Raw genomic sequence first — 263,701 nt, 5'->3', positions numbered from 1 at the left:
GTGTGTGAGGAGAGGAGGACATGGGGTTGCGGGCTGTGTGAGGAGGAGGACATGGGGGTGCGGGGTGTGTGAGGAGGAGGAGGACATGGGGTGCAGGGTGTGTGAGGAGGAGGACATGGGGCGCAGGCTGTGTGAGGAGGAGGAGGACATGGGGGTGCGGGCTGTGTGAGGAGGAGGACATGGGGGTGCGGGCTGTGTGAGGAGGAGGAGGACATGGGGGTGCAGGCTGTGTGAGGAGGAGGACATGGGGTGCAGGGTGTGTGAGGAGGACATGGGGGTGCTGGCTGTGTGAGGAGGAGGACATGGGGTGCAGGGTGTGTGAGGAGGAGGACATGGGGTGCAGGCTGTGTGAGGAGGAGGGGGACATGGAGGTGCGGGCTGTGTGAGGAGGAGGACATGGGGTTGCGGGCTGTGTGAGGAGGAGGACATGGGGGTGCTGGCTGTGTGAGGAGGAGGACATGGGGGTGCAGGGTGTGTGAGGAGGAGGAGGACATGGGGGTGCGGGCTGTGTGAGGAGGACATGGGGGTGCGAGCTGTGTGAGGAGGAGGACATGGGGGTGCGGGCTGTGTGAGGAGGAGGAGGACATGGGGGTGCGGGCTGTGTGAGGAGGACATGGGGGTGCGGGCTGTGTGAGGAGGAGGAGGACATGGGGGTGCGGGCTGTGTGAGGAGGAGGAGGACATGGGGGTGCGGGCTGTGTGAGGAGGAGGAGGACATGGGGGTGCGGGCTGTGTGAGGAGGAGGAGGACATGGGGATGCGGGCTGTGTGGGGAGGAGGAGGACATGGGGGTGCTGGCTGTGTGAGGAGGAGGACATGGGGGTGTGGGCTGTGTGAGGAGGAGGACATAGGGGGGTTTGCGGGCTGTGTGAGGAGGAGGACATGGGGTTGCGGGCTGTGTGAGGAGGAGGAGGACATGGGGGTGCGGGCTGTGTGAGGAGGAGGAGGACATGGGGGTGCGGGCTGTGTGAGGAGGAGGACATGGGGGTGCGGGCTGTGTGAGGAGGAGGACATGGGGGTGCGGGCTGTGTGAGGAGGAGGAAATGGGGGTGCAGGCTGTGTGAGGAGGAGGAGGACATGGGGGTGCTGGCTGTGTGAGGAGGAGAAAATGGGGGTGCGGGCCGTGTGAGGAGGAGGACATGGGGGTGCAAGCTGTGTGAGGAGGAGGAGGACTTGGGGGTGCAGGCTGTGTGAGGAGGACATGGGGGTGCAGGCTGTGTGAGGAGGAGGAGGACATGGGGGTGCAGGCTGTGTGAGGAGGAGGAGGACATGGGGATGCAGGCTGTGTGAGGAGGAGGAGGACATGGGGGTGCAGGGTGTGTGAGGAGGAGGAGGACATGGGGGTGCAGGGTGTGTGAGGAGAGGAGGACATGGGGGTGTGGGCTGTGTGAGGAGGAGGAGGACATGGGGGTGCAGGCTGCGTGAGGAGGTGGAGGACATGGGGGTGCGGGCTGTGTGAGGAGAGGGAAGGTTTGGGGTGCAGGGTGTGTGAGGAGGTGGAGGACATGGGGGTGCCGGCTGTGTGAGGAGAGGGAAGGTTTGGGGTGCAGACTGTTGGGGCCCCATATGTCATACATATCAATGTCATACACTAGAAGGACTGATGAGACACCGGCAGGTCCAATGACATACTACAAACAATAACCTCTCCCTCACCTAGTGTCACCATCTTCCCTCACAAATACATGAGCCCTCATTAGCAGGTTTGTCTTTCCAGGCTTAGGGATCAAACTGATCTGTCTGGGGGGCAAAGGGGGTGGTAGTGGACATAACATTAACCATTCTTATCCATGCTGATAAAGAAATCAAACCATATTTGTCCATAAATTGGATGTGGTATTAAGAAAGGACACACAGGAAAAGTCTAGAAGATATGAGAGAAGTAAAATCCATCCAACCTCCTTGGCCTGTATTCACGCTCATCATGCAAGACCCCATTGCTGAACGTAAGACAAGTTGAAAACAATCCTGTGAGATACTGGGAGAGTATTTTCTGCTCGGATACTGAGACCAGCATTGAATTGTTTGGATGCCAAAAGGAACCGCAGATCATTGCTTAAACAGTGGAGGTGGGAACATCATGGCCGTCTTTCAGCATATGGCAAAGGATGGTTGGACAAACATACTGAGATAATCCTTGATAAAGTTCTGCTGCCGTCTACCAGTATGATGAAGTTGAAATGAGTTTGGACTTTTCAGAAAGACAATAGGGAGGGTTCATCAATCTGTCTACCCCAGAATTCTGGAGTAATTTCCACCTTTAAATGCCTTTTTTCCATAGCGTCCCCCATGACGGCCCCAACTGGAGGATGACCCTTGACCTCTGTAGGGACAGGAAGCAGAGAGGTTAAATACCCCACCCCGGCATCCGTACACCAGTGGCTTCCTGTCCCTACACAGGGCAGGGAGTAGAGAGAAGTCTCTCCTCATCCCCAGTAGTTGGGACGGTGAGGGGGGATCAAAGTGGCGCAGGGAATCGTCCCTTACCCTAAGGCAGTCTCGGCCTCGATCGGACTTCGATGCCTTTTTCTCCGGCTCTGCCCGCGGCTCTGCGCAGCTAAGGACACCCGGAGCGTGTCCATCGCGGAAGTCACGTGGACCGGCCGCCGTCCGACTCTGGTGTCGACTTCCGCCGGAAATTACGGGACCGGATGTGACGTCACGATGGCGCGACCCGGAAGCAGGAGCATGGAGCGGTAAGTTTGAAAAAGCAAGGTATTCACGTTGATCTGAGGTCTAATAGTCGCACTCTGGTCCTGACAAGAGTAGTCTGAGCATTTTCCAGCCAACAAGGTCTGTTAACATGCTGTATGATTACCTCATATGTGTCATATGTGTCATTTACAATCCAGGTCTATATAGACATGTGTATATCTCTCTTAGGGGCTTGTGCTGTATATCCCTCATTTCAAGATACCTCAGGTACTTCTTTGTTATATTCCACTTGGTTAAATGTCACAGTCTATCTCACATTTCTATAAATGTTTAGGCTTGCTGATAACAAGGTCCCAAAATTGGGAATATGGAGACACATGGCATGGAGGCTTCGAGTCTGGACCTCATATCCTTGAACCCTGTAAGTAGGGTCAGTTGGGGATAGGGTGGTGGGTCACCCACATGTCCCTATATTTTCACATGAGGTGTCCGGTTATGGACTAATTACTTCTCCTTCTCCTTGGTAGGAGCCCAGGGAAAAGGAGAAGGATAAAGTGAGAGCTAAAGATCAGTCCGGCACAAAGAAAACCACTTCCAAAAAGTGTAATATGTGCCTAGAGAAACTCCCTACGGACTATAAAAAGCCGGTCTGTAAAACCTGTGTGGATAACCTACTCAGAGAAGAGAGAGACTCATTTGTGGATGAAATGCGTAGTTTTATCAGGGACGAAGTTAAAACATCTATAGCATCATCCATATCAGCTTTCATACCTCAGGAGCCTCCGCATAAGAAGCAAAGAGTTATAGAATCCATGTCGGATTCCACATCAGACTCAGAAGGGACCAAAGAATCTATGGATATGGAGCCGGGGCCCTCAAATTCAGCAAGTAAAATGGAGTCGAGATATTTGCTAGCATCCGAGGATCTGGAACCATTACTAAAAGCTATGAGGGATACCCTCAAAATTGAGGAAAAAGAAGAGCCCAAATCTATTCAGGATGAATTATTCGGACTTCTTAAAGTTAAGAAGAGGCGAGTGTTTCCCATAAATGACACTCTTAAGGAACTGATACTAGAAGAATGGAGAGAACCGAAGAACAAAATCTCCATATCTAGAGAATTTAAAAACCGTCTCTCTTTTGATGAAACAGAAGCCAAAATTTGGAACGCTACCCCTAAAGTAGACATCCAGGTCACCAAAATGACCAAGAAGACGGACCTCCCGTTTGAGGATGCAATCCAGTTAAGGGATCCCCTGGATAGAAAGGCGGACAGCCTTCTAAAGAAGACATGGGAATGTGCCATGTTGAATCTAAAATCAAATATTGCCACAACATCCATGGCGAGGACTCTCTTTCACTGGATTACCGAATTGGAAGGTCATAGTTTCATAGTTTATACGGTTGAAAAAAGACACTTGTCCATCAAGTTCAACCAAGGAAGGGTAGGGATTGGATGAGGAAGGGATTTAGGGAAAACAATTCTATATAGCATAACAATCAATGTTATTTAGCTGTAAAAAGGCATCTAGACCCTTCTTGAAGCTATCCGCTGTCCCTGCTGTGACCAGCGCCTGAGGCAGGCTATTCCACAGATTGACCGTTCTCATAGTAAAAAAGCCCTGTCGCCTCCGGTGATTAAACCTTTGTTTCTCCAAACGGAGGCAGTGCCCCCTCGTCTTTTGATTTGATTTAATCTGGAACAACTTACCACCATATTTTTTGTATGGACCATTCATATATTTATATAAATTAATCATGTCCCCTCGTAGTCGTCTCTTTTCCAGACTAAATAAATTTAGTTGTTTTAATCTTTCCTCATAACTAAGACCCTCCATACCCCTTATCAGTTTTGTGGCTCTACGTTGAACCCTCTCCAGCTCCAGGGCATCCTTTTTATGGACCGGTGCCCAGAACTGCACAGCATATTCCAGGTGTGGCCGAACCAGTGCCTTGTATAGTGGTAATATTACATCCCTATCACGAGAGTCCATTCCACTTTTGATACATGACATGATCCTACTAGCTTTAGAGGCAGCTGATTGACATTGCATGCTGTTATTCAATTTATGATCTACTAGTACCCCCAGGTCCTTCTCAACAAGGGACTCTCCCAGATTTACTCCCCCAAGGACATATTTTGCCTTTGGATTATTGGCCCCCAGGTGCATAACATTACATTTATCCACATTAAACCTCACTTGCCAAGTGGATGACCAAACATTCAGTTTGTCCAACATTCATGTCAGAGATGGTACTCCTAGGGAGATGTTATTGAGTACATTTTCCACGTTGAGAGCAGCTACAGCCTTCATCGCAGATGCCTCAGCGGAAGGAGTGAGAATAAGTGCCAAGGAAGGTGCACTATCGAATTCAGTTAGAAGATCACTTTGGCTTCGCCAGTGGACTGGTGATTTCAGATCGAAGTCAAAGTTATGTGGTATTCCATTTGAAGGGGAATACCTATTCGGTTCTGAACTTGACACGCTTTTGGAGAAAGCGGCAGACAGGAAGAAAGGGTTTCCGTAATCCAGGAGTAGCCAAAGGAAGCAACCCTTTCGAGACTCTAAGGACAGAAAACAGCCCTTTAGAGGGAAAGGCAAACAGGGCAGATGGAGCTACCCTAAAGGAGGAAGAGGAAGGGGCTTCCTACTCAGTGCCAGCAACTCTGCCCCAGCGTTCAGAAAACAATGACGCCAGGGTGGGGGGAAGACTATTGAAGTTCCACTTTCAATGGACTCAGATAACATCAAATCCCTGGATACTAAGTATTCTTCAGGAAGGTTACCATCTAGAACTAACCTCTCTTCCCCCCAGAAAATTTGTTTTGACAGAGCAGCCCTCAGAAAACCTCTCAAACTCGCTGTGGTCAGAGATACAAAAACTCATTCAGTTGGATGTCATCATCCCGGTTGCTCAGACACAATTAAAAGAGGGACACTACTCTCCCCTCTTCCTGATAAAAAAACCGAATGGCACTTTCAGGATGATTTGCAACCTGAAGAATTTGAACAGGTACGTACGATACCGAAAGTTCAAGATGGAAACAGTGAGCTCGGCAGCCGTTCTGATCCAACCAGGAGCATTCATGTGTACGATAGATCTGAGAGATGCGTACTACCATGTGCCAATACATCAAAAATCTCAAAAATTCCTCAGATTTGCAGTACGATCACCTTGGGGAGAGGAAGTCCACTATCAGTACAAGGCGCTGCCCTTTGGGATTTCTTCGGCCCCAAGGACATTCACGAAGATCATGATCGAGGTGATAGCTTTCCTGAGGCGGAAAGGGATTCTAGTCATTCCCTACCTGGACGATCTGTTAGTGGTGGCTGGTTCGGAACTAGAGCTAATACACCACCGAGATATCACAAGTCCAAACAAAACCCAAGTACAGAAGTTGTCTTTCTAGGAACATTATTGGATTCGATTCAGCAGATGTCCTTTTTACCGCCAGAGAAAGCAACAAGACTAATGCAACATATTATAATGTTTCAAAAAAGAAATCATTGCACGATAAGGGAAGCCATGAGGATACTGGGCCTTATGACATCTTCCATACAAAGTGTACAGTGGAGCCAAAGTCACACCAGAGTCCTTCAAAGTTAGATATTGGCCTCCTGGGACAGAGATCCCCAACATCTAAATCAAAAGATCCAGATTTCGGAAGCGGTCAAGCAATCCCTGGAGTGGTGGACAGATACTTCCAACTTGGGAAGAGGAATGTCATGGCATCCCTGGCCAGTGATAAATATCCGGACGGACGCAAGTCAGTCAGGATGGGGAGCAGACATAGCAGGCCTCCCCGTTCAAGGTCTATGGCCATCCTCAATCAGATCCCGTTCCTCGAACTTCCGAGAGCTGAGAGCTGTTCTAGAGACTTTAAGAGCAAGTGCTCAAAGCTTGAGGGGGAAACATGTAAGAATTTATTCAGACAACACCACTACAGTGGCTTATCTCCGCCATCAGGGGGGTACCAGGAACCCCGATCTCCTCAGTCTTTCGGAAAAGATATTCTTCTGGGCAGAAACCAACATCCGCTCCCTCTCAGCCACCCATCTAAAGGGAGTGATGAATCAAGTAGCAGACTATCTCAGTCGTCAGGCGATAGACCAAAACGAGTGGTGTCTAAGCGAGAGCATCTTTTCAAGTCTCACACAAAAATGGGGACAACCAGTAACAGATCTCTTTGCCTCCAGCAAAAATACAAAAGTTCCTCATTTCTTCTCTCTGGAGCCAAATACTCCGGTTTGCCGAAGGGATGCTTTCAGCCAGTCCTGGAGCGGACCTCTAATGTATGCCTTTCCTCCCATACCTCTCATAGCGAGAGTGATTCAGAAGATCAGAGAAGACCAAGCAAAGGTTATACTCATTGTTCCCTGGTGGCCAAAGAGGAACTGGTTTCCGTGGCTAGAGAAGATGGCATTGGAAGAACCTGTCATGCTGGAACCTCTAAACAATCTTCTGTTCCAGGGTCCAGTTTACCATCCAAATCCACAGGCTCTCCAGCTCTCGGCATGGATCCTGAAAGGATGTTGCTGATATCCAGGGGACTATCAAACAAGGTAATTTCCACACTCAAAGCAAGCCGCAAACCAGTTACCCACAAAATCTATGCCAGGATATGGGGAAGATTTGTGTCTTTTTGTGGCAGGACTCCTCCTAACCAACTGTCCCCTAATATCTCACAGGTGCTAGACTTCCTGCAAGCAGGATTTGACAAGGGCCTTAAGACGAATTCCCTAAAAGTCCAGATTTCAGCCCTCAGCGCCTTTTTCGACACTCCATTAGCCGAAAATAGATGGATCCAAAGGTTTGTCAAAGCTACGGCTAGGCTAAGATCACATATAAAACAGAATATCCCAAATTGGGATCTTTCATTAGTACTGGATTATCTCACAAAAATACCATTTGAACCTCTGGAGACGGTTAAACTTAGAGAATTGACGCTAAAACTTACCTTTCTCATAGCCATAACAACAGCTAGGCGTTTGGGTGAGATCCAAAGTTTGTCAATTAAAGAACCATATCTTAGATTATGTGAGGATAAGATTGTACTAATGTTAGATAAAGCCTTTACTCCCAAAGTAGCTTCATCTTTTCATCGTAACCAAGAGATTATTCTGCCTTCCTTCTGTCAGAATCCAAAACATGCCAAAGAACAGGAGTGGCATACGCTAGATGTCAGGAGATATCTTCTACATTATCTCGAAGTTACCAAATCCTGGAGGAAAGACAACAACATTCTCCTACAATTTAAAGGAAAGAACAAGGGCAGGAAAGCTTCAAAAGCATCCATCGCCAGGTGGATAAGAACAGTCATCAAAGAAGCTTATTGTCAGGCATGGCTCTGCTATTCCCCATCTAGTTTGCCTTGCCCTTAAGTTTGCCCTCAGTTAAGATGGTGGATGTTGTCTCAACCGGGTGCCATCTTACTTCCTGTTTGGTATATATTTCCTGTCCTGCTCAGTAGACATTGCTTGAGTATTGTGTTTAGCTCCTGCTTGGACAGTCCTCTTGCTTGGAACTCCTTCTCCGGATTGTTCCTCCCTTCTGCTTGCTGAACTACTCCTCCCAGATTGTTCTCCTGGCTTTTGCAAGTTCTGATTACCTGCTTGCTGTAGTACTACAGTTCCCAGCCTGCTCACTGCACCTCCTGTGTCCACCCTTGGTGCTTCCAGTGTCCTGTCTAGTCCCTGCTATTGGATTCCAGCAATATATCACCAGTATCGTGACAGGATACTCAAGCCTTAAAGATGGAGTCCGCCGGGACTGGAAACTTGGAGGTTCATATTAAACAACTCCAAACTACTGTGACTAATATGCATACTGAGATGCAGACTTTCAAAAATGCATATGAAGCCTTTAAAGGACAGTCCAATCACAACACCCAGGTTTATGGACAAGCAATTCAAGATCTACGCAATACTGTGCAGACGCTGTCTGATCGGATAGCCCATTTGGAGAATCAGACTACACCACAGATCCCAGCAGCTACAGCAGTGCCTAAATTGCCACCATTCAGATTTGGTGGAGACCGCGACAAATTCCGGGTATTCCTCAACCAGTGTCGCTTATACTTTGCTGCAAATCCTACTCTGTTTCCTACGGACAGATCCAAAGTCTTGTGTATAATTATGTTGTTGACACATAAAGCCATCGCTTGGGCAAATCCGTTAATTGAGACTGAAGATGCCCGGCTGAACAACTTGAAGGACTTCATCGATGCCATGAGTCAGATGTTTGATGACCCCAATCGTGCTGCCACAGCTGAAGCATCATTACTAGTCTTACGCCAGGGCAGACGCCCAGTCACTGAATATGCAATGGATTTCAAGAGGTGGGCTGTCGACACTGATTGGAATGATGCAGCAAAATTATCTTTTTTCAGAAAAGGGCTCTCTAGCTCCTTAAAAGATGAACTTGCTTGTGCAGAGGCCCCCGTAGAATTGGATGCCTTTATTAACCATTGCATTCGAATTGACACCCGACTGTCTGAACGAAGACAAGAGAAATGGGCTACCTGGAATCCTGATATTAATCAACCTTCCTCTCTCCCTGTCTCTATCTCCAGGGAACCCCAAAGGAAAATTTCCCGGGAACCAGTGAGTGAGCCTATGCAAGTGGATTCCGTATCTCGAAGGGAGAGCAGCGACCGAAGGGAGCGTAGGCTGCGGGAGAACTTGTGCCTTTACTGTGGGAAGTCGGACCACTTCCTTATCAACTGCCCTAGTCGCCCACGGAAGTTTGTAGCAGCCCTTGCGGATCCTGACTTTTCTGAGGTGGAATCAACTGCTTCCGAAGCTGAATTACCTGAGAAGACAGTAATTCATTCCATTTCTTCAGTGGCTCCTCATATTAAGAAAGAAAATAAAGACTCCCATTGCTTTCTACGAATCAAGCTTCTGATTAATTCTCAGTGGATACCCACCTCTGCTATGGTGGACTCCGGAGCTAGTGGCAACTTCATGGACCTCTCTTTTGCTTTGAAGCATGGGGTAAAATGTTGTAAAAAACTTTTGCCCATGGTAATGGAGACTGTGGATGGTTCTCCACTGAGTTCAGGGCCAGTGGATCAAGAAACAGAGCCACTTGAAGTCATTATAACACCCCATCACCGTGAAGTTCTACCATTCCTATTAATTTCATCTCCACATTTTCCGGTTATCCTAGGTTTGCCCTGGTTACAGGCACAGAATCCTGTTATCAACTGGGAAACTAAGGAAGTAAGTTTCCCAACAGGTGATGCTCCTCTGGCACTCCAGTCTGAACAAAGTCGTGAGAAGTCAGTACAGGATGTCAAGGATGTCAAAAGAATTACCTCTTGTATACAAGGAATTTGCAGATGTCTGTGATAAACAAAATGCAGATAAGCTCCCTCCACATCGACCATATGATTGCCCCATAGAGTTGCTTCCTGGTGCTTCTATACCTTTTGGAAACATCTACCCTTTGGCAGGCCCAGAACTACAGGCCCTTAAGGACTATATAGAAGAGAATCGAGCTAAAGGGTTCATCCGTCCATCTTCCTCGCCAGCAGGGGCTCCCATATTCTTTGTAAAGAAAAAAGATGGCTCACTAAGACCGTGCATCGACTACCGTGAGCTAAATAAAATTACTATTAAAAACCGTTATCCTTTACCACTGATCCCCGAGCTTCTAGAGAGAGTACGACATGCAAAAATCTTCACCAAATTAGACCTACGTGGCGCCTATAATTTAGTCCGCATAAGACCCGGGGATGAATGGAAGACAGCTTTCAGATCACGTTATGGACACTTTGAATATCTCGTTATGCCCTTTGGCCTATGTAATGCCCCAGCCACATTCCAACATCTTGTCAATGATATTTTCAGAGATCTCCTGGACCAGTTTGTAGTTATCTACCTAGACGATATCTTGATCTTTTCCAACTCGGTGGAAGAACATCAACGTCATGTGATGCTCATTTTAGAAAGATTAAGAAAGAATCATCTCTACATTAAGATTGAAAAATGTGAATTTCATCAGACTGAGATCCAGTTCCTCGGCTACATAATTTCACCTCACGGATTACAGATGGACCCCAGCAAGATCAAAGCAATTATTGAATGGCCTACTCCTAAGAACTTGAAGGATGTACAACGTTTTATAGGTTTTGCCAATTTTTATAGACGTTTTATTAAAAATTTCTCAGAAGTAATCGCCCCTATCACACAGCTGACTAAGAAAAAGAATGTTTTTGCATGGTCTTCTGAAGCACAGGAATCCTTTTCTCGGCTAAAATCCAAATTTACGACAGCTCCTATATTAGTTCATCCCAATCCAGAACTTGCTTTCATCGTAGAAGTAGATGATTCAGACTGCGCCATAGGAGCTATTCTGTCACAAAGAAGAGGAGAGAAAAGCTTATTGCACCCCTGTGCTTATTTTTCCCAACGCTTATCACCTGCTGAGAAGAATTATGATGTGGGGAACAAAGAATTGCTAGCCATCATTGCAGCCTTTAAGGAATGGAGACATCTTCTTCAGGGAGTCTCACAGCAAATAATAGTTCTGACTGACCACCGTAACTTGGAATTCATGAGATCTGCCAAGTGTTTGTCCCCTCGTCAAGCGCGTTGGAGTCTGTTTCTCAATCAATTTAATTTTGTGATCTCATATAGGCCTGGTTCCCGTAATGGTAAAGCTGATGCTTTGTCCAGAATATTTTCCAATGACTCTCCTACAGTTCCACCAAAGACCATCCTTCCTGAATCTAATTTTGTTGGAGTAATTCATAATAAAGACTTGCTTGAAGAAATACAAGTAGCCTATGACACCGACACTTTGTTATCATGACCACCAGATGACTTACATCTAATGCTTAAAAACAAGATGTGGACTCATGGGCAACAGCTGTATGTACCCGAAACAGTAAGATTAAAGATTCTACAATTAGTCCACGATTCAAAATTAGCTGGTCACAGAGGAGTACAGAAGACGCAAGAATTCTTAGCCCGTTTCTTCTGGTGGCCCAGTTATAAAGGGGATGTAAGAAAATATGTCAAGTCCTGTGATATTTGCGCGAGATGCAAGACACCACGTTCCTCACCCACAGGCTTATTACAGCCTTTGGCAGTCCCCTCTCGTCCCTGGGGTTCTATATCTATGGACTTCATTGTAGATCTACCCCCATCTAAAGGTAAAGATACTCTCCTGGTAGTAGTGGACCGGCTCACCAAAGCTGCACATTTCATTCCATGTACGGGTCTACCTTCTGCTAAACACACCGCTGATTTAGTAGTCCATAATGTGTTCCATCTTCATGGAGTCCCTGATGAAGTTGTCTCGGATCGTGGAGTGCAATTCACATCAAAATTTTGGCAAAGTTTCTGCAAGGCACTTGATATCAGAATCAATTTATCAACCGCATTTCATCCTCAGTCTAACGGGCAGACAGAACGCACAAATCAGACTCTTGAACAGTATCTCCGGTGTTATATTTGCCACTTGCAAGATGACTGGATAGATCTGCTCCCGATTGCTGAGTTTTCCTATAATAACACTCAAAACGCTTCCACCAAGCAAACTCCTTTTTTTGCAAATGTAGGTTATCATCCAAATATCCTTCCAAGATTTCCCACCATGGCATCTATTCCTGCGGTAGAGGAAAGGATTTCTATGCTACAGCAAAATTTGGAGTTATTGAAAAGAACACTAGAGACCGCCCAAGACAATTACAAGAAGACTGCAGATAAGCACCGTAGACCAGCACCAGTTTTTAAGATTGGGGATAAGGTATGGCTGTCCACCAGAAATCTGAAACTTAAGGTTCCTTCATCAAAACTGGGACAGAAATTTGTCGGACCTTACAAGATTATGGGGATAATTAGTCCAGTAGATGTTCGACTCAAGCTCCCACAATCTATGAAGATTCATCCTGTTTTCCATGTATCTCTTTTAAAGCCCGTCATACCCAATCCTTTTCCGGAACGAGAACTTCCTCCTCCCAATACTGTGGAGATAGACGGTGAAGAACAGTTTGTGGTGGAGAAAATCTTGGACTCAAGAATTTTTAGGAACCGCCTACAATATCTCATTAAGTGGCAAGGTTATGGACCTGAAGAGAATTCCTGGGAACCTATGAATAATGTTAATGCTCCTCGACTGATCAAACAGTTTCATCAAAGACATCCTAATAGGCCGAGTCAAGTGCCGTCCAGAGGCCGCTGTTGAGGTGGGAGTAATGTCAGGCATGGCTCTGCTATTCCCCATCTAGTTTGCCTTGCCCTTAAGTTTGCCCTCAGTTAAGATGGTGGATGTTGTCTCAACCGGGTGCCATCTTACTTCCTGTTTGGTATATATTTCCTGTCCTGCTCAGTAGACATTGCTTGAGTATTGTGTTTAGCTCCTGCTTGGACAGTCCTCTTGCTTGGAACTCCTTCTCCGGATTGTTCCTCCATTCTGCTTGCTGAACTACTCCTCCCAGATTGTTCTCCTGGCTTTTGCAAGTTCTGATTACCTGCTTGCTGTAGTACTACAGTTCCCAGCCTGCTCACTGCACCTCCTGTGTCCACCCTTGGTGCTTCCAGTGTCCTGTCTAGTCCCTGCTATTGGATTCCAGCAATATATCACCAGTATCGTGACACTTATGATGCCAACAACCTGGACATTTCAGGGACTATTAGGGCCCACTCGACCAGAGGAGTGGCAGCCTCCTGGGCGGAAAAACGGGGTGCCTCATTAGAGGACATATGTAGAGCAGCTACCTGGTCTACTCACCTAACTTTTGCCAAACACTATAGGCTAGATGTTCAAAGTGCTAGAGACCAGTCCTTGGGAAGGAAGGTCTTACAAGCTGTTGTCCCACCCTAATTATTTATGTGGTACATCTCCAGTTGGGGCCGTCATGGGGGACGCTATGGAAAAGGAGAATTATTCTCACCGTTAATTCGGTTTCCATTAGTCCACCATGACGGCCCATATATATTTCCCACCCTGTAATTTGGAAAAGTTAAATTGCCTATTTGTTCTGTGTGCATTAATAACATACAATAAATGGGTTGCATCCAAGGCCGGTGTAGTTATTTGGTAGCCACTGGTGTACGGATGCCGGGGTGGGGTATTTAACCTCTCTGCTTCCTGTCCCTACAGAGGTCAAGGGTCATCCTCCAGTTGGGGCCGTCATGGTGGACTAATGGAAACCGAATTAACGGTGAGAATAATTCTCCTTTTAGGCCATTTTCTGACTTGTCCGAAAAGGGGCATGACTGTGGGGATAGGGGCCTATCGTGAGGCGCCAGAATATTCAGACGTGAACTAGACCAACTAATAGCTGGTCTGAAGTACGACTTCAAAGTTCTAAACTTCTCCAAATACATCATCCAGCGTGACTCATGACTATGGAGTCGGCCTCTGCACTGATCTATTCACCAACACTACATACATCTCCTTCAATGATCCCAAACATACAGCCAAATCTGTATAATAATCTGGATAATCTGTCATTGGACATTCAGTTCAAAGTTCATAGAAGGAGCCCGTAACCAAAGACAATAATTGTTTACCTTTAGCTCCCTACTCCATCCTCCAAAAAATGGAAAGCATCAGGGAAAGCTACAAATTTCAATCCCTATTAGATTAATGGATTGGACTTGATGGACCGATGTCTTTTTTCAACCTTATTTGCTATTATACAACCCACCCATCCTCACCACTGTCCCATCCATCCTCACCACTGTCCCATCCATCCTCACCACTGTCCCATCCATCCTCACCACTGTCCCACCCATCCTCACCACTGTCCCACCCATCCTCACCACTGTCCCACCCATCCTCACCACTGTCCCATCCATCCTCACCACTGTCCCATCCATCCTCACCACTGTCCCATCCATCCTCACCACTGTCCCATCCATCCTCACCACTGTCCCATCCATCCTCACCACTGTCCCACCCTTCCTCACCACTGTCCCACCCATCCTCACCACTGTCCCACCCATCCTCACCACTGTCTCATCCATCCTCACCACTGTCTCATCCATCCTCACCACTGTCCCACCCATCCTCACCACTGTCCCACCCATCCTCACCACTGTCCCACCCTTCCTCACCACTGTCCCACCCATCCTCACCACTGTCCCATCCATCCTCACCACGGTCCCACCCATCCTCACCACTGTCCCACCCATCCTCACCACTGTCCCACCCATCCTCACCACTGTCCCACCCATCCTCACCACTGTCCCATCCATCCTCACCACTGTCCCATCCATCCTCACCACTGTCTCATCCATCCTCACCACTGTCCCACCCATCCTCACCACTGTCTCATCCATCCTCACCACTGTCCCACCCATCCTCGCCACTGTCCCACCCATCCTCACCACTGTCCCACCCTTCCTCACCACTGTCCCACCCATCCTCACCACTGTCCCATCCATCCTCACCACGGTCCCACCCATCCTCACCACTGTCCCACCCATCCTCACCACTGTCCCACCCATCCTCACCACTGTCCCACCCATCCTCACCACTGTCCCACCCATCCTCACCACTGTCCCACCCGATCAACTAACTTCTCTTCTCTTACTCATGAGAAGATTTCCTGCATCCTGTCAAGCACATGCCCCACTACTAGTGTTGAGCAGACCCGAACTGCAAAGTTCAGGACCCTAAACTTCATCAGAAGTTCGGGGATTGGCTTCACCCCAGCACCAATCGTTGGTGTTACTGGTTAGGGTTTGAGTTTGGTTGCTGCACAGGATTTTAAAATTCAAGTTCATGCAAAACCGAATTTTAGCCAGTCCATTGATCACTATTTGTGTGTTTACCCAATTCCATGGCACTCTATCCCAAACCATACCCAGTGTACTTATCCAGCTCTAACTTACCTCTTTAACCATTTGTAAACCAATGACACTGTTCCCTCTTCTGTCAAACATCCGAATGTCACACCCATCCTAGAGAAGCAAAGTATAGACCCATCTTTTGTGCTCAACTATCATCGTATCTCGTTACTTCTGTTTGCTCCTTGATCATCCTCCTCCTTCCTTTCCACCAACTCGCTTTTAGACAAACTACAATCTGGTTTCCAATCCACTCGCTCAGACTTCCCTAACCAAAGTCTCTATTGCCCTATCATCTGCTAAAGGACACTACTATAATCATCTTCTTCAGTAAAAAATAATTGTCCTCTGCCTTTGATACCGTTAACCTGTCCGCCCTAGGCCTTAATGATCTGACCCATCCCTGTATCTCCTCATACTTCTATAAAGTGTTCTCCATCGAGCAGTTCGGAAGACATTGGGGCTCATTTACTAAGGGCTCTGCGGCCGCACTTTCGTTGGGTTTCTCGAATTTTTCCGTTTTGCGACGAATTCCGCTGTAATTTTGGTGCACAAGATCCGATTTGGCTTTCACGTGACAGAAATCGGGGGGTCGTGGCCATCGGACAACCTGATCCATTCGGAAACACTGCAGAATTAAAAAATTGGAAAGTGTTGCAAGATCAGCACTCACATGCACCGAGAAGAAGAAGGTGAACTCCGGCAGACCTCGGAGCAGCAGCGACACCTGGTGGATATCGGGCGCACGACTTTAGTGAATCCTGGCAGAACCCAAATCCTCGTTGGACAACGCGCCGCGGGATCGCGACTGGATCGAGTAAGTAAATGTGCCCCATTGTGGTTTTATTAAAATTTGTGCATGTCCGTTTTATTCGGAAGTCCTACTAAGTAAAACATCATAAAGCCTAAGCCTCTCCGACATGCACTACTGCCAGGCACCAAAAAATGACCGTTCACACCTCCACAGGCCTTTGGGCTATCTCTTCCTCAGAGTGGAGCCAATGTGGAAAGTCTGCACCAGGTACTTATGTAGGACTTCCAGCTGGATGCTATATACTCCTCAGTACCAGCTTTCCTTTGGGCAAAATACTCATTCTACACGCAAATCTACTGTTGTGGCAGCTACCCATAATATTAACGCTTTAGGACTCACGTCCTTATTCATGCCTACATCGGAGAAAAACTAGATAAAGGGGAACCTGTTACCAAGTTTTTCCTTACCAAACTCCCAGGCCCCTTAGGTCCGGGATGAAATCTCCTTTCTAGTATTCCCTCTTTTATGTGAAATCTCCCCCGATTTTGGGCAAATTTGTCTCATCTCATTTGCTCATGGTATGTGCTTTATTTGTAGCACTTCTTGTCACTCCGTGATCTGTTTAATAAAGATTATCGTTGATGGAAAATTTCATTGCTTATAAAATTTTATAGCAGTCTGGATCTAGCACCAGTCAGTCGGTGGATGAGGTCAGCGGAACCAATAAATTAGTCACGGGCTAATCGAGCTCTTGAGGGCCACCAATTGGTTATTGGTGGTTACTGCCATGAAGAAAAAACAATAAATTGAAATAAAAACCAGCACAGCATTTTTTTTTTATTAAAATGAATCATTTATATTTTTCAGTTAAGTCAGTACATTATAATGTATTAAAATGGAAAGGTACAAAATTCAAATAAATTTTTTCTGATTCATGTATAAATCTGTTGTCAAGATGACTTATTTTGTCAGCACGTTTCAATAAAACACTTAAAATGGCATCGAAACTATTTGAAAGATGGCAAATGGAAGAAAAAGTTTGAAGCAAAATCTTTTATTTTCATATTTTACTTTATTTTATTTTTTTTCGTCTCGTTTTGGCATGATCTCTTGACGCTACCTGGGTTCCCCAAAACCACGTAAATGGTAGTAAAATAGAAATGTCGAACTGATTTTAAAAAATAAACAGACTTTACAAAAAAAACCTCCCGTCTCTCTCTCTCTCTCGATTTCGAATCTTTCTGCGAAGTCTTCGCTTACAATATATATACATTCATTTTGTCAGGGAAGACGGCCACTGACTTCCGCTAGAAGAGTTAATGGAAAACTTTTTGTTTTTTGCTTTTTTTTTTTTTTTGTCTTTCAACCATAATAAAAATAATACAAAAGAACATGACAATCATAAACGAGATGCAAGAGTCCTAACATTGCGTTAACCTCACACTGCCAGACGGTACAGGTTCAGAGCATTCATAGCACATACCCCTCACAGTGTAGGATTCCGTCAGAAACAGAATTTAGAAATAAAGACAATCTACAGACGCAAGACAAATAAAAAGGCCCGGAGGAGCCCAGTTATAAAGGTACATCAATATAAATTTTTTATATAGTTGCTTTTTTTGGAATTTTCATTTTTTTTTTTTTGTATGTGCTTCCTTGTTGACCGTTAAAATTCTAATTATGACCCAATTTTTGAAACTTAATTTTTTATTATTACAATAGTTTTTTTTATTGCTATATGGTTGTATTTTTTCATTTGTTTTAATTATCATTTTTTGTATATACAGGCAGTCCCCGGGTTACATACAAGATCGCTTCGGTAGGTTTGTTCTTAAGTTGAATTTGTAAGTAATTTGGAACTGTATATTTTATAATTGTAACCCTGGCCAGAATTTTTTTGGCCTCTGTGACAATTGGATTTTAAAAATGTTGGATTGTCACAAGAACCGTGATTAACACTAAATATTAATTGCAGACACCTTTGTAACTTTTACAGTTGATCATTATAGGCTGGGACTAAAGTACAGTAAATTACCAACATCCACAGGTGAGTTTGTAACTAGGGGTCGTCTGTAAGTCGGGTGTTTTAAGTAGGGGACCGCCTGTAGTTGTTTGTCAACAGCTAGAATTCCCCAAATCATTCTTGGTATCATTCTTGCTTTATTGAAAAGTTTTAAAGTTAAACATAAGGTTGTGTGAATTCTTATCCAGTTTCCATCATGATGGCATAGTGGTGGGTCCAATGTGATGTTTGTATGCAACAAAATTAACAGTAACATATTTAAACAATTCGGGATCCAAATCATTTTTCACCAAAATTATTTTTTTTATCACTTTTTTGTAATTTTTGTGATTCTTTGGATATACGGTTAGAATTCTCCAAATCAAATTTGCCAATTTGGGGTTTTTAAAAATTTTATTTATTGGGTTTGCTTGTTGACAAACCTATTTTTTAACAAATAATTTTCTTGAGTTTGTTTTCTAATTTAGAAACACTTCAATCTATGTTGTTGTAATTTTTGATCGGACAACCAGTTTACTAATGTACCTAATAAGCCTTAGGGGTATTGAATCAGCTTGATTAAATAGTTGTAGTTAGAGATGAGAAGACCCAATGTTTCCATTAAGGTTCAGGCCATGTGACCCAGGCATGCCGGAGTGGCTAACAAACAGCCAATGCGGCAAATTGATGCCCCTAAAAACTAGTCATGGCTGTAATGGGCCAGGGGGACCTGGTTGCGCAGGCCGACCCTGACCTCAAACATCTGGTCCTTGCATCTCTAGTTATAGGGCTTGGTCAGGATGCCTAATGGGAGCATCAAGGTCGGAAAAATGCTGAAACGGCAGACCAAAATAGTGGAATGAGAATTATTTTTCAACATTCCACTCTTAATCTACTTTCACGCTGTATTATCTATGGCCTGGAATAATGTGGACCTCATATGTATGGAAGGTATCAAAGTAATATCCAATAAGGGCTTGTGTTTTACTTTCTCCTACACTTTAACATTTGTATGAAGGCTACTCAAGACAGATTCATATATAACATATCTACAGGATATGTCATAAATATTTGCTAGGTGTGGAATCCAGACCTGGTGCTTTCAACCTTCCTCAAGAGCAGATACTTTTAGCCCCTCTCGCTGTTTGGTGCATGGAGGCGAGTCTGAGGACTCTCCAATAAAGTTGAATGGAGAGCGCCATGCAAGCATGTCTATCTCTTAAAATCACCCGGCCAGGGGACTGCAGTCAAAGGAAAGTTCACGGGAAAGATGTGCGTCCCAGATCTGAAACCCTCAGGTATTTAAGACATATCTACTGGATGTGATATGGATACCTCGGATGAGAATACCCCTTAAAGTCCTGGTACATGAGATTTTAAGCCTACCCTCAACCATTTATTAAAACACATAATAAGTAGGCCAACTTTAAGACACTTATGTCTACAGAGGTATCTGCATGTTGAGGGGAAGAAATAATCGGCCATTTTGAATTTTAGTATGCCTGCTCCTTTTCTTAAATTAGGAGATAAACTGTCTGGTCTTAGGTCACTGTCCTCCCCCTGTTGAAAATACATACATACATACATGCTTGCCAAGGCGAAGGTCCATATATAAAAATAGATGGGAAGGACTGCTATAGGTATATGGATGCCTTATGGACTGTTGGGTTCAGCCAATCCTATGAAAATTTGAAAAATTGGTCCATACAGAACAATGGGTCCTGTTTTATAGTCATGAGCTTTATAACTGGGCCACATCCAACCATGTAACATACATTAACCAGATGATAACAGAAATACATTTGTGAATTTCATTTCCAATACTTATCACGACGCTACACAGACATAATGACCACAACCTGGTTTTAAGGAACATTATTACACATGGGTATAATAGGTTGAAATTTGAATGAAAATGTAAAATAAAAATCCGAAATAATTTAAAAGTATGCCCAGAAAATCAAAAACATATATTTCTGAGGAAAAGAGTGGGGATTTAGATTAACAAAACACATAAAATAAAAAATAAATTAAAATAATAATCCATCCTTTCACAAAGACCTAAACAACATTTCTCAATGCACTAAGTACATTTTTACCATGCAAGATTACACAAACATTGTAAGTTTTTTTTTTTTTTGTAACTTTTTTTTATTATTATTTTTTTTAAACACCAACATTATGCATTTTTTTTTCATTAATTATACTGGTTAAAATTACAGCCATGGGCTGTTAATAATCAGATACATCATATACATATTTTATACATAATCTGGACAACAGAACATTGCACATCTGGAGTTAAAAAAAAAAAAAAAAAGATAAAATATATGTTGTGGCTGGAAGCGTAAATAGGAATTTAAAATACCTAATACTAACCGAAAAAAAAAAAGGAACATAATAAAAAATAAAATAAAAATAAATACAGAAATGGCTTAAACCTTGTGCTTGCCAAAAGGGCTCACAAATCGGAGTGATTCAGGCACTTTTAGGCAAACAAAGTTAGATATATGCATCTTTAGGCTCCTATGAATTATAGGCAAAAAGATGACTGATAAAGCACTCACACTTATATAATAAATTGTGCTGACGTAGGTCGGACTGGACACTTCGAAGCTCGAAACGAGATAAATTGGGTTAAAGCATCTACAACATCGATGACGTGTAACCTCGTCTCGGTTACTTGTCAACTGTGAGAATTTTCATTACTATACAATCGTTATTTGCGCGAAACGACCATAACGTCGATACCCACGCTCTATTATCGTATATATTGGCAAAATGTTATGACATTTGTTGGAGGTCTTCGTTTTGTGGAGTCAACCATTGTAGTTTATGGACATGACGGTTTGGGTGAAGCAGAGTAGGGCAGAATAATTTTACGTACTAGCTTTATAAAATGTACTCATAAATACCAATACAATGAATAAAGCTAGGCTAGAATTCAATTTAGCCGGAACGAAGTCTACTACTTTTTTCCACCCATGTTGCAATTGGTGGACCTAGTCATCGGGGTGGGGACCAAATGTATACACCAAAAGTTTCTCTAAAATAATAGAAGTCATCATTTACAGAAAAAGTATTGGATTATTAAAGGGATTTCCCAAAATAATGATAACCTTTCCGTAGGATAGGTTATTTATATCAGATTGGTATGGGTCTGACACTTGGAAGCCTCTAGAATAACAGTAGGCTCAGTTTTCTGTTTGGTGTCCAGTTCAGGAACCCATAGCTGAGATCCAACTCAACTGTATAGGAGCTCAACTTCAGCTCCCAACCCTGGGCACTACACAGATATGAGGCTCAGTACTTCATCTGCAGAGATCAGTTGATCGTCAAAGGTCCGAATGCCAAACCCCACCGATTTTATACTGATGGATAGGTCCTTGATATTATTATGCTGGAAAAATCCTTTGAGGCTTACATAATTTGAGTTGGATACATAGTAAAAGGTTATGGACACCTTTGCGCCTAATTTTTTTTTTCATGAGTTTCCATAATGCAAAAGTAAGCAACTTTCATAACAGTCTTTATTAAAGCGGTTTAACAATTTTCTCTGTTGTGGAGGCTGGGCAACTCCTTAACATACCTGGCTGTCCTGCTTCTGATAATCAAGTGAGACTTCTGTGTGACCCCTCTCTTGTTTGTTATAGATCAGGTTGGTATAGGGCAAATTACAATGTGGATAAGTAGAAAAGCACCCTACTCCTCAGGGTGGGAAGATCACATAGGCTGTATAGTGTGTAAGTTGAGATGAGCAGACCGGATGTTCAAGTTTGACCTGGACATATTGCAGGTTTAGCGGCCAATCTGGCAAATCGATGTCTCTAGCAACTAACCCCCGAACTCAAATGTCGGGTCCACTCATCTCTACATGTAGTGTGTAGATAGGGGAAAAAAAGTCTTTACAGGATAAGTTATGCATCACATAGACTGTGGATCGGTGTACAAAGTGAGAAGAGCAACCAGTCTATGGAGCATGGAGGTGAATCGCACAGCCTACGCTCTCATGCACACAACCACTTTTTTCCACTGTTGACACGGCCGTCTCATGGCTCCATGTATTTTCGTGGGCTCACACACACAGCTGAGGCTTCCTCAACCCCAATGTCTAAGCCTCTGAGCAGGTTGTATTCTTGGCCGTGTTTGTGGCTTGGCAAGTCCCATAAAGAAGACGTAAAAAACCCGGTTGGCACATGGTTGTAACACATTTGTGGCCCGTATTTGTGGATCAGTTGCTAGGAACACAGTTGTGCGACTCTACAGGAAATTGGGACAATGTAGTGACCTAATTTGCCACCCACCCTCCCTTTATTATTTTTCAGATCCACAAATTTGGGTGACGCACGGATGACTTGGGCCTTTTACTGCAACCATATGGCTCAGCATCGGCCTACAAAAACGGCCAAGAAACGAGTAGTTTGCTGCCATAAAACCAAAAAAAAATCTGGGTGCAGGATCCTAAAACACTGTGCTGTTTGTGCTTTTTTATGTTACAGGTGTCCATACCCTTTACAACACCACATCTTAAGAAGGCAATCAAACACGTCTGTAAAGTCGGCATGCTAGTGGCCAAGGTTTTTCTCATTTTTTTTTTCGAAATCCAGCTTATTTCTTCTCAAAAGCATAACCCACTCCATTTATTGCAGATCTGACGCAGTAAGATTAATAAATAAACCTAAAAACTGTAAACAAAAAATTGGTTTGAATAATTAGCCCTGTAGGGATCGGAAGTCACATCTCACAGGTTTATGCAATGTAGATATCCATACGGAAACCGATAGGACTCTAGTACACACGTGAGACTGTACTCTAGTTCTTCCATCACTGGCCAAATGCCCCAAAAGGCTAAAACAGTCATGTCCATATTATATATAGATAAACACATAATGGAGACACAAATCTGTTTATGTGAAAATAAATGAATTTTTACGATAAGTTGTAAAAATACAAAGTCAATCAATGCCATGAGCGACGGGTTTAAAGGAGTTGTTCACTTTAGAAATCAAGTGACATAACCTATTAGGAAATTATGAATTAAGGGGTGTAAGGGGTCATCCAATCAGGATTCTTGGAGGTTATAAGGGAGTCAGGGCAAGCCATTTGCACACCCAGTGGCGGAACTTCAATTAATACCCAGTTATTAATCATAAACTTGCCAACATGGCAATTTAAAGGACATCTACCACCAGGATGAAGGATTGTAAACCAAGCATACTTACATACCGGTGTGTGTTGGTGATGTGTACTTATTTTAGTACTTATGCCCTTGTTTTTAAGAAAATATTATTCAAAATGAGCCTAAGTTGGCTCCAGGCTTCATTAACACCTAAGGAGCCCAGAGCCCCTCTCCATGGAGCCCCTACCGTACCATGAAGTTCTATAACAATCCTTTGATTTAATTGTTCAGTGTGTGATGCTTAATTTGCCCTGCGGGGGCACTGTAAGGAATTTAAACACTTACTGCCAGATTTACCAACAACTTACAGCCAATTACTGGGGACTCAGGGCACTTTGTAATTTTCTTGTTTTTAAAGGATAAACACTTTGAACAAGTGGGGATTGTACAAAGAGGACAACTCCTTTAAATCACAATTACTAAAATGGCAAAATTAACTTAAGAAAAAAAGGGATGTATCAAATTAAAAAAATTTTTTTTTAATAAATTCCTTTTATACTAAATTTTTTTTTAAAGGTCTCACTCCTGAAGGATGTGATAGGTAAAGTGACCTTCTCTCAAAAATAAAATGTACATAGGAAGGATGGATGATCTATTCGATTATAATGTACTAAAGCTGTCCTGAAATATGATTCAAAGTTGTAAGTACAGTCCCAAATTTATATATTCCACACTAACAAAAGAAAGCGACCGGAATTTTTGAATGCAACATGGTCAAGTCAGATCATCTCGAGAGCTAAAATATGGAGACTTTGCCAACCAATGTGTCCTCCTCGAAGACAACTGTAGCACCCAAAAGTGAAAAACTCAACTAAAAACAAACTAAAAAAAAAAAACTAAAAAACTCAACCCAACTAAAACGGACGGCTATTTAATGCCATGATACAAGTAGCAGAGGTCCATTTAAAGTCACAGCATCCAGTCAGGTTCTGGATGCCGTGAATGTAGCACCAGGTAGTGTAACGAGAAGATATGTCTGATAGGCGCCGTAATATTACACGCTAATTATTTGCACCATGTTATTAAATAACCAATAACCAATGATTACACAAATTACTGCAGGTGGGGGGTGGGGGAGAACAAAAAACAGAATCTTGCTGTAATAGTTACAATGTACAAAAATTGTTACAGTTTTTAGATATAATAAAAATACAAAAAACTAGTCTTGAGATATTATCTAATACTAACCTTTACAGTGCAAGGTTCATTACAGTATAAGATGTGTGTAGTTACAGTAACACTGCTAGCTTATCCCTGATGTTAAAGTCTTGTTTGCACCAGTTTAAGAGGACCCCAGAATAATAATGGTTAAAATACACCCGTTCACGAAAAAAAAAAGGGTAGATTTTTTTGGGGCAAAATATGTTTACACAGCCAATTGTTTACACTGGAACCAATTATGTTATTGAGTTTAATGTTGATTAGTGATGAGTGGATCCGAACACAGAATTTAGCCAGAAGTTTAGGTTCAGTGTTAGGGGTCAAACCCACAATCAATGCCATTTTCCAAAGGATCATTGTATTGGAGAGCGATGATCTTCGGGACAATGGTGATGCTCATACCAGCAAAGATCGCGGGTGTTACCAGTGGGGGTGAGCGTTTAGGTTCAATACCCAAACTTTAACGAGTCCGCTCATCCCTAAGGTTGATATCTCCAAGGGAATAAAAGCTGTGTTTGGGTTAAACACTGAAAATTTAAAAAAAAAAAAAAAAAAACAGGCCGCCTCCCCTTTGTATATAACAAGTGCAATTCAATAAATCTATCTACAACTTACAAAAACCCGAAAATATCTTATACAATTACAAAAACGCACAGAATTTTTTTATTTCATTTCTCACGCAATGTCAACACACAGACCAGATTTTATATATTTAGGCCCCATACACAGGAATTTAGGTGGCAAGCATTGGCTCAAACCCCACTTGCAGTAAATTTGTCGGTTCCCCCCCCCCCCAAAAAAAAAGTGTGTGGCATGGTGATAGGAACAGGGCTCTGGTGGCCCTACACATATATCATAATGTATGCCAAAAAGTTGTCATAAATTGTACCAAAATTCTTTGCCCACTCTGAGCTGGTGTAGGTTTCAGTCCTGGTACATGGAAGGTCCCCAATAACTGTGGCGCATCTGACGCCAAAATATAACAAATATAAACCAACATCATAATAATACCAATAAATGTACCCAACTGTCATGCCGATAGACCTAACGTGAGATCCAGCCAGTAAAAGAAAATAGTCAAAAACATTTTGTTTTGTCACTCCGAGCTGCTAAGATTTTAGGCAAATAAGGCTTTGCTGACTTAAGACTTATTTGTCTCTGCTTATATTTACATAAAAGTAGAATCCAATGACCCAGATTGGACTCGTGGATAGGAGCACCAGGTCATTTTTTTAGTTTGTTTTGGCAGAGGTCATCAAGGACAAGTGAGCTGGTTTAGGTTCCATTCACACAACCGTATTGGGGACTATGCTCTGGGCATTCAAACTGCCGGTAGATTATGGCCCCCCCATAGAGGTCAACTACACCCGGTCACAGTGTCTCACCACACTGTGACCAAGCTGGTCAGCCTTGTCAAAAAATATTGAGGTCCTATTTTGTGGCTGATTTGGAGTATGGCTGCTTAGCTTTCTGTGCAGAGGAGAGGGTTGAGGGGCGCTCTTTCCCAACTTCTCCACCAGGCCGTGTGCTTTTCCCGGAATTTGGTTGGGTTGAAGCACACGGTTGTGTGCATGATGCCTAAGTCTTCCAAATCACCCAGACAGGTTCTCCTGAATGCAGTGATGATGAACCCTTTAGTGGTAGAGTGCCCAAATCACAGCCATCCCTCTTATTTAACACGGCAATTAACTCAGAAACTTATTGCTCACTGCTCTGCCACAGCTTTCAATCGTTTCTGCGTCTTGAAGACACATATACTGTCGAAATTTGTATCTTTGTAGCTTCCCTCTCTTGACCAGGAAGAATCACGGGGCAGGAACACCAATAATAATCCAGCCCCATCCAAACATCCTTGCTCCTCCTGCAATCCTGGGAAAGGTAAGGGAAAAGGATCCTAATTCCTGGTCGATCGTTTCTGATTTCTACCCTAACTAGCTTACGAGAATAGTAGTACAAGGATAGATAGTGGTTAGAGTTCCACAAGGGCTGAAGAGTCATCAGAGACCACTGCTTTATATGTCGTGGAGCAGTAGTTTGTATTGCAAAGATACAACGGCAATATGGAATAGGTTCTTTTAAACAGCGGAAACAACAAAAAATTCTAGACCAGTGGATAACATGTCCTGCCGCTGCATCCACTGTGCTTATTGCCATGGTTTTTGTAAAATAAAATAAAAAAGTTTATAATTTTTCAATGCTAGTAATACAGTAACCTGCCATGTGCTTTGTTAACCATTTACAGATATAGAATTTAACAAAAAATAGATCTAACAATAACAAACAAGATTAGCGAGCTCCAGAACACAGTAAGAAAACTTTCCTAAAATCTGAAGAAAAAAAAAAAATCTTTATGACACAATGATTTGTAAAAAAATAAAAAATAAAAATCATTGTGTTCAAAGTTTCGGTAAAAGTAATAAACATAGAGATTTTAATTATTCAATTTTTTGTCATTGATTTTATATGTTAAAGATAAATATTATTCCATGATTTTAAAAAAGTTTTCTCGAAACTGTGTTTTCTTCTCTAAATTCCCGCAGCAAAATTGTAAAAGATAGAAGAGAATGTAATACTTGCTTTAGGCATTGTGCTATGAAAGTACTTGTGCTTTTATCTTATGTACCTGTTACAGGAAAAAAAAAATTGAAAGAGTTCTCAGAGTGACAAAACTTTTTGAAAATTAAGCCGAACAATTGAATCAATAGTTATCCGTGAATAATATTTGTTGTAACTATTGTTCATTTTAACCGTGCTCGTCATAAGAATTTGAGAGAAATTGTAGACATTTTATAAGGGTATGAGATTCCACTGACTACACGCTAAAAAAAATCATAGTCAATTTCAATTTGTAAATTAAGAGAATATTGAAAATTCCAACTGTAACATAGTACAAGATAGAAATCTCTGAATCTCAACCAGATCCCTATTTACATATTGTTTATAAGTTACACATTTTTCAAAATCACATTCCTATTTCCGTAGATGTTTACATTTCCACCACAACATCGATTTATTAAATTTTTAAAAAAAAAACATCAATAAGTAATTTCCTGTCATCCCTTGTTTAAAAACTTCTCAATCTTAATTAAGATTCTGAATTCAAACACTTTCTTTGTTGGTCTTAACCACCCACTTAAAATTTGACAGTCAAACAAGAGCAGCCCTTCCTTCACTATAGTTTTTTAAAAAACTTCCTCCTTATTTTAAATTTTTTTTTTCTGGTGCATACACACACATCTTGGTAGTTATTCTTGGATTATTCCCAATTTTTTTTACATTTTATATGTAAGGATTGTAAAAAGTTACATTTTGTTTTATCAGAATAGAAAATAAAAATTTTAAAAATAATAATTTGGGGGAGAAAAACTATTGGGGTCTAAGAATTCTGGAGAATGAGGGTCCTATGTTCTCCACTGTTTAAATGGAGGGATATGGGACCCCAATGTTGTGATCCTAGGGTATATGTTGTTTTTTGTGGGCCACTCAATCATAGTAAAAAAAATTCCTGATGTGGCTGTAGATTTCAAAGGGCTATCCCCCCAAACAAAAAAAAATAGATTTTTTCTTGAAATAGCGCCACTGCAATTCTCAGGTTGTATGTTGTAGTGCAACTCTGCTCTATAAAAATTTATAAAGCTGAGTTCTAAAATAATGCACAACCCATCGACAGGACTGATGTTGTTTTGTAGAAAAAAAAACAAGTTTTTTTAATATCCTAGACAATTCCTTAAACTAATTAGTGGCAAATTTTAAATAGTTGAGTATAATTCAAAATAATTTACATACCAGGAATTAATAAGGCTAAATTTAATTTTAATGAGACTCATTGAGTGTATATTTACATTTTTTACATTTTGATGACACCCAAACGATATCATCATATACTTGTGCCCCTCCAAATCCTAAAATACAGTGTTGCAGGTAATTTTGGGTGCATGGAAACATTTTTTGTGTTCTATACACATTTTCTAAAGCAGCATTGATACCGGAGAGGGTGGAAACAGTAATGTATAGTGTTACTCTTATTATATCTGTAATAAAACCTTTTAAAAAACCAACAACCAGTCAACACACCGCCTCCAAATACAAGAAACCTTGATTAAAAACACCCAAAATGATATTCACAGCCTAAATAGAGATTTATTTCTATCATTCAACTGAATTAAGAGGATTTTATGCTTTCTGACCTTATTTTAGTTTATTGCAAAAACGAAAAAAAAAAAAAAAAATAGAAATGTGTATTCATACATTTATATCTACATATACCATATATTCATAAGAAACCAAACGGATAAAGGTGAGGTAGATACAGAACAATGAGGGCACCGGAAGCATAATAATTACACACGTTTGGCTTAACTTACTATCTTAACATCTAAACAAAAAAAAAAAGTTGCTGATTTTCTTTTTTTATTGTGCTTAAAATTGTGTGCTATTTTTAAAAAAATATTATTTAATCTTAATGTTACAACTAAATGGGTCTACTAAAAAAAAAAGTGTAACAAATTAAAGGCAGTTCTATAGTTTCTACATTTTGGGTCAATGGGGGTTATTTATCGAAGCTTGTAAGCCATTTCTGTACAGACCCTAAAATAACGGTAATTTCTGGTGCAACACCCGGAGTCGTAAGTATTACACTATCTCCACTCCAAGGGGGAACAGGGACGCGCCCATTGTCCTGTCTTTGTAACTTTAGGTCTGAATCGGCACGTTAAAGCACAATTCGACGTAGAATTGCCGATAGGCACAGTCACCTGCCAGATGCATTGGGAGGTCGGAGCCTCCTGATATATTTGGCATGTAGGAAGGTCGGGGGCCTGCGCCAACATATGATAAATAACCCCCACTGAGTTTTAGATATAAATATGTATATACTATCTGGGTCCTAAACTTAATTGCAAAACACAGGTTTACTAGCTTAGCCAATAGAGACCCAAGTTCAAAATTGTGGTTCACGCTACAAGCTAAATTTGGCCTCCCTGCATTCTGGTGCAGTTGAATATTTTTCTGTAGCCCCGCCCCCACCATTGTTTTCAAACAATCAGCAATCTTTGTTTAGCTTGTATACTATCAGGAGGTGGGACCACAGCAGGACTCCCAGTAGGGCTGCTGTACGGCTATTGGACAAAAGTTGGTCAAAGTAGACAATTTAACCATTTTACAATTTTTAAACAAATGTTCGGAATCCACTGTTATCTCTTGCGAAGGCGTCCGATGATCTGATTTTACTATTGAGTATGATTGGTATTTTTAATAACTTTTTTAGAGGAAATTTAATTTTTTTATTTATTCAAAATTCTATTAAATCAATTTAATTTAAATTATCTACTATCAACATGTATATGAATATACCTTAATATGGTGTGTGAACTCTTTCACAGCATCTTCTAAATTTTTTGAAAATCTTTATTTTACTATATTTAACAGTGAAGTAAAAATTCTCTACTATGAGCCAAGTATGTATTAAACTACCTTTCCCTTACAGAAAAAATAATGTTTTTTTGTTAAATGCAAACAAAATATGTAAACTTTCTTAAACAGAGCATTTAAAATTAGGAAACAAAGTTATACCCCCACCCATTCCCCAGAAACAACACTATGGTCTCCTCTGTTTCTGCTTTTGTGGATCAGCACTTTTCAAGTGAGTCAGATAGTAGCCATAGCCATGAGTAGTTTCTGTTTCAGAAAAGAAGTTTCTTATCTAAACTTTATTTTACCAGAAATATACAATTGGATATAAATATATTTGAAATCTGTGTTAGCAGCAGTTGTATATATTAGCATGATGGATTTTCTTCAAAGGGCATCTCCACCCAAATAGAATTCAGGAAAAAAAAATCTCAATTCAGCTTTCTGTTAAGAAAAATCACTTCATAATCTCTCCTTAGCAACACTGTTGCTGCAAGTTGCCAAGGAGAGCCATCTCCATATTTAGCATTTATAGTATATACAGGGTGAACATTGGTTACAACTGCAAGATTCCTAAGGCCCACATATGTTGGTCAAACTTTTTGATTTGAAAGAGACCAGCAAGTCCTCTAATTGGCTCATGACTCCATGCCTCTACCAAAATGGCAGATTTTTTTTTGGGGGGGGAGTTTAGGATTGGGAACATCAAAATCCAATTTCATGGATATAAGCCACTTGCAAAGGCTCTCTACCCTCTCCACTTTAATAGTGGTAGTGGTATCTGCCTTGAGAACATTTATGGCTCAGAACCGCAGTTGACACTTGTCCATTCTTCAGTTTGGGCTTAGTTAGGTGGAGAGACACTTTAAGAATCCATCTGGTTAATTGAATGTGATTTCCTATAAGATATTGCATAGTTTGAATGTGGATTGCAAGAAAGTGCTATGTGAATAACACATTAAAAGTACTCTTGCTTACACGCAAAAAGGAGGCCATTTTGTAGTCCCTCACAGTAGAAGTAAAGGATATTTTTATGGATTGTGGTGGCTCAGACAAGTAAATCCAGTAATGAATATAAATTTACCTAAGTAGTTGCATCAAGATGGCTACTACAAGATGGCTGACTCAGTTGTGCGTAGAAGGCAAGAACTTTTAATGCTGCCTGTATTTCCTTGAGCAATGTAAAGACCAGAGTCTTACAGTATATTAGTATATCAGAGAAGTGTTCGTAGCTTAGCATACAGTGTGAAAATACTAAGTATATTTCCCATTTAGTTATGTTTAACCTCAAGAAACGCCCAAGCAAAAAAATTTTTTGATCCCTGTTTCCATCAACTACTGGGAGCTCAATGAGATTTTCCTTCTCTCCAAAAGCTCCTAAAAATAAAAAAAAACCCATAAAGATACAGTCCACTTCTACATCATAACTGTGTTACAGGAGTGTGTCTGCTCCCTTCTTCTGTAATCACCAATATTCAAAAAGAAAACTATAAAAAACAACTTCCAACAAAATAGTGAACACACTAGGGCCAGCAATACACATATAAACCTGTGTAGGACAGACATGTAGCTCTTATGGCCCATGCTTATTGTAAAATGTACATCTAAATATTGTACTTTTCAAAATTAAAGGAAACTCCCTTTTTATGGAACAAAACTATTTTAAGATTTGAGTAACTTTGTACAGATTTACTTTTTCTCGATAAAACAAAGGCATTGAGTAATTGAACTCCAACCTACTGATCCCCATCTCCCTGACATTTACCTTCTAAGGATTTTCGAGGGAGAGTTGGGAAGCCCATATACATATGCTGTTGGGACAAATCCCCTGATTTCGGCAGGTTTGGCCAACCATATGTGTATGGGGTTTTATCTAATGTGTATCTTCGGGAGGATTGGGCCCCCAGATGTATGCTGCAGGGCGACTGAGTCACGTAGGACCTGGTGTAGAAATATACTGGAGGCTGCGAACGTTTACTTGTGAAAGTTCGCTGGCTTCAGTGATGCAGGTCCCCACCCCCCTTCAAACCCCTCTACATTCCCTTGGTGTAGAGCTGGCGTAAAGGGAATAATAATTCTAATGACTGGCGATTCAAATGGAATTGTGATTATTTCAGGATTTCTACACTGGTTTTCAGGCATAGAAGCCCAGATAAATGGGATATCAAAATTTGCACTTGAGTCACCAATGGAGGTCTCTATTGATGATAGAAGAACTCAATGTCTAAACTTGAAGTAGCAAAGGAGCAAGTGTTATTAGAGTTAAAACCGGAAAATAAGAAAATGGAAATCAATGGGGGGATTTGCTGGAGATTTCCAATTCTAAAGGACTTCTTTGAAGTCCAGATTTACTCTTTGTATACATATAAGCGCAGCGCCTCTATTGATTGGATGAATAATTTACTCATTTCCATCCAATAAATATAAAACTTTATAGGACAAAAAGAAGTTGTAAGACTACATGGAGGTCTGTTGCAAAGGGAGGGGGATGAGTGAGTCACAGAAGTCTCCTACATCACATTTAGCAACATCAGAGAGGAAAGAAATTAAGATTTCAAGTCACGTAAGGAACACAATTAGTCTCAAATAGTCTAACTTTTCATATACACACACTAGACAACCGAAAGGTGAGGTACGCTTTAATAAGCTCAGACTGTATGTAAGTAAAAGAAGCAATCACCGATCCCCTGCTAATCACACCTGATTCTGCCAGTTTCTACTTCCTGGACTCTCTCCCTAAACAGGAAATGCTGCCCAGCCAATTGCTAGCTGAGACAGATCACTGATGAACACTGACAACCGGAACTGAAGTTCGGGACGGACGTTCCAGCATACACAAGATGCGAGTTGGATGCAACACACTTGTTACCGTGCAAGGAAGCTTAGATGAGAAGAATAATATAGTGGTGGAGAAAGATAAAATACATTGTAAATCATGTCCGTTGGTCAAGTCATGGAGGCAAGCAAAGATGTGGTTGTCCTGAAGCAAAGGGTTCCTTGGATGTTGTATTAAAGCATAAGGCCATAGGATAGCACCTACCGAGCTTTTTATTATTCTTTGAGAATCCTTAAAGGAACAGCCTTTCATTGGCAAATGGACAACACTGATTTTTGCCAGGAAGGTGGGTAAACCTGAGAGTCTTACTACCTTGGTCTGAGTTTTATAATACACTTTGTGTAATGCCACGTGGCTACTATATTATAGATATGGGGGCTTGAACTAATATCAGATACGGGGTAACCTGATATAGCGTATTGACTTGATACTGAAGCATGTCTAGCATTTACGAGGATGTAAGAATCATAGGCTGCAGTCTCAAATGGAGGAAAACCAGTCTAATCAGTGAGAGATGTAGTGAAAAGGAGAGCCCTTGGATGTAATATCGGGTTAGAGTCAAATTACAATCTTCACTTACAAGACTTGGATTGAGTCATAACTGGGGAAATACTTGCACTGCTGTCATAGAGCTTCGTTCTTATTCAATTCACTGGAACGGGACTGTCATGGTAAAGTTGTGTTAAAATGGCCAAAATTTGGACATGAAGAAAACATCCTCAAAACAAAATAAGGACAGTGAGTAAACATAGGCCTTACCACCGTGTGCAACAGTTGTGTTAGACTGGGGCCTCATGGACCCAACCTCCATCAACCCTTAGGAAATAAACTTTAGTAACCTTCAAATTGAGTCTGTAAATTGAGGACTGAGGAACCTGAGGATCCTTTGTTACTCTAGTTGTCCAGTCCAACCTTGGCTGATATAGACTGTCTGTCCTCTTAAAGGACAACAATTTTTAGGCTCTAGAAAACTTAGACACAGTCTTAGAATTTCCTATGGCAAGACATTTGAAAATGGAAATGCTTTAAGCACCTGGCACCTAGGCACCTTTTTGTAAATGGCAATCTTGGTTCCTGTATAGACATGAAGCACCGGATTAGAAGGCACCATGAAAATTGGGTGGCTAAATTTAAAGTTTTGTGCTGGAGATATAATAGGATATAATGTTGGAAGGCAAAAACAATGCTGTAGATTAGAAACCCATTTTTCATATATTGTTAGAGGACAGTTTGATGTAATATAATGATACCCCTATTTAGGGCCCTGATGACTCGAAAGAGTTTCTTTCCCTCTGGAGGACCCAACATGTCCATGGATTTAATGAATGGGCCATAAAATTATAAGAGAAAGTTGTAATACTTAACGTTACTGCCGGTGATTTTAACATTTGCTGCCTGGTTTCTCCAGAGATGACTGAAGATTGCTGGAGTTCTGAGCAATAAACCAGCATATATTCTGAGAGCCTCCTCCCCTGACCGACAAACCCCTCCTACAGAGTTCTACAGATTGAATTTGCATTATTTCTATACATTTCTCTAGTTCTGTTCAACCTACTCACAAATACAAGAACAACACTTTGGAAGTTAGAGTCTTTTTTACATCAAAAAGGACAATTTTGCAAATAAAACATTTTCGTCACATCGAAAAGCCAGATAAAACAAGGAGTCCATCAAGACCAGTCCATATGATAATCTATTTGTAGCCAATTGGTTTAATATTGCATTTGCATAGCCCCAAACAATCACAATGCAGTATTAATAGGCCAGTAAAATTAGCGCAGACGGCTGCATCCTTGACCACAAATGGACATTAACAAATTTGTGGTAACAGTCAAAGCACAGAAAGACAGAATTCTTTTCGAAAATTCTCAAAAATATCAATGGACTGAAGAGATAGTAAAGAATGCCAAGATTTAATCCCTAGATTATCAGCTCCTTCTAATAAAGTCAAGTGATTTATAGATAACAGATGCCTTTCTAGCCAGAAGGTCTGAGGCCTATCACTATTATGTGGCTAGGATCACAATAAATTGTAAACAACAATTTCCTAAAAATAATATATATTTGTCTTAAAATGAATCATCAAGATAGTAAAACTGCAAAAGTCTAAAACTGGAGGGCATGAATATCCTAAAAAATGGAGGATTTAAAGGGAATCTGCCAAACCATGGAAAACGGTAGACAATGAATGTTTGGTTTGGTAAAAAGGGAGAGCCTTGATTTAATTTTATTTTTTATAAACATATTGTTGTGGATGCTTTTCAGTTTTAGCCTGATATTATGTGATAAAGTTTTGACCAATGGCCTTGTACTATGGTACAAGGCTGGCTGAAAGGTCTGTAGGCAGCCATCAAATTTCCCCCCAAAAGTAAGAACAATTCTGTGTGTAGAATCAAGGATTTCCATAGACTGCTATTATTATTTCATGTTTATCGACTTTGAAATGAATAATAATTAGGTTGTTTACAGTCTCATACCAGACACGCAGTCAAATTCTCAATTGATTGGTTGGTCAGCCATATTTATTTATTTTGGTGGGGAGAGGAGTTGGAGTTGCTACCAGACATCTTAGTCTTTTGAGACATCCATCACCCAGGAGATAAAAGGATAGTGGATCAGTATCGAAGCTGCCCAATTATCTTTAATGAGGACCTGTCATGTCTGTTTGGGACACTGAACCACGTACAGGTACTAACGGGCCCTTTATTAAGTTCTTCTGTGGCCTCTAGTAAAGTAAACATTTTTAAAGTTACTTCAGTACAGTGCTCCATGCGTCAGCACAGTCGTGCAATGAGGCTGACGTGCTTTAACTTGGCTTCACTGCGTATGCGCCATAGCTTGCGCAATGAGCCGGGCTGTAGCGCACCGCTTTTATTGAAGAACTGTGAAGGGGTGGGGAGCAAGAGTTCGATTCACCTTTTGGACTCTTCTCTAGGTAAGTGTAAAGTTTCTTATTTTTTCATTGCAGCCACGGAGGGACTTGGAAAGGGGTGATTTGGGACACTAAACCACCAGTCCATAAGGACCTGTGGGTGGTTTAGTGTGTCAAATTGCCATGACAGGTCTTCTTTAAGGCCAGACCTCTTAAAATAATCAATATTGGTCAATCAAAGAAAGAATTTTGCCCTCATTTATTGATTGTGAATGGATGGATTAGACATAGTGGAAGACTAAAAAGCTAGAAAGTCGTGATAAGGAACATAGCGTTACCAAACCAATGTTAACCGTTTTCAACACAAACACTTCACTTTTCGCCTATTCACTTTCCAAATCTAGCCGAGAACTGCCTGTGCCATTAATGTCCCCCCATCAAAAGCAATGGACATCATGAAATCGGAAACGGATTTGGCATACCAAACATAGCCAAGCCTGGAAGCCATAAAGGTGAACAGAGGGTTGCTAAGTTTACCCGGGTTCTTATCTTTACTAATGAAACACTGTCTGGTATTATAATAAAGTAAGTGATATCTTGGCATATCATCCATGTAGAATCATATTAGTAAGCTCAAAAATCTACATAATTTTTCAAATATGTACACATAGTTTCCTTAAATGCATCAAGTCCAGATGTGCCAAAAATTTCTGTCTGTTGCCATATTTATGAATGGTATTATAAAAAGTCTGGAATTCTTCAAGAAAATGTCGAAAGAATTGTTTCTAGAATACCCCGTGATATGAGACAGATATCAAAGAGTAACTCTACAGATCAAGGTAAAGAAGTCTGAAAGGCAAGCCATTCTGATTCTGGCCAGAGACACGTTTTATATACAGTTTGGCCTTAACAATCGGGTGAAATTTCTAGATAAACAGTTGATGCCCCTGGTTGGAGTTTTTGGTCATTTGTTACGTGGCTGTTTATGTGGCTACTTATGACTATAATGATGAGTTTTCTCTTATTCTAAGCTACAGTCCCTTCATCTACATAGTAAATTGTTATTGATTATAAAGAATAAAGTGATTTTTGTAATATTAACTGAATGACTTTGTTTCAGGGCTGGTTGTTTTTTATATGACAATTTGACCCTTGATGTCTATTATTAGCCTAAATTTCTGCTACTCTGAGGTTCATTCTCAATTTTACAACATAACAGAATTTGGACAGAAATAAGCCCTGGTTAAATCTCAAGTAAGGCCAACCTCAAATAACCTAGGGCCACAAACATTTGGTCCCATGGTCCATTGTTTGTGGCCTGACAGTCATCCGCATGTGAGCACCATGGACAATAATAAAAGAATACCCAAGCCATGAACTCGTACAGGAATAGGACCTGCTATTAGCTTTTGGACATGGGCAGTCGGCTCATGCACAGGACCGGGTAAACAACCGCCCTTACATAAGTTCATAGAAGAGACTGTAGACATGTCTTAGCCATACAACTTGCACACGTCCTTCAACTTGTTTTTACAATATCGACGCTATCTATTTTATGTTGAGTCAATGACTCTTATTTCAAAAATTTAAAGCGATCCCAAAAATTTTATGAATTTTGAATGCCTTTTATACAGTTCTTGTGAAGGCCCATATGGTTACAGACTACAAATCAATTCTCTATGGAGTCACTTGTAGCACACATACTCTTCAGTATTCCTTTTTGACCTGAAAATGGATCTTATTTCATTAAAGAGGATGTATCCCCTTATCCCTGTGCTGAGACCTGATAAACATGTCAAAGAATTGTACAGTGATATTTGCAGATTGCCTTATTCTCTTTTATTTTCTTCTACCTTGCTGTTTTTCGATGAGGAACGAGCAGTGGGAGTGAGGTAAAGCCGGCCATACTCATTAGGTTACATGGGAATGATTAATGTGTATGGAATTATTCCAACTTTCCTACAATGGCCAATGTCAAGGGAAAGAAGGTCCAGTGAGTTGGATTTCAACATGTCTGTCCCTATTGGTAACAGGGTAATATGCTTCCATCTGGTATTGGTTACTTTCTTTTTTTCAATACATATACACACTTGGCTGGGATCAGCTTGTATGTATATGAAGAGGTGGTAAGAAATAGCTATTGGATATTTACAGACATCTAATGTTTATGGCCAAATACAAATGTCGGATCACGTTGCGCACAGATTATTTTTGTAGAATATAACTGTTAACACACATACTTCCCCATTGGAGCAGTGTACATACAACAGTAGGTTATAAAAAAACATGTTTGCAACATTTCTTGCAAATTTATATCTTCGATCAATTGGAGCATTACAAAAATGTGTTACAAAAAAGTCTACACATCCTATACCGATGCTATACATAAATGTCTTTGTATCTGAAGCCACAACTAGGCGGAGCTTAAAAGAAATCAGTTACAAATTCTGGCCTACCAAAAGCCTAAATACCACATGTTGGCAGGCAAGTATACAAGTGTAGCGATAATACTGCTCTTTATGTAAATGAGAAAATTATGTTTTTCAGCCAAAATAAATTCATGACCTATTGTTAGGAAAAGTCATTAGATTGGCGTGTCTCTGAATATTGGACACCTCAATAATTTGCTGATTTAAGGTGCTCTTACTCTACATTGGTTGATGAAAAAAGACAGCTTTTTGCTCTCTGTGGTGGCCATTTTGGGTTACTGCAGCTGAGTTTTCATTCCTTTGACTAAGAACTGAGCTTTGCTGCAGTTCCTGACATTGGCCTCTGTGAGATTTCTATGTCTTTTGGGATCAGCTGATTGGTAGTGGGTCAGGGAGTCTGCCCCCTTAAATCTAATATAGATACACTAACAGTGAATAGGTCATCAATATTTTTATCGAGGAAAACCCCTTTAAGCAGTATGGGTGAAAACTGGTGGCAGAATAAATTTAAGGTTTTATTGCATACAGTATACAGGAAGCTTCTAAGCTAATCCTAGCGGTGATGGCAGACAGATAGAATTCATTATGTAACTTAATGTCATTGCAGGGGATTTGAAACTGTGAGTCAGAAAAAGAAGTCAATGAATACGACAATGAAAGTACAAAATTGAAACAGACCAAATTTTTGGACCTATAAATCACTTTGACTGTAAGATAACTGATATGCTAAGTAGGACACCTCAAAGTTATAATGTTATGAATAATGTTTGAATATGACACGTATAAAATAAATAGATAAAAAAAACTTATAAAAGAGAATGCACGAAACGTACAGGTCTACAGCACGGGAAATTTAGGGAAAAAGTAGAAAAAATATAGATTTCATTGGTGGTACAGGGAATTTTGTACATATTTGCTATACACAGTCATAATTAAGGTATTGTGCCCCTAAAACACTGCTGCTTAGAATCACATATGAGTAAGTTGTCGCCGATAGGTAATCAGTATCCTCTTACCTATACCAAAGGAAGTATCACATTTATCAAAGCCTAAATACAGTATAAAAAACACATTTCCCAGCAAGGTCTGGTCACCCTAAAACACAACCTCTAACAACCAATCTCCAGAACCAATATAACAAGTCAATATATATAGATTTGTACATATGGATAAAGTCAGAACATACAATATTGTGTCTGAGCTGATAAGATATACAGATATCCCATACTCTGCTGAAAGTAACTGGTTTAACATCTGCCGATGCAGAACCTCTTACAAAGAATGCCCCGTTTACAGCATTAGCACCTCACCAGAGACATTGATATTATGGAAAGTAATTGGACATCTTTTGTTATGGCTGACCCTGTGGAGGACATCAGGTTTATGATGTTTTACTATTTTTTTTAAAACTAAACGCTGACCTTGAAAAAAACTAAGAAACAGGCATATCGTATATTAGGAAGAAATATTTTTGAATTATTTGAAGGTTTTTGATGCCAACAAAAGTGTAGATTACGGGGCATCCATTGCCAATAAATACACTGTAACACCCAATGGAAGCCTAAAGAATACCATCAAAAGTATATATGTACCATAGAAGTAAAACAGATTTATTTATTTTAAAGTTTTTTTTTCGATAGCGTGCAGTCTAGTCTGCAAAGTAACTTCTGAAATCAAATACACCAAAACATCCAGCGGAAGCCTAAAGGATACATTAAAAGACAAGGCACCGCCCCAATTCATTTCTTGACTAGTATATTAAGGTAAATTCAACCTTAGGGCTCTTACCATTGGTTTTTATGTTACTTTTATTGGTAAAAATAGTGTAGTTTGCAGAGTGACATTTGCAATTAAAAACACTGGAACGCCCAATGCAAACCTTCCAGACCACATTACAAGTCAATGGATCTATTGCCGGAAACAGAGCCCTAACTAGAAAAATGTATTTTGCAAAAAAAAAGAAGAAAAAAAAGGCTACACTTTCTATATTCAGTAGTGTTGGACTTGTTATGACTAGGGATCAGTGGACCCAGTAAGGTTTGGGTTCAACACCCACGATTGGTTCTGGCACCGAACCTGTGTGTTGCCATTTTCCTGAGGGTCTTTGCTCTCAGATGACATTAAGGGGAATCACGATCCTACAGAAAATGGCATTTAAAGAGTTAACATCTGGCCCCTGATCACAGGTGTTATGGTGGGGGTTGAGCCGAACCTGAATCCAAACTTTTTGCAAAAGTGCAGGTTCAGGGAACCGAACCTGCGATGTTTGACATGAACCTGAACGTTCCTCTGCTCGTCAGTAGTAATGACCAATCAGATGGTACTGACGCTACTCCAAAATGTTAACATACTGGTATTGGAATGTTACCCAAACATTATAATTGTTAGAGTTTTTTCTTATAAATCAATGGTATGTTATCATGTAATATTTTTCCGTAACTGTAAATTTTGTTCTTGAAAATTCCATTAACCCATTATTATTTTTTTTAATGCAAAAAGAAACATGGCAAAAACGGAGACCGAAACGTCAACTGTCCCGGGCCATTACATTACATTGTGTGGGTCCAACTTTCATCAATGTATGGAGCATCGTGGCCTCAGAATTTCTGCAGTTGTACTCAAAGTGGGACCCTCACTGATCGTAAACTAATGGCCTACCCAAAGGATAGATGACCAGTTTTATTGCCCTGAAACCACCTACATTATAATTTAGTCCTTGATACGTTGTTTTATTATTTTTGTATTGCACTGAAATATTCAAAAACAGTTCTTGGTGGATTTACAAAAATAAATAAAATAAATATAAATAAAATATAGCATGCACACAAAGACATTGACACACGTAGACGTTATAATACGACAATCCATAAAACTAAAAAGGTAATTCATGGAAGTAAAACATTCGTTTTTTTGGGGGGATTATGGGAAATTTCAATATGGAATTTACGAATGTGTATCTTAAAACAAAAACATTTGAAATGTTTTTATTTTATTTTTTTTGGTAAGGAGGCTACTTTTTTATTTGTGAAGCAGCCCAGATTGAATAAATTCCCATAATCCCTTTCAGAACATAGAGAGTTTTTGTCAGTTCTTAGACAGAATTCAATTTTCACTTTTCATAATTTCATCTTTGCATCACCTTGTTGAACTGCTAAGACAATTAGGTTAAAAAAAAAAAGATCACTTGAAAAAAATAAAACAAAAATAGGTTATAATAAATTCATCGCAACACACAATGTTGAACATCTCCCTAACCCAGCTCAACATTGGCTTAAGCTATGTATTTTTTTTTTTTCGGCAAGGAAAAAAATTAAATAAAAAATATAAACCAACTCCTTTCGAAAGCACACACAGAAAAGACTAACAGTATTACTTAAATATACTCTCTCTATATATGTATATATATATATATTTATATATCTTTTGTATCTTTTTTTTTTTTGCCAAGTAGAGCGAATGTGGGAAATGATGCCTTGAACCAAGATGGCCGTTTAAAGGAGCAATACTCTAGAACGCGTCATATAGTCTATTGAGGTGTCAGTTTTTCAAACAAAAATACTAGTACAATTTTCATTTTTTTTTGTTAATACACCAGAAATTAATGTTTTGTGCACATATCTGAAAAAAAAACCCAAAAATTAATTAAGCAACATAAAGAAAAAAAAAACTTTTATAAAATTAAAAAATATTTTTCTTTTTTCGATAAATTAAAACACAGTACTGTTTGTCAAGCCTTACGGAAATAGATCTCTTATAGAACTGCGGGTGAAACAAAAGAAAAAAAAAAATTCTAGCAGCTGTCTCATTCATTTCTGTGATATACACACTTTACAAAAGAGAACGATTTCACCGCAGTTCTAGAATGCACCATGTGAACGGTTTTAGCCAATCACAACTGAACAAAAGTACAAAGCACCAGTAATTGTATCTCTGTTAGAGGAAAAAAAAAAAAAACCTAGATATTGTTAAGGTTTTTTGTTGTCATAAGACGGAACAAAAAGTAGCACTAAAGATCACCTTAAGGCTCAGATTGAACATGAGACACAAGTAGGACTTTAGTGGCTATTAGTATCACACCGTGCCTTCGGAAAACCAAAATCGGAAAATTAGAGGAAATTGAATTTTACAGTCACCAACCAAGTATTGTGCCTTTAAATTGTCTTCATTCTTTTTGCTACCATGCTGAGTTTAATTATTACTGATTTTCTTTTTTTTTTTTTTTACTTGTGTGTTGAGTGTTACAGTTTTTTTGGTGTTGGATCAAAGGTCAACTGTTGTTTTTTTTTTTAATGTTTTTGGAAGTAAAAATGGTATTACTATGTGAATTCAGTGCAAGCAGAATACAACTGACCATCACATAGCACCTTGCCATGATCCCGTTTTTCTCATTAACCCTTTGGCTGTTGCGGGAGAGACCAGCAGTAAAAGGGTTAAGCAAGAGTCGGGGGTTCCATTATATCACCCTGGTACGAGACGACACGTCGGGGGCAGTGTTCTGTCTCAACATTGCTCCTCACCTTGACCTCATAAAAGCAGTCAGACGAAAAAAGGCTTCATTGCTTCCTTGACTGAATAACCACCGGTTTTGCATTAGAGAGGTGACAGTAGTTAATGAAACTCAGCACCAAAGGGCATAAGGCAGTTGAAGGTTAGTTTGTTCTATCAGCACCAGTCCCATGAATTCTCTACACTTGGTGTACAGTGTATAAAACGCAGAGTGGAGACTTCTTCTCTCCACCCCGGATAGTAGCGTGGATGTTTCAATACTGTTTCTTGCGTGTAAAACACCAAAGGTTAGTCTTCATTTTTTTTGTTTTTACTTACAAAACATAGAGAATATCTTTGTATACATATAGCGACCATAAATGAAGCTTGGGACAAGCTCTCTCTTTGTGTTATTTCTCAATGAGCTGTGTTTTTTTTTTTTCTCGTAAACAAAAATAAGGTTCCTCTGGGTTCGGAGCATTAGAGAGAAGACTCATACTGGAGAAGCTCGTACAAGAGAGGACCGTCTCTATATCTTATACCTACAGCTGTGGGGGTGACGTATTGAAGAATGTTGATAGTCCTTCTCAATCGTCTGTCAACGAAATGAGCATCCCAAGCTGGGTATCGTTTTCTTGGCATGTCGATCTTTATGAGGGGCCCCTCTGGGTAATAAGGGCGCCCAGATGGAGTGGATGGCACCATTGGTCTCACCTGGAAAACGGGCAAGCATGTGTCAGTTGCTAGATCGTCCTGTTGCTCCACCACCGCTCTGGTGGGCGTTGCCTGGGCCCCCCTGTGCCCAGGGGTTTGGGGTGCCATGGGCTCAACATCAGGGGGCAAAGGAATGCCCCAGAGCAGCTCGGCGCAACAGGAGCTGGCAAAGATCTTAGCTCGTGGCCCCATGGGATGCAGCACACCATAGTAGAGAAGCATGAATGCGATCCCGGCTGCGAAACTAAGAAAAACACAACACAGTGCTGGCACGGCATAGGAGTCAGTTGTGTTAGGGTCTCTGTAGAGATACCATAGGAACGTCAAGGCAGCATTCTCTGTCAGAATAACAGTGTAATAAGCAAACATTCTATATCGAGTCCGGCCTTCTTTGACGTTAAACCAGCAAAAAATGTACACAATTCCTACCACCATATTGAAGAGGACCTCCTCCCATTTGGACATACAGAAGTCTGTCCCACCATGAATTATCCAGAAGGCCATGACACACCAGTGGACTACTACAAAGATCCCAAAGTAGAGCTGGAAGATTGAAGCAAAGAGGGCAAAAGATATCACTCGGGATGATATGGTGAAAAGTCGCCAGAAGAGATGAATTAATGCCCCTCTGTAGCTCATGCTCTTCTTATCATCCCGGGAGTCCCGTAGGAGCTTGTGATAGGAGGCTAGCACCCAAGCTAGGGACATCAGGGAAGCCACAGAGGAAACACCTGCCAGAAAGTAAGGCAAAGAACAGACAAAGGTTAATGCAATCGATTCATGTAAAATAACTAGTATGCATACTTTCAGTTTCTGCTTAATAGGGGGCATCTAATTTTGAAGTCTAGTTTCTTATTCCACATTCAATGAATTCTTAGTGTCTCTTGCTGAGAAGGACCAGTCCCGCACTATGCTGGGGGACACTTTATGCTATGTTAGTTATTGTCCCTAGAGAGATGTGTTATAATACTTTATGGGTGGACTGTCACCACTCCTAACAAAATTGAATTCTTTTGCTCCTTTCAGTTTTGCAAAGTTGGATGAGCAATTGAGGTGGAGAGTATGGCGCTACTCAACTGACTGTAGAGCAGGGGTCTCAAACTCGCGGCCCGCGGGCCAACTGCGGCCCGCGGGACAATATTTTGTGGCCCCCACCTGGTCGCGCTGCATGGAGAGGGCTCAGCCGGTAAGTCTTTGCTGCATATTGCAGCAAAGGCTTACCGGCAGTGGCGTACCGATCGCGGTCGCAGGGGTCGCGACTGAGACCGGGCCCATGGTCAGTCAGAGGCCCGCACCTGACCCCTGCGCTGCGCTGATAACTCGGCGCAGCCCAGCGGGCAGATGTTTAAAATTGTGACAGCCGCGGGCCTTCCCGTTACAGCGCACGGACTGTTCTGTATCTGGTCCGTGCGCTGGATCAGGGAGGGCCCGGAGCTGTCCCAATTCAAAATAAGAACGGGCCCCCGATCCGCCCACCGTCCCACCCACCTCAGCGGCCGTTCCCACCCATCGCATCCATAGACGCCGACACGTCTGCCTGCGCCGGGTCTGCTGAGGTCCATGACCCGGCACCTGACCTGGCAGACGCGTCATCAGCCGTCGCCTGCGCCGATCTGCAGAAGAGAGAGCGCGAAGAGGAGCGGGATAACTAGGTAAGAGTTTTATTTTTTATCTTGCTTAAGTATATGGGGCCCTGTTTCTATTTGGGGGGGCATAGGTGAAAGTTAGGAAATTTGGGGGGATATTACCTATGGGGGACATTAATCACGGCTACTGCTGGGGGGATATTAATTATGGCTACTGGAGGGGGGGGCATTTAATCATGGCTACTGCTGGGGGGGACATTAATTATGGCTACTGGAGGGGGGACATTAATTATAGCTACTGCTGGGGGGGACATTAATTATGGCTACTGGTGAGGGGGACATTAATTATGGCTACTGGAGGGGGGACATTAATTATAGCTACTGCTGGGGGGGACATTAATTATGGCTACTGGTGAGGGGGACATTAATTATGGCTACTGGAGGGGGGGGGCATTAATCATGGCTACTGCTGGGGGGGACATTAATTATGGCTACTGGAGGGGGGACATTAATTATAGCTACTGCTGGGGGGGACATTAATTATGGCTACTGGTGGGGGGGACATTAATTATGGCTACTGCTGGAGGGGGGGACATTAATTATAGCTACTGCTGGGGGGGACTTTAATTATGGCTACTGGTGGGGGGGACATTGATTATGGCTACTGGTGAGGGGGGACTTTAATTATGGCTACTGGTGAGGGGGGACTTTAATTATGGCTTCTGGTGAGGCGGGACATTGATTATGGCTTCTGGTGGTGGGGGGGGGACATTGATTATGGCTTCTGGTGGTGGGGGGGGACATTGATTACTGCTACTGGTGGATGGTGTTCAATGTTTTTATGCATACTGGGGGGGGGGCCCTGTTGGGAATTTTGCCCTGGGGCCCAGAGGACTCTAGTTACGCCACTGCTTACCGGTAACACCCGCGATCAGTGCTAGCACCGATCGCGGGTGCTTTCACAGCGATGGCTGCCGGCAAATAAAAAAAATTATTTTTGTACAGGAGTTTTTATGGAATGGAGTGTCCCTGACTGGGCTCAGTGCGGTAGGAGCTTGGGACCCCTCGGTACACAGGACGCGTTCATAGAGAAAACACGTCTCCCAGCATGGGGCTTTCCTTGCACTGGGAGACGCCGTGACATTTGAATCTGAATAATGATATTTTGTAAGCGCATTTTGTGTGGAAAACTTGATGCGGCCCAGCCTTACCCAGAATCTACCTCCAGCGGCCCCCAGGTAAATTGAGTTTGAGACCCCTGCTGTAGAGGGTCTATATATCAGCACTTTCCAAAGTATACAAAAAGTTGGAGTTTGTGAAGGGGGTGAAAGGTTCCCTTGAAGCAGCCATATTTACACTATCGAAGTTCTTTACCCATAAATCTACACATGTCAGCTTCTGATTGAATCCTTAAAGGTATAAGTAGAAATATTTTATGTTCTAATCAAGACTTCAGAACAGAATAAGAAGACAAAGAAGTACAAGAAAATAGTTTGTCTGAGAATCATCCAAGTTAGAATAGAATTTCTCAGTCAACTCACCACTAAATTGTGGCTACAACTTAGAGAAGGGGGCCTGTGGTGTAGGTTATATATTTGCAATGTGGGGAACGTTCGGATTGCAAAGTCTACACCACCCACACTGATCAAAAATAGTGCTCTTGAGGAAGACGGCTTCTTTTTGCGGAGATCCAGCCACTGTAGGGAATTATTCAATTTAGCTTTTTTCAAAGGGGAAGAAAATTGTTTCTCTATTGTCCCCTATGGGACTACGAGTCAACGCCGGACCCATTTAGATCCTTCAAACATAACTATCATGGTGTCTGGTTCAACTGAAATTCCTAGTCAAGTTTTAACGCTCTTATTGTGTCAGAAATTGACCTAGAGTGATAGACACTTTTCCAGTTTCAAGGAGAGCTCATTTGAAGACCTACGTGATAACTAGTGAATCCAAGCAATTTGTCATCTGTTTTAAGTATAGTCCATACCATTATCAGACCATAATGAGCTTATGTATCTTTCTATCTTCGTCTCCTGTGTTTGGTAAACCTCAGTAAAGAACGTTCATTTCATAAAGTTTCATAAAGTTGTTCTCTTAGTTATCTGAATTTGTCTGCTCCACAGCCCCTCACCTCTGCTCTACTCCAAGGAAGCAGAAGGGGTAGACTATAAAACAATCAGACATCTAAGAGAACAATAGTGTGAAGACAACCCTTGGGGAACAGTCCTGCTGCTACCAACAACAAACACAAAGAAATAACGACAAAATTCTCGAGGATTAACACTGACTGCAGTTTCTTGGCCACACCTACTCACAGATTACCAACTCCAAATTTTGGGATTGTCTTTTTACCCAGCCACCATAAGAGATGACTCTATTCTAGTCTTCATAATTGGCTTTAAATTATAGCCATCTACCATTTTCCATGTGTAACATCCCGCTGGACGGGTTATGTTATGAAATTGGGAACCTTTAATGTCTTCTTGATGTAGGAGAAGTATGGCCAGCTAATCCTGCAATCTGTATAGGTTCCATAGGACAAACCGTAAAGAAAAAGTACCTAATGTGATGTGTTCATGCTCATACAATAGGTTCATCATTTTCAGTCAGAATGAGGATTTCAAACTTTTCCGAATTCTACATTTCTTTTTATTGTTGTTGCATAATGAAAAAAAACATCTGGTTCTTAGAAGGTCTTGAAATCTGATAATTACAACTTCAGACTATAGAATATCACACAACAGGTTGAACTGGGGCCTTATTGAACAAAAGGAAGGCCAAAGTGGGTGAGAAATTACAGAAATAACAACCTTACTTCATCCTTAAAGGAAACCTACAATTTGATTTGCTGTATTATGAAACAAACATACCTTGAGAATGCTGTAGCGACACTGATGCAGGATCATATATTGGTTAATCCCTGTGCTGAGTGGTTTTGCTGAGAAAACAGATATAGCACTATGATAATGAAGCTCTGCCCCTTCTATGGCTCCTTCAGCACTTGTTTACGACTTCTCCTAGCAGGAGAGTTTTTCTCTGCAGGATAGATGATGCAATCACTTTTTTCCCTGTCAGACAGAATAATCAATTGCTGCACCATACCCCAGCTGCTATGTATGAGTGATCTAGCTCGGGTTGATTAGTCATGCTTTTAGTCTCCATTTGTAATTACAAGCTCAGCGTTGATCGAGACAGCCATGCTGATCCAGCTTTCTCAAGGTCCTGAATGTTATAATTGTTTTTCAGCAAAACCACTCAGCTCAGGGATTAACCAAGATCAGTGTCGCTACAGCAGTCTCAAGGTATGTTTGCTTCATAATGCATCACATCAAATGGTAGGGTTCCTCTAAGCAAAAAATAATAGACATGTCCAGCTCATAGCAAGTTTAAAAAATGTGATTCTTTATTTGGAATTCCAATTATAAAACATATGAAGCTTAGGAGTCTGCCACGGGGAAACAAAAGATATAGCAGCTTATGTGTATCGGAAACAAATTCCATATTCACTGACATTTATGGAATTCCAAATAATGAAATTTCCCATGGATCCTTTGGTAGCTGCACTTGTTTTGCCTGGTGCTGAGGACTTCCTTGCTCGGGTTTTCATTGGAGTTATGTTGCTTCAACATCAAGGTGAGCTTAAGGTGTCTTTTTGAAGATTTCTTCCTTAGGATATGGGAGTTTAAGTAGCAGCCAGGGGCTGCCAATCTAATGCCCTTGATCAGCAGCAGGTGTGACCAGCCCCATAAACGCAGAAGTTTGGTCTGGAGCATTCAGGCATGTGTTAACATAAAAGATGCCGAAAGACATCTGCATCGAAGTGATCTTAGAGAAGTAATTGTTGGAAGTAATCTGGGCCATCTAAAGGCAATTAGAAGTCCATTCATTAAGTCCATGGCTTAGGTCTCCAAAATTTCTTCTGAACAAACCACAAGACTTCTTAAGCAATGTCCTCTGGACGGACAAGACCACATGGCCACACAGCGCCTAAGACATTCTAGTAGTGCAGTTCATGGGTAGCTCATCGTTTTTCACACACGACTTACCTTTTGTGGCCTAGTTTTGGTAAATTAACAATGACCCGGAGGAATTTGTTGCTGATGTTCTTCATCTGAGGTTGGTGAAATTGAAGACATTCTCAGAACCAGATGTTTTTTTATGTCTTGACACATAGAGGGTCATTTACTAAGGGCCCAAATCGCGTTTTTCCGACGTGTTTCTCGAATATTACCGTTTTTCCCTGAATTGCCCCGGATTTTTGGTGCACGCGACCAGATTGTGGCGCATCGACGCCGGCATGCACGCAACGGAAATCGGGGGAGTGGCCATTGGAAAAAAAAAATGTGTCACTTGACACGCACTTACCTGCACCCAGCCCAGCTTGGTGAACTTCAGTGAACTCCGACGGACTTCAGCGCAGCAGCGTCACCTGGTGGACATCGGGCGCACTACCTTAGTGAGTCGCCGGAAGACCCGAATCAGCGTCGGAGAACCCGCCGCTGGATTGCGAATGGACCGGGTAAATAAATCTGCCCCATAGTACCATAGAATTCAAATAGTGGACTTCATTTTACTCATGATGGCACATGGATGGATGTTTATGTAATTTTTATGGTGGTTTCCTCTTAGTATTATTCCATGTGTGTATTATCACTTTACCACTTCCATGTGAGGAGATGCTAGCACCTCATCAGTTGTTGTCTGACACTCTCTCACCAGACTATCACACCGTCACGCACAGCTCTCCACCGCTCTGTCCACAGGGAACGACCAGTGACTGTATGAGTGAATTTAGATTTTCTGCACAGATTGAAATGTCAGAACTTCTGTATACTGGGGGGAAAGGGGCTAAATTGTGGGGATGTTAAGATAAGAGCAGGCATGGTGAGGCGAATGCCGGATTCGAACTTGAATTTCTGGTCTGGGTTTAGGTTTGGAGACCCAAACCTGCAAATAGACCTGAACATTGTGGGTTTGGGTCCAGTCATCACTAATCACCATGTTTAATCGAAGCCATGTTTTAGAAATGTCCTTCAACTATAACACATATAGCAAATCTCTTCCAAAAGTTTTGACTTTTAACTCGGAACTTGATCAAGGAGTAAAGAAACCTTTCCGTCCCTTGTGGTTGGTTGTAGTTTCAGGTTTCATCTCTTTCATGGATAATTTTGCCAAGAGTTTTACACAAAGTGAAAGCACAAGTGATTTCCACATAAATTTTTTTGTAGAAAGTTCATAACATCAAGGACACTATAAATATGTAACCGTAAAGATCCCGTAACCTCGAGAAGGGTCTACAGCTCCATTCTCTGTAGTGGCCAGTCACTGGAACTGCAGCTAAGCTCATATTTACTTGCAGTAACACAGGTCAACCACTAGGAAGATAAGAGAGTTGTACCTCCAGCTTGGGCCTCTGTATCAATGATGGAACGGAGTCACTCGGAATGAGCTAATCATTGGGGGTCAGTCTTATCAATCTGATAGAGACGGCCTATTCAATAGGGTATTAAGAAAAGATGATCAATAGGAAATAAGTCATAAGTCACTGCACGGTCAGACTACATGTAGGACTTTGTAGTCTGTTACCGTGGAAACAGAAATGTCCTCAAAAGAGTAATAGACACAAAAACCAAGACCAATCAGCACAGAAGCGTTTTTGCTTTGCTGCTCATTTTGGATCATCCAAGCCCTTAAATATTTGCCCCTTTGACATGGTATAACACCTGCGGCAATGCAATCTACTTACATGGAAGTGTGTCTGCACGGTTCTTCTGTATCATTATGCAGAGTTGTAGCACCAGTTGGGGGGCGCTCTCTAGGAAGGTCTCCAGGAGGCGTAACATGTTGACATCTGCATATTCATACATCATAGCCCAATAAAACCGACGTTGATGTTCTTTTTGCCTCTGGCTCTGAATTCCCAGGTACATGGTTCGAATGTATCTAGAGAGAACATAAAACGATTCTTACTATCACAAAAGGTGTTTTTGAGACCATTTTTAAAAAAAAATCATATATATTACAGAATTACAGGAAATTTTTTGTTATCACACATACACGCCACTAATTTCGCTGACTGAGATGTAATACTTTCTTTGTCCAGTGGGGGTGCTGTAGTGAAATCGTACACTTCACACTTCAGATTGCTATCAATCATGATCAACAAGTTGTCCAATCACAGCCATGTCTAACTGCTAGGGCTGTTAAGTTGCCTGATTGGCATAAATCAATTGGGCTCAATTGGGCCCGAATCGCTCATTTTGGTCGGGGTTCCCGAAAATGAATGGTTTGCGTCGTTTTGCACCTACATGCACCAGGAAGAGGATGGTGAACTCCGGCGGACCTCGGCGCCGCAGCGACACCTAATGGATATCGGGCGCACAACCTTAGTGAATCCCGGCAAGCTCCGAATCAACGTCAGACAACGTGCCGCGAGGATCACGAATGGACCCGGTAAGTAAATGAGCCCCAATAGTTCCGGGTTAGACGGAGCTAACAAACGGGGGACACCGAACCTAAAGTTTAAGTCCACTCATCTCTAGTAAATATAGTATAATATCTATTTGCATTTAATGGCTTGTCTGGTCAATACATACAAAAAATGACATAATAAGGGGGTCTCAAACAACCCCTTTAATGGATTCCAATCTCAACATTGTGGCACAGACGCACATACGTTATCCCTAAACTCTCATCACTTATATTTTAATTCCAAGTACATCATTTTTTTTTAATATGAAATTCTCAAAAATTCCCACAGCTCACAGGACCATGAAGTTTTGTTGACTTCCAAAACATCCAAAATCCAAAAACATCTAAAGAGAAAACAACAATCTATCGACTACAGAAAGATACAGATCTGTATTTTCCAGTCTGTCCACCAGATGGTGATCCAGGATAAGGATGACAAAGACATACAGTATAGTGGGAAGGTTAATAAAAGTTGTTCAGTATTTTTAGACCATGATAAAGAATTTACAGGCAAAATTTTTGACCTGTATGTTGATACAAATCCTCTAGTAGATGTGAAATCAGATGTGCGGATCAGTCCCCCATGCGGAGCAATGCAATATCAAGTCTGAATTGTACGGAGATACTCTTACCCCCCCCCCCTCTATGTGCTCTAATTTTTATACAGGCAGTCCCTGAGTTACGTACAAGGTCGGTTCTGTAGGTTTGTTCTTAGGTTGAATTTGTATGTAAGTCGGAACTGTATACTTTATAATTGTAACCCCAGCCAAAAATGTTTTGGTCTCTATGACAATTGGATTTTAAAAATGTTGGGTTAAGAACCAGGATTAATAATAAAGCTTCATTACAGACACCTGTGATAACTGTTATAGCTGATTGTCACGGGTGGTCCCGCGACCCATATCGCGGGTCGTGGGCTCACCCGTGCTGCCCAGCCCCCGCCAGCGCGCCGTCAGCGCGTCTCACCTGGCCCGGCTCCCGGCTTGCTTCCTTCCGCGGTCCGCGCGCGTCCCCGACTGCTAGGGCGCGCGCGCGGCTCCTTCTCAAGATTTAAAGGGCCAGCGCGCCATTAATTGGCGCTGGCCATATTGCCAAATCTATGTAAGCCTGCCTCTTCCTGCAAGCCCTGCCGGATCTTTGTGCCTCACAGCCTGAGAGAAAGCTTTACTGCGATTAGTCTGCGTTCCTGAGTCTCCTGCGTTCCTGTGTCTCCTGCGTTCCTGTGTCCCTCCGTGTTCCTGTGTTTCCTGAGCTCCTCTGTGTTTCCGTATACCTGTGTTCCTCCGTGCTGCTGTTCCGTGTTCCCGTACCCCCTGCTTGGACCTCCTGTTGCTGACCTCGGATTGTACCCTGACGTTGCATCTCTGCCGCCTGCCTTGACCCTGTGCCTGGACTTTGACCACGAGATTGTTTGCCGTTCTTGTACCTCTACCTTGGCCGCCACTGCAGACAAGTCACGCCTGAGGAACGACCTGGTGGTACCACGCCGCAGCTTGTCTAACCCGCTTTGCGGCGGGCTCTGGTGGACAGAACCAGACTCTCTTCCCAGGAGCGCAACAGAAGACGACAGGGAGATCTCTGCCTCTATTGTGCCAGTCCTGAGCATTTCATCAGGATGTGTCCTGTCCGTCCCCAACGTTCGGGAAATGCCACCACCTAGGGTTCTTGGGAGAAGCGTCCCTAGGTGTGTGTGAAGCTTCTCCACGTTTGACCATTCCGGTGTTCCTCAGCGTTGGTACGAGCAGCCAGTTCCAAGTGTCTGCTTTCTTGGACTCTGGGTCCGCAGGAAATTTTGTGGATGCTGCACTGGTCTCGCAGCATCACATTCCAGTGGTCCGCCTCGACAAGCCTCTGGTCATCTCTTCGGTCAGTGGTCAGATCCTCTCTGATCCAGTCCGGTACCGCACGGAACCCCTGTGTCTGCAAGTTGGTGCCCTGCATATGGAGAGACTGTCTTTCCACGTACTACCCCGCTCCACTTCCTCCGTCCTATTGGGACTTCCGTGGCTGCAGAGACATGCACCTGTTCTTAACTGGCAGACTGGGGAGGTTCTTCGCTGGGGTTCTGGATGCCAGTCCCGTTGTCTCAGGGCTCTTCGTCCAGTTGCTACTATACCTTCCTCCTTGTCTCTCAAGTCTCTGAAGGGTCTTCCCGCTGCTTATCTGGACTATGCTGATGTCTTCTCTGAAAAGCAAGCGGAGACCTTGCCACCGCATCGTCCATACGATTGCCCTATTGAACTGCAGCCAGGAACTTCTCCGCCTCGAGGTCGAGTTTACCCGCTCTCCGTGCCTGAAACTGCGGCCATGTCGGCCTACATCAAGGAGAATCTACAGAAGGGGTTCATCCGCAAGTCCTCTTCTCCTGCCGGTGCCGGCTTCTTCTTTGTGGCCAAGAAAGATGGTTCTCTTCGTCCCTGCATTGACTATCGGGGGCTCAATAAGGTGACAATAAAGAACCGGTATCCTTTGCCGTTAATCACGGAACTCTTTGACCGCCTTCGTGGAGCTAAAATCTTCTCTAAATTGGACCTGAGAGGGGCCTATAATCTTATCCGCATCCGGGAGGGCGATGAATGGAAGACCGCCTTTAACACCCGAGACGGGCACTTTGAGTACCTGGTCATGCCCTTTGGACTGTGTAATGCGCCTGCAGTTTTTCAGGAATTCGTGAACGACATTTTCAGAGACCTGCTATACACCTGTGTCGTTGTTTACTTAGATGACATCTTGGTCTTCTCTCCAGATCTGGAGTCTCATCAAATGCATGTACGGCAAGTTCTTAGGCGCCTAAGAGCCAATCGCCTCTATGCTAAACTGGAGAAGTGCCAATTCCATCAGAAGAGCCTTCCATTTCTAGGATACATAATCTCCGATAAAGGCCTACAGATGGATCCAACCAAGTTGTCTGCGGTACTTCAGTGGCCTCGCCCAGTGGGACTTCGTGCCATACAGAGATTCCTTGGTTTCGCTAATTATTACCGGCAATTCATTCCTCACTTCTCTTCCCTCGTATCTCCCATTGTGGCTCTAACTAAAAAAGGTGCTGATCCCAGACACTGGTCTCCAGTTGCGGAGGAAGCATTCTCTAGACTGAAGTCTGCCTTCGCCTCTGCTCCTGTTCTGACGCGACCAGATTTAGAGAAACCCTTCCAACTTGAGGTTGACGCCTCCTCCGTGGGTGCTGGAGCTGTGCTCACTCAGAAAGGGCCCAAAGGCCGAACACTTACCTGTGGCTTCTTTTCCAGAACCTTCTCTGCGGCTGAGAGGAACTACTCCATAGGAGATCGGGAACTCCTGGCTATTAAACTCGCCTTGGAAGAGTGGCGCTATCTTCTGGAAGGAGCTCGTCACCCGGTCAGTGTATATTCTGACCACAAGAACCTCCTGTAACTCCAGAATGCTCAACGTCTCAATCCAAGACAAGCCCGCTGGTCCCTTTTCTTTTCACGTTTTAATTTTTTGATCCATTTTCGTCCAGCTGAGAAGAACATCAAGGCAGATGCCCTCTCACGTGCCTCTGATGTTATTGGGGAAGAACCGGCTCCTCGGCATATCATCCCTCCGGAACGGCTGGTTGTGGCTGCTCCAATAGACCTTCGGCAGCTCCCTCCTGGCAAGACGTATGTCCGACCTGCTCTTCGGAAGAAGATCTTGACTTGGGGACATTGTTCTCGTGTGGCCGGGCATCCTGGGGTGCAGCGCTCCTTAGCCCTCATTTTTCGTTACTATTGGTGGCCGAGTCTGGTCCAAGACGTACGGGATTTTGTGGCTTCCTGCATCTCTTGTGCTCGTAATAAACCATCACGCCTCAAACCTGCCGGTCTCCTGATGCCGTTGCCGATACCCAGTTGCCCATGGTCTCACGTGGCCATGGACTTTGTCACGGACCTTCCCTGTTCCTCTGGGAATACTGTAATCTGGGTGGTAACTGATCGGTTCTCCAAAATGTCTCATTTTGTTCCGCTGCCAGGTCTTCCGTCTGCTCCTCGCCTTGCCAGTCTGTTCTTCACTCACATCTTCCGGCTTCATGGTCTTCCCCGGCACATAGTATCTGACCGTGGTGTTCAGTTTGTTTCCCGGTTCTGGCGTTCTCTGTGCAGTCAACTCCAGGTGAAATTGGACTTTTCCTCAGCGTATCACCCTCAGTCGAATGGACAAGTCGAGAGGGTTAATCAGACCTTAGGTTGTTATCTCCGTCATTTTGTCTCTGCCAGACAGGATGACTGGTCCACTCTGCTCCCATGGGCTGAGTTCTCCTTCAACTCCCTGAACTCTGAGTCTGCCGGTGCCACTCCTTTCTTCATTGTCTATGGGAGACATCCACGACCACCTCTTCCTCTCTCCGTGTCTGCTGACGTTCCTGCTGTGGAAGAGTTGGTAGAAGACCTCAAAACTATCTGGGAACAGACTCGTCAGTCTTTACTTCGGGCATCCGCCCGTTCAAAAACTCAAGCGGACAAGAAACGCAGGCCTCCTCCCATATTCTCTCCAGGTGACAAGGTGTGGCTGTCATCCAAGTATGTCCGTTTGAAGATTCCCAGTTACAAGCTGGGTCCACGTTTTTTGGGACCGTTCGAAGTGTTACAGCGCATTAATCCAGTGCCGTATAAACTCCGCCTTCCTCCTACTATGCGCATCCCAAATTCTTTCCACGTATCTCTGATGAAACCTGTCATTCTGAATCGCTTCTCCCGACACGTTCCTCCCCCCACTCCAGTGGCGGACTCCACCAACACCTACGAGGTAAAGGAGATCCTGGATATGAAGATGGTAAGGGGGAAGCGGTTCTTCTTGGTTGACTGGAAGGGATTTGGGCCAGAAGAGAGGTCGTGGGACCCTGAGGACAATATATTGGATCGTGATCTCCTGCAGAAATTTCTCCAGCCCAGAAGGAGGGGGAGGCCGAAGGGGGGGGGTACTGTCACGGGTGGTCCCGCGACCCATATCGCGGGTCGTGGGCTCACCCGTGCTGCCCAGCCCCCGCCAGCGCGCCACCAGCGCGTCTCACCTGGCCCGGCTCCCGGCTTGCTTCCTTCCGCGGTCCGCGCGCGTCCCCGACTGCTAGGGCGCGCGCGCGGCTCCTTCTCAAGATTTAAAGGGCCAGCGCGCCATTAATTGGCGCTGGCCATATTGCCAAATCTATGTAAGCCTGCCTCTTCCTGCAAGCCCTGCCGGATCTTTGTGCCTCACAGCCTGAGAGAAAGCTTTACTGCGATTAGTCTGCGTTCCTGAGTCTCCTGCGTTCCTGTGTCTCCTGCGTTCCTGTGTCCCTCCGTGTTCCTGTGTTTCCTGAGCTCCTCTGTGTTTCCGTATACCTGTGTTCCTCCGTGCTGCTGTTCCGTGTTCCCGTACCCCCTGCTTGGACCTCCTGTTGCTGACCTCGGATTGTACCCTGACGTTGCATCTCTGCCGCCTGCCTTGACCCTGTGCCTGGACTTTGACCACGAGATTGTTTGCCGTTCTTGTACCTCTACCTTGGCCGCCACTGCAGACAAGTCACGCCTGAGGAACGACCTGGTGGTACCACGCCGCAGCTTGTCTAACCCGCTTTGCGGCGGGCTCTGGTGAAAACCGGGTACCACTTAGACTCCGGTCCCAGGTAGTGGCTGAGTCATCGTCTGCAGTGGTCCAGTGGATCCACAACGCGCAAGCCTGACACTGATTATTGTAGCCTAAAGGATAAGGTGGGGTTTAAGTAACTATCCACCAAAAGTCTGGGGCAAGACCTCAAAATTCCCCCTAGTTTTACTGTTTAAGGAAATCTACTATTTGCTTTTATGCATTATCAACCAAACATACCTAGAGAATGCTGTAGCTACACTGCTGTAGAAACATACCTTGTTTAATCTCTGAACTGAGTGGTTTTGCTGAAAAAACAATTATAAAATGATGATAATGAGGCTCCTGTGGCTGCTCCGGCATTTTTCCTCTTACCCTAATTATTCCCTGCTCCAGCCTTGTCCTGCCCAGCATAAGCCGAGAATACGTCATCACTGTATTGTCCCTGCCAGGCAGAAGTAATCAACTGCTGCACCATCCCCCATCTGCTGTGTATGAGTCATCCAGCTCAGGTTGATTAGTTCTGTCTGAACAGTTCAAGAAACTCAGTGTGTAATGTATTTATGTAGGCACTTAGCCTTCTCAAGGTCTTGAATTTTATAATTGTTTTTTGAGCAAAACCGCTTGGTTCAGGGATTAAACAAGATGTGTTTCTGCATCAGTGAAGCTACAGCATTCTTATGTTCACAATGCATAAGAACAAATAGTAGATTTCCTTTAACCCCTTCACGCTCCGCGGCGGATATATCCGCCACGGAGCGCAGTGACTTAGCGCTCAGTGGCGGATATATCCGCCACGGCGCTTATGCCGGCTCGGCTCTGGATCAGAGCCGAACCGGCATCGGGAAACACGGGGTGCCGGCTGTAACTAATAGCCGGCACCCCAGTGTAACACCCGCGATCGGAGTTGTCTCCGATCGCGGGTGCTTAACCCGTTAGATGCCGCGGTCAGCGCGACCGCGGCATCTAACAAGTATCTGGGGGGTCTTTCCCCCACGATCGGCCCCCCCGAACCGTTTTCGGGGGGCGCCGATCGTTGCTATAGTAACTCTGGGGTCCGATCTGGACCCCAGAGTTACTAGCAAGAATTGCCAGTAAGATGGCGTCTGTGACGTCATCTTACTGGCACAGTGCCAGCCTATGCAAGTGCATAGGCTGACACTGATAATACTCTGCAATACATGAGTATTGCAGAATATTATCATGAAGAAGCAATCAGAAGATTGCTTCTTCATGTCCCATGGTATAAAAGTGAAAAAGTAAAAAAAAAAGTTATTCAATAAAAAAATAAAGTCATAAATCACTAAAAATGCCCCAAACCCCCAAAACATATAAAGAGACATATAACTCAAAAAAAAAGTCTAAATCATAACACAAACCCCACATATATAGTATCACCGCGTCCGTAACAACCCGTAGAATAAAAGTAAATCATTATTGAACCCCCACGATAAACGCCGTAAAAAAAAACTGTTATAAACCCTCCAAAAATTATGATTTTTACCTTTTCAATCCCACAAAAAATGATATAAAATGCGACCAAAAAACCATATGTACTCAGACATGATACTGGTGCAAAGTACAACATGTCCCGCAAAAAACAAGCCATCAACCAGCTCCGTAGCCAAAAACGTAACAAAGTTATGCCACTTGGAAGATGGCAATACAAAAATTATAGATTTTTCCCCACATTAGGGTTTTGTTTGACAAATTTAGTAAAACGTAAGAAAATATATTCATGTCTGGTATCCCCGTAATCGTATCAACCCATAGAATAAAGATAACATGATTATTAGTCTATACGGTGAACACCAAAAAAAAAAAGTCAAAAATCCAGTACAGAATTGATGCTTTTCTACTCCTGCCCTCAAAAAAAGTTCCTAAATTTTCAACAATAGGTGATACCAACCCCAAAATGGTAACAATGGAAAAAGCATCTCATCCCGCAAAAAAAATGCCGTCACATGGCCCCAATAACGAAAAAGCGAAAATTTTATAGCCTTCAAAAGGGGCCAATGAGGAAACTAAAATCCTGGCAGCTGCAGCGCCCTCCTTCCCTTCTGCGCCTCGCTGTGCCCCCATAAAACAAGTAACGGCCACATGTGGGGGGTCTTTGTACTCAGGAGAAATTGCAGAACAAATTGTATGGTGGGTTTTCTCTTTTTATATTTTGGAAATGTGTAAATTTTGGTGCTAAATGAACAATATGACCATTCTAAATTTCACCTCCATATTGATTCAATTACTATGAAGATCTCAAGGGGTTAACAATCTTCGTAAAAGCTGTTTCTGATAGCTTGAGGGGTGCAGATTTGAAAATGGGTTGGTTATATAGGGGGTTTTGATGCTAAATATGTAAAATTTCATTCAAAACTGTATTTATCCCCAAAATAGTCAATTCTGAAAATCCGGAAAAGCGATATTCTATTTGTAAGCCGCGTGACGTCAAAATAAATTATCCAGACATTTCAAAAATTATGAAAATGTAAAGTAGACAAATGGGAAATGTTATTCAGCAACTTATTTAGGTGGTAAATCTATCTGCCTGAAAACGCAATGATTTAGAATTTCGAAAATGGCAAATTTTTCAAAAAATGTATCATATTTTCTTTTTTTTTGTAAATAAACGCAAAACTTATCTGCCAATATTTACCACTAAAATGAAGTACAACATGTGGGGAAAAAACAATCTCAGAATCGTTTTGATAAGTAACAGTGTTCAAAAGTTATAACCATATAAAGCGAAGCAAGTCAGAATCCAAAAAATCGGGCTGAGCCTTAAGCTGTAAAATGGCTGCGTCCTTAAGGGGTTAATAGTAAAACTAGGCGGAGGTCCTGCCCCTGACTTTTGGTCAATAGTTGCATAAACCCCACCTTATTTTGATTCAGGATTATCCAAATTTGCTTGTTATAAACTGAAGACAATCTGGTAAATTTGGGACAAATGGTAGATTTCCTTTAAAAATGTGATGACTGTAGATGTAGCTCAGTTTTCCTGCCAAGACTTAGACATTCCATTATAAAATGTCATTGCTCTGGCAGCCACCACTAGAGGGAGCTTACTGAATACTGCATATAGCACACTCCTAGGTGCCCCCTAGTGGTCTCCTCACTTTACTACATGTTGGATGGAAGTGAACTGTAGATATTTGGCTCCCTCTCAGGAAAGCTCTGGCCATTAGATAGTTCAATTGTAAATAATGGGAGAGACTGATACCCTTAGTAAATGCCTTAAAATCCGAAAAGTCAGGGCTGTGTGATCCCAATAAGACTGAACGTAACAAGTAAACCCCCATCACCTTACATTTTGATATGATTAAAGGGAACCTGTCACCAGGAGACCCATTTTTAGCACTCCCCCAGTCCCCGCAGAGCATAGTACATACACTGCCAAAGTGTTTTTTTGTATAAAAAATAGGTTTTACATAAAAAAAGCTATGTTATATTGTACCTTTCATTAGCATGTGCTGTGTGACTAGACAGTCGTCCCCTGGGAGGGGCTGGAAAGGAGCAGTTTTCCCGCCACCCTTGGGAAACCGCACCTCCATGTGTCCTTTTCAACTATATGAATAACTCCCCTCACTCGGGATAGGCTGTAGAGGTGCAGGGGGCGTCGCTAAGCCAAGTGATGGGTGTTTTCATATATTTGAAAAGGAAACATGGAGAAGCTGTTTCCCAAGGGTGGGGGGGCTGCTCATTTCCAGCCCCTCCCAGTGGACGAGTGCCTAGTCACACAGCACATGGTATTGAAAGGTACAATATAACATATCTTTTTTTCTGTAAAACCTTTTTTTTAATACAAAAACACTTTGGCAGTGTATGTGCTATGCTCTGTGGGGACTGGGGGAGTGCTAAAAATGGGTCTCCTGCTGACAGGTTCCCTTTAATAACATGCTCCTATTCAGCTCAACCCTGATGAAATGGCGTGGAACCCCCTTCCGGCAGACAACAAATACAGCGCACCAACGCGTTTCACAATCACACTAAATCTTATCTCGCGCTATTAAATTCCACTTCCAATTTACAGTACAAGTAATATCTCGGCCAGGCCCAGATTCTCCATTAATCTATTACAATTTGCCTGAATACATGACGCCATGTAATGCTGGGAGATTGTAATATATCAAGTGTAATGAACACGCTTAGCAAAATAATGAGATATCTGGAGACGGCCGCCAGAGGAGCAAAAGAAAAATATTTCAGACAAATCCAAATATCGGAAGATTAATTTAACTAATTGGCAGTTAAGTAAAAATAAAGGAGGCTGCAAATGGGAAAATAAAGGATTGTCTGAGTTTAAAGGGAAACTCCACCAAGATAAAGGACATAAATCTCTATTAGCCTCACTAATGATAAATTACACATTGCCCTGGAAGGAGAAGACTGGAATTTTCTCTTTCTGTCTGTGTGTGTTCCTTTAAATGCATTGCTGAGTCTTGAAATGGAAGACCCAACACTACTGTACTGATTAGCAGATGAATTGGTATCATGTAATTCCTCTTTTTACCAGTGGTGGCACTGTTGCAAAATTCAAAACTTAGTCTGAAATATCTATGATTCTTTTAAAGAATTGATTGGCCAGGGGATGTGTTTGGCCACCAGATCGGCAATACATCTTGGGTGGTGCGACAGGTCCACTCATCACTACCTTACAGATCTGTTGATAAATCCAATAGGTGATCGTTGCTTAGAAGCTACATTTAAACTTTTTGCTATAATATTGCCCCTGTGGAAGTGATTTGGACGTTACTCTCTTCTTTAGGACGTATTCCACGATTTTATTATATCAATTGCCTATTTTTAATGGGAACCATATTGGCACCTAACAGCCCCCCATTTAGGTGTTTGAAAAGAGCTGTCTAGTGGTTGTAAGTGGTATTGCAGTTCTTTTGGACAATTATTGATCGTTGTGGATAAGCTTTATCAGAAAGAGACAATCCCCATCTATCTAATAAGAATGATCCACACGTATCATATACAACAATCCACGACTATATAAGAAGGCTGATCCACATCTATCTTATTCATAATAATTATATATATGGGGATTGCCTCTTTGGGATAGGTGTGGATCAGCTCTTTCTGATAGGTGAGGATCAATTCCTCTCTGTAAGGTGTGGATCAGCTCTTTGATAGATGTGGATCGGTTGTTTCTTATAGGTGTGAATTGCTTCTTTCTAAAAGGCATAAATCGGTCCTTTCCAATTGATGGGGATCGGTTCTTTCTGATAGATGTGGATCGGTTCTTTCTGATAGATGTGGATCGGTTCTTTCTGATAGATGTGGATCGGTTCTTTCTGATCGATGTGGATTGGTTCTTTCTGATCGATGTGGATTGGTTATTTCTGATAGATGTGGATTGGTTCTTTCTGATAGATGTGGATTGGTTCTTTCTGATCGATGTGGATCGGTTGTTTCTGATAGATGGGGATCGATTCTTTCTGATAGATTTAGATGAGTTATTTCTGATAGATGTGGATCGGTTCTTTCTGATAGATGTGGATCGGTTCTTTCTGATAGATGTGGATCGGTTCTTTATGATTGATGTGGATTGGTTCTTTCCGATAGATGTGGATCGGATGTTTCTGATAGATATGGATCGGTTGTGTCTGATAGATGGGGATCGGTTCTTTCTGATAGATATGGATCGGTTGTTTCTGATAGATGTGGATCGGTTCTTTCTGATAGATGTGGATCGGTTCTTTCTGATAGATGTGGATCGGTTCTTTCTGATAGGTGTGGATCGGTTGTGTCTGATAGATGGGGATCGGTTCTTTCTGATAGATGTGGATCGGTTGTTTCTGATAGATTTGGATGAGTTCTTTCTGATAGATGTGGATCGGTTGTTTCTGATAGATGTGGATCGGTTCTTTCTGATAGATGTGGATCGATTCTTTCTGATAGATGTGGATTGGTTGTTTCTGATAGATGTGGATTGGTTGTTTCTGATAGATGTGGATCGGTTCTTTCTGATAGATGTGGATTGGTTCTTTCTGATAGATGTGGATTGGTTGTTTCTGATAGATGTGGATCGGTTCTTTCTGATAGATGTGGATTGGTTCTTTCTGATAGATGTGGATTGGTTCTTTCTGATAGATGTGGATCGTTTCTTTCTGATAGATGTGGATCGGTTCTTTCTGATAGATGTGGATCGGTTCTTTCTGATAGATGTGGATTGGTTATTTCTGATAGATTTGGATGAGTTCTTTCTGATAGATGGGGATCGGTTGTTTCTGATAGATTTGGATGAGTTCTTTCTGATAGATGTGGATCGGTTCTTTCTGATAGATGTGGATCGGTTCTTTCTGATAGATGTGGATCGGTTCTTTCTGATAGATGTGGATCGGTTCTTTCTGATAGGTGTGGATCAGTTCTTTCTGATAGATGTGGATCGGTTCTTTCTGATAGATGGGGATCGGTTCTTTCTGATAGATGTGGATCGGTTGTTTCTGATAGATTTGGATGAGTTCTTTCTGATAGATGTGGATCGGTTGTTTCTGATAGATGGGGATCGGTTCTTTCTGATAGATGGGGATCGGTTCTTTCTGATAGATGTGGAACGGTTCTTTCTGATAGATGTGGATCGGTTCTTTCTGATAGATGTGGATCGATTCTTTCTGATAGATGTGGATTGGTTGTTTCTGATAGATGTGGATTGGTTCTTTCTGATAGATGTGGATCGGTTCTTTCTGATAGATGTGGATTGGTTCTTTCTGATAGATGTGGATTGGTTGTTTCTTATAGATGTGGATCGGTTCTTTCTGATAGATGTGGATTGGTTCTTTCTGATAGATGTGGATCGGTTCTTTCTGATAGATGTGGATCGTTTCTTTCTGATAGATGTGGATCGGTTCTTTCTGATAGATGTGGATCGGTTCTTTCTGATAGATGTGGATCGGTTCTTTCTGATAGATGTAAATCAGTTCTTTCTGATAGATGGGGATCGGTTGTTTCTGATAGATTTGGATGAGTTCTTTCTGATAGATGTGGATCGGTTCTTTCTGATAGATGTGGATTGGTTCTTTCTGATAGATGTGGATCGGTTGTTTCTGATAGATTTGGATGAGTTCTTTCTGATAGATGGGGATCGGTTCTTTCTGATAGATGTGGATCGGTTCTTTCTGATAGATGTGGATTGGTTCTTTCTGATAGATGTGGATCGGTTGTTTCTGATAGATGTGGATCGGTTCTTTCTGATAGATGGGGATCGGTTCTTTCTGATAGATGTGGATCGGTTCTTTCTGATAGATTTGGATCGGTTCTTTATGATTGATGTAAATCAGTTCTTTCTGATTGATGTGGATCGATTCTTTCTGATAGATGTGGATCAGTTGTGTCTGATAGATGGGGATCGGTTCTTTCTGATAGATGTGGATCGGTTCTTTCTGATAGATGTGGATTGGTTCTTTCTGATAGATGTGGATCGGTTGTTTCTGATAGATGTGGATCGGTTCTTTCTGATAGGTGTGGATCGGTTCTTTCTGATAGATGTGGATCGGTTCTTTCTGATAGATATGGATCGGTTCTTTCTGATAGATGTGGATCGTTCTTTCTGATAGATGTGGATTGGTTCTTTCTGATAGATGTGGATCGGTTGTTTCTGATAGATGTGGATCGGTTCTTTCTGATAGGTGTGGATCGGTTCTTTCTGATAGATGTGGATCGGTTCTTTCTGATAGATATGGATCGGTTCTTTCTGATAGATGTGGATCGTTCTTTCTGATAGATGTGGATCGGTTCTTTCTGATAGATGTGGATCGGTTCTTTCTGATAGATGTGGATTGATTCTTTCTGATAGATGTGAATCTGTTGTTTCTGATAGGTATGGATCGGTTATTTCTGATAGATGTGGATCGGTTCTTTCTGATAGATGTGGATCGGTTCTTTCTGATAGATGTGGATTGGTTATTTCTGATAGATGTGGATCGGTTCTTTCTGATAGATGTGGATCGGTTATTTCTGATAGATTTGGATCGGTTATTTCTGATAGATGTGGATCTGTTCTCTGTGATAGGTGTGGATCGGTTCTCTCTGATAGGTGTGGATCAGCCTACTCCGATAGGTATGGTTTGGCTTTTTCTGATACTTGTAAATAATCTCTTTCTTCTTTATAGAGATTGTCTGGTATTAGGGGCAGGTTGGTCCTTTCTGATGGATCTGCACGTTCTGACAGGTGTCGATGAGCTAATTCTGATGGGAACAGATGGACAATTTTTGGCGGATCTATCTATGCAAATCGGTCAATGATTGGTTCTTTCCTCTCATTGACTTACACAGAGAAGTATTTTTGTGTAATTTTGCACCAAGTGCAGGGGCCTCACGATGACCCATGTAACACACTGATAAATCTACCTCGAGCATCTCCTGGATGTGTGATATCTGACAAATACTTCTCCCTCGATATTGTCTATATTGTATATCCCGTATCCATTGGCGTCTGATTAGATACTCGTTATGCCAAGGTTAAACACTTTGCAGATGGATTAGGCTGCGGAGGTCCTCTGGGAACGCTTATTACAGGCTCTAAGTGAAAGGTAACGCTCTACTCTTGGGGCAACCAATTTCCACTGAATTTATCATGAGATGCGAGTAAAATTCTCCAGGGAAACTGCACATTTTAACACTACAAAATCCTGAAGTTAAAACCCACAAAAAATGACACCTCTGATTATTTACACCTCTAATTATAAATAACACCCCCTCCCACACATCAGGATAGTCTGCCCTGAATATTGGAGAAATCCATATTTGTAGCTGTTCAGTTCTACAAAGCGGTGGGATTAATTCTAGTTACATAACAATGTGTATACTGACAGGGGAGGGGATTATAATTACTGCAAGTATTGCTTGTACTATAGACACATTAATGATGAAAAAGCGCCCCCTAATGACCAATATCATGTGAGCTACTGTAATTATAATATACTCCATTCTGCTGCTGGTGCAGTCACTGCGTACATACATGACATTACTTATGTCACTGTGTACATACAGTCACTGTGTACATACATGACATTACTTATCCTGTACTGATCCTGAGTTACATCCTGTATTATACTCCAGAGCTGCACTCACTATTCTGCTGCTGGTGCAGTCACTGTGTACATACATGACATTACTTATCCTGTACTGATCCTGAGTTACATCCTGTATTATACTCCAGAGCTGCACTCACTATTCTGCTGGTGGTGCAGTCACTGTGTACATACATGACATTACTTATCCTGTACTGATCCTGAGTTACATCCCGTATTATACTCCAGAGCTGCACTCACTATTCTGCTGGAGGAGTCACTGTTTAGACATGACTTTACTATCTTGATCTTGCGGAACTGTGATTGCAGCTCTGAAGTATAATACAGTCTGTAACTTGAAATTGGTACAAGATATGTAACACAATATTTTAAGGAAAATTTGTAACCATTTATGCAGATTATTGTATATTCCATGTTGTGTCTGTACTTGCCCTTTAAGACCTTGTAACATGGTATCCGTCTATAAATATGCGCTGACAGGACACAGGGTGAATTTGCTGCAGTGATTGTTATGTTCGGTGGCATTAGTACAGTTCACGTCCTCTTGAGGAGTCAGAGCCTTTTACATAAAATCTATGGGTTCTGTCTGGGGACAGATAAGGCTTTTCTTTTCCTTCATGAGATTTGTATCTGTGTCTTTCATTGGCTCCTTAAGCCGCGTGGCTCAGTGTAAGACTCAATTTAGTCTCCGTCTGTGCGATTTTCACAATCCGTGGAATAGTGTTATCAGCGGTGCAAACAGCGCACAAGATTAGGGGAGTTAATTAAGATCCGCGGCCCTATTCAGTGATTGGGATTAAACCTCGCAGGTTGTGGGATCAGTATTTCGCCTTTTCCAACGTGTTTAAGGGAGGAAGACAACGTGAAGAGAGCGGCACACGGGGAATACAGGACACTCCTCTCCTCCTCTCCAAATCTTCTGACCTCATTTCGTGCCAGAGAACCCTGGGCGGCGTTCTTTACATGGAAAGGCAAATCAGACAGAACTTTCTTCTCTCTTGGTAGAACGATCATTCGATACGTGATGAGTAACAAACTGGTTACATTTAAAGGGGCGCTCCGGATGAAACTGTTCTGATTGGCCGTGGTGTAACTAGAAGCTGATGGGCCCCAGTAAAAAGTCTGTGCCAGGCCCCCGACTATAATGTATGGTTTATAGTACAAGTCTTCTCATATGGGAAAGTGACACCTTAAAGCTCCTGGGCCCGGTTGTGATCGCACCCTCTGCACCCCCTCAAGTTACGCCCCTGCTGATTGGTGGAGCTTGACACATAGATTCTTGGTTCTGCCTTTGTTATAGTGCAACACTTGTAACTCTTTACTGCTGTGGTTTGCAGACATATTTAACAACAAACATTATTAAATCTAAAGGAAATCTCCCATCAAAATCCATCCTGATAATCCAGGAACATTACTCATAGACCCAGGCACCGCGACTGTGCTACCTTCTGATATTTGTTATCTATGGCCTCATTCCTTCTAACATCAAGCCCCTTCATGCTGTAGCTTCACAGGCTGTTACCCTGTCTCCCCCACCCCCATTTCTCTGCCTGAGGAAACTCACAAGGGGGTGAGTGCTCCCTCATATTGTCCTCACTAATTTGTAAGAGTGATGATATCATGAAGAAAGTTCCTTGTATCATCTCCCCTGGGGATAATAGACTTGTTACATGTGGCGAGGGACAATGAGATGCCATGAAGAAAAGTTACTGTATTCTTCTCCTATCTGAGGCCACTGGAGGCGGCTAAACGGAGTGATGACAATAAATAGGAGGGAAAAACTTTTTAAAAAAATTCTGTATTTCCCTCTTCTGTCATTGGAGGCTATGGAGGGAGAAGAGACGGTAACAGGTAAGATGGGTGATGACACAGAGAATAGTTAAGAGGCCACTAAGGGCGGAGATGATAGTAAGACGGATGATGACATGAAGAAAAGTTCCTGTGTCCTGGGGAGAGATGACAGTAATAATCTGTGATTGGTAAGTGGTAACAGTGATAACATGAAGAAAGGTTCCTGTCTGACCACAGGACATTAGAGCCGGTCCAAGGGAGAGTTGATGGTGGGAGGCTTTAATTTGTAAGAGAGGTGATAACATGAAAAAAAGTTCCTGTTTGTCTCTCCTCTCGGGTCACCACAGCTGGTCCGGGGCAGCAATGATGTTATCAGAGTGTGATTGGATGTGATAACATGAAGAAACAATCCTCTATTCTCTCTCTTCACGGGTCATTGGAGCCTGTCCATGGGAGAGATGCAAGGAATATGGTAAGAGAAGTGATAGTCACTGTATCCCAACTCTTATGGGAATAATGGAGGGAGCGATGGCAGTAATAATATGCTGGGACTGATTAGATGGGTGATAACATGAATAAAAACGTCACGGTTTCCTCTCCTCTGGGGTCATTGCAGGTTGTCCCAGGGAGAGATGACAATTACAGGTCATATTTGGTAAGATGGGTGATAACATAGAGAAAAGTTCCTGTACCCTTCCCCTCTGGGTCATAGGAGCCTGTTTGGGGTAGCAATGTTAGGAACAGGCTGTGATTGGATGAGTAATAACATGAAGAAAGGTTCCTAGATTCTCTCTCCTCTGTGGTCTTTGGAGGGTGTCCATGGGAGAGATGGCAGCAAGTAATAACATGAACCTGTCTCCGGAGCCTCCCTGGGCTAGCAATGATGGTAGGAGGGGGTGATGGGTAAGAGGAGGGATAATATGAAGAATAATTCCTGTACACTGGCTGTTTCTCTGCTCCTGACCTCGGCTTCTTCTTGTTCTTCTAATGGTTTTCTCCTGTGACGACACCTCCCGTCCTGACTACAATCTCTCCTGTCCTAATAGTGAATCTGGTTGGTGCTGGGTTACGATACATGAATGACGTATCTGTGTCCCCCATGACACCACGTGAGGCGGACTTCCCTCATCCGGCCGCTCACCTTGTGTCTGTTTCATGATTCCAAGTTCTCAGTTTTTCTCCTGTGACGACACCTCTCGTCCTGACTACAAATCTCTCCTGTCCTAATAGTGAATCTGGTTGGTGCTGGGTTACGATACATGAATGACGTATCTGTGTCCCCCATGACACCGCGTGAGACCACAATCCCTCCCTCCAGGCCGCTCGCTTTGCCTCGTGTCTGTTTCACGATTCCAAGTTCTCCGTTTTTCTCCTGTGACGATACCTCTCGTCCTGACTACAAATCTCTCCTGTTCTAATAGTGAATTTCGTTGGTGCTGGGTTATGATACATCAATGACGTATCTGTGTCCCCCATGACACCACGTGAGACCACAATCCCTCCCGATCGCTCGCTTTGCCTCGTGTCTGCTTCATAATTCCAAGTTCTCAGCTTTTAAATACCGTTTCATTATAGGAAACTCTGATGAACTCGTAATTGAATCTCATCTTTGTAATAAATTAAAGCGGAGTTTTATGTTCTGGGAAATCTCTGCTCTGCATTTCATAATTATGGATATATATCATTATAAAGGCGCGTATTATCACTCTGCCGCCCACATCTACTGTCGTGTCATAAAGGAAATACAGCACCAGCAGGATTACCAAACCTTTACACGACGCCCACAAAGTAAGAAGGATTTCAAGGTGATGAGAGACGACGACCATATTGTCTACAGCCCAAGTTATACTGATCAGACCGGTCATAGAGGAGATAAGCTTTACACAATAGTAACAAGCTGAGAGGGTATTAGAATCCCCCCAAAAGCTGTATGTGAATAATAAGGAACAGGGACTGCTTTGACTATTGGGGAATTGGGTTATTGTGTGAACCACGTCTTAAATAAGCTTTCTGGTTACTTCTATATACTGTGTACCTAGTGACTCCTCCAGCAGAATAGTGAGTGCAGCTCTGGGGTATAATACAGGATGTAACTCAGGATCAATACAGGATAAGTAATGTCATGTATGTACACAGTGACTGCACCACCAGCAGAATAGTGAGTGCAGCTCTGGGGTATAATACAGGATGTAACTCAGGATCAGGACAGGATAAGTAATGTCATGTATGTACACAGTGACTGCACCAGCAGCAGAATAGTGAGTGCAGCTCTGGGGTATAATACAGGATGTAGCTCAGAATCAGTACAGGATAAGTAATGTCATGTATGTACACAGTGACTGCACCAGCAGCAGAATAGTGAGTGCAGCTCTGGAGTATAATACAGGATGTAACTCAGGATCAGTACAGGATAAGTAATGTCATGTATGTACACAGTGACTGCACCAGCAGCAGAATAGTGAGTGCAGCTCTGGAGTATAATACAGGATGTAACTCAGGATTAGTACAGGATAAGTAATGTCATGTATGTACACAGTGACTGCACCAGCAGCAGAATAGTGAGTGCAGCTCTGGGGTATAATACCGGATGAAACTCAGGATCAGTACAGGATAAGTAATGTCATGAATGTACACAGTGACTGCACCAGCAGCAGAATAGTGAGTGCAGCTCTGGGGTATAATACAGGATGTAACTCAGGATCAGTACAGGATAAGTAATGTCATGTATGTACACAGTGACTGCACCAGCAGCAGAATAGTGAGTGCAGCTCTGGAGTATAATACAGGATGTAACTCAGAATCAGTACAGGATAAGTAATGTCATGTATGTACACAGTGACTGCAACAGCAGCAGAATAGTGAGTGCAGCTATGGGGTATAATACAGCAGGTAACTCAGGATCAGTACAGGATAAGTAATGTCATGTATGTACACAGTGACTGCACCAGCAGCAGAATAGTGAGTGCAGCTCTGGGGTATAATACAGGGTGTAGCTCAGGATCAGTACAGGATAAGTAATGTCATGTATGTACACAGTGACTGCACCAGCAGCAGAATAGTGAGTGCAGCTCTGGGGTATAATACAGGATGTAACTCAGGATCAGTACAGGATAAGTAATGTCATGTATGTACACAGTGACTGTACCAGCAGCAGAATAGTGAGTGCAGCTCTGGAGTATAATACAGGATGTAACTCAGGATCAGTACAGGATAAGTAATGTCATGTATGTACACAGTGACTGCACCAGCAGCAGAATAGTGAGTGCAGCTCTGGGGTATAATACAGGATGTAACTCAGGATCAGTACAGGATAAGTAATGTCATGTATGTACACAGTGACTGCACCGGCAGCAGAATAGTGAGTGCAGCTCTGGGGTATAATACAGGATGTAACTCAAGATCAGTACAGGATAAGTAATGTCATGTATGTACACAGTGACTGCACCAGCAGCAGAATAGTGAGTACAGCTCTGGAGTATAATACAGAATGTAACTCAGGATCAGTACAGGATAAGTAATGTCATGTATGTACACAGTGACTGCACCAGCAGCAGAATAGTGAGTGCAGCTCTGGGGTATAATACAGGATGTAACTCAGGATCAGTACAGGATAAGTAATGTCATGTATGTACACAGTGACTGCACCAGCAGCAGAATAGTGAGTGCAGCTCTGGGGTATAATACAGGATGTAACTCAGGATCAGTACAGGATAAGTAATGTCATGTATGTACACAGTGACCCATCTATCATTATACACAGCTCCCGCAGCAGCCACTATATACAGCCCCCAGCTATCACTATATACAACCCCCAGCTATCACTATATACAGCTCCCCCAGTACTCACTATATACAGCCCCCAGCAATCACTATATACAGCCCCCAGTAATCACTATATACAACTCCCAGTAATCACTATATACAGCCCCCAGCAATCACTATATACAGCTCCCCCAGCAATCACTATATACAGCTCCCCAGCTATCAGCTACCCGGGAACCCCCCCTATGATCCGGCCTTGAGGATAAGTAATGTCATGTATGTACACAGTGAGTGCACCAGCAGAATAGTGAGTGCAGCTATGGAGAAAAGTGATACAGCTCAATATCAATACTGGGTGAGAAGTACTTGTGTAAACATCGTTCTTCAACGTTTTTGTAGGTTTTTACTTTGCATATATAAATTGTTCAAAAAGATGGAAATTCCCTTTAAATTTGCCTCAGAAGTTCTATTGTTAATAGCCTGCGGGAGAATATATAAAGTATAAATCCGATCTGTCACTGACAGTGTCCAAGATTTATGCAGTTTCAGACATAATGAGGGAAAACTACTTCAAACAGACAGGGAAACTCCGGGGTCCCTCTAGGTGTCTTGGAATAGAAGATTCATTCTCCGCACTTCACTCTCCGCGAACATATCAAAACACTTGACACGATTCTTCTTCCTGACTTTGAAGTGTGAGTGCGATGCAGGGAAACGTCTTCCCAGGGAATCAGTCTTATTATTTGGCGCTCGGAGGTGGTGAGATGTTACCTGTGAACCCTGTGACCTCTCTCATACAAAGAGTGGGTTTTCTTAAGTCTAGTTGTGGCGGGCTGTGGGGGTTCCGAGACTACAACCACCGAATTGGTTCACCAACTACTTATAACATCACCAATGTCCAAAAGGTTCTAGAACCTAGTTTTTCAGGTACCTTAGCTTATGGGGAACCACCAAATATGGTATGGCCAAACCTTGTACCCATAAGTGGATCGTCATTGTGGCGATAAGTTTTTCGGTCAAGTCCTAGTGACCTCGTAGGTTTGATGTTCTCCATACTTCTTAGTCGGCCAATACCGATAACAATTCCTTCTGACCCCCTGACACACAGATTCTTATAAAGAATAGACTGCCAGACGGGTCGGATGACGAGCCACATAGACATCTTTATCCCTCTTTGGATCTCCCAACCGGATAGAGTCAAAACTCCAGTATACACAATAGATGGTTGTCCCGTCCTTTGGGATTGCCTAATAATAAACTAACAAAATTTTCCAATAATCGAAAAAACCACTCAGGATCCAACTTCAAAATAAACATACGGACCGATCTTCAAAATCTCCTTGTCTGGTCCCCATGGCTTTCCGGTGATTGGACGCTAAGGCCCCTTCCACACTAGCGAGTGTGATGCGATGAACTCGCATCACACTCGCAACGCAAGCTGCCGGGAACGCACGGCCCGAACGCTGCACCGCGGGAGTGAACTCAGCATGTCAGTTCACTCCCGCGGTGCAGCGTTCGGGCCATGCGTTCCCGGCAGCTTGTGTTGCGAGTGTGATGCGAGTTCATCGCATCACACTCGCTAGTGTGGAAGGGGCCTAATAGAATATTGGAGCTGCTACTGGAAACTGGCGACACCCTCTAGTGCGTAGAGTAGGATTTTCATTCTGTTTTTGGGCAAACTCTCTATCCTAGTGACCTCAAAGTCTTGATGTTCTCCATACACCATAGACGGCCGATAGCGATAGCTATTCCTTAAGGCTGACTCACCTAGACAGATACTTATAAAGAATAGAATATTGGAGCAGCTACTGGAAACTGGTGACACCCTCTAGTGTGTAGAGTGGGATTTTTATTCTATTTTTGGGCAAACTCTCTATCCTAGTGACCTCAAAGCCTTGATGTTCTCCATACACCATAGACGGCTGATGGCGATAGCTATTCCTTATGGCTGACACACAAACATAGATTCTTATAAAGAATAGAATATTGGAGCTGCTACTGGAAACTGGTGGCACCCTCTAGTGCGTAGAGTGGGATTTTCATTCTATTTTTGGGCAAACTCTCTATCCTAGTGACCTCAAAGCCTTGATGTTCTCCATACACCATAGACGGCTGATGGCGATAGCTATTCCTTAAGGCTGACACACATAGACAGATACTTATAAAGAATAGAATAGAATATTGGAGCTGCTACTGGAAACTGGTGACACCCTCTAGCGTGTAGAGTAGGATTTTCATTCTGTTTTTGGGCAAACTCTCTATCCTAGTGACCTCAAAGTTTTGATGTTCTCCGTACACCATAGACGGCTGATGGCAATAGCTATTCTTCATGGCTGATACACATAGACAGATACTTATAAAGAATAGAATAGAATATTGGAGCTGCTACTGGAAACTGGTGACACCCTCTAGTTCGTAGAGTGGGACTTTCATTCTATTTTTGGGCAAACTCTCTATCCTAGTGACCTCAAAGCCTTGATCTTCTCCATAAACCATAGACGGCCGATAGCGATAGCTATTCCTTATGGCTGACACACAAACACAGATTCTTATAAAGAATAGACTGACAGCCACGTTTGATACCTGGAGACAGTCAGCCACGTAGAGATCTTTATCCCTCTGATGATCTATTGACTGGGGACACTTAAAACTCCAGGATACACAAAAGATGGTTGTCCGGACCTCTGGGTTTGGCTAATAATAAACTTACATTTTTTTCTAATGGCATTTTCCAATATTTGGAAAAAAAATGGGATCCATCTTTAAAAGAAACAGAATATTCACTTTTTGAAAAAGAAAAACTCGAGAAAAAAGTCCGGACAGCTGCAGCTCCACCAGAAGAATTGTAGTGGATTCCGACACTGTGAGAAAAACTTTCAAATTTTATTTCCACATTAAAAAGTTCACAAATGTATAAAGGGAACTATCTGACGCGTTTCAAGCAAAACGCGTCAGCTAATTCCTTTTATAAGAAGGGAACATTGTACCTGTACATAGACCCGGAGTGTCAGCTAATTCCCTTCATATGAACCTTGCTCTTAATCTGGCTTGATTAAGAGCATGATGTGATTGAAACGCGTCAGATAATTCCCTTCATGCTTTAAAGTTTTTTATGTGGAAATAAAATTTAAAGTCTTTATCACATCATATTCACCTTGTCCTGTTACAATGGTGGCTATCCAGTCATTGGTCACAGAATATTGGAGCTGCCACTGAAAACCGGTGACCCCCTCTAGTGTGGAGAGTAGGATTTTTTTTATTCGTGGACAAAATCGAAACGCGTCAACGAATTCCCTTCATTCTTTTGTGAAGTTTTTAATGTGGAAATAAAATTTGATTGTCTTTATTACAATAGCGTGGCTTTCTGGTCAATGAACACTGATTGGAGCTGCCACTGGAATCCGGTGACACCCTCTAGAGTGGAGAGTAACGCGTTTTGAGCAAAGCATACTCTTTATCAGAACACAATTTGCTCAAACCGCGTCAGATAATTTCCTTCATCTTTGGGTGAAGTTTTTAATGTGGATATAAAATTTGAAAGTTTCTATCACATCACATTCACCTTGTCCAGTTACAATGGTGGCTTTCCAGTCATTGGACACAGAATATTGGAGCTGTCACTGGAAAACGGTGACCCCCTCTAGTGTGGAGAGTAGGATTTTTTGTCTATTTTTGGACAAAATCTCAGAATAGTAGAAAATTCTCTTAATGAGCTCGCCCAAAACTTTTCCATTTGCTCCCATGTTTTTCGACAAATATCAGATTTATTTTATTGAATGCACAGAAACTAGACTGTATTTTTCAGAATCTGCGGCTAAGAACTGAAACGCGTCAGGATTTCTGCACAGGTTTATAATAAAAATAAGAATATTGTTAACAAATTGTAAACTTTCTCTTCTCTGTTTAACTAAGAATATAAGGACAATGTGATTGCACGGAGCCGCCAGTACCTTGTGCCAGATCTGAAGAAAGCAGGAAATGTGCAAATATCCCGCTCCAAGCATCTCATCCCCACTGCTGAGACCAGGCACGGCGCCAGGGCAGGATGTGACAGATACTCTGTCTCATGAAGTAGCAGCAGAACACGAAGGGTGCATACACAGCGCTGGTTCTGCTCCTGGCCTGGAGCTCACAGGTCTTAAACTGTAATGAGGGTATATATATATATATATATATATATATATATATATATATATATATATACTAGCTGTAGCTCCCAGTGTTACCCGGGATAGTAAATAACTGCTTTTAGCTGTAACAAAATAGAACTATCTATGTATCTATCTCTCTATCTCTGAGTGTCTCTGACTGTCTGTGTCTATCTGTCTCTGACTGTCTATGCACTGACTCTCTCTGATCGTCTCTGTCTCTGATTGTTTCTGACCGTCACTGTCTGTCGGTGTCTGAATGTCTCTGTTTCTGCCTCTGACTCCGGGTTTCTATGACTGTCTCTGATTGTCTCTGACTTACTCAGACTGTCTCTGACACTGTCTGTCTTTGACATTGTCTGTCTCCGATTGTCTCTGATACTCTCTGTCTCCCATTGTCTCCCACACAGTCTTTGACTGTCTGACTTTGACTGTCTCTGACTTTCTCCGACTTTCTTTGTCTGTCTCTGTTTTTTTTGTCTGTCTCTGACTATGACCTTCTCTGACCGTCTCTGTATTTGTCTCTGACTGTGACTTTGTCTATGCAGAGATTTCCATGAGCATCTGTAACAGTTTTACCTCAGACACTTCTGTTAAATCTCCCCCTATTTCTGTCTCTATCCATCTTACCTCACACATAAGCATCTTATACTCATTGCCTATAGTAACCAATCACAGCTCAGAGCTCATATTAATGACCTGTGGCAGAACAACAACCAATCACAGCTCAGCTTCTAACTGCCCCAGCAGTAGCAGACAATGGCTCCTGCATATGGTGATTAATAAGTGGATTTTGGAAAGCACAAGGTTAATATTTCGGCCCAAAACCGAGTCTATGACGTTCCTTGACTCACAGAGAGCTGCTGCACAATATTTGGCGATTGTAAATGCGACAGTGCAGATTCCTTTAGCAGACATACATTCATACATATATACATTTATACATACACACACACACACATAAATACACTCAGCTTTATATATTAGCTATTACTTGTTGAACTGACTACCTCCTAGGCATCTCATTATGCATTGTGTCTTCTGCCACCACTAGGGGGAGCTCAGGGGCTTGCCGCATACCAAGTTGATATGAAGTTCAATGTATAATTTGTATACAGGAAGCTTTCTTGGATTTAGATTTCATATTTAGCTCTTTGCACTAAATTGCTCCATAGCTCCTCTGCTGTGAGTGATCGCTGTAGTATTCAACCAGAAGCCTCCTACAGCTTTTACTCAGAGTACAAAAAAAAATGTATCACTAATAAATCTACAACCGATACCTGCACATCTATGCCCAAGAAGCTCCATCTTCTACTGGATGTCTACAGATTTTGGCCCCATGTGAGCTAGAATACTGGTCAAAGTAGTTGTCTGTAGGGCTGAGCAAACCCATTGGCTGGGACTGAACTTAAAAATCCTGTAGGGGCCCAGGTTTCGGTACCAAACCTGGACTCGGACCAGGACTACGCCCCCCGTAACACCTGGTGCCACCACCTATGACGGGTGTTAACTGTTTAAACGCCACCATTGTGGGAAGGATCGACGTTCCCCTAATTCCTAGAGGGGGGGGGGGGGGGTTTGAGCCAGACTTGAATCCATGACGTCTCGGTTCAGATGCAGAAGACCCAAATTGGCAAAGTTTGGTCCAAATCTCTAGTTGTCAGACCAATGGTTGATTCTTGGAAAGTCAGGACTGCATTGTGATAAGACATAACACAAGCTCATGGCTGTGCGGTGCCGGGGCCGGTGCGGTGCCGCCATCTTCAGGGCATCGCCCCTTCTTCTATTTGTATTCAGTGAGTTCCTTTGATTCTCTTAGTTTATTTCCATTTCGGCTTTGGGGCAAGAAACATCTGAAGAAGATAAAGTCTTGTGCAGCAGATAGCGATTAGATGCAGCTCACAGATCCCGGCCACCTTGGAAAATCTAATAACTGCCCTGTCTGCTACATGATAAATCTTTGCCCACAAGTTGTTATTTGCTCTGGGAATAAAGGAATAAAGTGGAATAAGTGATCCAGGAGCGGCACTAAGGGAACTTATTGCATTGCAAAAATATACTAACTCCCCTGCTCCGGCTGTCACGGCTAGATAACCGAGATATGTAGCTTTCATCTGAAAAGTGCGCCACCCCTGACCACAGGTTGTATGTGGTATTGCAGCTCATCCATATTCTCTGTAATAGGGCTGAGTTGCAATTCCATGAAGAATCTATGGTGCAGTTTCTAAAAGAGATCGGTCATGATTTTCTTATGATCAAAACCCCTTTAATGTGCCTTTAAGGAGTTTGCAGTTTAATAATTTTACTTGGTTTTAAGGATTAACAATGTTGTTGCATGGTTATAACTAGGAAAATAATTTATCTGTATACTTATTTTGATAAATGCTCCTAATAATTAGAATAGCGCCACCTGCTGTTCCTGTATATGGGCTTTTCTATGTCCACCTTAGGCAATGTTGGACACACATGATCAGTGAAGACTCCTACTCCTTCTGGAATGTGCAGGGATCCCTGGTGTAGAGAGCAGACTGTCTCTGAAGCTGCAGATTTAACACTTCCTTATCACTTACTTGGCATTTCCTCTGACAAGCAGAGAAGATTCTGCAGCTGTACAGACGGCCTTCTCACCTCTCCACGAAGACCTGCCCAGATATAAAGGACCAAAGAGAGATAGAGACAAGACTGGGCATGTGTGTCCTCATAAGGTGGACATAGTAAGATCCACTCAAAGAAACAGCAGGTGGCGCTATTCTAATGTTATTCATGGAATGTTTAGGATAGAAGCAAATTTAACAATGAGAAGGACTTTAGTATGAACAATATTGTTCACGTGTTCATTGTTCATGTAACAAGTGTGTCAAGTAAAAACTGAGAAGAGACGCAGCATTGAAAGGAGTCATCTGATCATAATTAAGGATCTCTGTCACCAAACTTTACCCCATTAAACTACCAACCAATGACCATCCTTTCCAGAATTCCCTCTTTTATGTGAAATCATGTCCCTTTACCTGTAAAAAATTCCCTCCAAAGTCATGTGACAATGAGCACAGAAGAGTCATATTTGCCTGATATGAGATAAGTTTAGATAAGCTCCAGGAACAGTGTCAGTTCAGATACCTCTGTCTTCAGTTCTATAGCACTTAGAAACATGCTGGTGTCATATTAAAGATAGGAATCACATCTTTGAGACTTAGAGATACTGGGAGTTAAAGACATTGTCTGACATAAAGATCCAAATCCAGCCTTTTTCAAACACCCTGCATCTCCAGTTCTATAGCTCCCAGAACCACAAGCCTGATGGGATCTGAAAAATGAGAATTTTATCTTTAATATGACACCAGCAGATGCTATAGAACAGAAGATGGGGGCTTCTTAAGTAAAAACTCCACCCTGCAGCCTCTAAACTTGACTCATCTCAGGCAAAATATGACTCTTCTCTGCTCAGAGGCAAGATTTTATAAAAGCGGGAATTCTAAAAAGGTCATTTCATCCCCTACCTGAGGCAAATAATAGTTTAAAGAGTCAAAATATGGTGACAGATTTCCTTTATTTGCCATTAAGTGCAGTTAAGTGGTTGGTAACATAACCGGGTCCTACACCATCATCAGCTCCATTTACTCTGCAGTGGCCATGGAGTGCTATTGCAACTCATCTCCTACTAGTGGGATCTAAGGTGTTACAAGGCGTTTGTACACTACTCAGTGTATGGAGCCATATGATTCTGGCTTGGACCCCTTTGGTCACATGGCCCCATTAGTATTGCTTCTCATTATGGAGTGTATCCTGTCCTTGCTGTAGCCACTCTTTTGGGAAGCATTCCTACTACATTGCTAAATATTGCACCCATTGAGCTTCATAGGTTAGAACAGCGATCACAGGTCTCCCCCCCCACCATATCTGTAGACCCCCGTGTATCCCTGTGGACGGCTACAATGTATCCCTGTGTACGGCTACAATGTATCCCTGTGTACAGCTACAATGTATCCCTGTGTACAGCTACAATGTATCCCTGTGGACGGCTACAATGTATCCCTGTGGACGGCTACATTGTATCCCTGTGGACGGCTACAATCAGGGCCGGATTATAGGCGGGGCTCACGGGGCTCTAGCCCCGGGGCCCCCACCATCTTGCCCCCCCAGGGGGCCTCCACCAGTTTGCACCCCCGCGGCTCAACTCCTCTGCCGCCACCTCCCTGAAGCCCGGCTGCCCCCCGCCACAGGTGACTTCCAACTGCCCGCCTCCACGGCATAGGTCACCTCCTCCCCACCCGCCTCCATGTCCGAGCCTACCGCCCCCCGTCCATCCCCCTGCAAGGCCGAGCTGCACGCCCACTGCACAGTCGACCGCCAACACGCCTGCCCATCCACCTGCGCTACAATGTTAGTACTCCCGCCGCCCCCCGCCCAAAAAACGCCCTCCGCAACTCCCTCCGTCACAACCCCCTTCCCCCCCCCCCGCTGGAAAAAACGCCCGCCCTCCGCAACTCCCTCCGTCACAACCCATCCCCCCCCCCCCGCTGGAAAAAGCACCTGCCTTCCGCAATTCTCTCCGTCCGCCCATCCCCCCCCCCCCCCGCCCCGCTGGAAAAAGCACCTGCCCTCCGCAATTCTCTCCGTCCGCCCATCCCCCCCCGGCTGGAAAAATCACGTGCGCGAACACTGCCGCCCACCTCCGCCGAACAAGCAACCCTGCCGCCCCTCGCCCGAAAGAGCACCCGCCCTCCCCAGCTTCCCCCGTCTGAAAAATGCTCGAACACCCGCCTGACGCTGTGGCCAGTAACCCTTAAAGGTAAGTATATAAATATGTATTTGTGTGTATATTTAATGTATATTATGTGTATATATGCATTTACTGTATATATGTATACAGGGCCGGATTAAGGTTGGTGGGGGCCCCTGGGCGCAAAATGTGGTGGAGGCCCCCACTGATTGTAGCGTGCACACACGTCCTCCTGCTCACTATCCACTGTCCCCGCAGTAACACCGCTACATACAGCCGCCTCGCCTCCAGTAACACAGCTACATACAGCCGCCTCGCCTCCAGTAACACAGCTACATACACCCGCCTCGTCCCCAGTAACACCACTACATACAGCCGCCTCATCCCCAGTAACACAGCTACATACAGCCGCCTCATCCCCAGTAACACAGCTACATACAGCCGCCTCATCCCCAGTAACACAGCTACATACAGCCGCCTCGTCCCCAGTAACACAGCTACATACAGCCGCCTCATCCCCAATAACACAGCTACATACAGCCGCCTCACCCCCAGTAACATAGCTGCATACAGCCGCCTCATCCCCAGTAACACAGCTACATACAGCCACCTCGCCCCCCAGTAACACAGCTACATACGGCCGCCTCATCCCCAGTAACACAGCTACATACAGCCGCCTCACCCCCAGTAACACAACTACATACAGCCGCCTCGCCCCCAGTAACACAGCTACATACAGCCGCCTCATCCCCAGTAACACAGCTACATAGAGCCGCCTCATCCCCAGTAACACAGCTACATACAGCCGCCTCATCCCCAGTAACACCGCTACATACAGCCACCTCATCCCCAGTAACACAGCTACATACAGCCGCCTCACCCCAGTAACACAGCTACATACAGCCGCCTCACCCCCAGTAACACAGCTACATACAGCCGCCTCATCCCCAGTAACACAGCTACACACAGCCGCCTCACCCCCAGTAACACAGCTACATACAGCCACCTCACCCCCAGTAACACAGCTACATACAGCCGCCTCATCCCCCAGTAACACAGCTACCTACAGCGGCCTCATCCCCAGTAACACAGCTACATACAGCCGCCTCATCGCCCAGTAACACAGCTACATACAGCCGCCTCATCCCCAGTAACACAGCTACATATAGCCGCCTCATCCCCAGTAAAACAGCTACATATAGCCGCCTCCTCCCCAGTAACATAGCTACATACAGCCGCCTCATCCCCAGTAACACAGCTACTTACAGCCGCCTCGCCCCCAGTAACACCGCTACATACAGTCATCTCGCCCCCAGTAACACAGCTACACACAGCCGCCTCGCCCCAGTAACACAGCTACATACAGCCGCCTCGCCCCAGTAACACAGCTACATATAGCCGCCTCATCCCCAGTAACACAGCTACATACAGCCACCTCATCCCCAGTAACACAGCTACATACAGCCACCTCATCCCCAGTAACACAGCTATACACAGCCGCCTCATCCCTAGTAACACAGCTACATACAGCCGCCTCACCCCCAGTAACACAGCTACATACAGCCACCTCATCCCCAGTAACACAGCTACATACAGCCACCTCATCCCCAGTAACACAGCCACATACAGCCGCCTCATCCCCCAGTAACACAGTTAAATACAGCCGCCTCACCCCCAGTAACACAGCTACATACAGCCGCCTCATCCCCAGTAACACAGCTACATACAGCCGCCTCACCCCCAGTAACACAGCTACATACAGCCGCCTCGCCCCAGTAACACAGCTACATATAGCCGCCTCATCCCCAGTAACACAGCTACATACAGCCGCCTCACCCCCAGTAACACAGCTACATACAGCCACCTCATCCCCAGTAACACAGCTACATACAGCCACCTCATCCCCAGTAACACAGCCACATACAGCCGCCTCATCCCCCAGTAACACAGCTACTTACAGCCGCCTCGCCCCCCTGTAACACATCTTTATATCTACCTTCACCGCTACCAGATCTGCAGTCCCATGTAACATACACCTCAGCCCGCACAGCAACACACACACACACATTCACTATATAGAGCATATACATAGCATATATAAAAACACACATCATATATACATATATTTAAAGGTGCACCTATATATGTGCATATAAATTTATGCGTGTATAAATACAGTACAGACGGTCCCCTACTTAAGAACACTCGACTTACATACGACTCCTAGTTACAAACGGACCTCTGGATATTGGTAATTTATTGTACTTTAGTCCTAGGCTACAATGATCAGCTGTAACAGTTATCACAGGTGTCTGTAATGAAGCTTTAGTGTTACTCCTGATTCTTATGACAACCCAACATTTTTAAAATACAATTGTCACAGATTCCCAAAAAGTTCTGGCTGGGATTACAATGATAAAGTATACAGTTCCGACTTACATACAAACTCAACTTAAGAACAAACCTACAGACCCTATCTTGTATGTAACCCGGGGACTGCCTGTATATGCATCTATGCATATATCCACAGCATATACATATATACACAGTATAAACATATATGCACAGTATATACATATATACACAGTAGATGCATATATACACATATATACACAGTATATACATATTTAGGGCTCATTCACACGGCCGTCTGGGGGGACGTACATGCGGCCGCAAATTTGCGGCCTCATATACGTCCCCATAGAGGGCAATGGCGGCCCGGCAGCGGTACAGTGCCACACATGTGTGGCACCAATCCGTGCCATACATTGCAGAAAGATAGAGCATGCTCTATCTTTTTGCGTGTGTGTGGCCGCTCAACGCTTTTTTCTATGAAGAGAGGAGGGATCACCTCCTCCTCCTCTCCAGCACATGGCGGTGCCCGCATGTTGGGCATACCTCGTGTGAATGTACCCATACACAGTAGATACACAGTATATACACATTTACACAGTATATACACGTATATACAGTAGATGCATACATACAAATACACACACATTTACACAGTATATACACGTGTATATAGTAGATGCATACATACACATATACACACATTTACGCAGTATATACACATATATACACGTATATAGTCGATGCATACATACACATATACACACATTTACACAGTATATACACATATATACACGTATATACAGTCAATGTATGCATACACATATACACACATTTACACAGTATATACACGTATATACAGTCGATGCATACATACACATATACACACATTTACACAGTATATACACGTATATACAGTCGATGCATACATACACATATACACACATTTACACAGTATATACATGTATATACAGTCGATGCATACATACACATATACACACATTTACACAGTATATACACGTATATACAGTCGATGCATACATACACATATACACACATTTACACATTATACACGTATATACAGTCGATGCATACATACACATATACACACATTTACACATTATACACGTATATACAGTCGATGCATACATACACATATACACACATTTACACATTATACACATATATACAGTCGATGCATACATACACATATACACACATTTACACATTATACACGTATATACAGTCGATGCATACATACACATATACACACATTTACACAGTATATACACGTATATAAAGTCGATGCATATATACACATATACACACATTTACACATTATACACATATATACAGTCGATGCATACATACACATATACACACATTTACACAGTATATACACGTATATAAAGTCGATGCATATATACACATATACACACATTTACACATTATACACATATATACAGTCGATGCATGCATACACATATACACACATTTACACAGTATATACAGTAGATGCATATGTACCCAGTATATACACATATATATAGTAGATGCATATATACACAGTATATACACATATATTCAGTAGATGCATATATACACATTATATACACATATATACAGTAGATGCATATATACACATTATATACACATATATACAGTAGATGCATATATACACATAATATACATATATACAGTAGATGCATATATACACATAATATACATATATACAGTAAATGCATATATACACATAATATACATTAAATATACACACAAATACATATTTATATACTTACCTTTAAGGGTTACTGGCCACAGCGTCAGGCGGGTGTTCGAGCCGGTGGGGGGTCTTGCAGGTGCTTGTTCGGCCGGGGGGGGGGGGGGGGCGCGGGTGCATTTTTCAGACGGGGGAAGCTGGGGAGGGCGGGTGCTCTTTCGGGCGAGGGGCGGCAGGGTTGCTTGTTCGGCGGAGGTGGGCGGCAGTGTTCGCGCACGTGATTTTTCCAGCCGGGGGGGGGGGGGGGGGGATGGGCGGACGGAGAGAATTGCGGAGGGCAGGTGCTTTTTCCAGCGAGGCGGGGGGGGGGGATGGGCGGACGGAGAGAATTGCGGAAGGCAGGTGCTTTTTCCAGCGGGGGGGGGGGGGGATGGGTTGTGACGGAGGGAGTTGCGGAGGGCGGGCGTTTTTTCCAGCGGGGGGGGGGAAGGGGGTTGTGACGGAGGGAGTTGCGGAGGGCGTTTTTTGGGCGGGGGGCGGCGGGAGTACTAACATTGTAGCGCAGGTGGATGGGCAGGCGTGTTGGCGGTCGACTGTGCAGTGGGCGTGCAGCTCGGCCTTGCAGGGGGATGGACGGGGGGCGGTAGGCTCGGACATGGAGGCGGGTGGGGAGGAGGTGACCTATGCCGTGGAGGCGGGCAGTTGGAAGTCACCTGTGGCGGGGGGCAGCCGGGCTTCAGGGAGGTGGCGGCAGAGGAGTTGAGCCGCGGGGGTGCAAACTGGTGGAGGCCCCCTGGGGGGGCAAGATGGTGGGGGCCCCGGGGCTAGAGCCCCGTGAGCCCCGCCTATAATCCGGCCCTGTATGTATATTATGTGTATATATGCATCTACTGTATATATGTATATTATGTGTATATATGCATCTACTGTATATATGTGTATATAATGTGTATATATGCATCTACTGTATATATGTGTATATAATGTGTATATATGCATCTACTGAATATATGTGTATATACTGTGTATATATGCATCTACTATATATATGTGTATATACTGGGTACATATGCATCTACTGTATATACTGTGTAAATGTGTGTATATGTGTATGTATGCATCGACTGTATATAAGTGTTTATACTGTGTAAATGTGTGTATATGTGTATGCATGCATCGACTGTATATATGTGTATAATGTGTAAATGTGTGTATATGTGTATATATGCATCGACTTTATATACGTGTATATACTGTGTAAATGTGTGTATATGTGTATGTATGCATCGACTGTATATATGTGTATAATGTGTAAATGTGTGTATATGTGTATGTATGCATCGACTGTATATACGTGTATAATGTGTAAATGTGTGTATATGTGTATGTATGCATCGACTGTATATACGTGTATAATGTGTAAATGTGTGTATATGTGTATGTATGCATCGACTGTATATACGTGTATAATGTGTAAATGTGTGTATATGTGTATGTCTGCATCGACTGTATATACGTGTATATACTGTGTAAATGTGTGTATATGTGTATGTATGCATCGACTGTATATACATGTATATACTGTGTAAATGTGTGTATATGTGTATGTATGCATCGACTGTATATACGTGTATATACTGTGTAAATGTGTGTATATGTGTATGCATACATTGACTGTATATACGTGTATATATGTGTATATACTGTGTAAATGTGTGTATAAGTGTATGTATGCATCGACTATATACGTGTATATATGTGTATATACTGCGTAAATGTGTGTATATGTGTATGTATGCATCTACTATATACACGTGTATATACTGTGTAAATGTGTGTGTATTTGTATGTATGCATCTACTGTATATACGTGTATATACTGTGTAAATGTGTATATACTGTGTATCTACTGTGTATGGGTACATTCACACGAGGTATGCCCAACATGCGGGCACCGCCATGTGCTGGAGAGGAGGAGGAGGTGATCCCTCCTCTCTTCATAGAAAAAAGCGTTGAGCGGCCACACACACGCAAAAAGATAGAGCATGCTCTATCTTTCTGCAATGTATGGCACGGATTGGTGCCACACATGTGTGGCACTGTACCGCTGCCGGGCCGCCATTGCCCTCTATGGGGACGTATATGAGGCCGCAAATTTGCGGCCGCATGTACGTCCCCCCAGACGGCCGTGTGAATGAGCCCTAAATATGTATATACTGTGTATATATGTGTATATATGCATCTACTGTGTATATATGTATATACTGTGCATATATGTTTATACTGTGTATATATGTATATGCTGTGGATATATGCATAGATGCATATACAGGCAGTCCCCGGGTTACATACAAGATAGGGTCTGTAGGTTTGTTCTTAAGTTGAGTTTGTATGTAAGTCGGAACTGTATACTTTATCATTGTAATCCCAGCCAGAACTTTTTGGGAATCTGTGACAATTGTATTTTAAAAATGTTGGGTTGTCATAAGAATCAGGAGTAACACTAAAGCTTCATTACAGACACCTGTGATAACTGTTACAGCTGATCATTGTAGCCTAGGACTAAAGTACAATAAATTACCAATATCCAGAGGTCCGTTTGTAACTAGGAGTCGTATATAAGTCGAGTGTTCTTAAGTAGGGGACCGTCTGTACTGTATTTATACACGCATAAATTTATATGCACATATATAGGTGCACCTTTAAATATATGTATATATGATGTGTGTTTTTATATATGCTATGTATATGCTCTATATAGTGAATGTGTGTGTGTGTGTTGCTGTGCGGGCTGAGGTGTATGTTACATGGGACTGCAGATCTGGTAGCGGTGAAGGTAGATATAAAGATGTGTTACAGGGGGGCGAGGCGGCTGTAAGTAGCTGTGTTACTGGGGGATGAGGCGGCTGTATGTGGCTGTGTTACTGGGGATGAGGTGGCTGTATGTAGCTGTGTTACTGGGGATGAGGTGGCTGTATGTAGCTGTGTTACTGGGGGTGAGGCGGCTGTATGTAGCTGTGTTACTGGGGATGAGGCGGCTATATGTAGCTGTGTTACTGGGGCGAGGCGGCTGTATGTAGCTGTGTTACTGGGGGTGAGGCGGCTGTATGTAGCTGTGTTACTGGGGATGAGGCGGCTGTATGTAGCTGTGTTACTGGGGGTGAGGCGGCTGTATTTAACTGTGTTACTGGGGGATGAGGCGGCTGTATGTGGCTGTGTTACTGGGGATGAGGTGGCTGTATGTAGCTGTGTTACTGGGGATGAGGTGGCTGTATGTAGCTGTGTTACTGTGGGTGAGGCGGCTGTATGTAGCTGTGTTACTAGGGATGAGGCGGCTGTGTATAGCTGTGTTACTGGGGATGAGGTGGCTGTATGTAGCTGTGTTACTGGGGATGAGGTGGCTGTATGTAGCTGTGTTACTGGGGATGAGGCGGCTATATGTAGCTGTGTTACTGGGGCGAGGCGGCTGTATGTAGCTGTGTTACTGGGGCGAGGCGGCTGTGTGTAGCTGTGTTACTGGGGGCGAGATGACTGTATGTAGCGGTGTTACTGGGGGCGAGGCGGCTGTAAGTAGCTGTGTTACTGGGGATGAGGCGGCTGTATGTAGCTGTGTTACTGGGGAGGAGGCGGCTATATGTAGCTGTTTTACTGGGGATGAGGCGGCTATATGTAGCTGTGTTACTGGGGATGAGGCGGCTGTATGTAGCTGTGTTACTGGGCGATGAGGCGGCTGTATGTAGCTGTGTTACTGGGGATGAGGCCGCTGTAGGTAGCTGTGTTACTGGGGGATGAGGCGGCTGTATGTAGCTGTGTTACTGGGGGTGAGGTGGCTGTATGTAGCTGTGTTACTGGGGGTGAGGCGGCTGTGTGTAGCTGTGTTACTGGGGATGAGGCGGCTGTATGTAGCTGTGTTACTGGGGGTGAGGCGGCTGTATGTAGCTGTGTTACTGGGGTGAGGCGGCTGTATGTAGCTGTGTTACTGGGGATGAGGTGGCTGTATGTAGCGGTGTTACTGGGGATGAGGCGGCTGTATGTAGCTGTGTTACTGGGGATGAGGCGGCTCTATGTAGCTGTGTTACTGGGGATGAGGCGGCTGTATGTAGCTGTGTTACTGGGGGCGAGGCGGCTGTATGTAGTTGTGTTACTGGGGGTGAGGCGGCTGTATGTAGCTGTGTTACTGGGGATGAGGCGGCCGTATGTAGCTGTGTTACTGGGGGGCGAGGTGGCTGTATGTAGCTGTGTTACTGGGGATGAGGCGGCTGTATGCAGCTATGTTACTGGGGGTGAGGCGGCTGTATGTAGCTGTGTTATTGGGGATGAGGCGGCTGTATGTAGCTGTGTTACTGGGGACGAGGCGGCTGTATGTAGCTGTGTTAATGGGGATGAGGCGGCTGTATGTAGCTGTGTTACTGGGGATGAGGCGGCTGTATGTAGCTGTGTTACTGGGGATGAGGCGGCTGTATGTAGTGGTGTTACTGGGGACGAGGCGGGTGTATGTAGCTGTGTTACTGGAGGCGAGGCGGCTGTATGTAGCTGTGTTACTGGGGATGAGGTGGCTGTATGTAGCTGTGTTACTGGGGATGAGGTGGCTGTATGTAGCGGTGTTACTGGGGATGAGGCGGCTGTATGTAGCTGTGTTACTGGGGATGAGGCGGCTCTATGTAGCTGTGTTACTGGGGATGAGGCGGCTGTATGTAGCTGTGTTACTGGGGGCGAGGCGGCTGTATGTAGTTGTGTTACTGGGGGTGAGGCGGCTGTATGTAGCTGTGTTACTGGGGATGAGGCGGCCGTATGTAGCTGTGTTACTGGGGGGCGAGGTGGCTGTATGTAGCTGTGTTACTGGGGATGAGGCGGCTGTATGCAGCTATGTTACTGGGGGTGAGGCGGCTGTATGTAGCTGTGTTATTGGGGATGAGGCGGCTGTATGTAGCTGTGTTACTGGGGACGAGGCGGCTGTATGTAGCTGTGTTACTGGGGATGAGGCGGCTGTATGTAGCTGTGTTACTGGGGATGAGGCGGCTGTATGTAGCTGTGTTACTGGGGATGAGGCGGCTGTATGTAGTGGTGTTACTGGGGACGAGGCGGGTGTATGTAGCTGTGTTACTGGAGGCGAGGCGGCTGTATGTAGCTGTGTTACTGGAGGCGAGGCGGCTGTATGTAGCGGTGTTACTGTGGGGACAGTGGATAGTGAGCAGGAGGACGTGTGTGCACGCTACAATCAGTGGGGGCCTCCACCACATTTTGCGCCCAGGGGCCCCCACCAACCTTAATCCGGCCCTGGCTACAATGTATCCCTGTGGACGGCTACAATGTATCCCCGTGTATGGCTACAATGTATCCCTGTGGACGGCTACAATGTATCCCTGTGGACGGCTACAATGTATCCCTGTGGACGGCTACAATGTATCCCTGTGTGTCGTGTTCTGCATTCCGTTGGCAGATGAGGGGGCGCACAGAGCCGTATGAAGATGGACGCTCTGTACACACAGGCGCTGGCGGGCGCCGCTCTCCTCCGCACTGAAGTCATCCTGAGCGTGATTAGCAATTCAGCAAACTGGAGCGAAGACTCCGCACACCCCCAGCTTCTACCGAGGCAGGAGATAAAATACACCTCCGACTGCCAACATGGGGCTGCACCGTGACACAGCGCAAGTCCGGGTGTATGAACACATGACACGTCTTCTGCCGCAGAATCTATTAGTCAGTGTATGGCACTGCACCGATCCTCACACAGATTAACCCCTCACGAACCAAGATTCTTCAACAGTCTTGTTTTTTTGTAGCCAAATACAAGTAATTTGACATCTAATATGTGCTCTTAAAATGAGGTAGCCTCACCCTATAGTTCCGGATGCCACTGGTGGGTTAATAGGGAGTGGTACATACAGTATATGGAGCTCTCTATCTATTCACCCCACTAATCCCCTTCCCTCCGATACCTTATCTTGTTCACTCTCTTCCTTTGAGCCGGTCACAGAGGAAGAAGTGTCCAGGCTCCTATCCTCTGCTCGCCCCACTACCTGCATCAGTGACTCATAGACTGTAAGCTCTTGTGTCACCCCCTCATTCTCATAGACTTTAAGCTCGTGTCAACCCTCATCCTCATAGACTGTAAGCTCTTGTGTCATCCCCCTCATCCTCATAGACTGTAAGCTCCTGTGTCACCTCCTCATCCTCATAGACTGTAAGCTCTTGTGTCACCCCTCATCCTCATAGACTGTAAGCTCTTGTGTCACCCCCTCATCCTCATAGACTGTAAGCTCTTGTGTCACCTCCTCATCCTCATAGACTGTAAGCTCTTGTGTCACCTCCTCATCCTCATAGACTGTAAGCTCTTGTGTCACCCCCTCATCCTCATAGACTGTAAGCTCTTGTGTCACCCCTCATCCTCATAGACTGTAAGCTCTTGTGTCACCCCCTCATCCTCATAGACTGTAAGCTCTTGTGTCACCCCCTCATCCTCATAGACTGTAAGCTTGTGTCACCCCCTCATCCTCATAGACTGTAACCTCTTGTGTCACCTCCTCATCCTCATAGACTGTAAGCTCTTGTGTCACCCCCTTATCCTCATAGACTGTAAGCTTGTGTCACCCCCTCATCCTCATAGACTGTAAGCTCTTGTGTCACCCCCTTATCCTCATAGACTGTAAGCTTGTGTCACCCCCTCATCCTCATAGACTGTAAGCTCGTGTCACCCCCCTCATCCTCATAGACTGTAAGCTCTTGTGTCACCCCCCCATCCTCATAGACTGTAAGCTCTTGTGTCACCCCCTCATCCTCATAGATTGTAAGCTCTTGTGTCACCCCCCCATCCTCATAGACTGTAAGCTCTTGTGTCACCCCCTCATCCTCATAGACTGTAAGCTCCTGTGTCACCCTCTCATCCTCATAGACTGTAAGCTCTTGTGTCACCCCCTCATCCTCATAGACTGTAAGCTCTTGTGTCACCCCCTCATCCTCATAGACTGTAAGCTCTTGTGTCACCCCCTCATCCTCATAGACTGTAAGCACTTGTGTCACCCCCTCATCCTCATAGATTGTAAGCTCTTGTGTCACCCCCCCATCCTCATAGACTGTAAGCTCTTGTGTCACCCCCTCATCCTCATAGACTGTAAGCACTTGTGTCACCCCCTCATCCTCATAGATTGTAAGCTCTTGTGTCACCCCCTCATCCTCATAGACTGTAAGCTCTTGTGTCACCCCCTCATCCTCATAGACTGTAAGCTCTTGTGTCACCACCCTCATCCTCATAGACTGTAAGCACTTGTGTCACCCCCTCATCCTCATAGACTGTAAGCTCTTGTGTCCCTCCTCATCCTCCTATTGTTCCATATGACCTCCAGACCAATTTGGTAAAATCTAGATTTAGATTTGTAACCGGCCCTGACTGTATTTCCTTTGTTACTAATTCGACTAATTTGACCTTGGATATAGGCCAAAAAACATAGAGGCATAAAAAGATGTCCGTCTTACACCCCTAAGATAAAACCTTAGAATTTAGGGGTCTATATACCCTATACGAAACACACAAGCACTAGGAATAGGCAAAATCGCACCTCTTCATAAAATATCCATATACAATAATACATAAGTAGAATAGGGGATGAGGGGGATGCAGCTGAAGCTGCTTTCCAGCCATTTCAGTGGGAGGCAGAGCAGAGGCGGAGCAGCATCTTATTGGCTATGATTACACAACACTGCTCTGACATCACAACAGGAAGTGCCCGCCCCCTTAGTAAACTCTTCTCTACTACATTGCATCCCTATTGTAATAATAGGTACTGGGGATCCGAAATATGTTTTTGATCTGATTTTGTCGCGGACTATTCCTTTGTATAATCTTCCTGTTTTTCGGCTGGGATTCCCCCCCGTCTATAAATGAGCATAGTCCTGCTGTACTAATCCACTCCTCACCGGGGACTGAGGCTGATTAGGTTTCTCTGCATATTATTTCTGTAGATATGAAGGATCGGAGGCGAGGAGCGATCCCGGGAAAAGCCTGGCATTAATCCTACAAGACCTATTAATTCTGCGGCACGCGCCATGGCGGAGTGGCGTCTTCGCGATGGGGAGAAGCCTTCACTTATGTGATGGATGTGTAGTTAAGAGAGCAACCTATGGCGGCACTCCTGACCGGATTACCCTAGGGTTCCCTAAATCATTGTGTGATCTATAAACTCTGGTGAGGATTGTGGAGGAAGCGGCGCAATAGTCCTACGCGTAATAAATTACCAATGCCCTATGTACAGCGCCGGCGCCCCCCCCCCATCCACATCCCCATATGCAGTGCCGGCGCCTCCAGCACATGATTGTTTCATCCTCCCTATAATATAAGCAATGGGTTTTTTAGATTTTGGATGCATATTGTATAATTATGTCCTTGGCAACATACGGTTTCTCATATCGCATTCATCGCAACGTGATTTTCCATAGGACTCGAAAAAAAAAAAACGACTTTATTACCTTAAAGCCGCACTCTGGTAATATTCCTACTTATTCCCCCAATGTATAGAGCATTTTGCTGGTATATGATTATTTAGTTATTGCTTTCTATCTGGAAATTCTTGGAATCTTTCTTTTCCACTAGGTCATGTGATCTCACAGTGACCTGATGGGAAAATACTGATTTTTCTGTTCCTCGCTAATATTCACAACCTCACGTACTGTATCATAAAGTTGCAAGGCGATGATTAGGCTTCCTGTCACACACGTTATAATGAAGACAGTGCAGCTTCCCTGACCATGTCCTTTGTGCAGCCTCCCTGACCGTAACCTTCGTGCAGCCTCCCTCACGGTATCCTTTGTGCAGCCTCCCTGACCGTATCCTTTGTGCAGCCTCCCTGACCGTATCCTTTGTGCAGCCTCCCTAACCGTATCCTTCGTGCGGCCTCCCTGACCGTATCCTTGGTGAAGCCTCCCTGACCTATCCTTCGTGCGGCCTCCCTGACCGTATTCTTGGTGAAGCCTTCCCGACCATATCAATTCCAAGTTGCAAGGATAGGGGTACACAGACTTCTATTGAGAATACTGGTGATAATTAGACTTCCTGTCACACACGTTGTAATGAAGACAGTGCAGCCTCCCTGACCGTATCATTCGTGCAGCCTCCCTGACCGTATCCTTCGTGCAGCCTCCCTGACCGTAACCTTCGTGCAGCCTCCCTGACCGAATCCTTTGTGCAGCTTCTTTGACCGTATCCTTCGCAATGTGATTTTCCATAGGACTCGAGAAAAAAAAAAACGACTTTATTACCTTAAAGCCGCACATTGGTAATATTCCTACTTATTCCCCCAATGTATAGAGCATTTTGCTGGTATATGATTATTTAGTTATTGCTTTCTATCTGGAAATTCTTGGAATCTTTTTTTTTCACTAGGTCATGTGATCTCACAGTGACCTGATGGGTAAATACTGTTTTTCTGTTCCTCGCTAATAATCACAACCTCACGTACTGTATCATAAAGTTGCAAGGCGATGATTAGACTTCCTGTCACACACACGTTATAATGAAGACAGTGCAGCCTCCCTGACTGTATTTTTCGTGCAGCCTCCCAGACTGTATCCCTCGTGCAGCCTCCCTGACCGTATCCTTCGTGCAGCCTCCCTGACCGTATCCTTTGTGCAGCCTCCCTGACCGTAACCTTCGTGCAGCCTCCCTGACCGTATCCTTTGTGCAGCCTCCCTGACCGAATCCTTTGTGCAGCCTCCCTGACCGTATCTTTCGTGCAGCCTCCCTGAACTTATCCTTCGTGCAGACTCCCTGACCGTAACCTTCGTGCAGCCTCCTTGACTGTATACTTTGTGCAGCCCCCCTGACAGTATCCTTGGTGACCTTCCCGACCATATCAATTCCAAGTTGCAAGGATAGGGGTACACAGACTTCTATTGAGAATACTGGTGATAATTAGACTTCCTGTCACACACGTTGTAATGAAGACAGTGCAGCCTTCCTGACCGTATCATTCGTGCAGCCTCCCTGACCGTATCCTTCATGCAGCCTCCCTGACTGTGACCTTCGTGCAGCCTCCCTGACTGAATCCTTTGTGCAGCCTCCTTGACCGTATCCTTTGTGCAGCCTCTCTGACCGTATCCTTCGTGCAGCCTCTCTGACCGTATCCTTCGTGCAGCCTCTCTGACTGTATCCTTCGTGCAGCCTCCCTGACTGTATCCTTCGTGCAGCCTCTCTGACCGTATCCTTCGTGCAGCCTCCCTGACCGTATCCTTCGTGCAGCCTCCCTGACCGTATCCTTCGTGCAGCCTCTTTGACCATATCCTTCGTGCAGCCTCTCTGACCGTATCCTTCTTGCAGCCTCTCTGACCGTATCCTTCTTGCAGCCTCTCTGACCGTATCCTTCGTGCAGCCTCCCTGACCGTATCCTTCGTGCAGCCTCCCTGACTGTATCCTTTGTGCAGCCTTTGTAGAGTCTCTTGGTTACTCAATAAAATAAGAGAAAATAATAATGACACTGCATCAATGGCTCTAGTCCTCTAAGGTAAAATCCATAAGGCTACTAAATATGACCCTTGCTACTTTGTTAGAATGGTACAATGGTCTTTGGAACCATAACTCCTTTCTTGACTATACTTTTGTTTTGCCCTCATGTTTGATTTGGTTATGACCCATGGATCTGTTCCTGACTGCACATGACTACATCCTTAATGTATCAACAATACTGTTGCCAGTCCATGGGGGGAGTTTTTTCAAAGACAGGGAGGATTGTGCACCACTCTTGATATTCCCCCCTCCCCAGGCACATAATCTTCCAGGTAATCTACCCCCCCCCCCCCCCTACTTGGCATGGAGGTTGTGTTAGGGGGAAAAAGTATGAATTCCTGGTTGCATGCTGTGCCAGAAAACTGGCATTCAAGCCATGATAAATTCCCTCCTCTTGAGTTTTCTAGGGCAAACTCTACATCTAAGGGTCAAAACCAAATACTTTCAATTGTTATGGATATGACCTGAAGGTACAAGATGAGCCTCTTCAGGGTCATGTTGTTGTTGTATCTTCCGGTTGTAGAAAGATAAACTCCTTCTTGAATAACTTCACTAGAAAATCAGGTCATATCCATAGCACCAGAGCAAAAATGACTGATCTGATAGAATCCACATTTAGGATATGTGGTACCTTAAGGAGGCCTACAACTAGAGGATCCTCCTACAGTAAAGTCTACACTTGAAGGGGTTTTCTAGGAATTCTCGAAAACTTTTTGGTGCCCTTGACATGAATGCTGAATAAAAGTGTATTTACCCTACTCCAGTTTCGGGTCTCATCAGTACCCGTAATCTTCGACACCATCATCTGCCATCTGTGGTGCAAGGAGACCACATATTGGTAGAAGTGGGTCCTGGGACACCCCTCACCCAGCCTTTCCAGGAAGGAATAGGGTAAGTACCCTTTAGGGTCTTTCTTTTGCTGCCCCTGCCTTGACCCCTACAGCTTTAACCGAATTCCTCTAAAACCCCTTTAAGGGTGAAGATCAAAGGTTCTCCAAGACTCTGAACTCCTTCTTAGCTATAGCCATGGTCTTCGAGAATCATCATCTATGATACATGACTTCAACATGTTGCTATTTCATTAATACAGATGGAGAGTTCTTCAAGATGGGGATTTAGGGTTTTTCAAGAGAGTATCACACACGATGAGCTTAGATACCTGGTCTCTGTGGCCTGACACCTGTGCAGGAATCCATTATACAGTCTTAACCAATATTTATTACGCTGCCGTCTAAACAGTTACTAGAAAATACTACTCCCCCCTCGTGTGGAATAAATGGAGCATGTCCAACTATAACGAGTCTCACAGCCCATTAATGAATTTAGATTACTCATTAACTCTTTTATGGCTCAATAGTCGTAGATAAATGGGAAAATGAACTTGTCGGGTGATACGTTGCTACGAGAGAAGTGGCGTGGGAGACAGATGTAAGGGCCCCCTTCTCTAGCATGGGCTGGTTTCTAAGCAACAAACAGATGGGTGCTAATCCTTTCCAGGAATTGCCTTCTTCTCGAAGACATCTAGAATGGGTCTCCAGAAGAGGGTGAACATGTGGATGGAGCTCAAGAGGTGCAGGTGACACGATCTTTAGGAGTCGTTCTTGCATTGAGAAGCAGCTGGTGGATAATACAAGGTTATCCATGCAAAGATGGAAGCACCTGCTCCCCCGTCAGACGAGAGAAGCCGTCTATTTCCATTCCCATTTTTTATCCTTCTTCTTCAATTAGCCGGGGAAATGTGGACATAGAAAATGGTTGTTGCTTCTGATGGAGTAAAAAAAACCTCACCCATATGGAGGACCTACCTAGGTGGAGGTATAGTGAGGTTCAGGGTCACTGAACAGGTGAGAATAAGTTTCTGATCACATTCTTAGACATTCATTTTTAGAAAAACCCTTAGTGCAGGAAAAAAGTTACCCATTGCATAGGAGTCAGCAAAAGCTTCTGTTTTTAATAGTATCAACCATCAACCTCTCCCCCCCCTGAAAGTAGGGAAATGAAAGATCTGATTTTAGGATTTCAACATGTCATATCTTACTTTTTGGCCGGAGAATAACCACTACTTTTCCTTCCACTGAGTAAATGTCAGGATCGGTGGAAGTGGATCCTCTGTACCACCATGGATGATGATGTATGTCGACACCTGGGAGCAAAGTCTAACTAGCACCCGGTTTTCATCAGAGCCCGCCACAATGCGGGTTGGACTTGCTGTGGCGTGGTACCACCAGGTCGTGCAACAGACGTGACTTTGTCCGCAGTGGCGGCCAAGGCGAAGTACAGAATCGTGAGGCAAAAGCGTGGTCGAGGAATAAGCAGAAGGTCAGGACGGGCAGCACAGAAGGGAGGTCAGGAATGGAATCGAGGTTGCAACAGGAAATCAGAATAATCGCACAGGGAAACAGGAAAGCTTTCTCTAAGGCTATGAGGCACAAAGATCCGGCAGGTTGTGTGAGGAGGCGCTGGATTAAATAGAATTCTGGATATGGCCAGCGCAAATTAAAGCAGCGCTTGCCGTTCAAAACTCGTGAAGCCGGCGAGTGTGCGCTCTAGGACATGGGGACGTGTACGCACGGCCGAGGTCCCGGAAGCAGAATCGAGGACAGGTAAGTTGATGTGCCACAGAACGGGGGCACACGGTGGGGGGCATTGGTGAGCCCGCGACCCGAGACATGGGTCCCAGGACCACCCATGACAGTAAATATGATTTGGGGGATTTGGAGCAATAGCTGTTGGCCTGTTTGGGCAACTCAAAGCAATCAACATAGAGTAAAGCGGCAGAAGACACCAAAGACCAAGTCACAAGACTAGAAGTGAAAGACTAATAATTACATAATAATAATTACTAACAATCTTAAACTTTTTTTGTGTAGATTTTGCAAGACAATTCCCTATTTTAAAGTCTTCACTCAACCCCCGTCCATGATACAAAACTTTATGCCTAAACCCTATAACTGTCTTTGGGGCTGAACGGAACACATTTCCTAAATCTGGCGTAACGCCTTCTCTGAAGATCGGAGGACCAACTCCATGTTGATGTCCATGGTTTCGGATTGAGATGTTGAACGAGACCTCACCTCATCCTTATCTTTATCCTGTCCTGCTGCAGTTATACCAAGACTTACATCTTATTCTATACATAGTATTAACAATGGATCCCTCAGAGACGGCCGCGTCTTATGTTTCACTCAACCTTCTCCTTGTGTCTTGGTGAAGATTAGACCGGCTCATTATTGTCCATGAATGAAAACACTAAGCAGATAATTACATTCTGATTAACACTTCTATCTCCTTAGCTGACCTACTCGGAAGACAGGGCCGTGCGATTCCTGCAGCGCTCAATATCCCATCTTCCCCCATAGCCTCAACGTTATGAGAAATGCTCCGTAATATCCTTTCCTTTGGGAATTCGGATTAAGTTGACCCATTGTTAAAGTAGTTGTTGTACAAATAGCAATATCGGAGTCATATATATGAGAGATTACCATACTTTGGTCAATCACTGTACGCTGTTCCACCACCACATCAAGGAGAGTGGCAGCACTCCAGCTAGGCAACAGGACACTAGATGGTAGATGTGAATGTGAGGCCTGGTGGAGCATTTCTTGACCACCACTGATCTGATATTGCTGACCACTACTAATGTGATATTGCTGACCACCACTGATCGAATATTGCTGACCACCAATCTGATCTGATGTTGATGGCCACCAATGGTCGGATATTGATGACCACCAATGGTCGGATATTGCTGACCACCACTGGTTGGATATTGATAACCACCAATGGTCGGATATTGATGACCACCATTGGTTGGATATTGATGACCACCAATGCTCGGATATTGTTGACCACCACTGATCGGATATTGCTGACCACCACTGATTGTATATTGCTGATCACCACTGGTCGGATATTGAAGACCACCACTGGTCGTATATTGATGACCACTACTGGTCGATATTGCTGATCACCACTGGTCGGATATTGAAGACCACCACTGATCGGATATCGGTGACCACCACTGGTCGTATATTGAAGATCACCACTGGTCGTATATTAATGACCACCACTGGTCGTATATTGCAGACCACCACTGGTCGTATATTGATGACCACCACTGGTCGTATATTGAAGACCACCACTGGTCGGATATTGATGACCACCACTGATCGGATATTGTTGACCACCACTGATCGGAAATTGATGACCACCAATGGTCGGATATTGATGACCAATGTTATAACCCTGGAAATGTTCTTAGATTCTTCCATCCTTGTGTCTTGTTTCTGTGCATTATAATTACTAGTTTATGACAATTCATTCTGTTCCTGAGCTTTTTTCCCTGGTTATGAGAATACCTTGGATACCACAACTGTTACTAGTAGCCCTACCAATGGTCTGGAGTATTCCTCATGATGTTCCTGCCCTGGTGATTGCTTACACCACCTGGTATCTGCAGTGATACACCTTATCCTATTCTGATGTTGTTTCTATCTAATCCTTTGCCTTCCGGATGATAACTCCTGGCTTCTAGATAACAGATATTATTGCAAATAGTTATCAATATAAAATTTTTGGGGTACCAACACCCGGGACATCCACCAATCAGCTTCATAACTGTGAAGAGAGTCAGAATCAGGTGACTCCTTCCCATGTGGTGTAGCTGTACTGAGTCTCGTTAACTTCATTAGTCAGAGCTGCAATACCTTGGCATGGCCACAATGCACGTAATGGAGTCGTTCCCTGAATACCCCTGGAAGTTCCCAACCCAACATTTACAGAAACTACATGTTCTATGGAGAAGAGAGGGAGTCGCAGCAGCTAGATCTCTTCTCAGCAGAGACTGCAGAAGGAAAATTTGCCTGAAAATGTAAAATGCAAATCACATAAGGCCCAGATGACAGTGTTACCCCTCATGTACACACCTCGGGCTACTACTTTTTGCAACGTTTGTTTAAAGGGGAGGTAAGTTGTAAGGTGACTCCTCAGTAGAGGTAGTAGTCAGGTAGTGTAGTAGCGCTGCATCTGAATGGTGTCAATGCACACGCGAGTTGTCTGGAGTCGCCCGGCAGGGAATTCTGGGAAAGTCACACTTATTTTGCCGCTCGGTAAGACTGCGCTACGAGAAGTGCCACACATAGGCCAATAGGTTAACACAAATAAGTTGGCTGCTCGGCTGCAGCGTGATTGAGCTATTGACTGTGCACTCAGGCATCACCAGGCTGTTACCTTAATGCTGGATCTCAGGGATGTGAGATGGCGACGACTGATCTGCGCTGATGTGTTCCCCCTCCCCCGTGTCTAGCAATCATTCGAAACGCGTGAGCAGAAGAATGCAGAAGAGCCAGAGCCGAGAACCTGACTTTGCACTGAAAAGAACATGCAAACTGCTTGTGCATGTATTTATAAAGTGTCTGCGCCAGTTTTGTGTCGCGGCTGCTCTGTGTCTGACAAGACAGAAAAAATGTCACTTACAGGGTCTGTTACTGCTTAGTCTGACCGTGCGCCACATTTATTACTGACTTGCAACACAATTCTGTAGCATGAACAAAGTGCACCAAAAAAAAAATGCCACCCACTTCCTGAACAGCAGGGGAGCCAGATTCATGCAGAACATGCACCAGTTTTGATGAATATATGTTTGAGGCTGCGGTCACACGTGGCGTTTGTGATACGTTTTACATGTTACCATGCATTTGGCAGATTTGAAAGTGTTTCTCTTCATTGTGAGAAGTGTAAGCAGTTGTGTTAACAATTTTACAGCTGCTTCCACTTTTAGCAACGAAGAAAAACACTTTCTAACCAGCCACATGCAGGGTCACATGCAAGACCCATCTCAAATACCACGTGTGACCACACCCACAATAAATTTCAATAAACTGTGAATACACAAAAGTATAAATTAAGAAAAAAAAAAACAGCTAAAAGGTACAGCACACAGCAGGTTTATGTGAAACATTATAAACATTTAAAGCGTGTGAAATAATTCCAATTTACATGTTAGAAACAGGGTCCAAGAAAAAAAAAATCCTAACTCTACACTGGCCCTGGACCAGGCACCCGAAAAATCAGAAAAATAGAGAAAAAAATGATACATAAGTGATAAGTCGCACAGAACACCTGGAAAATAAAGATACAGAAGTGTTATCATAGGGTCAGAACTTAATGAGCGATATGAAAGCTCATATTGATACTAGTGTAACAGCCATCGAGTTTGTAATAACATCTGGGGGTCATTTATCTTCCAATTTTCTCTTTTTTTCCTCTTATTTTTGCGACTTTTTCGGTATATTTGTGCCTTAATTTGCTAATTTCCATTTACCTAGAAAAAATTAGCTGCACAAGAATTATTCAGTGTTGTGCCCGATATATCTTTAAAATCCAGAGGTGAACGTATGAAAAAGTCACAAATAAACTCCACAAAACTTTAGAAGAAGTTGCAGAAAAGTTTGAGACTTTTGTGAGACTTTTTAATAAAAGGTCACAAAACCCCCATAGACTCAGCTGCCTGATAGATCAACCTCTAAGATAAATCAAACAAGTCCAAAACCCCCAAGGAATACAAATGTTCTGACTAAAGATAAATTACCCCCTTGGACTCCTAATATAACAATCTACACACCGAGGTGCATCTTAAAGGGGTTGTCCAGCAGGATATGGAATGATGATCATTGGGGTTCAGTCATTGTTACACCCAATAATCACAGGGATCAAATCAAGGGTGCATGAAGTGAGTTGAGCCTCTTGACTTAGGCAGCACCATCTGCAGCAAGATAGGGAGGCAGTATCAGGGCAGCAGTCACATGCTACAAAGCAAAACTTGACACTTGAAAATAGTGTTTCCTCACCCCAGATGTCAGGGCGTGAGATACTGCATGAAGAACCCATATACGTAAAAAATGGGTGTGTAATGTAATGGCTTCCTAAAAATGGCAAAAAATTAAATGCACAGGTAAATCAGGAAACCCCCCTACTTCACACAAAATTTGGTATGATCCCGAGTAGTCTATAAGGAAAGAAGAAGCTGCAGAGGAGAGGAGAGCGACTCATCATGGACACGGGGGGAGCCTGACGCTCACTGACATCACACTGCATTCACATGATCCCAATCCCAAATCTGATTATCGTCGGAGGATTACACAAGTCAGGAGCTCTGTGACTCCGGACATGAAGGAGAACGGAGCTTAGAGGAGCCGAGAAACAAACCCAGGAGGATGAAAGAACCTGAACCGTGCTGAGACTACAACTGCTTCCCCCCAGACACGTCCATTGTGAGAGGAGAAGCAATAAATCACATCACAGCATCATCTCCACTACATGACAGCAGTATTATAGTAGTTATATTCTTGTACATAGGGGCAGTATTATAGTAGTTATATTCTTGTACATAGGGAGCAGTATTATAGTAGTTATATTCTTGTACATAGGGGGCAGTATTATAGTAGTTATATTCCTGTACATAGGGGGCAGTATTATAGTAGTTATATTCCTGTACATAGGGGCAGTATTATAGTAGTTATATTCTTGTACATAGGGGCAGTATTATAGTAGTTATATTCTTGTACATAGGGGGCAGTATTATAGTAGTTATATTCTTGTACATAGGGGCAGTATTATAGTAGTTATATTCTTGTACATAGGGGCAGTATTATAGTAGTTATATTCTTGTACATAGGGGGCAGTATTATAGTAGTTATATTCTTGTACATAGGGGCGGTATTATAGTAGTTATATTCTTGTACAAAGGGAGCAGTATTATAGTAGTTATATTCCTGTACATAGGGGGCAGTATTATAGTAGTTATATTCTTGTACATAGGGGGCAGTATTATAGTAGTTATATTCTTGTACATAGGGGGCAGTATTATAGTAGTTATATTCCTGTACATAGGGGGCAGTATTATAGCAGTTATATTCCTGTACATAGGGGGCAGTATTATAGTAGTTATATTCTTGTACATAGGGGGCAGTGTTATAGTAGTTATATTCTTGTACATAGGGGGCAGTATTATAGTAGTTATATTCTTGTACATAGGGGGCAGTATTATAGTAGTTATATTCCTGTACATAGGGGGCAGTATTATAGTAGCTATAGTCTTGTACATAGGGGGCAGTATTATAGTAGTTATATTCTTGTACATAGGGAGCAGTATTATAGTAGTTATATTCTTGTACATAGGGGGCAGTATTATAGTAGTTATATTCCTGTACATAGGGGGCAGAATTATAGTAGTTATATTCTTGTACATAGGGGGCAGTATTATAGTAGTTATATTCTTGTACATAGGGAGCAGTATTATAGTAGTTATATTCTTGTACATAGGGGGCAGTATTATAGTAGTTATATTCCTGTACATAGGGGGCAGTATTATAGTAGTTATATTCCTGTACATAGGGGGCAGTATTATAGTAGTTATATTCTTGTACATAGGGGGCAGTATTATAGTAGTTATATTCTTGTACATAGGGAGCAGTATTATAGAAGTTATATTCTTGTACATAGGGGGCAGTATTATAGTAGTTATATTCTTGTACATAGGGGGCAGTATTATAGTAGTTATATTCTTGTACATAAGGGCAGTATTATAGTAGTTATATTCCTGTACATAGGGGGCAGTATTATAGTAGTTATATTCTTGTACATAGGCGGCAGTATTATAGTAGTTATATTCCTGTACATAGGGGGCAGTATTATAGTAGTTATATTCTTGTACATAGGGTACAATATTATAGTAGTTATATTCTTGTACATAGGGGGCAGTATTATAGTAGTTATATTCTTGTACATAGGGGCAGTATTATAGTACGGTAGTTATATTCTTGTACATAGGGGGCAGTATTATAGTAGTTATATTCCTGTACATAGGGGGTAGTATTATAGTAGTTATATTCCTGTACATAGGGGGACAGTATTATAGTAGTTATATTCCTGTACATAGGGGGCGGTATTATAGTAGTTATATTCTTGTACATAGGGGGCGGTATTATAGTAGTTATATTCTTGTACATATGGGGCAGTATTATAGTAGTTATATTCTTGTACATAGGGGGCAGTATTATAGTAGTTATATTCCTGTACATAGGGGGTAGTATTATAGTAGTTAGATTCTTGTACATAGGGGGCAGTTTTATAGTAGTTATATTCTTGTACATAGGGGGCGGTATTATAGTAGTTATATTCTTGTACATATGAGTTAGTATTATAGTAGTTATATCCTTGTACATAGGGGGCAGTATTATAGTAGTTATATTCTTGTACATAGGGGGCAGTATTATAGTAGTTATATTCCTGTACATAGGATGCAGTATTATAGTAGTTATATTCCTGTACATAGGGGGCAGTATTATAGTAGTTATATTCCTGTACATAGGGGGCAGTATTATAGTAGTTATATTCTTGTACATAGGGGCAGTATTATAGTAGTTATATTCTTGTACATAGGGGGCAGTATTATAGTAGTTATATTCCTGTACATAGGGGGCAGTATTATAGTAGTTATATTCCTGTACATAGGGGGCAGTATTATAGTAGTTATATTCTTGTACATAGGGGGCAGTATTATAGTAGTTATATTCCTGTAGATAGGAGGCAGTATTATAGTAGTTATATTCTTGTACATAGGGGCAGTATTATAGTAGTTATATTCCTGTACATAGGGGGCAGTATTATAGTAGTTATATTCTTGTACATAGGGGGCAGTATTATAGTAGTTATATTCTTGTACATAGGGGGCAGTATTATAGTAGTTATATTCCTGTACATAGGGGGCAGTATTATAGTAGTTATATTCTTGTACACAGGGGGCAGTATTATAGTAGTTATATTCCTGTACATAGGGGGCAGTATTATAGTAGTTATATTCTTGTACATAGGGGGCAGTATTATAGTAGTTATATTCCTGTACATAGGGGGCAGTATTATAGTAGTTATATTCTTGTACACAGGGGGCAGTATTATAGTAGTTATATTCCTGTACATAGCGGGCAGTATTATAGTAGTTATAGTCTTGTACATAGGGGGCAGTATTATAGTAGTTATATTCTTGTACATAGGGGGCAGTATTATAGTAGTTATATTCTTGTACATAGGGGACAGTATTATAGTAGTTATATTCTTGTACATAGGGGGCAGTATTATAGTAGTTATATTCTTGTACATAGGGAGCAGTATTATAGTAGTTATATTCTTGTACATAGGGGGCAGTATTACAGTAGTTATATTCTTGTACATAGGGGGCAGTATTATAGTAGTTATATTCTTGTACATAGGGGGCAGTATTATAGTAGTTATATTCCTGTACATAGGGTGCAGTATTATAGTAGTTATATTCCTGTACATAGGGGGCAGTATTTTAGTAGTTATATTCCTGTACATAGGGGGCAGTATTATAGTAGTTATATTCTTGTACATAGGGGGCAGTATTATAGTAGTTATATTCTTGTACATAGGGGCAGTATTATAGTACATATCACATCCTCTGTAACGTAAGTGACCTCAGAGGTCACAGGTGGAGGGTTCCTGAACATGTTAATCTCTGTGAAGTCTCTATTATTAGATATTAGAGATTATTACGCTCCCCTGGTAGGCACAGCCTAATGTCTTGTGATGTGAGTGATAGTTGGTGTCACATCCTCTTACTGTCCCCTGTCCAATCTTTGAGTTTACACCGACTGAAGGCTGGAGATGAAGATTTTATCCCCTGGCGGAGTAAAACATTTAATATGCGCATTCATGACATTCTGCTGTGAGTTTTCATAGAAACACCAAACAATTATCTGCGGATCCACATCAGGAAATATTGCACCCACAATGCACTGCAACCCGAATCGCCCCGACACACTGGATTTATGAGCTTTTTAATTGATCCCACTAATAAGCATATAATGACATAACATGGAGGTTACAGCGCCCTCTACAGACTGCAATACAATATGCAGTGGAGAATCTTCACTTACGGTTACACTCATTTAACCATGTTGTTAGTAGCAGCAGGACTGTGTTACATGTATTGATGTTGCTCGTGTAGAGCAACTCAATGCAAAGAGCACAGCAGTGTGAGGACACCCACGTGCTCTTGGAGAATCTACAATCCTAGAATATAAATCTGTATATCACAGTCCTGCAGCTACTAACAACATAGAGAGCAGTAGTAATACACATCTCTCCATGGACAATACATAACACTGGCTGCAGTCTATATGGTCCAACCTGCTGACAGGTTCCTTAATTGGTCCCTAGGACATGATGGGAGTCAACCTTTGATACCTCTATCTACTGATATATTATATTAATAATAATTTATTTATATAGCGCACACAGATTACACAGCGCTGCACAAAGCTTGTCACATCAGTCCCTGTCCCCAAAGGGGCTCACAATCTAATCAACCTACCAGTATGTTTCAGAGTGTGGGAGGAAACCGGAGGACCCGGAGGAAACCCATGCAAACACGGAGAGAACATACAAACTCTTTGCAGATTTTGACACTGGAACTTGAACCCAGGTCCCCAGCGCTGCAAGGCTGTAATACTAACCATAAGCAGTCTATTATGCAGGGCCGCTACAATGCATTTTGGGGTCTCTAACTGACAAGATTTTGCCCCCCCCCTAACACTTTAGTTCCCAACTATGCCATATCGTATACAAGTGCTTCATAAATTTATTCCCCTATGTATAATTCCCTGGAATGAATTATAGCTAGTAAAGCACCCCCAAATTATTATATATATGGCACCCCCTGAACTGATAACATACATACCCCCCAGTAGATAGATATCCCAGCACACAGTTTCTTCCCAATAGATAGGTAGCCAAGCACACAGTGCCTTCCGCCGTAGATAGGTAGCTCAGCACACAGTGCCTTCCCCAGTAGATAGGTAGCCAAGCACACAGTGCCTTCCGCCGTAGATAGGTAGCTCAGCACACAGTGCCTTTCCCTGTAGATAGGTAGCCCAACACACAGTGTCTTCCCCTTTAGATAGGCAGACCAGCATACAGTGCCTTCCCCAGTAGATAGGTAGCCCAGCACACACTGAATTTTCCCAGTAGATAGGTAGCCCAGCACACAGTGCCTTCCTCGGAAGATAAGTAGCCAAGCACACAGTGCCTTCCCCAGTGAAAAGGTAGCCCAGCACACAGTGCTTTCCCCAGTAGATAGGTAGCCCAGCACACACTGAATTTGTCCAGTAGATAGGTAGCCCAGCACACAGTGCCTTCCTCGGAATATAGGTAGCCCAGCACACAGTGCCTTCCCCAGTAGGGAAATATCCCAGCGCACAGTGCTTTCCCCAGTAGATAGGTAGCCCAGCACACACTGAATTTGTCCAGTAGATAGGTAGCCCAGCACACAGTGCCTTCCTCGGAATATAGGTAGCCCAGCACACAGTGCCTTCCCCAGTAGGGAAATATCCCAGCGCACAGTGCTTTCCCCAGTAGATAGGTAGCCCAGCACACAGTGCCTTCCTCGGAAGATAAGTAGCCAAGCACACAGTGCCTTCTCCAGTGAAAAGGTTTCCCAGCACACAGTGCTTTCCCCAGTAGATAGGTAGCCCAGCACACACTGAATTTGTCCAGTAGATAGGTAGCCCAGCACACAGTGCCTTCCTCGGAATATAGGTAGCCCAGCACACAGTGCCTTCCCCAGTAGGGAAATATCCCAGCACACAGTGCTTTCCCCAGTAGATAGGTAGCCCAGCACACAGTGCCTTCCTCGGAAGATAAGTAGCCAAGCACACAGTGCCTTCTCCAGTATTCCTATCCTGTGTGATACTGTCTGCTGAGCTGTGTATCTGATCCTATCCTATGTGATACTGGCTGCTGAGCTGTGTATCTAATCCCATTCTGTGTGATATTGACTGCTGAGCTGTGTATCTAATCCCATCCTGTGTGATACTGTCTGCTGAGCTGCGTATCTAATCCTATCCTGTGTGATACTGTCTGCTGAGCTGTGTATCTGATCCTATCCTATGTGATACTGACTGCTGAGCTGTGTATCTAATCCCATCCTGTGTGATATTGACTGCTGAGCTGTGTATCTAATCCCATCCTGTGTGATACTGACTGCTGAGCTGTGTATCTAATCCCATCCTGTGTGATACTGACTGCTGAGCTGTGTATCTAATCCTATCCTGTGTGATACTGTCTGCTGAGCTGTGTATCTGATCCTATCCTATGTGATACTGCCTGCTGAGCTGCGTATCTAATCATATCCTGTGTGAGACTGTCTGCTGAGCTGCGTATCTATTCCTATCCTGTGTGATACTGTTTGCTGAGCTGTGTATCTAATCCTATCCTGTGTGATACTGTCTGCTGAGCTGCGTATCTAATCCTATCCTGTGTGATACTGTTTGCTGAGCTGTGTATCTAATCCTGTCATGTGTGATACTGGTTTATGTATCTATAAGTCATCTGAGCTCCTCCCTGATACATTGTAACGATCTGACACCAAATACTTGCTAAGATTTTAGTAACTTCCCGGCTGAATACAGTTAATGAAATAATAACTAAAAATGATGGATATGAAGGAATCGGATTTGACAATGAGCTGCAGCCTGCTCTCCTCCGGGCATGCTGGGAGTAGTAGTTCTGCTCTATGCTGATCCCTGGAGTAGGTGTATACATCTCAGTGATGATCGCACTATAAATAAATGATATGTACAAAACTGCTCTTTATATAGAGGAGAAGAGCGGGAGGGGGCGCAGAGCAGGGACCGCGCCTCAGCCAAACGCAGCTGTCGGAAACGCGTGGCCGTGATTAAGATGGATGGATCCGTAAGAGGCGTCCAATGTGAGCGGAATAGAAAGTGCGGAGAGGAGGCGGAGGGCGACACAGAGATGCATCATGGGAGAAGATGAGACACAAAACACACCGGAGCAACCAGGAAAATGTTATCAAAGCCCAGTGCACGTGATACAGCCTGCCTAGCTGTGTATCTAATCCTACCATGTGTGATACAACCAGGGGCGTAACTAGGAGAGGCTGGGCCCCATAGCAGATTTCTACATGGGGCCCCCCGTTCCCCCAAAAAATATATACATATTTAGGCTGCATTCCCATAAACGTGTGCGTGGCTATAGCGTGGCAGGCACATGTCTGGCGCGCTGGAGAGGAGGAGAGGTGATAGCGGCTCACCCCTCCCCTCTCCATAGAGAATAGAGCCGCATGGCCGTTCTTGCGGCCATAGATTCGCTCTCTTTCTTTTGCAGCCACGGCTCGTAACCGTGAGTACTCGTTGTGCTCACTGTACCGAGCCCAGGCGCTATAGACGCCTATGAGAGAAGTATATCCGGCAGCAAATTTGCAGCGAGATATACGTCCCTGACACGTTCTTGTGAATGTACCCCTATACAGACATGTTTATACAATTACATACATTTATACACTCCTATATACATACATTTATATACTTATATACACACACAAAAAATCTACACTCATATACTCGCACCTATATACATACAAGTATACACTTATACAAGCACATTTATGCACTCTGTTACACTGTATATACATATATATTCATATACACAGTATATACATATATACTCATATACATATATACTCATATACATATATACTCATATACATATATACTCATATACACAGTAAATACATATATACACATATACACAGTATATGCATGTATACTCATATACGCAGTATATACATGTATACTCATATACACAGTATATACATATATACACAGTATATATATATATATATACACATATACACAGTATATACAGATACACAGTATATACATATATACTCATATACACAGTATATACATATATACTCATATACACAGTATAAACATATATACTCATATACACAGTATAAACATATATACTCATATACACAGTATATACACATATACACAGTATATACATATATACAGATACACAGTATATGCATATATACTCATATACACAGTATATACACATATACACAGTATATACATATATACAGATACACAGTATATGCATATATACTCATATACACAGTATATACACATATACACAGTATATACATATATACAGATACACAGTATATGCATATATACTCATATACACAGTATATACACATATACACAGTATATACATATATACAGATACACAGTATATGCATATATACTCATATACACAGTATATACATATATACACAGATACACAATATATAAACAGATATACATATATACACACATATAAATACATATGTATATACTTACCTATGTTTTGGGGCTGTATTGGTGACCACCCGGCCGTGGCTTCAGTTGGGTGTTCTGGCGGGTAGGTGGGTGATCGGATGGGTGCTTGTTCGCACACGGGAGGTGGGGGATTGGGATACACTCTGGGGTAGTCAGGTGGGTGCATGTTCTGCCGCGCGGGGGGCCTTTGCTTGCTGGGCCGCGCGGGGGGGGGGTGTAAGATTGGGGGGGGAGTTGGGCGGCAGCTTGTTCGGCCGCGTGGGGGGTTTTTCGGGCGGGCGATTGTTCAGGCACCGGGGTGGGGGGTTGGTTAGTAGGACGACTGCTTGTTTTGCCGCGGGGGTGGGTTGTATAGTAGGCTGTAGAGTGGGGAGGTGGGGCATCCGTCCGCTCTGTCAGCGGCCGGCTCCAGCATGCAGGGGGATGGGCGCGAGGTCACCTGTGCCGGGGGCGGTCAACTGTACCATGGGGCGGTCAACTGTACCATGGGGCGGGCGGTCAACTGTACCATGGGGCGGGCGGTCAACTGTACCATGGGGCGGGCGGGCGGGCGGCTCACAGAGGGAGGCGGTGGGTTTACAAGTGGACACAGAGGTAGGGGCCCGGGGGCACACTACAACGACAACGACACTACAGGGACACACGGAGTCCGTGCATCCCCGGGCCCCTAAACCTCACGGGCCCCGTAGCAACCGCTACGGCTGCTACGGTGGTTGTTACGCCACTGGATACAACCTGCTGAGCTGTGTATCTAATCCTATCCTGTGTGATACTGACTGCTGAGCTGTGTATCTAATCCTATCATGTGCGATACAACCTGCTGAGCTGTGTATCTAATCCTATCATGTGTGATATTGGCTGCTGAGCTGTGTATCTAATCCTATCCTGTGTGATACTGACTGTTGAGCTGTGTATCTAATCCTGTCATGTGTGATACAACCTGCTGAGCTGTGTATCTAATCCTATCATGTGCAATACAACCTGCTGAGCTGTGTATCTAATTCCATCATGTGTGATACTGACTGCTGAGCTGTGTATCTAATCCTATCCTGTGTGATACTGACTGCTGAGCTGTGTATCTAATCCTATCATGTGTGATACTGCCTGCTGAGCTGTGTATCTAATCCTACTATGTGTGATACAGCCTGCCTAGCTGTGTATCTAATCCTTCCATGTGTGATACAGCCTGCTGAGCTGTGTATCTAATCCTACTATGTGTGATACAGCCTGCCTAGCTGTGTATCTAATCCTTCCATGTGTGATACAGCCTGCCTAGCTGTGTATCTAATCCTTCCATGTGTGATACAGCCTGCCTAGCTGTGTATCTAATCCTAACATGTGTGATACAGCCTGCCTAGCTGTGTATCTAATCCTAACATGTGTGATACAGCCTGCCTAGCTGTGTATCTAATCCTAACATGTGTGATACAGCCTGCCTAGCTGTGTATCTAATCCTACCATGTGTGATACAGCCTGCCTAGCAGTGTATCTGGTCCTATCATGTCTGATTTTGTCTGCTGAGCTGTGTATCTAATCCTATGGTGTGAGATATTTCCAGTTGAGCCCATCTAAACTTATTGGGGCAGACTTATTTACCCGGCCCATTCGCAATCCAGCGGCGCGTTCTCTGCTGTGGATTCGGGTCTTCTGGCGATTCACTAAGGTAGTTCCTCCGACGTCCACCAGGTGGCGCTGCTGCGCTAAAGTTCCCCGAGGCCCGCCGGAATGCCCTGAAGTTCACGATCCTATTCTTGGTGCAGGTAAGCGCGAGTCCCGCAAAATTTTTTTTTTTAATGCGATGGTTTTTCCGAATACGTCGGGTTACCGCTCGGCCACGCCCCCGATTTCCGTCGCATGCATGCCGGCGCCGTTGCGCCACAATCCGATCGCGTGCGCCAAAATCCCGGGGCAATACAGGGAAAATCGTCGCAAATCGGAAATATTCGGGTAACACGTTGGGAAAACGCGAATCAGGCCCTTAGTAAATGACCCCCATTGTGTGACATACAATCTACATAGACAATGAATTGAAAAACCGTCAGCACATTTTTCACATATACAGCTATTGACAGGTTTCCATATAGCCCCAGTAACTAAATGCCTCCCTTCTTTTAGCTACAAATTGTTTTAGCTATTTTCTCACCATTTACTATGTCATGTGTCCAGGGTGATGTCATCTAAGGTCCTTTACCCATTATTGTTTGCAAAATCTACTCCATGTATGTATCTGATCACATGAAATCATAGCAGCCTCCAAGGACTTCTATGCTTCCCCATTCTCTACGGAGGCTGCTGTGATTTAATGTACAGGCATTGGTGTAACCAATTCCAGTTCTCAGTCGGTGGATATTGTGAGGGGACTATGGGTTAGAATCAATATTTCCTGAATATTCTGTATATTATTTGCAGTATTGAAATTCTGGAAACTGCTGAGTAAGCGAGACATGGAAATGTGTGCCCGGGGCAAAATACACAAAGTGTGCTTCCACTTCCAGAACAGATGTGCGGTATAATGTGCTGACTGATGTACAACACTCAACGCAAATGAGATCTGCTTTATCACACACAATATAACTGCATCCGAACATTGTCCAATTCTCTACACAATACAAAGTAACTACTATAATACTGCCCCCTATGTACCGGAATATAACTACTATAATACTGCCCCTATGTACAAGAATATAACTACTATAATACTGCCCCTATGTACAAGAATATAACTACTATAATACTGCCCCCTATGTACAGGAATATAACTACTATAATACTGCCCCCTATGTACAAGAATATAACTACTATAATACTGCCCCCTATGTACAAGAATATAACTACTATAATACTGCCCCCTATGTACAAGAATATAACTACTATAATACTGCCCCCTATGTACAGGAATATAACTACTATAATACTGCCCCCTATGTACAGGAATATAACTACTATAATACTGCCCCCTATGTACAAGAATATAACTACTATAATACTGCCCCCTATGTACAGGAATATAACTACTATAATACTTCCCCCTATGTACAGGAATATAACTACTATAATACTGCCCCCTATGTACAGGAATATAACTACTATAATACTGCCCCCTATGTACAGGAATGTAACTACTATAATACTGCCCCCTATGTACAAGAATATAACTACTATAATACTGCCCCCTATGTACAGGAATATAACTACTATAATACTGCCCCCTATGTACAGGAATATAACTACTATAATACTGCCCCCTATGTACAGAAATGTAACTACTATAATACTGCCCCCTATGTACAAGAATATAACTACTATAATACTGCCCCCTATGTACAGGAATATAACTACTATAATACTGCCCCCTATGTACAAGAATATAACTACTATAAAACTGCCCCCTATGTACAAGAATATAACTACTATAATACTGCCCCCTATGTACAGGAATATAACTACTATAATACTGCCCCCTATGTACAAGAATATAACTACTATAATACTGCCCCCTATGTACAGGAATATAACTACTATAATACTGCCCCCTATGTACAGGAATATAACTACTATAATACTGCCCCCTATGTACAAGAATATAACTACTATAATACTGCCCCCTATGTACAGGAATATAACTACTATAATACTTCCCCCTATGTACAGGAATATAACTACTATAATACTGCCCCCTATGTACAGGAATATAACTACTATAATACTGCCCCCTATGTACAGGAATATAACTACTATAATACTGCCCCCTATGTACAAGAATATAACTACTATAATACTGCCCCCTATGTACAGGAATATAACTACTATAATACTGCCCCCTATGTACAGGAATATAACTACTATAATACTGCCCCCTATGTACAGAAATGTAACTACTATAATACTGCCCCCTATGTACAAGAATATAACTACTATAATACTGCCCCCTATGTACAAGAATATAACTACTATAATACTGCCCCCTATGTACAGGAATATAACTACTATAATACTGCCCCCTATGTACAAGAATATAACTACTATAAAACTGCCCCCTATGTACAAGAATATAACTACTATAATACTGCCCCCTATGTACAGGAATATAACTACTATAATACTGCCCCCTATGTACAAGAATATAACTACTATAATACTGCCCCCTATGTACAAGAATATAACTACTATAATACTGCCCCCTATGTACAGGAATATAACTACTATAATACTGCCCCCTATGTACAGGAATATAACTACTATAATACTGCCCCCTATGTACAAGAATATAACTACTATAATACTGCCCCCTATGTACAGGAATATAACTACTATAATACTTCCCCCTATGTACAGGAATATAACTACTATAATACTGCCCCCTATGTACAGGAATATAACTACTATAATACTGCCCCCTATGTACAGGAATGTAACTACTATAATACTGCCCCCTATGTACAAGAATATAACTACTATAGTACTGCCTCCTATGTACAAGAATATAACTACTATAATACTGCCCCCTATGTACAGGAATATAACTACTATAATACTGCCCCCTATGTACAAGAATATAACTACTATAATACTGCCCCCTATGTACAAGAATATAACTACTATAATACTGCCCCCTATGTACAGGAATATAACTACTATAATACTGCCCCCTATGTACAGGAATATAACTACTATAATACTGCCCCCTATGTACAAGAATATAACTACTATAATACTGCCCCCTATGTACAGGAATATAACTACTATAATACTTCCCCCTATGTACAGGAATATAACTACTATAATACTGCCCCCTATGTACAGGAATATAACTACTATAATACTGCCCCCTATGTACAGGAATATAACTACTATAATACTGCCCCCTATGTACAAGAATATAACTACTATAATACTGCCCCCTATGTACAGGAATATAACTACTATAATACTGCCCCCTATGTACAGGAATATAACTACTATAATACTGCCCCCTATGTACAGAAATGTAACTACTATAATACTGCCCCCTATGTACAAGAATATAACTACTATAATACTGCCCCCTATGTACAAGAATATAACTACTATAATACTGCCCCCTATGTACAGGAATATAACTACTATAATACTGCCCCCTATGTACAAGAATATAACTACTATAAAACTGCCCCCTATGTACAAGAATATAACTACTATAATACTGCCCCCTATGTACAGGAATATAACTACTATAATACTGCCCCCTATGTACAAGAATATAACTACTATAATACTGCCCCCTATGTACAAGAATATAACTACTATAATACTGCCCCCTATGTACAGGAATATAACTACTATAATACTGCCCCCTATGTACAGGAATATAACTACTATAATACTGCCCCCTATGTACAGGAATATAACTACTATAATACTGCTCCCTATGTACAGGAATATAACTACTATAATACTGCCCCCTATGTACAGAAATGTAACTACTATAATACTGCCCCCTATGTACAAGAATATAACTACTATAATACTGCCCCCTATGTACAAGAATATAACTACTATAATACTGCCCCCTATGTACAGGAATATAACTACTATAATACTGCCCCCTATGTACAAGAATATAACTACTATAATACTGCCCCCTATGTACAGGAATGTAACTACTATAATACTGCCCCCTATGTACAAGAATATACCTACTATAATACTGCCCCCTATGTACAAGAATATAACTACTATAATACTGCCCCCTATGTACAGGAATATAACTACTATAATACTGCCCCCTATGTACAAGAATATAACTACTATAAAACTGCCCCCTATGTACAAGAATATAACTACTATAATACTGCCCCCTATGTACAGGAATATAACTACTATAATACTGCCCCCTATGTACAAGAATATAACTACTATAATACTGCCCCCTATGTACAGGAATATAACTACTATAATACTGCCCCCTATGTACAGGAATATAACTACTATAATACTGCCCCCTATGTACAAGAATATAACTACTATAATACTGCCCCCTATGTACAAGAATATAACTACTATAATACTGCCCCCTATGTACAGGAATATAACTACTATAATACTGCCCCCTATGTACAGGAATATAACTACTATAATACTGCCCCCTATGTACAGGAATATAACTACTATAATACTGCCCCCTATGTACAGGAATATAACTACTATAATACTGCCCCCTATGTACAGGAATATAACTACTATAATACTGCCCCCTATGTACAGGAATATAACTACTATAATTAGAAAAAGGAAAAACAGAATTCTGGTAACGGCTCACCCTTTTGTTGCAGTTGGTTGTAGTGGAGATTCAAGGCCAGGTGCACGGTAAAATCCCATTCACTGTTCCGGTAATCCACAGTGGTGTATCATAGGAGTCAAAAGAAGAAGAGGAAAATCGGGAAACCGGCACTCATGAAAAAAGTCCAAGGGTAAGCGACTATTTAAAAACATGTGGAAGCATTTATTTAGAAAAATATTTTAAAACACTGCTGAATAGCATGGAAAAACAGCAGCAAACCCCAAAACCATTTCCAGCACCCGGAACCTCTCAGGGGTGTCTAAACACTTTAAAGAAGTTCATGCTGGCAACGCCAGCAGCATGCAAGTTATTGCTATGGAACAAGTTTCTCGTCCCCCTAGAGGAGGCGATTGGAAGAAACTTCTCCTTTCAAAAGAAGCATATTGGATCTTAAATCTTGATACTCGTTATCCAAAGGGTCTCAATCACAGACATGACCTATTGTATTTTTACTAGTACATCTAGGTATGTCACGTATTGTTTCATACAAGTTGCCATTCACGAAAAAATCTCTTCCCCCCACCTTTGTGGAGGCGTGGTTCCATGCAGGAAATCCACTCATGCACACTTGTGCTAACACTATTTAACCTAGGTGAGGACCACAAGCAAACTAGGTATGACTAAGGACTGAGATCCCCCCAATAGAGTCCGAAACGCGTTACCTTTGCTATCCCCCCCCCCTTTTTTTTTTTCCGTGTCACACTGTCTATTGCTGTGTCCATGTTTTTCCATGCTATTCAGCAGTGTTTTAAAATATTTTTCTAAATAAATGCTTCCACATGTTTTTAAATAGTCGCTTACCCTTGGACTTTTTTCATGAGTGCCGGTTTCCCGATTTTCCTCTTCTTCTTTTGACTCCTATGATACACCACTGTGGATTACCGGAACAGTGAATGGGATTTTACCGTGCACCTGGCCTTGAATCTCCACTACAACCAACTGCAACAAAAGGGTGAGCCGTTACCAGAATTCTGTTTTTCCTTTTTCTATGTATAATATTGACCGGTATTGGTTTTACGTGCTCCCCTAAATAACTAAGCCCTTAGCCATCAACATATGACTGTTTTTACAAGTGTCTAAAGTGCACACAACTTAAGGGCTGTTGAATACAATATGCAGTAAAGAATACAGAACCAGATACAATTTTGAGTTGGCCAGTTAACATGTTATACTTATGTTTACGTAAACAAACTTGATGTAAACAAAAAATAAAAAACAAGAAATTTTCTTCCATTTTTTCACTTTTATTCCACTGGGTAAGATACGACATACCATGGACACAGCAGGTAGCAGTGCAGTGGCTACACCATCGTTACCTCCTTTGGATAACCCAACACGCTTAAATAAAGCGCTTGCACTTTTTTCACGGACTGATCCAAATCAAGACTCTGATTCCCTTATGCGCAATCTCTTACACAAACTAGAAGATTTGTCAGTAAATCAATTAAAACTGTGGTGGGACTGTACCACACTACAAAACTACATCTCCAAGGACATGATACCACGGGGGCTTCGTATTAAGAAGTTTCCATCCACAACTCAAAAAGAGGAATTTGAAGTTCAATGGAACAAGATTCTATCAAATTGCTCCTTGCAACTCATGGCGTTAATAGTACAAAGCGAACAAGAACAACTAAAAAGTCTGCAAGAAGAAATCGATCTAATACAGAGCCAGTTACAACCTTTTTCAGCATCTGAATATTATGCCCTTGCACATCAAAAGCTAGAAGAAAAATTGAATGATCTAGAAACCCAAATCACCAGCACTAAAAAAGACAAATTCAATAGAGACCTGGAGGACTATTCCTCCAATCAAGTGTATCTCAAAACGGGACAATCCAGATACAAATCCATACTTAGACGAAAACCTAAGAATAGAAAACTAAAACCAAAAGTTACCTTCTCATCTTCTGAATGCGATTCAGAACCCAATACTGACGTTTCAGATACAGAAAGATATCCCAATAATCATACTGTTCCAAAAAACGACAAAGTAATTGGGAAGAAACCCCCCAAAAAACTTAGAAGATCGGGGAGGAAACATCCCAAAAGACACCCAGCCCAGAAATTACACCACACGCCAGACCAAGAAATAACGTGTACTTCTTCCTCACATAACTACCATCAAAAGAATTATGACTATAACACACAGTCACAGAGGATCTCGTGTACACCTGATGGGGACCAAATAAAACAAGGAGCATCCAATACAAGTGTCATAAACATGTCAGCCTGCATCCTATCCCAAAATCAAATCAGAATCTTAAACAAAGGACTATCATTTGCACCAACAAATAATATGAACTTGTATAGGACTATTAAGGATGTTAACAAATTTATGAGACTCCTTACAGTAAAAAAACATTTTTCTACTCTTGAGGAAAACAACTCAAAAACTGAAAGCAATCATGCATCAATACCAACAAATACTAGAGGTCAAGAAAAATTCAATCCTAAAAACACCTTCCAAGAAAACATCACATTAATGCACTTACTTGATATGGACACAGAGACAGAAAATCCTATATCCATGCTCAATACTTCTCATTTGGTTAACGCGACTAACACTTCTTTCTACCCAACGAAGAGCAGAACAATTGAAATGGACTTATTTCAGGAAATAGTGGAAGAGGAGCCAAAAATTCTATCAAAAAAATCTACACCACCACAAGTACCATCTAATCTCACAGTCCAAGAACGGAGGGCTATGAATCAACTAAAAAACAATCCATATATCTACATACGCCCCTCCGATAAGGGAGGCTCTGTGGTGGTTTTGGATAAGGATCTATACCTCCAGGAGGTAGAAAAAATGCTAAATGACACTGCGGTTTATCAAAAATTAAGAGAAGATCCTACCCCCATCATTACAAAAAATTTACAGTCATTATTGGAAGAAGGACGTTGTTTAGGGATTTTTGACGAAAAAACCACCCAATTTTTACTGCCAAAGGACCCTGTCAGTCCCTCATTTTATGCCCTACCTAAGGCTCACAAATCTGGTTTTCCACCCCCCTTTAGACCAATTGTATCCAGTGTGGGGGCACTTACAGAAAGACTGGGTATTTGGCTTGACAAACTTCTACAGCCCTTGGTTTTCCGTCTACCTGGTTATCTACAAGACTCAAAAGCAGTATTAACAACCATGAATGATTTTGACTGGACTCCCTCCTCAAACTGGCTCTCATGCGATGTCACCGCGCTGTACACCTCCATACCTCACAACCTTGCCAATGAGGCTCTCGAATACCATCTTAGAAAATTCAGCAATTATGATTTCATCTTGCAGGACTTTATGATTTCAGTTTTGTCTTTTTTACTGTCTAACAACTTTTTTCTGTTTAATACCAGGTTCTATATCCAAAAACTCGGATGCCCGATGGGTGCCAGCTTTTCACCCTCGTTGGCAAATCTCTATATGGCTCTCTGGGAGGAACATTACTTATTCTCTCCACACAACCCTTTCTCGAGTCACATTATTTGGTATGGCAGATATATAGATGACTGTCTCCTGGTCTGGAATTCGGACCAGGAGGCAGTCATCAGTTTCATGCAATACATCAATAACAACCCGTATAACCTTACATTTACTTATGAATTCAAACAAAACACAATTTCATTTTTAGATATCTCCCTAGTAGGGGATAATATAACAGGCAAAGTGCAGACCTCACTTTTTCGTAAAAAAACGTCAGGAAATACTCTTCTACACTCCAAAAGCTGCCATGCCCCCCATACAATAAAAAACCTCCCCATAGGGGAATATATCCGAGCAAAAAGAGCTTGTACCACAGAGTCCCAATACAAAACAGAGTGTCACACCATAACAGAAAGACTGAAACATAGGGGTTACTCCACAAAGCTTTGCAAACGGGCCATGTACCAAGTTAGTAAAAAAACCCGGTCCGATTACTTACAAGCCACTACTAAAATTACACCAAACAGACCTACTCTTACATTCAGCTCTGAATTCAGTACCCAGTTTTACGAGATTACTAACATAATAAAAAGACACTTACCTCTTCTCCAACATGAGCCCACACTTGCAAAAATCCTAGAAGGGGGTGTTTCTTTTGTCTCCACAAAAGCTACAACGTTGGGAGACATTCTCTCCCCCAATACGTTTTCTAACATTGTACGTAAAAACAAAAACACATGGCTTCAGACCACAGGCAGTTTCTGCTGTGGTGGTCTACGCTGTAATATATGTAAATATGTCAATAAAACCACACGATTTTCCTCATACAGTACGAACAGTATCCACAATATAAAAACCCATATGAATTGTGAGACAACTCACCTAGTTTACTTAGCACAATGTACCACCTGTTCACTACAATATGTAGGCTGTACGATGAGGAAGCTCAAAGACAGAATTAGCGAACACATAACAGCAGCAAACCCCAAAACCATTTCCAGCACCCGGAACCTCTCAGGGGTGTCTAAACACTTTAAAGAAGTTCATGCTGGCAACACCAGCAGCATGCAAGTTATTGCTATGGAACAAGTTTCTCGTCCCCCTAGAGGAGGCGATTGGAAGAAACTTCTCCTTTCAAAAGAAGCATATTGGATCTTAAATCTTGATACTCGTTATCCAAAGGGTCTCAATCACAGACATGACCTATTGTATTTTTACTAGTACATCTAGGTATGTCACGTATTGTTTCATACAAGTTGCCATTCACGAAAAAATCTCTTCCCCCCACCTTTGTGGAGGCGTGGTTCCATGCAGGAAATCCACTCATGCACACTTGTGCTAACACTATTTAACCTAGGTGAGGACCACAAGCAAACTAGGTATGACTAAGGACTGAGATCCCCCCAATAGAGTCCGAAACGCGTTACCTTTGCTATCCCCCCCCTTTTTTTTTTTTCCGTGTCACACTGTCTATTGCTGTGTCCATGTTTTTCCATGCTATTCAGCAGTGTTTTAAAATATTTTTCTAAATAAATGCTTCCACATGTTTTTAAATAGTCGCTTACCCTTGGACTTTTTTCATGAGTGCCGGTTTCCCGATTTTCCTCTTCTTCTTTTGACTCCCATAACTACTATAATACTGCCCCCTATGTACAGGAATATAACTACTATAATACTGCCCCCTATGTACAAGAATATAACTACTATAATACTGCCCCCTATGTACAAGAATATAACTACTATAATACTGCCCCTATGTACAAGAATATAACTACTATAATACTGCCCCCTATGTACAAGAATATAACTACTATAATACTGCCCCTATGTACAAGAATATAACTACTATAATACTGCCCCCTATGTACAAGAATATAACTACTATAATACTGCCCCCTATGTACAAGAATATAACTACTATAATACTGCCCCTATGTACAGGAATATAACTACTATAATACTGCCCCCTATGTACAAGAATATAACTACTATAATACTGCCCCCTATGTACAGGAATATAACTACTATAATACTGCCCCCTATGTACAGGAATATAACTACTATAATACTGCCCCCTATGTACAAGAATATAACTACTATAATACTGCCTCCTATGTACAAGAATATAACTACTATAATACTACCCCCTATGTACAGGAATATAACTACTATAATACTGCCCCCTATGTACAGGAATATAACTACTATAATACTGCTCCCTATGTACAGGAATATAACTACTATAATACTGCCCCCTATGTACAAGAATATAACTACTATAATACTGCCCCCTATGTACAGGAATATAACTGTTATAGTACTGCTCCCTATGTACAGGAATATAACTACTATAATACTGCTCCCTATGTACAGGAATATAACTACTATAATACTGCCCCCTATGTACAAGAATATAACTACTATAATACTGCCCCCTATGTACAAGAATATAACTACTATAATACTGCCCCCTATGTACAAGAATATAACTACTATAATACTGCCCCCTATGTACAAGAATATAACTACTATAATACTGCCCCCTATGTACAAGAATATAACTACTATAATACTGCCCCTATGTACAAGTATATAATTACTATAATACTGCCCCCTATGTACAAGAATATAACTACTATAATACTGCCTCCTATGTACAAGAATATAACTACTATAATACTACCCCCTATGTACAGGAATATAACTACTATAATACTGCCCCCTATGTACAGGAATATAACTACTATAATACTGCTCCCTATGTACAGGAATATAACTACTATAATACTGCCCCCTATGTACAAGAATATAACTACTATAATGCTGCCCCCTATGTACAGGAATATAACTGTTATAGTACTGCTCCCTATGTACAGGAATATAACTACTATAATACTGCTCCCTATGTACAGGAATATAACTACTATAATACTGCCCCCTATGTACAAGAATATAACTACTATAATACTGCCCCCTATGTACAAGAATATAACTACTATAATACTGCCCCCTATGTACAAGAATATAACTACTATAATACTGCCCCCTATGTACAAGAATATAACTACTATAATACTGCCCCCTATGTACAAGAATATAACTACTATAATACTGCCCCCTATGTACAAGAATATAACTACTATAATACTGCCCCTATGTACAAGAATATAACTACTATAATACTGCCCCCTATGTACAAGAATATAACTACTATAATACTGCCCCCTATGTACAAGAATATAACTACTATAATACTGCCCCTATGTACAAGTATATAATTACTATAATACTGCCCCCTATGTACAAGACTATAACTACTATAATACTGCTCCCTATGTACAAGAATATAACTACTATAATACTGTCCCCTATGTACAGGAATATAACTACTATAATACTGCCCCTATGTACAAGAATATAACTACTTTAATACTGCCCCCTATGTACAAGAATATAACTACTATAATACTGCCCCCTATGTACAAGAATATAACTACTATAATACTGCCCCCCTATGTACAAGAATATAACTACTATAATACTGCCCCCTATGTACAGGAATATAACTACTATAATACTGCCCCCTATGTACAAGAATATAACTACTATAATACTGCTCCCTATGTACAAGAATATAACTACTATAATACTGCCCCCTATGTACAAGAATATAACTACTATAATACTGCCCCTATGTACAGGAATATAACTACTATAATACTGCCCCCTATGTACAAGAATATAACTACTATAATACTGCCCCCTATGTACAAGAATATAACTACTATAATACTGCCCCTATGTACAAGTATATAATTACTATAATACTGCCCCCTATGTACAAGAATATAACTACTATAATACTGCCCCCTATGTACAAGAATATAACTACTATAATACTGCACCCTATGTACAAGAATATAACTACTATAATACTGCCCCCTATGTACAGGAATATAACTACTATAATACTGCCCCCTATGTACAAGAATATAACTACTATAATACTGCCCCCTATGTACAAGAATATAACTACTATAATACTGCTCCCTATGTACAGGAATATAACTACTATAATACTGCCCCTATGTACAAGAATATAACTACTATAATACTGCCTCCTATGTACAGGAATGTAACTACTATAATACTGCCCCCTATGTACAGGAATATAACTACTATAATACTGCTCCCTATGTACAGGAATATAACTACTATAATACTGCCCCCTATGTACAAGAATATTATTCCCCTATGTCCTAAAAGTTCTGATCTATCAAAATATAAAAACAAATATTCCCGACAGTGATCCCCGTAATAGAGAGAACCCCCGAACCATCAGTTTTATTACCATTTTGCAACTCGTAGAAATTTGAATAAAAAGTGATCAGAAAGTCGTACAGGACACGAATTCTTAGCAATGAAAACGCCATCTCATCCTACAAAAAACGAGACCCACACACAGCTCTGAACACTGCAGTATGAAAAAGTTAGTACTTATATTTTGTGATTGTATCAACTCAAGGAATAAACGGGAGGTTCCATTCAGGAATGAAAAGTGAAAGACTTAAATATAGAGGCCACAAGGAAATGGCGTAGAAAACAAGTCCTCGTACAGTTTTTTACATGGAAAAATTTTTAAAAACTGATGGATTTTTGAAGGTGGGGAGCAAAGAATGGAAACACAAAGGGGCCAAGCTGTTAAGGGGTTAATAGTCCGGCAAAGCAATTTCCCGGATTTTTCTTTTACATTTCTCTCCATTCTTTGTTGGTGGGAAAATCCGGATCTATTCCTTATTTTCCGTCACTGTATCCGATTGGATCGTCCTCCTCCTTTCCTCCTATACAATGTATTCGCTGTAGAAATTGATCTGTCTGTGACAAAGCGGGTGTGAAATGAATGACATGCGCCGGGGGAAGGGGGGGGGGGGGGATGGGATCTGATTATATCCCTCAATAATTGCCCTTTAGGTGACCTAGCGGATATTAACCCTGCGCTGCCCACAATCCATCTCTGTTGTCCTGGTCGATTCTTATTATCAGTGAATGGAAGTATCCAAGAGGATGAGACCCTTCTGCGGATCGCGTCCTACTGACGCAGAGATCTGATACATTGTAACAAGCTCAACTCCTGTGTCGATTTTCCGCATCCATTCGGAATATCAGGCTTGTTTCCTACCCCCCCTCCATCTTGAACTTACATTCAGTCTGAAAACTTTGCTGAATCCGTCTTGGAGAATCAATTCAACTGAAAATCATGGAGAGGTCAGGGGGAATTAGCATTGCTCACAAACGTCTTTGGAGAGGGGGAAGTGCAGCTGAGTGTGAGAGAAGGAGCAGAGACACAAAATGCATCTGCTCATAAAAGGCAAAGGCTGCTGGAGCTAGTAGTGAGTTTTCTAACCCTAAGTGCTTGAATCAAATCAGTACATGTCAGTACTTCTCTATAATGTCCTATGTGAGCCTGCTGATTCTTCTAGGACAGTGGTGGCGAACCTATGGCACGGGTGCCAGAGGTGGCACTCAGAGCCCTCTATATGGGCACCCTTGCCATCACCCCAGGGTAGAGTTTGCCAGACAGGACTCAAGGCCTCTTGCAGTCCCAGGCAGCCTAGGGCCCTAGATGGAAGCTACAATGATAATCCAAACTTCTTCTCCTTCTTTCTACTGTATTGGTGTCCTCAGGTGCCTGTGACACAGCAGGTAGTAATAAGTTACTGCTTAAATTGTCGCTTTGGCACTTTGTGAAAAATTTTTTGGTTTTGGTTGTAGTTTGGGCACTCGGTGTCTAAAAGGTTTGCCATCACTGATCTAGGAGAAATAGGAGATACCAAGAAACCAAGGCTGCTGGAGCTAGCAGTGAGTTTTCTCACAATTCACATGACCCCATGAAAGTCTAGGCAGAGGGGAGGGGTAAGTGAAGATGCATAGGAGACAAGGTACACAATAATCACTGCTGCTTTGAAACCAACACTGTAAACCAAACCCAAGCATCCAAAATAAAAATCAAGCAAAGTTTCCAAATAGTTTGAATTCAGAAAACCTGTTCCGCATCTATGGCTTCTATTTAAACCATGCATCTCCATGGTAACAGACTACAAATAAATTAAATGGTCACTAAGATTTAACAAAAATTAAAATAAATGGATAATATGACCCTTCTACTTTTCCTAAAATAATGACAGGAGTCCATAGATACATGAGAGAGAAGAGGTTGGATACAAGAAGATAAAAACTGTGGCCAACGCAGCTAAGAGTAAGTTTTTCTTTTAATCTCACCCAAAGTGCTGTATTCATATACCGTACATCTCAGTTCTTCTGTATAATATCCTAAATGATCATGCTGATTCTTCTATGAGAAAGATATAATACCTACGCATTAAGGCTGCTGGAGCTAATAGTGAGTTTTCTATCTAACCACAAGTGCTAAATAATCAGTACATCTCAGGATTTCTCTATAATGTTCTATATGATACTGCAGTAATTTAATGTGCTTAATTTTGAACCGCAGAACTATTACACTGTTTTTGTTTTATGACTCACTTTGGCCCTGCCCGACCTGCTTCATCACATCGTAGTAAAACTTGATTAAACATTAAGAGGGTATACCGAGACTAGACACAGAAACTGCTGGAGCTAGTAGTAAGTTTTCTTTTGAACCCCAAGTGCTTGATTCATATCAGTACATCTCAATAATTTTCCATTATATCCTATATGAACCTGCTGATTCTTCTGTGAGAAAGCTGGAGCTAGTAGTAAGTTTTCTGTTAAACCCTAAATGTTTAATTCACATCAGAACATCTCAATAATTCTCTATAATATCTTATATGAACCTGTTGATTCTTCTATGAGAAAGGGGAGATACCTAGACATAGAGACTGCTGGAGCTAGTAGTAAGTTTTCTATCTAACCCCAAGTGCTAAAGTGATACCAGCACATCTCAGTAATTCTTTATAATGTCTTACATGAGCCTGCTGATTCTTCTATGAGAAAGAGGAGATACCTAGACACAGAGGCTGCTGGAGCTAGAAGTAAGTTTTCTATCTTATTTCAAGAGTTTAATTCATAGCAGTGCATCTCAGTGCCTGCTGATTCTTTTATGAGAAAGAGATACCTAGACAAGAGATAGATGCTGCTGGAGTTCGTAGTATTTTTTTTCTAAATTACTTTTTTCTAAACCCAAGTGCTTAATTTATCTCAGTACTTCTCTATAATGTCCTATATGAGCCCTTGATTCTTCTATGAGAAAGAGGAGACATCTCAACACCGAGGCTGCTGGAGCTAGTAGTCAGTTTACTATTTAAACCCACGTGCTTAATTCATATCAGTACATCTCAGCGCTTCCTATATGAGCCTGATGATTCATTTATGAGAAAGGGGAGATACCTAGAAATAGAGACTGCTGGAGCTAGTAGTAAGTTTTCTGTTAAACCCCAAGTTCTAAATTCAGATCAGTGTATCTCAATAATTCTCTATAATATCTTATATGAGTCTGCTGATTCTTCTATGAGAAAGGGGAGATACTTAGACATAGAAACTGCTGGAGCTAGTAGTAAGTTTCTATCTAACCCCAAGTGCTTAAGCCATACCAGTACATCTCAGCACTTCTTTATAATGTCCTATATGAGCATGATGATTCTTCTATGAGAATGGGGAGATACCTAGACATAGAGACCGTTAGAGCTAGTAGTAAGTTTTCTATATAACCCCAAGTGCTAAAGTCATACCAGTACATCTCAGTAATTCTTTATAATGTCCTATATGAGCCTGCGAAGAGGCATGGGTACAGACAGAGGCTGCTGCAGATAATAGTAAGTGTTTTATGCTTAGTGTGTAAGCATTTTATTCCTTATTTAGAATGTTTTTTATGTTCCGGATGATGCTTCCTAGTGAGTGTGAGAGAGTTATGGAGCAGATTCTCCACCTCCTCCTCCTCTCCTTGTCTCCAGACAACCCAGAACTAGGGGCTTCTTAAAGATTAAGACATAGATTCAAAGTCTCTAGCGTATGACATTAAGTAATGAGTTGTAATTAGAGGGTTGATTTCCCCTCTATAAGTCCTGATGCGCGCTTTAGCGCACGCTGCGTATGACGCACAATTTGTGATGCTGCTTCCAGGAACTTCAAGACTAAAATTGATTGAAAATGTGTAAAATGAGGATGAATCAGAGATGGAAAATGAACGTCTATTTTAGGTCTTGAGAGAAATGTGGAGAAATTTCAGGTCGGTGACTCATGTGACTGCGATACTTATCACCCGCTGACAGGACGCATGACGCACGGCTCCAGGTATCCACACAGTGTGGCACATGTAGTATTATATTACTCCCTCGTTTTTTTTGGGGGGGGGGAGGGGCTCATTTAGACCATGAATAGTCAGGAATTCAACAGAGGTCAGGGAACCAACAGAGGTCAGGGAACCAACAGAGGTCAGGGAACCAACAGAGGTCAGGGAACCAACAGAGGTCAGGGAACCAACAGAGGTCAGGAATCCAACAGAGGTCAGGGAACCAACAGAGGTCAGGAATCCAACAGAGGTCAGGGAACCAACAGAGGTCAGGAATCCAACAGAGGTCAGGGAACCAACAGAGGTCAGGGAACCAACAGAGGTCAGGGAACCAACAGAGGTCAGGGAACCAACAGAGGTCAGGGAACCAACAGAGGTCAGGGAACCAACAGAGGTCAGGGAACCAACAGAGGTCAGGGAACCAACAGAGGTCAGGGAACCAACAGAGGTCAGGGATCCAACAGAGGTCAGGGAACCAACAGAGGTCAGGGAACCAACAGAGGTCAGGGAACCAACAGAGGTCAGGGATCCAACAGAGGTCAGGGATCCAACAGAGGTCAGGGATCCAACAGAGGTCAGGGATCCAACAGAGGTCAGGGATCCAACAGAGGTCAGGGATCCAACAGAGGTCAGGGATCCAACAGAGGTCAGGGATCCAACAGAGGTCAGGGATCCAACAGAGGTCAGGGATCCAACAGAGGTCAGGGATCCAACAGAGGTCAGGGATCCAACAGAGGTCAGGGATCCAACAGAGGTCAGGGATCCAACAGAGGTCAGGGATCCAACAGAGGTCAGGGATCCAACAGAGGTCAGGGATCCAACAGAGGTCAGGGATCCAACAGAGGTCAGGGATCCAACAGAGGTCAGGGATCCAACAGAGGTCAGGGATCCAACAGAGGTCAGGGATCCAACAAAGGTCAGGGAACCAACAGAGGCCAGGATACTAATCCTATTATGTGTGATACTGACCACTGAGCTGTGTATCTGATCCCATCCTGTGTGAAACTGCCCGCTGAGCTGTGTATCTAATCCTGGCATGTGTGATACTGTCTGGTGAGCTGTGTATCTAATCCTTCCTGTGTGATACTGGCTGATGAACTATGTATCTAATCCTATCATGTGTGATACTAACTGCTAACTGCCGAACTGTGTATCTAATCCTATCATGTGTGATACTAACTGCTAACTGCCGAACTGTGTATCTAATCATATCATTTGTGATACTAACTGCTAACTGCCGAACTGTGTATCTAATCATATCATGTGTGATACTGTCTTCTGAGCTGTGTATCTAATCCTATTATGTATGATACTGACTGCTGAGCTGTGTATCTAATGATGTGTGATACTGACTGCTGAGCTGTGTATCTAATCCTATCCTGTGTGATACTGTCTATTGAACTGTGTATCTAATCCTATTATGTGTGATACTGCCTGCTGAGCTGTGTATCTAATCCTATTATGTGTGATACTGCCTGCTGAGCTGTGTATCTAATCCTATCATGTGTGATACTGTCTATTGAACTGTGTATCTAATCCTATTATGTGTGATACTGACTGCTGAGCTGTGTATCTAATCCTATCATGTGTGATACTGACTGCTGAGCTGTGTATCTAATCCTATCATGTGTGATACTGACTGCTGAGCTGTGTATCTAATCCCATCATGTGTGATACTGACTGCTGAGCTGTGTATCTAATCCTACCCTGTGTGATACTGACTGCTGAGCTGTGTATCTAATCCTACCCTGTGTGATACTGACTGCTGAGCTGTGTATCTAATCATGTAAAAGCCAATTTAACATGGTGCTGGTTGAACTGTTAGAGAAGTTACAATCCTGGAATATAAATCCATATTTCACAGTCCTTTCACTACAAGCAGCACACACAAATGTATGATTACACATCTCTCCAGGCCAGAGAGCTCAGCACAGCAGTGTGAGGACACATCCCCAGTGCACTCAGAGAAACTTCAATTCTAGAATATAAATCTATAGATCACAGTCCTGCTGCTACTACTAACAACATACACAACTCTCCAGGGACAATACATAACACTGGCTGCAGAGAGCACAGAGCACAGCAGTGTGAGGTCTGATTACACATCTCTCCAGGGACAATACATAACACTGGCTGCAGAGAGCACAGAGCACAGCAGTGTGAGGTCTGATTACACATCTCTCCAGGGACAATACATAACACTGGCTGCAGGGAGCACAGCAGTGTGAGGTCTGATTTCACATCTCTCCAGGGACAATACATAACACTGGCTGCAGAGAGCACAGAGCACAGCAGTGTGAGGTCTGATTACACATCTCTCCAGGAACAATACATAACACTGGATGCAGAGAGCACAGAGCACAGCAGTGTAAGGTCTGATTTCACATCTCTCCAGGAACAATACATAACACTGGATGCAGAGAGCACAGAGCACAGCAGTGTAAGGTCTGATTTCACATCTCTCCAGGGACAATACATAACAGTGGCTGTAGAGAGCACAGAGAACAGCAGTGTAAGGTCTGATTTCACATCCCTCCAAGAACAATACATAACACTGGCTGCAGAGAGCACAGAGCACAGCAGTGTAAGGTCTGATTACACATCTCTCCAGGGACAATACATAACACTGGCTGCAGAGAGCACAGAGCACAGCAGTGTGAGGTCTGATTTCACATCCCTCCAAGAACAATACATAACACTGGCTGCAGAGAGCACAGAGCACAGCAGTGTAAGGTCTGATTACACATCTCTCCAGGGACAATACATAACAGTGGCTGCAGAGAGCACAGAGCACAGCAGTGTAAGGTCTGATTACACATCTCTCCAGGGACAATACATAACAGTGGCTGCAGAGAGCACAGAGAACAGCAGTGTGAGGTCTGATTTCACATCTCTCCAGGAACAATACATAACAGTGGCTGCAGAGAGCACAGAGCACAGCAGTGTAAGGTCTGATTACACATCTCTCCAGGGACAATACATAACAGTGGCTGCAGAGAGCACAGAGAACAGCAGTGTGAGGTCTGATTTCACATCTCTCCAGGAACAATACATAACACTGGCTGCAGAGAGCGCAGAGCACAGCAGTGTGAGGTCTGGTTACACATCTCTCCAGGAACAATACATAACACTGGCTGCAGAGAGCACAGAGCACAGCAGTGTGAGGTCTGATTACACATCTCTCCAGGAACAATACATAACACTGGCTGCAGAGAGCACAGAGCACAGCAGTGTAAGGTCTGATTTCACATCCCTCCAAGAACAATACATAACACTGGCTGCAGAGAGCACAGAGCACAGCAGTGTGAGGGATGGTTACACATCTCTCCAGGGACAATACATAACACTGGCTGCAGAGAGCACAGAGCACAGCAGTGTGAGGTCTGATTACACATCTCTCCAGGGACAATACATAACACTGGCTGCTGATTCCCAGTTATTATAGGGGTTGTCTCTCCTATTCCAGTACGGATAGAGTTAAATTCCTGGTGCCTACAGAACATCATGAGACCTTGTACATGAGATGGATCAATCACATCTCCACCATCCAGAGGAGATCATTAGCTGCTAAGTTTATCCCGAGAGGACGGGAGGAAGAGGAAGTGGCCGGCTGCCATGTTCAGCTGCTGGGAATAGCAAGTCCCTGCGGACAATGCGCGATCAGGAGCCGCACGCTCTATAATCACATACATTCACACAGCAAATAATACATCATTAGATTAATAAGACATTCAGAAAATTAAGGCATTTAAAAAAAAAAAAAACATAAAATTTTCTCCAAAAACCCTCAATTCTCTTATATGAATCAAAAATATTAATCTGACGGATAATTCACTGGGGCAGATATCGCTGTAACAGAGACGATTTTGGAGCAAAGATCTGATCATCCAGAATATTCAGATGATTATATCATCTCCATTATATTATCTCCTCACACTGCTGTCCTCTGAGCTCTCTGCACTATACGTCTATGTTTGATTTTATATTTTAAAATGAAGTCCCGCTGCTGCTTACAATATATATAAATGTATGATTACACATCTCTCCAGGACCAATAACTAACGCTGTCTCCAGAGAGAACAGAGCACAGCAGTGTGTGGGAATGCCCCGCGTGCACTTGGTGAAGTGACACTAATGGGATATAAATTCATATTTCACAGTCCTGCTGCTACTAATAACATAAACAAATCTATGATTACACATATCTCCAGGGCCAATAACTAGGGATGTCTCCAGAGAACACAGAGCACAGCAGTGTGTGGAAATGCCCTGAGTGCGCTTGAAGAAGTAACTGTAATGGAATACAAATTGATATTTCACAGTCCTGCTGCTTCTAATAACATACACAAATGTATGATTACACATATCTCCAGGGCCAATAGCTAACACAATCTCCAGAAAGCACAGAGTACAGCAGTGTGTGGAAATGCCCTGAGTGTACTTGAAGATGTCACTAGAATGAAATATAAATTTATATTTCACAGTCTTGCTGCTACTAATAACATAAACAAATGTATGATTACACATATCTCCAGGGCCAATAACTAGGGATGTCTCCAGAGAGCTTAGAGTACAGCAGTGTGTGGGATTGCCCTGCGTGCACTTGGTGAAGTGACAATAAGGAAATATAACTTCATATTTCACAGTCCTGCTGCTACTAATAACATACACAAATCTATGATTACACATCTCTCTAGGGCCAATAACTAACGCTGTCTCCAGAGAACACAGAGCACAGCAGTGTGTGGAAATGCCCTGAGTGCACTTGAAGAAGCGACTATAATGGAATATAAATCCATGTATCACAGTCCTGCTGCTACTAATAACATATAAAAAGGTCTGATTACACATCTCTCCAGGGACAATACATAACACTGGCTGTAGTTTGCATGGTCACACCTGCTGAGACGGATGTGGCTTATATATATATATACAGAGAGTGGGCGCTCAGGTGAGTGCTGTATGGAAGACTGGGATGGGTCATGAGGCGCTGACCCGCAGTGATCTGGAATAATTGGATATACTATTTATACAAGGCGATGAGGCTGACGGGTCGCTCTCTGCTCTCTGGGGTAACCTACGCCCTACATGTACGGACCTCGGGGTCACTCAATACATTCCCCCCAATCTCCTGGATACGCATGGATCTGCTTCGGGGGATCCAGCTCTACATCGTCTCCAAGGATTGGTGGAGGTCCCACAGGTCAGACCCTCACCCCTGGCACATCCCAGCCTTTCCCTGACCTTGTGACCTTGAGCTAGCCCCAGGGGTCACCCCCAGACTCCATGACCTTGACTGCCTATGGATCTCCTGCCAGGACCCTCCATTGTGTGAGGACCATAGAGAGGATGCAAAGAAAGGGGGAGGAATCGATAGATTTTCTGAATAAGCGGCTGATCCGTATTTAGGATGGGGGGGGGGGGCAATTAGCCGCCGCCGTCCAGTTCTGGAAGTGCTGACACACCAGCAGCGCGGTGACCTCCACATCTGCAGCTATTAGCACAATGTAATGGGATATCAGCGCGAGCCATTAGCCGTCTGCTAAACGCTCAGGACCATTGATAAAAGTGGAGAGATCCGGGCAGGGATCGGGAGGGGCTCTCCATTCATAGAAAACAATGGGATGGGCTCCCAGACCGTATTACCAGTACACCCTGGGAGGGGGAGGGGGTGGGAGGAACCAGGGAAGGCAGGAGAAGATGTGTTCAAGGGAGAGGAAATACAAAGATGATACCTCTGGTTGACAAACCAAATAATTGTAACTATAGAGAAATATGAAGCATTAAGGCTGCAGGGTTCTCCTTATACTCCAATCTTACTACATCCAGAGGCCTCACAGGAGCATCATCCTATCTCACTGTGTACATACAATATTATGCTACCATACATAGAGATGCACTGCTATATCTAAGCTACTGTTATAGAAGAAACTACCATAGAGCTGAGATGCTGTATCTAAGTTCCTATTATATAGGCATCCACCTTACATAGAGCTGAGATGCTATATCTAAGCTGCCATTATATAGGCATCCACCTTACATAGAGCTGAGCTGCTGTATCTAAGCTGCCATTATATAGGCATCCACCTTACATAGAGCTGAGCTGCTGTATCTAAGCTGCCATTATATAGGCATCCACCTTACATAGAGCTGAGATGCTATATCTAAGCTTCCATTATATAGACACCCACCTTACATAGAGCTGAGCTGCCGTATCTAAGCTGCCATTATATAGACATCCACCTTACATAGAGCTGAGCTGCTGTATCTAAGCTGCCATTATATAGGCAACTACCTTACATAGAGGTGGGTTGCTGTATCTAAGCTGCCATTATATAGACATCACCTTACATAGAGCTGGGCTGCTGTATCTAAGCTGCCATTATATAGGTACCCACTTTACATACAGCTGAGCTGCTGTATCTAAGCTGCCATTATCTAGGCATCTACCTTACATAGAGCTGAGCTGCTGTATCTAAGCTGCCATTATATAGGCATCCACCTTACATAGAGCTGAGCTGCTGTATCTAAGCTGCCATTATATAGGCATCTACCTTACATAGAGCTGAGCTGCTGTATCTAAGCTGCCATTATATAGGCATCCACTTTACATAGAGCTGAGCTGCTGTATCTAAGCTGCCATTATATAGGTACCCACTTTACATAGAGCTGAGCTGCTGTATCTAAGCTGCCATTATATAGGCATCCACCTTACATAGAGCTGAGCTGCTGTATCTAAGCTGCCATTATATAGGCATCTACCTTACATAGAGCTGAGCTGCTGTATCTAAGCTGCCATTATATAGGCATCCACTTTACATAGAGCTGAGCTGCTGTATCTAAGCTGCCATTATATAGCCACCGCGTTATATAGAATGGACATGCTGTATCTAAGCTGCCATTATATAGCCACCACGTTACATAAAATGGACATGCTGTATCAAAGCTGCCATTATATAGCCCTCATGTGACATAGAATGGACATGCTGTATCTAAGCTTCCATTATATAGCCACCATGTGACATAGAATGGACATGCTGTATCTAAGCTGCCATTATATAGCCACCATGTGACATAAAATGGACATGCTGTATCTAAGCTGCCATTATATAGCCACCGTGTGACATAGAATGGACATGCTGTATCTAAGCTGCCATTATATAGCCACCATGTGACATAGAATGGACATGCTGTATCTAAGCTTCCATTATATAGCCACCATGTGACATAAAATGGACATGCTGTATCTAAGCTGCCATTAAATAGCCACCACATTACATAGAATGGACATGCTGTATCTAAGCTTCCATTATATAGCCACCATGTGACATAGAATGGACATGCTGTATCTAAGCTGCCATTATATAGCCACCACATTACATAGAATGGACATGCTGTATCTAAACTGCCATTATATAGCCACCACATTACATAGAATGGACATGCTGTATCTAAGCTACCTTCTTCTACATATGTATTTTGTATCATGTTTACATATTTCATTGGATCTTACAACATATTTTTTTGTGAACCCATAAAAAAAGTGATTGCAATTTTTGTAACTTTCATAAATTTTCCAATTCCATTTACAGAACGAGCCCCAAAAAGTCCACAAGGGTTAACCATGGATATTCAGGCGCGGCCCGCACCTATCATCAGATATCCATCCATTATTAAATAGTTCCTGTTCTGTCCCCGGGAGGGGGTGTCATCATATTAGGGGCTGGAGGAGATGAGGCTCAGATTTATCTTCTGTAGTCAGAGGGAAAGTTCTGGTGTCGATTATGGTGATCATTTCTTATCTCATGATTGGATGAATGGAGCATCTATAGGCAGCACAGAGTATTTCAGGAGGGGGCTCTGCTGATTCTGGCAGTGGGAAGTGACCTGTCATCATATGATCATGTTAGTGGGGTCAGGGTTGTGAATCGAAAACTGTCATGAATATAAAGTGGGGAATGAGGCCAAGTAAGATGAGGTGTGCCCCTGCAGCACAGAGTATTTCAGGAGGGGAGTGTGTTGATTCTGGCAGGAGGCAGTGACCTGTGATCATGTTGATGAGCTCAGGGTTTTGATTGGAAACGCGCCGTAATGTGAGGGGGGGATGGGACCATATGGGAGGTTTTGATGCAGTGTCCACCTGCAGCACAGAGTATTTCAGGATAAAATTGAATGACAGCATAAAGGAAAACATCCGCCCACAAGACGCCTCATACCGCAATATAATACTATGTCCCTATAATACGTCTTCCCTGCACATGTGGCTCCAGGCTTTTCTCTACTACACAGACAGAATAAGAGTCGTCCCAGGAGGAGATCAATAGTCTTTCTTCTCCTACATGTTCTACTCCGAAGATAAACACACTCCAAGGGAGCAGCCACTGCCAGACACAGGAGAGGCATCCATTATTCATACCATGCCGATATCACACAGAGACAAGGGGGCGGGGCTGAGCCACATCTGTACCTTCTGTGTACATATATACACACACTATGTAGTCTCATAATAGTAATATACTCATACATAGGGACAGTATTATAGTAGTTATATTCCTGTACATAGGAGGCAGTATTATAGTAGTTATATTCCTGTACATAGGAGGTAGTATTATAGTAGTTATATTCCTGTACATAGGAGGCAGTATTATAGTAGTTATATTCCTGTACATAGGGGGCAGTATTATAGTAGTTATATTCTTGTACATAGGGGGCAGTATTATAGTAGTTATATTCCTGTACATAGGGGGCAGTATTATAGTAGTTATATTCTTGTACATAGGGGGCAGTATTATAGTAGTTATATTCCTGTACATAGGAGGCAGTATTATAGTAGTTATATTCTTGTACATATGGAGCAGTATTATAGTAGTTATATTCTGGTACATAGGGGGCAGTATTATAGTAGTTATATTCTTGTACATAGGGGCAGTATTATAGTAGTTATATTCTTGTACATAGGGGGGAGTATTATAGTAATTATATTCTTGTACATAGTGGGCAGTATTATAGTAGTTATATTCTTGTACATAGGGGGCAGTATTATAGTAGTTATATTCCTGTACATAGGGACAGTATTATAGTAGTTAAATTCCTGTACATAGGGGGCAGTATTATAGTAGTTATATCCTTGTACATAGGGGGCAGTATTATAGTAGTTATATTCCTGTACATAGGGGGCAGTATTATAGTAGTTATATCCTTGTACATAGGGGGCAGTATTATAGTAGTTATATTCTTGTACATAGGGGGCAGTATTATAGTAGTTATATTCCTGTACATAGGGACGGTATTATAGTAGTTATATTCCTGTACATAGGGGGCAGTATTATAGTAGTTATATTCCTGTACATAGGGGGCAGTATTATAGTAGTTATATTGTTGTACATAGAGGGCAGTATTATAGTAGTTATATTCTTGTACATAGGGGGCAGTATTATAGTAGTTATATTCTTATACATAGGGGGCAGTATTATAGTAGTTATATTCCTGTACATAGGGGGCAGTATTATAGTAGTTATATTCTTGTACATAGGGGGCAGTATTATAGTAGTTATATTCCTGTACATAGGGGGCAGTATTATAGTAGTTATATTCTTGTACATAGGGGTCAGTATTATAGTAGTTATATTCTTGTACATAGGGGGCAGTATTATAGTAGCTATATTCCTGTACATAGGGGGCAGTATTATAGTAGTTATATTCCTGTACATAGGGGGCAGTATTATAGTAGTTATATTCCTGTACATAGGGGGCAGTATTATAGTAGTTATATTCCTGTACATAGGGGGCAGTATTATAGTAGTTATATTCTTGTACATAGGATGCAGTATTATAGTAGTTATATTCTTGTACATAGGGGGCAGTATTATAGTAGTTATATTCTTGTACATAGGGGGCAGTATTATAGTAGTTATATTCTTGTACATAGGGGGCAGTATTATAGTAGTTATATTCTTGTACATAGGGGGCAGTAGTATAGTAGTTATATTCTTGTACATAGGGGGCAGTATTATAGTAGTTATATTCCTGTACATAGGGGGCAGCATTATAGTAGTTATATTCCTGTACATAGGGGGCAGTATTATAGTAGTTATATTCTTGTACATAGGGGGCAGTATTATAGTAGTTATATTCCTGTACATAGGGGGCAGTATTATAGTAGTTATATTCTTGTACATAGGGGTCAGTATTATAGTAGTTATATTCTTGTACATAGGGGGCAGTATTATAGTAGCTATATTCCTTTACATAGGGGGCAGTATTATAGTAGTTATATTCCTGTACATAGGGGGCAGTATTATAGTAGTTATATTCCTGTACATAGGGGGCAGTATTATAGTAGTTATATTCCTGTACATAGGGGGCAGTATTATAGTAGTTATATTCTTGTACATAGGATGCAGTATTATAGTAGTTATATTCTTGTACATAGGGGGCAGTATTATAGTAGTTATATTCTTGTACATAGGGGGCAGTATTATAGTAGTTATATTCTTGTACAAAGGGGGCAGTATTATAGTAGTTATATTCTTGTACATAGGGGGCAGTAGTATAGTAGTTATATTCTTGTACATAGGGGGCAGTATTATAGTAGTTATATTCCTGTACATAGGGGGCAGTATTATAGTAGTTATATTCCTGTACATAGGGGGCAGTATTATAGTAGTTATATTCTTGTACATAGGGGGCAGTATTATAGTAGTTATATTCTTGTACATAGGGAGCAGTATTATAGTAGTTATATTCTTGTACATAGGGGGCAGTAGTATAGTAGTTATATTCTTGTACATAGGGGGCAGTATTATAGTAGTTATATTCCTGTACATAGGGGGCAGTATTATAGTAGTTATATTCCTGTACATAGGGGGCAGTATTATAGTAGTTATACTCTTGTACATACGGGGCAGTATTATAGTAGTTATATTCCTGTACATAGGGGGCAGTATTATAGTAGATATATCCCTGTACATAGGGGGCAGTATTATAGTAGTTATATTCTTGTACATAGGGGGCAGTATTATAGTAGTTATATTCTTGTACCGTATTTTCCTGACTATAAGGCGCACTTAAAAGCCTTGGATTTCCTTGGAAATCCAAAGTGCGCCTTATAGTCCGGTGCGCCCTATATGAGGGCAGCGGACCCTACTTACATAGGTCCCCGCTACCGGAGACAGCAGATCTCCAGCGGGAACTGCAGACCACGCGGCACGAACAACTTCTGCCGCGTGGTCTGCAGTTCCCGCTGGAGATCTGCTGTCTCCGGTAGCAGGGACCTATGTAAGTATGCCATTCTCCACCTCCCCCTCACCTTCCCCGCGTTCCGCGTCTCTTCTTGGCGTCGCGTCCCGTCGGGATCTCCGCTCCGCCCCCGGACCTCCGCCACGCCCCCGACCCTGTGCCTTATAGTCCGATGCGCCTTATATATGGAATTATTACATATATAAGGCGCATCGGACTGTTGCGCCTTATATTCCGGTGCGCCTAATGGCCCGGAAAATACGGTACATAGGGAGCAGTATTATAGTAGTTATATTCTTGTACATAGGGGGCAGTATTATAGTAGTTATATTCTTGTACATAGAGGGCAGTATTATGGTAGTTATATTCTTGTACATAGGGGGCAGTATTATAGTGGTTATATTCCTGTACATAGTAGGCAGTATTATAGTAGTTATATTCCTGTACATAGGGGGCAGTATTATAGTAGTTATATTCTTGTACATAGGGGGCAATATTATAGTAGATATATCCTTGTATATAGGGGGCAGTATTATAGCAGTTATATTCTTGTACATAGGGGGCAGTATTATAGTAGTTATATTCCTGTACATAGGGGGCAGTATTATAGTAGTTATATTCCTGTACATAGGGGGCAGTATTATAGTAGTTATATTCCTGTACATAGGGGGCAGTATTATAGTAGTTATATTCCTGTACATAGGGGGCAGTATTATAGTAGTTATATTCTTGTACATAGGATGCAGTATTATAGTAGTTATATTCTTGTACATAGGGGGCAGTATTATAGTAGTTATTTTCTTGTACATAGAGGGCAGTATTATAGTAGTTATATTCTTGTACATAGGGGGCAGTATTATAGTGGTTATATTCCTGTACATAGGGGGCAGTATTATAGTAGTTATATTCCTGTACATAGGGGGCAGTATTATAGTAGTTATATTCTTGTACATAGGGGGCAATATTATAGTAGATATATCCTTGTATATAGGGGGCAGTATTATAGCAGTTATATTCTTGTACATAGGGGGCAGTATTATAGTAGTTATATTCCTGTACATAGGGGGCAGTATTATAGTAGTTATATTCTTGTACATAGGGGGCAATATTATAGTAGATATATCCTTGTACATAGGGAGCAGTATTATAGTAGTTATATCCCTGTACATAGGGGCAGTATTATAGTAGTTATATTCCTGTACATAGGGGGCAGTATTATAGTAGTTATATTCCTGTACATAGGGGGCAGTATTATAGTAGTTATATTCTTGTACATAGGATGCAGTATTATAGTAGTTATATTCTTGTACATAGGGGGCAGTATTATAGTAGTTATATTCTTGTACATAGGGGGCAGTATTATAGTAGTTATATTCTTGTACATAGGGGGCAGTATTATAGTAGTTATATTCTTGTACATAGGGGGCAGTAGTATAGTAGTTATATTCTTGTACATAGGGGGCAGTATTATAGTAGTTATATTCCTGTACATAGGGGGCAGTATTATAGTAGTTATATTCCTGTACATAGGGGGCAGTATTATAGTGGTTATATTCTTGTACATAGGGGGCAGTATTATAGTAGTTATATTCCTGTACATAGGGGGCAGTATTATAGTAGATATATCCTTGTACATAGGGGGCAGTATTATAGTAGTTATATTCTTGTACATAGGGGGCAGTATTATAGTAGTTATATTCTTGTACCGTATTTTCCTGACTATAAGGCGCACTTAAAAGCCTTGGATTTCCTTGGAAATCCAAAGTGCGCCTTATAGTCCGGTGCGCCCTATATGAGACGCGAACAACTTCTGCCGCGTGGTCTGCAGTTCCCGCTGGAGATCTGCTGTCTCCGGTAGCAGGGACCTATGTAAGTATGCCATTCTCCACCTCCCCCTCACCTTCCCCGCGTTCCGCGTCTCTTCTCGGCGTCGCGTCCCGTCGGGATCTCCGCTCTGCCCCCGGACCTCCGCCACGCCCCCGACCCTGCGCCTTATAGTCCGATGCGCCTTATATATGGAATTATTACATATATAAGGCGCATCGGACTGTTGCGCCTTATATTCCGGTGCGCCTAATGGCCCGGAAAATACGGTACATAGGGAGCAGTATTATAGTAGTTATATTCTTGTACATAGGGGGCAGTATTATAGTAGTTATATTCCTGTACATAGGGGGCAGTATAATAGTAGTTATATTCTTGTACATAGAGGGCAGTATTATAGTAGTTATATTCTTGTACATAGGGGGCAGTATTATAGTGGTTATATTCCTGTACATAGGGGGCAGTATTATAGTAGTTATATTCCTGTACATAGGGGGCAGTATTATAGTAGTTATATTCTTGTACATAGGGGGCAGTATTATAGTAGATATATCCTTGTATATAGGGGGCAGTATTATAGCAGTTATATTCTTGTACATAGGGGGCAGTATTATAGTAGTTATATTCTTGTACATAGGGAGCAGTATTATAGTAGTTATATTCTTGTACATATGGGGCAGTATTATAGTAGTTATACTCTTGTACATAGGGGGCAGTATTATAGTAGTTATATTCTTGTACATAGGGGCAGTATTATAGTGGTTATATTCCTGTACATAGGGGACAGTATTATAGTAGTTATATTCTTGTACATAGGGGCAGTATTATAGTAGTTATATTCTTGTACATATGGGGCAGTATTATAGTAGTTATATTCTTGTACATAGGGGGCAGTATTATAGTAGTTATATTCTTGTACATAGGGGGCAGTATTATAGTAGTTATATTCTTGTACATAGGGGGCAGTATTATAGTAGTTATATTCCTGTACATAGGGGACAGTATTATAGTAGTTATATTCTTGTACATAGGGGCAGTATTATAGTAGTTATATTCTTGTACATATGGGGCAGTATTATAGTAGTTATATTCTTGTACATAGGGGGCAGTATTATAGTAGTTATATTCTTGTACATAGGGGGCAGTATTATAGTAGTTATATTCCTGTACATAGGGGGCAGTATTATAGTGGTTATATTCCTGTACATAGGGGGCAGTATTATAGTAGTTATATTCTTGTACATAGGGGCAGTATTATAGTAGTTATATTCCTGTACATAGGGGGCAGTATTATAGTAGTTATATTCTTGTGGTGCCTCTACTGCAGCCCTTTTAGTAGATACATAGGGGGTCATTTACTAAGGGCACGATTTGCGTTTTCCCGACGTGTTACCCAAATATTTCCGATTTGCGGTAATTTTTCCTGAATTGCCCCGGGTTTTTGGCGCACGCGATCCGATTTTGGCGCATCGGCGCCGGCATGCACGTGGCGGAAATGGGGGGGCGTGGCCGATCAAAAACCCGACGGATTCGGAAAAACCGCCGCATTTAAAAAAAAAAGTGTCGCTGGACAAGCACTTACCTTCACCAGGAATAGGAACGTGAACTCTGGCGGGCCTCGGCGGACTTCAGCGCAGCAGCGACACCTGGTGGACATCGGAGGAACTGCCTTAGTGAATCACCAGAAGACCCGAATCCACCGCAGAGAACGCGCCGCTGGATCGCGAATGGACCGGGTAAGTAAATCAGCCCCATAGTGTCACAGGGGGTTAGGTATCATTAGGCGGCTCCTTGTGATATTTCTATGTCTCTGGAGCTCGGCTGTCCTTCAGATTTAACATGGTAACATTGATTCTTTAATCTCTGAGTATTGTCTGTGATATTAAATCACAAGATGAGTAGAATAATACATACACCAGGGTGTGTAGTGGTGACCCCTCTGGTTGTACACGTGGCTCTTGCAGTGGTTCTAGATTTCAGCCATTTTTTTCTGATTGGCAGGAAAGGATCCTATGACTTTTTGTCACTTTTTGACGCCAAAACTTCAATAATTAGGAACCCCCATAAAGTCTCACCAGTTTTCATCTCCCTTCTCTCCCTGTGTGCGGCTCCGGTGTGATCGGAATATACTAGGAATATGTTTACAGAATAAGTTAATATACAGAGATCCAGTATAGTGACGGAAAGCGTACGGGCTCGGAGCGGACATCTGCACATCCCATCTGTTGTATCACATACTTATAGACTGTTGTCTGAAAACAATCTCCATCTAATGACAGAATCCAAAGTCTAAACATTCGACAGACGAAACGTCTCTCGCTACGTATTATCCGCAGTAATATGGAAATATCTGATGAGGGTTATCTGGAGATTACAGGCTTTTTAATGGCTCCGACCTTGATCCACACAGCAGATGCCTATATGCAGACACAGAATAGATTTCATCCTTCTGGGGGAGAGCTAATTTGCATATTTCTTTCCCAGAGGCCATTGCCTGCCCTTTAACAATGGTTTTCTACAAGGCGAGCCAATATTTATTTTCTTTCTAGCCCTTACAGTTGCTGTGATATCAGTCCCGTTATCTGACCATCATAATTCTCTTCACTGTCAGAGAGGAGGAGCTGGAGTAGAGGAGGGGGGCGTGTGTGTTGATAATCTTTTACTTGTCAGAGAAGATTTGCATAACACATGCCCCCTTTTCTGATTCAGCTCCTCCTCTCTGAGAGTGGAGAGGATTATAATGGTCAGATAACGGGACTGATAGCTCCACAACATTAGCAAAAGATCTGTGAACACTGTGGCCAATGATTGGCTGATTAACATGACTTCTAGTCCAGGCGCAGGGACAGGACCAGCAGCACTGGATTAGTAGATTGGGAGCTTACTTTCTATCTTTTACAATGTATTACTTTAAAAAAAAAAAAACGTAAAAAAAATCCCTTTCAGAAGAAACATGAACTTATTCCCGGTTTGATAAATAGAGCAGAATCCGTGTTTACTTTGTATCGGACGTCACTTGACCTTTATATAAGGGAGCACAACGTATTAGCAGTCAATCTCTCGGCGGCTCTTCGTAGACCGCGTTCTCACGCTATATATAGCCGCAGCCGCGCTTCCACTGCTGCCACGGTTTGAAGGCCAAGTTACCAGAATTGCCGGTGGCAGATATCAGCGAAGAGTTAATGCAGGAGACGGAGGACACCTGACATGTTACACAGGATTCCTCTATACTCAAGGATGTTTGAAGGTCATCAGCAAATCCTTCACATACAAAAGCAAAATTGGTTGTTATAGTAACGTCTCTTATTTTCCTTAAGTAATATAAGTCAGACAGGGTTACTGCACCAGAGAGGGGCGCCAGAGAGCATAAGGACTGCATTAGCAGAATAGTGAGTCCACTCTGGGGTATAATACAGGATGTAACTCAGGATCAGTACAGGATAAGTAATGTCATGTATGTACACAGTGACTGCACCAGCAGCAGAATAGTAAGTGCAGCTCTGGGGTATAATACAGGATGTAACTCAGGATCAGTACAGGATAAGTAATGTCATGTATGTACACAGTGACTGCACCAGCAGCAGAATAGTGAGTGCAGCTCTGGGGTATAATACAGGATGTAACTCAGGATCAGTACAGGATAAGTAATGTCATGTATGTACACAGTGACTGCACCAGCAGCAGAATAGTGAGTGCAGCTCTGGAGTATAATACAGGATGTAACTCAGGATCAGTACAGGATAAGTAATGTCATGTATGTACACAGTGACTGCACCAGCAGCAGAATAGTGAGTGCAGCTCTGAGGTATAATACTGGATGTAACTCAGGATCAGTACAGGATAAGTAATGTCATGTATGTACACAGTGACTGCACCAGCAGCAGAATAGTGAGTGCAGCTCTGGAGTATAATACAGGATGTAACTCAGGTTCAGTACAGGATAAGTAATGCCATGTATTTACACAGTGATTGCACCAGCAGCAGAATAGTGAGTGCAGCTCTGGAGTATAATACAGGATGTAACTCAGGTTCAGTACAGGATAAGTAATGTCATGTATGTACACAGTGACTACACCAAAAGCAGTATAGTGAGTACAGCTCTGGGGTATAATACAGGATGTAACTCAGGATCAGTACAGGATAAGTAATGTCATGTATGTACACAGTGACTGCACCAGCAGCAGAATAGTGAGTGCAGCTCTGGGGTATAATACAGGATGTAACTCAGGATCAGTACAGGATAAGTAATGTCATGTATGTACACAGTGACTGCACCAGCAGCAGAATAGTGAGTGCAGCTCTGGAGTATAATACAGGATGTAACTCAGGATCAGTACAGGATAAGTAATGTCATGTATGTACACAGTGACTGCACCAGCAGCAGAATAGTGAGTGCAGCTCTGAGGTATAATACTGGATGTAACTCAGGATCAGTACAGGATAAGTAATGTCATGTATGTACACAGTGACTGCACCAGCAGCAGAATAGTGAGTGCAGCTCTGGAGTATAATACAGGATGTAACTCAGGTTCAGTACAGGATAAGTAATGCCATGTATTTACACAGTGATTGCACCAGCAGCAGAATAGTGAGTGCAGCTCTGGAGTATAATACAGGATGTAACTCAGGTTCAGTACAGGATAAGTAATGTCATGTATGTACACAGTGACTACACCAAAAGCAGTATAGTGAGTACAGCTCTGGAGTATAATACAGGATGTAACTCGGGATCAGTACAGGATAAGTAATGTCATGTATGTACACAGTGACCGCACCAGCAGCAGAATAGTGAGTGCAGCTCTGAGGTATAATACTGGATGTAACTCAGGATCAGTACAGGATAAGTAATGTCATGTATGTACACAGTGACTGCACCAGCAGCAGAATAGTGAGTGCAGCTCTGGAGTATAATACAGGATGTAACTCAGGATCAGTACAGGATAAGTAATGCCATGTATTTACACAGTGATTGCACCAGCAGCAGAATAGTGAGTGCAGCTCTGGAGTATAATACAGGATGTAACTCAGGTTCAGTACAGGATAAGTAATGTCATGTATGTACACAGTGACTACACCAAAAGCAGTATAGTGAGTACAGCTCTGGAGTATAATACAGGATGTAACTCAGGATCAGTACAGGATAAGTAATGTCATGTATGTACACAGTGACTGCACCAGCAGCAGAATAGTGAGTGCAGCTCTGAGGTATAATACTGGATGTAACTCAGGATCAGTACAGGATAAGTAATGTCATGTATGTACACAGTGACTGCACCAGCAGCAGAATAGTGAGTGCAGCTCTGGAGTATAATACAGGATGTAACTCAGGATCAGTACAGGATAAGTAATGTCATGTATGTACACAGTGACTGCACCAGCAGCAGAATAGTGAGTGCAGCTCTGGAGTATAATACAGGATGTAACTCAGGATCAGTACAGGATAAGTAATGTCATGTATGTACACAGTGACTGCACCAGCAGCAGAATAGTGAGTGCAGCTCTGGAGTATAATACAGGATGTAACTCAGGATCAGTACAGGATAAGTAATGTCATGTATGTACACAGTGACTGCACCAGCAGCAGAATAGTGAGTGCAGCTCTGAGGTATAATACTGGATGTAACTCAGGATCAGTACAGGATAAGTAATGTCATGTATGTACACAGTGACTGCACCAGCAGCAGAATAGTGAGTGCAGCTCTGGAGTATAATACAGGATGTAACTCAGGATCAGTACAGGATAAGTAATGTCATGTATGTACACAGTGACTGCACCAGCAGCAGAATAGTGAGTGCAGCTCTGGAGTATAATACAGGATGTAACTCAGGATCAGTACAGGATAAGTAATGTCATGCATGTACACAGTGACTGCACCAGCAGCAGAATAGTGAGTACAGCTCTGGAGTATAATACAGGATGTAACTCAGGATCAGTACAGGATAAGTAATGTCATGTATGTACACAGTGACCGCACCAGCAGCAGAATAGTGAGTGCAGCTCTGGGGTATAATACAGGATGTAACTCAGGATCAGTACAGGATAAGTAATGTCATGTATGTACAAAGTGACTACACCAAAAGCAGTATAGTGAGTACAGCTCTGGAGTATAATACAGGATGTAACTCAGGATCAGTACAGGATAAGTAATGTCATGTATGTACACAGTGACTGCACCAGCAGCAGAATAGTGAGTGCAGCTCTGGGGTATAATACAGGATGTAACTCAGGATCAGTACAGGATAAGTAATGTCATGTATGTACACAGTGACCGCACCAGCAGCAGAATAGTGAGTGCAGCTCTGGGGTATAATACAGGATGTAACTCAGGATCAGTACAGGATAAGTAATGTCATGTATGTACACAGTGACCGCACCAGCAGCAGAATAGTTCGTGCTGGATCATTCTGCTGTGAACTGCTGTGGGTGTGGTTGTCTGTGACTGAGCTCCTGCACCACCTGGAGGAAGATCAATCCACCCAGGCCTGCTCTCTCCTCCCCAGGGAGGGAGTGGGATCTGTGGGATGAGTGAGCCAGGAAAATCCCAGGCTCCTGTCTCCCGGACCAGGCCGGCGGGGGGCAGGAGAATCCAGTTACCGGCCAAAGCGCAGGGGGTGAGAAGATCTGCCCGGAGCCAAGGACGCAGCGATGTGACCTCGGCTGCCACCCCCAAGACCCAGGGAAGCCGCAAGGTCTCCGGAACACAGAATATTAAGGCAAGTAACATCAGCCTGAGTGCTCCTCCTGGAAAGCTGAGTGACTGTGCGGGAAAGCTGGGTGGTTCAGCTGGAAAGCTGGGTGCTCACGGAGGTGTGCAAAAAGCATGGGGTGAACTTAAGGCCCGGGAGTCTGCTACCATCTATGGCTCCCGGATTGCTGAGCACCTCCGTGAGTACGAGGAAGCTGGAAAAGCGCTGAGGAGGCTCCAGGAGGAGATAAGGGAGACCTTGGCCCTAGCGGGGGTGGCCACTAAGAAGAAAAAGTCTGATCTTCTTAACACCATAGACAGACTAAAAGCCGAGGTCACCGCTCTGGAAGAAAAGCGACATCTAATCCGGGAGCACAGCGGTCCGTTTCGTGAGAAATTAGAAAACGACGCCCGGTTTGATGATATGCGCCAGGATAAGCTGAGAAAGCTGAAGGGGCTTGAGATCCAGGCGGATGATGGCGATGATGAGGAGGATGAGGAAGACCTGCCGTGTCCGTCTGGTGGCCTGCACCAACACCAGCAGGCCTCGCACGACAGGCTGCCTGCGGAGCAAGCGCCATTACCATCAGGCTGCGGCTCTGCCAACCTGGAGGAGGAAAGTGATGACAGCGGCCAGGGGGGGGCGCTAATGGCTCAGATCCGTCAGCTTGAGTCCCCAGTTCACCTCCAGAACTTCTCCTTCGGCGATGATATGCCAGATGACGAACTAAAGAGAAAGAAGAGAGCCAAGAAGACCAAGGCGTCTCAGGAGGTGAATCTGGTGTTTCGTCCCCTCCCTGTTCCCTCCGGGCGGGCAGCAGTGTCAGCCTGTCGTGTAGGCCCCGTTACCCAGCCCAGCACGAATCCTGCAGTGGACTCGGTGCCAGGGTGCGGGGAGAGTGCAAAGCCACGTTCCATCATGGCGCAGAGCACCAGCCTTGTTTGTAGTAGCAAGGATGGTGCAGGGAAGGCATCGGCCGAAAGGTCGGACAGTGAGGGCGATCCGGCAGGTCCTGGTACTGTGCGCTGCCCCCTAGTGGGAGGGGGGGGTGGCCCGGTGCCAGGGGCAGTGGCGGTGGCTCCTGTGGCCCCTAGCGCTGTTGCTTGCTCCGGTGAGCAGCGGCAGCGTGATGGGGCTGCTGGGGCTTGTAGTGCGGCGCCTCCCAAACATCCCGTGCAGCCTGCAGAGAAAGTCGCAGGAAAAGTGTTATTCTGTATTGGTGCATCAAACTCTGAAGATATGAAAGGGGCAAAAAAACTGTCTGGAGTCTGTAAGGACAAGAGGCCTCTACCACCAATCGAGCAGCGATGCTCAAACGTCATAAAAACTGCTGGACAACAAGGGGTTAATGCCAATGAGGCAGAGGGCACAAGTAAGATCGGGGTTGGAGCTGCCTCTTCTCAGGCTGAATCAGCTATGGAGGTGGCTCTACCCCCAGTGCCCAGTGACGCCGAGGCAACCCCAGGTCCTCCTGGCCCAGCTGGTGTGAGTGATGCAAGGAAGCGAGGCGGTAATGTACATAGTGTGGTGAATGTTAGGGTGGTGAATGGCGCTGAGGGGGATCCTGGTGTGAGTGCTGGTCCATCTGCACCCCCAGTGGTGGCCGCTCCCATAAGGAGCTATGCGAGTGTCACCGCTGGGGCAAGTGGGGTTAACTCCTTGTCTCCTGGCTCTGGGAACAGCGTTTTGCAAAGGCGTCTTCTGGAGGCTCTCAGGAGAGGGGAAAAGTCAATCAATGTAGAGGGGAGAGAGGTTGATCTGTCCTTCTGGACAGACAGGCATGGCCTGGCAGCCTTCCAAGAGAAAAGGGGGGGAGAGACTGTATGGTCTTTACCCACAACCGGGCCCGGAGCTGCCCGTAGGAATGTGGTTCGTCTTCGCTGGAGGGGCAGTGACGCATGCCCACCCAGGTCAAGGGTGGTGGAGCTCCTCCTGAAGATGAACTTCAGGGCTAGTGACATCTTTGCCCTGATACATCCTTATGGTACTCCGGAGTTCGATGTCAGCTTTGTTCGGCCGGAGGGCTTAGAGCTCTTCTGGTCGAATTATGAGCTGGCAAAGAACGAGCCCGCATGGCGAGACTTTGCTGTGCAAGCAGTGTCTCGCCAAAACACAGTCAAGAAGGTGACCGTTTTGACCCGTAACGAGTCACTTTCTTGCATGGACATCATGACTTGGCTCAGTCGTTATGGTGAGGTTGTACAGGTACCTCAGAAAAACCGCGATGAATTTGGCATTTGGTCTGGGGCCTGGACCTTCATGATGAAGTTGAAGTGTTCAGGCGGCACAGTCGCCCACATTCCCTCTTCAGCCTTTCTTGGGCGGGACAGAATCCTGATTTTCTACCAGGGGCAGCCGAAGGTCTGTCACAGGTGCGGTGACCCCACACACTTTAGCGCCAGCTGCCAAGTGCAGAAGTGCGCTTTGTGTGGTGGGCTAGGTCATCTCGCTGCATCCTGTAAGGACATTAGGTGTAACCTGTGTGGTGAGCTCGGTCACCCTTTCAGCCGTTGTCCTCGCTCCTTTGCCAATGCGGTTGTGACCCCAGTGGAGGAGAGCCATGAGGTTGCTTCTGCTGGGGAAGGTACCAGCAGAGGTGGAGGAGCTGAGGGGCCTGTGAAGAAAAGCAAGAAGAAGTCGCCTTCTCAGTTAAGGCGGCTTGAAGCCAGACAAAAAGGGAGAGAACTGGGGAAGCCTCAGGTTGCTGGGGTGACCCTTGGTCCTTCCTCAGAGGCTGGTCATGCTACTGAGGCCCTGAGGGATGATGAGTTGGATGAGGAGGTCAGGAGGATGGAGCGCGAGAAAGGTGCCATGTCCTCCACGTCCTCCCATTATGAGAGTATGGATGAGGATAATAGGATTTGGCTAGAAAATAAGCGCAAGCAGAAAAAGAAAAAACGCGGCGTATCTAAGGTACCTAAGGAAGGGAAAACTTCCTCCTCTCTGGTTGAGCTTTCCAACCAGTTCCTCACCCTTGATGAGATCGCCTCCTCGGAAGGAGAGGCTGAGGGTGGGGTTCTGGAGGTGGCGGCGGAGCAGCCTGCAGGGGGCGCCGAGTCTCTATCCTCTGGGGATGCTGGGTCCTCAGAGTGGGAGACTGACTCAGAGCCAGGAGACAAGGACGAAGGAGAGGGTGGTCCGGGTGGGTCCTTGGGGGCCAGTAATAACATGGACACCTCAATTTCGTTAAAAAGAAGTTGCCCCAATTCTGAAGGGAAAAGGGAAAAGGGATCATCCTCAGAGGACAGTAGAGGGAAGGGAGGTAGTAAGAAAAAAGCCGTCTAACTCAATCATTCATGATGGCGGCACCCACTCCGTTGACGCTGGCGTCCATTAATGTCGCCAGCATTAAGTCTGATGCGGCTAGATTTGCGGCCTTTGATTTTCTCGGCCGTGTTGAAGCCGACATTTTATTTTTGCAGGAGACCAGGCTGCCAGATTTGGCGGCCGTGTTTAAAGCTAAGAGGGAATGGAGACACGGGCCTTCCTATTGGTCTCTTGCGGCCGAGCCGTATAGCGGAGTGGCGGTCCTTTTTACCGCACCGGTAGAATGCCGACGAGTTATTGAGTTAGAAATGGGGAGGTGCCTGATCCTGGATGTCCTCATGAAGGGACAAGAACTTCGTCTTATTAACATCTATGGTCCCCAGTCCAAGTGGGACAGGAAGTGTCTCTTTATGAGGATCAAGCCCTACCTTTTTACAAGTCGGCAGGTGGTCTTTGGAGGGGACTTCAATGCTGTCACGAGGTCCCAGGATAGGGGAGGTTCCAGAGACAAGCTGACTTATGATAGCGTCGCTCTTAATAGCATAGCCAGTGAGGCTCGCCTGGTGGATGTCCACATCCGGCACACCCCAGGTCACACGGGGTTCACCTATTATAGGGGTAGCTGCAGGTCTAGAATAGACAGGTTTTATTTAAAGGAGGAAGCCATCTCTTCAGCAGTGTCCGTTGTTGAGGTGGAGTTCTCCGACCACTGTTTAATTTTGTTTTCTCTGAATGTTACAGAGACCCCCCGGATGGGAAGAGGCTATTGGAAACTCAATTCGTCTCTCCTGGAAGAAGCGGAGATCAGACAATCCTTTGAGGACTTTCTTCAGAGCCAGGTACCATTGCTGGGCCTTTGTAGCAGTAAGTCAGAGTGGTGGGAGATGCTCAAGAAAAGGGTGGCGAGATTCTTCCGCCAGCTCTCGAGCCTCAGGAGCCTGGACAGGTACCGCCTGTATCAGGGCCTGAGGAGGAAACTCGAGCATCTCGTCTCGACTGGAGGTAGTCGTGAGGACATCTCCAGAGTGAAATCCTTGCTGAAGAGGTGTCAGTACGATAGACACGCATCTTTGGTTTTTGAGAGGGATTACGGGAAATACCGCTCGCCCGACCCTTACAGAAACTGCAAGATGTCAGTGAATGGTAAAGTTGTCACGGGACTGGTTGACAGTACGGGATCCCTGAAAAGGTCCAGATCAGGGATTCTGGAGGTCGTCAGATCCTTCTACTCGCACCTCTTGGGCAGGAAGGATCTAGATCGGGATGTGATGTCGGCTTTCCTGGCTGAAACTGTCCCTGAGCCAGGAGTAGACCCCTCTCTTGATGTTTTGACAGAGATGATCAGGGAAGAGGAAGTCAGCCGGGCGATTGAAGGGCTCGCCCTCAAGAAATCGCCGGGTCCGGATGGCTTAACATCTGAGTTTTATAAGACCTTTAAGGACGCCTTGGTTCCCCTCTTGACTGAGGTATTCAATGAGTGTCTTTCCTCGGGCGCTCTGCCGAAGTCAATGAGGAGGTCAGCCCTGATCATCCTGTCAAAGGGTAAGGACCGATCTCGTATTGAGAACTGGCGTCCCATAGCGCTTCTCAATACGGACAGAAAGGTTTTGGCAAAGGTGCTGTTTAATCGGCTGGTGCAGTTTGCGCCCCGGCTCCTTTCGGGGACCCAGCACTGCTCTGTTCCAGGCCGCAGTACATTTAGTGCTGTGCTTTGTGTCCGGGAGGCAGTGGAGCAGGGCAGGGCTGGTAACTGGAAGGGGTACTTGCTGTCCTTGGATCAGGCAAAAGCGTTTGATCGGGTTAACCACGAGTACCTCTGGTCTGTCCTTCTGAGGTATGGCCTGCCGGGGGAGTTTGTCAATTGGCTAAAGGTTTTGTACGCAGGGGCAGAGAGTTTCCCGCTTGTGAACGGTTGGATTGGCCGCTCTTTTGAGGTTGGGTCTGGTGTTCGCCAGGGTTGTCCTCTGAGCCCACTTCTATACGTGTTTGCGATTGACCCATTCATTAGGAGGGTTGATCGTGGGCCGTTGGTGGGAGTCGGGATGGACCGGGCGGCACCGGAAGCCACTCTAAGGGTGGTAGCGTATGCTGATGATGTCACCGTTTTTGTGTCCTCGAGAGGGGAGGCGCAATGGGTGATGTCAGAGGTTGACCGCTACTCAGAGGCTTCTGGGTCCAAGATCAACCGGGATAAGTGTGAGAGTCTCTGGCTGGGAGAGGGGGATCCAGGGTTTGATCTCCCGGACACTCTTCCAGGGCCCCAAGACTCTGCCAAAGTTCTCGGCATCGAATTTGGCCAGGGGGATTACCCCATGCAAAACTGGGACGGCAGGCTTAAGATCGCCGCCCAGAAGGTGGACCAGTGGAAGGGTTGGTCTTTGACCCTCAGGGAAAGGGTGAACTTGATTAAAACTTACCTGCTCCCATTGCTGATATATCTGGGCAGTGTGTGCATGTTGCCAGAACCCCTCTGGACTCGGGTGTACAGTCTGTTCTTCCAGCTGTTATGGGGGAATAGGCTGAACCTAATCAAGAGGGAGGTTACTTACCGCACGAGGAGACAAGGAGGGTTGTGTATGGTCAACCCTGTGGTGTTCCTAGTGAATACCTTTCTTAAGATCAATATCGCAAACCTCTGGAAAGAGAGGGCTCCTCCGTGGGTATACTCCTGCAGGGGATGGTTTCGGCCTTTCTTCCAGGAATGGGAGACAGGAGGGCGAGTGAAGGATCTCCGCACACCGCATGGGCATCTTCCGGCTTACGCTACCCCGGTTCTGAAGGTGATTCGCCGGTGGGGTCTGGGAATGTGGGAGATCAGGACCATGTCGAGGAAAGTCCTTGACAAAAGGGTTCTGTTGACCCATTTCCAGAAGCCTCTGGCCCTCAGGGATTGCCCAAGTCGGGATCTTGGGGTGGGTTTAGGTCTTTTGAATTCCATCAGGATCCCCTTGAAGTTTTGGGACTTGACTTGGCGCTGCTTCCATGGAAAGCTGTGTGTGAGGGACAATCTGAAGTGTAGGAGCTCTGAGGAAAGGGGTTGTCCCCGGGAGGAGTGCGGTGGCCTGCTGGAGAGCATGGACCACTTCCTGCTTCAGTGCCCCTTTAACACAGAGGTGTACAACCGGGTGGGCGCTTCCATCCATTGGCCCGGGTTGGCTGGTCTCTCCTATGCGGAGTGGGCCTATGGAGCATTCAGAGGCCTGGGTGGCCGGGACCGCTGCACGTTATTCTTAGTCAGTCTAGTGGTCAGGTACCACACGTGGAACGCACGGTGTTTAGTATCGACGCAGCGTAAAATCCTCCCGGTGGTTGAGGTGGTTAGGAACATTGTGGGTGACCTGGTGAAGGTGCGCTCTCTGGAGTATGAGAGGCTGGGCACGGGGAGGGCCTCTCTCCTTTGGAGGGGGTTCTCCTTTAGTGTCCCTTAGTCTGTCATCTCCGCTCCTGGTGTTGGGCTGAAGCTGACACTGTAGATTTTTGTTTTGTATCTGAGGTTATAGTGATGTAGGGCTTGCAGGCGCCGAACCTGGGCTTTATGTGGTTTGGATTTGTTATGTTGATATGTTTAATGTGTTTGTATTTTGTGTACAGTGTGTATTTATGTAGTTATAGTTAATGTGTATATAGCTTGGTTGGTTTTTGGGGTGTTGGTGTTAGGGTGTTAGGTTGGGAGGGGGGTGGACGGGATTTGGACAATATGATCCTGGGCACTGGTCTGGACTATATAGCGCGAACTTTGGACGTTAGACCAGTGTCTGGGTGGGAGGGTGATGGGCGTGGGATTTAGTTAGTTATATTTAATGTTTTTATTTCCTGTTTGTCTTTTTTTTGCTGTGTATTCTTTAGTTATTTATGGGAAAAAAAAAAAAAAAAAAAAAATTATTATAAAAAATTATATTAAAAAAAAAAAAAAAAATTAGGTGGTGGGATTGGGTGAAGGTTTTGTTTTATAATGCTGATTGTGTGGTGTGTGTGTGGTGTGTGTGTGGCTGGGCCAGGAGATTTTCGTAAGTCTCTTTTAGTTTGTATTATTGTTTTGTTATTATTATTATTGTTTTGTTTTGCCAGAAGTTATGGCTTGATTTATGTTTATTGTTGTAATGTTTTTCATTTTTATATATAAAATAAAAGATTTACAGGATGTAACTCAGGATCAGTACAGGATAAGTAATGTCATGTATGTACACAGTGACTGCACCAGCAGCAGAATAGTGAGTGCAGCTCTGGGGTATAATACAGGATGCAACTCAGGATCAGTACAGGATAAGTAATGTCATGTATGTACAAAGTGACTACACCAGAAGCAGAATAGTGAGTGCAGCTCTGGAGTATAATACAGGATGTAACTCAGGATCAGTACAGGATAAGTAATGTCATGTATGTACAAAGTGACTACACCAGAAGCAGAATAGTGAGTGCAGCTCTGGAGTATAATACAGGATGTAACTCAGGATCAGTACAGGATAAGTAATGTCATGTATGTACACAGTGACTGCACCAGCAGCAGAATAGTGAGTGCAGCTCTGGAGTATAATATAGGATGTAACTCAGGTTCAGTACAGGATAAGTAATGTCATGTATGTACATAGTGACTACACCAAAAGCAGTATAGTGAGTACAGCTCTGGAGTATAATACAGGATGTAACTCAGGATCAGTACAGGATAAGTAATGTCATGTATGTACACAGTGACTACACCAAAAGCAGTATAGTGAGTACAGCTCTGGAGTATAATACAGGATGTAACTCAGGATCAGTACAGGATAAGTAATGTCATGTATGTACACAGTGACTGCACCAGCAGCAGAATAGTGAGTGCAGCTCTGGGGTATAATACAGGATGTAACTCAGGATCAGTACAGGATAAGTAATGTCATGTATGTACACAGTGACTGCACCAGCAGCAGAATAGTGAGTGCAGCTCTGGAGTATAATATAGGATGTAACTCAGGTTCAGTACAGGATAAGTAATGTCATGTATGTACACAGTGACTACACCAAAAGCAGTATAGTGAGTACAGCTCTGGAGTATAATACAGGATGTAACTCAGGATCAGTACAGGATAAGCAATGTCATGTATGTACACAGTGACTACACCAAAAGCAGTATAGTGAGTACAGCTCTGGAGTATAATACAGGATGTAACTCAGGATCAGTACAGGATAAGTAATGTCATGTATGTACACAGTGACCGCACCAGCAGCAGAATAGTGAGTGCAGCTCTGGGGTATAATACAGGATGTAACTCAGGATCAGTACAGGATAAGTAATGTCATGTATGTACACAGTGACTGCACCAGCAGCAGAATAGTGAGTACAGCTCTGGAGTATAATACAGGATGTAACTCAGGATCAGTACAGGATAAGTAATGTCATGTATGTACACAGTGACCGCACCAGCAGCAGAATAGTGAGTGCAGCTCTGGGGTATAATACAGGATGTAACTCAGGATCAGTACAGGATAAGTAATGTCATGTATGTACAAAGTGACTACACCAGAAGCAGAATAGTGAGTGCAGCTCTGGAGTATAATACAGGATGTAACTCAGGATCAGTACAGGATAAGTAATGTCATGTATGTACACAGTGACTGCACCAGCAGCAGAATAGTGAGTGCAGCTCTGGAGTATAATATAGGATGTAACTCAGGTTCAGTACAGGATAAGTAATGTCATGTATGTACACAGTGACTACACCAAAAGCAGTATAGTGAGTACAGCTCTGGAGTATAATACAGGATGTAACTCAGGATCAGTACAGGATAAGTAATGTCATGTATGTACACAGTGACTACACCAAAAGCAGTATAGTGAGTACAGCTCTGGAGTATAATACAGGATGTAACTCAGGATCAGTACAGGATAAGTAATGTCATGTATGTACACAGTGACCGCACCAGCAGCAGAATAGTGAGTGCAGCTCTGGGGTATAATACAGGATGTAACTCAGGATCAGTACAGGATAAGTAATGTCATGTATGTACAAAGTGACTACACCAGAAGCAGAATAGTGAGTGCAGCTCTGGAGTATAATACAGGATGTAACTCAGGATCAGTACAGGATAAGTAATGTCATGTATGTACACAGTGACTGCACCAGCAGCAGAATAGTGAGTGCAGCTCTGGAGTATAATACAGGATGTAACTCAGGATCAGTACAGGATAAGTAATGTCATGTATGTACACAGTGACTGCACCAGCAGCAGAATAGTAAGTGCAGCTCTGGGGTATAATACAGGATGTAACTCAGGATCAGTACAGGATAAGTAATGTCATGTATGTACACAGTGACTGCACCAGCAGCAGAATAGTGAGTGCAGCTCTGGAGTATAATACAGGATGTAACTCAGGATCAGTACAGGATAAGTAATGTAATGTATGTACACAGTGACTGCACCAGCAGCAGAATAGTGAGTGCAGCTCTGGGGTATAATACAGGATGTAACTCAGGATCAGTACAGGATAAGTAATGTCATGTATGTACACAGTGACTGCACCAGCAGCAGAATAGTGAGTGCAGCTCTGAGGTATAATACTGGATGTAACTCAGGATCAGTACAGGATAAGTAATGTCATGTATGTACACAGTGACTGCACCAGCAGCCGAATAGTGAGTGCAGCTCCGGAGTATAATACAGGATGTAACTCAGGATCAGTACAGGATAAGTAATGTCATGTATGTACACAGTGACTGCACCAGCAGCAGAATAGTGAGTGCAGCTCTGGGGTATAATACAGGATGTAACTCAGGTCAGTAATGTGGATGAAAGCTTAGTCTTGTTCATACTGATAGATTTTTGCCCTGTCAAGTGGTCTCATAACTCTTAGTAAGTCTAAAAGCCTCTAAATAATATGTATTCTGCTTTCTCTTGAAACCTCCCGTGGTTCTGTGGGTCGGCGCACATCACAGCCTCCTGTAAGAGCAGAGGTCAGCATCTAATGTTTCATTTTTCCAAATCACAGCAGATAATGAATAGAATATTATACACCGCGGAGCTGTCACTTCTGTCGCTGAATGCACCACATGTATTCATTAGAGGCAGTTATTATCCTCCAGAATCTGACATATTCTAAAGGATTTCCATTGCTACATCAATCCAGCAGCGCAGCATCTATATATACAGTATGTGTACAGAGAGATACAGATCTCATCAGAAGTGTCTTATTCCTGTAGATAGGGGGCAGTATTATAGTAGTTATATTCCTGTAGATAGGGGGCAGTATTATAGTAGTTATATTCCTGTAGATAGGGGGCAGTATTATAGTAGTTATATTCTTGTACATAGGGGGCAGTATTATAGTAGTTATATTCTTGTACATAGGGGGCAGTATTATAGTAGTTATATTCTTGTACATAGGGAGCAGTATTATAGTAGTTATATTCATGTACATAGGGGGCAGTATTATAGTAGTTATATTCTTGTACATAGGGAGCAGTATTATAGTAGTTATATTCTTGTACATAGGGGGCAGTATTATAGTAGTTATATTCTTGTACATAGGGGACAGTATTATAGTAGTTATATTCTTGTACATAGGGGGCAGTATTATAGTAGTTATATTCCTGTACATAGGGGGCAGTATTATAGTAGTTATATTCTTGTACATAGGGGCAGTATTATAGTAGTTATATTCGTGTACATAGGGGGCAGTATTATAGTAGTTATATTCCTGTACATAGGGGGCAGTATTATAGTAGTTATATTCCTGTACATAGGGGGCAGTATTATAGTAGTTATTATCCTGTACATAGGGGGCAGTATTATAGTAGTTATATTCTTGTACATAGGGGGCAGTATTATAGTAGTTATATTCTTGTACATAGGAGGCAGTATTATAGTAGTTATATTCCTGTACATAGGGGGCAGTATTATAGTAGTTATATTCCTGTACATAGGGGGCAGTATTATAGTAGTTATATTCCTGTAGATAGGGGGCAGTATTATAGCAGTTATATTCTTGTACATAGGGGGCAGTATTATAGTAGTTATATTCTTGTACATTTGGGCAGTATTATAGTAGTTATATTCTTGTATATAGGGGGCAGTATTATAGTAGTTATATTCCTGTACATAGGGGGCAGTATTATAGTAGTTATATTCTTGTACATAGGGGGCAGTATTATAGTAGTTATATTCTTGTACATAGGGGGCAGTATTATAGTAGTTATATTTCTGTACATAGGGGGCAGTATTATAGTAGTTATATTCCTGTACATAGGGGGCAGTATTATAGTAGTTATATTCTTGTACATAGGGGGCAGTATTATAGTAGTTATATTCTTGTACATAGGGGGCAGTATTATAGCAGTTATATTCTTGTACATAGGGGGCAGTATTATAGTAGTTATATTCTTGTACATAGGGGGGCAGTATTATAGTAGTTATATTCTTGTACATAGGGGCAGTATTATAGTAGTTATATTCTTGTACATAGGGGGCAGTATTATAGTAGTTATATCCATGTACATAGGGGGCAGTATTATAGTAGTTATATTCTTGTACATAGGGTCAGTATTATATTAGTTATATTCTTGTACACAGGGGGCAGTGTTATAGTAGTTATATTCTTGTACATAGGGGGCAGTATTATAGTAGTTATATTCTAGTACATAGGAGCAGTATTATAGTATTTATATTCCTGTACATAGGGGGCAGTATTATAGTAGTTATATTCTTGTACATAGGGGGCAGTATTATAGTAGTTATATTCTTGTACATATGGAGCAGTATTATAGTAGTTATATTCCTGTACATAGAGGGCAGTATTATAGTAGTTATATTCTTGTACATAGGGGGCAGTATTATAGTAGTTATATTCCTGTATATAGGGGGCAGTATTATAGTAGTTATATTCTTGTACATAGGGGGCAGTATTATAGTAGTTATATTCTTGTACATAGGAGGCAGTATTATAGTAGTTATATTCTTGTACATAGGGGGCAGTATTATAGTAGTTATATTCTTGTACATAGGGGGCAGTATTATAGTAGTTATATTCTTGTACATAGGGGGCAGTATTATAGTAATTATATTCCTGTACATAGGGGGCAGTATTATAGTAGTTATATTCTTGTACATAGGGGGCAGTATTATAGTAATTATATTCCTGTACATAGGGGGCAGTATTATAGTAATTATATTCCTGTACATAGGGGCAGTATTATAGTAGTTATATTCTTGTACATAGGGGGCAGTATTATAGTAGTTATATTCTTGTACACAGGGGGCAGTATTATAGTAGTTATATTCCTGTACATAGGGGGCAGTATTATAGTAGTTATATTCTTGTACATAGGGGCAGTATTATAGTAGTTATATTCTTGTACATAGGGGGCAGTATTATAGTAGTTATATTCTTGTACATAGGGGGCAGTATTATAGTAGTTATATTCCTGTACATAGGGGGCAGTATTATAGTAGTTATATTCCTGTACATAGGGGGCAGTATTATAGTAGTTATATTCTTGTACATAGGGGGTAGTATTATAGTAGTTATATTCCTGTACATAGGGGGCAGTATTATAGTAGTTATATTCCTGTACATAGGGGGCAGTATTATAGTAGTTATATTCCTGTACATAGGGGGCAGTATTATAGTAGTCATATTCTTGTACATAGGGGCAGTATTATAGTAGTTATATTCTTGTACATAGGGGCAGTATTATAGTAGTTATATTCCTGTACATAGGGGGCAGTATTATAGTAGTTATATTCTTGTACATAGGGGCAGTATTATAGTAGTTATATTCCTGTACATAGGGGGCAGTATTATAGTAGTTATATTCTTGTACATAGGGGGCAGTATTATAGTAGTTATATTCTTGTACATAGGGGGCAGTATTATAGTAGTTATATTCTTGTACATAGGGGACAGTATTATAGTTGTTATGTTTCTTTCAGTGTATCGGGGGGTACATTGGTCATGAAGAAGGAGACAGGAGAAGACTAAAATCTTCTTTCTTGTACCTGTCACATAAAGTGCAGAATCTCCTCTTCTTTTTGAATATAGAAACATTAGCATAGAAAGTTCCCAGCAGCCGAGGTGTAAATGTAGGTTCGGTGATGATGATTAATTACATGGATTAATTACATTTGTCGGAACATTGAAAGATCCTAAAAGTCAGAACATGTTGTGGTAATTAGGATTTTCAGCGTCTTTTTTCCAGTGGAATGATATGGAGGACAATAGCAGCTGTATATACTGTATCCTCTGCCAGGACATCAGTGATCATGGCAATGACAGGAGAAGATGTATATGGGGGGTGTAGTGTATGGAGGGGATTATCAGTCTTCTCCTATACTTTCTTCACATAAATTATTAATACAATGATACAAGAAACTGTGAAGAGTAATGCACTTCCTTCTCCACTTACTTGGCTCTTATCATCCTCCTTCCTTACTTATCTGGAAATTTTCCTTGGATTCTGTTTTGCTAGAAGCTCACTGCCTTGTCATTACAGTCTATGGAGAGGGAGGGAGAGCAGTGAGTCAGCCTGGTCCTCATCTAGCAGCGAGGTCCTCATCCAGCAGTCAGGTCCTTGTCCAGCAGCCAGGTCCTTGTCCAGCAGCCAGGTCCTCATCCAGCAGCCAGGTCCACATCCAGCAGCCAGGTCCTTGTCCAGCAGCCAGGTCCTCATCCAGCAGCCAGTTCCTCATTCAGCAGCCAGGTCCTCATCCAGCAGCCAGGTCCTCGTCCAGCAGCCAGGTCCTCATCCAGCAGCCAGGTCCTTGTCCAGCAGCTAGGTCCTTGTCCAGCAGCCAGGTCCTTGTCCAGCAGCCAGGTCCTTGTCCAGCAGCCAGGTCCTCGTGCTGCAGCCAGGTCCTCGTCCAGCAGCCAATTACTCATTCAGCAGTGAGGTCCTCCTCCAGCAGTCAGGTCCTCCTCCAGCAGCCAGGTCCTCATCCAGCAGCCAGGTCCTCATCTAGCAGCCAAGTCCTCATCCAGCAGCCAGTTCCTCATCCAGCAGCCAGTTCCTCATTCAGCAGCCAGTTCCTCATTCAGCAGCCAGTTCCTCATTCAGCAGCCAGTTCCTCATTCAGCAGCCAGGTCCTCATCCAGCAGCCAGGTCCTTGTCCAGCAGCCAGGTCCTCGTGCTGCAGCCAGGTCCTCGTGCTGCAGCCAATTCCTCATTCAGCAGTGAGGTCCTCCTCCAGCAGTCAGGTCCTCCTCCAGCAGCCAGGTCCTCCTCCAGCAGCCAGGTCCTCATCCAGCAGCCAGGTCCTCATCCAGCAGCCAGTTCCTCATCCAGCAGCCAGGTCCTCATTCAGCAGCCAGGTCCTCATCCAGCAGCCAGGTCCTTGTCCAGCAGCCAGGTCCTCGTCCAGCAGCCAGGTCCTTGTCCAGCAGTCAGGTCCTCATCCAGCAGCCAGGTCCTCGTCCAGCAGCCAGGTCCTCATGCAGCAGTTCTGAGAAGATGTCTAAATAAATAGCTGAGAACTGCTAGAAATTATAGCTTAAAGGGAGAAATTGTCCTAATAAACCACTACCAGAATATTGTCATGCAGACAAACCCCTTCAAGATCATGTTTTCTTCATAACACGCGGTGGTGGAATCATCCAGAAAATCTACTTTGAAGTGAAGATGCAAATTGGTTGTTTAAAGTCAAGGAGGCGGAGAGTGGAGTCAACACTGGAGTCAAGGACAGGAGCTCTGATCACCTCCTCCTCTGTGATTGGCATCATCCCTCGGACTTCAGGGGATCTGGTTATTTTATATTATTAGTACCAGTATTTTAATCATTTTATATTATCATTAGAAAAAATTTATAAGATTTTTATATTAATATTATTGTTATCATTTAGTATTCAGTCCCTGTATTATACACATTAATATTAAATTATATTATGTTTTTTTTATTATTATCACAATGTTTTTAGAATTTTTTTTTAGTTACACTATTGTTATTCCTTCTATTTTTTTACCCTTCCTGTATAGTCGTTATGCGTCTGGGTCAGAGCCTTCAGCTGGAAGTTCTAGGTTTTTTTTCTGACTTTAGTGTCTATTTAATTTCAGTGTTTTTAGGGAGAGGAAGCAGCAGCTCGTATAACAGCAGTTCTCAGCGTTTGTTGTATCTGGAGTTCATCCAACCAGGTCACTGTCCTAAAGATCTGAGAGGAAACTTCATCCGTCTGAGATAGAATGAGAATTAAATGGATGGAAGTTCTAGAAGTTTGTGGGATATTTTAAAGAATGTAAATAATATCCCGCAAGGTTTCCGACAAACCTGTCCTAAATAAATTAGCAAGCAAAATCAGACATTTAACTTCTCTTCAACTTAACTAAATTCACTATTAAATATCCACCGACTGCTGGACATGTTATTATTGAGGGGAGGCCACTGCTGGACATGTTATTAGTAAGGGGAGGTCACTGCTGGACATGTTATTAGTGAGGGGATGTCACTGCTGGACATGTTATTAGTGAGGGGAGGCCGCTGCTGGACATGTTATTAGTGAGGGGAGGCCGCTGCTGGACATGTTATTAGTGAGGGGAGGTCACTGCTGGAGATGTTATTAGTGAGGGGAGGTCACTGCTGGACATGTTATTAGTGAGGGGAGGTCACTGCTGGAGATGTTATTAGTGAGGGGAGGTCACTGCTGGACATGTTATTAGTGAGGGGAGGTCAGTGCTGGACATGTTATTAGTGAGGGGAGGCCCCTGCTGTGACATGTTAATAGTGAGGGGAGGCCGCTGCTGGACATGTTATTAGTGAGGGGAGGTCACTGCTGGACATGTTATTAGTGAGGGGAGGTCACTGATGGACATGTTATTAGTAAGGGGAGGTCACTTCTGGACATGTTATTAGTGAGGGGAGGTCACTGCTGGCCATGTTATTAGTGAGGGGAGGTCACTGCTGGACATGTTATTAGTGAGGGGAGGTCACTGTTGGACATGTTATTAGTGAGGGGAGGCCGCTGCTGGACATGTTACTAGTGAGGGGAGGTCGCTGCTGGGCATGTTATTAGTGAGGGGAGGCCGCTGCTGGACATGTTATTAGTGAGGGGAGGTCACTGTTGGACATGTTATTAGTGAGGGGAGGCCACTGCTGGGACATGTTATTAGTGAGGGGAGGCCGCTGCTGGACATGTTATTAGTGAGGGGAGGCCGCTGCTGGACATGTTATTAGTGAGGGGAGGTCACTGTTGGACATGTTATTAGTGAGGGGAGGCCGCTGCTGGACATGTTACTAGTGAGGGGAGGTCGCTGCTGGGCATGTTATTAGTGAGGGGAGGCCGCTGCTGGACATGTTATTAGTGAGGGGAGGTCACTGTTGGACATGTTATTAGTGAGGGGAGGCCACTGCTGGGACATGTTATTAGTGAGGGGAGGCCGCTGCTGGACATGTTATTAGTGAGGGGAGGCCGCTGCTGGACATGTTATTAGTGAGGGGAGGTCGCTGCTGGACATGTTATTAGTGAGGGGAGGCCACTGCTGGGACATGTTAATAGTGAGGGGAGGCTGCTGCTGGACATGTTATTAGTGAGGGGAGGTCACTGCTGGACATGTTATTAGTGAGGGGAGGCCGCTGCTGGACATGTTATTAGTGAGGGGAGGCCGCTGCTGGACATGTTATTAGTGAGGGGAGATCGCTGCTGGAGATGTTATTAGTGTGGGGAGGTCACTGCTGGAGATGTTATTAGTGTGGGGAGGTCACTGCTGGACATGTTATTAGTGAGGGGAGGCGACTGCTGGAGATGTTATTAGTGAGGGGAGGTCACTGCTGGACATGTTATTAGTGAGGGGAGGTCACTGCTGGAGATGTTATTAGTGAGGGGAGGTCACTGCTGGACATGTTATTAGTGAGGGGAGGTCACTGCTGGAGATGTTATTAGTGTGGGGAGGTCACTGCTGGACATGTTATTAGTGAGGGGAGGTCACTGCTGGACATGTTATAAGTGAGGGGAGGCCCCTGCTGTGACATGTTAATAGTGAGGGGAGGCCGCTGCTGGACATGTTATTAGTGAGGGGAGGCCGCTGCTGGACATGTTATTAGTGAGGGGAGGTCACTGCTGGACATGTTATTAGTGAGGGGAGGCCGCTGCTGGACATGTTATTAGTGAGGGGAGGCCGCTGCTGGACATGTTATTAGTGAAGGGAGGCCGCTGCTGGACATGTTATTAGTGAGGGGAGGTCGCTGCTGGACATGTTATTAGTGAGGGGAGGCCGCTGCTGGACATGTTATTAGTTAGGGGAGGCCGCTGCTGGACATGTTATTAGTGAGGGGAGGTCGCTGATGGACATGTTATTAGTGAGGGGAGGCCGCTGCTGGACATGTTATTTGTGAATAATTAACCCAAAATTTTCACCAATGGACCAAACCGCAGTGATATATTATAAATTTCATTAATTTGACCAAATACCTCCTCCCAATATCTGTGAAATTTCTGACTTCTCTAAAATATCTGATGCGATACGATAGTACAATAGTACTTTATTGATCCTCCGGGGGGAAATTGCTATGGCAGTTGTTACACACAGAGACAGGTGTTACAGTTACATACATACACTACAGGAGGCGCTCTCTCACATGTTCCTAGTTCCTTAGTTGCAAGCAAACAGTTACAGGACAGTAGAGGTTAACAAGACAGAATCCGCACTTCTCACAATCATCGTCATCTCTATAATCTATATGGATACAAATAACATAATTTTTTTTAACATATTATTGTGTTAAAGTGTCATAAATATTTGATAACTTTTCTTCCGCCTTTGGGCTCCTTTATTTGTACCTTATGGGGGTTATTTACTTACCCGATCCTGTGGCGATCCAGCGGAGTCCGCTGGAGTTCACCAACCTATTCCCGGTGCATGTGAGTGATTGATTCTGCGACACAATTCGTTTTTTTAAATTCCGCGTTTTTTCCGAATCCGTCAGGTTTTCCGATGGCCACGGCCCTGATTTCTGTCGCGTGAAAGCCGGCGCCGATGCGTCACAATCCGATCGCGTGCGCCAAAAACCCGGCGGAATTCGGCGCAAAGCGGTAAAATACGGGAAACCCGACGAAGAATGCGCAATTTGGACCCTTAGTATATGACCCCCTATGTGTCTACATATCCACAGTAATCTTATACATAGAAAAACTTCTTTACGGCCAATATAAAATTCATTTAATAATTCTATAAAAGTTTTAACCCTTTATACAACTGATATGTATCTTACACCCCTGTCAATCCAACACTTATAACCCCAAACCCTCCCTTTATCATTATAATATCCCCTATAGGAATAAAATCCATCCAGTCCTTAATTCCCAATTATTCCTTTACCCTACGCCAACAATACATTAAGGTATCAATTACTTTCACCTCTTTTGAGGAATGACCCGTCTCTATAACTCCATTTATTTTGGGGACTGCGTGAACTATTGATCACTTGTTATTACGTTTTTTTATAGTGGCACTTTGGACATTTTGGCGCTATTTCCTGTTACAGGGTTCATCGTTGGGAATGATCATTTTTATTTTTTTGAGTGGAACTTATGATTTTTATTTGTTTTCTATCAGTTCAAGAGAAGGGGGGGGGGTTTGAAATTGTTTTTTTTTTTATTTTTATTTTATTTTTCCTGTTTTTCAGCCCCCCTAGGTTACATTAACCCTAGTGGGTCTGAATGTTTCTACCATATTCTGCAATACTACTCTATTGTTTTTTATTGATTTCTTATCTTTTTATAATACATGTTTGTACCAAAAAAAAAAAATATTTCTGAAAAAATTTTCTCGACACCTTTTTTTTTAAAAAAAACTTCTCTTCCCCTGCCCCCATTGTCCATTAGACAGTTCTGATTCTTCCATACATTCATCCCCTGCTGATTCAGAGATGTTTAACTCTGCTCCAGGTGCCCATCACTACAGAACATCTTCAGGAGCGGAAGAGGAACACGAATATAAAAATAACCATGTGACAGAAGGGAAAATTACATGTTACTACCAAAAAAATATCATTCATCAACAAGGTGAAATAACAAGGGAAAAAATAGAAATGGTTGGAAGCTTTCAAATTGGAGCAGAAGACGACATTGCTGCTGTGTGAAAACTCCAGACCTTGCACATGTCAGGAAACTGTGTCTTACCCTGTTACCAATGAGTGATGTAATATAGGTATCCAAACAGGGCCCCCAAAATTTTAGATTCTTAAAGGGTTCTGTGGGTGGGATACCTGCAAATGCAGAAACAGATGGGTTTCTAAGTCCTTGAAGATAGCCCAACATCTTCTAAACATCAGCAGTAAGATCAATGTATCCATATACAGGGTTAGCTAGATCCTCCAGCCGGCACAACAGTCCAGAAGAAGACAACCTCATATGCAGTTGACATTGATTATGGGGCTCATTTACTAAGGGTCCGTCGGACGCATTTTCGCTGGGTTTCCCGACGATTTCCGTTTTGCGCCGAATTGCCCTGGGATTTTGGCGCACGCGATCGGATTGTGGCGCATCAGTGCCAGCTTGCATGCAACAAAAATCGGGGGGCAGGCTGACGGACAACTGGACAGATTCGGACAATGCGTAGGATGTAACATTTAAAATTGTGTCACAAGACATATACTTACAAGCACCGGGAAGAAGAAGGTGAACTCCGGCGGACCTCGGGGCAGAAGCAACGGATGCAGGAACTCGGGCGCACGAGCTTAGTGAATCACGATGGAACCGAATCCTCTCGGACAATGCACCGCGGGATCGGGTAAGTAAATCTGCCCCAATGTGTTTTGCACAATGGACAACAAAGGCTACAGTATCTATTTGACATTGATGCCCACATATTTTGTATAAATGAGATGTGGACTTCAGAATCATGTTCTATAGGCACATCAGAGGATCTTCCAGTTGGCGAAACCAAAGTAAACCCTACTTACTGACACTTACTATTTTGCAGCTACTGGACTGTTCTTCTATTATAACAATATGTTCACGATAACCTTGTGGAGCGTATCAAGATCTTCTTATCATTAGGAACGGGAAGTTAATATCTATATTAAGGGTGTGACTGACCACCAGAGAAATACATGAAGATTCTACGATAGTCATAGACGCTGATAACCGACACTGTGCCACAAAAGTCCAAAAGAAGACAATCCGTGTTGATGTGACATTGATGATGTGTCCAATTTCCACAATGAGAACATCACAGGCTACAATGTGATTTAACGTGGATGTCCATCCCTTTGTATAGATGGATGATAGCCCTCAGAATTATGTTCTCTACATGGAGAACATCCAATAGACTAAGGCTGTAACACAGTAAAGGATCTGAATAGTCCCACAGAACATGAAGACTCCATATGGACATGACTTTGGAGCCAATAACTTGCTCTAGGTTGTCTTATCAATCAAATGCCCTGAAACACAAAGTCGTCTATATGATTAGCAGTTGATGAGCAAATATTTTATATAGGTGCATGGTCTAACTTAGAATAGAGTCTTCCAATAGAGCCAAGGAACCCAAGTTTGAGATTACCAATACATATTAACATCTTCAACTATGGATTGTCAGTGAAGAGTGGACCTCTATCATATCGACTGATGGAAACAAGTTTGATATTTCCCATACATGTTCCAATCCTTAAATATGTATAGTTAGAGAGGAGTGGTGGACCTCATGACTCATGACTTCTGATGTAACCAAGAAATCCAGGTTTGGAATTGCCAACACATGTTACCATCCTCAGACATGCATAGACAGTGAAGGGAGGACATCAAGAATCATGTCTACTCAAGACCTCAAAGATTCTGAAGATACTTGCTTTCTCCGGCAATGAAAAGGAAACCTCATAACCATGTCTTCTGGTGAGACCCAAAGAATCCAGGTTTGACACCCAAAGAATCCAGGTGAATACAAACCTTGGAAGCCAATGGTTGTAGATACAAGCTCTTCATCACAAACACTGATACAACTCACTTCATTGTTGGTTCTCTGATACATAACATCGTAGATGAGATAATTGACATCTTTCGAGAGGGTAAAAAATGGTGGTGACCTCTCGGGTTCTACAGATATAACCTGGAGATGGATCTTACGTTCTCGATTATAGGATTGACTTCCCCTTACTATATTATATGTATTATTGCCGCAACACCGGATAATGTAGAAGCGTGACTTCTCGCTACGACCCGGCATCAACTCCACATTTGATGAACCATCTGGCAATCGCACGCGCTGACTGGCGGATCCACTGTACGCTTCTTATGCCAATTAAGTGTGATATATTGTTTTGTATACACTTTTTCTAAGCGATGTGAGACTGAACTGTGACAGATGTCTCAGCAATGAGCCACCGCTCTCCTCAAATTGGGGGCACGTAAACAAATTTACTAGAAATGAACGCGAGGGAAAACATTCAAGCAATTTCTTCAAAGGGCCGGGCTGTAAGCTTAGACATAAGGATGCCTTTATTAAGGCTATTTTTAGGTAGGATATTGATCATGTCCAGGATTTATTACACATATTTGAGAATCTGTGAAATATTTTTGGAATGGGCCTAGTTTTTCTGCCGTTAAAGGGAGGAGCTATCCAAAAAAAGGTGGAGTTTTTTAAGAGGACTTTTCACTACCTCAAACATGTGGAGATGAGGATACCATTCTGTAAGGGCTAGTATACACATTCAGGTGCACAAGCCCCCACTGTTGCTGAGATATCAGTCCTGGTATCTGACCATTGTAATCCTCTCCACTGACAGAGTGGAGGGGCTGGGGCAGAGGAGGAGACGTGTGTTATGATAATGCTCTCTGACAAGTAGAAGATTATCATGACACATACCACTCCTCTGCTCCAGCTCCTCCTCTTTGACAGTCGAGAGGATTATAAACCTTTACTGATATCTCAGCAACCGTGGGGGTAGAAAGGAAATTCAAAGTGCCCCTAAATCTCTGTAGCACCTTTAACAGCATGGTATGTTCATCTCTGCATGTGTGAGATGGTGAAAGGTCCTCTTTAAAGGGGTTTCTCCTCCTTCCTTAAGGCTGGGCACAAGTGTCTGATCATTGGGTATCTGTACATGAGGTCCATTAGCATTTCTGGGAACGGGGGTCTGCAATGACCCACTGAGTGGTGTATTTGACTTGGGCGCCCCTCTGACTCTTATATGATTATGGGAGTTAGGTGCTTACTGTGTAGAGAGAAGTTGGGGGAAGTGTTATACTGTTGGAACCGATCGGGAGAACTGGAGACCAAAAGACCATCTGAATCCCTCATGGGAATGAATATTCTGGTCAATATGGTGGTCAAACTGATCACCTAACCTTATCAGCCCCCAACACTCTCCACCTTTTTGTGGTTGGGAAACCCTCTTTGGTTGGAGTGGACACTACCTTATTCCTTATTCATTAGGACAGCTAATCTCTCAACGGGGTTGCGATAAGTGGATCCGATGGTTGGGTTCACAGTTGGGGTTTGGCCACCTGACCGGGACATTTTGCCGGATTGCCATCAGCCAATCCAGGGAATGAACGCCCCTAGCAACTAGCCATGGCTATGATTCGCCGGACCATGGGGTCTGCCCACCACTAGTAGGGGGTATAAATACCCAATCAAGTCACCCAGTATACAGATCTATTTTTAGCAATGCACTATAGTTTCTATGATTTTTTTTTTTAATTGTCAGAATCTGAATGGAGTAAACCCTCCATCATACATTCCCCATGGCTGCGGGTGGTGGAGGTGGCACAGACGGGCGCTCATAGTCACACTGCATTATTATTTCAAGTGACATTTTCCGCACATCTGTTCTGTCACTATGGAGGTGAGGTGCTGAAAATACAGCGATGGGAAACATTAGCAGCTGCTAATAGCTCATATAATAACACAGCGATAAGTCACACAACACAAACAATATCTATTATGCACTGGCAAAAAAAAGCTACAAAGAGGAAAAAACAAAACATCCCTAACACCCAAGAGAAGTGATACTTATACAGAGAAAAGAGCCCTGGAATAAAATAGAGAGAAGTGATAATGTCATGTATGTACACAGTGACTGCACCAGCAGCAGAATAGTGAGTGCTGCTCTGGAGTATAATACAGGATGTAACTCAGGATCAGTACAGGATAAGTAATGTCATGTATGTACACAGTGACTGCACCAGCAGCAGAATAGTGAGTGCAGCTCTGCAGTATAATACAGGATGTAACTCAGGATCAGTACAGGATAAGTAATGTCATGTATGTACACAGTGACTGCACCAGCAGCAGAATAGTGAGTGCAGCTCTGGGGTATAATACAGGATGTAACTCAGGATCAGTACAGGATAAGTAATGTCATGTATGTACAGTGACTGCACCAGCAGCAGAATAGTGAGTGCAGCTCTGGAGTATAATACAGGATATAACTCAGGATCAGTACAGGATAAGTAATGCCATGTATGTACACAGTAACTGCACCAGCAGCAGAATAGTGAGTGCAGCTCTGGGGTATAATACAGGATGTAACTCATGATCAGTACAGGATAAGTAATGTCATGTATGTACACAGTGACTGCACCAGCAGCAGAATAGTTAGTGCAGCTCTGGAGTATAATACAGGATATAACTCAGGATCAGTACAGGATAAGTAATGCCATGTATGTACACAGTGACTGCACCAGCAGCAGAATAGTGAGTGCAGCTCTGGGGTATAATACAGGATGTAACTCATGATCAGTACAGGATAAGTAATGTCATGTATGTACACAGTGACTGCACCAGCAGCAGAATAGTGAGTGCAGCTCTGGGGTATAATACAGGATGTAACTCATGATCAGTACAGGATAAGTAATGTCATGTATGTACACAGTGACTGCACCAGCAGCAGATAGTGAGTGCATCTCAGGTGTATCTCGTCAGCTCGTTATCTCTGTCTGTTGCTGTGAGAGGCTGTGTGCTGCTGCTGCTCCTGAGCTCCAGGGAAAACCACCTCCACCTGGGGCCTGCTCTCTCCTCTCCCAGGGAGGGAGTGGGTTTTCAGGCATGAGCCAGGGCAGCAAGTCCCAGGCTCCTGCTTCCCGGTCTAGGCCGGCGGGAGGCAGGGGTAGCCAGGAACCGGCCAGCGCTGCGGAAGCCTTGGGGGTAAGAAGATCTGCAAGGAACAGCAGCAATGCTGCTCCAAGTACCCCCAGGCCAGCTAAGGCTTCAAAAAGCAGCAAGACCTCAGAAAAGATGAATACCTCAGGAAAGCTGGATACCTCGGGAAAGCTGGATACCTCGGGAAAGCTGGATACCTCGGGAAAGCTGGGTACTTCGGAAAAGCTGGATACCGCAGGAAAGCTGAGTGCTCAGAGAGGTGAGGCTGACCTCAGTGAAGAGGGCTGGGGAATGCTGAGGACCCGGGAGTCTATTTCCAGCTATGCCTCCCGGGCTCTGGGCCACCTCTCTGAGTACGAAGAAGCCAGCAAGACGGTGAGGAGGCTGCGGGAGGAGCTCAGGTGCGCCCATGCCAGGGCAAGCTCTGCCCCAAAGAGGAAGAAGGAGCAGATTATGGCAGAGATATCCAGGCTCCAGACTGACATCCAGGCCTTGGAAGAGAGGAAGGCTTATCTGCTAGAGAGGAGCGGTCCATTCAAGGAAAAGATCCTTAATGATGAGAGATTCCGGGAGATGGAGGAGGAAAAGCAGAGGCGGCTGATGGGGCTTCAGCCTGAGAGTCAGATGGAGGAGGAAAGTTCGGTACCGTGCAGTGGGCCCCCTGCAGGACAAGCGGCTATGTCATCTGGCTGCGGTTCTGCCGGCCCGGGTGAGGATAGTGACAGCCACCAGGGAGGGGCGCTGATGGAGGAGATCCGACGGCTCGAGTCCCCTGTGCACCTCCAGGACTTTACTTTTGGAGACGATCTGCCGGAGGATGCACCGGGGGGCAGCAAACCGCGAAAGAAGAAGACCAAATCCGTGGAAGTGGTGAGTCTAGTCTACAGCCCCCTCCCCGTAAAACCCGAGTCGGCCGCAGGGTCAGCTCACTGTGCGAGCCCCGTTACCCAGCCCAGCACGGGTCCTGCAGTGGACTCAGTGCCAGGGAGCGGGGAGATTACAGGTGTGACATCTGATGTGGCGATGGGCTCCGTCTCTGTTTGTGGTAACAGTGGGGGAGCAGGGGAGGCATCGGCCGCGAGGCCGGACAGTAAGGGCGGCTCGGCAGTGGCGATACCATCGAAATCCAGTGCTGTGGTGCGTCCCCCAGTGGGAGGGGGGGATAGCCCGGCACTGGTGGCAGCTTCCGGTGCCTCGGCGCCTCTTCATGCTGTTGCCGCTGATCACTTGGTTATGGAGCGGCGGCAGCGTGGAGGGGTCGCTGAGGCTGAGGGCTCCGGACCTCCCAAACCTAAAGTCCTATTTTGTGTTGGTGTTGGAGATAGTCTGCAGAGGAGTGCTGAGGAAGGTGGGGATCAGCGGTGCCACATACCAGCCAAAGATCAGCGGCGACTCCTACCTTCCTCTAAGAAAAGTAAAATAACATCTGCTACCGATGATGTGGAGGGCACAAGTGTGACACAAGTTGGGGTTCCCTCTGGGCGATGCGCTGCGGGGGGACCCCCGTCCCTTGTGCCTGAAGATGCGGAGGTGGTCTTGTCTGCTAATGTTGTTGCTGGTCCAGCCAGTGTGAGTGGAGTCAGTGATGTTGTGGTGGATAATGTGAATGTTGTGAGTGGTGGAGAATCTTTTCCAGCTTTGGGGGTGGGTGATGGAGGGACTGGTGGTGTGAGTGGCGCGGCTGAGTGTAACATGCAGGTGGGTAGTGTTAATGTGGTGGGTGCAGGGGTTGGTCCGGTTGCTCCCCCAGCGGCGGCCCCTATTAAGAGCTATGCCAGTGTCGCTGCTGGGGGACGTAGGGTTCCATCATCCTCGTCTCTGGGCTCTGGGGACGGCTTTTTGCAACGGCGCCTCCTGCAGGCCTTACAGAAGGGAGAAAGGACGATCAATGTAGCGGGGCAGGAGGTTGATTTGTCGTTTTGGATAGAGAGGCACGGCCTGTCTGCCTTCCGAGAGCAAAGAGGCAGGGAGACATCATGGTCGCTCCCGACAACCGGGCCGGGTGCTAACCGTAGGAATGTGGTCCGTCTTCGGTGGCGTGGCAGTGATGTGTGTCCCCCTCGGGCACGGGTAGTTGAGCTGCTGCTGAAGATGGACTTCAAGGCGGCTGACATCTTTGCCTTGATCCATCCCTATGGTACATCTGAGTTTGATGTCAGCTTTGTTCGGCCGGAGGGGCTTGAGCTCTTTTGGTCCAACTATGAGCTGAGATACAACGAGCCCGAGTGGCGGGACTTTGCTGTGCAAGCAGTGTCCCGCCAGAGCGAACTCAAGAAAGTGACCGTTCTTACCCGTAACGAATCACTATCTTGCTTTGACATCATGACCTGGATGAATCGTTATGGAGAGGTACTGGGAGTACCCGAGAAAAATCGTGACGAGTATGGTATCTGGTCAGGGGCCTGGACCTTCATGGTGAAGTTGAGGCGTTCAGGTAACTCAGTCGCCCACATCCCTTCATCAGCCTTCCTGGGGAGGGATCGGATCCTGATCTTCTACCGGGGGCAGCCTAAGCTGTGTCACAGGTGCGGTGACCCCACACATTTCAGCGCAAACTGCACCGTGCAGAAGTGTGCGTTGTGTGGGGGTGTCGGCCATCTCGCTGCATCCTGTACAGGGCAGATTAGGTGTAACCTGTGTGGTGATCTCGGTCACCCGTACAGTCGTTGTCCTCTTTCCTTCGCTAATGCGGGCTCAGCCTCAGCGGATGAAAGCCATGAGGCTGAATCTGCTGGGGAGGGGACTAGCAGAGGTGGAGGAATGGAGGGGCCAGGGAAGAAAGACAGGAAAAAGACGCCTGCCCAGCTAAGGCGTCTAGAGAAGCGTCAACAGGAGAGAGAGCGGGGGGAGTCTCGGGCTGCTGGGACAACCTCTGGCGCTCTCCTAGAGACCACACCTGTCGCTGAGGCCCCAGGGGAGGATGTACTGGATGAGGAGGTCAGGAGGATCGAGAGAGAGGAAGGTGCCACGTCCTCAGACTCCTCCCATTATGAGAGTATGGACGAGGATAATAGGGCGTGGCTAGAGGAAAAGCGTAAGCGTGGCGCCAAAAAGAAGAAAAAGGGTAAAAAGAAGGGAGGTGTAAGATCTTCTCCCTCCCTGACTAAGGTACCCAAGGAAGGTGCAACCGACCCCCCGCTGGTCGAACTTTCAAATCGATTCCTGGCCCTGGATGGAGCGCCTCCTGCCGATGGAGGGGCTGAGGGTGAAGGGCCAGAGGTGGCGGAGCCTGCAGGAGGTGCCGAGTCTCCCCCTGGGGAGTCAGGGTCCTCAGGAGGGGAGACTGGCCCAGAGTCTGGAGACGAGGATGAGGGGGCAGGTCCTGGATCTGCCCCTGAAGCATCAGAGGTGCGGGAGATGGACACCACAATATGTCTAAAAAGGGGGTGTTCATTTCCCGAGGGTGGTGGTAAGATGGGTAAAAAGAAAGCCGTCTAACTCAATCACTCATGATGGCGGCACCCACTCCGTTGACGCTGGCGTCCATTAATGTCGCCAGCATTAAGTCTGATGCGGCTAGATTTGCGGCCTTTGATTTTCTCGGCCGCGTTGAAGCCGACATTTTATTTTTGCAGGAGACCAGGCTGCCAGATTTGGCGGCCGTGTTTAAAGCTAAGAGGGAATGGAGACACGGGCCTTCCTATTGGTCTCTTGCGGCCGAGCCGTATAGCGGAGTGGCGGTACTTTTTACCGCACCGGTAGAATGCCGACGAGTTATTGAGTTAGAAATGGGGAGGTGCCTGATCCTGGATGTCCTCATGAAGGGACAAGAACTTCGTCTTATTAACATCTATGGTCCCCAGTCCAAGTGGGACAGGAAGTGTCTCTTTATGAGGATCAAGCCCTACCTTTTTACAAGTCGGCAGGTGGTCTTTGGAGGGGACTTCAATGCTGTCACGAGGTCCCAGGATAGGGGAGGTTCCAGAGACAAGCTGACTTATGATAGCGTCGCTCTTAATAGCATAGCTAGTGAGGCTCGCCTGGTGGATGTCCACATCCGGCACACCCCAGGCCACGCGGGGTTCACCTATTATAGGGGTAGCTGCAGGTCTAGAATAGACAGGTTTTATTTAAAGGAGGAAGCCATTTCTTCACCAGTGTCCGTTGTTGAGGTGGAGTTCTCCGACCACTGTTTAATTTTGTTTTCTCTGAATGTTACAGAGACCCCCCGGATGGGAAGAGGCTACTGGAAGCTCAATTCGTCTCTCCTGGAGGAAGCGGAGATAAGACAATCCTTTGAGGACTTTCTTCAGAGCCAGGTACCATTGCTGGGCCTTTGTAGCAGTAAGTCAGAGTGGTGGGAGATGCTCAAGAAAAGGGTGGCGAGATTCTTCCGCCAGCTCTCGAGCCTCAGGAGCCTGGACAGGTACCGCCTGTATCAGGGCCTGAGGAGGAAACTCGAGCATCTCGTCTCGACTGGAGGTAGTCGTGAGGACATCTCCAGAGTGAAATCCTTGCTGAAGAGGTGTCAGTACGATAGACACGCATCTTTGGTTTTTGAGAGGGATTACGGGAAATACCGCTCGCCCGACCCTTACAGAAACTGCAAGATGTCAGTGAATGGTAAAGTTGTCACGGGACTGGTTGACAGTACGGGATCCCTGAAAAGGTCCAGATCAGGGATCCTGGAGGTCGTCAGATCCTTCTACTCGCACTTCTTGGGCAGGAAGGATCTAGATCGGGATGTGATGTCGGGTTTCCTGGCTGAAACTGTCCCTGAGCCAGGAGTAGACCCCTCTCTTGATGTTTTGACAGAGATGATCAGGGAAGAGGAAGTCAGCCGGGCGATTGAAGGGCTCGCCCTCAAGAAATCGCCAGGCCCGGATGGCTTAACATCTGAGTTTTATAAGACCTTTAAGGACGCCTTGGTTCCCCTCTTGACTGAGGTATTCAATGAGTGTCTTTCCTCGGGCGCTCTGCCGAAGTCAATGAGGAGGTCTGCCCTGATCATCCTGTCAAAGGGTAAGGACCGATCTCGTGTTGAGAACTGGCGTCCCATAGCGCTTCTCAATACGGACAGAAAGGTTTTGGCAAAGGTGCTGTTTAATCGGCTGGTGCAGTTTGCGCCCCGGCTCCTTTCGGGGACCCAGCACTGCTCTGTTCCAGGCCGCAGTACATTTAGTGCTGTGCTTTGTGTCCGGGAGGCAGTGGAGCAGGGCAGGGCTGGTAACTGGAAGGGGTACTTGCTGTCCTTGGATCAGGCAAAAGCGTTTGATCGGGTTAACCACGAGTACCTCTGGTCTGTCCTTCTGAGGTATGGCCTGCCGGGTGGGTTTGTCAATTGGCTAAAGGTTTTGTACGCAGGGGCAGAGAGTTTCCCGCTTGTGAACGGTTGGATTGGCCGCTCTTTTGAGGTCGGGTCTGGTGTTCGCCAGGGTTGTCCTCTGAGCCCACTTTTATACGTGTTCGCGATTGACCCATTCCTTAGGAGGGTTGATCGTGGGCCGTTGGTGGGAGTCGGGATGGATCGGGCAGCACCGGAAGCCACTCTGAGGGTGGTAGCGTATGCTGATGATGTCACCGTTTTCGTGTCCTCGGGAGGGGAGGCGCAATGGGTGATGTCAGAGGTTGACCGCTACTCAGAGGCTTCTGGGTCCAAGATCAACCGGGATAAGTGTGAGAGTCTCTGGCTGGGAGAGGGAGGTCCAGGCTTTGGTCTCCCGGACACTCTTCCAGGGCCCCAGGACTCTGCCAAAGTTCTCGGCATCGAATTTGGCCAGGGGGATTACCCCATGCAAAACTGGGACGGCAGGCTTAAGATCGCCGCTCAGAAGGTGGACCAGTGGAAGGGTTGGTCTTTGACCCTCAGAGAAAGGGTTAATCTGATCAAAACCTACCTGCTCCCGTTACTGATTTATCTGGGCAGTGTGTGCATGTTGCCAGAACCCCTCTGGACTCGGGTCTACAGTCTGTTCTTCCAGCTGTTATGGGGGAATAGGCTGAACCTAATCAAGAGGGAGGTTACTTACCGCACGAGGAGACAAGGAGGGTTGTGTATGGTCAACCCTGTGGTGTTCCTAGTGAATACCTTTCTTAAGATCAATGTTGCAAACCTCTGGAAAGAGAGGGCTCCTCCGTGGGTATACTCCTGCAGGGGATGGTTTCGGCCTTTCTTCCAGGAATGGGAGACAGGAGGGCAAGTGAAGGATCTTCGCACACCGCATGGGCATCTTCCGGCTTACGCTACCCCGGTTCTGAAGGTGATTCGCCGGTGGGGTCTGGGAATGTGGGAGATCAGGACCATGTCGAGGAAACTCCTTGACAAGAGGGTTCTGTTGACCCATTTCCAGAAGCCTCTGGCCCTCAGGGATTGCCCAAGTCGGGATCTGAGGGTGGGTTTGAGTTTATTGAATTCCATCAGGATCCCCTTGAAGTTTTGGGACGTGACTTGGCGCTGCTTCCATGGAAAGCTGTGTGTGAGGGACAATCTGAAGTGTAGGAGCTCTGAGGAAAGGGGTTGTCCCCGGGAGGAGTGCGGTGGCCTGCTGGAGAGCATGGACCACTTCCTGCTTCAGTGCCCCTTTAACACAGAGGTGTACAACCGGGTGGGCGCTTCCATCCATTGGCCCGGGTTGGCCGGTCTCTCCTATGCGGAGTGGGCCTATGGAGCATTCAGAGTTCTGGGTGGCCGGGACCGCTGCACGTTATTCCTAGTTAGTCTAGTGGTCAGGTACCACACGTGGAACGCACGGTGTTTAGTATCGACGCAGCGTAAAATCCTCCCGGTGGATGAGGTGGTTAGGAACATTCTGGGTGACCTGGTGAAGGTGCGCTCTCTGGAGTATGAGAGGCGGGGCACGGGGAGGGCCTCTCTCCTTTGGAGGGGCTTCTCCTTTAGTGTCCCTTAGTCTGTCATCTCCTCTCCTGGTGTGGGGCTGATGCTGCACTGTAGATTTTTGTTTTGTGTTCTGGGCATGTAGTGATGTTGGGCTTGCAGGCACCGAACCTGGGCTTTATGTGGTTTGGATTGATGTTGTTGAGATTTTATTTGTATTCTGTTTTCTTTATGTTGTGTTGTAAATACTGTATATATTGTATATATTGTATATAGTGGGGTTTGGGATTAGTGTTAGGTTGGGAGGGGGGTGATGGTGGTTGGGAGGGGGGTGATGGTGGTGGGATTTACGAACTGTTGGACTCTATGACCCTGGGCACTGGTCTGGACTACTTAACGCAAACTTTGGACGTTAGACCAGTGTCTGGGGGGAAGGGGAGGGTGCGGGCGAGGGATTTAGTTTAGTGTAGTGTTGTGTCTATTTGTTATTATATATATTGAAAAAAAAAAAAAAAAAAAACGGGTGTGGGATGTGATCTGTGTGGGGTGGTTTGTTATTAGAGGGTGTAGGGTGGGTTTATGTATATTTATAGTCATTTTTGTTTATTTGCGGGTGTTGGGTGGGGGTTGTGGTAATTGGTGTTTATTCATTTCAGTGTATTGTAAGTTATTGTTTTTACTAGGTATGAATGTGGCTGGACCAGCAGGTAAGAGATTGTATATATTGTATATAGTGTATATTATGTTTTGTTTGTATTGTTATGTTTTTTACTTTTATATAAAATAAAAGATCTACAGGATGTATCTCAGGATCAGTACAGGATAAGTAATGCCCTGTATATGCACAGAGACTGCACCAGCAGCAGAATAGTTCGTGCAGGCTCATTCTGCTGTGCACTGCTGAAGGGTGTGGTTGTCTGTGAATGAGCTCCTGCACCACCTGGTGGAAGACCAATCCACCCAGGCCTGCTCTCTCCTCCCCAGGGAGGGAGTAGGTTTCTGGGATGAGTGAGCCAGGAAAATCCCAGGCTTCTGCCTCCCGGACCAGGCCGGCGGGGGGCAGGAGAAGCCAGTTGCCGGCCAAAGCGGAGGGGGTAAGAAGATCTGCCCGGAGCCAAGGACGCAGCGATGTGACCTCGGCTGCCACCCCCAAGACCCAGGGAAGCCGCAAGGTCTCCGGAACACAGAAGATCAAGGCAAGTGACATCAGCCTGAGTGCTCCTCCTGGAAAGCTGAGTGACTGTGCGGGAAAGCTGGGTGGTTCAGCTGAAAAGCTGGGTGCTCACGGAGGTGTGCAAAAGGCATGGGGTGATCTTAAGGCCCGGGAGTCTGCTACCATCTATGGCTCCCGGATTGCTGAGCACCTCCGTGAGTACGAGGAAGCCGGAAAAGCGCTGAGGAGGCTCCAGGAGGAGATAAGGGAGACCTTGGCCCTAGCGGGGGTGGCTACTAAGAAGAAAAAGTCTGATCTTCTTAACACCATAGACAGACTAAAAGCCGAGGTCACCGCTCTGCAGGAGAAGCGACATCTAATCCGCGAGCACAGCGGTCCGTTTCGTGAAAAATTGGAGAATGACGCCCGGTTTGAGGAGATGCGCCAGGAGCAGTTGAGAAAGCAGAAGGGGCTTCAGACCCAGGCGGATGAAGGCGATGGCGATGATGAGGAGGATGAGGAAGACCTGCCGTGTCCGTCTGGTGGCCTGCGCAAACACCAGCAGGCCTCGCACGACAGGCTGCCTGCAGAGCAAGCGCCATTACCATCAGGCTGCGGCTCTGCCAACCTGGAGGAGGAAAGTGATGACAGCGGCCAGGGGGGGGCGCTAATGGCTCAGATCCGTCAGCTCGAGTCCCCAGTTCACCTCCAAAACTTCTCCTTCGGCGATGATTTGCCAGATGACGACCAAAAGAGAAAGAAGAGAGCCAAGAAGATCAAGGCGTCTCAGGAGGTGAATCTGGTGTTTCGTCCCCTCCCTGTTCCCTCCGGGCGGGCAGCAGTGCCAGCCTGTCGTGTAGGCCCCGTTACCCAGCCCAGCACGAATCCTGCAGTGGACTCGGTGCCAGGGTGCGGGGAGATTGCAAAGCCACGTTCCATCATGGCGCAGAGCACCAGCCTTGTTTGTAGTAGCAAGGATGGTGCAGGGAAGGCATCGGCCGAAAGGCCGGACAGTGAGGGCGATCCAGCAGGTCCTGGTACTGTGCGCTGCCCCCTAGTGGGAGGGGGAGGTGGCCCAGTGCCAGGGGCAGTGGCGGTGGCTCCTGTGGCCCTTAGCGCTGTTGCTTGCTCTGGTGAGCAGCGGCAGCGTGATGGGGCTGCTGGGGCTTGTAGTGCGGCGCCTCCCAAACATCCCGTGCAGCCTGCAGAGAAAGGCGCAGAAAAAGTATTATTCTGTATTGGTGCATCAAACTCTGAAGACATAAAAGGGGCAAAAAAACTGTCTGGAGTCTGTAAGGACAAGAGGCCTCTACCACCAATCGAGCAGCGATGCTCAAACATCATAAAAACTGCTGGACAACAAGGGGTTAATGCCAATGAGGCAGAGGGCACAAATAAGATCGGGGTTGGAGCTGCCTCTTCTCAGGCTGTATCAGCTATGGAGGTGGCTCTACCCCCAGTGCCCAGTGACGCCGAGGCAACCCCAGGTCCTCCTGGCCCAGCTGGTGTGAGTGATGCAAGGAAGCGAGGCAGTATTGTACATAGTGTGGTGAATGTTGGGGTGGTGAATGGCGCTGAGGGGGATCCTGGTGTGAGTGCTGGACCATCTGCACCCCCAGTGGTGGCCGCTCCCATAAGGAGCTATGCGAGTGTCACCGCTGGGGCAAGTGGGGTTAACTCCTTGTCTCCTGGCTCTGGGAACAGCGTTTTGCAAAGGCGTCTTCTGGAGGCTCTCAGGAGAGGGGAAAAGTCAATCACTGTAGAGGGGAGAGAGGTTGATCTGTCCTTCTGGACAGACAGGCATGGCCTGGCAGCCTTCCAAGAGAAAAGGGGGGGAGAGACTGTATGGTCTTTACCCACAACTGGGCCCGGAGCTGCCCGTAGGAATGTGGTTCGTCTTCGCTGGAGGGGCAGTGACGCATGCCCACCCAGGTCAAGGGTGGTGGAGCTCCTCCTGAAGATGAACTTCAGGGCTAGTGACATCTTTGCCCTGATACATCCTTATGGTACTCCGGAGTTCGATGTCAGCTTTGTTCGGCCGGAGGGCTTAGAGCTCTTCTGGTCGAATTATGAGCTGGCAAAGAACGAGCCCGCATGGCGAGACTTTGCTGTGCAAGCAGTGTCTCGCCAAAACACAGTCAAGAAGGTGACCGTTTTGACCCGTAACGAGTCACTTTCTTGCATGGACATCATGACTTGGCTCAGTCGTTATGGTGAGGTTGTACAGGTACCTCAGAAAAACCGCAATGAATTTGGCATTTGGTCTGGAGCCTGGACCTTCATGATGAAGTTGAAGTGTTCAGGCGGCACAGTCGCCCACATTCCCTCTTCAGCCTTTCTTGGGCGAGACAGAATCCTGATTTTCTACCAGGGGCAGCCGAAGGTCTGTCACAGGTGCGGTGACCCCACACACTTCAGCGCCAGCTGCCAAGTGCAGAAGTGCGCTTTGTGTGGTGGGCTAGGTCATCTCGCTGCATCCTGTAAGGACATTAGGTGTAACCTGTGTGGTGAGCTCGGTCACCCTTTCAGCCGTTGTCCTCGCTCCTTTGCCAATGCGGTTGTGACCCCAGTGGAGGAGAGCCATGAGGTTGCTTCTGCTGGGGAAGGTACCAGCAGAGGTGGAGGAGCTAAGGGGCCTGTGAAGAAAAGCAAGAATAAGTCACCTTCTCAGTTGAGGCGGCTTGAGGCCAGACAAAAAGGGAGAGACCTGGGGAAGCCTCAGGTTGCTGGGGTGACCCTGGGTCCTTCCTCAGAGGCTGGTCATGCTACTGAGGCCCTGAGGGATGATGAGTTGGATGAGGAGGTCAGGAGGATGGAGCGCGAGAAAGGTGCCATGTCCTCCACGTCCTCCCATTATGAAAGTATGGATGAGGATAACAGGATTTGGCTAGAAAATAAGCGCAAGCAGAAAAAGAAAAAACGCGGCCTATCTAAGGTACCTAAGGAAGGGAAAACTTCCTCCCCTCTGGTTGAGCTTTCCAACCAGTTCCTCACCCTCGATGAGATCGCCTCCTCGGGAAGAGAGGCTGAGGGTGGGGTTCTGGAGGTGGCGGCGGAGCAGCCTGCAGGGGGCGCCGAGTCTCTATCCTCTGGGGAAGCTGGGTCCTCAGAGTGGGAGACTGACTCAGAGTCAGGAGACAAGGACGAAGGAGAGGGTGGTCCGGGTGGGTCCTTGGGGGCCAGTAATAATATGGACACCACAATCTCATTAAAGAGAAGCTGCCCCAATTCTGAAGGTAAAAGGGAAAAGGGATCATCCTCAGAGGACAGTAGAGGGAAGGGAGGCAGTAAGAAAAAAGCCGTCTAACTCAATCACTCATGATGGCGGCACCCACTCCGTTGACGCTGGCGTCCATTAATGTCGCCAGCATTAAGTCTGATGCGGCTAGATTTGCGGCCTTTGATTTTCTCGGCCGCGTTGAAGCCGACATTTTATTTTTGCAGGAGACCAGGCTGCCAGATTTGGCGGCCGTGTTTAAAGCTAAGAGGGAATGGAGACACGGGCCTTCCTATTGGTCTCTTGCGGCCGAGCCGTATAGCGGAGTGGCGGTCCTTTTTACCGCGCCGGTAGAATGCCGACGAGTTATTGAGTTAGAAATGGGGAGGTGCCTGATCCTGGATGTCCTCATGAAGGGACAAGAACTGCGCCTAATTAACATCTATGGTCCCCAGTCCAAGTGGGACAGGAAGTGTCTCTTTATGAGGATCAAGCCCTACCTTTTTACAAGTCGGCAGGTGGTCTTTGGAGGGGACTTCAATGCTGTCACGAGGTCCCAGGATAGGGGAGGTTCCAGAGACAAGCTGACTTATGATAGCGTCGCTCTTAATAGCATAGCTAGTGAGGCTCGCCTGGTGGATGTCCACATCCGGCACACCCCAGGCCACGCGGGGTTCACCTATTATAGGGGTAGCTGCAGGTCTAGAATAGACAGGTTTTATTTAAAGGAGGAAGCCATTTCTTCAGCAGTGTCCGTTGTTGAGGTGGAGTTCTCCGACCACTGTCTAATTTTGTTTTCTCTGAATGTTACAGAGACCCCCCGGATGGGAAGAGGCTACTGGAAGCTCAATTCGTCTCTCCTGGAAGAAGCAGAGATAAGACAATCCTTTGAGGACTTTCTTCAGAGCCAGGTACCATTGCTGGGCCTTTGTAGCAGTAAGTCAGAGTGGTGGGAGATGCTCAAGAAAAGGGTGGCGAGATTCTTCCGCCAGCTCTCGAGCCTCAGGAGCCTGGACAGGTACCGCCTGTATCAGGGCCTGAGGAGGAAACTCGAGCATCTCGTCTCGACTGGAGGTAGTCGTGAGGACATCTCCAGAGTGAAATCCTTGCTGAAGAGGTGTCAGTACGATAGACACGCATCTTTGGTTTTTGAGAGGGATTACGGGAAATACCGCTCGCCCGACCCTTACAGAAACTGCAAGATGTCAGTGAATGGTAAAGTTGTCACAGGACTGGTTGACAGTACGGGATCCCTGAAAAGGTCCAGATCAGGGATTCTGGAGGTCGTCAGATCCTTCTACTCGCACCTCTTGGGCAGGAAGGATCTAGATCGGGATGTGATGTCGGATTTCCTGGCTGAAACTGTCCCTGAGCCAGGAGTAGACCCCTCTCTTGATGTTTTGACAGAGATGATCAGGGAAGAGGAAGTCAGCCGGGCGATTGAAGGGCTCGCCCTCAAGAAATCGCCGGGTCCGGATGGCTTAACATCTGAGTTTTATAAGACCTTTAAGGACGCCTTGGTTCCCCTCTTGACTGAGGTATTCAATGAGTGTCTTTCCTCGGGCGCTCTGCCGAAGTCAATGAGGAGGTCTGCCCTGATCATCCTGTCAAAGGGTAAGGACCGATCTCGTATTGAGAACTGGCGTCCCATAGCGCTTCTCAATACGGACAGAAAGGTTTTGGCAAAGGTGCTGTTTAATCGGCTGGTGCAGTTTGCGCCCCGGCTCCTTTCGGGGACCCAGCACTGCTCTGTTCCAGGCCGCAGTACATTTAGTGCTGTGCTTTGTGTTCGGGAGGCAGTGGAGCAGGGCAGGGCTGGTAACTGGAAGGGGTACTTGCTGTCCTTGGATCAGGCAAAAGCGTTTGATCGGGTTAACCACGAGTACCTCTGGTCTGTCCTTCTGAGGTATGGCCTGCCGGGGGAGTTTGTCAATTGGCTAAAGGTTTTGTACGCAGGGGCAGAGAGTTTCCCGCTTGTGAACGGTTGGATTGGCCGCTCTTTTGAGGTCGGGTCTGGTGTTCGCCAGGGTTGTCCTCTGAGCCCACTTCTATACGTGTTCGCGATTGACCCATTCCTTAGGAGGGTTGATCGTGGGCCGTTGGTGGGAGTCGGGATGGACCAGGCGGCACCGGAAGCCACTCTAAGGGTGGTAGCGTATGCTGATGATGTCACCGTTTTTGTGTCCTCGAGAGGGGAGGCGCAATGGGTGATGTCAGAGGTTGTCCGCTACTCAGAGGCTTCTGGGTCCAAGATCAACCGGGATAAGTGTGAGAGTCTCTGGCTGGGAGAGGGGGATCCAGGGTTTGATCTCCCGGACACTCTTCCAGGGCCCCAAGACTCTGCCAAAGTTCTCGGCATCGAATTTGGCCAGGGGGATTACCCCATGCAAAACTGGGACGGCAGGCTTAAGATCGCCGCCCAGAAGGTGGACCAGTGGAAGGGTTGGTCTTTGACCCTCAGGGAAAGGGTTAACCTGATCAAAACTTACCTGCTCCCATTGCTGATATATCTGGGCAGTGTGTGCATGTTGCCAGAACCCCTCTGGACTCGAGTGTACAGTCTGTTCTTCCAGCTGTTATGGGGGAATAGGCTGAACCTAATCAAGAGGGAGGTTACTTACCGCACGAGGAGACAAGGAGGGTTGTGTATGGTCAACCCTGTGGTGTTCCTAGTGAATACCTTTCTTAAGATCAATATCGCAAACCTCTGGAAAGAGAGGGCTCCTCCGTGGGTATACTCCTGCAGGGGATGGTTTCGGCCTTTCTTCCAGGAATGGGAGACAGGAGGGCGAGTGAAGGATCTCCGTACACCACATGGGCATCTTCCGGCTTACGCTACCCCGGTTCTGAAGGTGATTCGCCGGTGGGGTCTGGGAATGTGGGAGATCAGGACCATGTCGAGGAAACTCCTTGACAAAAGGGTTCTGTTGACCCATTTCCAGAAGCCTCTGGCCCTCAGGGATTGCCCAAGTCGGGATCTTGGGGTGGGTTTAGGTCTTTTGAATTCTATCAGGATCCCCTTGAAGTTTTGGGACGTGACTTGGCGCTGCTTTCATGGAAAGCTGTGCGTGAGGGACAATCTGAAGTGTAGGAGCTCTGAGGAAAGGGGTTGTCCCCGGGAGGAGTGCGGTGGTCTGCTGGAGAGCATGGACCACTTCCTGCTTCAGTGCCCCTTTAACACAGAGGTGTACAACCGGGTGGGCGCTTCCATCCATTGGCCCGGGTTGGCCGGTCTCTCCTATGCGGAGTGGGCCTATGGAGCATTCAGAGGCCTGGGTGGCCGGGACCGCTGCACGTTATTCCTAGTTAGCCTAGTGGTTAGGTACCACACGTGGAACGCACGGTGTTTAGTATCGACGCAGCGTAAAATCCTCCCGGTGGATGAGGTGGTTAGGAACATTCTGGGTGACCTGGTGAAGGTGCGCTCTCTGGAGTATGAGAGGCGGGGCACGGGGAGGGCCTCTCTCCTTTGGAGGGGCTTCTCCTTTAGTGTCCCTTAGTCTGTCATCTCCGCTCCTGGTGTTGGGCTGAAGCTGACACTGTAGATTTTTGTTTTGTGTTATGAGCATATAGAGATGTAGGGCTTGCAGGCGCCGAACCTGGGCTTTATGTGGTTTTGATATATGTTGATATGTTTAATGTGTTTGTATTTTGTGTACAGTGTGTATTTATGTAGTTATAGTTAATGTGTATATAGCTTGGTTGGTTTTGGGGTGTTGGTGTTAGGGTGTTAGGTTGGGAGGGGGGTGGACGGGATTTGGACAATATGATCCTGGGCACTGGTCTGGACTATATAGCGCGAACTTTGGACGTTAGACCAGTGTCTGGGTGGAAGGGTGATGGGCGTGGGATTTAGTTAGTTATATTTAATGTTTTTATTTCCTGTTTGTCTTTTTTTTGCTGTGTATTCTTTAGTTATTTATGGAAAAAAAAAAAAAAAAAAAAAAAATATTATAAAAAATTATAAAAAAAAAAAAAAAAAAAATTAGGTGGTGGGCTTGGGTGAAGGTTTTGTTTTATAATGCTGATTGTGTGGTGTGTGTGTGGCTGGGCCAGGAGATTTTCGTAAGTCTCTTTTAGTTTGTATTATTGTTTTGTTATTATTATTATTGTTTTGTTTTGCCAGAAGTTATGGCTTGATTTATGTTTATTGTTGTAATGTTTTTCATTTTTATATATAAAATAAAAGATTTACAGGATATAACTCAGGATCAGTACAGGATAAGTAATGTCATGTATGTACACAGTGACTGCACTAGCAGCAGAATAGTGAGTGCAGCTCTGGAGTATAATACAGGATGTAACTCAGGATCAGTACAGGATAAGTAATGTCATGTATGTACACAGTGACTGCACCAGCAGCAGAATAGTGAGTGCAGCTCTGGAGTATAATACAGGATGTAACTCAGGATCAGTACAGGATAAGTAATGTCATGTATGTACACAGTGACTGCACCAGCAGCAGAATAGTAAGTGCAGCTCTGCAGTATAATACAAGATGTAACTCAGGATCAGTACAGGATAAGTAATGTCATATATGTACAGTGACTGCACCAGCAGCAGAATAGTGATTGCAGCTCTGGGGTATAATACAGGATGATGTAACTCAGGATCAGTACAGGATAAGTAATGTCATGTATGTACACAGTGACTGCACCAGCAGCAGAATAGTGAGTGCAGCTCTGGTGTATAATACAGGATGTTACTCAGGATCAGTACAGGATAAGTAATGTCATGTATGTACACAGTGACTGCACCAGCAGCAGAATAGTGAGTGCAGCTCTGGGGTATAATACAGGATGTAACTCTGGATCAGTACAGGATAAGTAATGTCATGTATGTACACAGTGACTGCACCAGCAGCAGAATAGTGAGTGCAGCTCTGGTGTATAATACAGGATGTTACTCAGGATCAGTACAGGATAAGTAATGTCATGTATGTACACAGTGACTGCACCAGCAGCAGAATAGTGAGTGCAGCTCTGGGGTATAATACAGGATGTAACTCTGGATCAGTACAGGATAAGTAATGTCATGTATGTACACAGTGACTGCACCAGCAGCAGAATAGTGAGTGCAGCTCTGGGGTATAATACAGGATGTAACTCAGGATCAGTACAGGATAAGTAATGTCATGTATGTACTCAGTGACTGCACCAGCAGCAGAATAGTGAGTGCAGCTGTGGGGTATAATACAGGATGTATCTCAGGATCAGTACAGGATAAGTAATGTCATGAATGCACACAGTGACTGCATCAGCAGCAGAATAGTGAGTGCAGCTCTGGAGTATAATACAGGATGTAACTCAGGATCAGTACAGGATAAGTAATGTCATGTATGTACACAGTGACTGCACCAGCAGCAGAATAGTGAGTGCAGCTCTGGTGTATAATACAGGATGTATCTCAGGATCAGTACAGGATAAGTAATGTCATGAATGCACACAGTGACTGCATCAGCAGCAGAATAGTGAGTGCAGCTCTGGGGTATAATACAGGAAGTATTGTGTCCTCTCCTGTATATAACCCCTCACATGGCTTGTATGTATTTGAGACATTTGAAATAAAGTCTAAAAAAACCCAAAAGTTGCACTTGCCAGGACAGTTATAACTAAACATGTATCACAAGAAAAAAGACCTGATCATACCAAAGGCGCAAAATAAACACAAAAAAAAAAACAAAACTAAGATACATGTGACTCCTCCAGCAGTATAAATAGATAACTGAGGCTACAGAGAAATATGCCGCCACAAAGGTTACAACTTTCTCCTTTTACTTCATTCTCACTACTTTCTGAGAAGACATGACTGGATATACATGTGCAGTCACCTCTCACTGTGTACATTATTTATATGCGGTCTCCATACATACAGATAGATATATGAATATGATAGGAGCGGTGTTATGTTATTGGCCTCTCTGTTTCCCGGTCACCTCGGTCCCGCCACACGTTCACACTCTGCAGCCAGCACAGGGCTTGGCGCTGCTCTCTAGTTCCTTTGTTCTTGAGTTTTTATATGTTTTTTATCATCCTCGCTTGTGTTGTTCCACTGTATGGAGGGTATTTCTCATTACCGAGAGGATTCTGCAGCTGATGCACGGTTTATATAGCGTTGGCTCCCACTCCCTGACTTGTTCACAGCTGAAGCTTCGCTCCATAAGTGGCAACAGAATCAGAAGAAGAATCAATAAGCTAAAAAGATGGTGTAATGTAATACAATGTAACATAGTATATAACAAAATGGATAATAGGACATAAAAGGTGGATGTTTGATACTTCTGTAGGTACAATGGGGCGTGTGGAATTAGTAAAACCAACACCTGATCCCCTATTAACTATATAAGGGAACATGAAACCATTGTTACTACTGGTACAAGAGGTTGGTGAGCAAAACAGAAGACTCAACTTCACAGTCTGTAAGGATACAGTTGCCAATTATGGTATTTTCTGGCATCCACAAGTCGGAATATAATCTCTAGAACAGGAAAACTGGGAGATTCATGGGCACATTATTTGTGTCTATTATGTATATGATATGGATAATAAGATACATAGTAGATGACAGACAGATAGATAGATAGATAGATAGATATGTGATAGATATGTGATAGATATGTGATAGATATGTGATAGATATGTGATAGATATGTGATAGATAGATAGACATGTGATAGATATGAGATAGATAGATATGAGATAGATAGATAGATAGATAGATAGATAGACATGAGATAGATAGATAGATATGAGATAGATAGATAGGAGATAGATAGATAGATAGATATCTGCTGGAGACATGTCCAGGACCTGCCTAATATACCTGCCCAGTCCCATCACACCCTGCTGGTTATATTACTATGTCTCATCTTTGTGTATTGCCTGTGCTATTGCTATTCTATTGTTCATTCTGGTTTATTGGCTATTGTACTATTGACTATCCCTATTAGACTCTTATTTTGTTCTGTATACACCATCTATGTATACAGAGATGTTTCTTGTCTGCACTGTGGCTTAGAAAGGGACCGTCCTCGTGGTTGTCCCGTATCGCCCTAGGATTCATGAGGCAAGGAGGGAGGTGACACTTTTGTTGTGCTCAGTTTAGGGCTCACTGTCCTCCGAGCTACCATTAGATAGATATAGATGGATAGATAGATTGATCGATAGCACGTGGGTAAATATAGTTCACGTTTTTGGCGAGATAGAAGAAAGATATGTGACAAACACATCGATAGATAGAATTGGATAGGAGTCAGATATGAGTAAGATAGAAAGACACAAAGAAGTCTACAGCGACACTGCATAAAGGGAACATATATGAGACCAGATGCCCGGCAACTACTCCAGGCAATGGCCTCGCATCCAAATAAAGCGAAAAAAATATCAAGACTTCAATTTCCTTAGTGAAAAATGTTGTGGACTTTCCCAAGCCACGTTCCAGCTTCCATCTGAAGCCTTTCTCTCGCTGAAACGTGGCTTGGGAAAGTCCACCCCATTGGAGTGCTGCCATTTTTTCCATTAATTATAGCACTTGGGTAAGTAAAGTTCCCGCGTGGGATCTTATTTTTTGTGTGCTTTTCAATTTTTTTTGATTTTTACTATTGCTCATGGACTGTCAAACCCAATCGTAGGAGTTAGCACCTATGATTTTCCTTGGTTGCTACTGAGATTGATACATATAAGATATGAGATAGATAGAAGAATCGGTGCTGTGATTATGACCTGGTTAGTATATACAGTACAGCCCGGGCCTGTTACCGTCCTGTTAGGTTCAGCCAACAGCCTTCCGCTGCCTCGCACTGATTACTAATGATGTGACACTAATAATGAGCCGGATCCCTCAGCACATCCCCGGAGCCTCGCTAAATGTCACCGGCTCCCGTGCAGCCGCACACGCAGCTCCGGGCTATTCCCGCTCCTCCGGAGTCTGTGGCCTCACTGCGGCTTGTATTCGGATTTTTTTCCTCTTGTACATCACGCGGAGGCATCAGAGGAAGTCAGAAATCTTCATACACATAATAGTTTCTGATTCACACATTTTCCAGATCAGTGGAGAGGGCGCCGCAGATCCTTTCTCTGCCAACTGTATCCTCCAACCATCCAGAAGAGGGATTGTACTAAGGCAATGGAAATGCTGGTGCTCACCAATGTGAGAGCAACATCAAAGAACATCACGTCTGTGCCTGGAGACCTTTGTAATTATACATGTATAGATGTGTATGCTGTTAGTAGCAGCAGGACTGTGAAATATGGATTGATATTCCAGTGTTGTAGTACCTCCAAGTGTCCTCACACTACTGTGCTCTGTGCTCTCCACAGACAAGGTCCCAAGAGATATGTGCAATCACATCCTTGTGTATGTTGTTAGTAGCAGCAGGACAGTGAAATATGAAGGTATAACAAAACTACTCTCTGTAGCTCTGTTGGACCTTTCCTGGCCATCATTACTCAGACACCCCTTCAATTTCAATAGGCAGATGCTCAATTTCCCCTGTGGAGGCGCCGCATCTTATCGACAAGAGAACGTTTCGTATGGTTTTATGATGTCCCACTAGGCCACATATAGCCATAGGTTAATAAATTCTGAGATTGGAATGGGAATCTGTCACATCTGTCAAAAATTTACAAAAATAGATATTTGCACATGACATGTATGATAATTTGTAGCTTCATTTGTGCTAATATCCACACCACAAAATATCCGGCACATCGGTTCAGCCATTTATCAAACCCCAGGACAGTCCTGAGACCACATAAAAATATTCACTTGACTAGAACAATGAAATCCATCACAGCTACAAGGATTTAGAAGAACCATATGACCCACAACTTATCCTATGGAATCATGGATACTGTACAAGGGCCTAGATGAATCCCACCATGACCATGTCCTCCAGCCCCTGTCAAGTGCAGATTCTTCCTTCAACTCCTCTACTGCTTGGACTGGTTCTTTTTAAAGAAAAGGATAAAAAAAAGTTGTTGACCTCCCTTAAAGGGGTATTCCCATCTGGGCATTCACATTCAGTTTCACTAATCTTCCATATATAAACATTTCTTCAATTGGATGTTATTAAAAAAAATGTTCCTGTGTGAAGATAATTTGTCATAAATGTAGTCATGTTGTCCCTTAGAAACCAGATAGCTTCCTCGGTTACGACCACGTCACATTTTGGCAGCAGTGGCCAGACATGCGGTATGGAGCCCTGCTGGACCACCTGGATTCAGCAATCATCACCACAGGGTGGCTGTGCGACATACAGTAACTCCCAGACATTTCATATACAAAACCTTTTTGTTTATTTGTGCACTCACTCCAGCAGACGTGGCCGTATCCGACGAAGCTATCTAGTTTCTAAGGGACCATATGACTACTTTTATGAGAAATTATCTTCACACAGGAACATTTTTTTTAATAACATCTAATTGAAGAAATGTTTATATATGGAAGGTTTATTAAACTGAATGTGAGTGCCCAGACGAGAGGAGAGAATACCCCTTTAAGGTTAGGAATCCTTGAGGTTCTACCCCTTTGACCCTACCATACAAAATTGCTATAAAAGGGTCTTCTAGGTTGTGGTCTGCTCAATGAAGATGGCCGGTAGGTGGTAGATATTAGGAAATCCTTGTCTCGACAAAGTCGTGGACTTCTCAAACAAGTGGTCTTTTGGAGAAGTTTCATTGTATCACTGTCGGAATGGTGGGGGGTATCACTTGAAAAGGAGGGACAACTTTTTTTGATAAGTTTGGAACAAGTGTCAGGCTTGGGTTATTCTGGTCTACCAAAAGAACATTGAGGTCTACCCTCCATCTATAGGATCTCATTCGCAATGTATCCGGATAATAAAGTTGTTGACCTCCCTTCAGGTTAGGAATCCTTGAGATACTAAAATTCAGAATAAAGAGTAAACCAAAGAGTAAAACCTCTTTGAACCTACCATACAAAATTGCTATAAAAGGGTCTCCCAGGTTGTGGCCACCTCAATGAAGATGGCCGGTAGGTGGTAGATATTAGGAAATCCTTGTCTCGACAAAGTGGTGGATTTCTCAAATGGGCGTTCTTTTGGAGAAGTTCCATTGTATCACTGTCGGAATGGTGGGGGGGTATCACTTGCAATGGAGGGGCAACTTTTTTGATAAGTTTGGAACTAGAATCAGGCTTTGGTTTATCTGCGCCTCCCAAAGAACATAGAGGTGTACCCTCCATCTACAGGACCTCATTCTCAATGTATTACATCCTAATCTTGATTGTTATAATTGAACAGAATGTATCATCCCTTACGTTGCCTCCGAGCACAGTTGTCTTCTGCTGGACCGTTATGGGGCCCATTATGGTACCAGGCTTTAGCCAGTCCAAACATGAGTAGATTAGTATAAAGTGTAAACTCTGTGTGAACAGTCTCAGATCTGTGAACATCCCATAAGGAATGACTTGTCTTCTGGTAGATGTTTGGTGCCCATTATGGTTCCCAATTTGTGTCAGTCCAGCTATGGTGGAGTAAGATGAAGCGTGTGAGACTACGGATCAGTCTCAGACTTGTCTTCTAATGACCGGTGATGGGGATCATACTGCAATGTGGAAGCAGGATATGCTAATGGCGCATAATTATTGACCTACAGCAGGGATGATCTAGAAGATATAGGACATGAGTTGGGATTGTCACTTTAAGGAGATCAATATTGGTATCAGTCAAAGATGGAGGACTCTGCACCTACAGAAGTCATCAGATACATAATATAATAATATACACAAAGTGTTCACAACCAAACCGAACCTGCAACCGATGCCGTAACCGGGATTATACCAATTACTACACAACGAAAATATCCCTCATCAGGGAATGAATCGTCATCAGGTAATAGGTGTAATAAATCAAGGAGGCAGCGCCGGAGCCACGAGATTATTCTACTAAGTGTTATTTATCCCTAATTATACTGTTATTACATCTGTGATTGTATAACATGAGAAATTCAAGGGAAAAGACAATTTATCTACTAACTCAGCTTTGTATTCTTTCCATAGATGTAGCTTCATAGCAATTATATTCTTGTACATAGGGGGCAGTATTATAGTAGTTATATTCCTGTACATAGGGGGCAGTATTATAGTAGTTATATTCTTGTACATAGGGGCAGTATTATAGTAGTTATATTCTTGTACATAGGGGGCAGTATTATAGTAGTTATATTCCTGTACATAGGGGGCAGTATTATAGTAGTTATATTCCTGTACATAGGGGGCAGTATTATAGTAGTTATATTCTTGTACATAGGGGGCAGTATTATAGTAGTTATATTCCTGTACATAGGAGGCAGTATTATAGTAGTTACATTCCTGTACATAAGGGGCAGTATTATAGTAGTTATATTCCTGTACATAGGGGGCAGTATTATAGTAGTTATATTCCTGTACATAGGGGGCAGTATTATAGTAGTTATATTCTTGTACATAGGGGGCAGTATTATAGTAGTTATATTCCTGTACATAGGGGGCAGTATTATAGTAGTTATATTCTTGTACATAGGGGGCAGTATTATAGTAGTTATATTCTTGTACATAGGGGGCAGTATTATAGTAGTTATATTCCTGTACATAGGGGGCAGTATTATAGTAGTTATATTCTTGTACATAGGGGGCAGTATTATAGTAGTTATATTCTTGTACATAGGGGGCAGTATTATAGTAGTTATATTCTAGTACTTGGGGGTAGTATTATAGTAGTTATATTCTTGTACATAGGGGGCAGTATTATAGTAGTTATATTCTTGTACATAGGAAGTAGTATTATAGTAGTTATATTCTTGTACATAGGGGGCAGTATTATAGTAGTTATATTCCTGTACATAGGGGGCAGTATTATAGTAGTTATATTCTTGTACATAGGGGACAGTATTATAGTAGTTATATTCCTGTACATAGGGGGCAGTATTATAGTAGTTATATTCCTGTACATAGGGGGCTGTATTATAGTAGTTATATTCTTGTACATAGGGGGCAGTATTATAGTAGTTATATTCCTGTACATAGGGGGCAGTATTATAGTAGTTATATTCCTGTACATAGGGGGCAGTATTATAGTAGTTATATTCTTGTACATAGGGGGCAGTATTATAGTAGTTATATTCTTGTACATAGGGGGCAGTATTATAGTAGTTATATTCTTGTACATAGGGGGCAGTATTATAGTAGTTATATTCCTGTACATAGGGGGCAGTATTATAGTAGTTATATTCTTGTACATAGGGGGCAGTATTATAGTAGTTATATTCTTGTACATAGGGGGCAGTATTATAGTAGTTATATTCTTGAACATAGGGGGCAGTATTATAGTAGTTATATTCTTGTACATAGGGGCAGTATTATAGTAGCTATATTCTTGTATATAGGGGCAGTATTATAGTAGTTATATTCTTGTACATAGGGGCCAGTATTATAGTAGTTATATTCTTGTACATAGGGGGTAGTATTATAGTAGCTATATTCTTGTACATAGGGGCAGTATTATAGTAGTTATATTCTTGTACATAGGGGCCAGTATTATAGTAGTTATATTCTTGTACATAGGGGGTAGTATTATAGTAGTTATATTCTTGTACATAGGGGGCAGTATTATAGTAGTTATATTCCTGTACATAGGGGCAGTATTATAGTAGTTATATTCTTGTACATAGGGGGCAGTATTATAGTAGTTATATTCTTGTACATAGGGGGCAGTATTATAGTAGTTATATTCTTGTACATAGGGGTCAGTATTATAGTAGTTATATTCTTGTACATAGGGGGCAGTATTATAGTAGTTATATTCTTGTACATAGGGGGCAGTATTATAGTAGCTATATTCTTGTATATAGGGGCAGTATTATAGTAGTTATATTCTTGTACATAGGGGCCAGTATTATAGTAGTTATATTCTTGTACATAGGGGCAGTATTATAGTAGCTATATTCTTGTACATAGGGGCAGTATTATAGTAGTTATATTCTTGTACATAGGGGCCAGTATTATAGTAGTTATATTCTTGTACATAGGGGGTAGTATTATAGTAGTTATATTCTTGTACATAGGGGGCAGTATTATAGTAGTTATATTCCTGTACATAGGGGCAGTATTATAGTAGTTATATTCTTGTACATAGGGGGCAGTATTATAGTAGTTATATTCTTGTACATAGGGGGCAGTATTATAGTAGTTATATTCTTGTACATAGGGGTCAGTATTATAGTAGTTATATTCTTGTACATAGGGGGCAGTATTATAGTAGTTATATTCTTGTACATAGGGGGCAGTATTATAGTAGTTATATTCTTGTACATAGGGGGCAGTATTATAGTAGTTATATTCTTGTACATAGGGGGCAGTATTATAGTAGTTATATTCTTGTACATGGGGGCAGTATTATAGTAGTTATATTCCTGTACATAGGGGGCAGTATTATAGTAGTTATATTCTTGTACATAGGGGGCAGTATTATAGTAGTTATATTCTTGTACATAGGGGCAGTATTATAGTAGTTATATTCTTGTACATAGGGGGCAGTATTATAGTAGTTATAGTCTTGTACATAGGGGGCAGTATTATAGTAGTTATATTCTTGTACATAGGGGGCAGTATTATAGTAGTTATATTCCTGTACATAGGGGGCAGTATTATAGTAGTTATATTCTTGTACATAGGGAGCAGTATTATAGTAGTTATATTCTTGTACATAGGGGACAGTATTATAGTAGTTATATTCTTGTACATAGGGGGCACTATTATAGTAGTTATATTCCTGTACATAGGGAGCAGTATTATAGTAGTTATATTCTTGTACATAGGGGCAGTATTATAGTAGTTATATTCTTGCACATAGGGGGCAGTATTATAGTAGTTATATTCTTGTACACAAGGGGCAGTATTATAGTAGTTATATTCTTGTACATAGGGGGCACTATTATAGTAGTTATATTCCTGTACATAGGGAGCAGTATTATAGTAGTTATATTCTTGTACATAGGGGGCAGTATTATAGTAGTTATAGTCTTGTACATAGGGGGCAGTATTATAGTAGTTATATTCTTGTACATAGGGGGCAGTATTATAGTAGTTATATTCTTGTACATAGGGAGCAGTATTATAGTAGTTATATTCCTGTACATAGGGGGCAGTATTATAGTAGTTATATTCTTGCACATAGGGGGCAGTATTATAGTAGTTATATTCTTGTACATAAGGGGCAGTATTATAGTAGTTATATTCTTGTACATAGGGGGCATTACTAAAATGATAGTATTTTCTATCATGTAGACTTTCCCTATCTTCCATCTACTAGGCTTTTTCACTGCATGATTGAATTGATGATGTCATGGGGTTCCACGTCTTTATAACTTGTTACTTTTTAATTGCTCACCTTTTGAGTCCCCAGATAATACTGAACATAATACTGTATACAGTTGTCTCTTTTAATTTTTCCTGATTATTTTACTGATATTAATTTCCTCCAGGAAATCATATCTAGGAGGAAACACAAGATTTGTTAGTAAAGAAGCTGATGACTATTGAGTCCACATCCCATAGTTGGGGGGGCCCTGTCGTCCTGACATTTGAGGGGTTACGGATGGCTGAGTTTGTCGCTTTCGGAACATGTGTTCAGCCTGAATGCTACATATCATCACATCAGCGCGGAGGAGGAAATGTCATCTCTGGGTCCTACTGACTGTCACTCCGTAAATACACAAATCTATCATTCTTTCTGTCTGAACCCCGTTATTACTTCAAAATAACAAGACGCTTCTATGTAACCTTCATCTAAAACGTTAACAACCCTATAAAAATCGAATCAGATATCAAATTTATGGTATTTACTCAAATTTGCAACCAAAATTATATTTCTCCAATGCTTCAAATAAACAAGAGGCCCCGTATTGTGCATACAGCTTCAGGGCGGGGGTCATGTGTTCCCATGGTAACAGACTACAAACAACATGGTGTAGTCTGTCACCACCGTCTCTCGACAATGTATCTTCTATGTGTTCTTACCGACTTCTGGTAACGAAGGGAAAGCGAGCGTGACATCTGTAGGGGCATATATTGAGTGAGTACAGAGGGGGAGGTTGCGGCTTTAGAGGCTCCATATGCCGTTTCACCCTCATATAAAAAGATAATCACGCTATGAAATACATTATAGCCCACATTTTGCATCAGGATCGGACTATGCAGGGTTTTACTTGTAGTCTGTTACTATGGCGACATATAGGTCTGTATGGGAGCGTTTTACACATAAAGATCGGACATTTTGAATCAAGACTGTTGGCAGAGTAGCTTCATTTTTATGTAGGATTTTTTACCACTTTTTCTTGGCTAGTTTTTCTTTTAGAACATTTTATATTACACATGAGTAGTGATATACGACAAATCAGAGAACCCTGAAACCCAAACGAATGTGACTCGTCTAATCTCTAGTGTCAATCAAAAATATTCATGGCTTTCTGACTCCAGAAATATTAGGTGATTAGAAAAGACAAAAGTACAAAAATTACTGCAAAATAATCATTTTCTATTAGCCTAATGGGGCTTATTTACTAAGGTCCCGCGGCTGCATTTCCGTCGGATATCCCGACATTTTCGAGGATCGCGCTGGTGATTGTGTCGCATGCGATCGGATTTTGGCGTATCTGCGCCGGCTTTTATGTGACACAAACCGGGGGGGGGGGGGGGGGGCGGGGTTGGCGGGCTGACGGATGATCCGACGGATTCAGACTGAGCACGGGATTTAACATTACAAATTGTGTAGCAAGACAATGCACTTACATGCACCAGGAAGAAGAAGGTGAACTCCTGTGGACCTGAGCGGGGAAGCGACACATGCAGGATATCGGGTGCACGATCTTAGTGAATCGCGCCGGACTTCATCCTCGTCGGACAGTCCGTATTGGGGATCACCACAGGACCGGGTAAGTAAATGTGCCCCAATATGTCCCATTTGCCCAGTCATAGGGTTAAAAGTTAAAATAATTGAAATATACCCTGGAAGCTATTTATTTTGCCCCCCCCCCACTTTACCCCAGTTATAAGTTTGTGAAGTGACCCAAAAGCTACGGGTGCTTTGTCTCTGGCTCAGGTTGCCGTCGGATGTAGTAATAACCTCCTCTCTTACCCCATTTCCAATATGACCAGACAAGCTAAATTCAATCTCTTAAAATATCTCAGCTAAAGAATAAGAGTTTGTTTTTTCACTATTAAATTGCCCATTGTTTACCTCAGCTCCCTACTGTCAGATGGGTGGAGCCAGGTTCTGGACCGCCCAGCTGCCAGTAACGAATACTCAGGAACGGTAACGGCTAGAAAAAAATTTCCAACTGCATGAGAAACAGATGAGCGGCACGAAAGTGTGCATCGAGCTGGGACTGGTGGAGATGGTTGATGGTCCTCCTTAATTCACTAGTAGGATGTTTATGTGTAATGTAGGGCCTAGGAGGAATAACCCCATGACATATCTGTAGTGTATGGGCAGGTTTACTTCCGATATGGCAAAATATGAATGCCCCCCCTCCCCATAAGGTAAACTTTTAGAGGAGAGGGAGCAACCGACTTATGGATAAAACATGGAAAATCCTAAGGGGGCCAGGAGTGGGATGGGAAAAGAAAGAAATTTAACTTTTCCGACTTTGGTTCCTGTAATTTTTCGGTACTGTAACCACTTGGTAATTTGGGAAAGTGATGGAGAACATTTTGGCCAATCAATGACCTGCTCTGATGATGTGACAGGACTTCTGTTGGCTGTGGGAGGTCACATCCACTTCCGTTGTCCGGGGGAGGTCACATCCACTTCCGTTGACCGGGGGAGGTCACTTCCTCTTCCATTGACCATGGGAGGTCACTTACACTTCCATTGACAGTGGGAGGTCACTTCCACTACCGTTGACCGTGGGAGGCCACTTCTTTTGATTGGAAGTTTTGGGTGGTCATGAGAAGAACATCAGAGCCAATAAATGGCCGACTTTGACCAAGAGACGTCACTTCTATTGACCATGGGAGTTCAATTTGACTTCCATTGATGGGAGGTCATTTCCACTTCCGTTGACCATGGAAGGTCACTTCTGCTTCCATTGATAGTGGGAGGTCACGTCCACTTTCGTTGACCGGGGGATGTCACTTCCACTTCAGTTGACCATGGGAGGTCACTTACACTTCCGTTGACCATGAGAGGTCACTTCCACTACCATTGACCGTGGAAGGCCACTTCTTTTGATTGGAAGTTTCGGGTGGTCATGAGAAGAACTTAAGAGCCAATAAATGGCCGGCATTGACCAAGAGACGTCACTTCTTTTGACCATGGGAGTTCAGTTCCACTTCCATTGATGGGAAGTCACTTCAACTTCTATTGACTATGGAGGATAACTTCCTCTTCTGTTGACCGTGGGAGGTCACATTCATTGACCATGGAAATGTCTCTTCCTTTCAAAGGTCCTTGAATGGCTCCTGCATGGAGGGTATGCAGGGCGTTCTCTTGACTCTACAGGGTGTTTTTGAGAGTCATAGCCCCTCCAACTCCCTTATGCCAAAATCTCCCATGTTTTAATCTGCTCTTAGTTCCCAGCCTGATCCCTATGTTTAGTAGCCATGGAAAGTATGATATGAGGACTGGACTGGATCTTTTATAAGACTCCCTACCAAATAATCAGCATTGCGACGCCTGAAGACTTTAGCCGCCGTCCTCCGAACACTCCGCAGCTCCAATCCGGCAAATAACAGTAACTAGAAGAAAATGACTGTATACAGTAGAGAGGCCAAAACATCATCTAATAATCTGACAGTTCTTGCCGCGTGCAGCTATTTCTCTACATTTTTTTTCCCTTCAAAATCTACATTTCTTGCAGAGTGTTCACCGGCTCGTAATTTTCCTGCAGTCACGGTTGCCACGGAAACTTGTGTTGTTTTAATCTCGCAGCTGGGGTCCGCGCTCGGGGCGCACCTGTGTTTTATGCCGGGTATTGTTAATATTAATAAAAGGATCACTTACACTGTAACCTCTTCAGCACGGGCGCTATATACCCGTATAATACTCACATACAGGAGAGTGCAGGCAGGTGATAGCGCGAATATGTGATAGAGGGAAAGCGGCCATAAATATTATGTAATTATTATTGTACAAAAACATCTAAGTTTAGGACAACACATAAAAACTGGAATATAAATAATATAAAGTATTATAGTAGTTATATTCTTGTACATAGGGGGCAGTATTATAGTAGTTATATTCTTGTACATAGGGGGCAGTATTATAGTAGTTATATTCTTGTACATAGGGGGCAGTATTATAGTAGTTATATTCCTGTACATAGGGAGCAGTATTATAGTAGTTATATTCTTGTACATAGGGGGCAGTATTATAGTAGTTATATTCTTGTACATAGGGGGCAGTATTATAGTAGTTATATTCCTGTACATAGGGGGCAGTATTATAGTAGTTATATTCCTGTACATAGGGGGCAGTATTATAGTAGTTATATTCTTGTACAATGGGGGCAGTATTATAGTAGTTATATTCCTGTACATAGGAGGCAGTATTATAGTAGTTATATTCCTGTACATAGGGGACAGTATTATAGTAGTTATATTCCTGTACATAGGGAGCAGTATTATAGTAGTTATATTCTTGTACATAGGGGGCAGTATTAAAGTAGTAATATTCCTGTACATAGGGGGCAGTATTATAGTAGTTATATTCTTGTACATAGGGGACAGTATTATAGTAGTTATATTCTTGTACATAGGGGACAGTATTATAGTAGTTATATTCTTGTACATAGGGGACAGTATTATAGTAGTTATATTCTTGTACGTAGGGGGCAGTATTATAGTAGTTATATTCTTGTACATAGGGGGCAGTATTATAGTAGTTATATTCCTGTACATAGGGGGCAGTATTATAGTAGTTATATTCTTGTACATAGGGGGCAGTATTATAGTAGTTATATTCTTGTACATAGGGGCAGTATTATAGTAGTTATATCCCTGTACATAAAGGGCAGTATTATAGTAGTTATATTCTTGTACGTAGGGGGCAGTATTATAGTAGTTATATTCTTGTACATAGGGGGCAGTATTATAGTAGTTATATTCTTGTACATAGGGGGAAGTATTATAGTAGTTATATTCTTGTACATAGGGGGCAGTATTATAGTAGTTATATTCTTGTACATAGGGGGCAGTATTATAGTAGTTATATTCTTGTACATAGGGGCAGTATTATAGTAGTTATATTGCTGTACATAGGGGGCAGTATTATAGTAGTTATATTCCTGTACATAGGGGTCAGTATTATAGTAGTTATATTCCTGTACATAGGGGACAGTATTATAGTAGTTATATTCCTGTACATAGGGAGCAGTATTATAGTAGTTATATTCTTGTACATAGGGGGCAGTATTAAAGTAGTAATATTCCTGTACATAGGGGGCAGTATTATAGTAGTTATATTCTTGTACATAGGGGACAGTATTATAGTAGTTATATTCTTGTACATAGGGGACAGTATTATAGTAGTTATATTCTTGTACATAGGGAGCAGTATTATAGTAGTTATATTCTTGTACATAGGGGGCAGTATTATAGTAGTTATATTCCTGTACATAGGGGGCAGTATTATAGTAGTAATATTCCTGTACATAGGGGGCAGTATTATAGTAGTTATATTCTTGTACATAGAGGACAGTATTATAGTAGTTATATTCTTGTACATAGGGGACAGTATTATAGTAGTTATATCCCTGTACATAGAGGGCAGTATTATAGTAGTTATATTCCTGTACATAGGGGGCAGTATTATAGTAGTTATATTCCTGTACATAGGGGTCAGTATTATAGTAGTTATATTCCTGTACATAGGGGACAGTATTATAGTAGTTATATTCCTGTACATAGGGAGCAGTATTATAGTAGTTATATTCTTGTACATAGGGGGCAGTATTAAAGTAGTAATATTCCTGTACATAGGGGGCAGTATTATAGTAGTTATATTCTTGTACATAGGGGACAGTATTATAGTAGTTATATTCTTGTACATAGGGGACAGTATTATAGTAGTTATATTCTTGTACATAGGGAGCAGTATTATAGTAGTTATATTCTTGTACATAGGGGGCAGTATTATAGTAGTTATATTCCTGTACATAGGGGGCAGTATTATAGTAGTAATATTCCTGTACATAGGGGGCAGTATTATAGTAGTTATATTCTTGTACATAGAGGACAGTATTATAGTAGTTATATTCTTGTACATAGGGGACAGTATTATAGTAGTTATATCCCTGTACATAGAGGGCAGTATTATAGTAGTTATATTCTTGTACATAGGGAGCAGTATTATAGTAGTTATATTCTTGTACATAGGGGGCAGTATTATAGTAGTTATATCCCTGTACATAGAGGGCAGTATTATAGTAGTTATATTCTTGTACGTAGGGGGCAGTATTATAGTAGTTATATTCTTGTACATAGGGGGCAGTATTATAGTAGTTATATCCCTGTACATAGAGGGCAGTATTATAGTAGTTATATTCTTGTACGTAGGGGGCAGTATTATAGTAGTTATATTCTTGTACATAGGGGGCAGTATTATAGTAGTTATATTCTTGTACATAGGGGGCAGTATTATAGTAGTTATATTCTTGTACATAGGGGGCAGTATTATAGTATTTATATTCCTGTACATAGGGGGCAGTATTATAGTAGTTATATTCTTGTACATTGGGGGCAGTATTATAGTAGTTATATTCTTGTACATAGGGGCACTATTATAGCAGTTATATTCTTGTACATAGGGGGCAGTATTATAGTAGTTATATTCCTGTACATAGGGCGCAGTATTATAGTAGTTATATTCCTGTACATAGGGGGCAGTATTATAGTAGTTATATTCCTGTACATAGGGGGCAGTATTATAGTAGTTATATTCTTGTACATAGGGGGCAGTATTATAGTAGTTATATTCTTGTACATAGGGGCACTATTATAGCAGTTATATTCTTGTACATAGGGGGCAGTATTATAGTAGTTATATTCCTGTACATAGGGCGCAGTATTATAGTAGTTATATTCTTGTACATAGGGGGCAGTATTATAGTAGTTATATTCTTGTACATAGGGGGCAGTATTATAGTAGTTATATTTTTGTACATAGGGGGCAGTATTATAGTAGTTATATTCTTGTACATAGGGGGCAGTATTATAGTAGTTATATCCCTGTACATAGGGGGCGGTATTATAGTAGTTATATTCCTGTACATAGGGGGCGGTATTATAGTAGTTATATTCCTGTACATAGGGGGCAGTATTATAGTAGTTATATTCCTGTACATAGGGAGCAGTATTATAGTAGTTATATTCTTGTACATAGGGGGCAGTATTATAGTAGTTATATTCTTGTACATAGGGGGCAGTATTATAGTAGTTATATTCTTGTACATAGGAGGCAGTATTATAGTAGTTATATTCTTGTACATTGGGGGCAGTATTATAGTAGTTATATTCTTGTACATAGGGGGCAGTATTATAGTAGTTATATTCTTGTACATAGGGGGCAGTATTATAGTAGTTATATCCCTGTACATAGGGGGCAGTATTATAGCAGTTATATTCCTGTACATAGGGGGCAGTATTATAGTAGTTATATTCCTGTACATAGGGGGCAGTATTATAGTAGTTATATTCCTGTACATAGGGAGCAGTATTATAGTAGTTATATTCTTGTACATAGGAGGGCAGCAGCTTTCTGACACTAGTTGCTAGTTTTCTTGTCTATATAGAGATCATTACCATCTGCAGATATGGACATTTTCATCTGTCAGCCATTACTAAAAATATCATAAAGACAAGAACCGACCATTTAACCCTTAGGCAGCTCCAGTAGTTTTGGCGCTGTAGTCACAATGTGAATAAGCTTCTGTCTTCTGTCCTCAGGCCGCTGTGGGGCTGCTGGATGTGTGATGCTCGGATGATGGGATATCAGGGTATGTACAGATCTACATGAAGCCATTGATATGTATCATGTCGCTGACTTGTCATGTGATCAGACGTCTCATGCCTGCGGGGTCCGGCCTTGTAATGGCTTATTTTCCTCTTCTTGTTGGTGTCTATATGACAGCGAGTGGCTCCCGGGGACGAGCCGGCTTCATACATTATAACACTGGTGGATGGAGTGAACATTAGGGACAGGCGGTGATGTTCTATAATGTGACAGCTTTATCGTCTCCGGTTTGTATCGGACACAAAGCAAAATCTTTAAGGGGTTTAGATTTAAGATGGTGTTAATAGCCAATTCTGAGCCTGAATATGACACAACATAATATACAGGACAAGGAGCCTGTATACAGGACAAGGATATAGGGGACGTCCCATCACATAGGGGCTCTCAGCTTTGTTGTCCAGATTATTCCCCTGCAGGATAAATGTAATATTTAGTATATTCTGCATAGATCAATGGACTGCGCCTGTCACATGTAGTAGCACTCTATACTGGCTCTTAAAGGGAACCTGTCACCAGGGACATCGTTTTCACTAAGGACAGTTTGCAGGAGCCCTTTACACCTGCATTACACATCTGCCTTTCTGCTTTCTTTAAGCATTGGCATTACAATATAATTGTGTGTTAGAACGTACCTTGCACCCTGACAGAATCCTCTGTGTAGTCCCAGGGGTTGGGCTTTGGCTTGAATGCATAAAAAAAAACATGTGACTTGTCTGTGCTGCTCACTCCTCAGCTCTCAGCCCTCACCTTTGTGCTGCTGTACAGCTCCTCCCTCCCCCACTGATGTCAGCTCACCAGGCTGTGAGCTCTATGAAGGAGCAGGAGGGAGGAGCTGTACTGCACAAAGGTGGGGGCTGAGAGCTGGGGAGTGAGTAGCACAACCAAGTCACATGTTTTTTTTAAATGCATCCAAACCAAATCCCAACCCAATGTAAGTTATAATACACAATTATATTGTAATGCAAATGCTTAGAGAAGACAGAAAGCCATATTTGCACTGCAGCTGTAATGGGCTTATGTATGGGCTTCTTAATGAAAATAAGTCCCTGGTGACAGGTTCCCTTTAAAGGGATATTGGGACTGCCTCTATGACAAAGAGGGCCTTGTGGTGGCCTTCGGAGGGACAATTTCAGGGGCATTTTATTAATTGTAACCATTTTGTGTTTTGAACCATCAACAATATTCCTAAACCAATCGGTAAAATCTTTGATTGGCCCATTTTATATTGGAAAGAGAAAACCAGAGAAGGTTACTGCTGCAAAAAAGCTGCTTCCCAGTCTGACAATGAAAGTAGACACAGGAGCCTAGTGTGTATATGGTAAAGAACAGCAGCAGGGGTGCAACCAGCTATGAGGTGAGTTGAGCCTCTGGCCACAGGCAGCACCACCTACAGCAATATGGAGAGCAGCGTCAGGGGCGCAGGACCTGATGCTTAAAATATAATGTCTCTTCACACCTGTTATCATCATGAGTGTGAGGTACTACTACATGGAGATCCCACTAAAATAATAACCTGATATATAACTCCTGGATGTGGCGGAGGGGGCCCCGTTCTATTCCTCGCCTCAGGCAGCAGAGAGTTTAGGTTTACCCCTGCACAGGAGCATCAGTGTTATCTTACAAGTATCAAAAATAACAGTTTTTTGCAATCCAATATAAATTCAGCATACAACGGGTTAAAACATGACTGAGTTAGTCACATGTTGAGCCGTGGCACCCAGCGTGGTGGCTATTCCCCGGTGATGGTTCGGCCTGTTGGAGCGTGTAGAGATCTGAAGGTGACAGCGAGCTACACACAGCTGGGGATGAGTAACATCTTCATCCTCCCTGGAAATGTTCTGCAGAATTCTCCCTATGCCCATCATCTATGCAGATCATTACACCCAGGACCGGCTGTAGTATACGGCCACTGCACCTCCAGTCTGTCTGAGGAGTGATGTTATAATAGGGGCTTATCCTGCTAATACGGCAACTACCCACAGACATAGATATCACCAACCCTCCAATTAGACATGCCAGCTCTGCGCCCGGCTCCGCATGTGTTGCCCATGGCAGATTTATAATTGACACATTACCCAATGCCAACGGGAGAGGATTCTACTATAAAATGTGATCATTATCCCGCTGAGAAGAGAAGCAGAGAGCGACAGTACAGTACAGGGCACATGCCATGCAATGATGCTAAAAAACTACAACTCCAAGGATGCCCTGACTGTTCACACAGGTGTCATACAAACTGCGGGGCAACATGATTCACACAGAGAAGGCAATACTCTAAATATGGACGGTATATGAAAAAATAGGGACTGTGGTCACAGCGGATACAGAGCTCTAAAAACCCTATGTAGACCCTATGTAGTTCAAAAATAGAACAGCAGGCAGACACCACTAGGGGGAGCTGATGAGTTTACTGCATACTGTTTATATAATAGAGCTGTATGTAGTTATCTCTTGAGCTCCCCTTTTGGTGGCAGAATGTCGTCCATCTAACTCAAATCACCATTCTTATATTGTATGAATTGAATGTCTTCCGTATAATATAAGTAGAATACATATATATATGTATGTATGTATGTATAATAACTGTGAAGAATATACTAGACAATCATAAAATGTTTAAAGGGGACTGATCCTCATGTTGTAGGAGGACTTGGTATATTTTGTGAATGACCTGGACTCCAATGACAATAGTGTAATACCTCATTTGACCTGCGGGAGTGCTATAGAGGATTTGTTTACATAGGTTACAACTAATTATTGAGAGGTTCCAGACCGAGACCAGTCTAGAGAAGCATTCCCATCACTTTATGACTGGTGGTCAGGGTCCAAATTCTTGGATCCCCCCCCCCCCCCAATCCAGAGAAAGAAGAGGACGTGGAGCTGATTCAGTTTGCTCTGGAAGATCTTTCTGGGAACTGCAGCACTGCTCTGTCTTAGTGAGCCGGGATGGCTGAAGTTCTCTGCTCCATTGTGATGGATTGGTGGGAAAAACCCTTCCAACCATTAAGAGTTGGCACATCCTAGTCCTTGGATTTTAAAACCAAATCTCAAGATGCTAAAGAAAGATCAATTCCATAATGTCCCAGGGACACCAGGACAACCAGTCCCACCAATGCTTAGAGAGTCCATCCACCATTCTGGCATCTACAGTCAGCTTTAATGTCATCAGGAGCTTCTCCGACAATATTTGGGTCAATGTAACATAAATGTTGGCTGTATACGTCTTTGCTAGTCTCTAAAAATCCTGAAACCTCTGTACGAAGTTGTCTACCCCAAGGCCGATGGATCTACCCCAAGGCCGATGGATCTACCCCAAGGTCGATGGATCTACCCCAAGGCCGATGGATCTCCTGAGTGGATACATTGCTTAGGAAGAAGTCACGACTCATCCAAACCGTATGGGTGTTCCTGCAGGGCACCTTGCCCACTATAAGTCATGTCATTTCCAGCAATTGCCCACCATCCGGCCAATGACGGGCATGGAAATTTTACTCTACCCCATCCTGGCACTGGAAAAGTATGGTAGAAGCAGGAATGAACCCCCTACCAAGCCACTCTAGATTGTAAAGACTGTGGATATTGGCAGCGGTACAGTCTATGTGTCGGGGAAGCACATGCCGGCGATGAGATCCTACGCCAGACTTCCAGAAGAAGCTTGGATTGAATATTTCTGCCAGCTGAATAGATGCCAGATACAAAGAAACAGCCAAGTCAGTTCCTAAGCGAAGGTTCTTACTTCAGCATTACGGGTTTCGGAGCACAATGCGTGAGAATCCAATTTATCTGTCTGGATGGAATATAGATCAATTCAGGACACGCTGGACCGGGAGGAAGAAGATAACTATCTATGCCATGGGTCTACAGACTACTAGGTGACCATCTCACAAGCTTCAGAGTAACCTGAGATGGACCCTGGAAGGAAAGAATATTGCTCCATGTAAGTGGTCTACAATCTGGGGTCTTCTGCTGCTAGATGACCACCCTACTGCAAACTAGGTGGTGGTGGTTTCCTAAGAGCTGGAAGAGTCACCAACAGGTCTAAGTCTTCCAAAGAGACATTGTGGATGTGGAGGAAGCCCATTTCTTCGAAATCTGGATTCTGTAATTTATAGCAGCAGGCTAGATGGATGATGAGAAGTCTAAGCAGATATTTGGGTCATGAGATATGAGGGAATCAATCCTATCTGAGATCCACCTGGAAACCAACGAGATCCATAACAGCAGGTCATCAGGGCAGGTTACGAGCGGCAGACCCTCAACAGGTTTCCTTCACACGTTCAGTTTTTCAGATGCAGTTTTTGATGTCCAAATCAGGAGTGCAGTGAACATATAGGAGGAGAAGCTTCTCTCAATGATATGTTCTCCCCCATTATGATCCACACCTGCTTTTGGCTTTAAAAATGCATCTGTAACATCTGTCACGTGAGAACTTGGTCATCGTGTGACCTAAAGGTCTAAGCCAGTGATGGCTAACCTATGGCACTGGTGCCGGAGGTGGCACTCGGAGCCCTTTCTGTGGGCACTCAGGCCATCACCAGTGATGACTCCAGGTATCTTCCTGCAGTCCCAGACAGCCCAGGACTTGCTGTGCACAGAGCTATTTTAAAGTGACAGCTCTACCTGGGACTATTTTCTGCTGTATTGGTGTCCTCAGGTGCTGGTATCAATGAAAGCTGTGACAGAGAAGGGAGTATAAATCACTAATTACATTTCTGTGCTAGCACTTTGTGATAAATAAGCGGGTCTTTGTTGTAGTTTGGGCACTCGGTCTCTAAAACGTTCGCCATCACTGGTCTAAGCCTTGTTTGGTCAATGTAACTAAATAAGTGGCTTTTGGTTGAAGTTTGGGCACTCAGGCTCTAAAAGGTTCGCCAACACTGACATAGACCATGAGCAGAATATAAGATGTTTCTGGACAGGCTGTGGTCAGGCATAGATTATACCATGTTCAAGGTCCATCATGAAGGACAATCTACAGGACTACCGGCAGGTATATCTACAGTGACCCATTCAATGCCACCATATGGACAATGTCAGCAACCACCTTGGACGTGGGATGATCAATGAAGCCCTTGGTCAAAGCCCCATAGGATCCCAACATTCCAATACTTAACCTCCCTGAAGTTGAGAATGTTCTATACTTCCGGTGTAACAAGTCTGTGCAGCACAGGGAGGCAGTGTACTGTATAGCATGTAAGGAATTACATGGGCTCATACGGTGGTCACTCAGGGAGTCAAGTGATCAGGGCCGGCTCCAGGTTTCAGTGGGCCCCTGGGCGATAGAGACTCAGTGGGCCCCTTAACAGTGAACTTATGTAGCAACATTAAAAAACAGAAATTTAAAATACCAAAACACATACACACAGATATACAGCATATATACACCATACACACAGATATACAGCATATATACACCATACACACAGATATACAGCATATATACACCATACACACAGATATACAGCATATATACACCATACACACAGATATACAGCATATATACACCATACACACAGATATACAGCATATATACACCATACACACAGATATACAGCATATATACACCATACACACAGATATACAGCATATATACACCATACACACAGATATACACAAACATCCAGTATATATAGCATACATACACACACATATATATGCATTTACATATGTAGCAATCATACTTACCCCAGCTGGATGATGCTCGGTCGGGACGTGGTGGCAGGTGAAGTGGACCGTGTAGGAGAGGGCGGTCAGGCTGGACGTGAGGTGCTCGGCCGCAGTCAGACGGAGGGCGCGCAGGCCGGGCTCGGCCGCAGTCAGATGGAGGGCGCGCAGGCCGGGCTCGGCCGCAGTCAGATGGAGGGCGCGTAGGCCGGGCTCGGCCGCAGTCAGATGGAGGGCGCGTAGGCCGGGCTCGGCCGCAGTCAGATGGAGGACGCGCAGGCCGGGCTCGGCCGCAGTCAGATGGAGAGCGCGCAGGCCGGGCTCGGCCGCAGTCAGATGGAGGGCGCGTAGGCCGGGCTCGGCCGCAGTCAGATGGAGGGCGCGTAGGCCGGGCTCGGCCGCAGTCAGATGGAGGGCGCGTAGGCTGGGCTCGGCCGCAGTCAGATGGAGGACGCGCAGGCCGGGCTCGGACGCAGGTGAAGCAGGCGGCCGGGGAGCGCAGGGCGGGCCGGGGAGCGCTGGGCGGGGCGGCCACAGGTGAGGTGGGTAGGGCAGGGCAGGGCAGAGCTGCTAAGGACCTTTAGCAGCAGCCGTCCCACTACCTCTCCGCCCACCTCCTATGCGGCCTGCAATCAGCCGCGAACCTGGGCCCCGTAATACAGCGTCACATCGTCCTGGTGGGCCCCCATTCGAGCTCTGGGGCCCCGGCACTTGCCCGGGTCAGCCGGGTGCTGACGCCGGGCCTGCAAGTGATCATGTCATTCACTTGGAAAATAGAAGTGTAAATTATGAGCCACAGCTGTCAGCCAATCAAAATCAAGCAATGGCCAAAGGCAAACTGACCTTTTAACCTGTGATTTAAAGGAATTTTCCACTACGAGCAATATCTCTTCGTTGAACGGATCACAATGTCAACTCCAGTATTCAACTATAATCAGGAGGGAATCCATGTAGTATTTTATTTTCCTGCAGCACCCCCGCAGGTGAAATGAAACAAAGCTGCAGCAAATTAAATTATTTGCACAGGTCGCTCCTGACCCTATCAATCCCCCCGCCCCTCCCCCGATCAAATGCATCATTTACATATAAATGAAAAAAGCAGTGGTGCGCCCGCGTCATGAGACCCCCATATCCATATACAGCGCAATCTGTGGTTACTACATGTGGCAGGCGTGTATATATATATCTACACACTCAGCATACAGTTATGTCTCAGGCACGTCTATACATGATTACAGGTGTCGTCTGGTATCTTACCATAACATAATACAGTCACCCCTAGAAGTGATAGGAGGACACTGCCCCCTGCTGGTGTGATGATGTGGAGGCCATGGTATAGGACAGTCACCCCTAGTAGTGATAGGAGGACACACTGCCCCCTGCTGGTGTGATGATGTGGGAGCCATGGTGTAGGACAGTCACCCCTAGTAGTGATAGGAGGACACACTGCCCCCTGCTGGTGTGATGATGTGGGGAGCCATGGTATAGGACAGTCACCCCTAGTAGTGATAGGAGGACAAACTGCCCCCTGCTGGTGTGATGATGTGGAGGCCATGGTATAGGACAGTCACCCCTAGTAGTCATAGGAGGACAAACTGCCCCCTGCTGGTGTGATGATGTGGAGGCCATGGTATAGGACAGTCACCCCTAGTAGTGATAGGAGGATATACTGCCCCCTGCTGGTGTGATGATGTGAGGTCCATGGTGTAGGACAGTCACCCCTAGTAGTGATAGGAAAACACTGCCCCCTGCTGGTGTGATGATGTGGGGGCCATGGTATAGGACAGTCACCCCTAGGAGTGATAGGAGGACAAACTGCCCCTTGCTGGTGTGATGATGTGGAGGCCATGGTATAGGACAGTCACCCCTTGTAGTGATAGGAGGACACACTGCCCCCTGCTGGTGTGATGATGTGGGGGTTGCGGTATAGGACAGTCACCCCTAGCAGTGATAGGAGGACACACTGCCCACTGCTGGTGTGATGATGTGGGGCCACGGTATAGGACAGTCACCCCTAGTAGTGATAGGAGGACACACTGCCCCCTGCTGGTGTGATGATGTGGGAGCCATGGTATAGGACAGTCACCCCTAGCAGTGATAGGAGGACACACTACCCCCTGCTGGTGTGATGATGTGGGGACCATGGTATAGGACAGTCACCCCTAGTAGTGATAGGAGAACACTGCCCCCTGCTGGTGTGATGATGTGGGGGCCATGGTATAGGACTGTCACCCCTAGCAGTGATAGGAGGACACACTGCCCCCTGCTGGTGTGATGATGTGGGGGCCATGGTATAGGACAGTCACCCCTAGTAGTGATAGGAGGACACTGCCCCCTGCTGGTGTGATGATGTGGGGGCCATGGTATAGGACAGTCACCCCTAGTAGTGATAGGAAGACACACTGCCCCCTGCTGGTGTGATGATGTGGGGCCATGGTATAGGACAGTCACCCCTAGTAGTGATAGGAGGACACACTGCCCCCTGCTGGTGTGATGATGTGGGGGCCATGGTATAGGACAGTCACCCCTAGTAGTGATAGCAAAACACTGCCCCCTGCTGGTGTGATGATGTGAGGTCCATGGTGTAGGACAGTCACCCCTAGTAGTGATAGGAAAACACTGCCCCCTGCTGGTGTGATGATGTGGGGGCCATGGTATAGGACAGTCACCCCTAGGAGTGATAGGAGGACAAACTGCCCCCTGCTGGTGTGATGATGTGGAGGCCATGGTATAGGACAGTCACCCCTAGTAGTGATAGGAGGACACACTACCCCCTGCTGGTGTGATGATGTGGAGGCCATGGTATAGGACAGTCACCCCTAGTAGTGATAGGAGGACACACTGCCCCCTGCTGGTGTGATGATGTGGGAGCCATGGTATAGGACAGTCACCCCTAGCAGTGATAGGAGGACACACTACCCCCTGCTGGTGTGATGATGTGGGGACCATGGTATAGGACAGTCACCCCTAGTAGTGATAGGAGAACACTGCCCCCTGCTGGGGTGATGATGTGGGGGCCATGGTATAGGACAGTCACCCCTAGTAGTGATAGGAAGACACACTGCCCCCTGCTGGTGTGATGATGTGGGGACCATGGTATAGGACAGTCACCCCTAGTAGTGATAGGAGGACACTGCCCCCTGCTGGTGTGATGATGTGGGGGCCATGGTATAGGACAGTCACCCCTAGTAGTGATAGGAAGACACACTGCCCCCTGCTGGTGTGATGATGTGGGGCCATGGTATAGGACAGTCACCCCTAGTAGTGATAGGAGGACACACTGCCCCCTGCTGGTGTGATGATGTGGGGGCCATGGTATAGGACAGTCACCCCTAGTAGTGATAGCAAAACACTGCCCCCTGCTGGTGTGATGATGTGGAGCCATGGTATAGGACGGTCACCTGTAGTAGTGATAGAAGGATACACTGCCCCCTGCTGGTGTGATGATGTGGGGGCCATGGTATAGGACTGTCACCCCTAGGAGTGATAGGAGGTTACACTGCCCCCTGCTGGTGTGATGATGTGGGGGCCATGGTATAGGACTGTCACCCCTAGTAGTGATAGGAGAACACACTGCCCCCTGCTGGTGTGATGATGTGGGGGCCATGGTATAGGACAGTAATCCCTAGTAGTGATAGGAGGACACACTGCCCCCTGCTGGTGTGATGATGTGGAGGCCATGGTATAGGACAGTCACCCCTAGCAGTGATAGGAGGACACACTGCCCCCTGCTGGTGTGATGATGTGGGGGCCATGGTATAGGACTGTCACCCCTAGTAGTGATAGGAGAACACTGCCCCCTGCTGGTGTGATGATGTGGGGGCCATGGTATAGGACAGTCACCCCTAGCAGTGATAGGAGGACACACTGCATCCTGCTGGTGTGATGATGTGGGGGCCATGGTATAGGACTGTCACCCCTAGTAGTGATAGGAGGACACACTGCATCCTGCTGGTGTGATGATGTGGGGGCCATGGTATAGGACTGTCACCCCTAGGAGTGATAGGAGGTTACACTGCCCCCTGCTGGTGTGATGATGTGGGGGCCATGGTATAGGACAGTCACCCCTAGTAGTGATAGGAGGACACACTGCATCCTGCTGGTGTGATGATGTGGGGGCCATGGTATAGGACTGTCACCCCTAGGAGTGATAGGAGGTTACACTGCCCCCTGCTGGTGTGATGATGTGGGGGCCATGGTATAGGACTGTCACCCCTAGTAGTGATAGGAGAACACTGCCCCCTGCTGGTGTGATGATGTGGGGGCCATGGTATAGGACTGTCACCCCTAGTAGTGATAGGAGAACACTGCCCCCTGCTGGTGTGATGATGTGGGGGCCATGGTATAGGACAGTCACCCCTAGCAGTGATAGGAGGACACACTGTCCCCTGCTGGTGTGATGATGTGGGGGCCATGGTATAGGACAGTCACCCCTAGTAGTGATAGGAGGACACACTGCCCCCTGCTGGTGTGATGATGTGGGGGCCATGGTATAGGACAGTCACCCCTAGTAGTGATAGGAGGACACACTGCCCCCTGCTGGTGTGATGATGTGGGGGCCATGGTATAGGACAGTCACCCCTAGTAGTGATAGGAGGACACACTGCCCCCTGCTGGTGTGATGATGTGGGGGCCATGGTATTGGAGTGATAGGATGGATACATGTAACAATTCTTTGTTAAAAACCTTTAATTCCACTGAAGAAACTTGAAGGAGTAACATGAATAAAATAATCCAGGGAAGTGATAACCAGGAGATGATGTATTTAGGTGGATAATTCATCTGGATGAGGGACGTTATTAGAAGGAATTATATATAGAATGTAATGTATATACTGTGATATCATGGCTTGAGCAATGCGATCATCTCCTTATGTATATTTATTATATATATATATATGTTGTTTTATATCTAGGATGTTCTGATCCTTGCCCTGAGTCTGCCCCTTCCCGATGCCTTTCACATGGATTAAGGAGCTAATTGCAGAAGGAACACAGGGAACGTTGCACTTTAATTAAAATGCCCATGGAAAGGTTACGCATCCGAAGCAATTATGTCCTGATATTTTATATGCCGCCTCTGTCTTATGAACTTCCTACTTAACCCCATGGGTGATGTTCCAGTCACAGCGCACGTCCCTCCTGATTATCACAGGACAAGCAAATGTATAGGATATAATGTATAGAGAGGAATTTAAGACATGAACTAAAAAAGTATTGGGATTAATTGTACCTAATGTTTTACAAATGTGAAAGGTTTCTTCCTTGCTACTAATACTGCCCCCTATGTACAAGAATATAGATATTATAATACTGCCCCCTATGTACAAGAATATAGATATTATAATACTGCCCCCTATGTACAAGAATATAGATATTATAATACTGCTCCCTATGTACAAGAATATAACTACTATAATACTGCCCATATGTACAAGAATATAACTACTATAATACTGCCCCCTATGTACAGGAATATAACTACTATAATACTGCCCCCTATGTACAAGAATATAACTACTATAATACTGCCCCCTATGTACAAGAATATAACTACTATAATACTGCTCCCTATGTACAAGAATATAACTACTATAATACTGCCCATATGTACAAGAATATAACTACTATAATACTGCCCCCTATGTACAAGAATATAACTACTATAATACTGCTCCCTATGTACAAGAATATAACTACTATAATACTGCCCCCTATGTACAGGAATATAACTACTATAATACTGCCCCTATGTACAGGAATATAACTACTATAATACTGCTCCCTATGTACAGGAATATAACTACTATAATACTGCCTCCTATGTACAAGAATATAACTACTATAATACTGCCCCCTATGTACAAGAATATAACTACTATAATACTGCCCCCTATGTACAGGAATATAACTACTATAATACTGCCCCCTATGTACAGGAATATATCTGCTATAATCTGCAATGACTGGAGGGCTGTAGTCATAGATGAATATATAGAATATTCTGGCGCAGTGTATTATACTGTAATAATCACATGTGAGCTTCCTCCTCTGATACACTGTAACGAGTTGCTGTATTACATAAATGATGGAACATATGAAAGGCTTTTGAAGCGCTGACACAAAACATTGACCCCCGCGGTGCTGAATAAAGGGATGTGAGCGATGAGCTGGCACCATCCATAGTATGATGTGAGTGTAACACTTGGCAGGGGAAGCCTCTTCCCTTTCATGTCCTGTACCGTCCTATTATTGCTCCTATAAGGGAGCCCGAGGCGTTATTACCACCACGCACTGATGCGTCTGTCGCTATCCGTCATCTGCAGAACTTACATAACACATTCACTTTCATGAAGGGATTCCCTATAAGCTGTGACTGGTTACATTGTATCGTCTGTATGAATGTTGTCAGTTATACAGGACTGACATGAAAGCGCTAAAAGCCTTAAAGGGAACCTGTCAGCAGGTGTGACCTTACAGACACCGGAGTTATGTATTGTCCCTGGAGAGATGTGTAATCAGACCACAGTCTATTAGTAGCAGCAAGACTGTGAAATATAAATTTAAATTCCAGCATTGTGGATTCCCCAAACTGGATGTATGTCCTCACACTGCTGTGCTCTGTGCTTTCTGCAGCCAGTGCTAGGTATTGTCCTTTGAAAAATGTGTAACCATACCTTTGTATATGTTGATAGTAGCAGCAGGACTCTGATAAGTGGATTTTTATTGTAGAATTGTTGCTTCTCCACTTGCAATGGGGAACGTGTCCTCACACTGCTGTGCTCTGTCCTACCTGCAGCCAGTGTAATGTATTGTCCCTGGAAAGATGCCTAAGCATACCTTTGTGTAGATTGTTATTAGCAGCTGGACTGTGCTATATGGATCAGTATTACAGGATTGTAGCTTCTCCTTGTGCACTGGGGGTGTGTCCTCACACTGCTGTGCTCTGATGCAGTGAGCTACATAGCACAGTGTTAGGTACTAGCCCTAGAGGGCTGTTTATTTATGACTATATATAAATTTATTAGTAGTGGCAGAACTGTAAAAGATGGATTTATAATCCCGGATTGCAGCTACTCCTATCCTCACACTGCTGTGCTCCTATTTCTTTGCATTGAGCTGCTCTAATGCCTCTTCCCTCTATTGTTAGTGACTGCTGTAGTTTGTAACCAGAAGCTTGCTACAGCTTCACTAAGAGCAACAAGTAAGGCATTCAGCTTTTTCAATGCAGAGGGCTAAGAGCACAGCAGTGTGAGGACACACCTTCAAACTCCAATTTAAATACATTTTTTCAAAGTCCCGCAAAGTCTCTGCATTGTTCTGATTGACTGCTGTAGTATCCAACCATAAGCCTGCTGCAGCTGTAACTGAAAGCAGAAGGGAGGGGTTCTGGAGCTTTTTAATGTACAGAGCACAGCAGTGTGAGGACACACTCCCAGGGCACATTAGATAACAGTGTCTGCGGAGACCACAGAGCGCAGCAGAGTGAAGGCACACTTCCAGTCCATGCAGAGAAGTTACAATTCTGGAAATACAAATAGCATAGTCCTGCTGCTACTAACTACATACACAGAGGCGTGATGATACAACTCTCCAGGGACATTACATAACAGTGGCTGCAGAGAGCACAGAGCGCAGCAGCGTGAGGACACACTCCCACTGCATGCAGAGTAGTTCAGAATCTGGAAATACATTTATCACAGTCCTGCTGTTACTAACAACATATACACAGGCCTGATTACACATCTTTCCAGAGACAGTACATAACAGTGGCTGCAGAGAGCACAGAGCGCAGCAGAGTGAGGACACACTCCCACTGCATGCAGAGTAGTTCAGATTCTGGAAATACATTTATCACAGTCCTGCTGCTACTAACAACATATACAAAGGCCTGATTACACATCTCTCCAGAGACAGTACATAACAGTGGCTGCAGAGAGCACAGAGCGCAGCAGAGTGAGGACACACTCCCACTGCATGCAGAGAAGTTACGATTCTGGAAATACATTTATCACAGTCCTGCTGCTACTAACAACATATACAAAAGTCTGATTACACATCTCTCCAGGGACATTACATAACAGTGGCTGCAGAGAGCACAGAGCGCAGCAGAGTGAGGACACACTCCCACTGCATGCAGAGTAGTTCAGAATCTGGAAATACATTTATCACAGTCCTGCTGCTACTAACAACATATACACAGGCCTGATTACACATCTTTCCAGAGACAGTACATAACAGTGGCTGCAGAGAGCACAGAGCGCAGCAGAGTGAGGACACACTCCCACTGCATGCAGAGTAGTTCAGATTCTGGAAATACATTTATGACAGTCCTGCTGCTACTAACAACATATACAAAGGCCTGATTACACATCTTTCCAGAGACATTACATAACAGTGGCTGCAGAGAGCACAGAGCGCAGCAGAGTGAGGACACACTCCCACTGCATGCAGAGTAGTTCAGATTCTGGAAATACATTTATCACAGTCCTGCTGCTACTAACAACATATACAAAGGCCTGATTACACAACTCTCCAGAGACAGTACATAACAGTGGCTGCAGAGAGCACAGAGCACAGCAGAGTGAAGACACACTTCCAGTGCATGCAGAGAAGTTACGATTCTGGAAATACATATTTCACAGTCCTGCTGCTACTAACAACATATACAAATACTTATACATGTACAAATTACACAGCATTCAGTGGAGAATACATAAGACTGGATGCAGTCTGCATGGTCACACCTGCTGACAGGTTCCCGTTAACACTGTGCAGATCTTGACCTGAGATCAATCATTAGTCGCTATAAGAAGTCAGTATAGAGCAGGCAGAGGCGGTACACTGCTGCACCTGCTGCATAGCGAGCGCCGCTGCTCCTGCAGACGTGACCATTGTGTGTGATATCAGCCCCTGACAGTAATCTGGAAGTCTCTCCGCAATGTACGGGAATCTATAAGCTCCGCATTAAGACGCCCTTGAGGAAGGACGGAGGGAGACAAATGATGATGGGATATTCATGGATGACAATGCTGCTCCCCTGCCTGCACTGCTGCGTGGCATCAATCCACCTCTCCTATAATTCATATTTCATATACTTATTATCCAGTGCGTTACAATGTCTCAGGAGGAGGAATCATCATCTTCTGTTATAAGGTCAACACCAATAAAACCATCGATACAAGTGTCCTTTTATTGTCAGTCCTCACAGCGCAGAACGGGATCAATAATCCCAAGAAGGATGTCAGAGGATTTCTCAGGAAATATTCCCCGATGTCATAAAGGAGATCAGATCCTGCCCCCTATGTGCAAACAGTAGAACTACTATAATACTTCTCTCTACGTACAAGAATAAAACAACTATACTACTGCCCCCTATGTACAAGAATATAACTGCTATAATACTGCCCCCTATGTACAAGAATATAACTACTATAATACTGCCCCCTATGTACAAGAAAATAACTACAATAATACTGCCCCCTATGTACAAGAATATAGATATTATAATACTGCCCCCTATGTACAGGAATATAACTACTATAATACTGCCCCCTATGTACAGGAATATAACTACTATAATACTGCCCCCTATGTACAGGAATATAACTACTATAATACTGCCCCCTATGTACAAGAATATAACTACTATAATACTGCCCCCTATGTACAGGAATATAACTACTATAATACTGCCCCCTATGTACAGGAATATAACCACTATAATACTGCCCCTATGTACAGGAATATAACTACTATAATACTGCCCCTATGTACAAGAATATAACTACTATAATACTGACCCCTATGTACAGGAATATAACTACTATAATACTGCCCCTATGTACAAGAATATAACTACTATAATACTGCCCCCTATGTACAAGAATATAACTACTATAATACTGCCCCCTATGTACAGGAATATAACTACTATAATACTGCCCCCTATGTACAGGAATATAACTACTATAATACTGCCCCTATGTACAGGAATATAACTACTATAATACTGCCCCTATGTACAAGAATATAACTACTATAATACTGACCCCTATGTACAAGAATATAACTACTATAATACTGCCCCGTATGTACAGGAATATAACTACTATAATACTGCCCCCTATGTACAAGACTATAACTACTATAATACTGCCCCCTATGTACAAGAATATAACTACTATAATACTGCCCCCTATGTACAGGAATATAACTACTATAATACTGCCCCCTATGTACAAGAATATAACTACTATAATACTGCCCCCTATGTACAAGAATATAACTACTATAATACTGCCCCCTATGTACAAGAATATAACTACTATAATACTGCCCCCTATGTACAAGAATATAACTACTATAATACTGCCCCCTATGTACAGGAATATAACTACTATAATACTGCCCCCTATGTACAGGAATATAACTACTATAATACTGCCCCCTATGTACAAGAATATAACTACTATAATACTGCCCCCTATGTACAGGAATATAACTACTATAATACTGCACCTATGTACAAGAATATAACTACTATAATACTGACCCCTATGTACAGGAATATAACTACTATAATACTGCCCCTATGTACAAGAATATAACTACTATAATACTGCCCCCTATGTACAAGAATATAACTACTATAATACTGCCCCCTATGTACAGGAATATAACTACTATAATACTGCCCCCTATGTACAGGAATATAACCACTATAATACTGCCCCTATGTACAGGAATATAACTACTATAATACTGCCCCTATGTACAAGAATATAACTACTATAATACTGACCCCTATGTACAAGAATATAACTACTATAATACTGCCCCGTATGTACAGGAATATAACTACTATAATACTGCCCCCTATGTACAAGACTATAACTACTATAATACTGCCCCCTATGTACAAGAATATAACTGCTATAATACTGCCCCCTATGTACAAGAATATAACTACTATAATACTGCCCCCTATGTACAGGAATATAACTACTATAATACTGCCCCCTATGTACAAGAATATAACTACTATAATACTGCCCCCTATGTACAAGAATATAACCACTATAATACTGCCCCCTATGTACAAGAATATAACTACTATAATACTGCCCCCTATGTACAAGAATATAACTACTATAATACTGCCCCCTATGTACAGGAATATAACTCCTATAATACTGCCCCCTATGTACAAGAATATAACTACTATAATACTGCCCCCTATGTACAAGAATATAACTACTATAATACTGCCCCCTATGTACAAGAATATAACTACTATAATACTGCCCCCTATGTACAAGAATATAACTACTATAATACTGCCCCCTATGTACAAGAATATAACTACTATAATACTGCTCCCTATGTACAAGAATATAACTACTATAATACTGCCCCTATGTACAAGAATATAACTACTATAATACTGCCCCCTATGTACAAGAATATAACTACTATAATACTGCCCCCTATGTACAAGAATATAACTCCTATAATACTGCCCCCTATGTACAAGAATATAACTACTATAATACTGCCCCCTATGTACAAGAATATAACTACTATAATACTGCCCCCTATGTACAAGAATATAACTACTATAATACTGCCCCCTATGTACAGGAATATAACTACTATAATACTGCCCCCTATGTACAGGAATATAACTACTATAATACTGCCCCTATGTACAGGAATATAACTACTATAATACTGCCCCTATGTACAAGAATATAACTACTATAATACTGACCCCTATGTACAAGAATATAACTACTATAATACTGCCCCGTATGTACAGGAATATAACTACTATAATACTGCCCCCTATGTACAAGACTATAACTACTATAATACTGCCCCCTATGTACAAGAATATAACTACTATAATACTGCCCCCTATGTACAGGAATATAACTACTATAATACTGCCCCCTATGTACAAGAATATAACTACTATAATACTGCCCCCTATGTACAAGAATATAACTACTATAATACTGCCCCCTATGTACAAGAATATAACTACTATAATACTGCCCCCTATGTACAAGAATATAACTACTATAATACTGCCCCCTATGTACAGGAATATAACTACTATAATACTGCCCCCTATGTACAGGAATATAACTACTATAATACTGCCCCCTATGTACAAGAATATAACTACTATAATACTGCCCCCTATGTACAGGAATATAACTACTATAATACTGCACCTATGTACAAGAATATAACTACTATAATACTGACCCCTATGTACAGGAATATAACTACTATAATACTGCCCCTATGTACAAGAATATAACTACTATAATACTGCCCCCTATGTACAAGAATATAACTACTATAATACTGCCCCCTATGTACAGGAATATAACTACTATAATACTGCCCCCTATGTACAGGAATATAACCACTATAATACTGCCCCTATGTACAGGAATATAACTACTATAATACTGCCCCTATGTACAAGAATATAACTACTATAATACTGACCCCTATGTACAAGAATATAACTACTATAATACTGCCCCGTATGTACAGGAATATAACTACTATAATACTGCCCCCTATGTACAAGACTATAACTACTATAATACTGCCCCCTATGTACAAGAATATAACTGCTATAATACTGCCCCCTATGTACAAGAATATAACTACTATAATACTGCCCCCTATGTACAGGAATATAACTACTATAATACTGCCCCCTATGTACAAGAATATAACTACTATAATACTGCCCCCTATGTACAAGAATATAACCACTATAATACTGCCCCCTATGTACAAGAATATAACTACTATAATACTGCCCCCTATGTACAAGAATATAACTACTATAATACTGCCCCCTATGTACAGGAATATAACTCCTATAATACTGCCCCCTATGTACAAGAATATAACTACTATAATACTGCCCCCTATGTACAAGAATATAACTACTATAATACTGCCCCCTATGTACAAGAATATAACTACTATAATACTGCCCCCTATGTACAAGAATATAACTACTATAATACTGCCCCCTATGTACAAGAATATAACTACTATAATACTGCTCCCTATGTACAAGAATATAACTACTATAATACTGCCCCTATGTACAAGAATATAACTACTATAATACTGCCCCCTATGTACAAGAATATAACTACTATAATACTGCCCCCTATGTACAAGAATATAACTCCTATAATACTGCCCCCTATGTACAAGAATATAACTACTATAATACTGCCCCCTATGTACAAGAATATAACTACTATAATACTGCCGCCTATGTACAAGAATATAACTACTATAATACTGCCGCCTATGTACAAGAATATAACTCCTATAATACTGCCCCCTATGTACAAGAATATAACTACTATAATACTGTCCCCTATGTACAGGAATATAACTACTATAATACTGCCCCTATGTACAAGAATATAACTACTATAATACTGCCCCCTATGTACAAGAATATAACTACTATACTACTGCTCCCTATGTACAAGAATATAACTACTATAATACTGCCCCCTATGTACAGGAATATAACTACTATAATACTGCCCCCTATGTACAAGAATATAACTACTATAATACTGCCCCCTATGTACAAGAATATAACTACTATAATACTGCCCCCTATGTACAGGAATATAACTACTATAATACTGCCCCCTATGTACAAGAATATAACTACTATAATACTGCCCCCTATGTACAAGAATATAACTACTATAATACTGCCCCCTATGTACAAGAATATAACCACTATAATACTGCCCCCCTATAAAATATATACAAAATACAATATATTAGCTATGAGATGTACGGAGAAGTAATATTCTGTACATACATTTGTCAGGTTTGTGTAGATCATATATTTCATCCTCAGAATTTCTCAATAAATCAATACTCAGCCTGGAGAAGGCCCATGATGCACTTGGGCAGTTTCTCTATCAGAGACAAGACATAATGGGCGATGAAAGATTCATAGTTTTTCTCGGAGGGTCACTCTGGAGAGTTAAATGATATTGGAATGATTGGAAATACAGAAGGAAATCTGGGAAAACACTTTGGTAAAGGAAACTGTAATAATCTGTATGGATATTGTTTGTGGCAGGGCTCCGCTTTCATGTTTAGGTGTGTGACCCCCGTGGGCTCCGGAGGCGGAGGGCGGCCATAGCTGGTTCTTTGCTTTATCTATGTTAAATCCAATATTGTGGGATTTCTGTTTCACGGTTCTTAAAGGGGCTTTCCATACTGATTCCAAACGTCGTCCTTACCTGAGCAGGGATGAAGTGGAGGTCTGACGATGATTCTTGGTCAAGCATCACTTTTGTTGATTTCAGTGTAGCTGTGTAAATGGTGCAGTTCTGCAGTCACCACTAGGTGGAGCCAATAAGCTTACTGCATACAGTTTATACATAAAGTTATATTAAAAGGCAGTATGTACTTTCCCCAGAGCTCCCCCTAATGGTGGCTACAGATATAACAGAATTTAGTCAGAACCAGGTGTTTATTAGTTACTTTGTGTCTCTCTAGATTCTCCAGAATTGTATATATTTTTGTAAACATAAATAAGAAATTGTAACTTTGTAACAGCCACAGACCTGAATGTCATTTTTGAGATTGTATGTGACAGAGAAACACAAAATTAAAAAACTGAGCGGTGTGGTGTGTATGAGCCCCCCGCCTGCCCCCCGAAATATAATCCAGCGCCCACTTGCCTATACAAGTCTTACTAGTGAATAGGGATATCAGGATGTCAGTGACTGTAAGTGTAACTACAGAAGGCTCCAGAGGATTGTCATAGAATATACAGCAGCATGAAGACCACGGAGGTGAGTGGTGGCACAGAGCACAGCAGGGTGAGGGAGCTCTGAATATCTCCCGCTGAACAATCCATCTACGGAAAGGAATGACACAACTACTAATGTACCAAAACATGGCCGCCATGACAGCCCAGACACGGCCCAGGGCCACTGTAGAGAAGCCACGGAGATCTAAAGATCCTCCAAAAAAATATGCCTTATGGAAGAGACAAACAGAAGCCTTTACTGAAAGATGGGGGAACCTCCAGCAATAAAGATGCAGCCTGTAGATCCAACTTTACTGGTGCATATATACATACCTAATGTATAGCGGTATATATATCCTATATGTACATGTGTGATGTATAGCGGTATACATATCCTATATGTACATGTGTGATGTATAGCGGTATACATATCCTATATGTACATGTGTGATGTATAGCGGTATACATATCCTATATGTACATGTGTGATGTATAGCGGTATACATATCCTATATGTACATGTGTGATGTATAGCGGTATACATATCCTATATGTACATGTGTGATGTATAGCGGTATACATATCCTATATGTACATGTGTGATGTATAGCGGTATACATATCCTATATGTACATGTGTGATGTATAGCGGTATACATATCCTATATGTACATGTGTGATGTATAGCGGTATACATATCCTATATGTACATGTGTGATGTATAGCGGTATACATATCCTATATGTACATGTGTGATGTATAGCGGTATATATATCCTATATGTACATGTGTGATGTATAGCAGTATATATATCCTATATGTACATGTGTGATTATAGCGGTATATATCCTATATGTACATGTGTGATTATAGCGGTATTTATCCTATATGTACATGTGTGATTATAGTGGTATATATCCTATATGTACATGTGTGATTATAGTGGTATTTATCCTATATGTACATGTGTGATTATAGTGGTATATATCCTATATGTACATGTGTGATTATAGTGGTATTTATCCTATATGTACATGTATGATTATAGTGGTATATATCCTATATGTACATGTGTGATTATAGTGGTATATATCCTATATGTACATGTGTGATTATAGTGGTATATATCCTATATGTACATGTGTGATTATAGTGGTATATATCCTATATGTACATGTGTGATTATAGTGGTATTTATCCTATATGTACATGTGTGATTATAGTGGTATATATCCTATATGTACATGTGTGATTATAGTGGTATATATCCTATATGTACATGTGTGATTATAGTGGTATTTATCCTATATGTACATGTGTGATTATAGTGGTATATATCCTATATGTACATGTGTGATTATAGTGGTATTTATCCTATATGTACATGTGTGATTATAGTGGTATATATCCTATATGTACATGTGTGATTATAGTGGTATATATCCTATATGTACATGTGTGATTATAGTGGTATTTATCCTATATGTACATGTGTGATTATAGTGGTATATATCCTATATGTACATGTGTGATTATAGTGGTATTTATCCTATATGTACATGTGTGATTATAGTGGTATATATCCTATATGTACATGTGTGATTATAGTGGTATATATCCTATATGTACATGTGTGATTATAGTGGTATATATCCTATATGTACATGTGTGATTATAGTGGTATATATCCTATATGTACATGTGTGATTATAGTGGTATTTATCCTATATGTACATGTATGATTATAGTGGTATATATCCTATATGTACATGTGTGATTATAGTGGTATATATCCTATATGTACATGTGTGATTATAGTGGTATATATCCTATATGTACATGGGTGATTATAGTGGTATTTATCCTATATGTACATGTATGATTATAGTGGTATATATCCTATATGTACATGTGTGATGTATAGCAGTATATATATCCTATATGTACATGTGTGATTATAGTGGTATATATTCTATATGTACATGTATGATGTATAGCAGTATATATCCTATATGTACATGTATGATTATAGTGGTATATATCCTATATGTACATGTATGGTGGTATATGTTTCCTATATGTATGATGCTATATACTCTGTACATGTCGGGTCTGTGGTGGCGCCCGGCAGCTGTACATGGGGGTTTCGGAGGCTGCGCCCTGAGATCGGGGTAAGATAATGGCGCTGATGAGATCCGCCCCGGCCGCCAGCTGCCACATAAACACGGCTATTATCTGCCGCAGAAACAGACATTTTCCAATTGTGTCTGGAGGAAGGGAAGAGCGGCTGCTCCTAATAATATAAGGGCCTCGCTAATTACTATTTTCCCTCCCGCAGTCGTCCTCCAATCACAGGATGAAAACAAGCGAATTATCAGCCAATCACCGCGCCCAGTGTGCCCGCACATGCAGGGTGGCAGCAAGATCTCTGCTTGCTGTCATGGAAGGTGCATGTACCACAGCAGCACAGAGCATTTCAGGAGATGAGTGTAATTATTATGGGAGGGAAGTGAATGGTGCTCTGTGGAGATGGGGCTGGAGGCAACACGTGGATAGGGGAAGAAGCAGGCTGTCCAGCAGCACAGAGGATTTCAGGAGTGGAGAGTACAGATCTAGCGGAAGGATAGTTAGTGGAAGGAGTCGGGACCACAGCAGCACAGAGGATTTCAGGAGAGGAGAGTACAGATCTAGCGGCAGGATAGTTAGTGGAAGGAGCCAGGCCCACAGCAGCACAGAGGATTTCAGGAGAGGAGAGTACAGATCGAGCGGCAGAATAGTTAGTGGCAGGAATCAGGCCCACAGCAGCACAGAGTATTTCAGGAAAGCAGTGTGCTGATCATGTGGAGGTTGTAGGCTTAGGGTTACATTATGGAAAGAGCAGGTCCCACAGCAGCACAGAGTATTTTTCTTCTACGAGGCAGGTGTGCAGATTGTATGGAAGGTTATAAACAGAGCTTAAGGATGGAGACCCACAGCAGCACAGAGTATTTCAGGAGACATTGTGCTCTTAGGAAAGCTGTGACCTATCTAGTCAACAGATGATGTGAGTAGGGAGCTGGAGACAGGAGAGAGGTTGTAGCGTTACATAGTGCAGCCCAAATACGAGTGCTCTGTAGGTGTCTCCTTTAAGACCCGGTTTACTACGTTGTGTACGGAGAAGAGCCGCCTCACATCTTCGGAAAATCCCTAATAAAAGAGGAGAGGTCACGGAGTGGCGGCATTACACAACACATGTACTTCATCCATATTTAATGACCGGGGATATCGGAGAGCGCCGCACCCCAACTGACTGCTAATGACTGCCGCCTGAGGCAGGACCATCACCATACCGGGGGGAGAGCAGCGACATGCAGAACTATCATAGGGACCAAACCAAAGTTCTAGGAGTATGTAGTGAGATTGGTCGGCAATTACCTTATATGCAATTGCTAAAAGGGTAATTACTTTCTGATAAGATAAGCCTTGGCTCGGGTCCAAACTCACCCACTTTAATAGGACCTGCCCGAATGCTTAAAATGAAGGCAATAACCTAACCCTGCTGTGCAGACACCTACAGCACATGCATGGGACCCGCACTAGGACTTTAAAGGGAACCTGTCAGTAAACTAACCCAACACAGCAGCACAACTATGCCAATATTGTTCCTCTCCATGCCTTGTAAAGGTGACTCAACATCTATGAATATTCATGTTCTTCTAGCTCAGCCACACCTCCAGCTTCCTGATAGACAAAGGGTGTGATTTCTCCTCAACCAAGTGAACTCGGCTCTGCTACATCATTCACCCTTCCCTCAGGAATGAGAGAGATGCTGGCTGTGTGTGACCAAATCTCTAATAAGAAATTCCACATTCACCCCTCCCTCAGGAATTCTCTCCAGCGCACAACAAGAGGGAGGGGGAAAGAGTAAGAGAAGAGGGGGACAGAGGAGCCATTACTACAGGTAATGAGGGGAGGACAGAGGAGCCATTACTACAGGTAATGAGGGGAGGACACAGGAGCCATTACTACAGGTAATGAGAGGAGGACAGAGGAGCCATTACTACAGGTAATGAGAGGAGGACAGAGGAGCCATTACTACAGGTAATGAGAGGAGGACACAGGAGCCATTACTACAGGTAATGCGGGGAGGACACAGGAGCCATTACTACAGGTAATGCGGGGAGGACACAGGAGCCATTACTACAGGTAATGAGAGGAGGACAGAGGAGCCATTACTACAGGTAATGAGAGGAGGACAGAGGAGCCATTGCTACAGGTAATGAGAGGAGGACAGAGGAGCCATTACTACAGGTAATGAGAGGAGGACACGGGAGCCATTACTACAGGTAATGAGGGGAGGACACGGGAGCCATTACTACAGGTAATGAGGGGAGGACACGGGAGCCATTACTACAGGTAATGAGAGGAGGACACAGGAGCCATTACTACAGGTAATGAGAGGAGGACACAGGAGCCATTACTACAGGTAATGAGGGGAGGAGAGAGGAGCCATTACTACAGGTAATGAGAGGAGGACAGAGGAGCCATTACTACAGGTAATGAGAGGAGGACAGAGGAGCCATTACTACAGGTAATGAGGGGAGGACAGAGGAGCCATTACTACAGGTAATGAGAGGAGGACACAGGATCCATTACTACAGGTAATGAGAGGAGGACAGAGGAGCCATTACTACAGGTAATGAGGGGAGGACAGAGGAGCCATTACTACAGGTAATGAGAGGAGGACAGAGGAGCCATTACTACAGGTAATGAGAGGAGGACAGAGGAGCCATTACTACAGGTAATGAGAGGAGGACAGAGGAGCCATTACTACAGGTAATGAGGGGAGGACAGAGGAGCCATTACTACAGGTAATGAGGGGAGGACAGAGGAGCCATTACTACAGGTAATGAGAGGAGGACACAGGAGCCATTACTACAGGTAGTGAGAGGAGGACACAGGAGCCATTACTACAGGTAATGAGAGGGGGACAGAGGAGCCATTACTACAGGTAATGTGGGGAGGACAGAGGAGCCATTACTACAGGTAATGAGGGGAGGACAGAGGAGCCATTACTACAGGTAATGAGGGGAGGACAGAGGAGCCATTACTACAGGTAATGAGAGGAGGACAGAGGAGCCATTACTACAGGTAATGAGGGGAGGACAGAGGAGCCATTACTACAGGTAATGAGAGGAGGACACAGGAGCCATTACTACAGGTAATGAGGGGAGGACACAGGAGCCATTACTACAGGTAATGAGAGGAGGACACAGGAGCCATTACTACAGGTAATGAGAGGAGGACAGAGGAGCCATTACTACAGGTAATGAGGGGAGGACACGGGAGCCATTACTACAGGTAATGAGGGGAGGACAGAGGATCCATTACTACAGGTAATGAGAGGAGGACAGAGGAGCCATTACTACAGGTAATGAGAGGAGGACAGAGGAGCCATTACTACAGGTAATGAGGGGAGGACACAGGAGCCATTACTACAGGTAATGAGAGGAGGACACAGGAGCCATTACTACAGGTAATGCGGGGAGGACACAGGAGCCATTACTACAGGTAATGAGGGGAGGACACAGGAGCCATTACTACAGGTAATGAGGGGAGGACAGAGGAGCCATTACTACAGGTAATGAGAGGAGGACAGAGGAGCCATTACTACAGGTAATGAGGGGGGGACAGAGGAGCCATTACTACAGGTAATGAGAGGAGGACAGAGGAGCCATTACTACAGGTAATGAGAGGAGGACAGAGGAGCCATTGCTACAGGTAATGAGAGGAGGACAGAGGAGCCATTACTACAGGTAATGAGAGGAGGACAGAGGAGCCATTGCTACAGGTAATGAGAGGAGGACAGAGGAGCCATTACTACAGGTAATGAGAGGAGGACAGAGGAGCCATTGCTACAGGTAATGAGAGGAGGACACAGGAGCCATTGCTACAGGTAATGAGAGGAGGACAGAGGAGCCATTACTACAGGTAATGAGAGGAGGACAGAGGAGCCATTACTACAGGTAATGAGAGGAGGACAGAGGAGCCATTACTACAGGTAATGAGAGGAGGACAGAGGAGCCATTACTACAGGTAATGAGAGGAGGACAGAGGAGCCATTACTACAGGTAATGAGAGGAGGACCGAGGAGCCATTACTACAGGTAATGAGAGGAGGACAGAGGAGCCATTACTACAGGTAATGAGAGGAGGACAGAGGAGCCATTACTACAGGTAATGAGAGGAGGACACAGGAGCCATTACTACAGGTAATGAGAGGAGGACACAGGAGCCATTACTACAGGTAATGAGGGGAGGACAGAGGAGCCATTACTACAGGTAATGAGAGGAGGACAGAGGAGCCATTACTACAGGTAATGAGAGGAGGACAGAGGAGCCATTACTACAGGTAATGAGAGGAGGACAGAGGAGCCATTACTACAGGTAATGAGAGGAGGACACAGGAGCCATTACTACAGGTAATGAGGGGAGGACACAGGAGCCATTACTACAGGTAATGAGAGGAGGACACAGGAGCCATTACTACAGGTAATGAGGGGAGGACAGAGGAGCCATTACTACAGGTAATGAGAGGAGGACAGAGGAGCCATTACTACAGGTAATAGGAGGAGGACACAGGAGCCATTACTACAGGTAATGAGGGGAGGACAGAGGAGCCATTACTACAGGTAATGAGGGGAGGACAGAGGAGCCATTACTACAGGTAATGAGAGGAGGACAGAGGAGCCATTACTACAGGTAATGAGGGGAGGACACAGGGGCCATTACTACAGGTAATGAGAGGAGGACAGAGGAGCCATTACTACAGGTAATGAGAGGAGGACACAGGAGCCATTACTACAGGTAATGAGGGGAGGACAGAGGAGCCATTACTACAGGTAATGAGGGGAGGACAGAGGAGCCATTACTACAGGTAATGAGAGGAGGACAGAGGAGCCATTACTACAGGTAATGAGGGGAGGAGAGAGGAGCCATTACTACAGGTAATGAGAGGAGGACAGAGGAGCCATTTCTACAGGTAATGAGAGGAGGACACAGGAGCCATTACTACAGGTAACGAGAGGAGGACAGAGGAGCCATTACTACAGGTAATGAGAGGAGGACACAGGAGCCATTACTACAGGTAATGAGGGGAGGAGAGAGGAGCCATTACTACAGGTAATGAGAGGAGGACAGAGGAGCCATTACTACAGGTAATGAGAGGAGGACAGAGGAGCCATTACTACAGGTAATGAGGGGAGGACAGAGGAGCCATTACTACAGGTAATGAGAGGAGGACAGAGGAGCCATTACTACAGGTAATGAGGGGAGGACAGAGGAGCCATTACTACAGGTAATGAGAGGAGGACAGAGGAGCCATTACTACAGGTAATGAGGGGAGGACAGAGGAGCCATTACTACAGGTAATGAGGGGAGGACACAGGAGCCATTACTACAGGTAATGAGGGGAGGACACAGGAGCCATTACTACAGGTAATGAGGGGAGGACACAGGAGCCATTACTACAGGTAATGAGAGGAGGACAGAGGAGCCATTACTACAGGTAATGAGTGGAGGACAGAGGAGCCATTACTACAGGTAATGAGAGGAGGACAGAGGAGCCATTACTACAGGTAATGAGTGGAGGATACAGGAGCCATTACTACAGGTAATGAGAGGAGGACAGAGGAGCCATTACTACAGGTAATGAGAGGAGGACAGAGGAGCCATTACTACAGGTAATGAGTGGAGGATACAGGAGCCATTACTACAGGTAATGAGGGGAGGACACAGGAGCCATTACTACAGGTAATAGGAGGACAGAGGAGCCATTACTACAGGTAATGAGAGGAGGACACAGGAGCCATTACTACAGGTAATGAGAGGAGGACACAGGAGCCATTACTACAGGTAATGAGAGGAGGACAGAGGAGCCATTACTATAGGTAATGAGAGGAGGACAGAGGAGCCGTTACTACAGGTAATGAGGGGAGGACAGAGGAGCCATTACTACAGGTAATGAGAGGAGGACACAGGAGCCATTACTACAGGTAATGAGAGGAGGACAGAGGAGCCGTTACTACAGGTAATGAGGGGAGGACACAGGAGCCATTACTACAGGTAATGAGAGGAGGACACAGGAGCCATTACTACAGGTAATGAGGGGAGGACACAGGAGCCATTACTACAGGTAATGAGAGGAGGACACAGGAGCCATTACTACAGGTAATGAGAGGAGGACACAGGAGCCATTACTACAGGTAATGAGGGGAGGACACAGGAGCCATTACTACAGGTAATGAGAGGAGGACACAGGAGCCATTACTACAGGTAATGAGGGGAGGACAGAGGAGCCATTACTACAGGTAATGAGAGGAGGACACAGGAGCCATTACTACAGGTAATGAGGGGAGGAGAGAGGAGCCATTACTACAGGTAATGAGAGGAGGACAGAGGAGCCATTACTACAGGTAATGAGAGGAGGACAGAGGAGCCATTACTACAGGTAATGAGGGGAGGACAGAGGAGCCATTACTACAGGTAATGAGAGGAGGACAGAGGAGCCATTACTACAGGTAATGAGGGGAGGACAGAGGAGCCATTACTACAGGTAATGAGAGGAGGACAGAGGAGCCATTACTACAGGTAATGAGAGGAGGACACAGGAGCCATTACTACAGGTAATGAGGGGAGGACAGAGGAGCCATTACTACAGGTAATGAGGGGAGGACACAGGAGCCATTACTACAGGTAATGAGGGGAGGACAGAGGAGCCATTACTACAGGTAATGAGAGGAGGAGAGAGGAGCCATTACTACAGGTAATGAGAGGAGGACACAGGAGCCATTACTACAGGTAATGAGGGGAGGACAGAGGAGCCATTACTACAGGTAATGAGAGGAGGAGAGAGGAGCCATTACTACAGGTAATGAGAGGAGGACAGAGGAGCCATTACTACAGGTAATGAGAGGAGGACACAGGAGCCACTACTACAGGTAATGAGAGGAGGACACAGGAGCCATTACTACAGGTAATGAGGGGAGGACACAGGAGCCATTACTACAGGTAATGAGAGGAGGACACAGGAGCCATTACTACAGGTACTAAGAGGAGGACAGAGGAGCCATTACTACAGGTAATGAGAGGAGGACACAGGAGCCATTACTACAGGTAATGAGAGGAGGACACAGGAGCCATTACTACAGGTAATGAGAGGAGGACAGAGGAGCCACTACTACAGGTAATGAGAGGAGGACACAGGAGCCATTACTACAGGTAATGAGGGGAGGACACAGGAGCCATTACTACAGGTAATGAGGGGAGGACACAGGAGCCATTACTACAGGTAATGAGGGGAGGACACAGGAGCCATTACTACAGGTAATAGGAGGACAGAGGAGCCATTACTACAGGTAATGAGAGGAGGACACAGGAGCCATTACTACAGGTAATGAGAGGAGGACACAGGAGCCATTACTACAGGTAATGAGGGGAGGACACAGGAGCCATTACTACAGGTAATGAGAGGAGGACAGAGGAGCCATTACTATAGGTAATGAGAGGAGGACAGAGGAGCCGTTACTACAGGTAATGAGGGGAGGACAGAGAAGCCATTACTACAGGTAATGAGAGGAGGACACAGGAGCCATTACTACAGGTAATGAGAGGAGGACACAGGAGCCATTACTACAGGTAATGAGATGAGGACAGAGGAGCCGTTACTACAGGTAATGAGGGGAGGACACAGGAGCCATTACTACAGGTAATGAGAGGAGGACACAGGAGCCATTACTACAGGTAATGAGGGGAGGACACAGGAGCCATTACTACAGGTAATGAGAGGAGGACACAGGAGCCATTACTACAGGTAATGAGAGGAGGACACAGGAGCCATTACTACAGGTAATGAGGGGAGGACACAGGAGCCATTACTACAGGTAATGAGAGGAGGACAGAGGAGCCATTACTACAGGTAATGAGAGGAGGACACAGGAGCCATTACTACAGGTAATGAGGGGAGGACACAGGAGCCATTACTACAGGTAATGAGAGGAGGACACAGGAGCCATTACTACAGGTAATGAGGGGAGGACACAGGAGCCATTACTACAGGTAATGAGGGGAGGACACAGGAGCCTCCTACATTAGTTACAGGTCTGTGAGAGCCAGAAATCTCACTTGTTTGTAGGCGACCAAATAGTTATTTTCAACCATAATTTGCAAATATATTCATAAAAATTGTGATTTTTCTGGATTTCTTTTCTCATTTTGTCTCTCATAGTTGATGTCAGGGTCTCATCTTTATAAGGGGGAGGACTTGCACTATTTTGGGCTGACTAAATACTTAGACTTCCCCGGTGTTGGTATTGAGTGCGGGATGGTTTTTCTGACAGGTTCCCTTTAATCGGAGAGATCAATGAGGATCCTAGAAGACGGAGTCATACTATGCGCTACGGAATATGATGCCGCTATATACAGATTGTTACTTAATACTAGAAACATGCATCACTTTATGATTGGTGGAGGTCACAACTCTGTTCCAGTGCTTGGCCCAATTGTGGTACCAGTTTACCACCTCTTGGAACCAGCAGCCCAAACCATTGACTTGATGGCTGCTAAATAGGTACAACCAGGGGTCGGCGACGCTCTACGGGGGTCCCCCAGGGGTCGGCGACGCTCTACGGGGGTCCCCCAGGGGTCGGCGACGCTCTACGGGGGTCCCCCAGGGGTCGGCGACGCTCTACGGGGGTCCCCCAGGGGTCGGCGACGCTCTACGGGGGTCCCCCAGGGGTCGGCGACGCTCTACGGGGGTCCCCCAGGGGTCGGCGACGCTCTACGGGGGTCCCCCAGGGGTCGGCGACGCTCTACGGGGGTCCCCCAGGGGTCGGCGACGCTCTACGGGGGTCCCCCAGGGGTCGGCGACGCTCTACGGGGGTCCCCCAGGGGTCGGCGACGCCATCGATTATAAAGCAACGTCATATCCCGGAGATATGATGGAGAACAGGATGGGACAGTCCTGGTGCAGCCAAAAATAAAGGAGAAAGGTTGGAAAATACAAAATTGGTGTAAAATGAAATGAAAACAAAAGAAAACCCAAACATAAAAAAAACACAACGATGCAATGAAAAGTCAACAAAACAAAACTTTATTTATGAAAACTTTAATGAACAGAAACAAAACAAAGATTGCAAAAAAGTAAATGCAAAGAAAACCAGATGATACGTCACACGGATATAACAGCGCCACCTACAGGAACCTGTAAGCAGGTGTGACCGGGTAGGCTGCAGCCAGTGTCCTGTACTGTCCCTGGAGAGATGTGTTATCATATTACTATGTATGTTGTTAGTAGCAGCAGGACTGTGATATATGGATTTATATTCTAGGATGATAACTTTTGGGGAGGGTCCTCGCACGTACTGAAACTCAATGCAAAGAGGCTACAACCCTGGAATATAAATCCATATATCACAGTCCCACAGTGCACTTAGTAGCAGCAGGACTGTGATATATGGATTTATATTCTAGGATGGTAACTTTTTGGGAGGGTCCTCGCACGTACTGAAACTCAATGCAAAGAGGCTACAACCCTGGAATATAAATCCATATATCACAGTCCCACAGTGCACTTAGTAGCAGCAGGACTGTGAATTATGGATTCATTACCAGGTTCATAGCAGTACGATTAGGCATCTCTCTAGGGAGAATACACAACACCGGCTCCAGTCTACATGGTCACACCTGCTGACAGGTTCCCACCATATACACAGGTGATAAATGTCACAATACTGGGGCTAGGACTCCTTGGGGCCCCTAGTGGTCACAAGGACAGGGCCTGGGCTCTGCTTTGCATCCTCTGCTCAGAGGCAGCAGATGACCCCTATGAGGCACCGTCAGCGCCCCCTTCCACCCGGTCATTGACTAGACTGCAGGTTAAGCTCTCTCATTCTGCCCCGAGGGGTATCCGCCACAGCTGCCCCCTGCCTGACCACACAGTATTCTTCCCAGCATGCTCCTGTCATGTAATCCGTGGCACTACATCGGGCAGGGTTTCTAGTCACTGCTGGAGGACACGGCACGCGGCTGCTCTCTAGGAAGACGTCTATATTCAATGAAAGAGCAAAAAGCCATTTATACAATGAGAGATGAGTCATTATATACACAAGTACATCAGGAAGAGGAGCGCTCCAGCCCCCGCCCCTTTAACACCAACAGTGTTTTCTGTATGAAAGAGACTTACTATTACACTTACCTGGGTAAACAAAGTAGTAGGAGGTAGTACTATCTGTGCCTCCAGGTTTACACAGAAAGACATGGAGGAGGTAGTACTATCTGTGCCTCCAGGTTTACACAGAAAGACAGGGAGGCGGTAGTACTATCTGTGCCTCCAGGTTTACACAGAAAGACAGGGAGGCAGTAGTACCATCAGTGCCTCCAGCATTACACAGAAAGACAGGGAGGCGGTAGTACTATCTGTGCCTCCAGCACTACACACAAAGACAGGGAGGAGGTAGTACTATCTGTGCCTCCAGCACTACACCAAAAGGGACAAGGTAACATGTGTACCATTACATAGAAATACGGAGGTGGCAGTACTACTGGTATAAGTTAGATACAAAGACAGGGAAAAGGTAGAGGACATACAGGGTGAGACAAGGAGGCAGTACTACCTGTACTGTTATTGTTACATAAAGAAATTGCTGATATTCCTACAGGATATATAACAAGATAGTTACAGGCAGAAACTGCAGACAATTCCTATATAGTACTTACAGGGTGAGACAAGGTGATGGCAATATCTGTGCCTACGGTATTAAGCAGGAAGATGGGTAGAGAGATAGTTCAATCTTTGTACTTATGGCATTTACAATGAAAGACAGGCAGAGCTTTACAGTGACAGATAGCAAGTACTTCCTCCCTCTTACATGAATGACAAGGAGGCAGTACTATCTGTCTATGAGATTCCAAATAAACAAAGGCAGATTTATCTATCAGTGTATTTATGTAGGCACAGATATTACTGTATCACTTATAAGTTACATGAAGAGACAGAGTAAACACTTAGCAGATTCTACATACAGGGTTAGAAGAGGAGGCAGTACTATCTGTGCTTAAATATTTACACTGAAAAAAATGAAAAAAAGGCAGCACTATCTGTGCAAGTTGTCTGCAGCAACAGGCAGAAAGTAAACTATTCATGATACTTACAGGGTAAGACAAGCTGATAGTACCAGCCCCTACCTGTCTGTGTAATCCTATAAGCACAGATAGTACTATCTTTTTAACATAGAGTGACAAAGGGCAAATGCTCTGTACAAATGGTATTTACACTTGACCCAGCGTCCTATGTGTGCCTTCCGCAATTACCAGGAAGGCAACGAGAAACAAGGCTTTAGGCACTATCTGTGCCTACAACAATTGCAGGAAATTAGCACTACCTGTACCAACCACATTTATAGGTAAAGCCAAGGAGGCAGCACTATCTGTGCCTACAACAATTGCAGGAACGTAGTGCCACCTGTACCAACCACATTTATAGGTAAAGCCAAGGAGGCAGCACTATCTGTGCCTACAGCAATTGCAGGAACGTAGTGCCACCTGTACCAACCACATTTATAGGTAAAGCCAAGGAGGCAGCACTATCTGTGCCTACAGCAATTGCAGGAAAGTAGTGCTACCTGTACCAACCACATTTATAGGTAAATCCAATGAGGCAGCACTATCTGTGCCTACAGCAATTGCAGGAAAGTAGTGCTACCTGTACCAACCACATTTATAGGTAAATCCAATGAGGCAGCACTATCTGTGCCTACAGCAATTGCAGGAAAGTAGTGCTACCTGTACCAACCACATCTATAGGTAAAGCTGATGAGGCAGCACTGTCTGTGCCTTAAGAATTAAGAGAAAGTAGTATTAGCTATACCACCTGCATTATAGGTAAAACCAAGGAGGCAGCACTTTCAGGACAAGCAAGAAGAACCTCTATCTACAGCAGAATCATCTGTACCAAGAGCATTTAGGGAGAGGGGAAAAAAAGCACTATCTGTTCCTAGACAAATTACAGGGAGGCCACACCAAATACCTTTACAGCATTTATAGAGATCCGAGGACACAGTACTATCTGGACAACAAACAAGGACGGAGGACTGAAAGACATTTGAGTTTGATAGAAGCCAATACATAGAAAATAATCTGATTAACCCCTTGTGCATTTAAACCCCGCCCACCAGCACTATACAATATATAGGACAGACCCTATACACAGCACAGGGAGAGGACTACCGGGCTCCAATATTTACATAGGAACAGCCAGGACCGGGAAAGGGGGAGGAGCCGGACTAAGCAAATATTAAGATCATGAATGGCGCTCGAGCAGTTACTAGAAAACACTGGGATGGGTCTAATGAGACATCAGAGGGCGACTAGTAACATGTACCTGCTGGTGGCACCACCTTCTCCCCTACCAGACACTTGCATGCTCGACTGAGCCAAGTGTGCATGTGCGTGTGGTCAGGGGGGCAAAGCTACCGGACTCTCCTGGAGAAGAACCAACATCAGTCTGTTACACATTGGAGATGCAACAATGTTGCAAATAAGAGTCAGCAGGATTCTCCAGGAGAGGAGATCATATCCCAGGATCTGAGAAATCCGGGAAGGAGGAGGCAGCGCCGTCACCAGCCGCAGCAGCTCCCACCTTCACGGTGTATAACCTCCCCCACTCACACACACAGCACCCGCTGCAGGATCACACACCTCCAGGAGAGCTCACACAACGCCCGGCGCTGGGAATAACCTACCGGGGAGGGGGTATATACTACCAATCTATATACTATGTACATGATCATACAGCTACACAGGGGAGGGGGTATATACTACCAATCTATATACTATGTACATGATCATACAGCTACACAGGGGAGGGGGTATATACTACCAATCTATATACTATGTACATGATCATACAGCTACACAGGGGAGGGGGTATATACTACCAATCTATAAACTATGTACATGATCATACAGCTACACAGGGGAGGGGGTATATACTACCAATCTATATACTATGTACATGATCATACAGCTACACAGGGGAGGGGGTATATACTACCAATCTATATACTATGTACATGATCATACAGCTACACAGGGGAGGGGGTATATACTACCAATCTATAAACTATGTACATGACCATACAGCTACACAGGGGAGGGGGTATATACTACTGATATACATAGTATGTACAGGATGGCCATTGCTCTGACATGGAGATGGGAATAGTCAGCACTGGGTGTTATATGGAGAGGAGCCGGGGCTGTATACAGGATACACTATACATATGGAGAGGAGCCGGGGCTGTATACAGGATACACTATACATATGGAGAGGAGCCGGGGCTGTATACAGGATACACTATACATATGGAGAGGAGCCGGGGCTGTATACAGGATACACTATACATATGGAGAGGAGCCGGGGCTGTATACAGGATACACTATACATATGGAGAGGAGCCGGTTCTGTACACAGGATACACTATACATATGGAGAGGAGCCGGGGCTGTACACAGGATACACTATACATATGGAGAGGAGCCGGGGCTGTACACAGGATACACTATACATATGGAGAGGAGCCGGGGCTGTATACAGGATACACTATACATATGGAGAGGAGCCGGGGCTGTATACAGGATACACTATACATATGGAGAGGAGCCGGGGCTGTATACAGGATACACTATACATATGGAGAGGAGCCGGGGCTGTATACAGGATACACTATACATATGGAGAGGAGCCGGGGCTGTATACAGGATACACTATACATATGGAGAGGAGCCGGGGCTGTATACAGGATACACTATACATATGGAGAGGAGCCGGGGCTGTATACAGGATACACTATACATATGGAGAGGAGCCGGGGCTGTATACAGGATACACTATACATATGGAGAAGAGCCGGGGCTGTACACAGGATACACTATACATATGGAGAGGAGCCGGGGCTGTACACAGGATACACTATACATATGGAGAGGAGCCGGGGCTGTACACAGGATACACTATACATATGGAGAGGAGCCGGGGCTGTATACAGGATACACTATACATATGGAGAGGAGCCGGGGCTGTACACAGGATACACTATACATATGGAGAGGAGCCGGGGCTGTACACAGGATACACTATACATATGGAGAGGAGCCGGTGCTGTATACAGGATACACTATACATATGGAGAGGAGCCAGGGCTGTATACAGGATACACTATACATATGGAGAGGAGCCGGGGCTGTATACAGGATACACTATACATATGGAGAGGAGCCGGGGCTGTATACAGGATACACTATACATATGGAGAGGAGCCGGGGCTGTATACAGGATACTCTATACATATGGAGAGGAGCCGGGGCTGTATACAGGATACACTATACATATGGAGAGGAGCCGGGGCTGTACACAGGATACACTATACATATGGAGAGGAGCCGGTGCTGTATACAGGATACACTATACATATGGAGAGGAGCCAGGGCTGTATACAGGATACACTATACATATGGAGAGGAGCCGGGGCTGTATACAGGATACACTATACATATGGAGAGGAGCCGGGGCTGTATACAGGATACACTATACATATGGAGAGGAGCCGGGGCTGTATACAGGATACTCTATACATATGGAGAGGAGCCGGGGCTGTATACAGGATACACTATACATATGGAGAGGAGCCAGGGCTGTATACAGGATACACTATACATATGGAGAGGAGCCAGGGCTGTATACAGGATACACTATACATATGGAGAGGAGCCGGGGCTGTATACAGGATACACTATACATATGGAGAGGAGCCGGGGCTGTATACAGGATACACTATACATATGGAGAGGAGCCGGGGCTGTATACAGGATACACTATACATATGGAGAGGAGCCAGGGCTGTATACAGGATACACTATACATATGGAGAGGAGCCGGGGCTGTATACAGGATACACTATACATATGGAGAGGAGCCGGGGCTGTATACAGGCACAGGATACACTATACATGGAGGGCGGCCGCATATCACCTACACTATATACTGACTCTTCCATTAAGAAAGTGAAGAAATTTAGCATCTACCAATATGTAGCCAGAAATTCAGCACCTTCTCTATGGACAGCTCCTAGTACAGAGTATCCAGCCCCTCACTGTGTATACAGCCAGTCAGTATATCAAGTGTACAGTATACAGCCCCCAGTGCACAGCTCCTATATACAGCGTGCATACAGCCCCCAGTGTACAGCTCCTATATACAGTGTGTATACAGCCCCCAGTGCACAGCCCCTATATACAGCGTGTATACAGCCCCCAGTGCACAGCTCCTATATACAGCGTGTATACAGCCCCCAGTGCACAGCTCCTATATACAGCGTGTATACAGCCCCCAGTGCACAGCTCCTATATACAGCGTGTATACAGCCCCCAGTGCACAGCCCCTATAGACAGCGTGTTTACAGCCCCCAGTGTACAGCTCCTATATACAGCGTGTATACAGCCCCCAGTGTACAGCTCCTATATACAGCGTGTATACAGCCCCCAGTGTGCAGCCCCTATATACAGTGTGTATACAGCCCCCAGTGTGCAGCTCCTATATACAGTGCGTATACAGCCCCCAGTGTACAGCTCCTATATACAGTGTGTATACAGCCCCCAGTGTACAGCCCCTATATACAGTGTGTATACAGCCCCCAGTGTACAGCTCCTATATACAGTGTGTATACAGCCCCCAGTGTACAGCTCCTATATACAGTGTGTATACCGCCCCCAGTGTACAGCTCCTATATACAGTGTGTATACCGCCCCCAGTGTACAGCTCCTATATACAGTGTGTATACAGCCCCCAGTGCACAGCTCCTATATACAGTGTGTATACCGCCCCCAGTGTACAGCTCCTATATACAGTGTGTATACAGCCCCCAGTGTACAGCTCCTATATACAGTGTGTATACCGCCCCCAGTGTACAGCTCCTATATACAGTGTGTATACAGCCCCCAGTGCACAGCTCCTATATACAGTGTGTATACCGCCCCCAGTGTACAGCTCCTATATACAGTGTGTATACCGCCCCCAGTGTACTGCTCCTATATACAGTGTGTATACAGCCCCCAGTGCACAGCTCCTATATACAGTGTGTATACCGCCCCCAGTGTACAGCTCCTATATACAGTGTGTATACAGCCCCCAGTGTACAGCTCCTATATACAGTGTGTATACAGCCCCCCAGTGTACAGCTCCTATATACAGTGTGTATACCGCCCCCAGTGTACAGCTCCTATATACAGTGTGTATACCGCCCCCAGTGTACAGCTCCTATATACAGTGTGTATACAGCCCCCAGTGCACAGCTCCTATATACAGTGTGTATACCGCCCCCAGTGTACAGCTCCTATATAGTGTGTATACAGCCCCCAGTGTACAGCTCCTATATACAGTGTGTATACAGCCCCCCAGTGTACAGCTCCTATATACAGTGTGTATACCGCCCCCAGTGTACAGCTCCTATATACAGTGTGTATACAGCCCCCAGTGTACAGCCCCTATATACAGTGTGTATACCGCCCCCAGTGTACAGCTCCAATATACAGCGTGTATACAGCCCCCAGTGCACAGCTCCTACATACAGTGTGTATACAGCCCCCAGTGTACAGCTCCTATATACAGTGTGTATACAGCCCCCAGTGTACAGCTCCTATATACAGTGTGTATACAGCCCCCAGTGTACAGCTCCTATATACAGTGTGTATACCGCCCCCAGTGTACAGCCCCTATATACAGTGTGTATACAGCCCCCAGTGTACAGCTCCTACATACAGTGTGTATACAGCCCCCAGTGTACAGCTCCTATATACAGTGTGTATACAGCCCCCAGTGTACAGCTCCTATATACAGTGTGTATACCGCCCCCAGTGTACAGCTCCTATATACAGTGTGTATACAGCCCCCAGTGCACAGCTCCTATATACAGTGTGTATACCGCCCCCAGTGTACAGCTCCTATATACAGTGTGTATACCGCCCCCAGTGTACAGCTCCTATATACAGTGTGTATACCGCCCCCAGTGTACAGCTCCTATATACAGCCCCCAGTGCACAGCTCCTATATACAGGCTGAGCTGTGTGCGGCTCGGCCCCCTATATACAGCGTGTTGCCCCCTATATACAGCGTGTAGCCCCCAGGCTCGGCCCCCTATATACAGTGTGTAGCCCCCAGGCTCGGCCCCCTATATACAGTGTGTAGCCCCCAGGCTCGGCCCCTCCAGCTGCGGATGCAGTGACTGCGGCGGATGCCATGGGCAGGGGACAGCTCCCGGCGCCCACACAATACCTGACCTGCCTGACAAGCACCCCCGCTCTGCTCCTGACATTGCACCAATCTGATCCAGGGGCCCCGTCTGTGCTGGATACAGACACCGTGTGCACATCTGGGTGTGGAGCAGACTGGGAGAAGCTGCTGCGGCGCCTCCGGCTGTGCAGTGTAAAGGTTACACACCGGGGCCCTGATGCAGGAGCCGCCAGGGGCCACACACCCCATACAGCAAGGTTACCTGACACTAAGCAGTGCTCCAGTCACATCCAGAGCTGCAGCATCACACACACAGGAGCCAAGTGCCTCCCCCTATAAACAGGATCTGTACCTACCCCTGTACAGGGCGACCAAAAATAAGTGCACAGCCATAGCCCCCTGCCAGATGGCACCCAGGCCTTCCTGCTCCCCCATTACAGAAGAGGACTAACCCCTTCAGCTCCTGATGTGCCCTGTCCTGACATTACAGGGCGTGTGCACCCCACATTACACGGGGAGCCCCAAGCACCTCATACCAACCAGAAAACTGGAGCATCCTCCATACTTTACACTGCCGCACATCTCACTATCCACTGCCCAACGCAGCGCACAAACCATGTGCAGACCAATCACAGTACTTGTACTACAGCAACTACATCACATCCCCCGTCCCCAATACTTTACCCTGCAGCACCCCCTCCAGTGCATTGAACATTACCAGTGCCCCCTCCATACTGCCCCTGCAACACAAACTCCAGTACACCCTCCGTGCTTTACCCTGCAGTACACCCTATATCAGTGATGGCAAACCTTTAAGGGACCGAGTGCCCAAACTACAACAAAGACCCGCTTATTTATCGCAAAGTGCCAGCACAGAAATGTAATTTGTGATTTATACTCCCTTCTCTGTCACAGTTTTCATTGATAGCAGCCCCTGAGGCACCAATAAAGCAGAAAATAGTCCCAGGTAGAGCTGTCACTTTATAATAGCTCTGTGCACAGCAAGTCCTGGGCTGTCTGGGACTGCAGGAAGATACCTGGAGTCCTCTCTGGTGATGGCCTGAGTGCCCACAGAAAGGGCTCTGAGTGCCACCTCTGGCACCAGTGCCATAGGTTAGCCATCACTGCCCTATATCATACCATCAGCACCTCCTCCATGCTTTACCCTGCAGCCCCTCTTACCTCCACACTTGCCCCATGTGCAGCACATCCCCCCCATGCTTTACCCTGCAGCCCCTCTTACCTCCACACTTGCCCCATCTGCAGCACATGGATGACGCTCTGCCAGATCCAGACGGAGAGGCGGCAGAGGCGGTTGTCCCCGGGGCTGCTGCTGTAGGGATGATGGCGGTGGTAGTAGTGCTGATGATGAGTGTTGCCCATCATGGGGGGCCCCCGGCTGCTGAGCCCCTCCACCGCCCCCAGCCCTCCCCCGGTGTAATCCTGGGCGAACCACCTGAAGCTGAGGATCTGCACCAGCACGGAGGGCACCAGCACCAAGCCCAGGGTGAGCGAGAAGCACACGTAGTCCTGCTGGGAGTAGTAGTCCGCCGCCAGCCACACGTCGGTGCCCACGTCCCAGAAGAAGACGAGCAGCGCCAGCACGATCCACAGACAGTCCAGCCAGGCCCGCTCCCCCGGGCGCCTCTCCCCCCGCTCCCGGGGCGCCTGCTGCCCCTTCCCCCTCCGCAGCAGGGAGCGCAGGCAGGCCGAGCGGCAGCCCCAGTAACAGGACGACGTGTTACAGCAGTGACAGATGTGGATGGAGCTGCTCTCCCCGGGCTCCCCGTCCCCTCCCCGGCCGTCCGCCACCGCCGCAGCTGCCGCCGCCTCGTCCAGGTTGTGCAGCTGGGCGAAACCGGAGCCGACCCCCAACACGCCGTCCGACTTCGCCGCCATCTTCCTTCTCTCCAAACCCAGCTGGGGGGGGGGATCCCTCTGTTTCCGCCCCTGCCGACGTCACTTCCGCCCCCCTCCCTGAATCCAGTCCACCTTGTGGGTTCAAAATGGCCTCCCGCCTCGGTGACGTCACTTCCGGCACCCACCCTGGCAACCTTGTGGGTGCAAAATGGCTTCCCACTTTGGGTCATGTGACCCCCACTTTGATGATTCATTGAGGGTCATTTAGGGTTAAGCCCCTTTCCTAGTCCGAGTCAGAGTGTTCACCTTTCACTGACAGAAAGCACAGATGTTGAAATGGATGCACAAAGTCCAGTAGGATGTTGCAGTGCTTACATAGTAAGTGAGGCTATTGTTAGTGATATTACAGTGGAAGACGCCTTTAAATAAGGGACTGGTAATTCCATTTCCAGATGAATAGAGCTTGCTGGGAGTTGTAGTTATTCCTGTTATGGAAGCAGAGATGTGGAAATTGATGTATGAAGCAGAGAAGAAAGTTAGAGGATTTTTTGTATGTGAGGGTTTAGCTACATATGAGTGGAAGTCCCCTTTAAATTAAAAATTATAATCTATTCATAGGGTCCCAGTGCATGCTGGGACTTGCAGTCACTCAGCAACTCCATATATCATAGAAAATTACAAAAGGTATTTTGTCAAACATTCACTGACTGCAAGCAGAGATGGAGGAAGAGATGTAGAAAGCTGCAGCGCTTTCCTCTTGTGCCGAGATAAGACTTTAGTTGTGTAAAAGTGGAAGCCCCCTTTAAATCTTGTATCCCATTTCCACATGGATAGAGCATGCTGGGAGTTGTAGTTATTCTGGTCATGGAAGCAGAGATGTGGAAATGGATGAATTAAGTGGAAAGTGTACATAAAAGTGGAAGCCTGTTACAGCATGTGGATGGATTCACAGTGCATGCTGGGAGTTGTAGTTGCTCAGGAAATAGAGTCAGCAACAGAGATGTAGGGTAGAAGGTGTGTGCTGCTGTGATATGTATCACTTAGTGTAACAATGTTTCCATTCACTGACAACAGGCAGAGATCTAGAGTGTTAGTAAGGTTGCCGAAGATTGAAAAAAACATAGCTGTCTTTCCTGAAGCACAGCGCCACACCTGTCCACTGGCTGAATGCAGTATTACAGCATGGAACCAAGTTAATAAATAGAACAGAACTTCAGTACTGGCGCTGTCCAGAGACAGAGAAAGCTTCATAGTAGTTTAATCATGGACACATAAGGAGTTAACTTACTCTACAATGGAGGGATATGTGCCTGGCACTGTTATGGAGGGGATATGTGCCTGGCACTGTTATGGAGGGGATATGTGCCTGGCACTGTTATGGAGGGGATATGTGCCTGGCACTGTTATTGAGGGGATATGTGCCTGGCACTGTTATGGAGGGGATATGTGCCTGGCACTGTTAAGGAGGAGATATGTGCCTGGCACTGTTATGGAGGAGATATGTGCCCGGCACTGTTATGGAGGAGATATGTGTCTGACACTGTTATGGAGGAGATATGTGTCTGACACTGTTATGGAGGAGATATGTGCCTGACACTGTTATGGAGGAGATATGTGCCTGGCACTGTTATGGAGGAGATATGTGCCTGGCACTGTTATGGAGGGATATGCACCTGGCACTGTTATGGAGGGGATATGTGCCTGACACTGTTATGGAGGAGATATGTGCCCGGCACTGTTATGGAGGAATATGTGCCTGGCACTGTTATGGAGGGGATATGTGCCCGGCACTGTTGTGGAGGGGATATGTGCCCGGCACTGTTATGGAGGGGATATGTGCCCGGCACTGTTATGGAGGAGATATGTGCCTGGCACTGTTAAGGAGGGGATATGTGTCCGGCACTGTTATGGAGGAGATATGTGCCTGACACTGTTATGGAGGAGATATGTGCCTGGCACTGTTATGGAGGGATATGTGCCTGGCACTGTTATGGAGGAGATATGCGCCTGGCACTGTTATGGAGGGGATATGTGCCTGGCACTGTTATGGTGGGGATATGTGCCTGGCACTGTTATGGAGGGGATATGTGCCCGGCACTGTTATGGAGGAGATATGTGCCTGACACTGTTATGGAGGGGATATGTGCTCGGCACTGTTATGGTGGGGATATGTGCCTGGCACTGTTATGGAGGGGATATGTGCCCGGCACTGTTATGGAGGGGATATGTGCCCGGCACTGTTATGGAGGAGATATGTGCCTGGCACTGTTAAGGAGGGGATATGTGTCCGGCACTGTTATGGAGGAGATATGTGCCTAACACTGTTATGGAGGAGATATGTGCCCGGCACTGTTATGGAGGGATATGTGCCTGGCACTGTTATGGAGGGGATATGTGCCTGACACTGTTATGGAGGAGATATGTGCCTGGCACTGTTATGGAGGGGATATGTGCCTGACACTGTTATGGAGGAGATATGTTCCTGGCACTGTTATGGAGGGGATATGTGTCTGGCACTGTTATGGAGGGGATATGTGTCTGGCACTGTTATGGAGGGATATGTGCCTGGCACTGTTATGGAGGGGATATGTGCCTGACACTGTTATGGAGGGGATATGTGCCCGGCACTGTTATGGAGGGGATATGTGCCCGGCACTGTTATGGAGGGGATATGTGCCTGGCACTGTTATGGAGGGGATATGTGCCTGGCACTGTTATGGAGGGGATATGTGCCTGGCACTGTTATGGAGGGGATATGTGCCTGGCACTGTTATGGAGGGGATATGTGCCTGGCACTGTTATGGAGGGGATATGTGCCTGGCACTGTTATGGAGGGATATGTGCCTGGCATTGTTATGGAGGGATATGTGCCTGGCACTGTTATGGAGGGGATATTCGCCTGGCACTGTTATGGAGGGGATATGTGTCTGGCACTGTTATGGAGGGGATATGTGCCTGGCACTGTTATGGAGGGATATGTGCCTGGCACTGTTATGGAGGGATATGTGCCTGGCACTGTTATGGAGGGGATATGTGCCTGGCACTGTTATGGAGGGATATGTGCCTGGCACTGTTATGGAGGGGATATGTGCCCGGCACTGTTATGGAGGGGATATGCGCCTGGCACTGTTATGGAGGGGATATGTGCCTGGCACTGTTATGGAGGGGATATGTGCCTGGCACTGTTATGGAGGGGATATGTGCCCGGCACTGTTATGGAGGAGATATGTGCCTGGCACTGTTAAGGAGGGGATATGTGTCCGGCACTGTTATGGAGGAGATATGTGCCTGACACTGTTATGGAGGAGATATGTGCCTGGCACTGTTATGGAGGGATATGTGCCTGGCACTGTTATGGAGGAGATATGCGCCTGGCACTGTTATGGAGGGGATATGTGCCTGGCACTGTTATGGTGGGGATATGTGCCTGGCACTGTTATGGAGGGGATATGTGCCCGGCACTGTTATGGAGGGGATATGTGCCCGGCACTGTTATGGAGGAGATATGTGCCTGACACTGTTATGGAGGGGATATGTGCTCGGCACTGTTATGGTGGGGATATGTGCCTGGCACTGTTATGGAGGGGATATGTGCCCGGCACTGTTATGGAGGGGATATGTGCCCGGCACTGTTATGGAGGAGATATGTGCCTGGCACTGTTAAGGAGGGGATATGTGTCCGGCACTGTTATGGAGGAGATATGTGCCTAACACTGTTATGGAGGAGATATGTGCCCGGCACTGTTATGGAGGGATATGTGCCTGGCACTGTTATGGAGGGGATATGTGCCTGACACTGTTATGGAGGAGATATGTGCCTGGCACTGTTATGGAGGGGATATGTGCCTGACACTGTTATGGAGGAGATATGTTCCTGGCACTGTTATGGAGGGGATATGTGTCTGGCACTGTTATGGAGGGGATATGTGTCTGGCACTGTTATGGAGGGATATGTGCCTGGCACTGTTATGGAGGGGATATGTGCCTGACACTGTTATGGAGGGGATATGTGCCCGGCACTGTTATGGAGGGGATATGTGCCCGGCACTGTTATGGAGGGGATATGTGCCCGGCACTGTTATGGAGGGGATATGTGCCTGGCACTGTTATGGAGGGGATATGTGCCTGGCACTGTTATGGAGGGGATATGTGCCTGGCACTGTTATGGAGGGGATATGTGCCTGGCACTGTTATGGAGGGGATATGTGCCTGGCACTGTTATGGAGGGGATATGTGCCTGGCACTGTTATGGAGGGGATATGTGCCTGGCACTGTTATGGAGGGATATGTGCCTGGCATTGTTATGGAGGGATATGTGCCTGGCACTGTTATGGAGGGGATATTCGCCTGGCACTGTTATGGAGGGGATATGTGTCTGGCACTGTTATGGAGGGGATATGTGCCTGGCACTGTTATGGAGGGATATGTGCCTGGCACTGTTATGGAGGGATATGTGCCTGGCACTGTTATGGAGGGGATATGTGCCTGGCACTGTTATGGAGGGATATGTGCCTGGCACTGTTATGGAGGGGATATGTGCCCGGCACTGTTATGGAGGGGATATGCGCCTGGCACTGTTATGGAGGGGATATGTGCCTGGCACTGTTATGGAGGGGATATGTGCCTGGCACTGTTATGGAGGGGATATGTGCCCGGCACTGTTATGGAGGGATATGTGCCCGGCACTGTTATGGAGGGGATATGTGCCCGGCACTGTTATGGAGGGGATATGTGCCTGGCACTGTAATGGAGGGGATATGTGCCTGGCACTGTTATGGAGGGGATATGCGCCTGGCACTGTTATGGAGGGATATGTGCCCGGCACTGTAATGGAGGGGATATGTGCCTGGCACTGTTATGGAGGGATATGTGCCCGGCACTGTAATGGAGGGGATATGTGCCTGGCACTGTTATGGAGGAGATATGTGCCCGGCACTGTTATGGAGGGGATATCCACAGCTGACTGCTCTGCTCAGGTCCATCAGTACAAACAACGCCCCATTTTTATGTAATTGTTTTTTTTTTGTTGAGCTGGGGACATCGGGGGAAGGTCAGTAATAGTGGTGGATGATTCCGAGTCACCCACTCTTTGCAGGCGTAGGTAGGTAAGCTGTATGCCACGTTTTGAGGACTAAAGACCTTAAAGGGAACCTGTCATCACATTTTTCGGGATGCAAGCTAGTGACAGGTTCCCATCCATCCCTATTAAGTTTTGGGCAGACGGCTCGGTGAATCCTGCTACCTGCGCGCTGTTATCCTTAGTGCAGTGAGCGGAGGATTGGGTTCGTTTTCAACCCCAAAAATATTTCATTTCTCTCCTAAAAAATTTATTACAAAACCAATATGCAAATGAAGGTCATTTAAAAAGAATGTGAACATATTGATCTAGAGAAAAACAATTCTATGTTATTTATGTTATTCCACAATAATCAGTCACATTAATGTTCTGGGTTACAATATACAGCATGGAAAGGGTTAATAAAAATTCAACAGTAGGACATATAAAACCGAACATTGTGCTATTAAAAACTGCATCATGTCCCGAAAAAGGAAAGACCCCTCATACAGCTATGGTGACCGGAAAATATTAAGGTATACAGTAGTAGTGACAAAAAAAACCTGAAAACTTTTGCGCACAATAACATGGAAATTAGGGGTTAACATCCATCCAGGTCAAACATTTACTGTGTAATGTCTATTACATCCAGAGGGGGGCGATGTACAACCGATACAAACTGCACCACACTGCTCCGGAGGCTGTATGCGGTATTGCAGCCCATCCACCTATGGATAGGTATGACACAGGGGAGTAACTACAGGGGTAGCAGCCATAGCAGCTGCTGTGGGGTCCACAGTGTCAGGGGGCCCGGGCATCTGAGGTATTTCATGTCAATATGCTATGTGTGTGTATTTGTGATGTGTATATGCTCTAGATGTATATGCAAATGTGATGTGTATGTGCGGTATGTCTGTGTATATGGGGTGTGCATGAACTGTATGCATATGGGGCCCCATTCATAATTTCCCTATGGGGCCCTCCCTCTTCTAGTTACCCCACTGGTATGACACAATCCCTAGAAGATGGCATTTTCTTCCACTCTTAGACAACCTCTTTAAGTTTTTCTGTGGCCCTTGCGAGTGGTTCCATGTGTTGACCACATTAGAGGAATAGGTTAGAGGAATGGGTTCACATACTTTTTGCCCTTGTTTGGATTGTATATCTAAGTGATGACTCATTTGCATAAAAGCCGCTTATGTCTGCAGTGATTGTATTATCCACCCCCCCCCCTCCCCGCATACAATAATTATCGGATACGTCGTTAGTATAATTAGCGTTTTCCTATTGAATGTCTCTCTTTAGTTGAAATGAAGCAGAATAAAGCCATTTTCCACTTACTTGGTATTTAAGGGGGAAAACTGGAATCCAGAGCTGAAGTACAGAGAGCACCAGCAGAATAGTGAGTGCAGCTCATTGTGTGCTGAGCTACTGACGGGTGTGGTTGTTGCTGCTGAGCTCCTGCACCACCTGGAGCTAACTCAATCCACCCAGGTCTGCTCTCTCCTCCCCAGGGAGGGAGTGGATTTTTTGGATGTCTGAGGCAGGAGATTCCCAGGCTCCTGTCTCCCGGACCAGGCCGGCGGGGGGCAGGAGAAACCAGTTACCGGCCAAAGCGCAGAGGGTAAGGAGATCAAGGTCAAGGACGCAGCGATGTGACCTCGGCTGCCACCCCCAAGACCCAGGGAAGCCGCAAGGTCTCCGTAACACAGAAGATCAAGGCAAGTGACATCAGCCTGAGTGCTCCTCCTGGAAAGCTGAGTGACTGTGCGGGAAAGCTGGGTGGTTCAGCTGAAAAGCTGGGTGCTCAAGGAGGTGTACAAAAAGCATGGGGAGATCTAAAGACCCGGGAGTCTGCTACCATCTATGGCTCCCGGATTGCTGAGCACCTCCGTGAGTACGAGGAAGCTGGCAAGGCGCTGAGGAGGCTCCAGGAGGAGATAAGGGAGACCTTGGCCCTAGCGGGGGTGGCCACTAAGAAGAAGAAGCCTGATCTTCTTACCACCATAGACAGACTTAAAGCCGAGGTCACTGCACGGATGGCTTAACATCTGAGTTTTATAAGACCTTTAAGGACGCCTTGGTTCCCCTCTTGACTGAGGTATTCAATGAGTGTCTTTCCTCGGGCGCTCTGCCGAAGTCAATGAGGAGGTCTGCCCTGATCATCCTGTCAAAGGGTAAGGACCGATCTCGTATTGAGAACTGGCGTCCCATAGTGCTTCTCAATACGGACAGAAAGGTTTTGGCAAAGGTGCTGTTTAATCGGCTGGTGCAGTTTGCGCCCCGGCTCCTTTCGGGGACCCAGCACTGCTCTGTTCCAGGCCGCAGTACATTTAGTGCTGTGCTTTGTGTCCGGGAGGCAGTGGAGCAGGGCAGGGCTGGTAACTGGAAGGGGTACTTGCTGTCCTTGGATCAGGCAAAAGCGTTTGATCGGGTTAACCACGAGTACCTCTGGTCTGTCCTTCTGAGGTATGGCCTGCCGGGGGAGTTTGTCAATTGGCTAAAGGTTTTGTACGCAGGGGCAGAGAGTTTCCCGCTTGTGAACGGTTGGATTGGCCGCTCTTTTGAGGTCGGGTCTGGTGTTCGCCCGGGTTGTCGGGATTGACCAGGCGGCACCCAAAGCCATTCTAAGGGTGGTAGCGTATGCCGATGATGTCACTGTTTTTGTTTGGGAGGGGAGGCGCAATGGGTGATGTCAGAGGTTGACCGCTACTCAGAGGCTTCTGGGTCCAAGATCAACCGGGATAAGTGTGAGAGTCTCTGGCTGGGAGAGGGAGGTCCAGGCTTTGATCTCCCGGACACTCTTCCAGGGCCCCAAGACTCTGCCAATGTTCTCGGCATCGAATTTGGCCAAGGGGATTTCACCAGAAGGTGGACCAGTGGAAGGGTTGGTCTTTGACCCTCAGAGAAAGGGTGAACTTGATTAAAACTTACCTGCTCCCATTGCTGATATATCTGGGCAGTTTGTGCATGTTGCCAGAACCCCTCTGGACTCGGGTCTACAGTCTGGTCTTCAAGCTGTTATGGGGGAATAGGCTGAACCTAATCAAGAGGGAGGTTACTTACCGCACGAGGAGACAAGGAGGGTTGTGTATGGTCAACCCTGTGGTGTTCCTAGTGAATACCTTTCTTAAGATCAATGTAGCAAACCTCTGGAAAGAGAGGGCTCCTCCGTGGGTATACTCCTGCAGGGGATGGGCTCCTCCGTGGGTATACTCCTGCAGGGGATGGTTTCGGCCTTTCTTCCAGGAATGGGAGACAGGAGGACAAGTGAAGGATCTCCGCACACCGCATGGGCATCTTCCGGCTTACGCTACCCCGGCTCTGAAGGTGATTCGCCGATGGGGTCTGGGAATGTGGGAGATCAGGACCATGTCGAGGAAAGTCCTTGACAAGAGGGTTCTGTTGACCCATTTCCAGAAGCCTCTGGCCCTCAGGGATTGCCCAAGTCAGGATCTGGGGGTGGGTTTGAGTTTATTGAATTCCATCAGGATTCCCTTGAAGTTTTGGGACGTGACTTGGCGCTGCTTCCATGGAAAGCTGTGTGTGAGGGACAATCTGAAGTGTAGGAGCTCTGAGGAAAGGGGTTGTCCCCGGGAGGAGTGCGGTGGCCTGCTGGAGAGCATGGACCACTTCCTGCTTCAGTGCCCCTTTAACACAGAGGTATACAACCGGGTGGGCGCTTCCATCCATTGGCCCGGGTTGGCCGGTCTCTCCTATGCGGAGTGGGCCTATGGAGCATTCAGAGGCCTGGGTGGCCGGGACCGCTGCACGTTATTCCTAGTCAGTCTAGTGGTCAGGTACCACACGTGGAACGCACGGTGTTTAGTATCGACGCAGCGTAAAATCCTCCCGGTGGATGAGGTGGTTAGGAACATTCTGGGTGACCTGGTGAAGGTGCGCTCTCTGGAGTATGAGAGGCTGGGCACAGGGAGGGCCTCTCTCCTTTGGAGGGGGTTCTCCTCTAGTGTCCCTTAGTCTGTCATCTCCTCTCCTGGTGTTGGGCTGAAGCTGACACTGTAGATTTTTGTTTTGTGTTCTGAGGTTATAGTGATGTTGGGCTTGCAGGCACCGAACCTGGGCTTTATGTGGTTTTGATTTGTTAATGATATGTTTAATGTATTTTATGTGCTGTAAGTTATAGTTATATAGTAGTTATAATTCATTTGTATATAGGTTGGTTGGTTTTGGGGTGTAGGGATTAGGTTGGAAGGGGGGATGGGATATTGGACTATACGATCCTGGGCACTGGTCTGGACTATAAGATGCGAACTTTGGACGTTAGACCAGTGTCTGGGTGGGAGGGTGATGGGATTTAGTTAGTTATATTTAATGTTATTTCTGTTTTTGTCTTTTTCTGCTTAGTATTGTTTAGTTATCTATATTATAAAAAAATAAAAAAAATTAGGTGGTGGGACTGGGTGAAGGTTTTGTTTGTTCTCATGCTGAGTGTGTGGTGTGTGTGTGGCTGGGCCAGGAGGTTTTGTAAGTTTATTTTCGTTTAAATTTGTTCTTTTGCAATTCTTTTGCCAGAAGTTATGGCTTCATTTATGTTTATTATTGTTATGTTTTTTACTTTAATATAAAATAAAAAGATCTACAGGATGTAACTCGGGATCAGTAGTTTATGTGCAGGCACTCGGAGCATGGACTGATGTAGATGTTCTGTATAATGACTCATAGAGAGGTATCCGCCAGTGTCCGGCGCAGGTCTCTTAATGATTCAGCATTTTCTACAGAATCTTGTTTCCTTTGAAGTCTGGTTTTCTGTAAGACGTCACTGTGAGGGTCCCTGGAGGGGAGAGTCCTCATTAAAATCATTCACACTCCTGTATCATGCTTGGAGAATCAGATAACTAGCGCCGGCAAACAATGATAAAAGCCGAGCAGCTGCTCATGTGGGAGGACAGATAGTTGTGGCTTCTTCTGAATGTAAACCATTAACATGGGTGTGAGGCCTCCAGCCCCAGTATGAGTTTACTTACAGGGCCTGGTAAAACAAGTGACCAAGCAACTGCGGACACTGATTTGCTGGAGGGGCACACTTATCACCAAAACCTCCGACCCTCCTGGGAGAGTCGGTCAGCAACATATTCTGCAGGAATTATAAACAAGTAATGTGATAGGTCTGAGTAAAAGAAGCATTGTCCAGGGTAGCGCATTCTAGAGAATAGGTGCAGCTCAAGTAAAGTCTTGGAGACAAAATTGGGAGACTTGGATTACAGATCCTGACTTTGTATGTGTTAACTCATCTTCTGTGTTGACCCAGCTCCAGCATGACAAATCCTCACTGCCTATACTGACCTATGTTCTGATCATGAACTTTACATGTACTCCTACTAGTCTAACCTGAACCAATTTGAGACGACTCTCTTGCCTGTCCCCCTTTTCACAGATATTTATTGGCCCCAGGGACCACTCCAGTCCCTTTAATAGGGGTTAAAGGGTGAACACCAGTGAGACCCCTTAAACAATGCCTTTAGGAATGTCCCAAACGAGACAGGTTGGGTGCCACGGTGGATGTTGAACCCATTGCCTGTTACAAAAGCCAATTGGGGATGAATAAACAATATAAGGGGGTCTAAGACTATACCTTGTTATAGCCCCGGCAGCAAAGGATAGAGTAGAAGAAGTTAATTATTAGTATTATTAAGAAGTAGAGGCAGAAATGATACAGTAAGGGGTCAAGAAGATGAGGCAAAAGTAGACCAAGCGTTCTAGGAGCCTGATGGGTAAGTAGTTGGCAATGCTGGTCAGAAACCAGGAGTGTCATGGCAGTCAGAGAGGGATAAGTAGGGGCCCTCAGTGAAAGAAGCGGGTGCCTAGGAGACAAAATAGGATAAGTATGTATGCTTCCTTTTCCCCAATCTTTGGGGTTTTCTATTTCGCAGGAAAAAATTCTTTAATGGGGAAGGAAAGTAATAGTTTGGTTAGGTGCCTAAAAGCACTTATGAAAGTGGTTGTGTAGAAATGAGTATTGAGAAGTTGTAAACTAAATCTACCTGCGCTGCCTATGGATTATCCACTGACCCTGTCTCAGGACCTTTTATGCACCTGCGGCTTTTCTCCTGACCTATGGCAGTCACTGATCAGGGATTAATCTAAGAGGTAGTGACCTGGTGATCGCCTGTAGTGAAGTTCAGATACCTGTACAAGGTTTAAAGGGTAAATACCTAGGACCTACTCTAAGGCGTAGCCCCAAGTGAAGGCTATGGGTTGGGTCCATTATAATGAGTAAAGTGCTGTATTTACAAAATTATGCAAATTTTATGTAGACTAAAGGGTTTTCCACAATATACCTATTGATTAACTATTCTAAGTGTCAGTGGGGAGGTCAAGGACAATGAAGTAGATGTCAGGCAGAATTATATTCTGTGGTTTGCTGTGGTTTATATGATCAGGAATTAATCTAAGAGGTAGTGACCTGGTGATCCCCTGTAGTGAAGTTCAAATACCTGTACAAGGGTTAAAGGGTGAATACCAAGGGACTACTAAGAGAAGGAGTAGCTCTAAGTGAAGGCTGTGGATTGGGTCCTTTACAGTTATTAAAGTGCTGTATTTACAAATTTATGCAATTTTCACGTAGGATTTTCCAGAATAAACCTATTGGTGACCTATTCTAAGTGTCATTGGGGGATCAAGTACAATGAAGAGGATGTCAGGCAGAATTATATCCTGTGGATTGCTGTGGTTTATGTGTATTCCAGGACTCGGCCCCCCCACCAGTCCTACATTTTGCTGCCCCTTTGACAAGTTGTTTACAATTCCAGTAGCCCGTTACCGGCGCTGTAGCCCTGGTATACGGTTATACCCCTCCGCCTCTGTATTATTCCCCGTGCACAGCTACGTAGTCATCCCCGGCCCGGGCACATCTTATTTAGCACAGTGGAGGTGACTCTAATGAATGGGAACAGAACTGAAGCTCTTGCCATGTACTGTCATTGTCTGATGGTAGTATCCGAGCTGCCACTTATTACCGCGCATTGAATGGGAATTCCTGGAGTAAAAAAAAATCCCAGGCTCAGATTACAATAGAACTTTTTGAAGCTTTGCCTCGGGAGTCCTTGCTGCATCTCAGTCCCGGGGATTATAATCTGAAGAACTAGATTACTCATTGACCTTCCCATATACAGTTCAAACCGCTACCAGCTACCGGGATGGGAAGATGATGAGGAGCCGATGTTTTTGCGACATTTTTAGTTTTTTCCTTTGTAATTTTTGTACGGAAGACGCAGGTGGAATCCTGTCTCTGCTGAAACGTGCAAAGCTTTTCATCCGCAGACTGCACAATCGCATGGCAGCAGAACGCATGGAATAATTGGACGAGAGGAGTATTATGCCGCTGCAGCTAACGTTACAATCTCACAATATGAATCGTTTTTTTGAAGCTCGGAAGAGAAAGGTAGAGATAGGACCCGGCATTGTCTTACCGGAACGTTTCCAACCAAGATACGGACAGCAGGAAACCAAATATTCACAATTGACAATACAGAAACTAATTAACCTCGGAGGTTTGAAAATCAGCGCAAGGAAGAAGTTGAAGTCTTCAGAGGAAGTTAGAAAGAAACTAATTAATATTTCTGGGATTTTTTTACATTTTTTTTTTTTTTTTTGCTTATCTGTAAATGTCTTTGAAGGCTCCAAGAATGGAAAGGGAAAGAAAAACAGGATGCTCAAGGCAGGGACAACCCTCGGGTGGATGGGAGAGAAATTGCTTCATTTTTGGGTAACAATTTTTACACCTCATAATACATAAAGTTGTAAGTTTTAATACAAGCGTAAACTTTTGAAGATTTGGTGCCATGTTTACTACTCGCTCCAAAAAGGGAGGATAGTATGTTTTTTTTTTGGAACCTGTCGGGTTCCATGCGCACACATGGATATTTTCAGCGCACACACTAAGTCTTTTGACATGCGCATACATACTGAGTCTTCTGACATGCGCGCTTGGGATGAATGGACTCGGCAACTCCCCCTGATAGTTTCGAGCAGCTGATCGGACCTGGCTGACACACAGCATACGGTATGGACCAATCAACACTCGGAGGCTGGTCATCAGTTCGCACAGTTGAGTGGATCATAATCCAAATGTGGGAGGGTCTCTCTCTTTATAAACTCGGCTTTACCGAGCCGACACACACTATTAGCCCGACCCCTGATGAAGCCGGTGCTCCGGTGAAACATGTCGGGGGGCTAATTTTTTGTTTTTTTAATCAGCAGGACTACCTAGGCTCTCTTTAGTATACTCTTGCTCTAATCAGTGACTATGTAGGATAGGTCATACTAACAGGGTCCAGCTAGAGTCTATGCCCGGACTTCCATTAGGATCAGCTATTATTAGAGGGGCACGGCACATTGTAGTGTGTGAACATAGAGATATCATACTTGAGGGACGTAGCTATGTTCGGTATGTAAAGGGATCACAATTGATCCCCCCACTACTGAACCCGCTGTACTAGGTTTAAATATAATAACCCTTTACACGAGGAACGTACTATATTAGTCACCTTAGCCACTTTAGCCACCCTCAGTACTCTGATACACATTGTGGAGAGTATATGTTCTCCTGACTACAGGCTTATTTCCCTTCCTACATTTGTTCGCTACAGCCTTGTACAGATCACCACAGATCACCTAAGAGCCATAGGTACCTGTAATTTTAACGTGAAGTTTCTCAAGTGGAGTAGTTTTGGACGTTTTATTTTTTCCTGTCCGGATATGGGCATTCTTTTGCGCTACCGCAGGTGGCGTTGGTAGTTAAAGTATACTTCTATATCCCTGCCGTGACAGTAGGTCCAAAAAAATTTTTTCTCTTCTTGTCGGGGAGATTTGGCACACCAAATCTCTCCAGGTCTCTATGGACCTTTGATTTTGTGTCTCAAATCACCCAGTTTTAGGTATCTTTGTGAGTGCTATAAAAAGATAAACCTTTATACCAACTGTAGGGGTTCAGCTCACTGGTGAGAGCCAAGACAGTTCACAGAGACGCTGATTCCGACTTGTAGTTCCAAACACTGGTTTGTCTTCCAGTCTTTATTGTCAGTTGTGGTCACAAGTCCAACTTGTACAGGCTCATAACTAACAGAAATAAAATACAAAACCAAAAAAAAACCTGCCCGTCTGGGCGCCAGCTAATACAATAGCTTTTCCCCTCTCTTGCTAAGGATACAAAACAAACGCATTGGCAGTCTTTACCTTCAGACCTGCCTCGCTCATAGCAACAGCTCTAGCTCTGGTCAGAGACAGCTCTCATGGTGCAGCTCAGGTTTCTAAAGCCCTGGACCAGGTGCGGGCTAACGAGCTCCATTCACACTGCCCCAGAACCTGGATTAATCATCAGTGGCCATCCCCTTACCAAGCATAGGAGAAAAACCTAGCTGGAATATAGATGCCATTGATGAGCTTTCCAGTCACTGCCTTACACTACCTAGAGATGGGTCCAATGAGACACATCTGATCCATCCCTGGTGCTCCCCACATCTGTGCAGTAATTCAGTGATGTTGTATCCATAGCACATGTCCAGTGAAGCCGGGGTGGGACCTGTGGTTGGTTTAGTTTCCAAAATCGCCCTGACAGGTTCCCTTTAAATAAGCTGCCAGAGATTATCGTTCTCATGCATGGACAGCACAGTATTATATTGCATTCACCAGCTTTTTGGACCCAAAAGTTGCAAATTTTCATTGAAGCTCAACTTTTAGGAGGTTGGTGCCATGGTATACTTACCCCTTTTCTAAAAAGCAGGAAGCTAGGATAACGGGTCTCAGACAATGGGGCACATTTGTCATATGCTGCCGCTTGTGCGCAGCGTTTATTTAAACAAAAAAAGCAGACGGATAATTTTCATGTACAAAAGTTGGCCGTCTGCTGCGAGTGCGCAAGCGTGGGGACAGGAACGCCCTGCGCTGACCCACTACCTGGCTGCTGCGCTCATCCCCCAGCCGGCCGAGCCCCCCTTCACGTCCCCCTGGCATGAAGGTGGTGGAAAGGGCAAAACAGTCACAAGTGCTAGCATTTGCAATTATTTCACGGCTTCTACGACACTGGTGCGACACAGGAGTCCTGATAAATACCCCTCATGAATGTAAACTATATCTAAAATCTAACAGCAATAGGTGGCCCAATATTACACCCTTCCACCAGTTTTCTTGTGCCAGAAAGTTGCACATTTTATATAAGAACAACTTTTTTGGCGGTCGTCTGCGCTTACCACTTTCCAGAAATTGGGAAGCCAAGATGTTGGGGCCCAGGTCCATATATTATACCTGAAAACATGGATTTTAATTCTGTTAAGGACCCATATTACACCTTGGACACTTGTATAATGTATTCCAGAAATTTTAAATATTTGTGCGGTCGGCCTTTATACCCCTGCAAGACGTGCCACAGAGTTGCACATTTTGATACAAGTTTTTGGGAGGTCTGTGTCTTGCTTACTACTTTTGCAAAAATTGGGTAGCGGTATTTAAGAAAAAAAATTGTGTTGCTTGAGACGCGCTTACCTGCTCCACGAAATAGAAGGTGAACTCCGATGAACTCCGGCAGACCTCGATGCAGCAACGACACCTGGTGGACATCGGACGCACGACCTTAGTGAATCGCCGGAAGACCCGAATCCTCGTCAGAGATCGCACCGCTGGATCGCAACAGGACCGGGTAAATAAATGTGCCCCATTATCTCTCCGTAGGGATAGTCAACATATTACAAAGCATGTCCCGTATCTGGTCAATGCTGGTCTATCCAGGATGTTTGGAGCTTCAGTGGTCAGTTGAACCTTGTTAGAGGTACCTCAACAAGAGGCGTGAAGATCCTGCGCCTCCATATCCTATCGCTTGGCTCTACAGTCAGCTCCAACTGGGGTTGTCTTCTGCATGACCCAATATTGCACTAGAGCCTTCTCCATCTAGAGACCCTCTGACTTTAGTTCTTCATAGGATTTGTGCCCAGTTGCCAATTTGTTTCAATCTTCTTTTACAATAAATGTAAAGTATCATCTGGATCAGAGCTCGAAACCTTCCACTCCTGATCTGCACCGCCTGGCACAACTCATGGACATGGAGGAGGAGGGTGAATAATGCATGAAGGCCTCCTATCCCTTCCTGCAGAAGGTTAACATGTCTTGTGGTATTGAACATAGAGCGGAGACAGAACAATGCAAATTCTCTTACTTATCAGCACATCATCCGGCTGAAGGAAACAAGATGCTGAAATGTTTGCGCTGGGTGATTGTTTGATGAAGTGTGAAAGAGGGAAGCGCCGTATGAATGTGATTCACTGCTCAGATCTGCTGCGAGTCTATGATATCCGCGGTTTGATGTGTGAGGCTTTGAGAAGACTCGCAGATGTATGTGATGGTGACAACGACGAAGCTGATGTCTGCTCAGCTGCCAAAGGGAACCAAATTAGAAACCCAACTCAGGAACGTCTACTTATTACATATCGGAGAAACGAGGCGTCACCCATCAGTATATGAGGTCTCCATCACTGCAGACAGGTGCCACACTGACACTAGCCAGGTCAGCGCCTGGTCCTTGAAATGGGGTACACAGCACCCTACTCCAGCAATGGAGAGACCTAAGAGGTGATTGATGTACGTCAGAGCCTAAAACCTTCACAATCAGATTTTCACA

General features: G+C 44.2%; 1 protein-coding gene across 1 annotated transcript; it reads right to left on the bottom strand.

The window, feature by feature from the left end:
• Nucleotides 1-41,804: 41,804 nt before the first annotated feature.
• Nucleotides 41,805-247,055, bottom strand: XKR6 (XK related 6). The gene is made up of 3 exons (XM_072143819.1): nucleotides 246,400-247,055; nucleotides 50,636-50,832; nucleotides 41,805-44,034 (listed from the first exon to the last, which is right to left on the bottom strand). Exons 1-3 carry the CDS (start codon nucleotides 247,053-247,055, stop codon nucleotides 43,070-43,072), a joined length of 1,818 nt encoding a protein of 605 aa, XP_071999920.1. The 3' UTR covers nucleotides 41,805-43,069.
• Between the last annotated feature and the right edge of the window lie 16,646 nt (nucleotides 247,056-263,701).

The sequence above is a fragment of the Engystomops pustulosus genome, chromosome 3 (genome assembly GCF_040894005.1).
Source record: "Engystomops pustulosus chromosome 3, aEngPut4.maternal, whole genome shotgun sequence".
Taxonomy (NCBI): domain Eukaryota; kingdom Metazoa; phylum Chordata; class Amphibia; order Anura; family Leptodactylidae; genus Engystomops; species Engystomops pustulosus.
The sequence above is the reverse complement of the archived record's forward strand: the minus strand, read 5'-3'. Positions and strand labels throughout refer to the sequence as shown.

Coding starts and splice junctions, on each gene's coding strand:
- XKR6 (XM_072143819.1), bottom strand. CDS start 247,055: ATGGCGGCGAAGTCGGACGGCGTGTTGGGGGTCGGCTCCGGTTTCGCC. Junction 50,833..246,399: donor CAGATGGGGCAAGTGTGGAG/GTAAGAGGGGCT, acceptor TGTTCTCTCTAG/ATACATTCGAACCATGTACC. Junction 44,035..50,635: donor CCGTGCAGACACACTTCCAT/GTAAGTAGATTG, acceptor ACTTTCTGGCAG/GTGTTTCCTCTGTGGCTTCC.